Source organism: Lethenteron reissneri, chromosome 22, assembly GCF_015708825.2.
Source record: "Lethenteron reissneri isolate LAM-NWPU_2019-01 chromosome 22, ASM1570882v1, whole genome shotgun sequence".
NCBI classification, from domain to species: domain Eukaryota; kingdom Metazoa; phylum Chordata; class Hyperoartia; order Petromyzontiformes; family Petromyzontidae; genus Lethenteron; species Lethenteron reissneri.
In genome coordinates, this window is record NC_083800.1 from 15,144,761 (window position 1) to 15,369,695 (window position 224,935).

The window sequence follows — 224,935 nt, forward strand, 5'->3', positions numbered from 1 at the left end:
GTCGAATTAGTGATTATATTGTTGGTTTTCGTGGTAAGGCGGTTGGTAGGGTCTCTTTATTTTGATATAACTGCCATCATTAAGAAGGTCCTGAATTTTGTTGTTGTATGTGGTTTTATCCATGATGACAGTAGCATTGCCCTTGTCGGCTGAGAGGATGACAATATCATCTCTCTTTTTCAATTGAGCGAGTTCAAAACGCTCCTCCTTGCTGATGTTACTAATGGGTTTCTTAGCGTTTTTGAGGATAGCAGCGATTTCGGATCTTGCCACGTCTGCCGGGATGTGTCCCAAACCTTTGAGGGCTACGTCGACCTGGGCGATGATATAATCTACTGGGATGTGTTAGGGGTGACTGCGAAATTCAACCCGTTCGGTAGTAACGATTTTAGGCTGTCGGAAATAGGGCTGTTACTCTGATTGATAACAGTCTTGTTAACATCTAACTTTTTAACGTGTGGATTTGACTTATTTTTTGACAGGATGTTGAATTTAGCAATTAGGTTCACTTTACATTTGGTTGACATTGTAGCGGCTGAAGAAATAGTCATGTTATCTACTATATTGTTTTCAGGTACATACCTTTTTGTGTTTAGTTTATTGTCTTTTCCCTGCACCTTTTATAAGTACGGTCAATGCCATATGGTGCAAAAGATGTTCAACATTTATGTGTAATGAAGACTTGACACACTTCTCTTGAGATGGTACTTTATTGAAGACACGTTCACTTGATATCAGGCGGAGATCCCACTGCAACAGCCCCGAGTCTTCCACGCATTTTCCTTATATATCAACACGAGGCCACACTCCCCTTCTCGATTATTATCGGGACTCTGGACGCTCCCTCTACCAGCAGACTCTACCATCCTCTTCCGTCACCTGACCACGCTCCCTTCTATTACATTCCCGTAGCCACCAGTATCTTCACACTCACAACTGATACCACTGTCATTAACTCCCGTGGGCATGAGTGCATTCGTACTGTAAGCTGACCTCCCTGGCATTATCTCCCATGGCCACTAGTCCCCTCGCACCACATGCAGGCTCTTTTGTCATTACACATGCATACATTGTGAATTGTTTACGAGATGAGCAGTCATCAGCTTACGTTCCTGAGACCCATTCGTAAATTTAATGATTCGTAACATGGAACACAACAATGTGTGGGGCCCGACGTCCACCCCACCGCCCTCACTAAGCAGGTGGGGCGCGACGTCCGCCCATTCCGCTTCCTCCTCCACCGCGTCGGCTGGTTCTCTGAGGGACATCCTCGTGCTGCTGGATTTGGAGCCACATGGAGTGATACCACACACCCTTGCACACCGCAGCTGTCGCTAACAAAGGGGGTCGTGAACATACTCGCACTTGCGAGCCATTACCTCTTAACGCGCGTGTTGGGGATGCTGCCCCCTGATTCCTTTCCCCCCGATTCCTCTCCCCCTTCCTCCTGTTCCTCCCTCCTCGCTGCTGCCGCTCGTAGCTTTGGCCTCGCTACCTCCGCGTCCCCCCTGTGAGACATAACTCTTAGCTGGCCCTCGGCCACCTCGGGTCATTCACACACACTCCCCGCGTGCATTCCCTCAGACGTTATTGGGAGACTACCCGTACGTTGCTGATCACCCCCGTGCACACGCTAAAGATAGCGGTGTGAATAACCCCGTGCGTATCTACCGTCGCTCACCACGTGCACACGCTAACAAGTAAACCCGTAAAAACAAAGTTTTTCACTATAAATCCTTTATATGCGTGGCGGCTAGAGTCTTCTCGTCCTCTGGCTTGAGATGGCTGCCACCTATGGGTCAGATGATTGTCTGCCAGTATTAAGCAATTGGTAATTAAATATTTAATTTGTTTTCTCTAAACAGTGTAAAATTTTGGAAAAAAATTTTCACGAACATTAATTGTCACGCACAACGAGTCTGTGTGGAAAATGTCAGCTCGATTGGATCACGGGAAGTGGGTTAAAAAACGAGCGAAAGATTTGCATGGTCCTAAGCAAGCAAGCGAACTTAATATAAAGGATTAAAAAATATATTCGCCTGTGGAGGACGCGGGGATCGATCCCGCGACCTTTGGCACGGGAAGCGAGGGCGCTACCAACTGCGCTACTCCGCCACGGCCTGTGGAGGGGTTACGCTCTGGGCTCCTACACTGTGACGTTCAGCCAAAGCCATGAATGAGTTCTATTTGAATAAATGTAAATTTATTTATTTTTGCCTAAAAAGTGTAACATTTTTGAAGTTTTTTTCACTAACATTAATTGTCTCGCACAACGAGTCTGTGTGGAAAATGTCAGCTCGATTGGATCACGGGAAGTGGGTTAAAAAACGACCGAAAGATTTGCACGGTCGTAAGCAAGCAAGCACGCAAGCAAGCAAGCACGCAAGCAAGCACGCAAGCAAGCAAGCAAGCGAACTTAATATAAAGGATTTAAAAATAGCGTCGGCCGGGTGCGCACTCAACACACGGGCGCAACGACGGGGGAGCGTCGGCCGGGTGCGCACTCAACACACGGGCGCAACAATGGGGGTGCTTCGGCGGGATGTGCACCACGACGAGCGTACCCACGCCACCTCACACTCTCCCCACACTCACAGAAACCACACGAAACTGTTTATGGATTACTAATCGTTTATTCTCGGCGTGTCTGATACTAAATATCCTGGAGCCCGAAGCCAAAATCACTAACCTGTTCCACGGGTTTATTCCCAGCCTGCCTGATACTAAATATCCCGGGGCCTGAAGTTTAAATTAGTAGGGCAACTAACCTGTTCCACGAGGGTCTAAACTCAATCTACCCCACCTATTCAAACGTATCCTCTCGAGGAATTCTCACGCTGTTCTCTACCTCTCTCTCGTACTCACGGTTCGATTCGTACGGAGCTCCTGTGGGCTATTCCTAGCTGCACTGCGACTCGTCACATGGACGTTCGAGTGGCTGGAGAGTCGACCGATCGCTGATTTGTGCTGGACACGAACTGACTATCTCTCCCTACCCTTGCCTTTTATTATCCTCTACATCAAAGAAAACCTGTCGCTGATCCGATGGCCTTTCCGGCCAATCAGATTGCCCGCCTGCCGGGTCTCATCGGTGCGCTCAGCGCCGTCCGCGTCCCGGTTTCCATATCAAAGGGACTGCCACTGGGCTGCTGCTTTGGCACACAAGCACATTTGTCCTGCCAATCAGATGCTTATCCTGGTTTCCAGCCGTTAGTGGCTCCGCCCCCTACCTGCTTGCTAACCCATCTGTGTTGTGTGTGTCTTAACCATGGTGGCTGAGTAGCCTCGTCATGACCATGTAATTTCACGTTAATTCACGGCGCCGCAGTGCCATTTAACCTCGGGGAAGCCTTGGCCAATTCCCTGGCCCCAGGAAACTGTGGAGAAGGTTCCCCACGAGGAGGGCTCCTGTAGGCCAGGTAACTTTCCCGTGAGGCTCTATGTGGGGTGTGTGTGTATGTTCATGTGGGGGGTGGTTAGGGAAGAGCAGCGTCGGTTAGGGAAGAGCAGCGTCGGCCAGGCCGCTCCGTGGTGTGGGCATTGCGGGTGCAGTGCCAGCAGAGCGGTTTCGCCGCTGTGGCATCACACAGCGTCGGCCAAGCTGCTTGGTGGTGATGGGATCGCAGGTGGGGCGTCGGCAGAGGGCACGAATGCGCTTGCACCTGCTGCGATTACCTTTTAATGCACGCACACGCTGCAGCTCCGCGTTCACTCTCGTCGCGCGTTCCCCCACACAGTCGCTCTACACAGAAATCAGACACCATGCTTATGCTCTGTGCTAACTTTTGTTCTCGGCGCAACTACGCACTACCCGGGGGAATATTTTGCGAGAAGAGCCTAGCCTACTGCTGCTTAAGTCCCCAGTCACTCAAATGTCCTACGCGCTTGCAGAGTGGCTTCGAGGCCGTGGAACCATAAATGCATTTAAATTCCCATACGGTCAGTGTTATGAAATATGTTATGGTTCAATAAAAAAGGATTTGCATGTAACACTGTAAAAACAACAATATATAGTAAATAAAACAAAGTAACAAATAGAAAAAAACAGTTTCTTTTCACTTACTTTGAGTCCTGATGCTGGCTTGCCAGAAGGTGGGCAATGAGTCAACACAATTGCACACACACATCCCCGCGTCCGCACGCACACACACACACACGCAAACACTCTCCTAGCGTGAGGCCAACTCATTACAGAGGATCACTCCTCTGAACAATATAGTTCTGCGATTCAGTTTGCAATTTAGCTTTTTGAGTCAATTATTTATATTTATTTTTCATGGAAGTCGGACGTGCGTAAGTCGAGGACTGCCTGTACAAGTGGTGTCAACGATTCAGAGTTTCTAGCAGGCACTTCCTTTATTAACAAGTTTCACGGTCTCATCCACACACTTGACAGTCGCTTAGCCTAGCCTGTACACAACACTAGCCATCTAACACTGACGGCGCTGACTGAGATAGCCAACTACTATCCTTCATAGCGCAATATCTAGCGGAGACAATTAGCGATGACGGCGACGAGACAACAGCAACGACGAGACGAGTCCATTCCCAGAACTGGCGCGGCCTGGCTCCACCCTGACCGCGCCTCCCTTCTCGAACCCGCTAGCAGGTTCCAGGGATCTCCAAATGGGGTCCTCAGTGACTCTTACCCTAATTTCTCCTCTCTGCCAACACACCGTGCATACCCTCACCAGCGTGTGTACTGTCTGTCCACCACAGTTGCCGCTACTGTCCACCAGCCGGCGCTATTACACTACATCACCCCTCCCCCTTGTTTAAAAAAAAACAGCCATCCTGGCTGATACACAGCAACACAACTGGGTGGACAGGCAGAGCAACTCCCACAACCGAGGAACATCATAAAACACCAAAAAATCCAACAACCAACCAAAACCATAGTCGTGATACTCCCCACGCATCAGCAACCTCACACCTGCTTCCACCCGAGCAAGTCGGGGTGTGTGCCATCCCACAGCACAACCGTGCCGCCCCCCACCACAAACCGACAACACAACCGCTGTGTCACTTGGCGCGCGGCGCAGGCAAAAAAACCCCATCAACACCAACAATAACAACAACCAACACAAAGCACGCAACACCACACAACCCCTTCTCAATGCCATTTTTCCCCATTCAAATAGTACAAGGGAAAATCCGCTCTACCGGACATTGCTCATGTGAACCGAGTCCTTGACACCGGTCCCCCGCCTTGGACAGGATTTTGTACTTCTTGGGGGCTCCGAGGAACACAAAAAAACCAGCATAAATGGTGCAGCCCCTCCCTGGTGAGGGATGTCGGTAGCGCCCGCAGGGCCTCCTCTTTTGTCTACCCAAGCTGCTTCGAAGCGATGAGGGAATGCCGTTCAATCGCCTCCCACCGCCACGAACTCCCGAACAGGAGGCAGCCTCCATGGTCGGCACGCGGTTCCTTGCAGCACCACCAGACGCGGCACCTCCTTAGCGTCGTCCCGTGTCCCACTCCCAATGGTGCTCACCGGCCACGCCATGCCCTCCACGGGCAAAATGGCACCCGGCAACCGCGTAGTCTCCGCCGCGGGAACCGCCGCTGCAAGTGGTAGCTTTGGCGAGTCCCACGGCCCACAATCAATTGTATGTGTGATTAAATGTGTGTAAAATATGACGTGAAAATGTATGTGTAGTGTAATAATGCGGGTTGCTGACAGAAAGGGGTACTGACAGCAGGGGGCAGTACACACATCAGCAGGAGGAGATCAAAATGGAAGCCCAGGACAGGGGTCCATCTGGAAGATGAGAACCCACTAGTAGGTTCTAGAAAGGGGGCATGGCTAGGGCGAGGCGAGGCCACGCCAGGAGTATAAGAGGGGGCCCGGGACCACGGCTCGGGGCTTTTTCTGGAAGTGGATCTCCTTGCCGTGTCACTGTTCATCACCTTTGTCGCTGCCATCTCGACCACCTTGCGATGCCGTTAGCTAGTCAGCCTGTCAACTGTGCTAGCTAGGCAGTGCCTTCAAGAGACGGATGTGTGACTGGCGTGTAAGCACATAGGGCGTCTATAGTTCCCTGACGTGTAGAAATAAAGGTGTCTTAAGAACCTTGTCTCGGAGTGAGTCACTATATTTAGTGTCAGAAGTAAAGAAGAGGCCTTCATGTCGAAGGCAGCGAAGAGAAAGAACCCACCCGTAGTGCTGTCAGAAGACGAGGATGGCGAGGATGTGATGCCCCCCACAGCCCCGGAGTCGGAGACCCCGATTATGGTCTCCGGCGGGAACGCCGCCGCCGGAGCAGTGTGAGCAAGCCGCTGGGGCATCCCCGCTGCCTGCAGACGATGGATGGCGAGAACTTACCGAGCGCCTGGGACTACTGTTGTCCTCCACCACACAGTGGAGGACAACAGTCGGGGAGGACGCGGCACAGGGGCCGTAGGGGTCCGGGCTATCCTCCGCGCAGGACCAGCCCGCCATTTTGCCCGCCGGCGGGGCTGCCATTTTCTCACCAGGGCGGGAAACTTTTGGTGCCAAAATCAAGTCGCCCTTGCAGATGTCCACGGGAGCACCATTTCAACCGAGGCGGCTGCCTCCAGTTCAGGAATTCGTTGCGGCGGGAGGCAACTGGACGGCGTTTTAACGCCGTTTCGAGGCAGCAAATGTGTCCATCTGCTGGTCGGAGGTGGAGGCCCTGCGTGCTCTACCGACGACATTGGATGACGACTCCCTGGGGGCGTTCAAAGCCATCCCAGAGACAGATCGTGAAACCCTAAACCAGTGTTCGGATAGGGGAAAGTTAGTTTTCTGGGCTGTGCCCTGTCTTCTGGGCACTGATTTTTTAAGAGGATGCTGCTCAAGATCCTAGTGCATCAAGACTGTATAGAGATACCGTCAGGGTAGCGGTTACCCTTCCTGATGTCCCCTACTCGGTTGAAGGCGGCTAACGCTATGGTTCAGGACCTGGCGAAGGTTTCGGTTACAGTGCCGCTGGGTGCTCAAATGCTGGTGCTCTTACGCTTTAGGAAGCGATTGGAAGTGGCGTGTCCCGAGGTAGGGATCCTTTTGACACTCTTGAATATGGCGACCCAGAGTCTCATGTTTGCAGGTGCTCAGACCATAGTGAGGGTGGATCAGGAGCCCTTTTAAGGGATGCTTAACGTGGGGATGGGACCCGCCATAGTCCATGCTGGCACGGTTTTGGCCCACGCAATGGCGGCATATGGCGCGGGGGAGGACGCGGTTGCTAGAGAGGTTGTTGGCGTGGTGGGGCAGGGAGATGAGTCAGACGACGCGTGGGTCGAAAAATTGTAGGCGGGAAATCTCAGGATCAGCGGGAGGAACTGTACGCCCTGTTGCACGATTTTGCAGACATCTTAGTCAGGGTAATTTTGATATTGGCTGCACTTCGTTGCTACAGCACCGCATCGACATGGGAAATGTGTCTCCTAGAAGACTAAATTCTTATAGGTTGAGCCCTAGGGAGAAGGACCATGTCCGCCAGGCAGTTGATGAGATAAATCTAGAATTGAAGCTTTCGTGACTGCAGGAATTATTATACTCATTGGTTCTTTCGTTAAAGTCATGTATGTAGAAATAAAATACAATTTAAGTAAATCACAAATAAAATACAATTAAAATAAGATTAATCCACCTCTACGGGGAGGTTGTCCTTACAATTCTGTCCAAAACATCTTTCCCTTTGTTGTCTTCTCTGTGTATGTATCTTTGCTACCTTGAACCTCGTGCTTGTTCACGAGTCCTTGTCCTCTGTTTACATTGGTATGTTCAGCCCAGAAGATGAACACAACATTTTTTAGCAGTCTTTTGAAATATGTGGTCAACCAGGTTCGTGTCTGTGTTGTTGGACGACTGGTTTGCATCGCATTATGTTTCTAAGGTTTGTTGAGTTCGCCTCTCCCATCTTCTTGCTGTATTTGTCTCCATGCAGTTTGCCATTCTCTGTGTGCTCTGTGTGTAATGTCCCTTTGTGTGTTCCCTTGCTATGTGTTTTGCCCCATTTTCACCTGATAACGAGCGCTTGTGTTGTGTTCGAAACGTCATGATTTATTTTAATTTAATTTTAATTTTATTTTATTTGTCATTTATTTTAATTTTATTCTATTTTTACATACGTGACTTTACCAAAAGAACCAATGAGTAGGGGGCTCCCATCGTTTTGGTTAAAAAGCAGGATGGCAGCCTGTGGTTTTATGTAGATTTTCGGAAACTAAATAAGGTTTCAGTGCCCGACGCTTACCCCCTTCCACGGATAGACGATTCATTAGACGCATTGTCGGACGTGCGTTTTTTTTTCCAACCCTTGACTTTCTGTCGGGGTTCTGGCAGCTGCCTCTATATGAAGATTCCAGGCCTAAAACCGCATTCTGCATGCCCCAGGGGTTATTCCAATTTAACTGTCTCCCCATGGGACTGCATTTGGCTCCGGCGACGTTTCAGCAGCTCATGGAGTTGGTCTTGGCTGGTCTACAATGGGACTCGTGCCTTATTTTCTTGGACGATGTCATTGTATTCGGTCGTGCGTTTGAGAAACATCTGCGTCGATTATGGTCTGTTTGTTAAAATGCGGGTGGCAAATCTCAAATTTAAACTGTAAAAATGCCACCTCTTACAAACGTCTGTGCGGTACCTGGGCCACGTCAGTGCATCCGGGATAGCAACAAACCCAGACAAAACTGCGTGTGTGCGCACATGGCCAACCCCCAAGTTGGTGAGTTTGCATCTTACTATCGCCGGTTCGTCCTGGTATTCACTATGATCGCTAAACTGTACTAATAGGGGGTTTCCCCTTTTTTCTGGCAACAAAACTGACACCTTTTGCAAGGAATCATGTTTACATTAACCACAATACTTGAAGTCAAAATGCAAACAAAAAACAATACTCTGATAATTTATGCATTGTCCTTGAAACTCATTGGTCCACACCAGAGACAGCTTTCCTTAGAGCCTAGTTTCATATGGTGTTCGACCAGATGACGCCAAAAGGCGCACAGTTGGCGTCATCTGGTCGAACACCATATGAAACTAGACTCTAAGGAAAGCTGTCTCTGGTGTGGACCAACAAGTTTCAAGGACAATGCATAAATTATCAGAGTATTGTTTTTTGTTTGCATTTTGACTGCAAGTATTGTGGTTAATGTAAACATGATTCTTTGCAAAAGGTGTCAGTTTTGTTGCCAGAAAAAAGGGGGAAACCCCTATTAGTATTACTCTTTAGTTATTTCGGTGAAGTCACGTAAAAAGAGAAACAAATAAATTAAATAATAGCATATGACGTTTCGATTGCAACACAAGCAATCATCATCAGGTACAAATGGTTGTGTGTCTGTCTTTGCGTTTCTGCGTCTGTGTCCTGTTTCTCTCTCTCAAAATTTCACACTTAACTTCTAATTTAGCAATCTTTGTAAGAACGTAATCAACCAGACTATGCATCAATTGTGTGTTGACCGACTCTCTGTGTTGCATTGCATTTCCAAATTTTGCTGAGTTTGTTTGATTTAGTGTGTTTTCTCTCTCTGTCTCGCCTCGTTTTGTTTTTGTTGCTCTTATTTCCTGCAGTTACGAAGACTCCAAGTCTCTCATTGACATGCCAATTTCTCTACTCTCCCTCTCTCTCTGCCCCCTCTCTCTCTATTTAAGGCCTCGACACAGAGGCGTTGTTTCTCTGTGTGCCTATGTGTGTGTCTCTCTTTGTGTGTCTCTGTGTTATCTCTCTCTGTTTATGTGTCTGTTTTTGTGTCTCCGGTTCTGTTTAATCTCACTCTCAAATTTAGCAATCAATGGAAGAACGTAATACACCAGGGAGGGTGTTGACTATTATGTTAGCCGACTCTCTGTGTTGTATTGCATTAGGTTTGTTTTCTCTTTTTTATCTTTCATTTGTACCTGCTGATGATTGCTTGTGTTGCAATAGAAACGTCGTATGCTATTATTTAACTTATTATTTTCTCTTTCTACGTGACTTTACCTAAAGACACAAAGAGTAATTCCTGCAGTCACAAAAGCTCCAAATTAAGTTTGACCCTATTAGTATATTTTGGTACTAGCAAAGGAGGCCTCATGATGTAAATGCTTACCCATTACTTTGATAGTGCGTTGTCTTTGAACTGTGCGCTTTTTGGCATCATTTGGTTGAACACCATATGAGCCTAGGCTCTAAGGAAAGCTGTCTCTGGTGTGGACCAATGAGTTTCAAGGACAATGCATAAATTATGAGAGTATTGCTTTTTGTTTGAATTTTGGCTGCAAGTATTGTGGTTAATGTAAACATGATTCCTTGCAAAAGGTATCAGTTTTGTTGCCATAAAAAAGGGGAAACCCCTATTAGTATATTTTGGTACTGGCAAAGGAGGCCTCTGATGATCGCTAAACTGCTCCATGCGCTAACCGCCAAGGGCCAGAGGTTCCAGTGGGGGAAAGAGGAGGAGGCCGCGTTTGTCATGCTGCATGAGAGCCTCATCAATGCGCCCCCTCTTGGTTCCCCGATTTTTCTCTTTCCTTTATTTTGGACACGGACGCCAGCGATTCGGGAATAGACACTGTGCTGTCATATATCGTAGACAAGGCGGAGAGTGTGGTTGTCTACGGGAGCCGGGTGTTATCCCCCGCGGAGCAATCCTATTGCATAATGCGCAGGGAGCTGTTGGCCATTGTCTATTTTGTCCAACAGTACAGTGAGGGAAAAAAGTATTTGATCCCCTGCTGATTTTGTACGTTTGCCCACTGACAAAGAAATGATCAGTCTATAATTTTAATGGTAGGTTTATTTGAACAGTGAGAGACAGAATAACAACAACAAAATCCAGAAAAACGCATGTCAAAATTTTTATATATTGATTAGCATTTTAATGAGGGAAATAAGTATTTGACCCCTCTGCAAAACATGACTTAGTACTTGGTGGCAAAATCCTTGTTGGCAATCACAGAGGTCAGACGTTTCTTGTAGTCGGACACCAGATTTGCACACATCTCAGGAGGGATTTTGTCCCACTCCTCTTTGCAGATCTTCTCCAAGTCATTAAGGTTTCGAGGCTGACGTTTGGCAACTCGAACCTTCAGCTCCATCCACAGATTCTCTGTGGAATTAAGGTCTGGAGACTGGCTAGGCCACTCCAGGACCTTAATGTGCTTCTTCTTGAGCCACTCCTTTGTTGCCTTGGCCGTGTGTTTTGGGTCATTGTCATGCTGGAATACCCATCCACGACCCATTTTCAATGCCCTGGCTTAGGAAAGGAGGTTCTCACCCAAGATTTGACGGTACATGGCCCCGTCCATCGTCCCTTTGATGCGGTGAAGTTGTCCTGTCCCCTTAGCAGAAAAACACCCCCAAAGCATAATGTTTCCACCTCCATGTTTGACGGTGGGGATGGTGTTCTTGGGGTCATAGGCAGCATTCCTCCTCCTCCAAACACGGCGAGTTGAGTTGATGCCAAAGAGCTCCATTTTGGTCTAATCTGACCACAACACTTTCACCCAGTTGTCCTCTGAATCATTCAGATGTTCATTGGCAAACTTCAGACGGGCATGTATATGTGCTTTCTTGAGCAGGAGGACCTTGCGGGCGCTGCAGGATTTCAGTCCTTCACGGCGTAGTGTGTTACCAACTGTTTTCTTGGTGACTATGGTCCCAGCTGCCTTGAAATCATTGACAATATCCTCCCGTGTAGTTCTGGCCTGATTCCTCACCGTTCTCATGATCATTGCAACTCCACGAGGTGAGATCTTGCATGGAGCTCCAGGCCGAGGGAGATTGACAGTTCTTTTGTGTTTCTTCCATTTGCGAATAATCGCACCAACTGTTGTCACCTGCTCACCAAGCTGCTTGGCGATGGTCTTGTAGCCCATTCCAGCCTTGTGTAGGTCTACAATCTTGTCCCTGAGATCCTTGGAGAGCTCTTTGGTCTTGGCCATGGTGGAGAGTTTGGAATCTGATTGATTGATTGATTGCTTCTGTGAACAGGCGTCTTTTATACAGGTGTAATAAAAGACTCGGACGCTTCTCTCTGTCCTGTGTCCTTTATTTGGGTTCGATCTCTTTTCCCTCACGGCACTCCCTCTTACTCTTCGCTCTGCAGCCGCAGGCTGCTATCGCTCACGTAGCCCACTCACAGCACTCCCTTATATACTCTTCGCTCTTGCAGCCCCCAGGCTGCTGTCGCTCACGTAGCCCACTTCTCTCCTTGCAGACCCGCTGCTGTCTCGTCGTGCAGACCCCAGCTGCCCAACTCCACCCTTGCAGACCCGCTGCTCTCTCTGCAGTCTCCTCGCTGCTCCTTCAGCCCCGGGGTCGGTCACCGTTGGCCGACGGTGCCGATCCTCGGGGTCTGTGTGTGTGGCGATCTCGCCACCCTCTCTCTTCCTCACTCCGCCCTGCGTGGCCTCACACTTTCCCCAGTCTCCGATCACTCCTTACTGCTTCCGGTTTCTCCCCTTATAGACCTGAACCCTCTGCCCCACGTGACGTAACTCCTCCCCCCATGACGTCACTTCCGGAAGGTCGTTTACGCCCGCATTACACCACCCTCCCCCGTAGAGAAAATCCAGCCGACCTCGGCTGAAAACAACTCCAACAACCAATGCGAGCGAACACGACCGAATACGAAAAAGGACACAGAACACACAATAATATATCGAAAGAACAAGAACACAACACAACAATTAACGAAATGTGAGGGATTTTGAGCAGGTGCGGGTCGCCGGACCGCCCCGGACGGTCGGCGGCCCTCCCGCCGAGCGGGAACGTGGCAGGGTTTTAAGAGCGACAGGTTGAAGTTTGTCTGTCGCTATTGGAGGCCTGGCAACGTCCCGGTCCCCCAATCTTGAAGGCGCAGCATCAGAGGCGTCCCGCAATCGCGTCAGCGGCGGGGTTGGAAGGGCTGCGGGCCTCAAAGGTTCCGCAGCCGTGTTAGGCGCACCCCGAGCTGAGTCTTCTTCCCCCTGCCGCGTCACGGCCGGCTCGTTTGTAAAAGGCACGACAGGCGCTCTTGCAAGGTCAGCAGGCACAGGCAAAGGTGCGTCGGCAGCAACAGACCCCGGCAAGGCAATCTCAGGAGATGACGCGTCAGGTCGAGGGGCTACGTATGGTTTCAACCGAGATGTGTGGACGAACCAACGCCGAGATCCAAACCGAACACGCGCCGACTGTGGGTTGGGAACCTCGATGAGGCGAACCGGCCCCTGCCATGGCTTATGTAACTTAGGAGAGGTACCTGGCCGCACCTGTGGACAATGAAGCCAGGCCAGGTCCCCCGTTTTCCAAGGGCATTCCTCTTTTGAACGTCGCGCACACCTCTCGTTCCGAGCCTGGGCTTTGGCCGTAGCCATGCGGGCCCCTTCCCGGGCCACAGTGACTCGGCGAACGGTGTCCTGAATATAATCAGGAAGAGGCTTAACAGGTCCCCTCGCTCCGGTTCCCAACTGTACATTAATCGGCGGTACATTTTCACGACCATACATAAGAAAAAACGGCGAATATCCTGTAGCCGCGTGCGGCGTCATCCGGTACGCAGAAAGCACCCCAGGGATATGCAAATCCCAATCCGATTGTTTTTCACTAACCGTATGGCACAACATGGCGGACAGAGTCCGATTCAGCCGTTCCACCATACCATCCGTTTGCGGGTGGTAGGGAGATGTCCGGATTTTCTTTGTTCCAAGAGCCGCACACACCTCCCCCAACAATTTAGACGAAAAATTTCGGCCTTGGTCCGTAAGGAGTCTCTCCAGCGCCCCCTTGTCCATAACATACCCAAATAGAAAGGCATCTGTGATAGACGCCGCTGACTGGTCAGGCAAGGGCCAGGCCATCGGCCAGCGGGAGAGGTACTCCACCCCTACCAACAAATATTTATTTCCCCTAGCGGATGGCGGAAAGGGTCCCAAAATATCTAACGCCACCAACTCATTAACTCGAGACACCTGAATAGATTGTATAGGCGGCACATATGGATGTTTAGGTGGCTTACGGCGGGCACAATCGGGACACGCACGAACGTGTCCGACGACATCCGTGGTCATGCCGTGCCAATAGTAATCTCGCTGCAGCGTCAACAGGGTCTTCTGCACCCCCAGATGTAAAAGCGTGTCACAATGCAGAGTCCTAATCAATTCGTACCGCAATGATGCCGGTACAACAAGACGCCAGCGTTCCTGTATTCCTTCCCTCCACATCAGCAAGCCATCACGGAGAGCAGTTTCCGGCACACCCCCTGCACAGAGACCCCCCTCTCCCTTCACTGGCCGCTTACGTAATGTCACCAAAGAATCATCCAACATTTGTTCTCGGATACACACGGACCTCGGAAGATGTAAAATGCCATCAGCCGGTCCCCCATCAGCCGGCCCCGGCTCAAGCGGAGCTTCAGGCACCTCGACTGCCAACGCGACAGGCTGAGGGGGGTGCTGAATCGGGCCACACCTATGCGTCCCCGACGCATACGCGCAAGGGGATCGCTGCGGCAGCCTGGAAAGTGCGTCCGCATTAGCGTGACGCACTCCCTTCCGATGGTGAATTTGGAAGGAAAATTCTTGCAGCGTGTCCAACCACCGCGCCAGCTGGCCGAATGGTTGGTCCATTTTAAGAGCATACTGCAAGGCCGCATGATCCGTGCGAACAATAAACGAACGACCGTACAGGTACGGTCGAAATTGGCGGAGAAAAAAAATAATAGCCAAAAATTCCCTGCGTGTGACGCAGTAGCGGGTCTCAGCGGGAGACAAAACCCGGCTACCATACGCCACCACGCGTTCCACACCACCCTTGGACTGAGACAACACCGCCCCAATACCCGTGTCACTCGCGTCCGTATCCAGAATAAAGGGATGTTCAAAATCCGGATAATCCAACGTCGGCGCCGTAGCCAATAGATCGCGTAGGCTTCGAAACGCTGCCTCCTCTGGCGGTCCCCAAGCAAACTTATGTCCTTTTCCCGTAAGGAGATGCAAAGGCCTCGCGATCGTAGCAAAATTTGGAACAAACCTCCGATAATGAGGCGAACCCCAAAAACCGACGCACATCCCCCACCGTGGCAGGGGTTGGCCAGTCACGGACGCACGCAGTCTTGTCCGGATCCGTGGCCACCCCATCCGCACTGACGATGTGCCCCAAATAACGCACGGAGTGTTGCAGTAGGTGACATTTCTTAGGCTTAAATTTCAAATTAGCAGAACGCATCCTGGTGAACACAGCCTCCAACCGCGATAAATGCTCATCAAATGTGCGGCTGAAGACGATAACATCGTCTAAATATATAAGACACGTCTCCCACTGCAACCCCGTTAATACCAACTCCATTAACCTCTGAAAAGTGGCAGGGGCCGCATTCAGCCCCATCGGAAGGCAGTTAAATTGGAATAACCCCTGCGGCGTACGGAAAGCAGTTTTTTCTCGTGAGGACTCATCAAGGGGAAGCTGCCAGAAGCCCGAAGAGAGATCTAGCGTTGAGAAGAACTTCGCTCCTGACAAGGCATCGAGAGAGTCGTCCATACGCGGCAGGGGATACGCATCTGCCACAGACACTTTATTTAATTTACGAAAATCTACACAAAATCACAATTTGCCATCTTTCTTTTTGACCAAAACAACAGGCGCGCCCCATGGGCTGTTAGACGGAGATATTATGTCCGCAGCCAACATGTCATCCACTGCCCCTCGAACATGCTCGCGCTCCGCCGGACTCATCCGGTGCGAGTTTAACCGAATAGGGGCAGCGTCCCCTGTGTCAATATGATGGTAAAGCAACGAGGTGCGTCCCAAGTCCAAATCGTCGGAGCTAAACACATCAGAATAGCTCAATAATTTACGAATCGCACAACGTTGTTCCCCGGAAAGAGCCGAATTCTCCGCACACAATTCAGCGATCCAGCGATCATCTGCAGCTCCGGCCCCCGAAACACCTCCAACAACCCCCCGGCTGGACAGATTATCATGAGCTGTAAACGCAGTAGTGGCATGTGCCACAACAGTACCCGCCGGCACACACACGCTTTCGGTACCCGCGTTAAGCACTTGCAAAAACGGCTGTTGGTCTGGCCGAACAATAGTTTGTGCCCCAACCAGCGCCAATCCACCCGTAATAGCGGCGGACGGCAATAACAAAACACCAATCGCTCCTTGACGACCAGGTACAGGCTTCCGATAACGCAAGGGAATGAGTATCTGTGAGCCAGGTGGAATATCGACAGACACCTCGGACAACGCCTGCACCTGGGCGACAGGATCAGGTCGCCCCCAGGACGACGGCAAAAACGCAATTTTTCGGCCTTCCGGTAGTTCAATGCAGTTCTCATTAATTCGAATCAGAATGGGCATTTTGGCCAGAAAATCGGTCCCTAACAAACAAGAAACCGCAAGAGACCTCGAAATTAACACAATTCCCGAGGCCGACACTCCCCCGATAGCGATGTTAGCGTTCACCTGGCCCACAATGCCCATGCTACCCCCGTTCGCGGCGACGCAGGAAGCGTAAGCTGGACTCACGGCCTCTGGTGGGATGTTCAAGAAATGGAAAATAACATCAGAAATAATGGTCGCGGACGCTCCAGAATCTACCAAAATCCGTACGTCCACCCCTTGTATCGACCCAGGTACGGTGGACGAACCGGTAGCGGCCGCGACAACCCGCCGAGCCAGCTTACGCCACTGCGTTACCGAGCAACAAGGCGCAGTCAATGGCCTCCCGTTCTCAACAACACCCGGATCGCATGACAACGGTGATGAGTGAGGTGTCAAGCCTTGCCGGGTGTCTGGTGCGCACCGACTTGCCTGTGCTGGCGAATCCTTTCTTGGAGCGGCCACAGTCGAGGCCTCCTACTGGGGCGGACCCGGAACGCGGGCCCAGCAGTCCCGAGCATAATGGCCCTTACGCCCGCAGCGGAAACAGTCGATGTCGCTACGGCGCGCTGCGGACGCCCCGTCCCGATGCGGCCGTGTCGGCGGCGCAGCCCGTGGCCCCGGCCCCCCTCGGCCCGTCCACGGCGCCGCGGCAGCCGACAGCTCCTGCGGGCCCCTGTCGTCTGGCACATAAACTGCCTTTTTGGGGTCCCAACCCAAGGCTCCCCCTTCCACGATAGGCCCCCCCGTCCACGCCGTAACCTGCTTCCACCGTCGCAGGTTGAACTGGGCATCTAGACATTTGGCTGCAGCCCGGGACGTGAGCTTCTCATGACCACACACCGGCATAGGAATGCCGAGATCCCGGGACAGCTCCAGCATCTTCCCCAGGATGAGAGGTTCCAGCAGGTCAGGCTCCGTCTCCGGGTATGTAGCCATAGCCAGTTCCAGCACCGCGCCCCTATACGCCACCGGAGACTCCTCGGGTGCGCGTTGTCGTTGCACAAACCTGATGAGCATCGTCCGGTGGCTCGTAAGCGTCAGCCATTTCGTCGAATACACCTCGCAACGTTTTCTTCTTCGCGGCTTTTATCGAGCGAAAGAATCTAACAGACTCGTCATCGAGAAGAGTCGGAAGAACTTCTAACACCTCGGCGTCAGTCCACCTCGCTGTGCGTACTGCTGCCAAAAATCTGCAAGCGAACGCAATCCAATCGCCCCCGATAGAAAATTCTTTTACAGTCGTTAAGTGATGACTGCGACTTCTTGGCGCGCTCCCTCCAGCCGCTGACTCATCGGGTGGCAGATTCAACATGGCGTCGCAACGTGGTGTCGACAAGATGGCGGCCTTACGCCGCGAAGGGCCCAAAATGGCAGCTTCCCGCCTTGCCTCGTGCGCCACGCCCAAGATGGCGTCCTCACGCCGCGTGGCTGATGGCGTCGACAGCGAAGACGACCCGGGCTCCTGCGGACCACCAACATCTCCTTCAGACGGCGTTCTCGGCGTGACGAGCTCACACAACTGTGCAAGTACGTTCTTGAGAGTTTCAAGTTGCTCCGCCATCTGACTCCATCTTAAATCCACGTCCTTTGGTGCAGACGGGTCCGCCGACGCGACGACTTCTTGGACCCCCGGACCAGCACTCGTCCCAGCCCGGATCTCCTCCTCTGCCGGAGTCAGGTCCACCGTAGGAGGAAGGTCATCGTCGTCGGAAGAAGAAGCCGATGCCGGAGACGGAATATTCTTTTTTCTCAGTTGTTTTGCCATGCCGTTACACTTCCAACACCAGTGTAATAAAAGACTCGGACGCTTCTCTCTGTCCTGTGTCCTTTATTTGGGTTCGATCTCTTTTCCCTCACGGCACTCCCTCTTACTCTTCGCTCTGCAGCCGCAGGCTGCTATCGCTCACGTAGCCCACTCACAGCACTCCCTTATATACTCTTCGCTCTTGCAGCCCCCAGGCTGCTGTCGCTCACATAGCCCACTTCTCTCCTTGCAGACCCGCTGCTGTCTCGTCGTGCAGACCCCAGCTGCCCAACTCCACCCTTGCAGACCCGCTGCTCTCTCTGCAGTCTCCTCGCTGCTCCTTCAGCCCCGGGGTCGGTCACCGTTGGCCGACGGTGCCGATCCTCGGGGTCTGTGTGTGTGGCGATCTCGCCACCCTCTCTCTTCCTCACTCCGCCCTGCGTGGCCTCACACTTTCCCCAGTCTCCGATCACTCCTTACTGCTTCCGGTTTCTCCCCTTATAGACCTGAACCCTCTGCCCCACGTGACGTAACTCCTCCCCCCATGACGTCACTTCCGGAAGGTCGGAAGAAGCTGAGATTAGGAGCACTCCCTTTAAAAGTGTGCTCCTAATATCAGCTGGTTACCTGTATAAAAGACACATGGGAGCCAGAAATCTTTATGATTGAGAGGGGGTCAAAAACTTATTTCCCTCTATAAAATGCAAATCAATTTATAACATTTTGACATGCGTTTTTCTGGATTTTGTTGTTGTTATTCTGTCTCTCACTGTTCAAATAAACCTACCATTAAAATTATAGACTGATAATTTCTTTGTCAGTGGGCAAACGTACAAAATCAGCAGGGGATTAAATACTTTTTCCCTCACTGTATAGGCCCTTCCTTTTTAGGTGTGACTTTGTGGTGCGCATGGACCACGCGGCCCTTCAATACTAACTGTACATTGACCAGCCCTCTGGGCAGCTGTCCCGTTGGCTTGAAGTTCTGCAGGAATACACCTTCACTGTCGTTTACAGGAAGGGCATACGGCACTGTAATGCAGACGCGCATTCCCACCTGCCACCAAATGACCTGTGCGCGTGTGTCATGGGTGCGGTTCGATGCAAACCATCGCTGGCTGCGGCACTACCCCAGGTGGTGGCGGCGTCAGGTGACGCCATGCAGTTGTGTTGGCCGAGCCCAGTGATGGTACGCTGGACCTCACACATGTGGAGTGGGGACGGCTACAGGTAAAGGAAATCTCCTTGATGAAGTTGCGGCATCATGTGGGTAGGAGGGGCAGTAAGGCCGTTCCGACCGCAATGTGGGGAAAACTCACACGTGTGGTACATGAGAAGTTAATACACCTGGGGGTCCGAAAAACGCTTTTGACACTGAAGCAGGACTTTTATTGGACGGGTATGATAGGTGACGTACATTACCTGGTCAAGGGGTGCACCAATTGCATACGCCGCAAACCGCTGCCGAGGCAGATTCAGCCTTCGCTGCAAGTCTATCACGGTGTTGCAAATTAACAAATTGGTCCCTCTGGATATTCTGGGACCCTTTCCAGTTACCCAGAGGGGAAATAAATTCCTACTGGTGGGGGTGAAATATCCTTCCCGGTGGCCGATGGCATGGCCTGACCAGTTGGCCGCATCCATATCTGACAAGTTCCTACACGGTTACGTCATGGATAAGGGGCCCCCTGAACAACTTATTACGGACCAGGGCTGGAATTTTCCCTCCAAATTGTTGCAGGATGTGTGACTCCCTCAGCACCAAGAAAATTCAGACCTCGCCCTACCATCCTCAGACAAATGGGATGGTTGAGCGCTTGCACAGGACCCTAACGTCAATGTTATGCCAAGGGGTCAACGAGGCGCAGTCGGATTGGGATCTCCATATTCCAGGCATCCTCGCGGCGTATAGGATGGACCTTCATGCCTCAATTTTATCTCATGTATGGGAGGGAGGCTCAATTGGGCATGGCTTCGGGAAAGAAGAGGTCCGCTATTCCCACGCCTATTCACGTCATGCTTAGGCGATTGATGGAGGCGCGAGAAGCGGCCATAGGGAATTCGCCCAAACAGCAGGCCGCAAAGGAAAGACTCATGGGTCGGCGTGCATATGAGCTCCCTTGGAGGCCCAGGGATAGGGCCTGGCTGCATTGTCCACAGGTACCCGTGAAAACGTCCCCTAAATTACATCGACCATGGTGGGGCCCTGTCGAGGTGATTGAGGTTAAGAGGTCCCAATGTGTACGCATTCAAGGTGGTCGCCGTCGCTGGTTTGTACACCCGTCACACTTGAAACCGTTTGTCCGAGCCCTGACATGTGCTCCATCCTCACCTCTGGAGCGGCGGGTGTCTGATGTGTCCGACGAGCCAAGACCGCCGTGCCCAGAGGCGATGCTTGAGAAGGATTGCGTTGTACCGTCCACAGGATCCCGGCGTCTGACACTTAAGAAGCCTCACACACGTGTGCAAGCTGGACCACCGATCGCCGCTCCCGGGGTGGGACCGCACCCCCTAGGTCATTCGGGGTGTGCCCCTGCGGCCCCCGGCACACTTCATCCTGGCCAGGAAGTGGGTCTTTCTTCAAGAACTTACGCACCCTCGCAGTTCGTTGTGACGTGCTCATTGCGGATGTTCCGCTTTATGCTTCCGTTGCTCTGTTCGTGGAGATGCTCCTCCTAACTCTCTTCCCTCGTCACATGGGTTGTTGACGGGAAGGGGTACTAACAGCAGGAGGCAGTAAACACGTCAGCAGGAGGAGACCACGACAGGGGTCCATCTGGAAGCCGAGAACCCGCTCGTAAGTTCTAGAATGGGAGCATGGCCAGGGTGGGGCGAGGCCACGCCAGGAGGATAAGAGGGGGCCCGGGACCAGGGCTCGGGGCTGTTGCTGGAAGTGGATTTTCTCAGCGTGTCGCTGTTCGTCACCTTCGTCGCCACTGTCTCGACCACCCTTGAGATGCCTCTAGCTAGCCAGGCTGTCAACTGCACTAGCTAGGCAGTGACGTTAAGAGACAGATATATGACTGGCGTGTAAGCACATAGGGCATCTGTAGTTCCCTAATGTGTAGAAATAAAGAAGGTGTCTTAAGAACCCCATCTCGGAATGAGTCATCACATGTGTGGTGGTCAAGGTTGACACCAAGGTTGACACAGGTCACACAGGTCACACAAGCTAGGGGAGAGGTACGTACCGGTCTGGACCGGTCCGGACCGACAGGGACGAGAGGTGGTTGGAACCGCTCTGAGGGGAGGGGGCTGGCGAGAGCCAGGGCCCGAGACACCCCCGCCCCTCAGAGAGAGGGGATATAAGACGGCTCCGGGAAGACCGGAGGGGGCGATCTCACGAGAAGCTGAAGGAGGTACGGCCGGAGATCCTGGACCCCCAAGCCTCGAGGATGCCGCCCCGCTGGAACTGAGTGGGCTGAGTAGCTGTAGGCTAGGGAAGAGAGTAACTGAGTAGCTGTAGGCTAGGGAAGGAGAGTAACAGAGTAGCTGTAGGCTAGGGAAGGAGAGTAATGAGAATAGAGCCGGAGGCTGTACCTCCCTAGGTTGTGTGGTTGGACTGTTCCCCCAGTGAGTCCTGAGGACTAGTGTTATTGGAATAAAAGCGTGTGGCCTCTGCGAAGTCTCGGTCTCATTCAAGAATACTACAACTGGTGTTAGAAGCGGCCAAAGAACCTCGCCGACATGGAGACAAGACAGAAAGCGCTCACCAGGGGCCAGGAGAAGGACATCGAGGGAGACGCTGAGCCGGAGGCGGGAGCGCCATTTCCGGGGGACGGATCTGCGGGGGCGGGCTCGGGGTCTCCGGGGCCCTCCAGGAGTCCGCCGACGTCGGGATGGGCGATCCAGTCGGCCCATGCCCGGCTGGCCGATCTCCTCCATGCCGCTGCCTCCATCCTCGACGAGCTCACGCTGGGGGGAGCGGGAGCGCCGGGTGGAGTACCAGGCCGGAGGATGGGATGGGTTCCCGCCGAGAAACGCGCCATTCCCGCGCAAAACTTTGACGTCACCTCCGGAAGGGGAGACGTCACTTCCGCCGGGAATGCGGCCGCCGGGGATGACGTCACTTCCGCCGGGGGGGTCACCGCTTCCGGGGGAAATGACGTCAACCGCCCAGGAGGTCAGGGGGCAGAGGTGGCCCGCGTCACATCCGCCATCTGCGGCCTTACATCGGGAGAAGCAGAGTTTTCGGGTAGGTGCCCGCCGATTCGGTCTGATATTCTGCCGCCGGAAGATGCTTCATATACTGCACTTGGGACGCTGCTGTCTTCAAGGGGGGACTACATCCCGGCGCTGCAACAGCGCTTGCCTTCGCTTCAGGTTTTCACGGCAAAGGGGGGGGACTGGGCTGCTTTTTCACGCCGTTTCGTGGCAAATGCCGAGACGGCTGGGTGGTCTGCCGACATCGCTCTCCGAGCCCTGCCTTCCGCCTTGGACGACGTGGCCTTGGCCACGTTCCTCCTTATTCCACGGAGGCAACGCTCCACTTTGCAGGAGGCCCTCGATCGGATGGCCTTATTGTATGGACCTCCATCCGAAACAAGACATCGTTTCGCCAGTGGGAGGAGGGAGGCGGACGAGACACCTCTTGCCTACCAGAGTGCACTGATGGCGTTGGCTCAAGCAGCCTATCCTCGAATGGACGATGTGGGCCTGGACTCCATCGTGCTTGAGAAGTTGCTGCTGCTGGCTCGGGAACTGAGGATTGCCATCCACGTCAAAGATGAAGCTAACCTTTCCTCGCTGGGGGCGGCACATTACCTGCACACAGAGTTGCTCCTCCAGCGGGATGGGCAGGTGGCTGCGTGCGCCGCTGCAAGAGTTGACGAGGTCCCGGATACCCAGGCCTTCGCGTCGCAGCGGGCCGCCAGTTGGAGGGGGGCCGACCGGCCTCGCCAAGGGGAAACCCGGGGGAGACACGGATCCCCGCGGGCGTGGGCTGGCGTCACGTGCTACAACTGTGGCCAGCTGGGTCACCTGGCATCGGGTTGCCCAGCACCCCGGCGCCGGGCTCCGGGTCATCCACCATCGTCCACCCGTCCGCCGGCCGCTCCACAAGACCCCCAGGCATGTCGCGACACCTCACGCACACGGTCCCTGCCCGCATCTCATACACCGCATACACCGCATACACCGCGAATCGGCGCGCCACTAAATCGCGTTGCGTTGAGGGGTGGGGAGCGGAATGGGGCTGATGTTCGGGGGCCACTTCGCGCGGTTCAGTGGTCCGAGTTGGCCCACAGGGTCGTGGCCGCGGCGACGGGCTCGTCGGTTATTCTCGGGGATATTGAGGGAATTCAATTTCGATTGTTGGTCGATACGGGGGCTTCAGCTACTATAATCTCCAACCTCATATACAACGTGTTACCAAAGAGATGTCAGGCACTCACCCCGTTCTCCGTCCCTTGCTTTGCGGCAAATGGGGATTCTCTGGGGATTATTGGCCAAATAACTGCACAAATTTGTATTGGCGACATTACATTATCTGGTCCCATTTTGGTTTCCGATGCCTTGGCCGTTCCCTGTCTGTTGGGTACGGATTTCTTGGGGAGGATGCCCATCAAAATTTTAATTGACAAAGGCTGCATCGAGCTTCCTTCGGGCCGCCGGATGGCGTTTCTGCCCTCACCAAACCGGCTGCGCACAGCTTGCACGACTGTTCCGGCTATGGCATCTGAAACCGTGCGGATTCCGCCGGGTGCGCAGATGCTGATACCGCTTCAGTTACGCAAACCACTGGAGGCAGACGCTACGTCGGGGGTTTTGTTGTCTCCTTCAAATACGACCGAGCAAGGGTTGGACCTGGTGGGTGCACAAACGCTTGTGCCTAGAGATGGACAGCCCTTCATTCAGGTGCTGAATGCGGGGTTGCGGACGAAGGTCGTGCACCGAGGGGCTGTCATTGCACATGCGTCGCTGCCGCTGCACACTGACTCCGTCGCAGCTCATGTCGGTGAGGCGCCGGCGTTCGGGACGCAGGTGGGTGTCGATGAGGCATGGATGGATTCTCTCTGTTCAGGGGCTGAAAATCTTTCAGAGTCACAAAGATTCAAGCTGCGCATGTTGCTTCGTGATTTTCCCAATGTTTTTAGCAAACACAAATTCGATGTTGGGTGCACTAATCTATTGAAACACCACATTGATACGGGGGACTCCGCTCCCATTCGGCAAAATCCGTTCCGATTGAGTCCGGCAGAGAAGGAACATGTCCGGTTGGCAGTGAATGACATGCTTGCCGCAGACATTGTGGCTCCCTCCAACAGCCCATGGGGTGCGCCCATTGTGCTTGTTAAAAAACATGATGGCAGTTTGAGGTTTTGTGTGGATTTTCGGAAGCTTAACAAGGTTTCGCTGGCGGACGCGTATCCGCTCCCTCGCATGGACGAGTCGCTCGATGCCTTGGCGGGGGCACGGTATTTTTCAACCTTGGACCTTTTGTCGGGGTTTTGGCAACTGCCCTTGGATGACGCTTCCAAACCTAAGACCGCGTTCCGTACGCCACAGGGCCTTTATCAGTTCAACCGGTTGCCCATGGGATTGCACTCAGCTCCAGCGACGTTCCAGAGATTGATGGAACTGGTCCTCGCTGGCCTGCAGTGGGACTCTTGTCTTATATATCTGGACGACGTGATTATTTTCAGCCTTACGTTTGAGGAACATCTGGACAGACTGCGGGCTGTATTTCTCAGAGTGCGATCGGCTAACCATAAATTTAAGCCTCAGAAATGTTTCCTGTTGCGTGAATCGGTGCGGTACCTCGGCCACGTTGTCAGTTCTACGGGTATAGCCACCGATCCTGCTAAAACTGACTGTGTAAGGACGTGGCCCGCGCCCACGTCTGTGGGGGAAGTCCGCAGCTTTATAGGCTTTGCGTCCTATTACCGCCGGTTTGTTGAGGGGTTTGCGACGATCGCCAAACCCCTTCATGCTCTGACGGCTAAGGGGGCTAAATTCCATTGGGGGGAAGAGGAAGACAGGGCGTTCAGGGCGCTTCGCGATGCCCTTGTCCGAGCTCCTCCCTTGTGCTATCCCGATTTCACGTTGCCCTTCATCCTGGACACCGATGCCAGCAATACCGGCATCGGCGCGGTGCTTTCGCAGGTTGTCAACGGGGTCGAACGGGTCGTTGCCTACGGCAGTAGAGTCCTGTCTCCGGCAGAACAACGTTATTGCGTCACCCGCCGTGAACTGCTCGCTATTGTCGTGTTTGTTCAACAATATCGACCGTACCTGTACGGTAGGCATTTTACGGTTCGTTCCGATCACGCCGCGCTACAGTATGCGTTGAAAATAGACCAGCCGTCCGGCCAGCTGTCACGTTGGCTTGAGGTCCTACAGGACTACACGTTCACGGTGGTGTACCGGAAGGGGACACAACATTTAAACGCGGATGGCTTGTCACGCCTTCCTCCGGGTGATGGGTGCGCGTGTTTTATGGGCTCGGGGAGATGCAAATCTGCCACGAGTACCGCTCCGGCTTCTCCCTTGGCAGCGGCAGCAGGGGTGGTCGATAGGGAACCTGTCGCCGAGGGGGACTCGCAGGTGTTGGTCGCTCGCGACTCACTCCTCGATCTGCCTCTGGACGAATGGGGACGGTTCCAGATGGAAGACAATTCCCTCCTCAGGTTACGCCGTCGTGCGGAGAGAGGGGGAGATTGTCAAGAAAGGGTAGGTACTGTCAGGTTGCGGGAGGGTCTCCTCATGTCATGGGACGCCAGCTCGGGGCGTTACAGAATCGTCGTCCCCACCGCTCTGCGGGGCAGGGCCGTGTGGGCGGCGCACGAACGCATCCTGCATTTGGGTATTCACAAAACGCTCGCTACACTGCAATTGGATTTTTTTTGGCCGGGAATGGCGCGCGATGTCGCCGACCTTTTGAATAGTTGCACACAGTGTGCGCGGCGGAAACACCCGGCTAGGGCGGCTTGCCCACCCCTTCAGTCCATTCAGGTGTCCCGGGTTAATGAGTTGGTGGCTCTTGACATTCTGGGTCCCTTCCCTGTCACCGCTCGGGGAAATAAGTACCTGCTGGTTGGGGTTGAATATTTCACCCGTTGGCCTATGGCCTGGCCCCTCCCCAACCAGTCGGCGGCAGCCATTGCGGAGGCGTTTCTCCAGGGCTACATCCTGGATAAGGGTGCCCCGGAACGGCTGCTAACTGACCAGGGAAATAACTTTTCGTCCAATCTTCTGCGGGAGGTTTGTGACCTTTTGTGCACACAGAAGGTCCGGACTTCCCCCTACCACCCGCAGACCGATGGTATGGTCGAACGTCTACACCGGACCATTACCTCTATGTTGTGTCATCAGGTAGACGACACACAGTTGGATTGGGACCTGAAGATTCCCGGAGTTCTGGCCGCATATAGGTTGGCGCCTCACGCGGCCACGGGCTATTCGCCCTTCTACTTAATGTACGGCAGGGAAGTCGACCCCCCCATGGAGGTGCAATTGCGGGTCCAGTCTGCGGCTTCTCGCTCGAAACTGTCCGAACACGCTCAGTTCAATATTCGGAAGTTGGTCGAGGCGAGGGTGGCCGCGCAGGAAAATTCCAGGGCAAGGCAACGGGCCAATGAGCGTCTGTATGATCGCCGGGTTACGGTGTATAAATGGGCGGTAGGGGATAAGGCGTGGCTGCACTGCCCGCAGGTGCCGCTGTCGACGTCATCGAAATTGCTGCGGCCCTGGCGGGGGCCGGTCGACATTGTTCGGGTCGTTCGGGACCAGTGTGTTAGGGTCGCGTGCGGACGGCGTTCTTGGTACATGCACCCCTCGCGCCTGAAGCCCTATGTCGCACCACGCACTCACACACCTTCATCTCGCAGGGGCCGGCCGCGTGACGTGTCCGGCAGGTTGGGGGAGGGGCCTCGTGACCCTCTTGTTGTTCCAAAACCCCCTGCCACTCTTTCGGATGCTGCAGGTGTGAGTCCACCTAGGGTGGTCTCGCCAGAGGAGCGGGAAGCGAGCCGGCCGCCTGTCCAGCAGGAAGACGGCTCGCGGGCTGTGTCCCCGGGGCCTCGAAACGTGCTGGACGCCCGTCATCTGGCCCCTCCTGACCCTCCGCAAGGAACGCTGGCTTCTGGCGATGGACCCGCCACACAGACTCGTTCGAAGGGTCTCAGGTTCTCCTGAGACCTGTCGCAGATACACTGCCTCCTCGCGGGGCCTGGGTGTTCGAGTCACCTTGTTCGTTGGTGTGGTGTGTCCGCGGTGTTCTTGCGTACAGGGGGGTTGGGGTAAATTATCGGGGATAGTTGTGTTTGTTGTTGTTCTGTTGTTGTTATTGTTGTGTTGAGGCTCACGCATTGTTCTTGTCGTGTTCAGAATTCCTGGTTCGCGAGTTAGGGTTGGGATGTGGATAGTGATGCAGCCGGGACGGCTGCGTGCTGTATAGGGGGGGGTGATGTGGTGGTCAAGGTTGACACCAAGGTTGACACAGGTCACACAGGTCACACAAGCTAGGGGAGAGGTACGTACTGGTCTGGACCGGTCCGGACCGACAGGGACGAGAGGTGGTTGGAACCGCTCTGAGGGGAGGGGGCTGGCGAGAGCCAGGGCCTGAGACACCCCCGCCCCTCAGAGAGAGGGGATATAAGACGGCTCCCGGAGAGCGGAGGGGGCGATCTCACGAGAAGCTGAAGGAGGTGCGGCCGGAGATCCTGGACCCCCAAGCCTCGAGGATGCCGCCCCGCTGGAACTGAGTGGGCTGAGTAGCTGTAGGCTAGGGAAGAGAGTAACTGAGTAGCTGTAGGCTAGGGAAGGAGAGTAACAGAGTAGCTGTAGGCTAGGGAAGGAGAGTAATGAGAATAGAGCCGGAGGCTGTACCTCCCTAGGTTGTGTGGTTGGACTGTTCCCCCAGTGAGTCCTGAGGACTAGTGTTATTGGAATAAAAGCGTGTGGCCTCTGCGAAGTCTCTGTTTCATTCAAGAATACTACACATGTATTACACTCCGTAACAATATTTTTGTTCCTGGGTAGTATGTGTTATTTCCTAATTGCTTATTCCTCAAAAGTATAGAAAATGGCTATTATTCCCCACAAACTTTGCTTTTGTGACCAGGAGATTGATATTTTGAAATGTATCTATTTACTCTTTGGTTCTTTCGGTAAAGTCACGTATAAAGATAAAATAATAAATTAAATAATAGCATACGACGTTTCGATTGCAACACAAGCAATCATCATCAGGTATAAATGAAATAGCAACAAAAATCTAACCAGAAAACTATAGACAGACATATAAGCAGACAGATATCACCAAGATACATAGAGAGAGAGCAACACATAGGCACAGAGAGGGAGATCGTCTCCCTCTGTCTATAGTTTTCTGGTTAGATTTTTGTTGCTATTTCATTTATACCTGATGATGATTGCTTGTGTTGCAATCGAAACGTCGTATGCTATTATTTAATTTATTATTTTATCTTTATACGTGACTTTACCGAAAGAACCAAAGAGTAATTCCTGCAGTCACGAAAGCTCCAAATTTAAGATGTATCTATTTTCCAGAACATTCCAGATAGATTCAGTGCTGAGCAAACCTGGAGTAACTTCTAGTACATTTTAGAACTTTCCAGTAATATAAATAGTAGTATAAATACAGGGGCCTTCAGCCCACCAGTTCAGTTTAGTTCCAGCTGCCTAAGTGGATACATATCTGCATTTTTCTGAGATGGCATCAAGAGGCTGCAAACATCCGGAAGATAAATTGGCCGCAGACAGCAAAATGTATCAAGACGAGAGCGAAAAAGTACTCTGTGGAAGCATCTGCTAGGATGTGTGAGGCCTACAAGGCATATTTTGGCATTCCTGTCAGGGATCAAGACAAACCCAGAGCACCTCATTTCACCTGCGAGCAATGCAAAAAATTCTGGAAGGTGAGATGGACAATTGTTGCTCGGGATTTTATGTTATAAAATTTGTAAAAAAATCTTAAATTGTAAAAGTTGTTTTTAAGTTAGAATGTTGACCAATTTTCAATGTTATTGAAAAAATTTATCATTTTTGAAAAATGTTGCGAAGAATCTCCTACAAATTATTCATGGGTGAAATAAATGCATTTTTGTAGGATGGTACAGAGGGGAAAAGAGAGCCATGAAGTTCGCAATCCCAAGAATTTGGCGGGAACCCACTGACCACTCAAGCAACTGCTACTCCTACATTGTGGACCGTTCCAAACGTCGGACTGGCAAGAATGCATCTGCTATCACGTATCTGGACCTTCCTTCATCCATCACCCCAGTGCCACACTGCCATGAGCTCCCCATACTCACTCCTCCGGAGAGAGAGCAGCTGTCTTTAGAAGAGAGCAGCAAGTCAGAGAGCGAGGAAGACATTGTAGATCCAGATGAGAATTTCAGAGGTGGAGCTGAGGAGAGAAACCTCTACTAGCCCAACCAAAGAGACCTCAACGACTTGATTAGAGATCTTGGTCTCACCAAGTCCAATGCCAAGCTTTTGACATCTAGGCTCAAGCAGTGGAACTTATTGGATGAAAGTATGCAAGTCGCAGATCAGAGGAAGTGTCACCAAACTTTTTGCAGCTTCTTCACCCGTCAAGATAGGCTCTGCTTCTGCCACAATGTGACCAGTCTGTTTGAGGCAATCGGAATCGTCCGTAACCAGAATGAGTAGCGCCTCTTCATTGACAGCTCATCCAGGAGCCTCAAAGCCGTGCTGCTCCATAATGGTAACAAGTACTCGTCTCTTTCCCTGGCTCACTTGGTGCACCTCAAAGAGGATTACAACAGCATGTATTATTATTGGCTCGGCTTCATTGTCTAGGGCTGTATTCTGGGTGTGTGGTTATTTGTGATTGATGTGTGTGTGATGTGATACTCGGCTTAGTTGTCTTGGGGTGTATTACCAATTGTGATAAAACAATTGTAGTGGGTTCAATTTAGGCGCACACACTTCTTGGGAGGCAACACTCATTTATTAGAACAGTACGTATTATAACACTGTACATTACACATAGGGTGGTGACCACCGACCTACTCTAACACACACTTCTCTAACTCTCAGCTACTCTAGCGTGACCCAGCCAGGTGGGCTACTGGCAGGTCCGCTGACTGGAGGCTTAACTCTTCTTGGCGTTTTCACGATGCATCTTCATTCTTGGTACGGGCAGCCCCGAACCTCGCGAGGAGGCTGCTTATATAGGCCTCGGCGTGCCCGGGCCCCACCCCGGACACGCCTCCCTTCGAGAACCCTCTCGAAGCCCCCCTGCTGTCCACGTGCCCCCCGAGGTGCCCCCTGGGCCCCCGGCCCCCACTGGGATCCGGTCATGTGTCCAACCGAGATCACAGAGAGTGCCACGACCTCACACCACCCCCGTGGCCTCCCGAGTCCAGAACCGGCCTGAGGTCATTCCCGCCTTCAGCCGGGATGACGTCATGTGTGTGTGTAGACCCACGTGGTAGTGACGCTCCCAGCATAGTGATGTCACACGTGTGCGTGTGTACACATTAGTGTAATAGTGTTCCAGGAGACTTTGACACCGGGGTTGGAGGCACACGTATTTATTCCGTGTCGGTACAGTACAGCACTGACATACAACACTGGAGGGGGTATCGGCCCCCTCACCCGTCTAACTGGGGATACACTTCTAGCTACGCCTAGCCTACCCCTGGGTCCTCCACTAACGGGCTAGGGAAGGCTAGCTAGCCCGACACTGGTAAGTCGGGCTCACGGTACCCGGAGTCCCAGACCAGCTCTTACAAGAGCACCGGCTCTGGCTCTCGGGACCACGCCGCTGGCTCGATCCTGTCCGGCCCTGACAAGGGCGGCGATCCAGGGGAGTCCAGGGCTCTATCTATGACGATCTTCGATCTTCACTGGTTAGCTTCAACATCTCTCCCTGAGCCCTCCGGCTCATCCCCTTTTATACCAAAACCCCCGCTGAGGGGTGGGGCCCCGGGGGATCCCAGCTCCGAGTCAGCCCCCCAGGCTGCCCGATGCGGACGTCGCTGGGAGCACCTGCCCGTGCACCGACATAGCCACGCCCACTGTGTTTCTTTCCCATCTGTTCCCATTGTATACAGCCCCTCCGTAACACCCCTACATCACCCCCCCCTGTACAGCTCGCAGCCGTCCCGGCTGCAACAAACAACAATAAAAGTGTATTTACCCCTTGAACCCGCGTGTGCCTCACAATTTTTTTTTCAACAATAACAACAACAAGAACACCAACAAGAACCACAACAGCAAGAAGAGAATTAACCCGGCGCACCCCCCCTGAATAAATACGAATACCGTAAGAGCACCCTATATACAATTTGTAGGAGAACACACCACACACACAACACACAATGAACACAACATATGTACAATCCAATGTGCAGGAAACACACCACCCACACAACACACAATGAGCACAACATATGTACATTTCTCCGGGCCTCACAAAAGTCTGCGCATTTTCGCGCGCGTTCTTGCAGCAGGCCCATCACACGGGGCAACCCCGGATGGCGGACTGTTGGGTGGCAACCGTCCGTGTCCGAGTGAGTCACTTTCCGTTGCCGCGTGACCCTTGGCATCCCCAGGAGGGGTTGTCGGGTGTGAGCCCGTCACTCCCGGTGCACCTGGGGGCGGGACAGCCGGCAGCACGCTAGGTGAGAGCAACGGAGACGGACCCTGTGAGTCGGCGGACCCCCCACATGTCTGGCCACGCGTGTGTGAAGTGGGAACTCAGACCGCAACGAAGGGTTTCAATCTGGAGGGGTGCACAAACCACCGCCGCTTCCCCCATTTGATCCGTACACACTGAGGCCGCAAAACCTGAACCACCTCGACAGGGCCCCGCCACGGCCGCACCAGTTTAGAGGAGGTTGCAAGCGGTACCTGTGGACAGTGTAACCATGCCTTGTCACCCGGTTTCCACTGCAGTACGTGCGCCCGACCCAGCCTGAGCCTCTCGTTAGCCTTCTGGCGGAGGTCGGAATTTTGCATAGCAGCCTCCCGTGCCTCTGTTAATTTAGCAATATTGAATTTAACGTGGTCGGCCAATTTAGTTTTACCCCGCGGCGCGGAGATCTGCAGCTGGGTCTGAACAGGCGGGTCAGGTTCGCGGCCGTACATCAAGAAGAAGGGGGAAAATCCCGTTGCCGCATGGGGAGCCATTCTATATGCTGCCAAGACCCCTTGAATTTGAAGGTCCCAATCGGTCTGTGAGTCCGAGACCTGTTGGGACAGCATCGACGTGATGGTTCGATGCAGACGCTCGACCATCCCGTCAGTTTGCGGATGATATGGGGAGGTACGAATTTTTTTCGTGCCCAGGAGCTCACAGACTTCTTGGAGAAGTTTACCAGAAAAATTTTTGCCCTGGTCGGTCAGCAGCCGCTCCGGAGCACCTTTGTCCAGGACGTATCCCTGGACAGAGGCCTCCGTGATGGCTGCTGCCGACTGGTTGGCAAGGGGCCAGGCCATAGGCCAGCGCGTAAAATATTCCACCCCGGTCAATAGGTATCTGTTGCCCCTGGGGGTAGCGGGGAATGGGCCCAGAATATCAAGCGCGACAAGCTCGTTGACCCTGGAAACCTTGATGGATTGCAAAGGCGGGTTAGACTCCCGTGCTAGTGGTTTACGTTGCGCACACCGAGAACATGATCCCAACAGATCCCCGACATCCCTTGTCATGCCCGGCCAAAAAAAATTTTGCTGGAGCATGGCGAGGGTTTTTTAAGTCCCCAGGTGGAGGAGGCGCTCATGAGCGGCCCACACCACCTTACCCCGCAACCCAGAAGGGACCACCAGCCGGTGTCGATGGGATCTCCCGTCCCAATGCATTAACAGACCCTGGACCATCTCCCATGAGTCGACATCACCCCTCCCCCGCCCAGCACTTCCGACGCGACGACGCAACGCGAGGAGGGAGGTATCCTCCATCTGGAGGCGCCCCCATTCAGCAACAAGCAACCCCAAGAGGGAATCTTTCCCCTCTTGTGCAATTGAATCCGTCATCGACGTTGCGTCAGCGGCGGCCGCCAAGACCGGAACGGACATTTCACTCGGAGGCCTGCAACGTCCCGACCCCAGGAGGCATGCGCATTCGGAGGTGGTTGGCATCCGTGACAGAGCGTCCGCATTTGTGTGGCGAACGCCCTTACGGTACGTAGTTTCGAAATCGAAGTCCTGGAGAATCTCCAACCATCGAGACAATTGTCCCGATGATTGTTGAACTCGCAGGGCGTACTGTAGTGCCGCATGATCTGTGCGGACGGTGAAATGCCGACCGTACAGATATGGGCGATACTGTTGGATGAAGTTAACAATTGCCAACAGTTCCCGATGGGTGACACAATACCTTTGCTCCGCTGGAGACAACACCCGACTACCGTACGCGACTACCCGTTCCACGCCGTCAACCACCTGCGAAAGCACGCCCCCAATACCCGTGTTGCTCGCGTCCGTGTCGAGCAAAAAGGGTTTGGAAAAATCAGGGTAAACCAAGGGAAGAGCCTTAACCAACACGTCCCGGAGGGATCGGAAGGCAGCCTCCTCGTCCTGGCCCCAGTGGAACCGGACCCCCTTTGATGTCAAAGCGTGTAGGGGCTTTGCGATCGTTGCAAAATCCGCGACAAACCGTCGGTAATACGACGCGAAACCAACAAAACTCCTGACCTCTCCCACAGAGGTGGGAGTCGGCCAGGAGCTGACACACTGCGTTTTGGCGGGATCGGTAACAATACCTGAGCGTCCGACGATATGTCCCAAATAACGCACGGATTCGCGTAACAAATTACATTTTTGGGGTTTAAATTTCAAATTAGCAGCCCGCATTTTGAGGAAAACCGCACGCAACCTCTGGAGATGTTCGTCGAATGTTTTGCTAAAGACGATAACGTCATCCAAATAAATCAAGCACGAGTCCCATTGTAACCCAGCCAAAACCAATTCCATCAATCGCTGGAAAGTTGCCGGCGCTGAGTGGAGTCCCATCGGCAACCGGTTGAATTGGAACAGGCCGTGCGGTGTACGGAATGCAGTTTTGGGTTTCGAATCATCGTCCAGAGGAAGCTGCCAGAATCCCGAAAGCAAATCCAATGTGGAGAAGAATCGCGCCCCCGCCAAGGCATCAAGAGATTCGTCCATCCGTGGGAGCGGGTATGCGTCGGCAACCAAAATTTTGTTGAGGCGACGAAAATCGACGCAAAATCGCAACGAGCTGTCATGTTTTTTAACTAAGACAATCGGCGCTCCCCAAGGGCTGGTAGAAGGAGAAATGATGTCGGCGGCTAACATGTCATCAACGGCCGATTTGACATGGTCTTTTTCGGCGGGACTTAACCGAAAAGGATTCTGGCGAATTGGCGCGCTGTCACCCGTATCAATATGGTGACGCAGCAGATGAGTACAGCCCAGATCGTATTTGTTCCGACTGAAAACGTCGGAAAATTCACGCAGCAATGTCTTAAGCTTTTGACGCTCTAAGTCCGACAGGTCCGTCGATCCCGCACAAAGCGCCTTGAGCCACCCCTCATCACTGTCCGTATGTGGTCGCGGCAGAGGGGCAGCGCTCACGTGATTTACGACGGGCTCCTCACAGGGCACCGGCGTTGCGTGAGCAAGCACGGTTCCCTGTGGAACCACCACCGTCCGTGGCCCCACATTGAGGACCGCGATGAAAGGGTCCCCGTCCCCTTTAACGATGGTCTGGGCCGGAATTAAATGAGGTCCGCTAACCCCGACCCTAGATGGCCCCAGCAGAACCCCCTGGTCCCCAATCCCTTTAGCGAAAGGCCGACGTAATTTAAGAGGCACCAGCATCTGGGCCCCCGGCGGTACGCGTACCGTTCTGTCAACGAGCGCCGGTACCGTTGCGAACGCCGTCTGACCCGCAGAGGGAGACGGTAGAAATGCCATACGTCGGCCCGACGGGAGCTCAATACAGCCCTGGTCGATTAAGATACGTATCGGCATTTTGCCCAGGAAGTCCGTCCCCAGCAGGCACAGAACCGCCAGCGAGGAGGAGACAAAAATTGGGCCCGATAATTTGATATCTCCGATACAAATTTGCGCTCGAATTTGTCCAATGATGCCCAGTGAGGCCCCGTTAGCAGCATAGAACGGAACATCAACGGGCAGCAAAGGACGGCTTTGAACGGGAAGAATGTTGTAAATCAATTCCGAAATAATGGTCGCCGATGCTCCCGTATCGACCAGGATGCGCACCTCAACCCCATCAATGTGCCCCACAACGGCTGACGACCCCGACGACGCGGCCACAACGCGATGGGCCAACACGGACCACTGGCTGGGTTGGATATTAGTCCCCACAGTGGTACGTGTTGGCGCGACGGTGTGCAATCTCGGCCCCCCGTTCGTTGCGGTGCGTGAGTGTGTGACGGGTGTGTGCGTGGGCCAAACATGAGGGGTGCCGCGACTCGCCGGGTTATGTTGGAGCTTGGGAGGAGGCGCGGCGTCCTGTCGATGCGTCGCCCCGCGCTGCCGAGGAGAGCGGCATTCTGAGGCGACATGACCCCGGAGGCCGCACTTGTAGCAGCGCGGGAGCGCTGCCGATGACGATTGCTGGTCGAGGTGGCTCGGTTCGTCCCGAGCCGGCCGTACTCCCGCTCTCCACTCCAGCTGACGGTCAACGGCGCAGATTTCCTCCGCCGGGAGGGTGGCTGCAGCCACGGCACGGCCGGTCGCCGCCTTGCTGGCCTTTCGTCGCTGCGATAGTAGGTTGGCGTGGAGGTGTTGTGCGGCCCGGAGGAAAGACATCTCAGCGTCGTCCTGCGCCACGACGACGATGTCCAATTCGTCAGCCAGCAAGAGGATCTTTTCGGTGACCATGGCGTCCACTCCGTCGTCGTCCATTCGCGGGAAAGCCGTTCTTGCTAGCGCCAGGAGACTCGTGCGATACGCCAGGGGCGACTCCTTTGCACCCCGCTGACGATCGTAAAATAGCTGTCTGCAGTCAGACGGTGGTCCGTAGACTGCAGCCAGCAACTGAAGTGCCATCTGCAGCATGACGCGCTTGTCTTTCGGCGCCGAGGTGAGAGTGTCGAGCAGCGCCGGCAGCGCACGGAGAGCTTCGGCATCGGTCCACTGCGCCATCTCCTGGTGTGCAAGGAAGCGCCGCTGGAAGCCGCCCCAGTCTCCATCCTCGCCCACAAACTCCTTGAGGGGAGGTAGACGTTGGTGTAATGCAGCGGCCGCAGTGGAAGGTTGCCCCCCGTTGCTCCCGTCACTCGTCTCGGCTTCGGCTTCGGCGCGAACGACGAGTGGCATCGCCGGTCGCACCACTGGTGACGCGCTGGCCGCTGTTGATGACGTTGCAGCCACTGTACGGCCGACGTCGGACGCGAGGCTCAGCCCGGCCACGTCCTCAGCAGCTGCTGCGGCGATGGCGGGAGAATCAAACTCCGGCTCCGTCGAAATGGCGGGAACCCGTGCTGGTCGTTGGCTGTTGTCGCTCCGTGGCGGTCCACCAGCCCCCAGCCGCGTAATTTGGTCGAGCGTGGTGCAGCAGCGTAGAGCAGCTCCGCCAGTCTCGCGTGAGCCTGCCGCAGTCCATCTGCTGACGGCTCCCCTTCATCCAGACGCTGCGGTGTGGACGTATCCGGCCCCGGCTGCTCGGCGTCGCCTTCAGCCATCTCGGGCTCAACTTCTGCAGCGTTGTCCTCCGCCCCCGGTACCCTGGCACGAGCTGTCCGTCACGTGTCCATGTTCGTGGATGATCACTTCTAACACCAGATGTAATAGTGTTCCAGGAGACTTTGACACCGGGGTTGGAGGCACACGTATTTATTCCGTGTCGGTACAGTACAGCACTGACATACAACACTGGAGGGGGTATCGGCCCCCTCACCCGTCTAACTGGGGATACACTTCTAGCTACCCCTAGCCTACCCCTGGGTCCTCCACTAACGGGCTAGGGAAGGCTAGCTAGCCTGACACTGGTAAGTCGGGCTCACGGTACCCGGAGTCCCAGACCAGCTCTTACAAGAGCACCGGCTCTGGCTCTTGGGACCACGCCGCTGGCTCGATCCTGTCCGGCCCTGACAAGGGCGGCGATCCAGGGGAGTCCAGGGCTCTATCTATGACGATCTTCGATCTTCACTGGTTAGCTTCAACATCTCTCCCTGAGCCCTCCGGCTCATCCCCTTTTATACCAAAACCCCCGCTGAGGGGTGGGGCCCCGGGGGATCCCAGCTCCGAGTCAGCCCCCCAGGCTGCCCGATGCGGACGTCGCTGGGAGCACCTGCCCGTGCACCGACATAGCCACGCCCACTGTGTTTCTTTCCCATCTGATCCCATTTTATACAGCCCCTCCGTAACACCCCTACAGTAGTGATGCTACAATCACTACACAATGATTCTCGCTTTAACTTTTACTGATCATGATTCTTGCTTAAACACTTACTGGTTATCATTTTAGAGTGACTATGTCCGGTCTCAGGATGGAAATTTTAATAACCGAGCGCCATCTCTTGCATTATTGTGGGGTTACGTTTACATACTGTCATGCAGTCCACGCACTATCAGTAGTACGGATTCTATCTAGGGGAAAGGTTAATGGGCGGATCTAGTATGGAGACCTCTGGTACACTCGTGAAAGTTCCTAGAGGGGCGTGGCCAGAGGTGGGGCTTAGCCTCGGAGAAGTGGGGGTACAGCAACATTAAGGGTCGGTGTTTGAAGATCGAAGAGGAGCTCCCCGCTGCTACTGCCCCGCTATCTCCACCTGCCACGTGGCCGCTCGACCTCCAGCCGCTTTCAGATAACAAGGTAATAACCATCGCTTTCACACTTACATCTGTTGCTGTATCTTCACCGAACTCTAAACAGATTTTATTTAAAGCTAGCCTATCACTAATCTCAGAGAGAATAAGGTTACTCCGATTTGAACTCGATAGTTTAGACAAGACTCTCGTACAAGCACATTTAATGCTAACACAAAAAATGTCCCCTTCTGATTGGAACCACATCGACAACATGACTGCTGCCTCTGCTGATTCACTGTCAGCCAAATGCAAAGCTAACCTGATCTCTAAATTCAACCTCCTATCAAATAAGAAGCCAAAACCACACATCACAAAGCTGGGTGATGACAAGACCGTTATTAATCAGAGTAACATCCCGATTTCGGACAATCTGAAAATGGTACTGGCTACATTTGGTGTTAGAAGTGGCTAACGTTAGCTGTTATCCTAGTCAATATAATATGTGCACGATTACTACAACTTACCTGGACGCTTTCACACGACGGGGACGGAGGGAAAATCATCTTCCGGACAGCCCCGGGGTCTGCATCCCCGGTGAAGGAGGGAGATGGCGCTGCGGGCGGGGAAGCAGGACGCACATCACGTCGCTGCTTCGCTGCCATCGAGAGAGAGAGAGAGCGCCGGAGCTGGAGGGGAGGGGACACCGCCGCTGCTGCAGGTGCCTGGGCAGGAAATTTGTGTGGGAAATTTACGCGCAGCCGCCATCTTGGCGGTCGATCGAAACGCCGTTCCCACCATTTTCAAAACCTGCGGAGGAAGATCTTCGACCGTCTTGATGGCATCCTGTCGCAAGAGAATGCCGTGCTCACCATCCAGATTTTTCAAGTTCCACCCTGCCATCCTCACAGCAAGCGCGGGAAACCACAAAAATGCGGCTCGGGGGTGCGCCGCCACTTTGTACAAGCACAGGTAACCTTGGAGATGCAGTTCGAGCATACGGCCACCATTTTGTACGCGCGCGGAAACCGCGGCGATGGTTGCGCGTTGAGCCGCCATTTTCTTGATGCGCGCAGAGATGTTCGCGCGTTGAGCCGCCATTTTGTGCCCGCGCAGAAAACCACAGCGATGCTCATGTGCTGGGCCGCCATTTTTGGCGTGCGCGGGAAGCTGCGGGGACGCGGGTTGCGCATGCGGCCGCCAATTTGTACGTACACGGGTGGCCTCGGAGATGTGGGGGTTGCACGTGTGAACTATTTCTGGGCAAGAGCAGGCATTTTTTTGTGCCACGTCGATTTCACATATTTTCACAAAAAATTTAGATACTGGGGCAACCCTGAAGTGAGACTTCTTTGCCCAGTACATGGGTCAACCTTGACCCAGGATGTTGTACAATATCCACCGTTGTACCTCTGGTTGCAGCATACTGGCTTGACCTTGAAGCGTGACTTCCTTGAGCCAGCAGATGGGTCGACCCTGAAGTGCGACTTCTCGACCTGGGACGTAGGGAGACGTCCGGAATGTTAAGTGGTGTGTGTAGGTGGGTGTTAGACTTTCGGTCTTTGCCCTATTGCCACCTGTGGGGTGGAACGGTAGAGCGGTGTGAGACCCTGCCATCCATGGGGTGGTTGTGTGATTTTGGTTTGATTACCGGTGTTGGTTGTGCATCCAATGCGTCGGAATCTATGTATTTTTGTTTTTCTTTCTTCCGCCGGGCAGAATATGATAATCTCCACTTCCCTGGGCCGGGTGGCTGTCGTGTCCGATGAGCTGAGGCACAGGCTTGTGGTGCTGTGCCTCAGGAGGTGGTTTCTTCTCGTCACAGGATTCCTGCACCTTCTGCCTTTGGAGTCGCCGGCTGTGCTGACCGGATGTGGACTTAAAGGGGGGAGTGAAGCGCCCGTACATCACTCCTGCTCATCCTGTTGCCCAACTCCTGGGAAGGGGCCGTGCCCTCTTTGGGCCTTTTTCAAATTCCCCCAGGACCTCCAGAAAGAGCCTCCTCTGGGGGCTCAGCCACGCGAACTCGTCGAAGACTAGCCGCTGTGCATGACTCTCACACCTTGTTGGTTGCTTACACCATTGTCGAACAGTCACATTCACATGTCGGTGCGTGCGTACAATTTCACATGGATGGGCTGTGCTGAGGGATAAGCGGGATGACCAGTTCCTCTCGGTGTACGTGTTGTTGGTTCCCCTCGTTCCATACGTTCATCCCTTCCCCCCTCTCGGTGTGTGTACATATGTTCTCGCAGTAGTTATTATCGTTCGCCGGATATTTATTGACGTTGTTGTTGGAGGCACACTGTTTTTTTTCTGTATTGTCACAGCTGGGACGGCTATTTTTTTACATGGGGGAGGGTGATGTAGTGATTGTAGCATCACTACTGTGTATACACGCACCCGTGTGACGTCACTATGCCTGGAGCGTCACTACCACGTGGGTCTACACACACACATGACGTCATCCCGGCTGGAGGCGGGAATGACGTCAGGGCCGGTTCTGGACTTGGGAGGCCACGGGGGTGGTGTGAGGTCATGGCACTCTCTGTGATCCCGGCTGGACACGTGACCGGATCCCAGTGGGGGCCGGTAGCCCAGGGGGAACCTCGGGAGGCACGTGGACATCCAACGTACCGACGCACCTCCCCCACCGAGATGGGAGTTGGCCAGTCCTGGACGCACGACGTCTTGTCAGGGTCCGTGGCAACACCACCCGAGCTGACAATATGTCCAAAATAGCGCACGGAGCGTTGCAAGAGGTGGCACTTTTTAGGTTTGAATTTGAGATTTGCGGAACGCATCCTGTCGTAAATAGACTTCAATCTCTGAAGGTGTTCCTCGAACGTACGACTGAACACAATGACGTCGTCTAAGTATATCAGACACGTGTCCCATTGTAACCCGGTCAACACCAGTTCCATCAACCACTGGAACGTAGCGGGAGCGGCGTTCAGTCCCATGGGAAGACAGTTAAATTGGAATCGCCCCCGAGGCGTAAGGAACGCCGTCTTTTCCCTCAACGAATCGTCGAGGGGAAGTTGCGAAAACTCAGAGGAAAGATCGAGGATAGAAAAGTATCGTGCTCCCGACAAGGCATCGAGGGAGTCATCCATTCGTGGCAGAGGGTACGCGTCCGCCACCGAAACCTTATTAAGCTTCCAAAAATCAACGCAGTAGCGGAGGCTGCCATCCTTTTTCTTTACGAGGACAACGGGAGTGCCCCACGGACTATTCGATGGAGAGATAATGTCAGCGGCCAGCATGTCGTCCACCACACCACACACCTGGTCCCTCTCTGAGGGACTTAGCTGGTGTGGATTCATCTGTATAAGGCTCACCTCCCCAGTATCAATGTGATGGGACAACAGTGAAGTGCCCCCCAGGTCAAAATCGTTATTGCTGAAAACGTCGGAATAATCGGACAACAGCGCCCGAAGCGCGCCCCGTTGATGCGTGGTCAAGGACGAATTTTCCTGACACAACTCGGTGATCCAACAATCGTCGACGTTCCACGAGGCTCAATCGCCGCCGCCAACCCTTGCTGCCGATCCCCATCGTGGACCGTAAACGCGGTGGTGGCGTGAGCCAGGACCGTGCCGGCCGCAACCAAAACGCCTTCCGACCCCCCATTTAAAACCTGCAAAAACGAGGGTTGACCCGGCGGGACGATCTTCTGGGCACCAACCAGCGCAAGACCCTTGGTAGCAGTGTTAGACGGGGACAGCAGCACGCCCGCCGCCGCGTCCATCCCGTGGAATTGTTTACGATAACGCAACGGGACGAGCATTTGGGAGCCCGGAGGAATTTCCACCGAAAAATCGGCAATTGCTTGCACCGGGGATGGCAAAAAAAAAATCTTATGCCCCGCAGGCAGCTCAATGCAGCCCTGATCAACGAGGTTTTTAACCGGCATTTGACAAAGAAAATCGGTACCCAACAAACAGGGCACTGCCAATGACCTGGAAATCATTGGGAACGTTCCATGCTGCAACGTTCCCGATGGAAACATGCGCTTTGACCTGACCCACAATGCCCATACTACCCCCGTTGGCAGCAATACACGCATCGAAAGCCGGCCACACGCGCGAATCAGGGATGGAAAAGTGGAATATGACATCGGAGATGATAGTGGCCGATGCGCCTGTGTCCACCAATATCCGCATGTCCAACCCTTTAATAGAGCCCGGCACCATAGAGGACCCCGTCGCGGCCGTTACCACACGACGTGCCAACTTTCTCCATTGAGTAATCATACGAGACGAACCGCCGGCGGCCCCATGTGAGCTCCGGACATACGAATCATACATGGTCGAAGATACATGAGGTGATATTGTATATGTCGGGTTTTGCAAAATTGATAAAAAAAAAAATAGAAATTAAATAAAGATTTTAGAAATGCGTAACTAGCAAAAAATGTGCTAATGTATGATATTATGCGCATAAATTATGCCAAATTGTGAGAATCTCATATTGTTTTCTGCAAGTGTATGTGCTTATGCTAATGTGGGCAGTTATAATAATTAGGCTTGGCTTCGTTGTCCAGGATCGTATTTATCAATCGGGATACTGCAATTATTTTTGCTTAAACATTTATTGATTATATCTTGGTGTGTTTATGTTAGGTCTCTAAATTCAATTCTCAACGCAGGATACAGTTCTTATAAATAAGATTGTTATGCATGAACACTCAGGAAAGAAACACTCAAACACTTCTGTGTTAAGCAATTTTTATTCTAGACCAAAACATGACACTCTAATATGCGAACTCTCATGCTTGGAATTGTTAACACAGTACTCCTGGAGATGTTCTCCTCATTGATCCGTACATTTAACCCTCAGTGATTACGTTGTCGAACTGGGTAATCAGAACAATCAATTAATTCCTCAGAGTAACGCGAGCATATACGGTGATAGGAAAAAGTCCTTAAACATGCATGCGATGATATCAACACGAACGACAATAGAGAAAAATATCCCGAAGGCAAAGTATATGTCAATTAATTCATTGGTAAGATTATGCAATTAACAAAAACGAATGACTAAAATACTTCTAACAATCGTATTCATGTAACTCGACGGGCAGCAAATACTTTTCACGATCAGTTGATATTTAATGCACCACCTTGGAATGGCAACCCTTCTCGATACACAAAGATAACTTTTTGGAACAATCTTATTCGTCCCGATATGCGTGTTGTGTGTGTGTGTCTTCTTTGATCAATTCTTCACGTAAAGCAGACGCCGAGGTTGGGCATTCCTTGTACCAAAATTTAGTTTGTTCCCTGCGGAGCAGTCAGTGTGTGAGGGTGGGCATGTCATACAAACGGCTTCGTTTCTCCCTGTCTCGCTCGGGGCATCGTCTGCAGCTGTTTGTCCGCTGCTGGATGACGAGTCGGCACGACGCTCGCCGTCGTGGTGCGCGATGATTCCGTCGTCAGATAGCGCGCGCAGCTCGTCAGCTGCGCAAGTTCCTCACTCTTGTCTTGGTTCCCAGCTGGTGCTGGTCGATGTGTGTGTGTATTAAACACACGGCGCTCTCGCTGGCGCTGACACTCTTGCTCACGGGCGGCTGGTCCAGGCTCTATCCACTGCTCCGTTCTCTCTCCTTTCTCTCTCCTTGCTTTCACCTTTGGCGTGCAGCTGCCAGCTTCACACGGGCACCTGCTGGTGCCTCTCCCGCCCTCACTTCAGGGCTGCGCTGGCCCAGGCTCTTTTCACTGCTCCGTGCTCTCTGCCGATGAACGCTCTCGTTCGTTGCTTGATCGACGTTGGGTGCTTTCCGCTATTTCACGAGAGTGATAGCTGTAATTTTGCCAGCTTCACTTGCACTGCAGCGGCTTGGTGGAGCGATACTTCTTCTGTTGGCGCTGAACTGGCACTTAACCACACATCGTCACTTCTCTCGGCGAGACATGACACCCATGGTTGGAGTCGGTGCCTGCTCCCTCGCGACGGCACCGCCAGACTCGCCCTCGTAAGACTGGAGCAAGACTGAATTGCGTGATGTGCGTTTGTGCTTAAAACAAAGAACGTGAAACTCCCTCCCCTCTCGGCGCGTCTCTTGCAAGAGAAAAACAAACAAAAAACCAGATGCCCTCTTTCCGCGGCCGTCCTGACTGCCCACTCCCTCTGAGTGCTTGTTATCTCGAGGCCAAACCCCTCCATATGACCGCCATGTGTCCGTGCCGAGCCGTTGGAAGTAAAGGTGGCCGGGGACACTTCTCTATGGAATACATTTTTTTTTAGTTGCGCGTGGTTGACCTATTTTGCCTTTCTATTCTTCTGGTTGACCGTTGGTCTAATCTTCCTAATTATTATTCTGTTTGTGATTTATCATGGTTATTACCACGTATATTCCTAGGGTGTATTAACCTTTGTTGTCTATGTATAATGTCCTGAGGTTATATGTAACTAAGTTTCCATTTAAACTTTCTTGACTGCTGGAATTCGTATTCCTTAGTTTTTTGGTAAGGTCGCGTAGATAGAAAGATACACAAAAATATATGTGGTGAATACGAGTAAAATAAGGGAATTGATAATAAAACCACTATTGTAGACTGCAGTCTTATCACGTTGATTTGTTCTTTTTGCTGAGTTTCAAATCTTTATCGTTATGGAAGATGCGAGTTGTAAGGTTGTTTGTCTCTGCTCTGAGCGTGTTCTGTTTTTCTCTGGCCCTGCATATTTATTTGTGAATCGTCCAGAACGTTTTGGGAAGGTCGGGGCCCTTTGTCAATCTGGAGATTTCCAGATATTCTCTAACCCCTCTTTGCCCCGAAGTTTGTTATTTGATGGTCTTTTACGACCTCCAGATGCTTGGTGTGGCTTGTGAGAGGTAGAGTTGAGAGTTTTGGGGGTATCTGTTTTATATATATATATTTTTTCGATTATTATTATTTGAAAATAATTATTGGCCGAATTATTCTTAATATGAATTTGGAAAAAGGCTTTCATATACAACAGTGACAAAGCTTGCCGGGTGTCTGATGCATACCGACTTGCCTGGCTTGGGTCACAGCACAACGACGGTGGCGGCTGCAGAGGTAGGGATCCGGGAAGAGGCGGATGGCGGGGACGACTCCAGCAGTCCCATGCGAAATGGCCCGGCCGGCCACACCGAAAGCACGCCATGCCGGCTCGCCGGTCGGCCCCACTGACGTCCCGGAGCGGCGCCGACGAAGCACCCGAACGCGCCTCGGCCCTCCTCCTCGGAACCCAGTGGCCCGCAGCGGGCGACCTGTGACGGCACCCATCCCGTAGGGTGACCGCCCACGGCAGGGTCGCCCGTCCAGGTGGCCATCTGCGCCCATCGGCGCAAGTTTAACTGGGCGTCGAGGCATTTGGCGGTCAACCGGAAAGTAAGCGGCTCATGGCCACACACCGGCATCGGGATGCCGAGTTCCTTGGATAGTTCCAACATCTTGCCCAGGATGAGGGGATCGAGCATGTCCAGCTTAGCGTCAGGGTAGGTGGCCATCGCAAACGCCACCAGGGCGCCACGGTAGGTGATGGGAGATTCCTTCGCTCCACGCTGACGCTGCACGAACTTGCGGTGAGTATCAGATGGCGGCTCGTAAACTTCAGCCATTTCGGTAAACGCCTCCCGCGGTGTCACCTTTTTCTCAGCGGGAATGGAGCAGAATACCGCGAGCAATATGTCGTCGAGGAGCGTAGGCAAGGCCTCCAATGCCTCCTCCTCCGTCCATCAGACGGAGTGAAAAGCGGACTCGAAGCACCAAGCAAAAACGTTCCAGTCTCCTCCCGCGCTGAATTATTTTATGTTCAGAAGGCGATGGCTGCACCCCGCGCCGCTGTCCCCACCAGGCCCAGCCTCCCGCGCTGGCGTTCCACGCGGCGCCGCCAAAATGGCGGGCTCCCGCCGTGCACTCGCGAGTCCGCCCAAGATGGCGTCGTCCTGCCTCATGACCGCAATGGCGGAGGGCCTTCCAGAAGCCGCAATGGTGGCCGATTCTTGCACGAGGACTTTCCAGATATCACCCCTTAACGCCCGCGGGCTCCGCCCCGAGGGGGGCCCTGCTCATCATTATTCAGCAGCGCGCCAAGCGGACATCCTGGCGCCGCGGACGGCGCGACCAGCGTCACCAGATTGAGCAGGATGGCACGCAGTGAGTCGATCTGCTCCACCACATGCTGCGAGCCGTCGCCAGCGCCCGGGGATGAAGACGGCCCGGCACCGACGACCATCTCCGGCGCCTTAGCAGAGCCGACCGTAGCCGCCGCATCCGGGCCCCCCGCTCCCGGGATCGCCAGGTCCTAGGTGAGTGAGTCGTCGTCGTCGTAAGACGGGGTAGGCGGAATTTTTTTCTTAAGATGCTTGGACATGTCAAGAATCACTTCTGACCCCAAATGTAATAAAACAGGTCGACAAACAAGCGACTGTGTCTCCATCTGTTTATTTCTTCGTTATCTGGACAGCTCGCGTTCCGCTCTCTCGGTCGTTCCACGGCACGTCGCAGGAGCTGGCGTCCCGCTCTCGTCGCGCTGTCGCTCTCGGCGCATTGCGTGAGCTGGCATCCCGCTTCCGCGCCGCCCTCTCGCTCTCGCTTCTCCGCTCCCACGCACCGCTAACAGACGGCGCGCTGGGAGCCGTCTCCGCGTCGCCACGTGGCCGATGGCTTGCGGTGACCCGTGACGTGGCCCAGCTTCTACCAACTGACCCCGAGCCCCTTCCGGCTCTCCCTTATATCCTCTTCCCATGTCACCCAGACTCCGCCCTTTCCAGATAATACCACCCCTTAACGCCCGTGGGCTCCACCCTTAAACCCTGCCCCCGATGGTTTGTGGCGCCTAGTTGGCGAAGCCCCAGCATACACTCGCATTACATATTTACAACAGTGCCTTCCCCGGGCGTAATGGCGGCCGGCAACCACGTGGTATCTACTGCGGGAACTGGCGTTGTTGGTAGGAACTTCTGCCTACTCGCCGTCCTCTTGACGGCAGGCATAAATGCAGAGAGCTGCGCGACCAGCCGGCCGACAGTCATGAGGAGCAGGTTGAGGCAATTAACCACCTCGTGCCACCCATCCCCAGTTTGCGACTCCGAAGGAAAGGTGCCCCCCTCCCGCTGATCCGCAGCCGCCGCTCCCACGCCAACGGGATTTGTAACCAGAGTCCCGGGGCTGTCGGAGGGATGAACGTCTCGCCATCCTCATCCTCTGATGACACAACAGGTGGGTTCCTCTTCCTGGATAGCTTCGACATGACGACGTATACTCTACGCCTGTAGAACTATTCAACCATTTCTCGACACCAGTTGTAGTGTCAACTATTCAGAGTTTCAACTTTCACGGTCTCATCCACACACTCTCTACAGTAGCTTAGCCTAGCATGTACACAACACTAGCCATCTAACACTGACGGCGCTGACTGAGATAGCCAATTACTATCCTTCGTAACGCAATATCTAGCGGAGATTAGTGATGGTGACGAGAATAAGTTTGGTACTGGCAAAGGAGGTCCCATGATGTAGCTGCTCACCCCGAGCTCTCATTACTCTGATAATGCTTGTCTTTGTGCTGTATGCCTTTTGGCGTCCTCTTGTAGTATATGTAGGCCTTTTTACAAAAATTTATATTAAGAATAATTCTGCCAAAATATTTTTTTGTAATAATAATCGATAAAAAATGAAACAAACACCCTCAACCCCACTACCTTCCACAAGCCACACCAAACATATGGATGTCATAAAAGCCATTAAATAATAAACTCCGGGGCAAAGAGGGGTTAACGACGATTTGGGAAATCTCCAGATTGTCAAAGGACCGCATGACACGACCCACGGACGTTTTGGACGTTTCACAAACATCTCCAGACACAGAGCAGGGGCAAACGGACATTACAAGTGGCATTTCTTTATATGGTAAAAGTTTGAAGCTTGGCTATAAGAACAAGGCAACATTATAGACTGCAATATTACTACGTGACTTTACCAAGAGAACCAAGGAATATGAATTCCGGCAGTCAAGAAAGCTTAAGTGAAAACTTAGTTATATCTCCAACCTCAGGATATCAAAATATATAATGAAAAGCACGGATCCCTGGATACAGACAGAGAGCCAAGGTTAATAAAACCCTTGAAATACCGGAGGTAACATCTAATGGTACATTACAAATTTTGGTTAAACATGAACCAAATAATAATCATGATTTATTAGACCTAGAGTAACTCAAAAAAGATACAAGAAAAATAGGTCAAACACACCAAGACCAGATAATGTGTTCCACGGAATCCGAGCCTCCCCGGCCGCCTTTGTCTCCCAACAATGTGACACAACACATGATAGTAATAAATACGTATGAAGGGGGAGTGCCCCCTCTCGAGATGGCAAACACCATGAAGGCAGGGGGGGGGGAATGCAAACAAAAACATAAACATGGTGATCGAAAGCAGCCAGTCAAAGGTCAAAAAGGGGGGGGGGGGGGAAACCAGGCGACAGAGGACATCTGTTTTTTTTTTCTCTCGCAAGAGACGCGCAGAGAGAAGAGAGAATTTCACATAAACAAGGACACAGATAATGCAAGCAGTACTGCGAGGGACAGGCTCCGGGGCATGGCCTCGAGATCAACAATGGATGTCGTGTCTCGCAGAGAAGAGGGGCGAGGTAATGCTAGGTGCTGAGTTCGGCATGGACCGACAGAGTATCGCTGAAAGTTTCATTCTACATTTATCCTGATGTTTTGAGTCGCTTGCAGAGTCAAGGAAGATAATCAATAAATGTTTAATCAAAGATAATCGTTTTATCCTGATTGATACAACTCTGGATAACGAAGTTAAGTCTAATAATCATAACTGCACACATTAACATACATGCATAAAGCAATACGATTATCTCCTAGATTACCATAATTTATGCATATAATTATATACATTAGCATAATGTATGTGAATTACGCATTTTTTTTTCATAATCCAACATATACAACAAGAGAGACTGGAGCAGTGGAAAGAGCCTGAGCCAGCACAGCTCTGAAGTAAGGGCGGGTGCTCGGTGAAGCTGGCAGCTGCATGATCAAGAAGAGAGCAAGAGAGAAAGGGAGCAACGACAAGCAATCAACCTGGAGAAAGGGCGGAAAGCTCCAAGCATCGACCAAGCGAGCATCGCAGAGGACCAGCCAAAGCGGACGGGCTGCGAGCACAATCGTGCACCGCCAGAGAGAACGGAGCAGGAGAGAGCGCGCAACCAGTGCAACCAGCTCCACCGAGCAAGGGTGGCTGCCACCAGCGGACGAGCTGCGAGCGCGATCGAGCACCTTTAAAGAAAAGCTTCGTGCCGACTCAGCTCATCCAGCAGTGGAGCAGACTGTAGCTGCCACTGAGCGAGAGAGGGATACCTGTGTGTATGACATGCCCACACTCACACACTCATCGCTCAGCAGGAGACCAAGGCAGAATCGGTACAATAAACATCACTTCGGCGTCTGCTTAACGCAAAGAGTTGAACAAGGAGACGATATACCAACACACACATAACGCACATATTGTGTTTCGCCCATTGAGTTACATGGATATGATCGTTTAGAAGTATTTTAGTCATTCTTGTTGTTAATTGCCTAACTGTACCAATTAATTCATTGATGAAACAGCCCCCCCCCCAGCCCCACGTCCTCTCTCCCCCTAGCGCTCACGCAGCGCTCCCCTCCCCCTACCCCACACCCCCCTCTCTCTCTTCCCCCTTGCCCCTCTCCCTTTCTTACCTATGTAGAGGTGTTACATAACAGGGAGACATGGGCAGTTACACTGGGGTGTCTACATCCACGTCCGAAAACGGTTACCACCCTGGGGGGCTGTGTGGGGGAGAGGCTGGGATCCCACACAGCCCCGCCCCTCGAGGGCATGTGGGTATATAAGGCGGAGAGCGAGAGAGCTTCTGGCAGTCGTTGGGTACAGATCAAGATGAAGAGCCAGAGAAGACTGAAAGCCAGCTAGCTAGACCTGGATCTACCCTGACTCGCTGTTCTTGTAAGAGCCGAGCAGGGCAAGCCAGTGGCGACCTCGGAGCAGCGAGGTCTGATGTCCTTATAAGGGCCAGACTCGTGTGGCTGAGGGTCAGAACCTGCGCTGAAGCTGGGCCAGGTTAGCTAGCCTACATTTGGGGAAGGTCTGGGATAGAGGGAAGTAGGGAGTTAACAGGGAGCGTTAGCTGGGGAACACTTCCTCTAATAGACCGGGTGTTAGAGTCGTTACTCTGCTGTACTGAATTTAATTGTAATAAATACGTGTTGCCTCCATCAACTTCTCCTGCGTCACATACGTCCGTTACACCTATATAACCTCCTGCCACGGCATCTCTCTCCCACTTCGCCAATTTGTTTTTGCCGTGGTTTTCCCACCTGATGATTCCTTGTTGCAATCGAAACGTTATGATTTGTTTTATTTTATTTCTAACTACGTGAGTTTACCTAAAGAACCAAAGAGTATGGATTCCTGCAGTCATGAAAGCTTCAAATCAAGATTATATTGTCAAAAATGTATAATCTAACATCGCACCAAATATTACAAACAAAAGTGTGCCATATAAGGCAATTGCAGGTATTGTGGCCTCACTATAATTTACTACCCCAGCAGACCACATGGTTGTCTGACGCATGCCACTCACAACTTCAGTGCGTGGCCAGTATTCTGGCAGCGTTTTCATTCTCTCTTTTGGGAGTCTATAATTCTGCCTTCAGTTAGCCTGATATTGAGAGGTTTTACTGTACGCAAGTGCTACAGAATAACGGACTTCAAAAGGGCTCCGCTGCTGATGCCATGCAAAGTTTACAGAGATTACATGCACTTACAATATATATTTTTTAAATGTTGGTAGCCAGCAGACATCTCAAGAAGAACACATTTTACATACATGCTATCTGTAAACCACACTTTAGGATGTGACCATGCTCCTTAACCTCTTGGAAATAACTTTCATCAAACTTTCCTCTTTGCATCAACAGTTGTTTAATCCTTAAAATTTTATATTGTATTATGCTCTTGTAAGGGGTAAATGCAATTTTGCAAGCTGGTGCATTATAAATCTTGGATTATATACATAAAACATGTTTACTGCTTCAGCAAAACAAGGCGGTTCAATAACAGGAAGATAACACATTGCTGTAAAGAGTTCAACAGTTACTACTTGTGTACACATAGGTATTTAGATATTTATCATGGGTGTCATCTATTGCATAGTTTGGTATTTTAAACAAATATGCAATGTATATCTAGAAGCACTTGGCTAAACCATTTACAGTATCTATAAGCATCAATGTATTTACAGGCAGCTGCTGATATTGGCGTCAACGTTTAATACTGCACTACACATACCGATTATCTTATATGTGCTGTGGCCCATGAATTATGATTTGTGGCCAAAGTACTGATTTAATTAGCTTCGAATAAACAACGCAGCCTCCTCACTCGTGCAAACGAGCCATGGCTCATCTCCCTTTGACAGTCGAGCCACGGATGGAAATTTGCTTGCAGAGGCAACCAACCTCTCCAAATAGCAACCATAAATGGATTTTAACCACCACCACGGTCGTTCGATGCTGCAGAAAATACTGCACAATTTACATGTTAATGAGAATGTTTTTTCAAAATAAATTACAAGATATGTGTAAGTGTACAACTGAACCTTCACAATGTATATACCACCCCACTTGCATGATCTGTGTTTAAATGTCTGGAATTCTAGCAATATAATCACGAAAATGTGTACATTACAATTGTATATAAAACGCAATTGAATGCAAGAAGTACCGATACAAATGACAGAGTTTCTCTGAGCAACAATATTCTAATTTGCAATAGGAAAATTGTCAAAATCAGCAATCCAATGCAGCCACCTCAGACATTTCAGTCAGGACGATACATTACCCAGGGATTTCAAGTGTCGAAAGGTTTGATCGTTTCAATATGTATATCTATCTTCATATGATTTACATCGATATATTGGTCATGAAATTGAGAACCTGTTAAAATTTGTCTATGAGGCTGCGGATATACGATGCCTGGCAGAGGCCCTTCTCAGTCACGAGCAAGCGGAAAAGTGTTGGACAGTCTGTTGAACAGCAAGGAGGCTTCCACTCAGCATGACCGGTGCAGCTCCTGCAGATCTGCAAAACAGTTTAATCCGCACAAGTGATTATCCACTGCCAGTCCTGTTCAGAATTCTGTTTTTCTGTACAGAATGGAAATATCCAACCTCGACTATGTCACCGTACACAAACCTGAAGCAGCTGTGCCTGTCGGCGCTCCTGGCTGTGAATTTGCTGCAGCAGCAAAACGGACACTTCTTGGGGCTGCCGTCTGCACCGCCCACAGATTCCGTCCTTGGTGATCTCGCCGCACACTGGACAGTTTACGGTACTGAAGTACTGCACAATTGTGGCCTTTCTCCCTTCGGCTGCCGACTGGTGGTGGGCTGCCCAGACCCTGACCGACTGGGAAAACAAAACAATTCACAGCAGACGACTCATCATCATGCATATCTTAGCATCAGAAATGCCTCCCTGCGATATATACAAGTTAGAACATGCAATTAACTCACACGTGGCAGCTGCTGATACCATCTGAAGACATCCACCCCGATCAATGACAACAGCCTGTCAAGCGGTGGGAGGATCTGCTTGGAGACATAGTAGGGGGCGTTGATGAGCAGGCTGGGCTCCTGCAGGAGCTCCTGTGGCCTCCTCACCAGCTGGATGAGCGGGAGGCCCGGGGCCCCGTGGACGATCACATAGGGGACCCTCTCTCCGGCACGTGGCTCAGACCGACGGTCACATGCAAACATCCTCCTGGATCACACACAGATTATTTTAATGTTTGAGTGTATCACAATCAGCAGACCACGATTGGCACCATTCTCGAACTAGTGATGGTTGAAAACCTCCCACACCACGTCAGCATTTTTTGTACCATAACTTCACTATGATCAGTGCAAAAATATGTTTTGATTAAACCTAAATATAATGGATGTTTCTCAATGGTTATATCATGTTGTCATAAACAAGTAGGTTCAGTCCAAACACTTCTCACACTGAAGTCACCCAGCATCGTAGCAGACACCAATCAGCGAGGAGGCGGCAGCCTTACCGGGCCACATGCAGTGCCGGCACACAAGCCCCAGGCTTGTAGCCAGACCTGCCCCGGTACTCCTTGGCAAAAATGAGGTCCTGCATGGAGGCTCTGCCCTCAAGTATCTTCATACACTGCCTCTGCACGTACTGCTTCACTCTGCTGATGTCCTTCTCGTCAAACAGCAACTTTATCGACCGCTCCAGGACCTGAGTTGTCAAACACAATACATCCCCCACAGTATATAAACATGGCTGCTCAAGTGTCACATGAGAGCAAATGATTCTCATTACGAGTGTGAGCTGCGTTCAAACACCATCATCACCAGCAAGCTTATACAACCGTTCACCAAAGTCTATGTGCTAATACAGCCTTGTATACATAATTACAGTACTCTCGATTATCCACATGCGTTTTATCCGATTTGTGGATTAACTGTGCACCTGAGGTTTTGACATCAATTCATAATTCATGGATGTTTCCTTAAGCCCAAATTCATAATACTACTTCTCACTGAACAACATTTTTGCTTGGGATTTTTGTTTAACATTAATTAGTGAAACTATTTATGCTAAAACAAGTCCATAAGCGATGGGTAGTCAGACACAGGGTACCAGGTTTATCACGGTTCAAAGCACTCTTTCTGATAAGCGACGTGTTAAGTGGGCGACTCTTCACGAAACAAACCACGTTCATTGAAATTGTCACCAATAAGATTATGGACTGTTCAATGTTATAGTTCACAGGGCAGCAGGGTGGCAACAGTGGTAACAGCCTCACAGCGAGAATAACCTGAGTTCAATTCCCAACTCATGCACCTTTCTGTGCGAAGCTTGTATGTTCTGTCTGGCTTTATCCATCTGTTAAACATAGTGCCTTCATGATAGCTATGTCTATATGAATGGTACAAATATTAAATTTACTCAAATATTATCATTAACAAAAGAGCAGCCAATGCAGGCTGTCCAAAGAGACCTTGGCTACAGCAGGACATCCATCCCTGCGCACGGTCTCGATTCCTTTGGCGTCGTACACAGGATCCTTTTGCTCCAGGCTCTCATACATGTATCCCACATAGCGCTTCTTGGTTTGGAGCACGCATGGCAGGTACACCTGCAAACAGCAGCAGGGACCAAAAGGGCAGTATGATGTAAAGCTCAAGTCAAACGCAATCTGTCACTGGAAATGATTTGCACACATTAACTGTACAAATCGCCACACAAAAGACGCCACCACAGCCACACACACGGGGAAGCCACCTTGTACACAGATCCTTATCTTTTTCACATTGATTCTTGAGTTTTTTAGTGGAATACACATCTAATTAAGTCATATGTAAATATTCAAGCCATCCTGTGTACCTTTAGCAAGCAAATACAACCAACCAAGCAAATAACTAAATGTTTGTCTGTTCTTCAGGCCTGGTCATGCCATTAAAAGGGGATGTTCGCTGATTTGTGGTGTATTGTTCTTCCAGTGACCACATTTAGTTCTAATCACAAACATCTTCAAATAAATCAACATGAACTTCTATTGATGTAATCTAACATACATTACAAATGCAACAAATTATTTGGCGATGCTAAATTGGCAGTGATGCACAAGCACAAATATCAAAATAACTCACCACATTCATCAATAACACTGCCTTCAAAAGAAAAACTATACTACCCACATTCTGCATGCAATTTTTAGTGTTTCAGATCCTTTCCTTTTTGGTAGTTATGTACGTGCTTTTAGTTAGTTTCTAATTTCCAGTAGACGCAGACTTGAAATTTGACTGATGCTGGACGTTAACTTCTCAAGTTTCTTAAGTTTGCCAAGATAATCAATTTTTTGTTTTCTATCCGTTAACTTCTCAAGTTTCTTAAGTTTGCCAAGATAATCTATTTTTTTCTATCCGTTTGGAGTTTCTAAAATGCTAGTTTTTATATATTTCAAATGTGTCGTCTAAACAAAGAAATCTAGATTCCACAGACGTTCATGACCCCATCAGCTCCAAGCTGGAAGCACACCGCTATCCCTTGCTACTCTAGATCTAACCTTAACCCTGTCACTTGTTACTTTGGCACATGTCTTGACGGGTAATGCCAGATACAACCATGTCCGTCCAGTGCTCGCTGAGCTGCATTGGCTTCCAGTTGCCGAACGAACACATTATGAGGTCGCATTCAATACACACAAAGTGCTTGCCACAAATGAACCACAATACCTTGCTGATCTCGTCAAGGATCATAAACCATGGCGTAAACTCCAGTCATCCTCGCAGCAAATCTTGACTATCCATCGAACAAAGATGGTCACTGCATCGCGCGCTTTCAGATGCGCTTCCGTGGCTCTGGAACGCTCTTCCTTCCGATGTCAGGAAGCCACTAGAGCGATGCCCTTTAAAATCTAGATTTAAAACTAATTTATTTAGAACTGCATTTTGTGTTTAGTTTGTTGTCCTTCTCCCGCACCTTCGATTATCATGGTTGGCTAAATACGGCGTCAACATACATACATAGATCTTAGATCTTATATATAAAAGTCTCCGTGCGCTCGCGCTTGCGGGGGATTTGGCTCTCGGACGGTGGGGTTTAAGACCGAAATAATTTGCCAGGCGGCACGCCCTAAGCCCTGTGGTGGGAATAGGCTATTCCGTTTTCCCGTCCGTAAACTTTAAAGTAGTTTAATTAACACATTTGTGCCGTTTCTATTATTCATTATTTACTTATTGCACGACATCGACCGTACCAAGTGACGCCAATTGTGTGGGGGGAGCGGACCCTGCCAAGTCATGCGCGTTCGCTCGACCTCACCGGAGACATTTTCTTTTACGCGTTTTACAGTCACCACATACACACATCACGCTGCGGATATTTATTCACAGTGTCATGTCCTCGTCGCCCCCCCCCAACACGATGGGTTCAGTTTATACTACAAACTCCGTAGATAATAATATTTTACTGCTTACATACCATTATTCTTGCACGGACGGCGGATGTTGGGGGGGGGCGGGTAGCGGCCCAGCCCCTAGCCTGGCAACGTGCCAACTCCGTGGCTCGCCAATGTAGGCCAAGACGGGGGCTACGCATCGCACAAGGCCTCAACACGCCTATGCCAAGTACAAATTTCCTTGCTTCTTACGCTAACAACTCAAGTCCATTGTTTATTATTGTTAAACACATTAGTTGACAAACATTACAATAATAATGTTTGTGTGCAGATAAAAACTCAGCTTTAATGTTTACCATTATGAAACAAGTTCAAAGATGTTACAATAATTATGTTTGCGTGAAGATAACAACTAAGGTTCATTGTTTACCATTATGAAACGAGTTGACATATTACAATAATTATGTTTGTGTACACAAAACTCTTTTTGGATTTTTGGGTTGCTCAATTTCCCCTTTTTTTGCTGCGCTTTTATAACGCTCCCATGGTCTACTGTCAGTATGTGATTTCTGCTTATTTCTTAAATGCATTTCTATTGTTTCCATCGCTCACGTCACGCTATTTACTCATACGTAGTACTGCGATACTGATAGCTGTGCCATCATCGGGGATTGCTGTGCCCGTCGATGTGTGTGTGTGAGTCCATGTGTGTGTCTTTGAGTCCATGTGTGTGCGTGTAGAGCCATGCGTGTCTTTAACTTCATGTGGGTGTCTTTTCCGAACGGACAACGTCAAAGTGTTTTTGTGTGTGTGTTAGTCCATGTGTGTGTGTCAGTCGATCTGTGTGTGTGTACGTCCATGTGTATGTCAGTCCATATGTGTGTGTGTTAGTCCACATGTGTGTACATGTGTGTGTCACTCAATGTGTGTGTGTAAGTCAATGCGTCTGTGTGTGAGTCCATATGTGTGTTAATCCATGTCTGTGTATCTAAAGTAGATATCTGTGTGTCACAGTCCATATGTGTATGTGTGTGTAGGGCTATGTGTGTGTCAGTCTATGTATGTGTAAGTTCATGTGTGTGTGTCTTAGTCCATATGTGTGTGTGTAAGTACATATGTGTTTACATCAATGTGTGTTTTAGTTCACGTATCGCTGTGTGCGAGTCGGTGTGTGTGTGTGTGAGGTGCTGTATGTGTGTACGTCCATTTATGTGCGTGCAACTCCATGTGTGTATTTCTCAAGTGGATGTCTGTGTGACAGTCCACATGTGTATGTGTGTGTACGGCAATGTGTGTGTCACTCTATGTGTGTGTGTGTCGCTGTATGTGTGTACGTCGATATGTGTGTGTAACTCCATGTGTGCGTTTCTCAAGTGCATGTCTATGTGTGTGTGAGTCCATAAGTGTGTGTGTCTGTAAGTCGATGTGTTTGTATGTGTCAGTCCATGTGTGTGTCTCAGTCCATGTGCGTGTGTGTTAGTCGCTGTGTGTGCATGCCTCCATGTTAGTCAGTGTAACTCCATTTATTTGCGTGTCTGTAGGTCCATGTGTGCATCTTAGTCCATGCGTGTGCTTTATTGACCTGCTCAAGGCCTATGATACCATCAGTAGGCCTGGCCTCTGGGTTGCTCTTCTTGCTTTCCGAGTCCCGAACCCACTCATCACCATCCTTAAGGACCTTCATGATGGTTAGCGGCCCCGCGTCTTAACTACGTGGCCGTGAGTCAGAGCCATTCCCTGTACACCTTGGGGTGCAACAGGGATGTCCTCTCGCTCCCACATTGGACCACGTAGTTCGTCGAGCCTTCAATACCTGTACCGGAAGAATTCCCATTTGCTACAGATACAATGGGAGGCTGATCGATGCCCGGGTGCGGTCAAGGGATGGCTCCCTGTTGCTCAACCACATTTTGTATGCCGATGATCTGTTAATGGCTGCACACTCGGAGGAGGAGTTCGAGGTGCTGCTGCTGAACCTGGAGCTTGCCTTATCATCGGTCCAACCAAAGCTAAGCACCTGCCTGGCTATTTTGTACCATCGGACACGGACACTCCACCCCCACAACTCCCAATTGGTGATGGGGCAGTTGTGGAGACAGTGGAGAGTTTCCCTGGGCAGTGTGCTAATGACCGGCTCCGGTTTAACAGCAGAGGTCTCACTCCGAATCAGTCGAGCTGCAGTATCTTTTCATTGGCTGCGTAACGCTGTGTGGAAGCTACCTGCTCTATCACTCCGTACGAAGCTACAGGTCTTCTCGGCCACGGTCATTCCCTCCCTTCTCTACGCTTGCGAAACTTGGACCCCCCTAATGGAACATCTTCGCCGGTTAGAAACATTTAGGCTGGCTTGCCTACGATCCATCCTGGGTTTAACCAGGCTGCATTGTGTGAGGAGCTCACAAATCCTTGAAAGATGTGGACAAAGTCCCATCGGTGACCTCCGGCAGGCAAAGCTGTGTTGCCTGAGTCATGTAGCCCGCATGGCCAGCCACCGCATACCTAAACAGCTTTTGTTCCGCCGGATCGAGGAGACTAAACGGGTGCGGCACGGGCTGGAGAAGACATAAAGTGATGTGCTACAGGAGGACTTGGAGCTGAGTCCACTTGCGGATGACTGGTACCAGCCGTGTCAAGATCGGCCACTGTGGAGGAGGCTCCTGAAGGACGCTACTGGCCAGTTGGAGGCAGTCACCCTCCAACAGCAACGGAGGGCGGAGGAGCGACGCTCACAACAACGAGCGGAGCGCCGGTTGGCTAAAGCACAGAAAATTGCCACAGTAGATGCCACAGGTGGTGCATCAGCCAGTCGTCTTAGTCAGTCGACCTGTGCCATCTGGGTTTGCCCCGTGACCTCTTTCCAGCGGGCGTTCGATACTTCACGTGGCCTCAAGGTGCACATAGCCTGGCACAAGCGTTGTTGTGACATCACCACCACTTAGTGGCGAATGGCGGTTGTTGTTGTTCAGTCTATGTATGTGTAGTGGTGTTAGAGAGAGAGCCGTTATGCATGGCAGCTTATGGGAAACAAACACAGTGGGCGGGGCTGCGTGAGTGCACGGGGGGGTGCTCTCAACGACGTCCGCACCGGGCAGCCCGGGGCCCCACCCCTCAGCGGGGGTTGAGTATAAAAAGGGGATGTGTCAGAGGGCTCGGGGAGAAATGTTAAGCTAACGAGAAGACTGAAGACATCTTAGCTAGAAGCCCTGGACTCCCCTAGTTCGACGTCCTTATCAGGGCCGAACAGGATCGAGCCAGCGGCGTGGTTCCGAGAGCCAGAGCCGGTGCTCTTGTCAGAGCAGGTCTGGGACTCCGGGTACCGGGCCCGACTTACCAGTGTCGGGCCAGATAGCCTCCCCTAGCCCGTTAGTGGAGGACTAAGAGGCAGGCTAGGGTAGCTAGCGTGTGTATTCCCAGCTAGCCGGGTGAGGGGGCCGATACCCCCTCGAGTGTTATATGCCCACTGTTGTGCTGTGAAATAAACCCGTGTGCCTCCAACTCCGGCGTCAAGAGTCGTCAACGGTATTACATCTGGTGTCAGAAGTAAAAATCTACGAACAGCTCGAGTCAGGATACCGGGGGCGGAGGACACCACTGCAGTCGGAGAGCCCGGGACGGGTGAAGAGAGCACGGAGCAGTCGGGGCCAGATACGGCTACGCCGCAGCAACAGGAGGGTGGGGAGGTGTCGGCAGAGGGGCTGAGGCAGGCGCACGCCAAGCTGATGGAGCTGCTGCACGCCGCTGCCAGCATGCTGGACCACATCACTCAGCTGGGGGCTGCTGGACCGCCACGGGGCGACGAAAGCCGACGACCACAGCGCCTTCCCGCCATTTCGGCGGAACACCAATTTGAAAATCCCGCCATCGCCGCAGCTGCAGTTGAGGGCGTGGCCGGCCTGAGCATCGCGTCCAACGGCGGGCATACAGTACCTGCCGCGTCATCACCAACGGACGGGACGTCACCACGGGTGCGACCGGCGATGCCATCGGTCGTGCGCGCCGAAGCAGAGCCGGGTGAGGGGAACGAGGAAGGGCGACCTTCTGCGGCAGCCGCTGCGCTACATCAGCGACTGCCTCCACTCAAAAAATTTGTGGGCGAGGAAGGCGACTGGGGCGGCTTCCAGCGGCGCTTCCTCGCTCACCAGGAGATGGCGAAGTGGACGGACGCCGAGGCTCTCCGCGCGCTGCCAGCACTCCTCGACAGCGACGCCCTCGCCACTTTAACATCGGCACCGAAGGAGAGGCGCTCTACGCTGCAGACGGCGATGCAGGTGCTGGCTGCAGTTTACAGTCCGCCGTCAGACTGTCGCCAACTCTTCTACGATCGCCAGTGGGGGGCAAAGGAGTCGCCTCTGGCGTACCGCACAAGCCTCCTGGCACTGGCAAAGGCGGCCTTTCCAAGGATGGACAACGAAGGTGTCGACGCCATGGTTACGGAGAAGATACTCCTGCTGGCGGACGACTTGGAGATCGTCATCGTCGCACAGGACGACGCGGAGATGTGCTCCCTCCAAGCGGCACGACTCCTCCACGCAAACCTGCTCGCGCAACGACGCAAGGCCAGCAAGGCGGCGAGCGGGCGTACCGTGGCCGCAGCCACCCTCCCGGCGGAGGAGATCTGCGCCATCGACCATCAACGGCAGCAGGGAGCGGGAGTACGGGCGGACCGGGGCGGCTCGAGCCATCCCGATCATCCGTCGTCGTCACCAGCGCTCCCGCGCTGCTACAACTGCGGCATCCGGGGCCATGTCGCCTCGGGGTGCCGCTCTCCTCGGCAGCGCGGGACGACACCTCGACGGGACGCCGGCCCTCTTCCCAAGCTCCATCATCATAACCCGGCGAGTCGCGGCACCTCACATGTTTGGCCCACGCACACACCCGCCACACACTCATACACCGCACCGATTGGGGGGCCAATATCGCGCACCATCGCACCAACACGCACCACTCTGGGTACTCAGATTGAACCCAGCCAGTGGTCCGTGTTGGCCCATCGTGTTGTAGCCGCGTCGTCGGGGTCGTCGGCCATTGTGGGGCACATCGACGGGGTCGAGGTGCGCATCTTGGTCGATACGGGAGCATCGGCGACCATTATTTCGGAGTTAATTTACAATATTCTCCCTGCCCAGAGCCGTCCTTTGATGCCTGTTAACGTGCCATTCTTTGCTGCTAACGGGGGCTCACTTGGCATCATCGGACAGATTCGAGCACAAATTTGTATCGGGGATATTAAATTGTCTGGGCCGATTTTTGTTTCCTCCTCGCTGGCGGTTCCGTGCCTGCTGGGGACGGACTTCCTGGCCAAAATGCCGATTAGGATATTAATCGACCAGGGATGCATTGAGCTCCCGTCGGGCCGACGCATGGCGTTTCTGCCATCCCCCGGTACGAGTCGGACGGCGTTCGCAACGGTGCCGGCGTTTGTAGATAGAATGGTGCGCGTTCCTCTGGGGGCACAAATGTTGGTTCCTTTGAAACTTCGGCGGCCCTTCGCTAAGGGCATTGGGGCCCAAGGGGTTCTGCTGGGGCCATCTAGGGCCGGGGTTAGTGGACCTCATTTACTTCTGGCCCAGACCATAGTAAGAGGGGACGGAGACCCCTTCATCGCGGTCCTCAATGTGGGCTCGCAGACGGTGGTGGTCCCGCAGGGGACCGTGCTTGCTCACGCGACGCCGGTGCCCTGTGAGGAACCCATCGCGAATCACGTGAGTGCTGTCCCTGCGCCGCGACCACATTCGGACAGCGATGAAGGGTGGCTCGAGGCGCTTTGTGCGGGATCGACGGACCTGTCAAATTCAGAGCGTCAACAGCTTAAAACGCTACTGCGGGAATTTTCCGACGTTTTCAGTCGGGACAAATACGATTTGGGTTGCACTCATCTGCTGCGTCACCATATTGATACGGGTGACAGCGCGCCAATACGCCAGAATCCGTTTCGGTTAAGTCCCGCCGAAAAGGACCATGTCAAATCGGCTATTGATGACATGTTAGCCGCCGACATCATTTCTCCTTCCACCAGCCCTTGGGGAGCGCCGATCGTCCTGGTTAAAAAGCAGGACGGCTCGTTGCGGTTTTGCGTTGATTTTCGGGGCCTTAACAAAATTTCGGTTGCCGACGCATACCCGCTCCCACGGATGGACGAATCGCTGGACGCCTTGGCGGGAGCGTGATTCTTCTCCACATTGGATTTACTTTCGGGATTCTGGCAGCTTCCTCTGAACGATGATTCAAAGCCTAAAACTGCTTTCCGTACACCGCACGGCCTGTTCCAATTCAACCGGTTGCCGATGGGACTCCACTCAGCGCCGGCAACTTTCCAGCGTTTGATGGAATTGGTTTTGGCTGGATTGCAATGGGATTCGTGCCTGATTTATTTGGATGACGTTATTGTCTTTAGTAAAACTTTTGACGAACATCTCCAGAGGTTGCGGGCGGTTTTCCTAAAGATGCGGGCTGCTAATTTGAAATTCAAACCCCAAAAATGTCATCTGTTACGCGATTCGGTGCGTTATTTGGGACACATCGTGGGGCGCTCAGGTATTGCTACCGATCCCGCCAAAACGCAGTGCGTCAGCTCCTGGCCGACTCCCACCTCGGTGGGAGAGGTCAGGAGTTTCATTGGCTTCGCGCCGTATTACCGACGGTTCGTCGCAGATTTTGCGACGATTGCGAAACCCCTACACGCTTTAACATCAAAAGGGGTTCGGTTCCACTGGGGTCAGGAGGAGGAGGCTGCTTTCTGCTCCCTTCGGGACGCCCTGGTAAAAGCTCCTCCCTTGATTTACCCCGATTTTTCTAAGCCTTTTTTGCTCGACACCGATGCGAGCAACACGGGTATTGGGGGCGTGCTTTCCCAGGTGGTTGACGGCGTGGAACGGGTGGTTGCGTACGGCAGTCGGGTGTTGTCTCCGGCGGAGCAAAGATATTGTGTCACCCGTCGGGAACTGTTGGCAATTGTCTATTTCATCCAACAGTATCGCCCATATCTGTACGGTCGGCATTTCACCGTCCGCACAGATCATGCGGCACTGCAGTACGCCCTGCGAGTTCAACAGCCATCGGGACAATTGTCCCGATGGTTGGAGATCCTCCAGGATTTTGATTTTGAAACCACCTACCGTAAGGGCGTTCGCCACACCAATGCGGACGCTCTGTCGCGCATGCCAACCACCTCCGAATGTGCATGCCTCCTGGGGTCGGGACGTTGCAGGCCAGCAGGGGACATACCGGTTCCGGTCCTGGCGGCCGCCGGCGACGACGAAACATTGGTTCCTAATTCAATCGCACAACAGGGAAAAGATTCCCTGTTGGGGTTGCCCATCAATGAATGGGGGCGCCTCCAGATGGAGGATACCTCTCTCCTCGGGTTGCGTCGTCGCGTCGGCTGTGCTGGGCAGGGCAGGGGTGATGCCGACGCATGGGAATTGGTGCATGGTCTGCTGATGCATTGGGACGGGAAATCCCATCGACATCGGCTGGTGGTCCCTTCGGGGTTGCGGGGCAAGGCGGTGTGGGCCGCACATGAGCGCCTCCTACACTTGGGGACCCAAAAGACCCTCGCCTTACTCCAACTCGATTTTTTTTGGCCAGGCATGACGAAGGATGTCGGGGATTTACTGGGGTTATGCCCTCGGTGCGCGCAACGAAAACCGCCAGCACGTGTGTCTAACCCACCCTTGCAGTCAATCAAAGTGTCCAGAGTTAACGAACTCGTCGCGCTGGATATTTTGGGCCCATTCCCCGCCACACCCAGGGGCAATAGATATTTGTTGACGGGTGTGGAGTATTTCACGCGCTGGCCTATGACCTGGCCCCTTGCCAACCAGTCGGCATCAGCCATCGTGGAGGCCTTTGTTCAGGGTTATGTCCTGGACAAAGGTGCTCCGGAGCGGCTGCTGACCGACCAGGGCAAAAATTTTTCCTGTAAATTGCTCAAAGAAGTCTGTGAGCTCCTGGGCACGAAGAAAATTCGTACCTCCCCGTATCACCCGCAGACTGACGGGATGGTCGAGCGTCTGCATCGGACCATCACGTCAATGTTGTCACAGCAGGTGTCGGACTCACAGACCGATTGGGACTTGCAAATTCAAGGGGTATTGGCGGCGTACCGGATGGCCCCCCACGCAGCTACGGGATTTTCACCCTTCTACCTCATGTACGGCCGCGAACCTGACCCGCCTGTTCGTGCCCAGCTGCAGATCCCCGCGCCTCAGGGAAAAACTAAATTGGCTGACCATGTGAAATTTAATTTGGCCAAATTGACAGAGGCACGGGATGCTGCCATACAAAACTCTGAAATCCGTCAGAAAGCGAACGAGCGACTCAGACGGGGTCGGGCGCACATGCTGCAGTGGAAGCCGGGGGACAAGGCATGGCTGCACTGTTCCCAGGTGCCATTAGCAACCTCCTCTAAGCTGGTGCGGCCGTGGCGGGGCCCTGTGGAGGTAGTTGAGGTGTTGCGACCGCAGTGCGTGCGTATCAAATGGGGAAAGCGGCGGTGGTTCGTGCACCCCTCTAGATTAAAACCATTTGTCGCAGTACACATCCCCACTTCACACACGCGTGGCCAAACATGTGGGGGGTCGGCCGACTCACTGGGTCCGTCTCCGTCGCTCTCACCAAATGCCTTGCCGGCTGTGCCACCTCCAGGTGCATCAGGAGTGACGGGCTCACGCCCGATCACCCCTCCTGGGGATGCCAAGGGTCACGTGGCGTCGGATGAAGACTCACCCCAAGACGGACTGTTGCCACAGGACGGTCCGCCACCCGGGGTTACCCCGTGTGAGGGGCCCGCTGCAAGGACGCGCGCTAAAATGCGCAGACTGTTGTGAGGACAGAAGATGTGTACATAGGTTGTGTTCATTGTGTGTTGTGTGAATGGTGTGTTCCCCGCTCATTCGATGCGTATGCGTTGGGCTAACCATGTGTTGGGTGTGTGGTGGGTTCCCTGCAAATCGTACGTATGCTGTTTTACGGAATTCGTATTTATTCGGGGGGGGGGGGGGGTGCGTCGGGTTGTTTTCTCTTCTTGCTGTTGCGTTCTTGTTGTGTTCTTGTTGTTGTTCTTGTTATTGTTGAAAAATAGTGAGGCACACGCGCGGTCAGGGGGTAAATGCGCTTTTATTGTCGTTTTTTTTTGTATGTTGGCAGCCGGGACGGCTGCAAGCTATGCGGGGGGGGGGGGGGGGGGGGTGATGTACGGGTGTTAGAGAGAGAGCCGTTATGCATGGCAGCTTATGGAAAACAAACACAGTGGGCGGGGCTGCGTGAGTGCACGGGGGGGTGCTCTCAACGACGTCCGCACCGGGCAGCCCGGGGCCCCACCCCTCAGCGGGGGTTGAGTATAAAAAGGGGATGTGTCAGAGGGCTCGGGGAGAAATGTTAAGCTAACGAGAAGACTGAAGACATCTTAGCTAGAAGCCCTGGACTCCCCTAGTTCGACGTCCTTATCAGGGCCGAACAGGATCGAGCCAGCGGCGTGGTTCCGAGAGCCAGAGCCGGTGCTCTTGTCAGAGCAGGTCTGGTACTCCGGGTACCGGGCCCGACTTACCAGTGTCGGGCCAGATAGCCTCCCCTAGCCCGTTAGTGGAGGACTAAGAGGCAGGCTAGGGTAGCTAACGTGTGTATTCCCAGCTAGCCGGGTGAGGGGGCCGATACCCCCTCGAGTGTTATATGCCCACTGTTGTGCTGTGAAATAAACCCGTGTGCCTCCAACTCCGGCGTCAAGAGTCGTCAACGGTATTACATATGTATGTGTGAGTCCATTTGTGCGTGTAACTCTATGTGTGTGTATCAATGGATTTGCATGTGTAACTACATGTGTCTGCCTTTTTCGCCCGGGCAACGCCGAGTACTAACCGCTAGTACTCTATATTTAACCCCAGACAATGTAAATAGAAGAAAAATACCCGCTCGGTTGGGAATGTGGTACTTTAACCTGACTAAAGTGGCCATAAGCAATGCTCGAATGCATGCCAAATGCAACTTCACAATTCTTTGTAAAATAAGCACAATTAGCACAACTTACAATGTCAGAGGGGGTCAATGACCAGTGATGGAACTTGAAACCAAAAGGGATTGACAACTTTTGGAAGACTTAACCCTGAGGTTCTTACAGCAGTACTCACATTCACAGAGCTGTATCCCCCCTAACCACCCCCCACCTCTCCCAACAGGGTAGAGGCTGAAGTTAGAATTAAAATCGTCACTCACCCATCGACTGACAACAAGCCAACAGTGAGTTAGGGGCTTCTGATATGTTTCTCAAAAGCCCAGTCCATAAAGAGTTGAATGAGGTGTTACGACTGTAGCCGCTAATATGAGTCAAGGTCACTTATTCAGTTTAGGTCGACCAAAGCCAGGTCACAGATTGAAGAAATATTTTTCGTAATAAATGACTAGGATTTATAAAACAGCAAGTCCAAAACCTTCCAAGTGATTTTTTTTCCAGGAAAATCAATGCACATAACTGATAACATTCCCCATAACCATCTAACCACAAGCACATAATAATAGTTGTTTGTGCACAAAATAAAATTTCAACAAAATTCACGTAAAAATTTTTTTTAAAATATGAGAAATATTGAAATTTTGGACTGCATTCGTCAATTCAAGAACCATTTAGAGCCGAATGTATTTTGACAATTTTAGCCACACACTCAAGTACGGTACCATCACCTTTTCAAACTTGAGCTTGACGGGGCTGGGGTTGGCTGCTGTCACTGCCGCAGCGATCTCCTTTCCAGTGCGGAATGCCTGCTCCTTCGAGGCTCCCTCCAGCAACACGAACATGCTTCACATACCACATTAAGATACCAACACTGTTACCAACACACAACTTAAAATGCAACAGGATCCTCCCATGTCTATTGGAGGCCATTGATTCTTCTATACTTCTGAAATAAGTACATCTGTGATACGGTGTTTTTAGTTGAAACATTAGCAATACGAACATGATAGGGACTAAAATTGCATTTTTGTGTCCACTTTAATTAAGTTGAGGATGAATTCCATTTGCGACCATTTCCTTGTAAATCAGTGCACTGAATTGAAACGTGAGTAGACACTGCAATGTTTGTCTCGAATGAGGTGTTTATTTCGGACGTTTTTGTTGATTTCTATGCAACTGATATTCTACTCTCCCATGTGAAGGCAGAAATATGTTCAACAGCTCGATGCCAATGTCGAGGTCTGCTATCCACAACGAGGGGGTATCAGGAGAGAGATTGTGTAGCTTTACTGTTGCCTCCATTGAAGGAGCACAGACTACTGTCGTTTCTTGTACAGTTCGTAGTTTTGGTAGCATGCCACAATGAGACTACTGCAGCTTATCTTTAAGTTTCCATTCATGAAGGAGATGTGTGCATCGGTCTGTTGATGTTCTGATGCAGTTTATGGTACACCAGTGTCATCGATGAATGTCAAAGCCAGGAGGTATGATGTCTCGAATCAGGTGTTTATTTTGGATATCCACATCGTACCACTAGTTTGCCAGCATCCTTCCAGATCTGAGTGAGATTCTAGGTTGACAGCAGCGCGATCCCAGAATGAGGATTAGGACTTGAGTTGGCGGCAAGGTACATTGTTGAGGTCTTGGTTGCTGGGGAGGTGGTTGTCGTTAGCAAGAAAATGTGGAAACTCCCTTGTAGTTTGCATGTATATGCGGACATTTGGTAGCAGAATCTTTGCTAAAACAGGGACCAGGGATTTGTATTGGTTTCAGTGTCCCGATTATGAAATGCAATGCGTTAATTGTGTACGTGACAGTTTTGTGCATTTCACAGTTTTGTGTATGCGCTCCTGGTCCACACTGAAGTGCAGTGACTGCCATCAAGTAGATCATCAGTGAGAAGGTGGCAGGTCGTAGCGCATCAGCTAAGGTGCTCCAAGTTATTCCTATACGTTTTTGTAGGAGGCCAATTCTTCATTTGATCTTTTCATGTGGGGCTTGAAAATTTGCTTTCTATCCATGATAACCCCTATACATCTTGCAAGTGTGTTCATATTATGCTGAGCTACCACAAGACACATCAAGGTTGGCATCTGCTACATGATTGTTCAGGTGGAAAGTGCTTGTAGTGGTTTTGGAGAGATTTGGTCAGTCTCTAGTGACAGAAATATCTCTCCAACCATTAGATCAGCTGTTAGAGTATTGTCAATGTTCTCAAAGTGTGTGCCCTGTGCAGCGAGGGCTATGTTATCTGCATAGAGTAGACTCTCGAAAATTATCCGCGTGCGGTTTATCCGATTTGCGGAATAACCGCACACTTGAGAATTTGACGTAAATGAATAACTCATGCATTTTCCCTTAAGTCCAATTTAATAATCTAAACAGTTCTACATTGTTATTCTTGGAAATGTTCATGACAAGTCACGTGCTTAAACTGACCAAATATGTGCTTCGGTTAATCCGAAATACACTTGATCGCCACTACAGTACAGTAGTTGCATATCTTCACATCAGTGGGCAGAGTTTTATTGATATTGATTGGCGTGGCTCTATCATCCACTTAGTGGCTAAAGGCTTCTTTGTGGGAGCTCATAAAAAGCTGTCGCTAGTGTGGACCAATCGGTTTCAAAGACAATGCATATACTAGCAGAGCATGTTTTTGTTTGCATGATCATAACAAGTACGTGTGGTTAATGCAGACAGGATTCCTTGAAACAAAGGATTATGTTTGGTGTGTTAACATCTTAACACCTCTTTTAGTGCCAGAAAGGGTAAAACCTATTGTTATACAGTATTTTGATACGGGCAAGAAAGGTCCCATATTGTACCTGCTCACCCTGAGCAATAAATGCCCTGATAGTGCATTGTCTATGTGCTGTTCGCCTTTTGGCATTCTCTGGTCTAACACTTTGAGACTAGGCTCAAAAGAAAGCTGTCTCTGGTCTGGACCAATCAGTTTCAAAGACAATGCATGTATTATCAGAGCATGTTTTTTGTTTGCATGTTCACCACAGGGACATGTGGTTAAGGCAGACAGGATTCCTTGAAAAAAAAAGGATTCTTTTTGGTGTTTTAACATCTTAACACCTTGACTTAAAGCTTTCGTGACTGCAGGAATGCATATTCTTTGGGTCTTTCGGTAAAGTCACATAGATATGTTCAAAGAAAATAACAAAAAACTATGACGTTTTGATCGCAACACAAGCGGTCGTCATCAAGCAAAGGAGTTAGCCTCTGAAGGCTAAATTTTTATAAAGGTTTGGGGATGGGCATGGCCTAAGTGTATCAGCTGCAACCAGGGTCATGGGCAGTGCACCACTGCCAATGCAGCAACAATGACAATGCCACACTACTGCCAATGCAGCAGCTATGTTAATGTGAGCAGCAACAATGACAATGCAGCACTACTGCCAATGCAGCAACTATGTTAATGTGAGAGATTAGCATGTAAATGTAAGATCGCAGAGCTTCCGCCACGTCGGCGCGCGAGGTGGCTGTATTAGTGTGAGAATTTTTTTTACCTGTTAATGTAAAATCAGAGAGCCGAAAATTTCAACTAACATCAGAAGGTAGGATGGAAACATCACAGTCAGTTATGACTTAAACTGGTTAATAACATCCTTCCAATGATTGCTCAGTTTGTACCCATCTTCTTGGTTGAAATTGTGTCTGTCTATAAATATTGATGGCTTCATGAACGAATCTTTGTTGATAGCCAGTAGGCTTGCAAAGTAACAAAATTTAGGACCTACTTAATGATGGTAGCTATACCAAAATTAAAAGAGATCCCACCAACCGCCTCATTACAAAAACCAACAACATCATCACTGATTCGACATCTTTAATCGAACCAACCAAACGGTTTTCCTTAAAACCCTCCGCTGCTAGGCCACCCAAATTGTATGGCTTACCAAACATCCATAAAGAAGGTACACCCCTTCATCCTATTGTCTCCACCATTAACTCACCGACCTACAAATTGGCCCGATTTATGTTTGAGATCTTACAATCGTTCACTGGTAAGACCACCACAGCTGTACTAAACTCAGCTCACTTGGTATCGTTAATTAAGGACATCTCACTATCTCCAGGTGATTTGCTCGTTAGTTTAGATGTAGTTTCTTTGTTGACCAAAGTTCCTGTACCTGACACCATTGCAATCATTGAAGATTTGGTTAAACAAGGACTGAATGCTGATGTACCGGCCGTTGTGAGACACTGCCACACCAACACTTACTTCACCTGGAATGGAACATTCTACAAACAAGTTGAATGTACCCCAATGGGTTCTCCCTTATCTCCAGTTGTAGCCAATGTTTTCATAGAAAATTTTGAGACAGATTCCATCCAGGCATCCACTCTACAAACGTCTTTGTGGAAGAGGTACGTAGATGACACATTCGTCATCTGGCCACAGGGCCTACCAGCTCTGAACCAATTCCTCAACCACATCAATTCCATACACCCAAATTCAACCATGGAGGTGGAAAAGGATGGCAAGTTACCATTCTTGCATGTTTTAATCGAAAAAGAGACCAGATGGCTCAATGGGACACTGTCTACAGGAAAGTCACCCATACGGATGCCCACCTAAAACCTGACTCCCACCACCATCCCAGAAGAATTCCCTCATCCAAACTCTACACCATAGAGCTCGTTGTATTTCCGACCATCACCACCTAGCCAGTGAACTGGAACACGTACACCAAGCCCTCAAGATGAATGGATATTCAAACTACACAATCCGTAAAGTTATCACCCCAACGGTTAGGAAATAACCATCCGAGGACCCAATCAAAAACCATCACCTTGCCATACATAGCAGGAGTCACAAAAAATATTTCCAAAATCATGAGCAAACACAAGATCCAGGTTCGATTTAACACAGCACGTAAAATTCGTGTTCTGATTACATCTGTGAAGGATGTGATCCCTGACATGCAATACCCCGGCGTCTACAAACTAAGCTGTGTCTGCGGCAGTAGTTACATTGGGGAAACTAAGTGACATGTCTTGGACCATGTTCGTGAACATAAGGCAGATCTGCAAAAAGGGAGGACCAATACCTCGGCCGTGACTGATCATTGCTTGAATGCGGTGGGATCACACGAAATTGATTTATCCAAGACGAAGGTACTTTGCAAACCCACTGGCTATCAACAAAGATTCGTTCATGAAGCCCATGACCCTGGTTCCTGCTGATACACTTGGGCAACGCCCACCCCCAAACCTTTATAAACAATTTGTCTTCAGAGGCTAACTCCTTTGCCTGATGACGACCGCATGTGTTGCGATCTGAAACGTCGTAGTTTTTTGTTATTTTCTTTGAACTTATCTACGTGACTTTACTGAAAGACCCAAATAATATCTTAACACCTGTTTTATTGCAAAAAAGGGGCAAAACCTATTTTTATAATGGTATCATGGTTTCACATTGGACTTAAACAATAAACAATTTTTAGTTCATCAGGTAAGGCCCACGGAGTCATATAAGCCCTTTTTTCAAAAGCAACATGGCCACAAATGATCGCTCAACAAAGTGGCTAATCATGTGGAAATTTCTAGCAGCCAAATACTCTAATTTCATGTTTTTAAATGTGGAGGGAAAAATCCACGTGACCCCGAGGAGAATATGCAAACTCCAAATATACATAGGTCAGGGTCAGGATCGAATCCACAACCTCCTGTATACCAGGCAAGGCAGTTAACATCTCGCTACTGTGGTGCCCAGAGATCGCCAGTTTGATCCGCTGGCACGACAGTAGAGGCAACCGGGCAAGTTTCTCAAATCCCACTGCCTCTGCCCAGGCAGAAATAAATATGGCTGCACCACAATCAGTTGATCGGCACGTCATGTGCAGTGGGGTAAAATGTGGATACTCCCATCTCTTCCAAGATGTCTAACTATCATAAAAGAGTAGGCCGAGTACACTTTTCCAGCAGTGGCATGAGAATGTAATTCAATGACCTTTGCCACCACTGGTCTCTACGATGGCTCTGAAAATCAAGGCTGTATGGAGTCTTCAAAGAAGGCTGAGAACCTATTATTCATTTTATTATTAATTGGAACAAGACTACTACTGGGATTTGTACATGGGCAGGGGTTTTGTGTCCTGGGCTGCTGTCCAGTCAATGGACACTACCGAGATGTGGAATATTATGTACAACTTCAGAGGACAGTGCAAAAGTGACGAGGCAATTGTCTACTACACACATATACGGAGAGACCACAATGAAGGCCACTGTGTTTTAACATTCATATGTTCATGTATGTTGCACTTCTTTCACATGTTGTATCTATGCCCCTTTTCTCAAAAATTTATATTAAGAATATTTAGGGCAAATTTTTTTTTTTTTATATCTATATATATTTTTTTAAATTAAATAATGAAAACAGCCCCTACTCCTCACAAGCACACCAGGAATCTGTGAAACGGAGAGGGCTATTAAACGGCAAGACTTCGGAGCACAGAGAGGTCAGAGATACCCAGATGGACAAAAGGTCGATGGCCTAACCTTCCCAAGACGTCTGGAGATTCACGGATAACGTGCAGAGCAGAGAAAAACAACTGTTGCAACTCGCGTTTTCTTTAACGTTTTCCTTCACGAAAAGTAGAAACTTAACAAAAAGAATCAACCAACAGTATAAGACTGCAGCCTACAATAGGGGCTTTTTATTAGTAATTCCCTTATTTTACTCGTATTCACCGCATATATATTATTTTGTATTGTATGTTTCTATCTACATGACCTTACTAAAAACTAAAGAATACGAATTCCAGCAGTCAAGAAAGCTTAAGTGGAAACTTAGTTACACTTAACCTCAGGACATTAAAATATAACTCGAGTAAAACAGTGCAATCCCTGAATACAGATAGACAACAAACGTCAAAATCTCCTCAGCCACCTTTGTCTCCAACGGTCCGGTACAAACAGATGGCACCATAAATACTTAGGGGGTTAGAAAGGGTTGCGAGGAGGGGTCGGGAGGATGTCTGTTTTTTTTCGGTTTGTTGTTTCTCTCGCAAGAGATGCGCAGAGGGGAGTCACGTTTTTGAGTTTAAGCACAAACGCGCAGAAGTCTGTGAGCAGTCTGGTTCGAGTCGTGCTCAGTCTTGCAACTCGGCTTGCGATGCGGCGTTGCGACGGGGCTCGCAAGGGGAGCTGGGGCGCATCGTGCCTCGAGGAGAGATGGAACGAGGAGGGGTCGTTGGAGTCGCAGAAGTCTGATACCGATGGCCAGTGTCGCTTCTCGCAGAACGAAGTGGCGAGGTGTGGTTAAGTGCGAGTGAAGCTTGCGAAATTACAGCTATCATTGTCGTGAGAGAACCTGAACCAACGAAAACCTGAAGGAAGGGCGGGAGAGGCATCAGCGAGTGCCCGTATGAAGCTGTCAGCTGCACGCCAAATTTGAAAGCAAGGAGAGAGAACGGAGCAGTGGAAAGAGTCTGGCAGACCGCCCGTGAGGAAGAGGAGAGCGCCATCGAATGTGCCGTGTGTTTAATACACACACATATCGACCAACACCCGCTGAGAACAGAGAAGACGTCCAGCGGTGGCGGAGCTGTGCGCTATCCGACAACGGAATCATCGCGCACCACGACGCCACTCATCTAGCAGTAGAAAGAGAGAGCGCACGAGCAGCACGACCCAGGCGTCACCGAGCGTCGTGCCGACTCGTCATCCAGCGGTGGAGGAGTTGTGCGCTATCCGACGACGGAATCATCGCGCACCACGACGACGAACATCGTGCCAACGCCGCTCAATCTAGCAGTGGAGAGAGAGTGCACGAGCAGCACACCCAGAAGACGAGCATCGTGCCGACTCAACAATCATCCAGCAGTGGAGAAGACTTGAGCTGCCACCAAGAGAGAGAGAGAGCGCCATCGAACGCGCCGTGTGTTTGATGCACACACACCGACCAATACCCAGTGAGAACAGACAAGACGTCCAGCAGCGACGACGGAATCATCGCGCACCACGACGGTGAGCGTCGTGCCGACGCCACTCATCAAGTGGTGGAGAGAGAGAGTGCACGAGCAGCACCAAGCCCCCGGAACCATCAAACGCCAAACAACCAAGTTCTTCAAGGAACATCGTGCTAACGCCGCTCAATCTAGCAGTGGAGAGAGAAAGCAGGACGGGCTCGCTGCGGCCACGCCCAAGCGAGAGGGAAGCTGCTGCGGGTGGTATAACCCCTCCCCCACCCCCCGCAAGCTAACGACACAACTCTCGGCTCAAAAAAAAAATTAATTCATTAATAATGCAAGGAGACAACGCACACACAACACGCACACGAACAAGACTTTCTAAAAGTTATCTTTGTGTTTCGAAAAGGGTTGCAATTTCAAGTTTGTACGTTCAATAGCAACTGATCGTGCAAAGCAGTTGCTGCCGTCGAGTTACATGAATAAGAAATGTTTTAGTCATTTATTTTCGTTAATTGCATAATCTTGCCGATGAATCTAATGACGTATACTTTTGCCTTTGCATATTAGAGTGTCATATGTTGTTTAAAATTAAAATTGCTTAACACCAAGTGTTCGAGTGCTTCTTTCCCAGTCCATGCAAAACTGTCTTATTCATAAGAACTGTAACCTGCGATGAGATATGAATTTGGAGACCTAACATAACATAAACACACTAAGATAATCAATAAATGTTTAATCAAAGATAATCGTTAGTCTGATTGATACAACTCTGGATAAACGAAACTAAGCCTAATTATCATAACTGCAAACATTAACATAATCGCAACCATTTGCACAAATTACTACGATTATCTCCGTGATTATCAAAATTTATGCATATAATTACATACATTAACATAATTTATGCGATTTGCGCATTTTTTATATTTAGATATATTTATTATTATTTTTTATCAAAATGTCATAATCCGGCATATACAACACACACCGTACATAGCGAACCATGCTAATCGAAGGTGTGTGTGTTGCACATGTATTTTGCAAGGGATGACCCAGGGAGGGCACATCTGGGTGTGGCTCCAAGGCAGGTAGATGCAATAGGTTGATACATTTAAATTCAAGTCAGTCAAGTAGGGGATCGAAAGTTTAGGCCAGGAATTTTTGCTCTGTTTGTTTACCAACCAATGCAGCTTCGCGGTTGAATGAGACAAATTACATTGCAGTTGTGGGTGTAGCTCTCACAAACGCTGTTCAATATAACAATGCTCAAAGTAGCCGGTCAGTGTGGTGCTTTGTTTCCAAACGTCACAGGTGATGTCACATTACCAAGTGGACATGCACGTGACTGCCTTACCTGTCTGTGTCACCGTACACAACCCGTGCTCCCCATTCCTTTGTCTCGTTCACTTGCTTGATTGCTCGTTCCAGTGTCTCCCTGGCTTTGTGTACAATACTATCGCCCACCTGCTCCCAGAGAACAAATAACTCGATAAAAAACTTCAATTAAACTGGAATAAAACTCAATTCTGAAAGGTTATACATCAGTGTATATTATTCCCGTGCTTGTTTGCTCAGAAATGCCTCACTTTATCTGAAGACCTTTTTCAGCAGTGCTACCAAGTTTTTGCAGGAGGGGAGATGTTTTGTCGTGTAATCCCAAACTATTAATCTGCGAGCAATTTTTCAGCATTGGGATGTTTGGCCAATGCTAGTTACATTGCATCTGTTTTTTTACTATTGGAGAGAAAATGGAGAATCCAGAGGAAAGCCATGCAGAACAGCAGAACACACCTTCTCCACACAAAAAGGCACTCGAGTCAGGAATTGAACCCAGGCCCCTGTTGCTGCGAGGCACCCAATGGCCCTACGTGATGTGTAATTTCTCCAGCACGCCGAACTGCACCTCAACGCAGGGCATTCTCCCGGAGAAGTGGGCGGCGGTGTAGCCAAACGTGACATTAGCGATTAGCTTGAGCCCCAGCTGCCGCGCGTGCAACAGCCGCGTGAGCGCCCCGTCTCCATAGTAGTCCTTCATGCAGTGCTTGACCATGATGCGCGTCTGCAGGATCTCCTCCAGCATGCGGGGCAGCACGCCCTTCCTCACGGACGCCTGCACCGCAGCCCCACAGGTCACATTACCAGCATCCGCCTTTCTCATGCGCTTGTACCATAGAGCCCGAATATCATGAAACGTGCAAACTACAGGATCCTGATTCATCACTGATGTTTGGGTTAGGCCACATAATTATTTGACCAAACCTGTGTCATTATGAATCCCATTATTATTCCACCATCGGAAACAGTCATATAATAATAATTGATCATTCTAATAACTACAGGGTGCTTAAAAAAAACAGGGAATTTTTGTTTCTTTCCCTTGCAGTTTACTGAAATGGCAACGAGATTGACTTTGGAGCAAAGAAGAAAGGTTGCTGCATGGATGGACGTCTTTCAGTCACCCACGGTGGTTGGCAACAAATACAGAGAGCATTTAATCTGCGATCCACCTTCAAGATTGACCATTTACAGTGTTTACAACAAGTTCGTCAAAACCGGCGCAGTCGCTGATAATTACAAAGGGAATGGCAGTCGACCACGGACAGGCCGATCCCCTGCAAACATAGCTGTTACACAAGAAGCTTTATCACGTCGCCCAGGGAAATCAAATAGACAATGCAGCATAGAATGTGGTCTTCCCTGGGCAACGATGTAGAGAATCTTGAACAAGGACCTGGGAATGTAGACATATCTTTTGCAGACTGTGCAAACCTTATGTCCTGCAGATAAAGCCGTTCGTGTTGAGGCTTGCAAAATATTCTTAAGAGATGAAGAATTTGGAATCTGACACATGGGGTAATGACAAGGGTGGACATTAATAGAAGGCGAGTTGTGAGAAAGGGTGCGTGGCCGGGGGCGGAGTGAGGGGCACCCTGGGAAAAAAGGAGGCGAGAGGCAAAGTCCGAGGCTGCCGTGGGATCAGGGTCGACTGTCTTCACGCCGTCGCTATCTTCGCATCGCCATTTTCCAAGTGGTGGAGCCTGTGCGATTGCCGGCCACCACTTTCCACGCAGCAGAGCCCACTCCGTAACCAACGTCGCACGGGGGAGCAGCAGACCGGCCAAGGCGGTTGCCTCCCATCAGGGGGTCTATGGCAGTGGGAGACGATTGGGACTCCTTCATCAGCTGATTCGAGGCAGTATACTTGTCCGTCGCATGGACGGAAGACGAAGCTCTGCGGGGTTTGCCGATGACTCTCAATGACGACGCTCTCGCAGCGTTCTGAGCCATCCCAGCGGAAAAGCAGGCCACTCTTCGACAGGCGTACAGAGAAATGGCGGCCATCTTTGGTCCTCCATTCAACACGCCGAGGAAGTTCCTGCAGTGGAGGCGAGGGAAGGCCGAGATGCCCCTCGCTTACCGCAGCACACTGATGTCGCTTGGGCAGGCGGCTTACCTGCGAATGGATCAAGTGGCAATAGACTCCCTGACGATGGAAAAGGTGTTGGTGTTAGCACAGGAGATGGGGATCGTGCTGCCCGTCATCGAGGAGGTGGGTGGCCAGATGCCTGCAAGCCCACGAGAACATGAACAGGTGGACCCAGGTGGTGGTGTGGTCATGTGAGCCCGTGTCGGACGACCGCCCGATCAACAAGGAGCGCCGAAGGAGGATCCAGAGCTGGGGAAGGAGATGGCGGCGGCGCAAGGGTGGCCTTAACGGCGAGGGGACACCTCGCGACGACCTCGAGGTTGGGGTCCGAGGGAAGAGGCGACCCCTCCGCCGCACGGACCCTCCCTCTCCTGCTTTCGGTGCGGACAGCCGGGACACATGGTGCGGGGATGCCAGGATGACGCCCGGCCATCGACGACTTCACTGACATCCCCCGTCTCGCCGACGACCACTTCCCAGCCCCAACAGGCAAGTCACAACACACCGACACTCGGGCCCAAACCACCACCTCACGCATCTAGGCCTTCACGCATTCCTTCCGTCATTTTCAGATAGAGGCATGCGTAAGAGTGGGTAAATTGAGATGTCGGGGCCCATATTAACTTTAAAGACGCTGGTAGTGCCTTAGCTCTTGGGGACTGATTTTTTAGCAGGATGCCTCTAAAAAGTTTGACGGATCAAGGATGTGTCGAGATTCCGTCGGGACATCGGTTGTTCTTTTTGGATTCCCCATATATAAACACTGTGGCGAATGGTACAGTTCAGTCCTTGGCAAGGAAATCTAAAGAGATTCCGCCAGGCGTGCAAATGTTAGTCCTCTTCTGCTACCGCAAACGCCTTTAAAGGCGGGAGTGCTCCTTATACCATCTAACACATCGACCCGTGGGCGCAGACAATCCTTTGGGTGAATCAGGAACCATTTTTGCAGGTCTTGAATGTAGGTCTGGGCACAGCTGTGATATATTTAGTGAAGTTAAATTTGATATTCAGCGTACTTCCTTGTTGCAACACCACATCAAAACGGGCGACGCAGCTCCTATTCGGCAGAACTCATATCCTCATATCGGTTGAGTCCTGTCGAAAAGGAACATGGATAGCAGGTGGTGGAGGAAATGTTGGCGGAGGAATATAATTTCACCATCAACCAGTCCTTGGGGAGCCCCTGCGCTGTTGGTCAAAATACAGGATGGAAGCTTAAGGTTTTGCATCGACTTTCGTAAATAAAACAAAGTCTCAGTGGCAGATGCTTATCCGCTTCCACGGATGAACGATTCTCTGGACGAGTTAGCGCGCGCTCGGTTCTTCTCCACACTGGACCTATTGTTGGGGTTTTGGCAACTTCCCTTGGATGAGTCATCTAAACCGAAAACAGCATTCCGAACGCCTCAGGGACTGTTCCAATTTAATTGTCTTCTGATCGGATTGCATTCGGCACCTGCCATTTTCCAGTGACTTATGGAGTTGGTCCTGGCGGGACTCCTTCCTCATTTAATTAGATGACATCATCGTGTTTGCCGCACATTCGAGGAGCATTTGCAGAGGTTGCTGGCAGTGTTCTCCAGGGTACGGTCGGCTAATCTCAAAATGAAACCCGCTAAATGCCATTTGCTACAAACCTCAGTGTGATATTTGGGCCATATTCTTAGTGCAAAAGGAATAGCTACGGATCCCGACAAAATGGCATGCTTACGCGATTGGCCAACCCCCAAGTCGGTGGGTGAAGTGCGCAGTTTCGTCGGGTTTGCGTCATATTACCGAAGGTTCATTTCGCAGATCGCGACGGTTGCAAAACCTTTGCATGCCTTGACGGCTAAAAACCAAAAGTTAAAATGGGACAAAAGGAGGCCGCGTTCGTTGCACTGCAAGAACACCTTTCCAACGTGCCTCCTCTCGACTATCCGGAGTTTTCCCTGTCGTTCATACTAGACACTGATGCTAGGTGTTGTATGTGTTGGTTTTATGAAATTTTGATAAAAATAATAAAAATTAATAATTTTCAAAAAAATGCGCAAATCTCATTAATTATGTTAATGTCTGTATTAATATGCATAAATTATGATAATGCGTGTAATTATATGCATAAATTATGATAATCACGGAGATAATCGTAGTAATTTATGCGGATGCTTGCGATTATGTTAATGTGTGCAGTTGTGATAATTAAGCTTAGCTTCGTTTATCCAGTGTTATATCAATCAGGATAACACGATTATCATCGATTCATTTACCGATTATCCTAGTGTGTGTTATGATATTTTAGGTCTCCAGTTTCAGATCTCATCACAGGATACAGTTATCAAGAATAAGACAGTTTTGCATGGACTTGGAAGGAACACTCAATATGCTTCTGTGATAACAATGTTATTCTAACAAGCATGTGACATTCTATCATGCAGGTCAAACATGCGTCAATAAATTCATGAGCAAGATTATGCAATTAACGAAAATGGATGACAAAAACTTATGCATTTGCGAAATTATGCAATTACGAAAATGAATGACTAAAACATTTCTTATTCATGTAACTCGACGGCAGCAACTGCTTTGCACGATCAGTTGATATTGAACGCACCACCTCGAAATGGCAACCCTTTTTGAAACGCAAAGATAATTTTTTTTTTAAGTCTTATTCGTGTGCGTGCTGTGTGTGCGTTGTCCCCTCGTAATATTAATTGTGTCGTTAGCTTGTGTGGTGTAGGAGGATACAAACAGCGGCCAGAAGTTTTCTCTGGGTTGGGCGTGGCCGCCGCGAGCCTCTCTTGCGTGTCTCTGCTTGTGCGCTCTCTCTCTCTCCACTGCTGGATGACGAGTTGGCACGACGCTCGGTGACGCCCGGTGACGTCCGAGTCGTGCTGCTCTTGCGCTCTCTCTCTCTTTCCACTGCTGGATGACGAGTTGGCACGACGCTCGGTGACGCCCGGTGACGTCCGAGTCGTGCTGCTCTTGCGCTCTCTCTCTCTCTCTCCACTGCTGGATGACGAGTTGGCACGACGTTCGGTGACGCCCGGTGACGTCCGAGTCGTGCTGCTCTTGCGCTCTCTCTCTCTCCACTGCTGGATGACGAGTTGGCACGACGCTCGGTGACGCCCGGTGACGTCTTGTCTGTTCACACTGGTCGTTGGTCGGTGTGCCCTCAAACACACGGCGCATTCGATGGCGCTGTCCTCTTCCTCACAGCCGTTTGATTATGCTTTCTCCACTGCTTCGCGCTCTCTGCTTTGCACGCTTGGTCGACGCTTGGCGATCTCCGCCCTTTTACAGGTTGATTGCTTGTCGTCACTCGTCACTCTCTCTGCTCCGTGCTTCCCTTGTTCGTGCAGCTGCCAGCTTCACTCGCACTTAACTTCGTTCTGCGAGAAGCGACACCTGCTATCGGCATCGGTGTTTCGTTTCCTCACGACGTTCCGCCAGCCGGAGCACGGCTGAAACCCAGCCCCGACCCAGGTTGAACTCAGACTTCTGCGACTCGAACGACTCCTCCTCGTTCCATCACTTCTCGAGGCACAACCGCCCCAGCTCTCTCGCGAGCCCCCGTCGCAACGCTGCGTCACAAGCCGAGTTGCGAGACTGAGCGCGACTCGGACAGACTGCTCTCAGACTGTCACTTTAACGATGTCTCGTCGTCCCATCTCTCCTCGAGGCACGACTGCCACACCTCTCTTGCGAGCCCCATCGCAACACCGCGTTGCACGCCGAGTTGCGAGACTGAGCACGACTCAACCCAGACTGCCTGTTCGCTGTGTGCGCCCGTGCCTAACTCAAAACGTGACTTCCCTCTCTCTGCGCATTCCTTGCGAGCGGGCAACAAAACACAAACAGAGCGAGAAAAAGCAGACACCCCCGCGACCCCTCCTCGCGACCTTTCCTAACCCTCCAAGCATTCATGGGCCATCTGTTTGTGCTGCGGGGAGACAAAGACGGCCGTGTGTAACTCAAAACGTGAGCACCCTCTCCTCTCTCCGCGTCTCTTGCGAGAGAAAACAAACAGAATAAAAAAACAAATATCTTTGGAATGTCAGGCACCGATTCCCCCCTGTGACCTTTTTGCTCCCTCTTTGCTTGCCAGACCCCGCTGGAAGACAAAGGTGGCTGAGGAGATGTTTGCAATACATTTATGTGGTCATGTGTGTTACATTTATTCTTGAATTATATTTTATGAGTTCCTTCGGTCTTAGTATCGGGGTTATCATTCGTCTATGTTTAATGAATATTCGTAATGATCCTCGTCACATTATTATTTTGTGGCTTCGCCAAGTTTAGTTCTCCAGAGATTGGTGTTTTATTCTGAGTTATATTTTAATGTCCTGAGGTTAAGCGTAACTATGTTTCCACTTAAGCTTTCTGGAATTCGTACTCTTTAGTTTTTAGGAAGGTCGTGTAGGTAGGAAACATATACTAATAGTAAAAAAATTATTGTTTGTTGGTTAATTATCTTTGTTAAGTTTCTACTTTTCGGTAAGGAAAACGTTAAGAAAACGCGAGTTGCAACCGTTATTTACTCTGCACCTTATCTGTACATCTCCAGATGTCTTGGGAGGCTAGTCCATACATCTTTTGTCCATCTGGATGTCTATGACCTCTCTGTGACCGAATTCTCAACATTTTAACCACCCTCCATGTTTCATGGATTCCTGGTGTGCTTGTGGGGAGAAGTGAGTTGTTTTCATTGTTTAATAAAAAAAAAGATAAATAGATAAAATAAAAATATAATTAAAAAAAAAAAAATTTGAAATGTTCTTAATAAAAAAAAAGGGTATAGACACAACATAGTGACCTGGGCATAGGGGCTGTCCTGTCCCAGGTGAAGAAAGGGTAATTGCATACGGAAGTCGCGTTCTGTCACCCGCTGAGCAGCGGTACTGTGTTACCCGCAGGGAACTGTTGGCCATGGTGTACTTCATCCAACAGTACAGGCCTTATCTCTATGGCAGAGACTTTGTAGGTCACACGGACCATGCGGCCCTCCAGTACTCTCTGAGAGTGGACCAGCCTTTCAGCCAGCTCTTACGCTGGTTGGAGAAACTCCAGGAGTATTCATTTTGGGTAATTTACCGCAAAGGTATAAGGCACTGTAATGCTGACGCATTATCCTGCTTGCCTCTGAACGGAAGTTGTGCATGCTCGTCAGGCGCGGGCCGGTATAAACCACCTGCGGCTGGGTCACCGTGGGTCGTAGCGACTTTGAGTGACCTGCCATCAGCCGCGGTGGTCAAACATAGGGACAACACGTTTGGCCTCATGTATGCTGAATGGAGCCAGCTACAGATGGAGGATGTTTCCTTGTTGAACTTGCAGCGCAGCGCCGAAACTAACCAAAAAAACCCCAGGCCTAAGGGAGTTTCACGGTTCGTCCTTTGGGATTGCCTGCTGATGAGGTGGCAGGAGGTTTTGCAACATCTATGTATTATGGTCCCCACCTCCCTCCAAGGTAGGCCAATATGGGCAGTGCACAAAACTAAGTTGATGCACCTCGGGCATCGAAAAACTTTGCTAACCCTCCAACGGATGTCAAACGATGTCCACGATCTGATCAAAGGTTGCACACTGATTGCGCGCGCCACAAGCCACCATTGAAAAAGTCTCAACCCCCGTACAGTCCATCACAGTGTCCCGAATAAAATAATTGGTTGCGCTTGACATCCTGGGACCTTTTCTGGCTACGCAAAAGAGGAATAGATTTATCCTGGTTGGGGTGGAGTATTTTTCCCGGTGGCCAATGGCTTGGCCATTACCTGACCAAGTGGCTGCATCCATTGCCGATGCATTTTTGCACGGCTACGTGAGGGTCGGAATTTCTCATCCATGCTGCTACGTGAAGTGTGCAACGTTGCTGGGTACAACAAAGATTAGAATGTCACCATATCATCCTCAAACAGATGGTATGGTGGACCGCCTGCACAGAACCTTGACATCGATGCTCTGTCAGGCATTTAATGAGGCGCAGACATATTGGGACTTGCACGTTCCAGGAGTCTTGGCAGCATACAGGATGGCCCCACACGCCGCGACGGTATTCTCCCCATTTTTCCTCATGTGTAGAGGAGTAGTGGAGAGTGGTGGCGTCGTGTGCGCTGTCCGGTGCGGTGACCTCACGGGACGTGGGGTCGCACGCGCTGGGCAGTGCACGTGACATCACCCCTCCGAGGGTATATAAGGGAGACCCCGTAACGTAAGCGGGGTCACTATAGGAACGGGGATAGTAAACAGGGTGAAGAGGGAACCAGGGATAGTGAGAGGGATCAAATAGGGAGTCTGGGGAGAAGCCGGTGGTAGCCGAAGAGGTGCTTCTCTCTCCGGTCGGTGGAGTCGGCAGACTCCACGATCCGACACGAGAGAGAGACCGGAGCTAGCCGGCAGGGACCCAGACTCAGAGTAGGACCCCTAGCCCCTGGGAGTTGTGTACCCTGTGTAGTTTTGACCAAGAGTAATAAACCCTGGCGGAAGCCCCTAACCATACCTCCGTCTCCGAGTACGTCCGTCGGTAGCTTCTCTACAACTGGTGTCAGAGTGTCTGCACTGCTGCTACAATGTTTACATCGGGAGCGGAGCGCAAGAACCCAGCGACGGGACGATCGGAGGATGAAGACGGCGGGGAGGAGGCTTCGGCAGTGACCCCGGAGTCCGGGGCTCCGGTGACAGGCCCCGAGAAGACGACGGGCGGGGGTGCCAGCTCGCCGCCACCACCGCTGGAGACGGGGAGCACCCCTGCAGACCTGCTGAGGCAGCTCCTGCAGGCGATCGCGCAGCTTTGCGCCCGTCTCGACATCGCGGAGGCGAAGTTGGGTCCTCCCGGTCCGCACTCGGGATGGGAGCAACTGTCAACTGCCGGGACGCCGCGAGAGGCGGCCGCCATCTTCGCCGCGACGCCCCAGCTGGCTATTTTGCCTGCGACGTCGCCAGCGGCGGCCATGTTGGTTGGGGCGCCTCAGGCGGCCGCCATTTTAACTGCGACGCTGCAGGTGGCGGCCATTGTTCATGCGACGCCGCACGTCGGCGCCATGGCTGCCATGGCAACTGCGACGCCGTTGTCCACCGTGGGTGCCGCCGCGACTTCGCGCCACACCGCGCGCGCGGGGTCTGCCAGCGGCGATGCCACAGCTCCGCACCATGCTGCGCCCGCCGGGGGAGCCCCAGGTACGTCCGGGGCTCCACACCTCGCCGCACCACGGGAGTTGCCGAGGGTGCCGCCGTGGTTCCGGCCATCGCCGCGCTGGCGGGGTACGCTGAGGGTGTCGCCGTGGCCCCGTGCATCGCTGCCGCGGCTCCTCACGATGCCGCGCCGCGGAAGTTGCCGCGGTTCCGAGCATCGCCGTGCCTGCGGGGTTTGGCGCGCCCGCCACCGCGGCTGCTATAGTTGCCGCGGCCGCGGGGTGGGCCGAGGGTCACGCCGGGGCACCGCACCTCGCTGTGCATGCGGGGTTTGCCGCCGGCGACGCCGCACCAGGCTGCTATTTTGCCTGCAGCGATCGCGGTGGGGGCCGCCGGCGACGACGCGGCCCCGCCCGCACCTCGCGGTGCCTGGGCGTTGCCATGCCGACGCCGCGGCTCTGCATCTTGCCGCGGCATGGGCAGCAGGAGCCGCCGCTCGGGCCGGCGCGCGCCTGGCAGGAGCTGCGTTGGGCTGCTGGGCTGCTGCGGCTCTCCCGGGGCCTGTCACTAGCTGGCACGGTGCCTGCCCTGGCGATTCGTGCCACATGGGGAGGCGTGCGCTCTGTTGATGGCCTGTGGAAACGCTGCCGTCGGCCTCCAGCCCTCATCGCTCAATTGTGTTATGTTGGCGTGTTTTGTCTAAGACTGCCCAATTGTCCGTTTTGGTGTGTTTTGTCTGGGCTGCTCAATTGTTCAATTGTTGTTTGTTGGTGTGTGTTGTCTGGGCCATCGGGATTCCGCCTTTGTATTGATGGCAGCGCGTGATGAGAGTTTCAAAGTTTTGAAATTTGATTGATTGTTGTCATGCTGCCTGGATGTTGTCGGTTGGTTGTGAATATGTTGGTTTGTGGTTCTGGGACTCCTCTACTTTTATATTGTTTACAGCCGAGTCGGCTGAATTTTTTTCACAGGGGGGGGTGATGTAGAGGAGTAGTGGAGAGTGGTGGCGTCGTGTGCGCTGTCCGGTGCGGTGACCTCACGGGACGTGGGGTCGCACGCGCTGGGCAGTGCACGTGACATCACCCCTCCGAGGGTATATAAGGGAGACCCCGTAACGTAAGCGGGGTCACTATAGGAACGGGGATAGTAAACAGGGTGAAGAGGGAACCAGGGATAGTGAGAGGGATCAAATAGGGAGTCTGGGGAGAAGCCGGTGGTAGCCGAAGAGGTGCTTCTCTCTCCGGTCGGTGGAGTCGGCAGACTCCACGATCCGACACGAGAGAGAGACCGGAGCTAGCCGGCAGGGACCCAGACTCAGAGTAGGACCCCTAGCCCCTGGGAGTTGTGTACCCTGTGTAGTTTTGACCAAGAGTAATAAACCCTGGCGGAAGCCCCTAACCATACCTCCGTCTCCGAGTACGTCCGTCGGTAGCTTCTCTACACATGTATGGGAGAGAAAACGAACCCCCCATTGAGGACCAATTGGGTATGGCCTCCGGAACAAAGAGAAAAGCCATGCCCATTCCCCTGCAGGTTACGCTGGGTCGTATCTATGAAGGTAGAAGTGGCTAGAGAAAACACTGCCAAGGCGCAAGCTGCTAATGAAAAGAACGAGGGGCGGTATGAGCATGTGTTTCCATGGGCAATCGGGGACAGGGCATGGTTATACTGCCGCTGGGTATGTCCCCTAAGTTACATTGGCCATGGCGAAGTCCCGTCGACATGGTAGAAGTCAAGCGGCCACAGTGTGTGAGAATTCAGATGGGACACCGCCGTTGGTTTTTCACTCGTTGCACCAGTAACCATATGTTCATCCCCCTATAAACAGCTCACCCCCAAGCCCTGTACGGCCGATGTTTGATGTGTTTGATGAGCCGGGGCAATCGACCAAGAAAATTGTGCCTAAGGAAAAATGCATTGTGCCGCCCACAGTTTCCAAGTCCCTGAAGTCTGGGGAATCACAAGAAGCCGCCACGTGCGATGGACCGCTGGCTGGAGCCTGGTCAAATTCTTCCGAAGAGTCCAGAAATGAGCCCACCCCTTCAAGGCTTTTGTGCGAGCCCCCATTCCCCAGAGGCACAAAAATCTTGCACAGAACGATGGCCCAGTGTCAAGGACCCGGTCAAAGTGTTTGGGATTCAGCCAAGTAGATCTCCCCGGGTCATTGCGGGTTGTTTTTTTGTATGTGCAGTTCGTTTACCCTAACGATCGTCAGGCGTTGGGTTATTTTTATATATATGCAGTTCTTCTGCCCTAATCTTTGTCGGATGTCGGGTATTTTTTTAAAATTATTATTACGCGGTTCTTCTGCTCTAACGCTGTAAATTGTTATTAAGAGTCGAAACGGCAGATTTTTTTTTAGAAGAGGGGGGGGGGTGATGTAGAGACAGTGCGGGTGCAGGGACAATGCGTTGCTTCGTGGTCACGAGGAGTAATTATTACAGGGGTGGACATTAATAGAGGGCGAGTTGTAAGAAGGGGGGAACCATCTGGGAAGTTCAAGAACGGGCTAGAGAGTTCCAGAAAGGGGGCATGGCCGGGGACAGAGTGAGGGTCATGCCGGGAATAAAAGAAGGCAAAAGGCAAGGTTCAAGGCTGCCGTGGGATCGGGGTCACCGGTCTTCACGCCGTCGCTGTCTTTGCATCGTCGCTGTCTTCGTGTCGCTGTCTTCACGTCGTCGTTGTCGTTGCTGTCTTCGCGTCGTCGCCACTTGCGTGCCATCCCTGGCCCAAGTTATCTGCGTGTCATCCCTGACCAAGTTATCTGCGTGAAGCGCCCTAAATAAGAAATAAAGAAACCCTCTACAATTCGTGTTATCCAAGTCATTACGTAAGTGTCAACATTTTTTTGAAGCACGCTGTACTAAAATATCTAGGAAGCAACGCTGAGTCATAAGACTCTTTTTTTCAACAGGATCCTGCATTAGGTATTTATTGAAAACTATTTTCAGTCAATAAAAGATCAGTGTTATCCAAATGGGAATAAACCTGAGCACCCTGAGAAACCCCACGCATGTGAGGGGGCAACACTCTATCCATTACAAATAGAAACCGATGGCGATTAGTCCACTTACTGTACTGCCTTCTAGCCAGGGTATGGCACCTTCTTGACACCCACAGAAAGGGAGTTTCACAACATCTGTGCCGATACACGAACCCTCCGACTCCACCGTGCAGGATTAGAGGCCACATGCATAGCCACCACAACCTGGCTAACAAACTGTCATCAAAACAAGTGTTTAATGTCTCAATTATTGTTTCAGCTCATCGGTGACAAGATGATAAAAAAAGTGTGCATTAGATACTTGTGCAATGTGAGGATATATCTGGGTTGCTGATGGATCACACCTCGTTACGATGATTGGCTCTACCGGTCCTGGCCCATAGCCAATGGGGGGGAAGTCTAGGGGCGTGGCCCTGACGTAATGGGAAGGTGACATCTGTAAGTAGAGGATTTGATCTGCTGGCTTTAGCCACAGCCAATGGGGGGACAAGTCAGGGGCGTGGTCCTGGGAACGTACGATGGAGTCTAAAATATTCCATAGAGGTTAACCAGGATTGGTGGAAAGATACCACGTGACACGGGTATTAAAAGGGGTGGAGACGGACAACACGTGGTCAGATCTGGAACGAACGGAGGGTGAGGCCACGCTGGAGCGGGGTCCAGGCTGCCACGTGGCCGCGCGTGTCTCTCTCTCTCTATCCCTCTCACGCTGTCTGTCAACATCGTGAAGGAGTAAGATAGGAGTGTTGTGAAAGAAAGACAAATAAAGACCGAATTCCAGAAGTCGCTTCCACGACCTTTATTACACTTGCACACATGAGAATTACTCTGTTTAGCTGTGTAAGGGTGGTGGAGAGTCTTAATAACACAGCTTTGATTAGACTTATGTGGTTGAACCCAAAAATCAACTATGAATCGTAACAATGGCTGTGAAAGCCTACTTGTTTTCGTTATGCAGGTTCTTACCTTGACAAACGACACTCTGTTGGGAGAGATGGTTAGCTTATTCCTCAAGCTGGACAGGAGGTCCGGTGGAACTTTCAGTGATGTGCAGCCAAATGGAAACTCATTGTTGCTGTTAAAAATGAAAACCAGACAAAACCACGACAATGAGAATGCAACTGTGAAGTTGAAAAAAATGTGAGGGAGTCATGTTCGCAGTGGTGTACAACAATCACAGGATACCAAGTCAGCATTTATAGCGATGGTGACAAGTCGTTTTTTTAGGCTGATGTGCTAAAATAGCTCTACATCCATTAATCAAAAATTTAGATATAGTCTACTTCAGTGGAAACATCTCAGACATTTGCAACATCACTCCTACATCCCTCAAATGGCTCAACAACCTCCACATCGACATGGAACGTTGCTAATCACCCGCCCCTACGAGAGAAGAATTGTACTTCACCTGTACTGTTCTCTATTCAGCACTGCACATTTCCTGTCAGGTTATGCTTTGTATTTAACAGATTAGCAAGTGCTCAACACTCAAAATGGTCATATATAAATAATAGCGGGAAGTACCCGGCATTTCCCAGACGAAAAAGACACACACAGATCGACTTAGACACACACACATAGACATCGACCCACACACACACATGGACCTACACGCACACACATATGGACTCAAACACATACATCGAGTTACACACACACCTCGACTTACACAGCAATCCCCGATGATGCCACAACTAGAGCAATTTTCTCCCTCTGGCGAACTTTAGCCAGGAGCAGGTTGAGAACAAAGTTCTTCCCAGTACCGCCAGGTGCATCAAGGAAAAAAAGCCTCCATTTTTAGTCTCAATGTCTTCCAAAAATTTCGTGTAGGCTTCTCTTTGTGCATTCATCAGTTTTGGTTTATTTTCCTCAATAAATTTAAGAAGCTGTAAACCACCATAGGATATTTCACGTAGGATTTCATGAGCAAGGGCATGCAGGTTGTCCCTGTAGGGTGTTCGTATTCCCATAGACGTGAGGTCTTTTCCACCAATGGAGTGCAGTTTGTCCTCAATGAGGATGAGGGCCTGCTTAAAGATGACATAAGAAAAGGTGACGTTGAGGTTTGGATTTTCTCGTTGAGCTCTGTAGAGGATGCCCTCACTCATGGCCTCTTTGTATTTTTCCCAGAGCCCAATGGGGTTAGATGGGCTGCAAAGTTGAAGATGCATGCAGAAGAGCAATCTCAGTTGGGAAGGGGACCAAGAGACGATTTTGTTATAGCTTAATCAAGATGCTGATAATCCTAAAGAATTGCACGAAGATTGGAAGCTTCCCTGTATGTTGGCAGAAAACTCCTTGCACTGTTTTGAGGTCTTGGAAAGGTTTTGGCACTTTGACAACATGGATAAGCATTCGGAGAAAGTAGCACTCCTGATTGTTGTTATGAACTGTGTAGACTCTTATTAAGGCATCAGATTCACCGTCAGCAGGACATTGCTTCCATTATTTTTTAAGCAGTCCATGTATAGTAGGAGGGAACTGAATGGTAGAGCAGTTTGGCAGCAAATGGGTGACTTTGGCACAAACCAAAGAATGTCATCAGGGTAGTATGTAGTGGAGCCAGGGCTTGTTGTTGGGCATTTCCTTCGGTGAAGTAGATGCGTTGACCTTTTTCGAGGTCAGCTGCCAAATGGACGACTGTGGGGGAACGTTCATGGATGGAAGAGCCAAGATTTGTCCAAATGGGCTCATTGTTGCTGATGTATCTTCGTTAAAGCTAATTTAGACTTTGCCCCTCTATTTTGTAAGGCAAAGACAGGCATGTCAGAGCCCTTGATGATGTATTGGCAAACATTTGATGGCTTTCACAGAATTGCAGAATTCGACAATAAAGTGGGCCTGGAAGATCTTGCACAGAAGAGAGCAGTAGGGAACGATCCACTGGTTGTTAACCTTCATTACAGAATTAGTGCCAGGTCTGAGCGTTGTATAAAATCCACCATGCTCAGTATTTCTGCGACGATATAGAGGATAGGCATCATGGCCCGACTGAGTGTCTTTCAAGAAGTTGTGTGGATAATTCTTGGTACACCTGCGGTCTTGCATATGTTGAGGTGCATATGAAGACTCGGAGGCAGATCTTCAGAAGGGGCTTTCGCGAGATGTTTATTAAGGGCTTACGCCTGTGCTTTATTAAGGGAATAACACTCGTCCCCAGGGGTAAGGGTCCTATGCTCGGTCCTTCACCTAGACCCACGGGAGGCATGACGTCACCGCAATGGAAGGTGCGAATGACATCACATCCTGTGACGTCAGCGCACCTGAAGGCGAGCATGACGTAATGTCCCCGACTACTCCTCTACACATAGATGGCGAATTTGGATTGAACTGCCCACATGGGCCATGGACTTTTTGCTTGCAGACCACATCAAAAAAGGCAGGGTCTTGATGGGGGTTAGGTAGCTCAGCACTGATAACTGTGTCAATGTTTGAGCATGAGGAAGACGACGTTTTTGCCACTGAATGGTATGCAAGTTACTGCTTGTTTTTCCAAAGACGCTGCCTTCGTTAGTCTTAATAAGCCTAATGAGGTCATCAACTTTGAGTTTAAAGACCCTTGCTAGGATGTCATGTCTGTCTGTTGGCTTTTTGTTTGGATAAAGCTCAACCTGGATCTCCTTCTATCTCGTATTGCAAGTGAAGGTGATAAAGAGTAATCGGGCCTGCCATTTTGGCTGATGTACATCATGGCATCCTGAGTCTTCTCATGCATATGTAGTGAGTCCACTGAGTCGCAGACGTTGTCTTGGGAGCAACACTTTTACATCAACTCAACACAACATAACGTAACTTACACTCGAGTGATGAACGCCCATCTAACCACGCTACGGCAGAACTAGACACGGTCCCGCTATCCCGGTCCGGACCACGAGCTGGGTCCCGGACCGTGTGGCTAGAGGCCTGTTCACCCCGACGTGGATCTTCATTCACCAACAGTCAATAATCCCGAGCCCTTCACGGGGCCCCCTTTATATCGGCCCGGGCTGGGGCTGGCTCCGCCCCTCGCCCCGCCCACCTTCGAGATCTCTCAAGCTCCTTCTTGAAGGCTCCCGAGAGCTCCTCTATACCGTGTGACCACCCAGCGGCCCACGTCTACAGGTGGCCCTCCTCCAATATCATCCGGTCACATGTCAGCAGGTCAACCAGCGTATTATGCCCCAATGTAACCCTGGCTGGCTGACACTCTCTCTCGCTCCCTCACTGGAAGCCCGCACCGCACGCTGTACGTGGTGCTTCTGCACTAACCAGCGCTCACCCAAGCCCCGCTAGGGCTGGTACTACGCCCAGTAACCGGGCTGCACATAATGACAACATATTATCCGCCGTGGCTTCGCAAGCCCGGCACCACACAATGACATTCACAGTCACTACACATGCATCTTGGTCCAGCTGTGAAGGATGAAGGCAAAATAACTAATCTGCCCACATTCTGAGCATTTGCATATCCGTCGATAGCGTCCCTGAGATGAGCATACTGGTGTACCCGCAGGCGTTTTTGATTCAGTTGAATGTAAAGAAGGCGCTCACACTCTCAATTTTGGAATTCTCATCGACAACATACTGGTGAAAGAGGTTGGCGCACCGTAATATGTGGTTTCCTCCTATTTTGTCCATGATCACAAAGGAATAAAAGTCTTTAGAGGAAAAAGTTGTGTGAGGATGTCTTTGTCCTGTAGCTTAGATAATTTGAGGAATCTGGACATGGTACCCATCTTGGCCTTGCGACAGTAAAATGTGGTATTGTAGGGCATCATATGCTCTGTTTGTCTCAGAAAATCTTTTATAGTGTTGTCTTGGTATAAAAGCACAATGCCTCTATTACCATGTTCCTCACCCACCATAAGAACAGCAACCTCAACAAAAGTCGGGGCATTGAACCTCCCTGCGTGCTGCCCGCTTTGGTGGAAAGAAAAGGTGCAGTACGCCAAATTTTAAATGGTTGATTTTTGCAGCAATGTAACAAAATGATAGACGAAATGTAATCGCCTGTAGCTACGAAAGTCCAACGTATTTAGCGGTATAACATAGCAATCAGCATCACAGTACTACATATAAAAAGGTGTGATGAGAGCAATCGAAACTATATAAATGCATTGAAGAAAGAAGCTAATATAAGTCAACATTATAGAGCAGCAGTGCGCACAGTTAAGAAGCAGGCAACAGTCTAGATTATAGACTTCCAGTACGCTGACTCAATTACATAAGCATTGCTACAATCAACATAATAAGCTGGAAATACGGTCAGCAGCTTAAAAAGCAGGATACAGTCTACATGAAAGGCTGGCAGTACACCGAGCGAGGTAAAGAAGCAGGCAACAGATTATAGACTGGCATACACTCATCCTGCCCTAAAGCAATATTAAGAGTGTAGATAATAGACTGCCAGTGCACTGATGTCAATTAATAAGCAGGCAACAGGCCACATTACAGACTGGCAGTACACTGGCGCTGCTTAATAAAAACACACCTAAATAATTTAATATTTAGCAACTTTACTTGGAAATAGTAGTTGTCTACCCACAAACATTACTATTGTAAGATTTGCAAACTTATTTTTATAATAATAGTTTTCTATGTACGTGAGTGTAGCGAACGAAGCAAGAAATTAATACCTAACATTGGCGTAGTGAGGCCTAGTCCCATGCAGAGCCCACGGCCTCAACTAGATTGCCCAGCTGGCCGAGGTGGCACCTTGCAGGCTGGGGGCTGGGCCGCTACCCCCGCCCGTGCTACAATAATACTAAGCGCTATAATATAAATATCTACAGATTATATAGTAGTAATAACTGCACGCATTGGGGTGGGGGGGGGGGGAGAGGAGGACATCACACTGTAAAGAATAAACGTCCGTGTTGTGTATTTTTAAAGCATTTTTCACGCAAATGATCATTTTTGGCGATCGTGTGTGCGTTGCTAGGGGCAACACCTGTCAGCGTTTTGCGCATTTCGCAAATTGGTGCTTTGTTCCGTGCCGAGTGGCGAAAGTAAATAAATTAAAATCGCACAAAATCGATAATTAAACTCATTTAAAGGTGACGGACGTGAAAAAGGAATAGCGCTTGCCAACCGCGGGTCTTACGGCGTGGTACCTGGCACATTTTTTTTTACGTAAACCCCACCTCTTGAGAGCCAAATCCCTCGCAAGCGCGTGAACACACTCAGATAGACGGACACACAGACAAAAAATTACGTTTATAGGTAAGATATTCTGTATCCGAATTATTTTCCTTATTTCCTCATTTACAAGCAGTGAATTGGTGAGAAGCTAGAAACTTAGGTTTCATAAAATAACTAAACATTAAGCATAACACAACAAGCCTAAGTAATTATACATTCATTTGAGATACACTTACAAAAGTTTTTAATGCAGTTCACATTTGAACCATAGAACATTTTACAAGCAAGGTATACAGTGAGGGAAAAAAGTATTTGATCCCCTGCTGATTTTATATGGTTGCCCACTGACAAAGAAATGATAAGTCTATAATTATAATGGTAGGTTTATTTAAACAGTGAAAGACAGAATAACAACAACAACAATGCAGAAAAACGCATGTCAAAATTTTTATAAATTGAATTGCATTTTAATGAGGGAAATAAGTATTTGACCCCTCTGCAAAACATGACTTAGTACTTGGTGGCAGAACCCTTGTTGGCAATCACAGAGGTCAGACGTTTCTTGTAGTTGGCCACCAGGTTTGCACACATCTCAGGAGGGATTTTGTCCCACTCCTCTTTGCAGATCTTCTCCAAGTCATTAAGGTTTCGAGGCTGACGTATGGCAACTCGAACCTTCAGCTCCCTCCACATATTTTCTATGGGATTAAGGTCTGGAGACTGGCTAGGCCACTCCAGGACCTTAATGTGCTTCTTCTTGAGCCACTCCTTTGTTGCCTTGGCCGTATGTTTTGGGTCATTGTCATGCTGGAATACCCATCCACGACCCATTTTCAATGCCCTGGCTGAGGGAAGGAGGTTCTCACCTAAGATTTGACGGTACATGGCCCCGTCCATCATCCCTTTGATGCAGTGAAGTTGTCCTGTCCCCTTAGCAGAAAAACACCCCCAAAGAATAATGTTTCCACCTCCATGTTTGACGGTGGGGATGGTGTTCCTGGGGTCATAGGCAGCATTCCTCCTCCTCCAAACACGGCGAGTTGAGTTGATGCCAAAGAGCTCCATTTTGGTCTCATCTGACCACAACACTTTCACCCAGTTGTCCTCTGAATCATTCCGATGTTCATTGGCAAACTTCAGACGGGCATGTATATGTGCTTTCTTGAGCAGGGGGACCTTGCGGGCGCTGCAGGATTTCAGTCCTTCACGGCGTAGTGTTACCAACTGTTTTCTTGGTGACTATGGTCCCAGCTGCCTTGAGATCATTGACAAGATCCTCCCGTGGAGTTCTGAGCTGATTCCTCACCGTTCTCATGACAACTCCTTGAGGTGAGATCTTGCATGAAGCCCCAGGCCGAGGGAGATTGATAGTTCTTTTGTGTTTCTTCCATTTGCGAATAATCGCACCAACTGTTGTCACCTTCTCACCAAGCTGCTTGGCGATGGTCTTGTAGCCCATTCCAGCCTTGTGTAGGTCTACAATCTTGTCTCTGACATCCTTGGAGAGCTCTTTGGTCTTGGCCATGGTGGAGAGTTTGGAATCTGATTGATTGATTGCTTCTGTGAACAGGTGTCTTTTATACAGGTGACAATCTGAGATTAGGAGCACTCCCTTTAAGAGTGTGCTCCTAATCTCAGCTCGTTACCTGTATAAAAGACACCTGGGAGCCAGAAATCTTTCTGATTGAGAGGGGGTCAAGTACTAATTTCCCTCATTAAAATGCAAATCAATTTATAACATTTTTGACATGCGTTTCTCTGGATTTTTTTGTTGTTATTCTGTCTCTCACTGTTCAAATAAACCTACCATTAAAATTATAGACTGATCATGTATTTGTCAGTGGGCAAACATACAAAATCAGCAGGGGATCAAATACTTTTTTCCCTCACTGTATACAGGTAACAAGCTGAGATTAGGAGCACTCCCTTTAAGAGAGTGCCCCTAATCTCAGCTCGTTACCTGTATAAAAGACAACTGGGAGCCAGAAATCTTTCTGATTGAGAGGGGGTCAAATACTTATTTCCCTCATTAAAATGCAAACCAATTTGTAACATTTTTGACATGCGTTTTTCTGGATTTTGTTGTTGTTATTCTGTCTCTCACTGTTCAAATAAACCTACCATAAAAATTATAGACTGATCATTTCTTTGTCAGTGGGCAAACGTACAAAATCAGCAGGAGATCAAATACTTTTTTTCCCTCACTGTAATACAACCCACCCTTGGCTGCAGAGCAGAATACAAGCAGACACCACATCAAAGGTGGGAGGATGCGGCGCTGACCTCATTAAACCCTTCAGTCACCCGTCTTGCCCATATACCCCGAGAACACCAAACCGTAACACTACTGTCTCCGAGAGCATGCGGCAAGGTTCCACGTGTTGATGGGAGCAGTGATGTTGTTAATGCTGCAGAGGTTTGCGGATCGAATCCGGCAGGTCGTCCTGTTAATACCAAGAGTGTAACAACCGTCGTAATGCTATGCGCTGACTGCTTCACAGTGGATATGACACATACTGTGAAATCAATCGAAGACAGCAGGCCATCGTGTGCCAGTGTCACATCAATTGGGATTACACACCAAGAAATGTTGTCCCCCGCTGTAAACCACTACAGGGTTTGCGTGAGAAACATAGGGCATTCCTTCGTGAAAATAAAACTTGGACTGCAAGAATGGCATGAAGACTATGCGTATTCATTATTTGAAGCAACAATGATGAAAAGCCGTGCTATCTTGATGGTGGTGAAACGGGGACAGTAACAGTGAATGGCAATGCATCTTTCCCCACGCTCCGCCCGGCGGGCCAACACAGCATGGGATCCACTGTTTGCCACTGGGGCTCGTTGGCATTGAAATCAATAGTAGTCATCTTACTAGAACTAGAACATCAGTGAACATGGGCCCTCCAGGGAAGCCTCACCGAGTCTTAAGAAATTATTTCATAAGGGTCCTGCTAAGTTTTTGCAGTAGGGGCCAACGTTGTTGCATGTGGTCCCATTCGAGTAATTTGCAGTTAATTATTCAGAATTGATATGTCTGGCCAATATCGGTTACAAAACATGTTTGTTTAGCTATGGAAGTAAACCAAAGAGGCACGAGTGTTCCCTCTGCGCCACCCCGTGCCAATAGTTGTGTGAGAACCATATTCGTGTGGGAAACGTTGCAATGTGGCCCATGAAGTGGTGTCTCATCATTAGCTGCAGCGGTGTCATGAGAGTGACTCACGTGCCCAGGTGCTCCACCCTTCCCAGGCAGGTCGAGTAGCAGTAGTTGTAGGCGATGATGATCGATGGATAGAGAGACTGGAAGTCAAGGACGAGCACTGGGCTGCTGTAGAATCGTGACTCGGGCTCCATCACCAGCGGCAGGCACTCAGCAGCTCGCATGTGTGCGCGCTGCTGCACGCTAGGAGACACTGCGATGTAGTTCAGCGGCTTTGCTACTCGCAGCATCATGGACTCCACACGAAACTGACAGACACAAAGCCAACAAAGCAACGCAGAAGATGCAACAACAATTCTACGATTATTGTATGATTACCCTTGTTTGCTCAAGAAAGCCTCACTGAGTAACAAGCCTCTTTTTCAGGTGGGTTATGCCAAAGTGTTTGCAGCAAGGAGTGATGTTGCTGTGCGTGATCCAAATTAAATGTTTTGCGGATGATTTTCAGTATTGGGATGTTTGGCCAATGGGGGGCCCATAATCAAAAGCTGCTGTTGCCGCTGCAGAAGCCTTACCTGGGATCCTCGAGACAGAACCTCATGGAACTGGATTCCAAACAATCTGGCCAATTCGCTCGTTCTGCCAATAAAATCCAACTGGTTCAGCAATTTAATATTCCCAACAACACGGCAGACATAATAGTCAACCATTTTCCACCTGCAGCACACAATATAGAAATAGCTGTGAGGTTAACCTTTAACCACCAGCAAAGGATACAAAACAATAAAACAAATGTTTGCATATTTTAAAAGCAATACAAACTGTAAAAAACAAGAGCAAACCTGAAAGGACCGGTTTTGTTGTCGAACCAATCAGATAGTGTGCGGAAGTTGAACAGTGGGTATCTCTGGTGCAACACATGATACGCCACATTCTCGAAGGAGTATATGTTCAGCGTGACCTGACAACAACCACACATGACAGGGATTCTCATGAAACGTCACTTGGTGACATCAGCATGTTCAATAGAACTCAGAATATATATTTAAACTGCTCTGATCATTAACTACACAGTAGAACATGAGCTCATCTGAAGCTGTGAAATACAAGACCATTGTAGTCTACCTTGATCCTGAGGTGCTAAGAGGGGGAGGGAATAGAGAGGAGACTGTGTGATTATAAGGGGTGGCTATTATGGAGGCAGGTGTGACCCATGCCCACTGCCTCGATCTTTCCTGGCCATGACCGTTATCAAAGATACAGGGGTAGTCATCAATAAATTATTAAATAAAAGTTTTGGTAGCACTCCTGCGTTTTTTCCTTGGTTCCACTGCGTGATCCTCTTTTTTTGTCAGCTGCAACACGACTCGCTCTCGCTTCCAACACCGGCCAACATGCACACAATAACTTTCTGATGGGGTGACAAGGTTCTAAAACGACATCTGTTTATTTGTACGGCTCCCAGCACAAAAGTACGCCAACGGACCTGTAATATCAACGTTCTGGCGTCAAGACTGGCCCTCAATACAGGCCTCCCTCTCATCAACATCCCTTATCCAGTGGCCACGTGACTCTGCAATGACGTAAATATATTTAAACATTAATTAAAATTCCCTGTACATATATAAAATATAATTTCTAATGTCATACTAATCATAACTATCCTTGATAATACTATGCTTTTCCGACCTTTACTTTGATTAATAATGTAATGCGGGCGTAAACGGCCTCGCGGATATGACGTCACGGGGGGAGGGGTTAGGTCACGTGAGAGAAAGGGGTGAGGTCTTAAGGGAGAGATACCGGAAGAGACGGGAGAGAGTTGGGAATAGAGACAGAGAGAGGCCACGCAGGGCGGAGGTTGGAGAGTGACGAGATCGCCACACACAGTAAGACTCGGCACCGTCGGCCAGCGGTGACCGAGCACGGAGGAACGGGGAGCAGCGGTGGAGCTGCATCGGAGTGGAGAGAGGCTACGGGAGCGAAGGCAGCTGTCGAGCTGCCAAGCGGGGAGGCTCTGAGCGAGGGCCGTGTGGGACAAGTGTAAAGAACCCAAATAAAGGACAACGGAGACAGACCCAGTGAACGAGTCCTTTATTACAATAATACACCTATTCTACCTTTCAGTTGAATTACCACTAATCCTATCTATGATTAAATTACATAACCTCTCCAGACTACGATTTACAATGTTATACCTATTCTATCTCGCATTTACAAGACTATGTTAATCCTATAACAATAGGGTTTACCCTTTTTGGCAATAAAACAGGTGTCAAGATGTTAAAACACCAAACAGAATCCTTATTCAAGGAATCCTGTCTGCATTAACTACACATACTTATGGTGAACATGCAAACAAAAAAACATACTCTCATAATATATGCATTGTCTTTAAAACGAATTGGTCCACACCAGAGACAGCTTTCTTTTGAGCCTAGTCTCAAAGTGTTAGTCCAGAGAACGCCAAAAGGCAAACAGCACAAAGACAATGCACTATCAGGGCATTTATAGCTCGGGTTGAGCAGCTACAATATGGGACCTTTCTTGCCAGTATATTAAAATATAACAATAGGTTTTACCCTTTCTTGCAATAAAACAGGTGTCAAGATGTTAAAATACCAAACAGAATCCTTATTCAAGGAATTATGTCTGCATTAACCACATGTACTTGTAGTGAACATGCAAACAGGGAACGCCAAAAGGCAAACAGCACAAAGACAATGCACTAATCAGGGCATTTATATGCCAGAAAAGATAAAACCTATTGTTATATTTTAATACTGGAGGAAGATACAAGCTGGAAGACAGTCACGAAGCCTAGGGTCCCTTATTGTGTAATCCATAGTAGAGTTTCTTATGGTGTAATTCATAAAAGTGGTTATTCTTATAGTCTTGTCGTCAGAGTTATTACATTAATATTCGAATAAAGTACCGTACATTCACACTTTCATAAAATGCACACCCATTGCCAACGTCATTTCTGACAACATTCATAAAGTTTGTACCTAGATAAACAACAGTTCAGTACTGTATGACACTGTAAGTAAAGACCAAAGTACATAAATGCATTGGACAACTAATTTTCCACTTGTATTTCTCCTATTTTGACCTATTTTTAAACAAAAAAACATGTGTAGTGTATTAAATACTGTACCAATTAAGGGGAAGAAGCGAATATTGACCACACTGATTTCCCCATTCCCAGACGTAGTCCGTTGTTTCGGGAAAAGTCCATTGTTGTCTGATCTTCAGACAAAACTCTGATTCAGCAGATTGTCCTTTAAATCCGAGATCCGTTGAATGGGGTCTGTTATTCCGAGGGTTTACTATACTAGGATCTTAATCAGTACTATAGTAATCATTGCAGAGCTTATCTAAACAAGACTTTATAATATTATTTGTATTAATCAATTAAGCAACAAATAACAGTGTAATATAGCAGCACCAACTGGCGACCAGGAGTAGAGGGGAAGATATGGGGCAATGGACATGGAAGGGATAATAACTGGGCCAAGGGTCATTCAAGGGATCCATCTTTAAGCTCCCAGAACCAGAACCAGCTAGATGGTTCCAGAAGGGGAGTGTTGCCAGGGCGGGGCCCGGCCCCGCTGGAAGGATAAAAGGGGGCGAGAGAGGGAGCTCGAGGATGTCCGTGGAAATCGGGTCGTCTCGTCGTTGCTGCCGTCCTCGTCGTTGCTGCCATCTTAGTCATCGCTAGATGCCACCACTGTTAGATAGTTAGCCATCTATCTAGTCAGCGCCATCGTTGCTAGGCGGTCAGTGTTGTGTTACATCCTAGTGAGTGTAACAGTGCGAGTTATGAGTAATAAATAAGGAGCCTCTACAGTTTGTCTCTGGATTCGTACATTACATTGTGTCAGAAGTGGGGTGTCATGCTGCCCGTAATGGAGGAGGAAGAGCTGACGTCCTTACGAGTGGCCCGGTGCATACAAGCCCACGAAAATTCAGCAATGGCCCAAGGTGGCGGCTTGGTTGGGGGACACTGAGGGGGCTGAGGGGCCCTCGTGGCGAGAATTGGAGGTTGCAGCGGCGATGTAGGGCCAGGGCCCACACAAGCAAGACATGGGGTGGCGGCTTCCAGGTTGGAGTCGGGGAGAAGAAACCCCTCCGTCGTGGAGACCAGTCGGTGCCTGCTTCCAATGCGGCTGGCCAGGCCACATCGCAAGAGGATGCTGGAGTGGCATTGGGACGTCGGCAACACCTCCGATGCCCTCAGCCCCGCCGACGACCGCTCCTCAAGCCCGAGAGACAAGTCGCGCCACATCGGACACCCAACATCAGCCACCATCTCATGCATCTAGGTCATCGCCCCCGTCCGGGTCCATTATCACCCCTCATCTTGTCACGGCGCGCGAACGACGGGTTCCGACCATAGATGGTTGACGGGATTCCGGTATGAAATGGAAGAAGTTGGCACGCCGAGTGGTAGCGGCCGCGGAGGGCTCGTCGGCGGTAGCAGGATTTATCCAAGAGGTTGATATGGGTGCCTCGGCTAACATAATTTCAGATGTGATTTATGATTTGCTGCCCTTAAAAAACCATTGTATTAGTTTGGTCGCGAACGCGTGTGGTCTTGCCAACGGGGGGAGCATGGGGATTGTTGGGAAAATAGAGGCGTGCATCAGGATCTAGGAGATCGAGATGTCCGGTCCAGTGCTGGTTTCGAGGACGTTAGCGGTGCCTTGCCTCCTGGGTACCGCCTTTTTGGGCAAGATGCCGCTGAAGATTTTGACCCACCAGGGCTGTATCGAGATGCCGTTGGGAGGGCGGTTGTCCTTTTTGCATTCTCCAGGTAGGGTGACTGTGGCCAACGCCATGGTCCAAGCACTGGCGAGGGAATCTGTTGAGATCCCGCCAGGCGCGCAGATGTTGGTTCCGCTGTGCTACCGTAAGCGAAGTCCTTTTAACCCCCTTGAACACAGCACCCCGTGGCCTCACGGTAGTGAGCGCTCAGACGGTCCTGAGGAGGGACCAGGAGCCATTCCTGTAAGTATTAAACGTCGGGTTTGGCAAAGCTGTTGTCCAGGCCGGCACGGTCTTGGCTCACGCGACAGCTGCGGATTGCGAGGCTGTCGACCCAGCTGCAGAAAGGATTGTGGGTATGGTGGAATAGGGAAACGAGTTGGATAGCAAATGGGCAGACAAGTTGTATGCAGAAAATCCGGACTTATCTTGAGAGCAACGGGACAAGTTGCGTATCTTGCTGCGGAAATTTGCTGATATTTTCAGCCAGGGAAAACTTGATATTGGCCTCACCTCTTTGCTGCAACACCACATTGACACTGGTGATGTAGCTCCCATTCGGCAAAAACTCATATAGGTTGAGCCCAAGGGAGAAAGAACATGTTCAGCAGGCGGTTGAGGAGATGTTGGCCGCTGACCTTATTTCCCCCTCTACTAGCCCTTGGGGCGCCCCCATAGTGCTCATTAAAAAAATGGATGGGAGCCTGCTGTTTTGCATTGATTATCGCAAACTAAATAAGGTCTCAGTAGTAGACGCATATCCGCTGCCCCAGATGGACGATTCCCTGGACGTGTTGTCGGGTGCACGGTTCTTCTAGACTCCCGATTTGTTGTCAGGGTTTTGGCAGCTACCCCTTGATGAGGATTCCAAACCCAAGACTGCATTCCGAACTCCCCAGGGACTATTCCAGTTTAACTGTCTTCCTATGGGGTTGCATTCGGCGCCAGCCATGTTCCAAAGGCAAATGGAAATGGTCTTGGCGGGTCTGCAATGGGACTTGTGCTGTATTTATCTCAACGACATCATTGTGTTCGGGCGCACTTTTGAAGAGCATTTGGAGCAGTTCCGTTCTGTGTTCCTAATGATATGGGCAGCTAATCTCAAGTTGAAACCGGAAAAATGCCATTGCTACAAACCTCGGACAACCCCCAAGTCAGCAGTTTTTTGTTGGGTTCAAGTCTTATTACCGACGGTTCGTTCCTCAATTCGCAACAATTGCCAAACCGCTTGAGGCTTTGACTGCTAAAAAACAAAAGTTTAGCTGGGGGGGGGGGGGGGGGGGGGGGGGAGAGGAGGAGGGTGAATTCGCCGCGCTGCGTGATCACCTTGCTAACGCAATCCGGATTTCTCCTTGCCATTCATATTAATTACCAGTGATACGGGCATAGGCGCTGTCTTGTTCCAGGTAAAGAATGACGTGGAAAGGTGGTCGCGTATGGTAGTCGCGTCCTGTCCACCGCAGAGCAGCGCTATTGTGTAACCCGCAGGGAGCTTTTGGCCATGGTATATTTCATACAGCAGCATAGGCCATATCTGCAGATGCACTGTCCCGCCTGCCGCCAAGTGAGCACTGTGCATGATCGGCGGGTGCTGCAAGGTGTTGCTGCTGATGCAGCAGACCATGCTGCAGACCATACTTTCCCACCTGATGACGGACACTTGTGTTGTGGCCGAAACGTCGTGATTTATTTAATTTTATACCTACGTGACTTTACCGAAAGAACCAAAGAGTATGGATTTCTGTAGTCACGAAAGCTTCAAATCAAGATAGTTCACTCATGTTGACAAGGAGGAAGCAACTTCCAAGGTCGTCTTCGGACGAGGACGACCACGATGACGGGGCTCCCCCACAATCGACCACGGGTCCTCAGGACCCGGAGATGGAGCAGGACGCTGTTATGCCGCCGACGTGGGCAGAAGACCGAAATCTCATCACACCGCCGCCTCCAAGGAGTGAGCGCCAGACCAAGAAAGACATTATGGGAGACCTTCTGGCCGCCGTCACTGCCTGAGCTGTCATCATGCAGCAAGACGACGAGAGGACGCCCGTCCAATGCCCCGGGACTTCCACCGCCGCCGTTTTCGGAAACCCGAGGAACACAAGCAGTGCAAGCACCTGCAATTTGGACAGCGGGCTGGAAACGCTTCCCACCCAATTTCAAGTTCCGCCAACAGCGTTACCCCAAGACTGGGGACTCAAGAAGAGGCTACCATTCGTCAAGGAATTTACAGTAACTGGTGGCGATTTAGAAGCATTCGGACGCCGATTTACTGCCACTTACAAGCTAGCCAACTGGACAGAGGAGAAGGCGCTACGTGCGCTGCCAACGGCATTGGATGACGAAGCTCTGGCGTCGTTCGACGCTATTTCCGAAGAGGACAAGCCGTCTCTGTCCCAAGCTCTGGCTCAGATGGCACTAATCTACGCTCCCCAGTCGTACAAGTGCCAGAAGTTCGTCACACAGAGGCGGGGAGGAGGCCGAGACGCCTCTCACCTTTCGCAGCGCGCTTCTGGCGCTAGCAAAGTCAGCCTACCCCAAGGATGGACCAGGTTGGCAGAGACTCGCTGGTCCTGGAAAAGATGCTCCAGCTCGCCCGGGAACTACAGGTTGTGCTGCCTGCGACGGACAACGACGACCTCTCCTCGCTCAGAATTGCACGGTTGCTGCAGGCACACTTCAGCATTCAGCGCTGCTCCGACGTGGCTGCAGGCATCCTAACCACCGCGGAGGGAGAAGCGGCCAAACACAGAGCATCGCCAAGAGCCTGCGCTTCCTTCTCCGGGAGTAAGGGAAGGAGGACAGATGTGAGGCCACACGGCGACTGAGGACGCCCAACGGAGCCTTCCTCCCGCCAGAGGGACAGGCCGGTGGTGTGATTTAAATGCGGTCCTCCGAGGACACATCTCCATCGGCTGCCGCATTCCACGGGCAAGACCTCCCACATCGCCGCCGTACTACAATCGCCCGTTCTCCTCTCATCGGGGCCCACATTGCAAGTTGGGGTGCACCTCACACACAGTCCACACATCCACCTCATGCATCGGGTTCGGGATCGCGGGTCGTTGGTGCGGGTCGGGGCGCGTCACGGGTGGGACGCGTTGTTGCATGTGAAGGTTGGCCATGGCATTTGCATGCCTTGGGTCGCCACGTTATTGCTGTAGCAGCAGGTTCATCCGTTATCGTTGGGACTATCGATGGGATTGAGGTACGGATACTTGTGGATACCGGTGCATCGGCGACAATCATTTTGGAGATTATTTGCGACAGTTTGCCGCCAAAATTTCGCGCCATTTTGCCTATTAATATCCCGTGTTTTGTCGCAAATGGTCAATCATTAGGGATTTTTGGCCAGTTAATAGCGACAGTATGCATCGGCGACATTAGCTTCACGGGCCCATTTGCTTGTTTCCACGTCTCTAGCTGTACCTTGCCTGTTGAGAACGGATTTTCTAGCCAAAATGCCCCTGAAGATCCTTATCGATCAAGGCTGCATAGAAATTCCCTTCGGGTCGCCGAATGGCATTTTTAACATCACCAAATTTGTTCCGCACGGCAAATACATCAGTTCTTGCGATGGCCACCCGTACTGTTCAAATTCCCCCTGGCTCACAGATGCTAATTCACTTGCGCTTAAAGAAACAACTTGATAGGCAACATTCCAAGGGAGGGATGTTGTTGGTTCCCTCCAACAAGGCTGCTCGGGATGAAACCGTATTCTTCGCGCAGACCTTTGTGGCAAATAATCAAGAACCGTTTATCCAAGTTCAGTCATGTCAGTCATTCAAGAGGGTGCTGTTCTGGCTCACGCGTCGCCCACGTGTTGCGATTGTGAAATTGGAGGGAATGTGGCCATCGATTGTGAAATTGGCGGGAATGTGGCCATCGCATCGTCTGCGGGGCAGATTGACCAAGGTGATGTGGCATGGCTTGATGCGCTCTGCGCGGAGTGCAACCATTTATCAACAGAACAGAGGCTTGAATTGCGTGCGCTTCTGGAGGAGTTTGCCGATATTTTCAGTAAAACTAAATTTGATATTGGCTACACACCCCTGTTACACCACCATATTGATACAGGAGACTCTGTCCCTATTCGGCAAAATCCGTACAGATTAAGCCCAAAAGAGAAGGACCATGTGCACTGTGCAGTTGACGAGATGTTGGCCGCTGATATTATTTCCCCGTCCAACAGCCCATGGGAGGCCCCCATTGTGCTCGTCAAAAAGTAGGATGGGAGTCGACGCTTTTGTGTCGATTTCCGGAAGCTTAACAAAATTTCTGTAGCAGATGCATACTCGCTCCCGCGGATGGACGACTCATTAGATGTTGTGTCGGGGGCGAAGTTTTTTTCCACCCTTTATTTACTATCGGGGTTTTGGCAGTTGCCTCTCGATGACAGCTCCAAACCTAAGACTGCATTCCGCATACAAGGCCTTTTCGAATTCAACCGGCTTCCGATGGGTCTTAACTCGGCCCTGGCTACTTTCCAAAGATTGATGGAATTGGTGTTGGTGGGACTTCAATGGGACGCGTGTCTGATTTACCTAGACGTCATTGTTTTCAGCCATACGTTCAAAGAACACCTAGGAAGGTTACAAGCGTTTTTTTTTTATCAAAATGCGGGTCGCAAATTTAAAATTTTTACTTCAGAAATGCCACCTATTGCAAAGATCTGTCCGGTACCTCGGTCACATGGTCAGTGAATTTGGGATCTCGACGGATCCTGACAAAACGGCGTGCGTGCGCATATGGCCAACCCCCACGTCGGTGGGTACGGAGTTTCGTTGGATTCGCGTCGTACTATAGACGTTTTGTCCCCGGATTTGCTACAATCACCAAGCAACTCCATATCCTCACATCCAAGGGATAGAAATTTTGGTGGGGGGAGGCTGCATTTGCTGTGCTGCGTGACAGTCTGGCCAACGCGCCTCCCCTTCGGTACCCGGATTTTTCTCTTCCCTTCATCCTCGACACAGACGCCAGTAACACCGGCATAGGCGCTGTATTATCGCAGATTGTGGACGGCTTCGAGCAGGTGGTTGCTTACGGCAGTAGGGTGCTGTCTCCTGCGGAGCAGAGTTACTGCGTTATACACCGAGAGTTGCTAGCCATAGTATTTTTCATCCAGCAGTACTGTCCGCACCTTTATGGATGGCAATTCACTGTGCGCTCGGACCACGCAGCCGTGCAGTACGCGTTGCGTGTCGAAAAGCCATCGGGTCAACTCTCCCACTGGCTGAAAGTCTTTCAGGACTATTCCTTCGTTGTATCCTACAGAAAGAGTGTCCGCCACACAAATGCTGACGCCCTGTCACGATTGCCACTCAGTGACAGGTGTGCGTGCATTTCAAGCGTGGGGTGATGCAAGCCTGGTGATACAGTACCGCCGCGGACTGTCGTCGCTGCAGCTGATGCTGCGCACACAGACGCGCCCGACATGTGGGATCGTACACTCGGCTTCTCAAACGCTGAGTAGGGGCGACTCCAGGTGGAGGACGCCTCGCTATTTAAAATTAGACGCCGTATTAACGACTCCCGAGGTGGATGGGAATCGACGAGTGGGTTCTTCGGTGATAATTTCAGGGGGCCTTTTGATGAAATGGGATGCTGAGTTGCAACAGTACAACATAGTGGTTCTAACCGTCTTGCGGGGTAAACTGACATTTGCGACGTATGAACGCGTAATGCATCTCGGTGTCCAAAAGACCTTGTCTGCGCTCCGCCTGCATTTTTTTTGGCCGGGCATGAGAGAATGCATGGAATGTGCTCGCCGGAAACCACCGCTCAAATGGCTTGTCAATCGGCATGTCCCGTGTCAACGAACTCGTGGCACTCGACATGTTCGGTCCGTTTCCCACCATCTCGCGGGGTAATAAACATTTATTAGTGGGTGTTGAGTACATTTCGCGGTGGCCGATGGCCTGGCCGGTGCCGAACCAGTCGGCTGCCACCATTACTGATGTTTTCCTCCACGGGTACGTTTTGGATAAAGGAGCCCTGGAACGTCTCCTCATGGGCCAGGGCAAAAATGTATCTTCTCAATTACTCAAGGAAGTGTGCGGCATGTTGGGCACAAAAAAGGTCCGCACCTCACCCTATCAACCACAGACTGATGGCATGGTGGAATGCCTACACAGGACTCTAGCATCCATGCTGTCACCAGGTCGCTGAGGATCAGTCTGACTGGGACCTGCACATTCACAGCATACAGATTGGTCCCGCACGCATCCACCGGCTTCTCAACATTTTTCATTATGTATGGGAGGGTATATGAACCCGGAGCTGGGGAAAAGCAAACTGGCCGTCCCCATGCGCCTTACCCTCAAGCACTTGTCAGAGGCTAGGGAAGCTTTTCGGGGGAATTCGGGCCTGAGGCAGGCTACAAATGAATGGATTGTTGCTCTTCGGGATTCAGCGACAAAATGGGAGCCGGGTGAAAAGGCTTGGCTCCACGGCCCCCAAGTTCCGGTGGGTACATCCCCGAAACTGTACAAGCCCCAATCAATGAGGTAGCAAGCCCGCAGAGTGTACAGATTCAGATCGGTCGCAAGTGCTGGTTCGTACATGTGTCATGACTGAAACCCTTTTATTCGCCCGACGGTGTCGCTTCATCTCTCTACTAACCGAGGGCTGTGTGTCAGGTGCACCCGGCGAGCCAGACCAAGAACTAGGGGATGTTGTCCCTCAGGCTTCTACTGACTCTCTGCCCACAGGATCCCAGCGCTTAAGGACCACGGAGCGATCAGCTTCACCTGCAAGGGGCAGACTTCCTCCGACATCTTCTCATTCTCCATCTCCTCCGGAGAAGAAAACCCCGTCAGGACGACTTCCACCGGTCCCTGGAGGCCCAGCGACGAGGACTCGCTCTAAAACGAGCCGCTTAAAGTGACTTTCATGTTCACTGGAGTCCTAATGCCGCTGGCTTACGTTCGGTCACTCTCATGTTGTTTTGGAGGCTGGTTACAGCCGTGGTCAGCTGTGTTTTGTAAAGGGGGGGTAGTGTAGTGATGGTATATCCGCCACTAGGGGGATAGAGCATGCAACAGGATAAAAGGGGAGCGCGGAGATGATCAAGGGTCGATTGAGTGGGTAACGTTCGGTGGGTCTGGTCACGTTATCGGGTCGTGGAGCTTCAATAGCCTCGTGTAAAGGGGGTTACGTAGTGATAAATAAGTCTACATCAATTATAGAACCAGTTCCGTAAAAGTCTTGATTAAAGGAAGTGTTAATAAACGGATTGCCTCCAACCATGTAATGTGTGTCTCCATTGAACAGCACTACACTAGTACAGCACACCGGTGTGTTGGAGAGCCAAGCCACAACATTTACAAACAGAGTACGATGTTTCACCAGTAATTATAACTAGCTTCATCAGGCGACAGCCAGATTTGTGGAGAAGTCTTACTGTTTTGTTGCTTGTATAGAGGCACAGATGTACAATAGGCTCTGCCACGTACAAATTAGCACAATATGTAATGAACAAATACAGCCCTACATCTGTAGGACCTCTTCGTTTATCAAAAACTCTGAACATCTCGTAAATAATTAAAGATATTAAGCTTAATCCAAATTATATTCTCGTAAGTTTTCATGTGACCTCTCTGTTCATGAGGGTTCTGGTCAACGAGTCCATTAAATTACTCGACACTCTGGTAACGAACAAAGGTTTAGCCAAAGACATCCCAAGACAAGCTGAACACTGTCTAAAGAACACCTACTTCTTGTGGCAAGGTGACTTCTATAAACAAAAGGAAGATGCAGCAATGGGCTCTCCTTTGTCTCCTGTGATAGCGAATTTGTAAATGGAAGATTTTGAAGCAATAGCTTCAAGCACACTAAACCCATATGCTTGGTTTAGATATGTGGAAGACACATTGGTGGTCTGGCCACACGGCAAATATACACTGAACGCATTTCTAAATCATCTCCACTCACAAACCCATCTATCCAGTTCACCATGGAAGTGGAAGCTGACAGAACTCTACCATTTCTGGCTATTCTGCTCGGACGGAGGAGAAATGGTAAAATAACACAGTGTTTACTGAAAGAAAACGCATACTAATGCCAATCTGCATGCAGTCACACTGTCACCCCGCACAGAAATCTGCTCTTATCAAGACGCTCATTCATCGAGCTAAGAAAGTGTCAGATGGTGACAGTCTGAGAAGTGAAATTCAACATAGTAATGTAGCGCTGCAAATGGACGGTTACAATGATGCACAAATCAACAGGACATTGAATACCAAAACCAAATCAAATAACAAGAGCATTGAAACTGCCCAAATAATTAAAACCATAAAAATACCGTACATTGCGGGAGTAACTGATAAACTAGCCAGATGTTTGGAAAAACAAAACATCCGAGTCAGATGTGGCACAGTACATAACATACACAATTTTACATCTGGTACAAAAGATGTATGACCGAAGCTATCAACAAAAGGTGTGTACAGGATTAACTGCAGGTGTGGTAAATGTTATGTTGGGCAAACAGGATGAATGATCAGCACAAAACGAAAAGAGCATTGCTTATGGCCACTTTAGTCAGGTTAGAGTACCACATTCCCAACCGAGTGGGTATTTTTCTTCTATTTACATTGTCTGGGGTTAAATATAGAGTACTAGCGGTTAGTACCCGGCGTTGCCCGGGCGAAAAAGGCAGACACATGTAGTTACACACGCAAATCCATTGATACACACACATAGAGCTACACGCACAAATGGACTCACACATACATACATACGTAGACTGAACAACAACAACCGCCATTCGCCATTAAGTGGCGGTGATGTCACAACAACGCTTGTGCCAGGCTATGTGCACCTTGAGGCCATGTGAAGTGTCGAACACCCGCTGGAAAGAGGTCACGGGGCAAACCCAGATGGCACAGGTCGACTGACTGAGACGACTGGCTGATGCACCACCTGTGGCATCTACTGTGGCAACTTTTTGTGCTTTAGCCACCTGGCGCTCCGCTCGTTGTTGTGAGCATCGCTCCTCCGCCCTCCGTTGTTGTTGGAGGGTGACTGCCTCCAACTAGCCAGTAGCGTCCTTCAGGAACCTCCTCCACAGTGGCCGATCTTGACACGGCTGGTACCAGTCATCCGCAAGTGGACTCAACTCCAAGTCCTCCTGTAGCACATCACTCCATGTCTTCTCCAGCCCGTGCCGCGCCCGTTTAGCCCCCTCGATCCGGCGGAACAAAAGCTGTTTAGGCAGGCGGTGGCTGGCCATGCGGGCTACATGACTCAGGCAACGCAGCTTTGCCTGCCGGAGGTCACCGATGGGACTTTGTCCACATCTTTCAAGGATTTGTAAGCTCCTCACACAATGCAGCCTGGTTAAACCCAGGATGGATCGTAGACAGGCCAGCCTAAATGTTTCTAACCGGCGAAGATGTTCCATTAGGGGGGTCCAAGTTTCGCAAGCGTAGAGAAGGGAGGGAATGACCATGGCCGAGAAGACCTGTAGCTTCGTACGGAGTGATAGAGCAGGTAGCTTCCACACAGCGTTACGCAGCCAATCAAAAGATACTGCAGCTCGACTGATTCGGAGTGAGACCTCTGCTGTTAAACCGGAGCCGGTCATTAGCACACTGCCCAGGGAAACTCTCCACTGTCTCCACAATTGCCCCATCACCAATTGGGAGTTGTGGGGGTGGAGTGTCCGTGTCCGATGGTACAAAATAGCCAGGCAGGTGCTTAGCTTTGGTTGGACTGATGGTAAGGCCCCACCTGTTGGTGGCAAGCTCCAGGTTCAGCAGCAACACCTCGAACTCCTCCTCCGAGTGAGCAGCCATTAGCAGATCATCGGCATACAAAACGTGGTTGAGCAACAGGGAGCCATCCGTTGACCGCACCCGGGCATCGATCAGCCTCCCATTGTATCTGTAGCAGATGGGAATTCTTCCGGTACAGGTATTGAAGGCTTGACGAACTATGTGGTCCAATGTGGGAGCCAGAGGACATCCCTGTTGCACCCCAAGGTGTACAGGGAATGGCTCTGACTCACGGCCACATAGTTAAGACGCTGGGCCGCTCACCAGCATGAAGGTCCTTAAGGATGGTGATGAGTGGGTACGGGACTCGGAAAGCACGAAGAGCAACCCAGAGGCCAGGCCTACTGATGATATCATAGGCCTTGAGCAGGTCAATAAAGCACATGCATGGACTAAGATGCGCTCATGGACCTACAGACACGCAAATAAATGGAGTTACACTGACTAACATGGAGGCATGCACACACAGCGACTAACACACACGCACATGGACTGAGACACACACACACACATGGACTGACACACACAAACACATCGACTTACAGACACACACACTTATGGACTCACACACACATAGACATGCACTTGAGAAACGCACACATGGAGTTACACACACATATCGACGTACACACATACAGTGACACACACACACATAGAGTGACACACACATTGCCGAACACACACATACACATGTGGACTGTCACACAGACATCCACTTGAGATATACACACATGGAGTTGCACACACATATATGGACGTACACACATACAGCGACTCACACACACACCGACTCGCACACAGCGATACGTGGAATAAAACACACATTGATGTAAACACACATATGTACTTACACACACACATATGGACTAAGACACACACACATGAACTTACACATACATAGACTGACACACACATAGCCCTACACACACATACACATATGGACTGTGACACACAGATATCTACTTTAGAAACACAGACATGGATTAACACACATATGGACTCACACACAGACGCATTGACTTACACACACACATCGAGTGACACACACATGTACACACATGTGGACTAACACACACACATATGGACTGACATACACATGGACGTACACACACACAGATCGACTGACACACACACATGGACTAACACACACACAAAAACACTTTGACGTTGTCCGTTCGAAAAAGACACCCACATGGAGTTAAAGACACGCATGGCTCTACACGCACACACATATGGACTCAAAGACACACACATGGACTCACACACACACATCGACGGGCACAGCAATCCCCGATGATGGCACAGCTATCAGTATCGCAGTACTACGTATGAGTAAATAGCGTGACGTGAGCGATGGAAACAATAGAAATGCATTTAAAAAATAAGCAGAAATCACAGACTGGCAGTAGACCGTGGCAGCGTTATAAAAGCGCAGCAAAAAAAGGGGAAATTGAGCAACCCAAAAATCCAAAAAGAATTTTGTGTACACAAACATAATTATTGTAACATGTCAACTCGTTTCATAATGGTAAACAATGAACCGGAGTTGCTATCTTCACGCAAACATAATTATTGTAACATCTGTGAACTTTTTGGTTTTTTACCCTTCTATCTGGCAACAAAACTGACACCTTTTTACAAGGAGTCATGTTTGCATAGACCGCAATACCTGCAGTCAAAATACAAACAAAAGAACATAACTCTGATGATGTGCCCTGTCCTTGAAGTTGATTGGTCCACACCCGAGACAGCTTTCCTTAAAGCCAAGTCTCACATGGGTTGGACCAGATGGCTCTAAGGAAAGCTGTCTCGGGTGTGGACCAATCAACTTCAAGGACAGTGCACATTATCAGAGTTATGTTCTTTTGTTTGTATTATGACTGCAGGTATTGCGGTCTATGCAAACATGACTCCTTGTAAAAAGGTGTCAGTTTTGTTGCCAGATAGAAGGGTAAAAAACCAATTATCATATTTTTACTGGCAAATGAGGTTCTCTGTGAACTTGTTTCATAATGGTAAACAATGAAGCTGAGTTTTTATCTGCACACAAACATTATTGTAATGTTTGTCAACTAATGTGTTTAACAATAATAAACAATGGACTTGAGTTGTTAGCGTAAGAAGCAAGGACATTTGTACCTGGCATAGGCGTGTTGAGGCCTTGTGCGATGCGTAGCCCCCGTTCTGGCCTACATTGGCGAGCCACGGAGTTGGCACGTTGCCAGGCTAGGGGCTGGGCCGCTACCCGCCCCCCCCAACATCTGCCATCCGTGCAAGAATAATGGTATGCAAGCAGTAAAATATTATTATCTACGGAGTCTGTAGTATAAACTGAACGCATCGTGTTGGGGGGGGGGGGCGAAGAGGACATGATACTGTGAATAAATATCCGCAGCGTGATTTGTGTATGTGTTGACTGTAAAACGCGTAAAAGAAAATGTCTCCCGTGAGGTCGAGCGAACGCGCATGACTTGGCAGGGTCCGCCCCCCCCCCCCCACGCAATTGGCATCACTTGGTACGGTCGATGTCGTGCAATAAGTAAATAATGAATAATAGAAACGGCACAAATGTGTTAATTAAACTACTTTAAAGTTTACGGACGGGAAAACGGAATAGCCTATTCCCACCACGGGGCTTAGGGCGTGCCGCCTGGTAAATTATTTCGGTCTTAAACCCCACCGTCCGAGAGCCAAATTCCCCGCAAGCGCGAGCGCGCGGAGACTTTTATATATAAGATTGGAGGAGTTTTAAAGCTGCGATGGCTGCGTTTTAAAAGGGGGGGGGTGATGTAGTGACGTTAAGGGTGTCACTATAGTGTTAGCGCCAGGCACTCTCATAAGAGTGCTACTGTGCACCTGGAACCTCTCTCTGGGGCCAGAGTGCGGCATGCGAATGGGCCTGATAGAGGGCAAGTCAGGAGATGATAGTCTGGGTGAAACCGAGAAGGCACGTGACCGGGCCAGGGTAGTGAGGGGGGGCTCCACGGGGGGCTTGAGGGATACGTGATGCTCGGTCGAGATCCTTCGGGAAAGGTCTCGAAGGGGGCATGGCCGAAGGCGGAGCGAGGCCACGCTCGGGAGCATAAAGGGGCAGTCCCGAGAGCGTTCTGGGCTGTTCTCCGGAATCAACCCTCGGTGCTATGTCTTCGATCGTCGGTCTTCGCTTGGCATCGTGGGTCAGTCAGAATGTTACTGACTGACCCGGATATGTAGTTACCCTGTTAAAGGAGTGTTGTTACCCTGTTGGGGTCTCGTTAGCATGCTAGATTTGAAGCTTTCGTGACTGCAAGAAGTCATACTCTTAGGTTTTTTCGGTAAAGTCACGTAGGTAAAAAATAAAATAAAATTAATAATAAATGAAAATAAATCAATTAAATCACGACGTTTCAGAAGCAACACAAGCTTCCTTCATCAGGTGTAAAAAGGCACAGCAAAATAACCGTAGTGAGAGTTATTTGTGATGGGACATTAATATATAGGGTAAGAGGAGGGTTGGAGTGTGGGTGGAGCCAGGACGGTGAAGGTAGTACTAAAGGACGGCACAACGGATGGTGGAGGGAGGACGAGGTGCAGGATGGGGGGGGGGGGGGGTTGGGGTGTGGGTGGAGCCAGGAAGGTGAAGGTGGTATTAAAGGACGGCGTCACGGATGGTGGAGGGGGAACGCAGAGCGGGGGAGAGTGGCGGTTGAGGGTTAACATGGTTAATCACATCTTTCCAATGATTGCTCAATTTGAATCCATCTTCTCGGTTGAAGTTATGTCTGTGTTTGTATATCTGTATGGCTTCATGGACAAATCTTTGGTGGTATCCATACGGCTTGCAGAGTACCTTGGTATCGGAGAAAACGATATAATGATCACCCACAGCGTTGAAACAATGATCAGCAACGGCTGAATAATTTGTTCTGCCGTGTTTCAAATCTGATTTGTGCTCGCGAATTCGGTCCGAAATATGTCGTTTCGTCTCCCCGATATAGCAGTCACCACAGGTACAACTCAATTTGTAAACACCGGAGAACTGTAAGTCCGGAATAACATCTAGATAGCATGTGTACGTTTATGTAGTTAGCCCTGTTGGGGCTGTGGAAAAAACGTGTTGCCTCCAAGTCAAGTGTGTGCCTCCGTGTTCAACACTACAGATGTACTAATGCAATTTGAACTTAAATACTTTATTTATTTGTAGTTATTTATTTATTTAAGGGGCACCACAGTGGTGTGATGTTCTGTTCTTCACCTGGTATGCAGGTTGGGGATTCGATATCAACCCTGACGCCTGTATATTTGGAGTTTGCATGTTCTCCCCATGGTCACTTTAATATTTTCTCCAGGTTCTCTGGTTTTTCCCTCCACATTTAGAAACATGCGTTTAAATAATTTAGATAATTTTGCTACTATAAATTTCCACATGATAAGCCACTTTTTGAGCTATCATTTGTGGCCAGGTTCAGTGGGCTTTGCCTGGTAAGATAAAAAAAAGTTGAGCTTTAAAGTGATTTGCTTACCGTTCCTATACTTTGCACTCCTATCATGTTTTTTTGTATTTCTTGTCGTTGTAACGTTCAAAAGGCTCTAAGAAACGCTGTGTCTGGTGTGGACCAATGAGTTTCAAGGACAATTAATAAATGATCAGAGTATTGTTTTTTGTTTGCATTCTGACTGCAAGTATTGTGGTTAATGTAAACATGATTCCTTGCAAAAGGTGTTAATTTTGTTGCCAGAAAATAAGGGGAAAACCCCTATTAGTATATTTTGGTACTGGCAAAGGAGGCCTCATGATGTGATGAACTCACCTCAGACCTCATTTGGCTCCACAGGTTCAGAACGACTCGACCCCCAATGTGAATATCTGCAAAGTCATCGTCTTCCTCATTCTTTCCAACACCAACCTGAGTTTCTGTGGGTTCTACTGAAATAAAATAGAAAACACTTCCAATAAACATTTTATTCCTGACCATATTAATGCATATATGGAGCCATCCAATTGCTTGAACATTATTTAGCTGTCAAGCAGAGTCTTCACTGCCTATGGCAATGTTGGTGTGAAATGAGCAAACACTGAATTTTGAATCTTAGCGTTTGGTCACCATGCGGATAAGAGCCCAAGCTGTCCGGGTATGGTGCTTGAAAAGGAATGAGTTTGTGTTTTTTTTTTTATAACGAATGTAAATACCCATTTAATAAATACACCAATTTGTTAAATTTAGAGGCAGCCAGAACCAGTGCCAACAATTGCCCAAGTTATGTGGCACTACATTAAGCTGTTTGGTCAACTACATTAATGAGTGTTTATATATGTGAGAAAAAAGCGGAGTACCCAGAGAAAGCCCACGCATGCAAATGGTTAACATTCAATCGCCGTACAGATGGAAAAAATATGGAAATTAACCCACTTGCTGGAATGCTACAATCTGACAAGCCAGGAGATGGTGACCTTGACGCCCTACGGATTTGGGCACTTCACTAACTTGTGTAATCCAAACCCCGGCCACATAGTGCTGGGTTACAAGCATACGCCACCAGTGCCCAGCTAAGCGTGGTGCGACTATTACACAGGCGTGCGAATGTTGTGGAATGTTAAGTGGTGACTGTTGCTCTCTGACCCTTCATCCTTGAGATGGTGCTTTTGAAGTTCCTTTTAAGTGCAGCTGCTCGCTGCAGCAAGTAGCCCCAGGAAAGTATCTGGACCTCATACCCAAGCAAAATATCAGGGTCAAACCTGTACGAGCACAATGAAACAGGTGTAATGTTACACATCTTATAGTTGGCATGTCGACTGTGAAAATAGTACTGAAGTACGATGTTCTCCAACTAGGGGACTTCAACATCTAGGTAGGAGGCAGGTATGAGTAGGGGGCATGGACTAGGGCAGCATGGAATAGGACAGGAAAACTACGGTGCAACCAGGTTACACAAGATATGAAGCAGCAAAAGATTCATAATAATTAATTTATACCTTTTTTGCTGTTTCATAGCATGTATCACACAGTTTGAACAGAAGTCACACAAGCTCACATGGAGGTCACCAATGGCAAGACTGAGCCTCATTGATTACAGAAATACCCCGATAAAAGTTACTGCATTATGCATTGTTTCGTATATATGTTGTGGATTAATTAGAGAACATGTATCCTCATAGGTTAAATTTTTCGCATATGTATTCTTTCTAAACATTGCACACAAAAAATGTTCGTGCAATTTATAAACGAGGAACACACGTGCTTAAAACGGACTATTGTGTGATGTAATACCATACTGTACACACATTGTGCTTGTAAATCAAAATCCCTCCACCAAATGGAAGTGTCTAGCTCTCTTTGGACAGATTTTTTCAATGTTCTGCAATGAAGCCAAAACGTCCGGAGAGGAGCCCAGAAGAGACGTCGCTGTGGCTGCAGCTTCATCCACAGATGAAAAAGCAGGTGATGCTTCCCCTTCGTCTGCATAACTCCGCCACTGCTCATCCAGTAACAGGGGCGGTTTCTTCATTAGGGCGATTGGGCGACGCACCACCAATTTCATTCAACCACAGAGTCACGCTAGCCGTCACTGTGCCTCTGGATATAGTCCAATCAGCGTCATGTCACGTTCTGTGGAGTACCGCCTCTTTTTGGGCGATTTCACTCCGGCTGAGAATCGCCCAGAGTGTTCCCATAGACTTACATTCAAAGATGTTTTTTTTTTCGAACGGGGGGCGCTGCAATGCATTCTCTATGGCTTCCGGGAGGGCTCGCACTAACGTGCTTACGTCATCATACGTAAGCACGTTTCAGTCAACAATTTTATTTGTCGCCACCTAGTGGAATCTTTAATAAAAGAAACTTGAGTGGATTGTATTAATAGTGAGTATAGAAACAAACAATATGTATTGTAAGAGTCACTTTATTTTTCATTAATATTAAAGAAGTGAAGTTGCCTTTACATGCTTAAGCTGTTAATTTATCCTTTGCATGGGTGGACCTTATCCTTATAAATCATCCAGACATTTGCCCCCCCCCTGAGAGATTTTGCAGGAGCCGCCACTGTCCAGTAAGCTTTTCAACCATCTCTGGTAAGATTCATCTAATTATTTTATTATTATTAGTTTAACTTATTATTAGCTAAAATGTATGTCCATTTGTAATCATATCTATTGTCATACTCTTCATGACATTTAGTCACAGATGTTTTTATCTAGAAATGTCAGCTGGCAACAAACCCCTGATTTTAACAATGTCTTTGGGAAGCTAGACTTCGCTTTAAGCAATTTAGATTTAAATAGATTTCCTAAGAACACAACACATATGGATAGTGGTGTATTCCTGTACGTTGTAAACAGGGCACAACAGAGGAAGTCTTTTCTGAACACCAGAGATACACAGCTGACTAAATCAGCTCAGACCACCACTTAGTGACTTCTGAAGAAAGAATGAAGGGAGTAAGCGTGCTAAGAAACATGTTACCTATTGGGGTCTGAAGATACAAGCTTTTCTTTTAAGACAAGGTTACCATAATGGTGTCAGTAAGAAATTGGTCTCCTGCAGTAGGAGTACAAATCCTGGTATGAAGAGATGGACTTGTAGATGATGAGAACTGTGTAATTGGGCAGTGATGTCCATAATACAGGGAGTTGTGACAAGGAGGTCTAGTGTTGGTTTACTTTCGCAGATCGGGTTTTTTCTTGGCTATGAAAACCACTTTGTAGGTATGTTGAACTCCTTTCGCACCATATGTAGCCAATGGTGCTAATCAGAGGTGTGGGAAATACAACAAACTAAACACAAAACGCAGTTCTAAAAATTAGTTTTCAATCTAGATTGGAAGAGCGTTCCAGATGGCCGCAGAAGCGCATCTGACAGCACGTGATGCGGTAACCATCTTTTTTCGATGGTTACCCAAAAGCCGCTGCTGTGAGGATGACCGGAGTTCGAGGGATGGTTTATGCTCCATGACGAGATCAGCAAGGTATTGTGGTTCATTTGTGACAAGCACTTTGTGTGTTAAGATTGCAACCTCATAATGTATTCGTTCAGCAACCAGAAGCCAATGCACCTCGGCGAGCAGCATAAGATGAAGTTGCAGTATCTCCATCGCAAGGTGTTGTTGCTACTAGTGTTGTTGCTTCTTTTGCTTTTACACACGCAGCATGCTGGAGTCCCGTTATGGCATATCACCTTTGATTTAGGAGTTTGATCAACGCCCTCAATCAAACGCCCCCGATCGATGCCTTTAATCAACTCCAACACTGTAAACTCTCACACTGTGAGGTGCAGGATTAGAACCTGAGCTAATTTCAGATTGAACATTATATCATGGGTCAGATCATCGTCACTGGTGTTGGCCATGAGCAAGAATCGAACTCGGGTTGTCAGGTTCGTAGAGCAGTGCACTAACCGCTGCACTCCCATTCCCCACAATCTACATACACACACGAGTGTACATACAATAACCACCATTCGCCACTAAGTGGCGGTGATGTCACCACAGCGCTTGTGCCAGGCTGTGCACGTTAAGGCCACGGGACAGACCCAGATACCATGGGTTGCCTGACTGAGATGACTGGCTGATGCACCACCTGTGCCTCCTACTGTGCCAACTTGATGTGCTTTAGCCACCCGGCGCTCCGCTCGTTATTGTGAGCGTCGCTCCTCTGTCCTCCGCCTCCAACTGCCCAGTAGCGTCCTTCACGAGCCTCCTCCACACAGGCCGATCTTGACACCGCTGGTACAAGTCATCGGCAAGTTGACTCAGCTCCACATCCTCCTGTACCACATCACTCCATCTCTTCTCTAGCCCGTGCCATGCCCATTTAACCCCCTCTATCCAGCCGAACAAAAGCTGTTTAGGCATGCAGGCTACATGACCTAGCCAACGCAGCCTTGCCTGCCAGAGCTCACCGATGGGACTTTGTCAAGATCTTTCAAGGATTTGTGAGCTCCTCACATAATACAGCCTTGTTAAAGCCAGGATGGATCATCGGCAGGCCAGCCTAAATGTTCCTAACTGGTGAAGATGTTCCATTATGGGGGTCCACGTTTCGCAAATATAGAGAAGGGAGGGCATGACCGTGGACTATAATACCTGCAGCTTCGTGTGGAGCGACAGATCAGGGAACTTTCAGACAGCGTTATGCAGCTGATGAAAAAATAATGCTGCTCGGCCAATCTGGAGTGAGACCTCTGCTGTCAAACCGGAGCCAGTCATGAGCAGAGATCTGGACCATAACTATACAACTTGAAAATAAGTTGTTATTTGAGCTCAGGTGTCTGAGACAGATGCTGAGAATTCAGTAACGAGACAGGATCAAGCATGCATAAGTCCGAAGAGAACATGGGAGGTTAGTGTCGTTGATATTATTCAGCAAGAACGGCTGCACTCAACGGGACGCGTTTTGTTGTATATATGCCTTTTCCAAAAACATATATATAAGAGTGATATTTCCAATTTTTTACGTAATAGATTTTCTTATAAATATGGATTCAGCGAGTTCCAAAAAAAATTGCAGTGACGCATACCTGCGAACTCCTCCCTCGAGACAACAATAGGCCAAGAGGAACCCCCCCCTCCCTGCCTCGCCCACACAGGACATCTGGAGGTTAATTACTGCGGAAAGTTGTAATACTGGAATAACTACACTAAGGGGCAATTGAAAGCATCTGTGTCCACAGGCCATGAGATAACCGAAGGAAGGGGAGAGGGGTTGGGCCTTGATGTAACTTAGAAAATGACAATAAATTAGAACAGACAGACACACACGTACACCGGACAAACGGTCACAATTAAAAGGACAGTTGTTCCGTCGTGAGAGGACCAATCATAGGCCGAGGAGCGAAATCAAAGGAATTCCGATCCTTTTGTGAGAAGACGAGCCGAGGCGAAACATACTGGATATAACAAAGAAGCCAAACCACCCAAATCAGTCTTGCAACGGCAAGCTCCAGGGTATGGTCCTCGAAATCAACCATTAGGTGTCGAGTCTTGCAGAGGAGAGGGGAAATGTGTTGCTAAGTGTTGAGTTCGGCGCTGATAGACAGAGTATCACTGAAAGTTTTATTCTACACTAGCGGTTAGTACCCGGCATTGCCCGGGCGAAAAAGGCAGACATGTAGTTACACATGCAAATCCATTGATACACACACATAGAGTTACACGCACAAATGGACTCACACATACATACATAGACTGAACAACAACAACCGCCATTCGCCACTAAGTGGCGGTGATGTCACAACAACGCTTGTGCCAGGCTATGTGCACCTTGAGGCCACGTGAAGTGTTGAACGCCCGCTGGAAAGAGGTCACGGGGCAAACCCAGATGGCACAGGTCGACTGACTGAGATGACTGGCTGATGCACCACCTGTGGCATCTACTGTGGCAACTTTCTGTGCTTTAGCCACCCGGCGCTCCGCTCGTTGTTGTGAGCGTCGCTCCTCCGCCCTCCGTTGTTGTTGGAGGGTGACTGCCTCCAACTGGCCAGTAGCGTCCTTCAGGAGCCTCCTCCACAGTGGCCGATCTTGACACGGCTGGTACCAGTCATCCGCAAGTGGACTCAGCTCCAAGTCCTCCTGTAGCACATAACTCCATGTCTTCTCCAGCCCGTGCCGCGCCCGTTTAGCCCCCTCGATCCGGCGGAACAAAAGCTGTTTAGGCATGCGGTGGCTGGCCATGCGGGCTACATGACTCAGGCAACGCAGCTTTGCCTACCGGAGGTCACCGATGGGACTTTGTCCACATCTTTCAAGGATTTGTGAGCTTCTCACACAATGCAGCCTGGTTAAACCCAGGATGGACCGTAGGCAGGCCAGCCTAAATGTTTCTAACCGGCGAAGATGTTCCATTAGGGGGGTCCAAGTTTCGCAAGCATAGAGAAGGGAGGGAATGACCGTGGCCGAGAAGACCTGTAGCTTCGTACAGAGTGATAGAGCAGGTAGCTGCCACACAGCGTTACGTAGCCAATGAAAAGATACTGCATCTTCACTGATTCGGAGTGAGACCTCTGCTGTTAAACCGGAGCCGGTCATTAGCACACTGCACAGGGAAACTCTCCACTGTCTCCACAACTGCCCCATCACCAATTGGAAGTTGTGGGGGTGGAGTGTCCATGTCCGATGGTACAAAATAGCCAGGCAGGTGCTTAGCTTTGGTTGGGCTGATGGTAAGGCCCCACCTGTTGGTGGCAAGCTCCAGGTTCAGCAGCAGCACCTCGAACTCCTCCTCCGAGTGTGCAGCCATTAACAGATCATCGGCATACAAAATGTGGTTGAGCAACAGGGAGCCATCCCTTGACCGCACCCGGGCATCGATCAGCCTCCCATTGTATCTGTAGCAAATGGGAATTCTTCCGGTACAGGTATTGAAGGCTCGACGAACTACGTGGTCCAATGTGGGAGCGAGAGGACATCCCTGTTGCACCCCAAGGTGTACAGGGAATGGCTCTGACTCACGGCCACGTAGTGAAGACGCGGGGCCGCTAACCATCATGAAGGTCCTTAAGGATGGTGATGAGTGGGTTCGGGACTCGGAAAGCAAGAAGAGCAACCCAGAGGCCAGGCCTACTGATGGTATCATAGGCCTTGAGCAGGTCAATAAAGCACACGCATGGACTAAGATGCACACATGGACCTACAGACACGCAAATAAATGGAGTTACACTGACTAACATGGAGGCATGCACACACAGCGACTAACACACACGCACATGGACTGAGACACACACACACACATGGACTGACACATACAAACACATCGACTTACAGACACACACACTTATGGACTCACACACACATAGACATGCACTTGAGAAACGCACACATGGAGTTACACACACATATCGACGTACACACATACAGCGACACACACACACACACACATAGAGTGACACACACATTGCCGTACACACACATACACATGTGGACTGTCACACAGACATCCACTTGAGATATACACACATGGAGTTGTACACACATATATGGGCGTACACACATACAGCGACTCACACACACACCGACTCGCACACAGCGATACGTGGAATAAAACACACATTGATGTAAACACACATATGTACTTACACACACACATATGGACTAAGACACACACACATGAACTTACACATACATAGACTGACACACACATAGCCCTACACACACATACACATATGGACTGTGACACACAGATATCTACTTTAGATACACAGACATGGATTAACACACATATGGACTCACACACAGACGCATTGACTTACACACATACATCGAGTGACACACACATGTACACACATGTGGACTAACACACACACATATGGACTGACATACACATGGACGTACACACACACAGATCGACTGACACACACACATGTGTAGAGGAGTAGTGGAGAGTGGTGGCGTCGTGTGCGCTGTCAGGTGCGGTGACCTCACGGGACGTGGGGTCGCACGCGCTGGGCAGTGCACGTGACATCACCCCTCCGAGGGTATATAAGGGAGACCCCGTAACGTAAGCGGGGTCACTGGAGGAACGGGGATAGTGGAAGGGGTAAAGAGGGAACCAGGGATAGTGATAAGTGTTAATAAACCCTGGCGGAAGCCCCTAACTCAACCTCCGTCTCCGAGTACCTCCGTCTACGATACAACAACTGGCGTCAGAAGTTTACACCGTCGCCAACATGTATAAAGCGGGCGCACGGCGTAGGAACCCACCGGCACATGACTTGGAGGGTGCCGAAGGCGGAGAGGAGGCTCCAGCAGTGACCCCGGAGCCCGGGACCCCGGTGACGGTTCCCGTGGAGACGAGCGGGCCGGAGCGGGAGGAGTCGGCTGCGGGGAGTGCCAGCTCACCGCCGCCGCCAGAGACGGAGAGCGTCCCCGCAGCTCTGCTGCAGCAGCTCCTGCAGGCGGTGGGGCAGCTGACCGCCAGGTTGGCCGAGGTGGAGGCGCGGACGCAGCCAACCGCCCCGCACGCGGGACGGGAGCAACTGTCAACTGCCAACGTTGAAAGCGCCGCAGTTTTCCCAGCGACCGCTCCACCGGAAATGGCCGCCATGTTGGCTGCGACGCAATCCGCGGCGGCCATGTTGGCTCGGGAGCCATATGCGGCCGCTGCTACGGCTGCCATGGCGACCGCGACGCCGCGTCTCTCCACCGACGCGGCCGGGATTTCTCGGCACGCCGCTCCTGCGAGACCAGCCGCCGGCGACGACGCGGCTCTACATCAAGCTGCACCCGCCGGGGGGGCCCCAGCGACCGCTCCACCGGAAATGGCCGCCATGTTGGCTGCGACGCAATCCGCGGCGGCCATGTTGGCTCGGGAGCCATATGCGGCCGCTGCTACGGCTGCCATGGCGACCGCGACGCCGCGTCTCTCCACCGACGCGGCCGGGATTTCTCGGCACGCCGCTCCTGCGAGACCAGCCGCCGGCGACGACGCGGCTCTACATCAAGCGGCGCCCGCCGGGGGGGCCCAGGGTAAGTACGCGCGTGCCGTCCTCGCCGGGCCGCCGGGGTGGGCAGCGGCGGCTGCTGCTGCCCCGTACATCGCTGTGCCGCCGGAATGGGCCGCGGGTGCTGCCGCGGCTCAACCTGTCGCTGCGCTCACGGGGCCGGACACCGGCGATGCCGCGGCTCTGCACCTCGCCGTGCCTGCGTCCCTTCTCATGGATGACGCCGCAGCTGCGTGTTATTCTGCCGCGTCTTCGGCGTGGCCCATGGAGGCTGCAACGCCGTGGCGCCTCGCCGCGTCGCGAGAGGTTGCCGCGGCTGCGGCCGCTGTCCCGCACCTCGCTGCGCCGGCGGGGAGGGCCGCGGGGGCCACCGCGGCTCCGTGTTTTACCGCCGCGTCTTCGTCGTGGCCCGGGGAGGCCGCAACGCCGTGGTGCCTCGCCGCATCGCGAGAGGTTGCCGCGGCTGCGGCCGCTGTCCCGCACCTCGCTGCGCCGGCGGGGTGGGCCGCGGGGGCCGCTGCAGGCCCGAATTACACCGCCGCGTCTTCGGCGTGGCCCGTTGAGGCTGCAACGCCGTGGTCCCTCGCCGCGTCGCGGGACGACGCCGTGGCTTCGTACGCCGCCGCTGACCGGTGGGTCGCGAAAGCGCAGGCGCCTTCACACTTCGCTGCGTCTACGGCGTGGCCCATGGGGGCCGCAACTCAGCCACAATTCGCTGCGCCTACGGCGTGGCCCATGGGGGCCGCAACTCAGCCACAATTCGCTGCGCCTACGGCGTGGCCCAAGGGGGCCGCAACTCAGCCACAATTCGCTGCGTCTACGGCGTGGCCCATGGGGGCCGCAACTCAGCCACAATTCGCTGCGCCTACGACGTGGCCCATGGGGGCCGCAACTCAGCCACAATTCGCTGCGCCTACGGCGTGGCCCATGGGGGCCGCAACTCAGCCACAATTCGCTGCGCCTACGACGTGGCCCATGGGGGCCGCAGCACCACCGCACCTTTCCGCGCACCCTTACGCGTCTTCGGCGTGGCCCGCGGGAGCCGCAATGCTGCCACCGCCGCAACACGTCGCGTCCGCTGGGTGGCCCGCAGGTGCCGCTTGGCTTCCACACCTCGCGGCGCCGCGCGGCCAATGGCAGCGCAGGTTACCCGACGTTGCGCCGTTTGTCGCGCAAGGGGGCGACTGGTCGGCCTTCCAGGACCGGTTCGACGCGGCATACATGTCGGTCGGCTGGTCCATGGAGGAGGCCTTGCCGGCGCTTCCGACCTGCTTGGACGAAAGGGCTCTGCAGGCCTTCAAGTCCATCCATCCGGCCAATCGGGCTACACTCCCGGCCAACGTTTTTGAGCCGCCGTCCACCGCGCAGCTAAAGTTTTCATTGCGGCGGCGGGAGGAGGGGGAACTGCCGCTGGCCTTCCGCTGCTCGCTCCTGGCCCTGGCGCAGGCTGCATACCCTGACCTGTACGGCAGGGCACTTGATTCTATGGCCTTGGGGAAGCTGCTTGACCTGGCAAGGGAGCTAGGAATTGCTCTGTCGATCAACAATGATCGGCAGATCACATCCTTGGCGGTCGCAGAAAACATTCAGGCGCACCTCTCCCTCCGCCAACGGCCTCAGATGGCGGCGTGTGCGGGGATCCTGGCGCCGGACGGGGGGGACACCCTCGCGGCCCTGGCGATGCCCGATCGTCGAGGAAGGGGGACGGGTGGTCGCCGTCCGGAGCAGCGGGGGCGGCCGGGACCTTCCCGTCCACAGGAGGCGGACACGGTGGCCTGCTTCCGCTGTGGTCAGCGGGGCCACATTGAGCGGGGCTGCCGGAATGCCCCGGGGGCCTTTGGAAAAGGGACTCCACCTTCTCCCAGACCCTCCTTGGCATCGGGTTCGGGGCCCCAGGCGAGTCGCGACGCATCATCTGCGCGGCCGCTCCCTTCACCTCATGCATCTAGCGGGGCTAGGGCCCATCGTCATGGGGTTGTCCTCGAAGGGTCGGGTGCACCATCGTCATCACCCCCTCAATGGCCCAGACAGACCCGCCACTGGGATGCGCTTGCGCATAGGATGGTGGCGGCAGCTGCCGGCTCCTCAGCGGTGGCAGGATATGTGCAAGGGGTGCACGTTCGCCTCCTGGTGGATACGGGGGCGTCGGCCACCATTATTTCTGAGGCCATTTTTGGGCTGCTACCCCGCAGCGTGGGTCCATTAAGGCCGGTTCGCGGGGCTTGTGTCGCCGCGAACGGCGGCAGTTTGGGCATCCTGGGCCACGTTGTAGCGTCGGTTCGGGTTGACGAGATTGAGTTGGCCGGGCCGATTTTGGTCTCCAGGACCTTGGCAGTGCCATGCCTCTTGGGGACCGACTTTTTGTCTAGGATGCCCATCCGAATTCTCGTTGACCAGGGCTGTGTGGAAATGCCGTCAGGGAGGCGGCTGCAATTCCTACAATCACCTACCGTCCTGTCTCCCTTGGTCGCCGGTGTACGGGCCTTGAATAAAGTGCCGGTGACCGTACCACCGGCGTCACAAATCCTGATACCCCTTAGGTTGCGCAAACCGCTCGAAATGGGCTCCACGGAGACGGGTATCCTCCTGTCCCCGTCAAGCTACTTTTCAAGGACGAAGGGGTTGGTGGGCGCCTTGACAGCCGTGTCGGGGGGCCAGGACCTTTTTTTGCAGGTCCTCAATTCGGGACCCTTGCCGGTCATAGTCCCGGCCGGCGCCGTCCTGGCACACGCAACCCCGGCTCCTCCACCCGAGAGCGCTGCCCCGGATGGAGGGGTCGTGGCGGGCGTGATGCGCACGGGGGACCCCGACGCATCATGGATCGCCACGTTGTGCGACGAGAATGCCTCGTTGTCCTTCGGGGAACGTCGGCAACTCCGCGACCTCATCGAACGGTTCACCGATGTGTTCAGCCAAAGTAAGTTTGATCTGGGTCGCACTACTCTTTTGGACCACCACATAGACACGGGCGACGCGGCCCCCATTCGACTTAATTCCCACCGCTTTAGCCCAGCGGAAAAAGATCATGTCCGCTCGGCTGTCGAGGAAATGTTGGCGGCGGACATCATCTCCCCATCTACTAGCCCTTGGGGTGCCCCCATTGTGCTAGTCAAGAAACGGGACGGGAGTCTCCGGTTCTGCGTCGATTTTCGTAGATTGAACAAGATCTCGGTGGCTGATGCATATCCATTGCCTCGCATGGATGATTCCTTGGACGCCCTCTCGGGCGCGCGGTTCTTTTCGACTTTAGATTTGCTCTCCGGCTTCTGGCAATTGCCACTGGATGAGGCCTCTAGACCCAAAACAGCGTTCCGCACGCCCCAGGGGTTGTTCGAGTTCAATCGGCTTCCTATGGGTCTCCATTCGGCCCCGGCCACCTTCCAGCGTCTCATGGAGATGGTCTTGGCGGGGCTGCAGTGGGAGTCTTGTCTAATCTACTTGGATGACGTTATTGTTTTTGGCCGTACGTTTGGCGAGCACTTGCAACGCCTTGAGGCGGTGTTCGTCAAAGTGCGTGCTGCTGGCTTGAAATTCAAACCCCAGAAATGCCACTTGCTACAACCATCGGTGAGGTATTTGGGACACATTGTTAGCACGTCAGGTGTCGCCACGGACCCGGATAAAACGGCTTGTGTCCGGACGTGGCCGACTCCCACATCTGTCGCGGAGGTGCGTAGCTTCGTTGGATTCGCATCGTACTATCGCCGGTTTGTCCGCGATTTTGCGACAATTGCGAAGCCACTGCACGCCCTTTCCGCCAAAGGACAAAGGTTTCACTGGGGCGCGGAGGAGGAGGCGGCTTTTGCGGCGCTTCGCACGGCCTTGGCGGATGCGCCGCCCTTGGGGTACCCGGATTTTACGAAACCCTTCCTGCTCGATACCGATGCCAGCGACACGGGAATTGGGGCTGTCCTGGCCCAGGTGGTCGACGGGGTTGAGAGGGTGGTAGCCTATGGCAGTCGCGTTCTGTCCTCGACGGAACAGCGATATTGTGTGACCCGGAGGGAGCTTTTGGCCATAGTTTATTTTGTTCAGTTGTATAGACCATATTTGTACGGTAGGCTGTTTACGGTCCGAACCGACCACGCGGCCCTGCAATATTCGTTGAAGATTAGTCAGCCCTCGGGTCAGCTGTCTCGCTGGCTCGAAGTGCTCCAGGATTACCCTTTTGATGTAATCCATAGGAAGGGGACACAGCATGGAAATGCGGACGGTTTATCCCGATTGCCGGCAGGCGGCGGGTGTGCTTGCGCCCTGGGCTCTAGCCGTTGCAAGGCCCCAGGGGACGCCGCGGCCCAGTTGGTCGCGTCGGCCGAGGCGGACACCCCTCCAGGTGCGGTGTCGACCGCAGATTTCGGCCTTGGACTTCCCCGGGAGGTATGGTCCGGCTTGCAGATGGAGGATTCCTCTCTGCTGAAGCTACGGCGCCGTGTCGGACATAACGCCCGGAGCTTAGCTTCGTCGGCTGCCCCGGCGATCGCCGTGCATGACGGACTACGGATGCCCAATTGGAACGCTATTGTGTGGTTGTGCCCACTAGCCTGCGTGGTAAATTAACCCGAGCCATTCACGAGAAGCTTATGCACCTTGGCTACCACAAGACCTTATTGACCCTTAAGCGGGACTATTACTGGCCGGGTGTTGAGGGTGACGTAGCACTGATTTTGAAGGGTTGCCACGACTGCGCGCGGAGGAAGGCCCCAGTTGTCCAGGACCGGGCCCCGCTGCAGTCCATCCGGGTTTCTCGCGTTAATGAGCTCGTGGCGCTCGACATTTTGGGGCCATTCCCTGCATCCCAACGGGGCCACAAATATCTCTTGGTGGGCGTTGAGTACCTCACACGTTGGCCCATGGCATGGCCTTTGGTCGATCAGTTGGCCTCTTCTATCACCGAGGCCTTCGTCCAGGGATACGTGTTTGACAAGGGCGCGCCGGAACAATTGTTGACTGACCAGGGGCGGAATTTCTCGTCTAGGTTGCTCAAGGAGGTGTGTGACCTCCTTGGCACCAAGAAAATCCGCACCTCGCCCTACCACCCCCAGTCAGATGGGATGGTAGAGCGCTTGAACCGCACCCTTACGTCCATGCTGTGCCACCAGGTGAACACGTCCCAGTCAGACTGGGACCTGTTCGTCCCGGGGGTCTTGGCGGCGTATCGGTTGGCCCCTCATGCCTCCACGGGATTTTCGCCTTTTTATTTAATGTACGGTAGGGAACCGGAGCCCCCGGTGCACGTCCAGATGGACGTTGGCTCCTCCAAGAAGGGGTCGTCGGTGCCGACCCCTTTGAAGGTCGCACTTGACCGGCTGCGCGAGGCGCGACAGGCCGCTGCCGAGAATTCCGCAAGCCGGCAGGCGGCTAATGAGCGGCTGCCAAAACACCAGGCAGCTGGCCTCCCGTGGGTAGCGGGTCAAAAAGCGTGGCTGCATTGTCCCCAGGTCCCCGTTGGCACATCGGCCAAATTGCATCGCCCTTGGCAGGGACCCGTGGAGGTTGTGGAGGTCCGCCGGCCGCAATGCGTCCGGATTCGATTCGGTCGCAGGCAGTGGATAGTGCACCCCTCCCGGCTCAAACGTTATGTTCCATCTACCCTGGGGGATCCACCCCCAATTCCGGAGCGGCCGGCTGATGATGTATCCGGCGTGCCTGACCGGCCGGGTCTCGTTGACGGAGGTGACGTCCGACCTGTGTGTGTGCCCCCAGGCCCCTCCCGAGTGAGGCCGACAGAGACCCCCCAGGCACCGGAGGCCACGGCGGTGGGCCTGTTGCCCGCTGACGGCCCACCTGCACGGGTGGCGGACACCGCACGAGGGAGCGGGCCAGCAGCGCATACCCGCTCGAGGGGGGTGCGGCTCCGGTGACGGCCCTGATGGCCGTTCAGCGGGCCTAGCCCCTGGCGCCCGTTCGGCGCTATCCGGCGGATGAGGCCTTCGGGCTCTATTTGTTTTGTTTTTTTGTTGTTACTGTTCTGCTTGAAGGGCCGTGCTGCCCTAAGGTTGATTGCAGCCGGGTCGGCTGTTTTTTTTTACGGGGGGGGGTGATGTAGAGGAGTAGTGGAGAGTGGTGGCGTCGTGTGCGCTGTCAGGTGCGGTGACCTCACGGGACGTGGGGTCGCACGCGCTGGGCAGTGCACGTGACATCACCCCTCCGAGGGTATATAAGGGAGACCCCGTAACGTAAGCGGGGTCACTGGAGGAACGGGGATAGTGGAAGGGGTAAAGAGGGAACCAGGGATAGTGATAAGTGTTAATAAACCCTGGCGGAAGCCCCTAACTCAACCTCCGTCTCCGAGTACCTCAGTCTACGATACAACACATGGACTAACACACACACAAAAACACTTTGACGTTGTCCGTTCGAAAAAGACACCCACATGGAGTTAAAGACACGCATGGCTCTACACGCACACACATATGGACTCAAAGACACACACATGGACTCACACACACACATCGACGGGCACAGCAATCCCCGATGATGGTGTAACGGGTTCCGGAGACACTTTATTACAATACAACACTCCAACAGTACTCCAACTCTCCAACAGTCCTGATACTCTGTTACAGCCTAGGTACACAGCCTAGCTACACAGCCTAGATACTCTACTCTGGCTACGCTCCGGAACTCGCCCTCACAAGGTCGTAGAGTCGGGAGTCCCAGCGCTGGCTCTCACAGCATCCCAGGGTCTTCAGATGGCTGGTCGTGGGTCTTGGGTCTTGAGTTACAACTGGGCCCCGATCGTCCAGGGAGCTCTCCTTTTATGCCTGGTCCAACGAGGGGTGGGGCCGTGTGCGCCACCAGACATCCCACAGAGCACACACAGCCCCCCCCCCCCCCCCCCCCCCCGTTGGCGGTGCCCAGAAAGGCTTAAGCGCCCGGGAACCCAACATCTGGCGCCCAGAGGCTTAAAAGCGTCTGGACCCCTGGGAACCCAGCGCCTGGCGCCCAGAGGCTTAAGCGTCTGGACTCGCCTGGGATCCCAGAGCCCCCAGCAGCCCCTCCCTTTTTATGTCACTACAATGGCACAGCTATCAGTATCGCAGTACTACGTATGAGTAAATAGCGTGACGTGAGCGATGGAAACAATATAATTGCATTTAAGAAATGAGCAGAAATCACAGACTGGCAGTAGACCGTGGCAGTGTTATAAAAGCGCAGCAAAAAAAGGGGAAATTGAGCAACCCAAAAATCCAAAAAGAGTTTTGTGTACACAAACATAATTATTGTAACATGTCAACTCGTTTCATAATGGTAAACAATGAACCTGAGTTGTTATCTTCACGCAAACATAATAATTGTAACATCTGTGAACTTGTTTCATAATGGTAAACAATGAAGCTGAGTTTTTATCTGCACACAAACATTATTGTAATGTTTGTCAACTAATGTGTTTAACAATAATAAACAATGGACTTGAGTTGTTAGCGTAAGAAGCAAGGACATTTGTACCTGGCATAGGCGTGTTGAGGCCTTGTGCGATGCGTAGCCCCCGTCCTGGCCTACATTGGCGAGCCACGGAGTTGGCACGTTGCCAGGCTAGGGACTGGGCCGCTACCCGCCCCCCCCTCAACATCCGCCGTCCGTGCAAGAATAATAGTATGTAAGCAGTAAAATATTATTATCTACGGAGTCTGTAGTATAAACTGAACGCATCGTGTTGGGGGGGGGGCGAAGAGGACATGACACTGTGAATAAATATCCGCAGCGTGATGTGTGTATGTATTGACTGTAAAACGCGTAAAAGAAAATGTCTCCCGTGAGCTCAAGCTAACGCGCATGACTTGGCAGGGTCCGCCCCCCCCCCCCCCCAAGCAATTGGCATCACTTGATATGGTCGATGTCGTGCAATAAGTAAATAATGAATAATAGAAACTGCACAAATGTGTTAATTAAACTACTTTAAAGTTTACGGACGGGAAAACGGAATAGCCTATTCCCACCGCGGGGCTTAGGGCGTGCCGCCTGGCAAATTATTTCGGTCTTAAACCCCACCGTCCGAGAGCCAAATCCCCCGCAAGCGCGAGCGCGCGGAGACTTTTATATATAAGAAAAATAAATAAATATAAGATAAGATTGAAGATTGATGATCCTTGTGTTATTAGTCGCTTGAAGAGTCAAGGACTGTGAGAAGTTGTATTGTACTAAGCTATAACAGTTGTGAGAAGCTAAGAGGTGTGTGAATACATTTTATGAGTTTTAGAGAGTGAGTGAGTGGCAGCGGACGAGCAGCTCACAGTAGGAGCCCTCCTGGGGGAAGGGCGGGGAGTGTCAAGGGTGCTCGCGCAAAGCAAGCTGCTGAGACAAGGAGGAGCGGCGCGGCCACAGGCATTCCGACTGCTAATTGACCCGGGCGCGCAGATAATCTGCGGACGTGCTGACTCGGAAGCCCCGAGCACACTCCAGCAAAGGTCGAGCTTCAGGATCAACAGTGTCTAGTGCCAAGGGAGGTGACCCGCTGCTGCCGAGCGGACGAGCTGCGAGCGCTATCTGGCAACGGGACCATCGTGCACATCAACGCAGATGGAGCCGGACCCATCATTCCTGCCAGCACGGGCACCGCCGCCAGCGTGAGCAGCGTGTGGACTCAGCAACCACTCCAGCGGTAGAAAGAGACCGACGGTGCAGCCGAGAGCGTTGTGTGTTCGACACACACACACGCTGACCCAGTGCCCCCGGCTGGGGACCAGAGATAAATTCGGTACAAGGAACACTGCACTATAAAGTTCGCCTATGGACCTCAACAGGACAGTTAGCAGGAATAGTAAGTGGACAACTCAAACCATACTGCCCGCTATAATTATTGGACCTCGTGGTGACTGCGCTCCAACACACACACAACGCGCATATTGGTACGAATGAGATTGTTCCAAGAAGTTTTGTTTCGAAAAGGGTTGCAATCCCAAGGTGGTGTGTTAAATATTAGCTAAATCTTGACTTAAAGCTTTTGTGACTGCAGACCCAAAGAATATAACTATTAGCTAGTCGTGAAAAGTATTGTTCTGTCCCTTGAACCGCATGAATATAGTCGTTTAGAAGTATTTTAGTCATTCGTTTTCTTTTATCAGGTAATATTACCAATTAACTCATTGATGACACACTAAACATTTATAAGAACCTATGTGACGAATCTACACACTCACATAAATACTATTGTTTTGAGATATGTATTTTAATCACACAACATTGAAACGAATTCAATAATGTCCCATTAGCCAATTGATAAGCATCTGTAAGACAAACCTACACACTCGCACGTACACTATTTTTTCGGGACATTTCTTTAATTGCATAATCTTAGAAATTAATTCACTGATGTCCACTTTTGCCATTGGGCACATGTTTATTTTGCTCGGTCCCATATGAATATTGTCATTTTTAAGGACTTTGATATCGTGTATTGTAACGCTACTATGAGGAGTTAGCCTATTGTTCTATTGCTCAGTTTAACAATGTAACCATTGAGGGTTAATTGTACGAATCGATGAGTAGGACATCTACAGGAGTTCTAGATTTGAAGATTTCGTGACTGCAAGGATTTAAACTCTTAGGTTTTTCGGTAAAGTCACGTAGGGGGAAAAAAAATTATAGCTTTTATTATTTATTTTTTGCCTACGTGACTTTACCGAAAAACCTAAGAGTATGAATCATTGCAGTCACGAAAGCTTCAAATCTAGAATTAATACCCTCTACGGGGAGGAATTTAACCTATCTGTAAGAGTTTTTAACAGACAACGAGACAAGAAGTCAGCTTCTCGAGGCGCTGGCCTTCCTCAAGAGATGCTGCGATAACAAGGTAATACCCATCGCTTTCACACTAACATCTGCTGCTGTGTCCTCACCGAATTATAAACAGAATCTGTTTAAAGCTAGCCTATCACTAATCTCGGAGAGAATAAGGTTACTCCGATTTGAACTCGATAATTTAGACAAGACTCTCTTACAAACACATTTAATGTTAACACAAAAAATGTCCCCTTCTGATTGGAACCACGTTGATAACATGACTGCTGCTTCTGCTGACTCGATGTCAGCCAAATGCAAAGCTAACCTGATCTCTAAATTCAACCTCCTATCAAAGAAGAAACCAGAGCCACACATCACAAAACTGGATGTCAACAAGACCGTTATTAATCAGATTAACATCCCAATTTCTGACAATCTGAAAACGGTACTGGCCAAAGGACTAAATTTCTCTGTCACCCCTAAACATATACCAGTAGAGCATGTGATTTCTCAGGTTGATGTAGCCCTCAGAGGCATAGGACACATTCATGCGGATGTAGCAAGAGCTGAAATAGCCACTATCCTTAAGAACGCTAAGAAACCCACTAGCAACATTAGCAAAAACGAACGCTCTGAACTCGCGAACCTAAAAAAGAGAGATGATATAGTCATCCTCTCAGCCGACAAGGGCAATGCTACGGTCATCATGGATAAAGGCTCATACAACAACAAAATCCTGGATCTACTCAATGATGGGAGTTACTCCAAAATTAAAAGCGATCCTACTAACAACCTAACGACAAAAAACAACAAGAGCATCACGAGTTCTACTTCCCTAATCGAACCAACCAAACGTCCCTCCCTAAAACCCTCGGCTGCTAGACCTTCCAGATTCTATGGTCTTCCCAAGATCCATAAAGAAGGCACCCCACTACGGCCCATCGTGTCCACGATCAACTCTCCTACCTACAAACTAGCCCGTTTTCTATCGGATACTCCGCTTCCCTTCACTGGCAAGACCTCTTCAGCAGTACTTAACTCAACCCAATTGGTCTCTATAGTCAAGGACATGACACTATCTCCTGACGATATCCTCGTCAGTTTTGATGTGGTATCTCTGTTTACCAAAGTCCCAGTACCTGACACCCTAACAATAATTTAAGACTTTGTCCAACATGGATTGAATTCGGATGTACCTGCGCTGGTTAGGCATTGCCTCACCAACACTTATTTTACCTGGAATGGCACCTTCTACAAACATAATGAGGGTACCCTTATGGGCTCCCCCTTGTCACCAGTGATAGCCAATGTGTTCATGGAAAAGTTTGAATCAAACGCCATCCAGACGTCCACCCTGCGTCCTTCCCTGTGGAAGAGGTATGTGGATGACACTTTCGTCATTTGGCCACATGGCCTCCCAGCATTGAACCACTTCCTGGACCACATCAATTCGAGACACCCATCCATCAGATTCACCATGGAAGTGGAGAAAGATGGCAAACTACCATTCTTAGATATTCTGTTTGAGAGGAGACCTGATGGATCCTTGGTACATTCTGTCTACAAGAAAGCCACCCAAACAGATTCCTACTTGAAACCTGATTCCCACCACCACCCGTCTCAAAAGAATTCTCTCATCAAAACATTATACCACAGAGCTCATGGCATTTCTGACCAACACCACCTGGCCAATGAATTAAGACATGTGTAATGGGTTCCGGAGACACTTGTAGAGGTAACTTCTTTATTACAATCCAACACTCCAACAGTCCTGATACTCTGTTACAGCCTAGGTACACAACCTAGGTACACAGCCTAGATCCACTACTCTGGCTATGCTCTGGAACTCGTCCTCACAAGGACGTAGAGCCGGGAGTTCCAGAGTCCCACCACTGGCTCTCACAGCATCCCAGGGTCCTGAGATGGCTGGTCTTGGGTCTTGGGTCTTGAGCTACAACTGGCCCCGATCGTCCAGGGAGCTGCCCTTTTATGCCTCGTCCCCAACGAGGGGTGGGGTTGTGTGCGCCCCCAGATATCCCACAGAGCACACACAGCCCCCCCCCCCCCCCCCCCCCTCGTTGGTGGCGCCAAGGGGCTTAAGCGTCTGGGTTGCCTGGGAACCTAGCGCCTGGCGCCAAGGGGCTTAAGCGTCTGGGTTGCCTAGGGTCCCAGAGCCCCCAGCAGCCCCTCCCCTCTTATGTCACTACATTACCCTCCTCTATGTAGCCTCCAGCCGTCCCGGCTGTCAATAATTAGAAAGTTTAAATTAACGAAAGGGAGAGAAGAAAAAAAATACGCGAGCCTCAACAGGAAAAGAAAAGAGAACAAGAAAGCAACCATAAATACCCTAACCAACCTGTACAACTTTACACTATATACAAGCGTCAATCAACAAAAAGGTGAAGCAATGACACGTGAACAAACGACCCGCGGCACACCTAGCGCTCCTCGGGATCCGCATAGAAAACGTGGAATTAACAACAACAAATATACAGATTCCGACGCGTTGGATGCACAACCAACACCGGTAATCGAACCGAAATCACACAACCACCGCATGGATGGCAGGGATCCACACCACCCTGCCACCCTCCCATCAGTCAGGTGGTGAAAAGGCGAAGACCAACATGTCTAGCACCCCTCTACACACAGTTATCCGGATGTCTGTCTACGTCCCGGGTCGAGAAGTCGTACTTCAGGGCCGACCCATGTACTGGGCAAAGAAGTTGCACTTCAGGGCTGCTCCAGTATCTACATTTTTAAAAATATATATAAAATTGACATGACACAAACAAAATAAATCTGCCCGCTCCTGCCCAGAAATGGCGGACGCGCGCGCGAACCGCATCTCCAAGGCATCCCATGCTTGCGTCCCAGCAGCCCTCACTGAGGACCACCACCGACATTACATGTCACCCCCTAGCACCCCCCCGCCTTTCCGACGTGGCGTATCCATCCTAAAACCGCGCACGTCGGCCATATCGGGGGGGGAATTTCCATGTTACCACCACATCGCCTGTCCGACGTAGCGTCACAACCAGTAGCACGCGTCGGCCATATCGGGGGAATTTTAACCCAGTCTCTCTACAAGACTCGTATCGCAGCATATAGCTGTACCGACCGAGCTGAGACGACCCATCGTTCACTCACTGCACAACATGCACCCTAACAACTGAGGGATACAGTCCCAACGTAATGGGACAACTACACCTGAACACTACGAATCTCCAACCCACTGTTTTAACGCGCCTCGGAGTGTTTCAATCTCCGGGCCGCCAGGACGAGCCTACAGCTCCAGACGCACCACGGAGGGTCTCAACCTCCGGGCCGTCAGGTCAAGCCGTCAGCCATTGCATGACGGGACCACACTCTCCGAGCCATGTGAGCGCACAGCCCACTAGGCTAGACATGCCACGGAGTGTTTCAATCTCCGGGCTGTCAGGTCAAACCGTCAGCCATAGCATGACGGGACCACACTCTCCGAGCCATGTGAGCGCACAGCCCACTAGGCCAGACATGCCACGGAGTGTCTCTATCTCCGGGCTGTCAGGTCAAGCCGTCAGCCATAGCATGATGGGACCACACCACTCCGAGCCATGTGAGCGCACAGCCCACTAGGCTAGACATGCCACGAAGTGTCTCTATCTCCGGGCTGTCAGGTCAAGCCGTCAGCCGTAGCATGACGGGACCACAACTCTCGTGTTAGACACGCAACACCCACTGGGCCATCCTGGTCAGGATCTGCACCCCAAGATATTTGAGAGCCAGCACGACAATTCCAAATCCCTGGCAGCATGTCACCATCTCAAGATAAATGCCCCATACAGTCTATACATCGTTAACAATGACAGCACAAGCTATACATTAACAATCACGAACAAAGCTCCATACAAACCATACATTGTTAACAATCACAAGCAAAGTTTCGCATACACATTGACAACACTCACGAGCGAAGATCCACACAGTTTACCCAACAACAATCACGACTCCCCGACGACAACGAAGAAAATGTCAACAAAAATCATTAACCCGGAGCGCGTAAATGGACGAAGTGTCAGGGGCCTGGTCTCCCGACCTCCAACTTTTGGCCAGAGCAAAGGCGACGACCAGCGTGTCGATCGATGTGCCGGCCCCGGCGCCGGTTACAGTAAGAATGGCGCCCTCACTGGCCTGTCGCAGCGCTGATGATGCGGCGTTGTTTGGTTGGACCACACTGGGCCCAGAAGTGACGTTGCTCCCAGCGATCAGTGCTCCGCCGGCGGAAGTGACGACACACCCTGAAGTATCCCCCACATTTGTGGCGGGAATGCCGGTGGCGGGAACGGCGGTGGGAAGCTCTGGCGAGCGCTGCGCCTCTTCTCTCCCTCCCGCCATCACATGTGAGCGCCGCATCTCGCCCAGGAAGGAGGCGGTGGCGCCGAGCAGCTCTGCGAGGCGAAGCAGCGCCTCCTCCATCCCTGCTCCCGACGTTGGAGAAGGGACGGTCGGCGGAGCAGACAGCTGCTCAGCCGGCGGTGCGGCGTCGCCGTCGGCCGGCGGTGCGGCGTCGCCGTCGGCCGGCGGTGCGGCGTCACCGTCGGCCAGCGGTGCGGCATCATTGTCGGCCGGCGGTGCGGCGTCGTTGTCGGCCGGCGGTGCGGCGTCGCTGTCGGCCGGCGGTGCGGCGTCGCTGTCGGCCGGCGGTGCGGCGTCGCTGTCGGCCGGCGGTGCGGCGTCGCTGTCGGCCGGCGGTGTGGCGTCGCTGTCGGCCGGCGGTGCGGCTCCCATCGCTGCTTGCTCCTCGACATCGCCGTCAGGACTGAAGGTACGTGGCTTACTTCTTGTCTCCATGGCCACTTCTGACTCCAAATGTAATGAGTTCCGGAGACACTTGTAGACGTAACTTCTTTATTACAATCCAACACTCCAACAGTCCTGATACTCTGTTACAGCCTAGGTACACAACCTAGGTACACAGCCTAGATCCACTACTCTGGCTATGCTCTGGAACTCGCCCTCACAAGGACGTAGAGCCGGGAGTTCCAGAGTCCCACCACTGGCTCTCTCAGCATCCCAGGGTCCTGAGATGGCTGGTCTTGGGTCTTGGGTCTTGAGCTACAACTGGCCCCGATCGTCCAGGGAGCTGCCCTTTTATGCCTTGTCCCCAACGAGGGGTGGGGTTGTGTGCGCCCCCAGATATCCCACAGAACACACACAGCCCCCCCCCCCGTGTTGGTGGCGCCAAGGGGCTTAAGCGTCTGGGTTGCCTGGGAACCTAGCGCCTGGCGCCAAGGGGCTTAAGCGTCTGGGTTGCCTGGGAACCTAGCGCCTGGCGCCAAGGGGCTTAAGCGTCTGGGTTGCCTAGGGTCCCAGAGCCCCCAGCAGCCACTCCCCTCTTATGTCACTACACATGTACATCGGGCCCTCAGGATGAATGGATACTCTGACCGCACCATCCGCCAAGCTGTTTCTCCCACCATACAGAAACAGCCACTTGAAACTCCGATCAAAACTATCACGTTGCCAAACATAGCAGGCATGACCAAAAAGATCTCCAAAATTCTAAACAAACATAAGATCCAAGTCCGATTCAGTAAAGTAGGTAAAATCCGTGATCTAATTCCATCTGTGAAGGATGTCATTCCTGACTTGCAATACCCTGGAGTCTATAAACTGAGTTGCAGCTGTGGTGATTGTTACATTGGGAAAACGAAACGTCATATCTCTGATCGTGTCCACGAGCACAAGTCAGATCTGAAACACGGCAAAATTGAGTCTTCCACCGTTGCCGATCATTGCTACAACGCTGTGGGTTCCCATGAGATTGTCTTTTCCGAGACCAAGGTGCTCTGCACACCTTCTGGCTACCATCAAAGGTTTGTACACGAAGCCATCCAGATATACAAACGCAGACATAACTTCAACCGTGATGATGGGTACAAACTGAGTAATCATTGGAAAGATGTTATTATCCATGCAAAAAATATTTAACTACACATATTTGGACCATCTTATTTGATAGGTACTATTCTACTTTACCGACTGTTGACATCCCCAGCGTTTAACAGCACTCTCCTCTCTTTTTTTGTATTTGGATTGTCAACCAACAACTTTCCTCTCCTTTTTTGTATTTGGATTGTCAACCAACATCGGGTAAAATATCAACATGTGCACCTATTGTTCTATTTTAGCCCCGCCCACCCCCCCCCCCAACACGTTCCACTCATTGGCTTCCACATTCAGATAACCCCATCCCTCCCCCCTTAAACTTGTATTTAAGAGCTTGACTCTTAGAATTTTGCCTCACTTGAGACAGTAAATCTAGCTATGACGGTCCCACCTGATGACGGAGACTTGTGTTGCCTCCGAAACGTCGTGATTTATTATTTATTTCTATTATTTATTATTTTATTATTAATTTTTTATCCACGTGACTTTACCGAAAAACCTAAGAGTATCTAGAGGAGTACTGTGGTGGCAATTCCAATCATAAGTGTGTTCGCATATTAGAGTGTTTTTAGATATTAAAGTGGTTCCTTCCTAAGTTCATGCATAATTATCTTAATTATAAGAACTATATCCTGAGACCAGACATAATTACACTAAAACATAATCAGTAAATGTTTGTATTATCACGATTGGTAATATACCCCTAGACAGTAAAGCCACAATTTGAATAATTACATATTTTTGCATAAATTCATGAAAATATATTTTTTTATTTTTTATAAAAAAAAATGTAAAACATTTTTCACAACACAATATATAAAACTGTTTGAATGATGGGGGGGAGGGCTCCTTGCCGAGTCAGACATTGGGAGTGGGCTCCACGAGCCTGGTGACCAAGGGGAAGACCTAAGAGCAAGATGGTAGGGCAACTGCCATGGTAGAGCTTGGAGGTTGCTGCGTGCTGACTGTGCAGCAAGGGAGAAAGCACTGGCGGGGTGGTAATGGCATCAACGGCTTTGGTCATGATGAAGTATGTATTTATGTTGAACTTCTTTTGCACCATACGTAGCCAACCGTGCTAATCGGAGTAGCTCAGTCTTGATCTTTTATCTTCACTTCAACATATTTACACAACATGCATCTGTATCACACGAACTGAATATAATTTTAGAAGTAGGGCCAAGACAATAAAGCGTGTTTCAGTTCACTTGAAAAGATTCAACTGAAATGTGAAAATGCCAAATGTCAAACATTGTTTACTTTTGTGTCAACCTAAACATATATTCAGGACAAAATACCCCCAAACATATAAACTCAGTGTTGCAACTGTAACCTAAAGAACGTGTATTTGTATATTGTGTGTATTGTACAGGCAACAATATTAACCTGTGACTGACCTATGTACAATTTGTTCCAGTTCATGGAAGAGTTGATCCTCCTTCGAGACGTGAATTACATCAAGGCCAGAAACCTCTGACCTTGCCAGTAGACCAGCATCTTTAGAACCTAGAAAATACACATGGATGTCAATAATAAATTTACATTCAAATCCCGTAGAGTGAGACACTCAGACTAATTGGGGGTGGGGGACACAGAGGGTGTTTGACCTTATGTTAAACTGTAGTGATATTGTGATCTTACACTGTACCATGGGGTCTTTGTAATTTCATATTTGTTTTGATGCAGTTGCTTTTAATGTTAGAATACTAGTTTCGACTGGTTCCAACCGGACCTGGCGCATGTCTTCCAATCACTTCAGCCCAGGTGCCAGCATGATGACCTACTCGGACATTAAAGTAACCAAACACGTTGAATCTATCCCGAGGGGCCACTTTAGCTAGCTCCTATGACAGGGGTCATAGAAGGCATCTGACTCATCGACCTTGCCTGCATCCCACCACTGATATTCACCTTCGATGGGGGCATTAGCAACCACCACCATTCCTCACCTCCGGTTGATGGTGTTGTATATATCAGGTCTTGAAAAATGAGAAAAATAATAAAAATGTAATGAAAAAAAATGTGTAATTATACAATTTATGGTATTTAATGTACTTATGTAAATTTATGCATTTGTGCTAATTAGGCTCCGCTTCGTTGCCTAGGGGTATTACCAATTGTGATAATAAAATGAAGGTGTAATTGTATGAAGTTATGCAAGTGTATGTAATTATGCTAATTAGGCTCGGCTTCGTTATCTAGGGGTGTATTACCAATCGTGATAATACAATTGTAGAGGTGTTACGGGAGGGCGAACAAATACACCAGGGGTGGTTATGCCCGCACACGGAAGGATGCTTACATCCACGTCCGCACCGTTCAGCCTGGGGGGCTGAAACGGCGCTGTGATCCCCCACGGCCCCACCCCTCGAGGAGGGAGTTGCTATTTAAGGCGGTGAGCCGGTGGGCTCGGGGTTCAGTGTTTAGCTTAAACCAGTGAAGAAGGAAAACCGGCTAGATAGGCCCTGGGACTCCCCTGGATCGCTGTCCTTCTAAGGACCGACCAGGGCAAGCCAGTGGCGTGGCCCCGAGAGCCCAGAGCCGATGCTCTTGTAAGAGCCGGTCTGGGGACTCAGGGTGCCGTGATCCCAGCTTGGCCAGAGCGGGATCAGCTAGCCTCCCCTAGCTCTGGAATGGAGGACCTGGGAGTAGGCTAGCCGGGATAGAGATCGTGGGATCTCCCTGTTAAACGGGTGAAGGGGCCGATACCCCTTCGAGTGCTGTATACCTTGGCTGTATAGAGTGGAACGGTTAATAAATAAGTGTACCTCCGACTATGTCGTCCAAGTCTCTTTGAACCTACTACACAATTGTAGTGTCTTCAAACATTACTCACACCCTCCCTGCATATGTGATTTATTGCTAACATGTGCTGTGTTAGCTGCTGGAAGACAAAGGCGGTTGGTGAAGCTCTGATCCTATGGAATACATATTATCTTGGTCATGTGAGATTGACCTATTTCGCCTTGTATCTCTTCTGAATGACCCTATGGTCTAACACTTAAATTATTATTTGGTTTATGTTTAACCAAGATTTGTGATATACCATAGTTGTTACCACAGGTATTCAGAGGGTTTTATTAACCTTTGTCCCCCGTCTGTATCACCAGGGATCCGTGCTTCTTATTCAAGTTATATTTTGATATCCTGAGTTTGACGATATAGCTAAGCTTCGAACTTGTACCGTTGTATTAAAACAAAAACGCCAGTTGTAATGTCTGACAGCCCCTGCTGCTCTCGCCGTCCGGGGAGATCCGTGACCCCTGCTGTTTGTGTGTGTTTTATGGCGGCCTTTGAAGCCCGGTGGAGATTTCCCAGTCTCATTAGCCCCCCCTGCTCCTGGGTTTTTATTACATTTTATGGCTTCTCCTTCCAGCTGCCTTTTTGTGTGGCAAGGCAAGAGGCAGCGGGGTGTGAGGGGTGAGGGGTGACCCCCCTCCACATGCCCGAGCTATACATCCAGATCAAACTTAAAAAAAAATAGGCATAATCATTCTTAATATACATTTTTGGAAAACGGCATATATACAACAATGGGGAGGCAAGCCCACAGTGGAATGGGGCTTACAGATTCCTACACCTCACCGCCATGCTCCCACACTCCTTTCAGTCTTAATTTCAGAAGAGCCACTCCCTGTTGTTTGGCATTCTCCCACCACGAGCAGAGGAAAATCCACCCCCTCATGGTGACTGGAGCCAGAACCAGTTCACCGAACCTCCTGAATGCTGTAGAGATTCAGGTTGTACCGGCCCAGCTCCGGACAGAGAGGAGTGGCAAGCTCTCCTCCGCAGTGAGCATTGTAACATTCCACGTGGTCACTCGCAGCGTTTTTTTGCCATTTCTGGAGGAACCCCGAGGTTCAGACTCCTGGTTCTGCTAAATGGGTTTGGGCCAGGATAATTCATAGACACCTGTCCCCCCAGGGACTCCAGCACAATCTTAGTAAAAAAATTAAGTCATGGTTTAGTGGTAAATGAATGGAAGGTGGAACGATTATGTTGTATATATAGGCCTTTTTCAAAAATTTCTATTAAAAATAATTCTGCCAATTTTTTTTTATCAATCACGGTGTCGAATTGGGCAAAAGGGGGTGATGCGAACCCCCCTCCCCTCACACAGCAGCTGCCCTTCACACTCGGGACCAGGCAGCTGGAGATAAGCCGTAAAAGGTAATTTTAAAAAACCCAAAAACAAAAGAGAAGGGGGGGGGGGGTTGCTAATGAGATTCTGGGGAATCTCTACATGGCTTCAAAGGCCCCCTCAAAAGAGTACAGACAGCAGGCACCACGATTACAAAACAGGCAACTTTTTTGGGTTCTTTTAACACAACGGTAAAAGTCCAAAACTTAGCGACAAGAATAAGTGGACATCAAAGACTGCCAACACACTCACTCCGATTAAAAACCAGGCTACAATCTACATTAGTGGGTTATTATTTCTCATATTATTTAAATACTAATGTTATTCACCTTATTTTTATTATTATTGTTCTATCTACGCGACTTTCCGAAAGAACCAATGAATGAGCTCTGGATAAATATAAAACAAATAATAATTATGAAGTATTAGACCGAGAGTCATCCAGAAGAATAAAAAAAGGTGAAATAGGTCAATCACACAGAACCAAGATAAAATGTATCCCATAGAGAGAGGGCATCTCCCCTTACAAAGAAAAATCAAACACCATGAAGGAATTCCAAACCACGATGGAAGTACTGTAAACACTGCTACAGACATACCTTGAGTCACTTACAGAATCAGAACAGAAGTGGTAGGTATCAAGCTATAAAACAGCGGTCGGGAACCTATGGCTCGCGAGCCATATATGGCTCTTCCGGTGACGGCATATGGCTCCCAGACAATTTTGAGTTGAAATAATAATAATAATTTTAAAAATCAGTTTGGAACTGATTTTAAAATACTTGTGATATTGCTTAATAATACTGTGTCATTTTAAAGTAAACAGAAATTAGTTTTGAAGATCGGGTTGGGAACCAATGGCTCGCGAGCATGTCACGGGTCATTGTAAAGGTGAAGAAATCCATTTGATTAGATAGCCAACTAGTTTATCCGCTTCAACCCTTGTAACGGAAAAGATGGCGAAAAGAAAAAAAGACGATGATTACCGTGCATTCCAGGCTGCGTGGACAGAGGAATTTGCATTTGTGGAGAGAGCAGGATCTGCGATATGTCTAATATGCAATGATAAAATTGCATCGATGAAACGGTCAAATATAAAGCGGCACTTCGATACGCACCATGCTTCATTTGCATCGAAATATCCAGCGGGGGACAGCAGGAAAAAGGCATGCGAAGAGCTACAGCGGAGAGTGCAGACGAGTCAGCAGCAACTACGTGTGTGGAACAAGCAAGGTGACGGGAATTCCACTAGCTTTGCGGGTGCTTTGGCAATAGTAAGGAATGGAAAGCCATTCACAGATGGCGAGTATGCCAAAACATCCATGCTTGATGTGGCCAATGAACTGTTTGATGACTTCCCAAATAAAGACAAGATATCAAACGAATAAAAGACATGCCTCTGTCAGCAAGAACTGTTCACGATCGTAGCATCATGATGGCAAATCAAGTCGAGGAAGCACAAATTAAGGACATAAACGCCGGGACATACTTTTCTCTCGCGTTAGATGAGTCAACAGACGTTAGCCATCTATCTCAGTTCAGTATAATTACCAGGTATGCTGCAGGTGACACACTGCGTGAGGAAAGCTTGGCTGTTTTGCCAATGAAAGGGACAACAAGAGGAAAGGATTTATTCACATCTTTCATGGAGTTTGCTAAAGAAAAAAAAACTACCGATGGATAAACGTATTTCTGTCTGTACTGATGGTGCACCCTGTATGTTGGGGAAGAACAAAGGATTTATAGCGCTTCTCCGTGAACATGAAAAAAGAGCCATCCTAAGTTTTCATTGCATCCTGCACCAGGAGGCGCTTTGCGCTCAGACGTGTGGCCAGGAGCTTGGTGAGGTGATGTCGCTGGTCATTCGAGTGGTCAACTTTATTGTTGCCGGAGCTTTAAATGATCGCCAGTTTAAAGCTCTGTTAAAAGAAGTTGGGAATCATTATCCCGGTCTGCTTTTACACAGCAACGTGTGTTGGTTGTCAAGGGGGAAGGTGCTCAGCCGTTTTGCAGCTTGCCTGAGTGAAATCCTGACTTGTCTTGAAATGAAAGGCGTCAAGCATCCTGAACTAGACAACACTGACTGGCTCCTGCAGTTTGACTATCTCGTGGACATAACTGGCCATCTGAACCAGCTCAATGTGAAAATGCAAGGTATTGGAAATACAATCTCATCCCTTCAACAAGCAGTGTTTGCATTGAAAGCAAGCTGGAAGTCTTTCTCAGGGACTTTGAAACAGGTCGTCTTCTGCACTTTGAAAGACTACGACAATTTAGAGATGCATGCTTAGCAAGTGACTCCACTCAACATCTAGATCTCCAGCAGCTAGCTGGCTTTACGTCCAATCTCCTGCAGTCATTCAAAGCACGTTTTGGAGAATTTCGTGCGAGCACTGGTCTTTTCAAGTTCATCACTCATCCACATGAGTGTGCAGTGGACAAAGTCGACCTGACATGCATCCTGTTGTGTCTATACCCTTTTTTTTATTAAGAACAATTAAAAAAAATGTTTGTTTTATTATATATTTTTATTTTATTTTATCTATATATCTTTTTTTTTTATTAAACAATGAAAACAACTCACTTCTCCTCACAAGCACACCAGGAATCCATGAAACATGGAGGGCGGTTAAAATGATAAGAATTCGGTCACAGAGAGGTCATAGACATCCAGATGGACAAAAAGATGTATGGACTAGCCTCCCAAGACATCTGGAGATGTACAGATAAGGTGCAGAGTAAATAACGGTTGCAACTCGCGTTTTCTTAACGTTTTCCTTACCGAAAAGTAGAAACTTAACAAAGATAATTAACCAACAAACAATAATATTTTTTATTATTAGTAATTCTCTTATATTACCCGTATTCACCGCATACATATTATTTAGAATTATATGTTTCCTATCTACATGACCTTCCTAAAAACTAAAGAGTACGAATTCCAACAGTTAAGGAAGCGTAAGTGGAAACTTAGTTGCACTTAACCTCAGGACATTAAAATATAACTCAAGAATAAATGTAACACACAGGACCACATAAATGTATTGCAAAAATCTCCTCAGCCACCTTTGTCTCCAACGGTCCGGCAAGCAAGAAGGGAGCAAAAAGGTCACAGGGGGGAGTCGGTGCCTGACATTCGAAAACATCTCTATTTTTTCTGTTTGTTTTCTCTCGCAAGAGACGCGTAGAGAGGAGAGGGTGCTCGCGTTTTGGAGTTAAGCACAACCGTCTTTGTCTCCCCGCAGCACAAACAGATGGCCCATAAATGCTTGGAGGGTTAGGAAAGGTCGCGAGGAGGGGTCGCGGGGGTGTCTGCTTTTTCTCGCTCTGTTTGTGTTTTGTCGCCCGCTCGCAAGGAATGCACAGAGAGGGGAGTCACGTTTTTAAGTTAGGCACAGGCGCACATAACAAGCAGTCTGGGTTGAGTCGTGCTCAGTCTCGCAACTCGGCTTGCGACGCGGTGTTGCGACGGGGCTCGCAAGAGAGGTGTGGCAGTCATGCCTCGAGGAGAGATGGGACGACGAGACATCGTTAAAGTGACAGTCTGAGAGCAGTCTGTTCGAGGAGAGATGGAACGACGAGACATCGTTAAAGTGACAGTCTGAGAGCAGTCTGTCCGAGTCGCGCTCAGTCTCACAACTCGGCGTGCGACGCGGCGTTGCGACGGGGCTCGCAAGAGAGCGGGGGCAGATCGTGCCTCGAGAAGTGATGGAACGAGGAGGGGTCGGTTCGAGTCGCAGAAGTCTGAGTTCAACCTGGGTCGGGGCTGGGTTTCAGCCGTGCTCCGGCTGGCGGAGCGTCGTGAGGAAACGAAACACCGATGCCGATAGCAGGTGTCGCTTCTCGCAGAACGAAGTTAAGTGCGAGTGAAGCTGGCAGCTGCACAAACAAGGGAAGCACGGAGCAGAGAGAGTGACGAGTGACGACAAGCAATCAACCTGTAAAAGGGCGGAGATCGCTAAGCGTCGACCAAGCGTGCAAAGCAGAGAGCGCGAAGCAGTGGAGAAAGCCTGATCAAACGGCTGTGAGGAAGAGGACAGCGCCATCGAATGCGCCGTGTGTTTGAGGGCACACCTACCAACGACCAGTGTGAACAGACAAGACGTCCAGAGCAACGGCGAGCGTCGTGCCAACTCGTCATCTAGCAGTAGAGGGAGAGAGAGCGCAAGAGCAGCACGACTCGGACGTCACCGGGCGTCACCGAGCGTCGTGCCAACTCGTCATCTAGCAGTAGAGGGAGAGAGAGCGCAAGAGCAGCACGACTCGGACGTCACCGGGCGTCACCGAGCGTCGTGCCAACTCGTCATCCAGCAGTGGAGAGAGAGAGAGCGCACAAGCAGAAACACGTCCGAGCGAGGGAGCAGCAGGGGCTCGCGGCGGCCACGCCCAATCGAGGGGAACACCTGGCCGCTGTTTGTATCCTCTTACACCACACAAGCTAACGACACAATTAATATTACGAGGGGACAACGCACACACAGCACGCACACGAATAAGACTTTTTAAAAAAAATTTGTCTTTGCGTTTCAAAAAGGGTTGCCATTTCGAGGTGGTGCGTTCAATATCAACTGATCGTGCAAAGCAGTTGCTGCCGTCGAGTTACATGAATAAGAAATGTTTTAGTCATTCATTTTCGTTAACTGCATAATTTCGCCAATGAAGAAGTATTTTTAGTCATTCAATTTCGTTAATTGCATAATCTTACCCATGAATTTATTGACGTATACTCGCTTTCGCATACTAAAGTGTCATGTGCTTGTTTAGAATTAAAATTGCTTAACACCAACTGTTCGAGTGCTTCTTTCCAAGTCCATGCAAAACTATCTTATTCTTGATAACTGTATCCTGTGATGAGATATGAAACTGGAGACCTAAAATAACATAAACACACTAAGATAATCGGTAAACGTTTAATCGATGATAATCGTGTTATCCTGATTGATATAACACTGGATAAACGAAACTAAACTTAATTATCATAACTGATCACAGTAACATAATCGCAAGCATCCGCATAAATTACTACGATTATCTCCGCGATTATCATAATTTATGCATGTTAATACATGCATTATCATAATTTATACATGTTAATACACACATTAACATAATTAATGCGATTTGCTCATTTTTCGGAAAATTATTAATTTTTATTATTTTTATCAAAATTTCATAATCCCAACACATACAACAATCCCCTGGGTCTCTATCGGAGACTTTGAGCTGGAAGTTGCTGACCTGAAGGCATCAGACATGTGGATGAGTAAGTTCAAGTTACTTAATCGAGAGTTGGAAAGTCTTGCGCGACAGTGAGCAGAGCTGGCGAGGGAACACAAGTGGACAGAAATGAAAAATCTTCAACCTGAAGACCAGCTGATTCTTAAAACTTGGAACGAGCTTCCTGTGACATACCACACAATGCAGCGTGTGAGTATTGCCGTATTGACCATGTTTGGCTCTACATATGCATGTGAGCAGTCATTCTCGCATATGAGGAACATTAAGACCAACCTACGCTTACGTTTAACTGATGGAAGCCTCAACGCCTGCATGAAGCTCAACCTCACCACGTATGAACCAGACTACAAGGCCATCAGCAAAACCATGCAGCACCAGAAGTCGCATTAAAAGTAAGACATATTTAATTTATTATACGTTAAAAATACTATATGCCTCTCAATGAAATATATTTAGAAATATTTGGCTTTTATGGCTCTCCCAGTCAAAAAGGTCCCCGATCCCTGCTATAAGAGGTAAAATAATATTTTTCCAAACGGTACAAGAGAAACGACTTAAAAGGCCAGCGCCCCTCTCTGTGAGAGAGAAGAAAATGTAACATCCCACCGCGAGGGAAGAGGGGGGGATGCGACCGGACAGGGGGAATCTCTCCCTCCAGAGAAATTATTAAAAAGTTGAAAAACTAGGAAAACACAAAAGGGCAATTTGGAGCATCTGTTTTCCACGGATGAAAAGGTGGCTCGAGGAGATGGGCAGGAACCAGGCCAGGGTGAGAGCGAAATCAAAGGGATTCCAGTCCTTTGTGAGAAGGCGAGCCGAGGGGAGAGAATTTCACATAAAAACAGAGACACGACCCATACATTGCTACTACTGCAAGTGACAGAAGACTACGGCAAGCGACAGAGAGTACTGCGACGGGCAGACTCCGGGGCATGGCCTCCAGATTAACAATGGGTGTTGTGTCTCGCAGAGAAGAGAGGCGAGGTGATGCTCGGTGCTGAGTTCGGCATGGACCGACAGAGTATCGCTGAAAGATTTATTCTACATTTATCCTGACGTTGAGTCACTTGCAGAGTCAAGGATTGCGATAAATTGTATTGTACTAAGCTCTCACAGTTGTGGAAGAGGTGTGCGAATACAATTTACAAGTTTTGAGAGTGAGTGCCAGCTCCCACGAGCAGCTGCAGCCCGAGAGAAAGAGTGACGAGCAACGTCTGCAATCAACATCGAGAAAGGGCGGAAAGCGCCAAGCATCGACCAAGCGAGCAGTACTGCAAGCGGCAAGCTCGGGGGTGGGACTCTGCAATCGACCAAGGATGGTGAGGCTTGCCGAGTAGCAATATGTCACCGAGTACGAGTTCGGCACTGACAGAAGAAGTATCGCTCAAAGTTATTCTACACTGAGTGCCAGCTCCCACCCGGCAGCGGCACGATCAAGGAGAGAGATAGAGTGACGAGCAATGACGAGCAATCAACCGGGAGAAAGGGCGGAAAGTGCCAAGCATCGACCAAGCCAGCATCGCAGAGAACCAGCTGCACGCGCCATCGGGCATCGCCAGAGAGCACGAAGCCGGAGAGAGAGCGCAGCAGCGCCACCAGCACCACCGAGCAAGGGTGTGAGCTGCCAGCGGACAAGCGGCGAGCGCTATCGTGCACCTTCAAAGACAAGCGTCGTGCCGACTCAGCTCATCCAGCAGGGGAAAGAGCCTGACCAACCGCCCGTGAGGAAGAGGAGAGCGCCGGCGAGGGCACCGTGGGTTCGACCCTCACACACTGACCAGCACTAGCTGGGAACCAAGACAAGAGTGAGGAACGGCGACCAGCGGACGAGCTGCGGGCGCCATCTGACAACGAAATTATCGGGCACCGCCGACGGCGAGCGTTGTGCCGACTCTTTATCCAGCAGTGGACAGCTGCTGCCGAGTGAGAGAGAGCGAGGAAGTTGTTTGTATGCCCCTCCCCCACACTCACAACGCATCGCCCGGCGTCTGCTTAACACAAAGAATAGATCGAGGAGACAAAACCACCAATACACACATATCGGGACTAATAATAAGAAGACCAATGATAAGAGTACGTCAACTATTAGCTGATAATGAAGAACACTGCTGCCCATTGAGTTACGTGGATACGGTCGTTTAGAAGTATTTTAGTCGTTATTTTGTTAATTGTAACTGTACCAATGAATTTATTGACAAAACTAAACGTTTAGAAACCTACGTTACGAATCCACACTCACAGGGAGACTATTGTGTTGAAATCTTTCTTTTGATCACAGAATCTTGCCCGCGAATTTATTTAAGCCTTAGCCAATTGATAAGCATTTGCTGAAGCAGGCACACTGCCGCACACCATTGTTCCAAGACATTTCGACGATTACATAATCTTACCAATTAATTCATTGAGGTCTACCTTTGCCTTCAGGACATGTTTCTTTATTGCCGTTTGTATGAATATCATCACATTCATTATTAAGGACTTTTTCCTATCGCCGTATATGCTCGCGTTACTCCGACGAATTAAATTATTGTTCTGTTACCTAGTTTAACAAACGTAATCATTGAGGGTTAAATGTACGGATCATCTCCAGGAGTACTGTGTTGACAATTCCAAGCATAAGAGTTTGCATAGTAAAGTGTTATGTTTTTGGTTAGAAATTAAAATTGTTTAACACAGAAGTGTCTGAGTGGTGCCTTCCTAAGTTCATGCATATTAATCTTAATTATGAGAACTGTATCCTGCGGTGAGATTTGAATTTGGAGACCTGACATAAAAACACTAAGACATAATCAGTAAACGTTAAAGCGAAAATAATTGTATTATCCTGCTTGATAATACAAACCTAGACAACGAGGCAGAGCCTATTTATCATAACTGCAGACATTATCATAACTGCATACATTTGCATGACTTAATGCAATGACACCTCCCTAATTAGCATAACTTATGTACATAATTACACAAATTAGCATATTTTCGAATATTTACCCATTTCTCCATTTTCATTTTTTAATTAAATTTTCAAGACCAGACATATACAACAGTTACCAGCCCCTCACAACCATCCAGAGCCCCCATTGGCTGCTGTGGTGGCTACGAGCACCATGAGGAGAACAACCAATTGGAATTAGCTTTCCCTCCATGGCACATCCACCACAATGTTACCATCCGGCACCGAAGAGGTAGGGGTTATTTTTGCCCCACACGCACACACTCACTTTTACACACACGTGCATGTGCGTGCACACACACACAAACACTCACTACCAGCACGAGGCTGACTCATTACATCTTGCGGAGGATCGCTCCGTTGAACAAAATAGTTCCGTGGTTCAGTTTTCTCGTGCGAGTTCGCGTTTTAATTCAATGTTTAAAATGTATATGTCATGGAAGCTGGTTTGTAAATGCAGGTATTCGTAAGTCTGGTGTTTATAAGTTGAGGACTGCCTGAATGTTGAACTTATTTTGCACCATAGTCAACCATGCTCATCAGAGGTGCAGGGTGAGGACAACAAACTAAACACAAAAAGTTCAACAACAAAAAATAGTTTTCCATTTAGACAAAGAAAGCCCTGTTCCACGGTGGGGACTATGATCGTCTGATCTGTAATGAGGTGGAACTACCTGACTGACAGCATCAAAACTACCACATGTTTGTGATTTCATGGGTGTTGAACACGAGATCAAGCAAGGGCCATCAGGGTGTTGTCTACACTGAGACACAAACTTGGACTTGTGATGCACAAGTAACAGCACTTCAGTGATAATAGCGACACACACACACATTTGTATTCTGCAGGACGTTGTTGAGAGAAGTGTTTTGTCGCATTTCACTCTGAAGTTAATTAAATACTGCACTGAAAAACTGCCATCTCCTTCGTGTCCATTTGTCTCCAATACAAAAATAAATTACTCTGCAACACCAAAGAGTCTCCCAGTGAATGTAATTTCCCGTATGTGACATTCACACTGGCCAGAAATCTAGAAGAGGTGGGCGTACCGACACTTGAGACTACCACATGCGACCAGCTGATTGACTAATTTTGAAATGGACGGAGAGCCTCCTAATTAGCCCGGTTTCAGATTTCAAATGTTATTTTTTTCCCAATAGAACTGAAAGCAGTGCACTTTGATTGTAGACTATTGAACTGTTCATATTCTTGGTTCTTTCGGTAAAGTCACGTAGAAGGGAAATAATAAAATAATAAAAATAAAACATTATAAAATACAATTCTGTATAAAAATAAAACATAATAAAATACAATTCTGTATTTTATTATGTTTTATTTTTATTATTACCGAAAGAACCAAGAAGATGAATCCCTGCAGTCACGAAAGCTTTAAATCGAAGGATATTGAACTGTTAACAGTTAAACAATATTTGAATGGAACTGCAATGCAAGTGATTCCTGCGTCACCTGCCATTCACGTGACACTGGTGAGGCAAGTGCTGATACAAATACACATGCTGCCATGGTGTGTGCTTATAACCAGCTTCTTCTACCACACATTGTCTCATTTATTAGGAAGCCACTGGATGTATGCACTTTTAAATTCTAGATTGAAAAACACATTTCTTTATAACTGCTTTTCGTGTTTAAGTTTGTCGTCCTGCCCAGTTGGCTATGTACAGTGCGAAATAAGTCCATCATACATACATAGTCGCATTATTGCAGTCAGATTGCTTCATGCATTGAAGCAATCTGACTGCTCTTGATTATTATTAGTATTCGGCTTATTTACCTAGAAAAGCTTCATTGAGGTCTTATGGATCTTTTTCAGGAGGATCCGGCCAATTTTTTGCAAGGAGGGAACAATGATTGTTACGTATAAATCTCAAGTGAGTAGTTTTCGGGTAATTTATTTTTATTATTTGGCAAATTTGGACCCTGACAACGGCACACAATGTTCTACTTTTCTGAATGACACCATGGGATCTTTAACGTCCACTGTGAATCAGACACAGCAAGTACTTTTAGCATGAACCCCTGCAACAAGCGGCGAACGCGCTGCCATAAGCAGAAAACTATCTTCCATAGCAATGAACTGTCAGGATCTATATCAGGATCTAGGTTAATTCTCTTGCCTCAATTATCTTGTTGGTCTCATCTGTAGTCTAAATGTAATATGGGCACAGACACATTTTTTAATTATTTCCTATTCATATTAGCACTGAGGCAGTACTAATCTGGCTACAGCCCTGATCAAGTGATGTCATTTCTGCATTCTCATGGCAGGGGCAAGCTCATCCAGACGACAACCACTGTTGACTTCCCCACACAATTGAAACAAATTTTTCCACTTTTGATCAACCCCAGAGGGATAATGTGCTTAGTCAACCTTAAACAAGAATTTGAGCTTGCGACCTTCCAATTGTGAACCGCTCGCCCTACCACTGGGCCACCTGACCGACACGCATTTTGATTAAGCCATCAACAGATGATTCACCATGCATGCCGCAAAGGCACACACTCCAATAACCCTGGTTTTTGTACATTAGGCCACCATGACAAACCCTGCCATGTACCTGGAGCTGTGCTGTGCGCTGCATCTTGAATGATAAGTCCGGTCACATCGTTTGTGTCTCTCCCTGGCAGAGGAGCATCACACATGATGTGGTAGAAGATGCAGCAGACTGGGTCCAAGTCGGGATCAGGAAGGAGGTGTTTTCTCGAGCGAGCATGCATCTCCATGCTCATCAGGGTTAAATGCTGGACCTGGGGCACATACAATCTCATTGTGAAAGTCGATCATTATTTTAACTACAACTTGTCTCTGAATTTACATTGTTTATTTTTTACCTATGGGAAGGAAACCAGAAAACCCAGAGGAAACCCATGCAGAAGAGGGGGAAAGACAACGTACAAAGTCAACAGAGAACATTGCTTCTTTCTGTTAGGTGCTACCATCCCAATGACACGGCTACAATTCCCTTACACCTAGGCCTTGTCTGTGAAATGTCAGTTTCGTTCCCGCAACAGCTCAGCCTGGGGCCGAAGCCTATTGGACACCACGTGCTGCTGCCTGCCTCCAGCGGAAAACTCCTAGACTGCCATGCAAACCTCAATACTGCCACGCAGACCCCTATACCATCATGCAAACTCCTAGACCGCCACGCAAACCATGGGGAACACATTGTGGTGGTACCAATGAGAACCCTATTGATGATTAAGAAGATGACAGTAGTGGTGTTCATGAGGATAGTAGTGATGTGGTGTTGGTGAGGAGAGTAGTGGTGGTGGTAAAAGTAGAAAACAACTCAGAGGTGCTAAAAAACGCAGACAAGTGGGAATGGCAGCTATGTGGTGAGCCGGAACCAAATCCTCCCTCCCCCCAAGCTATGCAGTTCCATATATGTGAGGTTGCTAACATCCAATTAAGGAGTGTTTACATGTCAGAGGAAAGTGGAGCACCCAGTGATAACCGACGTGTGCAAGGGGGCAATGATCTATCCCATTAAGACAGAACTGGTGGATTCCACATTTTTTCTGTACCACATTCTCCTGGCAAGCCAGGGTATGATACCTCGATGCACACAGGGAGTTTTGCCACATGCGCGTGTGTATGTGTGCGGTGATCCATCAACCCTCACTGCCTCCACAGTGCTGGGTTGCAGGCAGCCCAGTGTGCGCTGCCACCACCAACACCACTGAAAATAACGTCGTCTTTTTAAACTTAATGAAACACATTCACCCATATTCTTTGGGTCTTTTGGTAAAATCACGTAGATAGGTTCAAAGAAAATAATCGCAACACAAGCGGTCCTCTTCCTGAAGCGACCGCTTGTGTTGCGATTGAAACGTCGTAGTTTTTGTTTTTTGTTATTTTCTTTGAACCTATCTACGTGACTTTACTGAAAGACTCAAGACATATTCACCCAGTATTGCATGAATAAAAGCAACTTTGAACACATACCTCGTGCAGAGATTTTGCATTGTTCAGGTTTTGTTGGCTGATTTTAAAGCCATAGGTGTTGTTCAGTGTTGGCCCTTCTATTTGTGACGTCTCTTTTTCACCTGCAGAGAACATCCTTCTCTACAAAACAGAAGTAGAGATGAACAGCACACCAAGACCACCGAACGAACTGTAATGTCACAAGTGAGAATTATCCCTGCCCTACCTTAATTTGGGGTTTAAACACCATGCGTTGCAGAGTGGCAGGTCTCTTCGGCATATCCTCAGCAACGGCATCTGATCATTTACATAAAAAAACATTCATCTAATGTTGATCAATTTACCACATGTTAATTTTCTTACACAGTGGATCACTATCTAGTCCTAAATGTTTAAAGTTTGGTTATGGACGTTGCTGAGGTTAGAACGCTCAACTCGAAAAATCAGGATTAGCCGGGCACAAACTGAGCGTATATTTTCCCTCCGGGGTTGGTGAAATAAGTAGTGCTATGTTGGGATGCAAGAGTGTTGGCTATGCATGAAGACCGGTTCAACAAAGGCCTCGGAAAAACTATGGAGGTGAGCACACGCCATGCTCATTGTATCAAGGAGACACTTTGACTTGCATGCCCCGCACGCCACGCACGCCACACACGTCCCACCACGCACGACAAGCATGCCACACAAGCCACGCAGGATACAAGGGAATCAAATTGTGGGGAGCGGACTTACAATTGAAGATGTTTGTAAAATCAATTGTAACGGATAAAACCCATACAAAAAATTCTATTTGGCTAGGAATAAGGATACCTAAACACATTCAATAAGGTATTTAACAGCTAAATAGCAACACGTTCTGATTGGTGCAGTGGTAAAACTCTTGCCTCACAGCAAGAAAAGTACGAGTTGCAATCCCAACTGGGGCTCCATTCTTCGTAGAGTTTGTACGTTCTCTCTTTGCCCCTGCTCTGCGTGGGTTTCCACCGGGTTCCCCACTTTCCTCCCATAGTTAAGAAAACAAGTCACATGGTTTTGGCCAAACATCCCATTGCAAAAAAAAAATTACCTGCAAATTAATAAATTGCGATTACGCTTAATAGCAACGTCACGTCCCTACTGTGAAAATGTGGCAGGACCCTCCTGAAAAAAAATCTTGAGACTCGGGGAGGCTTGCCCGGATGATCGAGTAATGGAGTGTGATCACTGATCCACACTTTATCATGACACCTTCTCAGCGTAAAATAAATTTCGCTCTCACCATGACCTCTTCTGCACGAAAGTTGAAATTCCACACTCTGCCCTTGCACTACACCAAAATGTTCGGGTCAATCGGTGCCCAGCCAGCAATGTTAAGATCGCTTGCTGCAACTGCTACACAGCATAATGACGAGATGATGTTAACTGGCATGGTTTCAGACAAACACATTGAATTAATGGCACACAAAATGTCATTACGTATTTGACTGAAAATGTTTTAAATATCTTTGTGAATGTAAAATCCGGTCATCATACCTGCAGATTCAGAGGCACAAACTGTGTGGATTGGAGACACTGTTGCAAAATTAATTTTATCGCTGGCTCTGGGTGCGACAGGGGTGCTATGAATTAAGCTTGTAGGCAGCACTGAAACCTCCACACGTCTGCTCTCTGTAGGAAGGTCTACAAGTTCTTGATGTGAGTGATGTTCACTTGGTTGCCGAGCTTCCGATTGTAAAAGTTCACCAGAGCTGCAATGTGCCACATCTGCAAAGGGTCGTTTCACCGGGGACAGCGCCAATATGATCTCTGCATTTTCAGCAGCAGACTCTCCGATCTCTGCCTCCAACATATCCTTTTTTGCGCGAGGAAAAACCGTTGTTGATGCGTCTGGTTGGTCACCAACTCCCAAGTTATTATGACAAACGACAGCCCTAGTGCTGTGCCCCTCCCACTGCCAGGGACGCCCTTCAGTTGCCATTTTGGAGGCGCTTGTGTTTCTCGGTAAAGCGGCACTTGCGAGTTTTGCTTTCGCTTTCTCATAATGGTGCCTCGCTTTCAACCAGTGGCGTACTTGCTGTAGACTCGGTGGAACATTACAAGGAGACATCACCACAATCAATTTGCTGCGAATTGATTTATCTTCTCTGCTATAATCTTGGATATTACTATGTTCTAATTCACGTGTCTGTAATTCACCGGGGTTGAATACAGAGGCGACGTGGCCTTCAGTCTGCGCTACTGCGGTGCGCACAGCGTGCCAGTGCTTCAAGCCTTGGGCAGCAAACCTCCCATCACTCTCGCGCAGGTCAGTACCATGTTTCAACTTCACCTTGAGTGTCCTCTCACCAATTTCCCTGGGACACCAAACAACAATTATGTTGTGTTACATTTAAAGTGTTAATCATAACATGAACATATGTGAACATAACAAAATAAAATGCATCCGATGTAATATGCAGTGCCACATGAATTAGAGCTTTATCCGTGAACAAAAATACTAAAGCTACAGTTGAGCACTACAACACTCCCTTACGCTTTAATGTGTCAACGCTCTGAAGCCGCTTGATGGAATACTTTTTTGGCATGAACAAGGATGCAAACTCTTATATTATCAGGACCACAAGCTTTAGAAGTATCACTTTGGGATATCACACAACACACATCATGCATTGCGGTGGAGTTTTATTTTGGCTTCCAAATTCCGTATTTGATAACCAAAATAGTACACCATTGGAACCTCCTTTGCCAGTAGCAAAATATGATAATTGTTGTTCTACCCTTTTATCTGGCAATAAAACTGACACCTTTTGTTGTTGTGCGCCTTTTGGCGTCATCTGGTCCAACACCATGTGAGACTAGGCTCTAAGAAAAGCTGTTTCAGGTGTGGACCAATCAATTTCAAGAACAGTACATACATTATCAGAGTTGTGTTTTTTGTTTGCATTCCGACCGCAGGTATTGTGGTCAATGCAAACATGACTCCTTGTAAAAAAAGGTATCAGTTTTGTTGCCAGATAAAAGAGTAAAAAAACAATTATCAACCAAAATAGTAGTTTAAGAGATCGTCATTTGCATCAATAACAGACCCAGAGCCACCCCTTATTGATGGAAATTAAGTTATTCAGAAACAATTGAAAACAGTCCATAATCAGGATTTTCTGGGTTAGAGCGCATAATTACAGATGTGGCGTTTAACCTGCCACCACCCGACAGCCAATTAGTAAAGTTTATCCAGTTAAAAAGTCCATTTAGTTACTTCAGCTCACCAGTGTGTTGGAGAGTAAACCCACAACATTTATAATTCTGCTGGTAATTACAACTAGCATCATCAGGCGATAGTCAGAATTGTGAAGAAGTATTCCTGTTTTTGTCTTAAATAGAAGGGTAAAGGTGATGTTATCACCCTGAGCCTATCAATAATCACCAACGAATGTCGTACTCGAATTGTAAATGTTGTGGGTTTACTCTCCAACACACCGGTGTGCTGAAGTGTAACTAATTGGCACATTTTGTTTACGTGACAAACCTTAATAATTAGCTGGAGGGTAGTTGCGGGTTTAACGACACATTTATATTCACGCGTTCAAAGTAAAAAAAAACCTTTATTATAGATAATATTGGTCGCGAAAGCTTGTGTTAAACTGTTAATAACAGCTTTAGCAAACAACCAGAATGGACGACAGTCAACCCTCTGATCCGGATAGAGGAAACGAGCCTGTAGGCTAGGAACATTAAAACGTACAAGGTCAGATGACAGCGAAATATGCATTTCTGTTCAGAAGAGAAGATTTAGTTCAATTACAAGGTGAAAACGAATGGACAAGATGCTATTGTTGATACCAATTGTTAAAACACATAAAAACAAGATTGTCCCAATGTAACAATTATTTTTACACCGCCAAATGTGCTCTCACCTAAGGACAAATGGAGTGGAACCTATTTCTACTGCTTGGTGGACAGAGGTGGGAGGGGGATTTAAGAAACCCGTCTCTTGATTCAACTGCCATGCCTGAAAATCGATCTGTGACCTCTGGCTTTAAAGTCCAATGTGATAACTATTAAACCATTGCAGGATCCGTCAACTGCAACACTAAATAAATTACTGAATTTCTCCATTTCATCACCATTAAACTCAACCTGCTATGGTTCTGGTTATTAAATGTAATATTCTAACCCTATAAAAAAAATCCTATTTACCTCTCTTTTGCAGGAACATCGGCTGGATCACTGCAGTAGGCACCTTGGTATGTGGTCCCTGGCAGGTTATATTTTGTCATTGTTGCCAGCACTTTGCTACATTTTGGAGATGACATTAATGGTTTTGCCATGAATTTCTGTGGGCGTACAGAGTCGGTGCACACTTGATCAGATTTCCAGGTGCGAGCTGCCATGCTTGTCAACGACGGTTCTGAATTACAGGCCTTCTGCTGAAAATCCAAGGCTGGCAGAGAAGGCTGAGAATCAGAGGCAACAATCGGAGCACTCAGCAATAGCGTACGAGATGCACAGGTATCCTGCGTAGGGTCTGCCACCAATGCCACGGTGCTCTTCAAGGTGGTAGGTGCCTGTGAAGCCGCGGTCCACGCAGAGCTTTCAGTAAGCGAGTGGCATGGTGAAGCGCAGGCGGCGCTTATCGGGGATGTGGGGACCACAGCGCATGCAGAGCCCTGAGCTTGGCCTTGAAGAGGCTTATCGTGAATGGCAGTGTCAGAGAGTGAGCCCCCTCTCTGTTTCTTCACTTTTATGGCACTTATTTGACAAGACCAATTCAAGTTGTCCTGTTTCTCGTTTACTTCGGAAGTGATCAAAATGTTCTCGCGCGATCGAGATTCCACCACTTTGTTTGTTTGGACTTCAGGTTGAGTCAGCGTTGGCAAATTGGATGGCAGGGAACTACACTCAATCGTGGAGTCACTTGGGGACCAGCACTGAGGAGGAGAGGCCGCATCCTTCACAGAGCTATGCTGTGACCAGTAGCTCAGCTTTGACATGACATCTGAATATTCACACTCATGGTCACTGATACAAGAACTGTAATACGAGGCAAAACCAGGATGCTGGACATATTCTGTATCATCAGATACTACCTTGGTGGTATCATTTACTGAATGTCTTCTTCTGTTTTCTGAAGGTAGACTGCTAAATGATTTAGACGTCCTATCTGGGTGAAAAATGGCATCTTCATTTTTTACAACTGAAATTTTAAGGTCACTGGAAAATGATGGTGATTGACATGGTTTGAACATTGAAACTTCAACAGCCATTTTCCTGTCCCCCTTGAGTAGCATACGGTCAAAATTGAGTGCGTTGTCATTAATAATCACTGGTGGACCCCTCTGCACTCCACACGGAGACATCGGCATTACACTGCAGTAGCTATCAGTGTCAAAATAGACCCTTGTTGTGGTTATTGTTTGTGTGGCATGTTTTCTGCACTCATCGTGCGCGTCTGCTTCATCTCTTGCACTTTTTTGTTTATTGACAACATATTCTTCACGCGATATTTGTTCCACATTGAATGAACTATCACGTAACATCGCCAGTGGAGATAATGAAGATATTTTGTCGAGATTTTTACCAAAACTATTGACGTTGCAACTTTCAGACGGAAAGCTATACCTCGCCACAGCTTCCATGTGCTTGGCTTTACGAGACGTTTCAGGCAAACCCGTGACAAAGGTCGCAGAGGCACCATGGCGATAGTCGCATGAGGCAGCACTTTGTCCGCTCCTGCTGAACAAAGAGACCGAGGATGCAATATGGTCGTCGCTGCCGACGTCACTGTTGCCTCTTGCTGGCACTTGCCGCGCACACCCTGTGCCCTGTGTCTCACTGGTATCTGCACGAAAGACACAATTCAAAATCACATTACATCTCACAGTAGCACAGAGGGGCGCTGCAGTGGCGAGATGTTAACTACCTTGCCAGGTACGCCGGAGGTTGTGGATCCCGACCCTCATGCCTGTATAATATATTTGGAGTTTGCATTTCTCCGGGTCCTCCGTTTTTTTTCTCCACATTTACCAAAAGACCCAAATAATATTTATAAATGTGTGTATCGAGTATTTTGGTTGCTATAAATTTACACGCAATAAGCCACTTTGTTGAGCTATCATTTTTGATAGTCAGGTCACTTCTGAAAAAAAACTTTATAACTCAGTGGGCCTTACCTGATAAAATAAAAATAATAGTTTAGTTTAGAGGTAAAACTACATCTTAACAACAAATACAAGAAAAGCTTATTTCGCATCACGCAGCCAATCCTAAGCAATGTGCTCAGGCTCAAGTGCTCAGAGGCAAACCTGTGCCATGTGTCGTAGCAGCGATCTTAGGCAAGGTAATAATTCTCTGCTGCTCCTCTGAAGAGTTCTTCAAAGCGTCGCAATGAACTTCTCTGAAAAACAAATTAAACATCATAACCAAACTATATTCAAATGCCAATGCAAGGCAATCATACAGTGCTTCTCTGGTGTTTCATCATTTAGTTTGCTAAATTATTTTAGAAGCAACAAGTACAATGTGTATTATGCCTGCTTAGATGGGATCGCATACATATGTAGTGACATAGAATTGGTCACTAAGTAGCATAGCGCTTGCTGCTGGCAGGGAAGGTGATTTGCAGCTTGTAGCAGCCCTGACTGACAGCAGGCCACGTGATAGACCCGAGAGGGATCTAGGGTAAAGGTTATGTAAGGGACACGTCAAGAGCTCGCTAGTAGGTTCCAGAAGGGGGGCGTGGCCGGGTGGGAGCGAGGCCACACTAGGGGACCCCGAGCGGGAGTTCGGGGCTGTCGTTTGGAGTGGGCTCCTCGTCATCATCGTTGCTGTTGAAGATCGTCGCCATCGCCCCTGTCGTCTCGTGCCTTTGGCGCTGTTGTCTCCACTTGATAACTGCGCTGCTAGATGTATTTGGCTGTCTCGGTTCAGCGCCGTCAGTGTCAGACGGCTAGCGTTGTGTTGTAGGCTAGCAACCAGTGTAGAGTTGCATATAAGCGAGAGACTGAGAGTGTGTAACAGTGTAGGGTGTGTATTGTATAGAGTGTACAAAGTGTGCTCGGTGTTAATTAAAGATTTGCCTCCAAGACGTTACGTCTCCAAGTCAGTCACTACACATAAAGGCTACACTTTTATGTATAAAGTCAAGGAATACGTAATCAAGCATAAACATCTGGTACTGCTTTGGTGGTGGTTATCCATACCGAGATGGTGGTTTTGCCTTTCCCTCAAACCCGCTCAGACACAGAGAGGTGTTGAGCGGCTGTGACAGTGCGCTTCCATCAATTTCCCAGTGCAGCGCCCACGTGACTCTTTGAAAATGGTTGAAAGTGCACCTGTAGTGTACCAGTATCAGTAGTGTACCTGTAGTGTAGCTTTCGTGTACTTGTACCTGTATTGTGCCTGGAGTGTAGCTGTACCTGCAGTGGAGCTGTAGTGTACCTGTACCTGTGCGCGACCGCATCCCATGGCTGCGTCATGACGAAGCTCAGCTCCTCCTCATCTTCATCACCATCCCCACCCCCTTCAAGACAGGTGACGGTGTCCCTGCTATTCAGCAAGGCCACTGCGGGTGATCGACATTCTCCCGTGCCCTTCTCGGTGTCTCCTGAGCAAACCCGCGCTGCACTTTCTTGACGAGTGCCAACATCTGTTTCGAATCCAGCCAGTAAGTGAACCATCGTCTCGTCTCCGCTGTTTTCTGGGGCAGGGCAAATGGGTGGACGTGTCAGATTAACTTAGCCGACATTAACCCAACGCACAAATTCAGACTCGCAGCCTCCAACTCAGCCACAAACAAAGCTTTCTGCACTTGCACTGCGAATAACCTCCGATTAGCACAGTATGTATGTATGTTAAAAGAAGTTCAACATACGTACATACATAGCAACAACGCAGCCATCAAGATACAACGCGCCAGCGTTCGTGTTGCTAGTACCAAACTTGGTAGTACCGAGAAATAAAAAAAATTCATCCTAACTTATTTAATTTTTAAGAAAAACTTTTGTAAATGCATGAAGGCATTTGACTACCCAATGCTGTGTTTATTCCTGATTTATTTGTAAAAGCAATGCCGTTTATCTATAGTGATTAAAAAATATAGTTTTACAAGAAACGTTTTTTTAATTCCAAAATATCAATAATTCGTCATAACGCGTGTTTGGGTGGACACGCGGGCCCGACACATGCTTCCGTGCACACGACTCCTCATGCCGGCCGATCCCCAGACATAGTGCAGGTTTCCCTCCATGGACTGGCGTGCCGGCTTGTGTCGTTATTTGATTAATCTGGATTCAAAAGAAGATTGTCCATTTTGCATAAACGATGATGTTAGCCTTGTCTCAGGTGATACAAGAACACGGAACAGATGGAGCCATTGCGAGGAGGGGACTACCTCCCATCCAGAATAAACCCCTCGTCTGAGACTCAAACATCATCACTCCTCCTGGCTCGGACATTCCTCCTCCTCGAAGACATTGGTGGTGTAACCATCAACTCACTAACTCACTTATTCACCCATCCACTCACCACTGGTGGTGTAACTATCAACATCATCAGAATATCAACAGCAGGCCGATGCGCAACTCTCCTTGGAAAATGTAAAATTAAAGGAACAAGCGATTGTGGCCATGCAACCCAAACTATGGACCATTTGGTAAACCCATAGACACAAAGAGACAAATAGAGACTCATAGAGATGTGTTATAGAAACACGCCACACTTGTGAGATTGTGGGCATGCAACCCAAACTATGAACCGCATAGTAAACCACTGCAGGCTGCACTCCCTTCAATGGAGGATGAAGAATGACACAAACTCTCTCTCCTGAAGCCCTCTCGTAGCTGGCAGACCTCGACATTGAGATTCAGCTTTTGAACACATTGTCGCTGCCATCACGTGTGAGAGTAGAATTTGATGAGTTCGTACCGAGATGCTGAGAATCTCGACTCTGGCTACTGCGCGGCGAGAAGAGCTGGCTGCTCTCGACGACACTCCGAATGGCATCATCGTTTACGATTGCATCACCATGATTATTTGCTTCGGAGACGTGCACTTCGCCTGCATTGATAAAAAGTCCACATTAAGGTTAATGCGAAGACTACGAGATTTGAACAGGTGATCACGTAATGTTTAATGCAGAATGAAAAATCCCTCACCGTCTTCACTGGTCACATCCATGTAGGTAGGTGACCCGAGGCTCACGGATGTCTCCCCTGGCGTATACTCGGCACGTGTACACAGCGGTAGGGTCCCTTCGCTGGGATCCATGAACAGAGTGCGGGGAAATGAGTGTCAGTAACTTACGTGACATCGCTATTTGCTCCTAAATAAAGCTTCATAATGTAGAAACGTTTACAATGTAGTTACTGTGATCGAGAGTTTTTTTGTTCATAATCTGTCAGATTTTTTAAATTCATTCCCAGATGAAGGAGAATGCTGATGCATAATAGGATAACTAATTTTGCTAATTATACTACAGCAGACATACATTTCATAATAAAAACTAAACACTTCAGCCAGCAAGCCCTTGTCAGTGCAGTACGTACTCTACAACACGAGTTAATTACACTTCTATGACTCGTTTTACCAAGGGGGACAACACTCGTGCTGATCACTGTTTAGTGGGTTGTCACTTCTTCCTCCGCTGTCTGAAACGGACACAATTCATGGTCTCATCTACCCATTGATGACATTCTTCAGCAATGTGTGAGCAGCCTTGCATCACCTCTTTCTATTTATTGATCCGTAGTCCAGAAGCCCACATGAGAAGCCATTCAGTCCCAAGTGATCTTCTGTCGACCGTTATTACTCTCTGGTTATATACAGGATGGCCACAAAGTCAGGCCACATAGGATAACTTAATTTAATTAAACAAATGTTCAAACTGACTTCTATTAACATGAATGCATATGTAGAGACACAAATAGTCACTGCATGTTGTGCCAGCCACGGTTTCTGGCGTGCCGCTGTGTGCCGTGAGCCTCCATTGGTGGTTTGAGGGACACGTGACCGGGAGCAGGGAGCTCGGGTCTTGATACAGCAGGGGACGTGGCCGAGGGCGGAGCGAGGCCGCGGCCAGGGAAATAAAGGGGGAGCGCCGAAGGAATTTGGGGCTCATTCTGTGGGGCTCATTCTGTGGGGATCAACTGGAAGCTCTTCGCTCTTCGTGCAGTCTTGACTGGGATTCATGGGACAGGCGGCATGTGTACTGCTGACCCGTTCGTTTAGTTTAACTCGCACGCACATAGCGACAGATAGCCACACCTAGCTAGCATACTCAGAGTGTTCATAGTTTAATAATAATGCAATTTATAATGCGTGCAAATTTGCGGACGTAATGGCCGCAACTCAGAGGCGTGGGGCCAAGCTCAGAGTCGCTTGAAAGCATGGTTATAAAGGTACGTTAATAAGTGTCTCTTGAAAGAGGCGATTGAGGTGATGCTGCGAATGTGCAAAGGGATAGCGTTCCAGACTGTTGGGGCTGTCACCGAGAAGTAGCGCATAGACATGACCGTCCTGGATCTTGGTATCAAGAGGAGGTCGTGAGTCGCGCTGCACAGGCATCTGCCGTGTGATGAGCTGCAAGTTGTCAATATTGAATAAAGGTACGGCGGGCAGGCAGATATGAAGGCAAGGTGGTAGAGGCAGGCGATCTTGTATATGACCCTACTGGCGATGGGTAGCCAGTTGAGGGTACGGAGACAGGCAAGTGAGTCGAGACGGGGATGAGTGTGGCCAATGACGACGCGTGCTAGGTTGTTTTGTAGTCTTTGAAGTTTTGTTAGGTTGCCAGTGGAGGTCTGGACTAGGACGGAGTTGCAATAGTCGAGGCGAGACCCAACTATGCAACATGCCAATGTGTTAGCAATTTCAGTGGAGATGAGAGGACGTAGGTCTCTGAGAGCCCGCAGGTGAAAGTTACATGAACTGATGATATGATTGGTTTGACGGTCGAAGGATAAGTTGAATCTAGGATGACACCGAGGTAGCTGAAGTGATCGGTGAACCTGATGCTGTGACCGAAGATGTGTATGTGTGTTGGGAGTGCTGATGAGTTGAGACGTTGCTTGGTACCTAACATGATGGCCACTGACTTTTTCGGATTAAGGGCTAGGTTGTGTGCAGTGAACCACTGTTGCAAGGCGGTGGTACATTCTGAGAGCCTCTCGAATCCAGATGCATTGCTAGAATCGATGGCGGTGAATAGAATAGTATCATCCGCATATGAGTGGTGCTTAACACCGAAGCTTGCGATGAGCCGGCCGACTGGGGAAGTGTTGGCTGTGAAGAGCAGGGGACCTAGGACGGAGCACTGGGGAACCCCGCATAATACTTTTGTTTCAGGCGATGTGGACGTGCTCACCCTGACTGAAGATTGCCGGTCAGAAAGGTACGAAACTATCCACTTGAGTGCTGAGCCACATATACCGAAGTCGGATTTCAGGAGGGAAGTAAGGAGCGAGTGGTTGATGGTGTCGAAGGCTGACGAAATGTCCAGACTTACAAGTGCAACAATGGAGCCGGAATCAATGATCGTTAAAATGTCATCGAGCACTCTAGTGAGTGCTGTTTCTGTGGAGTAGTTTTGACGGTAAGCTGACTGGAAGCAGCAGTAGTTTGCGGAGGAGGTGATGTGTGGTTTTAGCTGGGCGAGGGCTAGTCGTTCAAGGAGTTTAGAGAGGTTCGAGAGATCAGTGATGGGACGATAACTAGATGGGTCATCCGGGTCGAGACTTGGTTTCTTTAACAAGGGAGAAACCAGGCCAGATTTGAGGTTGGACGGAAAAGACTCCACAGAGAATGAGGCATTTGCGATGTTCCTGATCATGATGGCGAGTTCCGGAGCACGTTGCTTGAACAAGGAACCAAGGGAGCACGTTGAGTGGAGATGACTTCAATTTAAGTGATTCTATTAGAAAGAAAACGTCTTTTGTAGACACCGGCTTTAGCATAGTTAGAAAGGTGTCTGGGTGAGTGCTTACAATTTCAGGTAACTTGAGCGGGGTACAATGGTGTGGTGTGTGGGTAGACGTGCAAGAGTTTGCGATGGTGATCAGCTTCTTGGTGAAGTAAGTATTAAAAGAGGTGGCAAGTTTCACTGAGGCCAGGGGATCGCCAAGGTGAGGGACCATGGTGCTACCAGGATGTAGAAGATCTTTGAGGGTTATCCATAGAATGCGTGATTTTCTGGTTGCTATTTTGATGCGTTCTTCAATGTAGGAGGAACGTGAGACCAGGATAAGTTTGTTAGTTTTCCTGCAGGCAACTCTGTAGGCAAGTCGATCAGCAGGTAGACCACTGCGGGATGCGATACTTTCAAGGCGCCTCCTGGTTCGCTTAGCAATGATGGCGTCTCTTGAAAGCCAGTGAGTGTCGGGGGAAGACTGCCTAGCGGTTCGTAATTTTAATGGAGCCAGTTTGTCCAGCGCCGCCCTCATGTCAGCTTCTAGTTGGAGAGTGCAGATGGTTGGATCCGATGATGGGGACAACGTTGAAGGCGAATTTGCAAGGAGGTGGTGTAAAGCAGAAAACTTGATACCCTTGAAATTACGCGAGTTGCGGGTGAATTTGATGGTGATTGGCTTGGGAATTTGGAGGAAAAAAAGTATGAGGTGGTGGTCGGAGTAACCAGTTTGGAAAACTCCCAGTGCAGTGATGCGTCAATGCTGGTCAGGTTCCAGAACCAGGTCGAGCATGCTCTCAACGTTTGTTGAGGAAGCTCTGGTGGGGCCTGAGTTAGTGATGACCAGGTTATGGCAGGCCAAGGTTGACTCAAGGTGACTATCGATGGAGGCTGGGGTATTGCCGGGGCAATTAAAGTCACCTGTAAGCACGAGCCTGCGAGATGGGTTAGGAATCAGGTAAAGTAATTCCGAAAGCTCGTTTAAGAAGGTATTGATGCTGCCATCTGGAGGGCAATAAATGGAAATGATGGAAAAGCACTTGTTGTTAGTAGTGAGGGATACGGACTGGACCTCGAAGGTGGCAGGAGCTCTATAATTTTAAAGTGTGCATTGTAAACAGCCGCTAAGCCACCACCCCGCTGGTTAGTTGCGCGAGGTTTATTAAGAACCTTGTATCCCGGGGGCGCAACTTCCAGAGAGATGGCTGGCGGGGAGTCTGCAGGAATTACTCTTTGGTTCTTTCGGTAAAGTCACGTAGAAAGAAAATAAATTAAATAATAGAATACGATGTTTCGATTGCAACACAAACAACCATAATCAGGTATGAATTAATGAAAAAAAACATAGTAAACCCAGAAATACAATGCAATATAACCAGAGAGTCGGCCGACACAACAGTCAATACCCCACCTGCTTGATTATGTTCTTCCAAAGATTGCTAAATTTGAGAGGACAAAACAAAGACACGGAGACACAAAGAGAGAGAGACACAGGAGATGCATCGCCTTCCAATCGGGGGTTTGCGGGCGACGGTTGGCCATGGCGCCCCGCACAAGTGACGGCCCTGTCATGCCGTATTGTCGCAGCGGCGGCGGGTTCGTCCACGGTTGTGGGGACTGTCGAGGGTGTTGAGGTGTGGGTCCTTGTTCACACTGGTGCGTAGGCGACCATCATTTCAGAAATGTTTTTTGAGTGCTTGCCGCCAAAATCGCGTGCCATTTCACCCATTTCGATATCCTGCTTCGCCGCGAACGGCCAGTCTTTAGGAATTGTCGGTAAGATTTCGGCTACAATGGACCTTGGTGACATTCTTTTTACAAATTCGGTACTCATTTCTAAATCTTTAGCTGTATCCTGTCTGTTAGGGACTGACTTCCTAGCTAAAATGCCGCTCAAAATCCTAGTGGATCAGGGCTGCATTGAGTTACCGTCGGGCCGCCGAATGGCATTTTTATCATCACCGACTCTGTTTCGCACAGCGAATGTTTCGGTCCCTGCGATGGCAAAGCAAACGGTGAAAATTCCCCCCGGTGTGCAGATGCTGGTTCCCTTGCATCTGAGGAAGCATCTCGATCACCACACGGTTCCACATGGTGGTTCCCTCCATCAAGGTGGTTCGTGCCCAAAATTTAGTCTGCGCGCAGACATTGGTAGCAAGCGATCGACAACCTTCAATCCAAGTTTTGAACGTCGGTCCGGACATGGCGGTGATTCAAGAGGGCTCATGCATCGGCCGCATGTTGAGAGGAAAAATACTGTGCGAACATGGGTGTTGCAGAGGCTGTGGGGCAGGGTGAGGACGGTGACGAGGCATGGTTAGACACGCTCTGTTCCGAAAGCAAAGATTTGTCAACGGCACAGAGGGTCGATCTGCATGCGCTGTTAACGGAATTCTCCAATGTCTTTAGCGAATCCAAATTCGATATTGGCTGCACGCCTCTATTGCACCACCAAATTAATACGGGAGATTCCGCCCCTATTCGTCAAAACCCTTATCGCCTAAGTCACAAGGAGAAGGACCATGTCCGCCACGCGGTTGACGAGATGTTGAATGCTGACATTATCTCTTTTTCCAACAGTCCATGGGGGGCGCACATTGTTATTGCTAAAAAACAGGACGGCAGTTTGAGGTTCTGTGTGGATTTCTGCAGACTCAACAAAGTCTCCGTGGCAGATGCATATCCGCTCCTGCGGATGGACGACTCGTTGGACGCTTTGTTGGGGGCACGGTTCTTCTCCATGGTTGATTACTTACTGTTGGGATTTTGGTAGCTGCCTTTAGATGACAGCTCTAGGCCAAAGACTGCATTCCGCATGCCCCAGGGCCTTTTTGAGTTAAACCGGCTTCGGACGGGACTTCACTCAGCCCCAGCCACATTCCAACGGCTGATGGAGCTGGTGTTAGCAGGCCGACAATGGGACGCCTGCTTGATTTATCTTGAAGACGTCATCGTATTCGGACGTACGTTCGAGGAGCACCTACAGAGGTTGCAGGCTGTTTTCCTCAAAATGCGGCCTGTTAAATTGAAGTTTAAGCCGCAGAAGTGCCACCTGTTGCAGAGATCGGTTAAGTACCTAGGCCACATCGGCGAATCCGGGATATCAACGAACCCTGACAAAACTGTGTGCGTGCGCACACGGCCAACCCCCAAGTCGCGGGTGAAGTACGTAGTTTTGTTGTGGTTCGCCTCTTATTGTTGACGTTTCATCCCCAAGTTAGCCATGATTGCAAAACCGCTCCACGTCCTCATGGCCAAGGGTCAGACATTTAGTGGGGGGAGGAGGAGGCTGTGTTTACCGCGCTACGTGTTGAGCAGCCATCCGGCCAGCTGTCCCATTGGCTTGAGGTCCTTTAGGACTATGCATTTGTAGTTTCTTATAGAAAGGGCGTCCGCCACACAAATGCTGACGCATTGTCACATTTACCACCCGGTGACAAGTGCGCGTGCATTTCGGGTGTGGGACGGTGCAGGCCCACCGATTCAGCTCTGCCCCGTACGGTTGTCGCTGCAGCCTATGTCGCGCACACGGACGCTGCAGACATGCGTGACCACACGCTCGGTCTCACCAACACCAAGTGGGGGCGACTCCAGGCGGAGGACGCCTCCTTGCTCACCTTTAGGCGCCGTGTTTGTGACTCCGTGGAGGGCGAGAGCCGACGAGTGTTATCCACAGTGATCCTGCTAGGGGGCCTCCTGATGTGATGGGGTGCAGAATTACAAAAATACGTGGTCGTTCCCACCATCCTGCGGGGCAAGTTGATTTGGGCAAGGCATGAACGCGTTATGCATTTGGGGGTCAAAAATACCCTGTCCACCCTTCGCCTCAACTTTTTCTGGCCCGGCATGGCTGCTGACGTTCAGAATGTGTTGCGAGGATGCACTGCACGTGCCCGCCGAAAACCTCCACCAAAATTGGCGTGCCCCCCTCTCTCCAATCGATTTGTGTATCCCGTGTGAATGAGCTCGTTGTGCTCGATATGCTCGGTCCCTTCCCCACCACCCCGCAGGGAAACAAGTATTTCCTGGTGGGTGTAGAGTACCTTTCTCGGTGGCCAATTACCTGGCCGGTGCCGGACCAGTCGGCTGCGACGATCATGGATGCCTTTCTCCACGGGTACGTTTTGGATAAGGGAGCCCCGGAACACCTTCTCACGGATCATCTAAGCTGCTCAAGGAGGTGTGTGACCTGTTGGGCACCAAAAAGATCTGCACCTTGCCCTATCACCCGCAGACTGACAGCATGGTGGAGCGCCTACATAGGACCCTAACATCCATGCTATGTCAGCAGGTCAATGAAGAACAAACGGACTGGGACCTGCATGTTCCGGGTGTTCTTGTCGCTTATAGATTGGCCCCTCATGCGTCCACCGGCTACTCACCATTTTTTCTCATGTACGGGAGGGAACAAGATCTGCCTATTGATGTCCAGCTGAATCCGGGTCTGGCTCGTAAGAAAATGCCCGACCGTATACGCTAGCCTCCAGTGCTTGTCGGAGGCGAGGGAGGCCTGCCGAGGTAATTCGGCTTTAAAACAAGCTGCTAATGAGCGGCGGGTGGAGACCAGGGAATCTGGGACCAAATGAGCAGTAGGGGATAGGGCATGGCTTCACTGCCCCCAGGTCCCTGTGGGGACGTCCCCTAAGCTATAATAACCTTGGCGGGGCACCGTGGAAATCGTTCAGGTAAAGAGCCTGCAAAGTGTCCGCATCCAATTCGGTCGCAGGCGCTGGTTCGTGCATGCATGGCGTCTTAAACCTCTTTTGTCCGCCTGACGGCGCTCCTTCATTTCCAATCCATGGGGGCTGTGTCGGGTGCGCCCGACGAGCTAGGATGCGCATCCGCGGATACGATGCCTCAGGGGTGCTCTGCCTCTTTCCCCACAGGGCCCGAGCACCTGAGGTCTGCGGAGCAGCCTGCTACGCCCACGGTTTCGCCTCAAATTGGGGAAGGACATCCATCGTCCGGTCCTTCCTCTCCAGTCGAACAGCCTTCTCCTTCTCCACCTCAGGAGGGGCCGCGCCCCTCGGGCCAGCTTTGTCCCACTCCAGGACCCCCCGCGGAGGCCGCCCCCACCCCGTCTGGGAGCCCGGTGACGAGGACGTGCTCAAAAACTGGCCGGTTCTGATGATTCTCCCCTGCACGTCAAGATTTCCGCACACGATCGGGTTGCGGTCTCACTCGCGAGTCGGAGGGGCCATTGGTTGAACCGGGCTCATCCTGTGCTCGTGGGGGGAGAGGCACGCATGCGGCTGTGGAATTGTGCTGGCTGCCGGGAGGGCGGATTGACCCTTGTGAATACCCGTCCACCCTTCTCTTTCCCTCGTGGATTTTGTCTTATGATGTTGGGGTGTTTCCCCCGCTCGCGTTGTTCATTGTTTTTATTAACAGTTTTACATTGGGGGCCACGCCTTGCAATTAGTGATTTAACGGTGGGAATAATTGAGTTTTTTTGGAAAATGTTCTCCTCTCCCCTTCAGAATTTCGGGCGATTCCCAGCTGGGGTAGCTATATTTTTATAAAGGGGGGGGGGGGGTAGTGTAGAGACACAAATAGAGGTCACTGCGTGTTGCACCAGCCATGGTTTCTGGAGTGCCGCTGTGCGTCGGGAGCCTCCATTGGTGGTTTGAGGGACACGTGTCCGGGAGCGGGGAGCTCAGGTGTTGATACAGCAGGGGGCGTGGCCAAGGGGGAAGCGAGGCCGCGGTCAGGGAAATAAAGGGGGAGCGCCAAGGGGATTCGGGGTTCCTTGTGTGGGAATCAACTGGAAGCTCTTCTTTCTTCACTCCTCGTTCGTCATACAGTCTTGACTGGGATTCGTGGGTCAGGCGGAATGTGTGCTGCTGACCCGTTCATTTAGTTTAAATCGCACGCACATAGCGACAGATAGCCACACCTAGCTAGTGGACTCAGAGTATTCATAGTTTGTTTATTACACGTGTTGCCTCCAACTTATAGTGTGTGCGCCTCCATGTACAGTACACACGACATGCATTAATTTAGCAGTTATTTAAGATCATAGGTGTGTAATTCATTCAGGGTTCTTGGTCGAGTTTTGTAACGTACAAATTTGACGTGACCCCACAGGAAGAAGAAAAGATATTAATAACAATAATAGATCAAATATTAACTTAAAGAACAAACAACAACAAAAATTCATACCCGTGTTAAAATTAATGAAATAACCATATGCATCATAATTTTTGGGCCACCTTTTATATATTATTACAATGTAACAAAAATACTAATTTACAAATAAGTGATTTATCATGCTTGTGACAGTCTCCTTCAGCCTGGAACGTATATGCCTGTGTATGTTCCTTCCATGATGCACAAGTGATGTCCATGAAGCACAGGTGATATGTGTATGTGTAGTGACTAAATCGGAGACAGTAAGACTTGGAGGCACTTCTTTATTTAGCAAGCACCATCGGGATAACACTATTTATTAAGACCGTCTATTGTCAACATCACTACTTAGTTAGAACAGTTGGTAGGCTGTCTGACGAGCGGCGCTCCGGGATGGTGAAGACGGAGACAAGAAGAGAAGAATGGTAACGAGGACGAGAAGAATGGTGACGATGGACTTGAGCAGCACGACGGGGATCCCACTTCCAGCAACAGCCACGAGGTCCCCCACAGGGGCCCCTCTTATGCTCTCAGCGTGACCTCGCTCCGCACCGGCCACGCCCACTTTCTGGAACCTACTCGGGGGTTCCCGAGGGTGTCCGATGGGCCCCTTCTGTGACCTTTCCCCTAGATCCCCCTCTCGTGTATATCATGGCCTGCTGACTTCAGTACAGCCGTACACCGCAGATCCCCTTTTTCGCCAGCAGCCAGTGCTATGCCACTACTTCACCCCCCCCCCCCCCCAAAAGAAAATAGCCGTCTCGGCTGACAACGCAATTTACCTAACAGGGAGGGTTAACGAACGTGAGAAAAAAACCCTGTAACTATTAACCACGAAACCGCGAAGGAAGCGAACAATCTCCAATGCCCGCAGGCGTGCCGCAGCCCACAAGCATCGGGAAGGACCCCAGGTCAACCAGAAGCCACAGCCCGGCTCGCAGCTGCGGCCACCCACCAGACGACGTCGGAACACAATTGAACAATGGGAAGAGAGCGGTTCAGCAGAACAAAGCCCTCTTTGAGCGAGTCCTTGACGCCGGTCCCCCATCTTGAGCAGGAACTTGCATGCTGGGAACCACCGGGACATCACATAAATAGCCTAAAGTGCGCGGCCCCTCCATGAGAGGAGAAGATGGCGCCCGGGCCTCCACACATGGTCCATTAAAAATAGGCACTGTCGGGGGATCTCTGGACTTCAGGTGCTGGGGTTCCGTGAGGCCGAGGAAGTGGATGTCGGCGGGGCGGAGGACGTTGTAGGCAAGGGGGGCGATCCGGTTCTGTTACGGCATTCCTTGGCGATGTGGCCCAGCTGGCCGCACTTAAAGCAGACGGTTGTGGACCTCCACGCTGAAAGGGGTCCCCCCCTCTCCTGCCGCTCCCACTCCGGTCGTCGACCTTCAACTCCCCTCCCACGTGGGCCCCAGGCGAATGACGCGCAGGTCTGCTCCAGTTCCCGTGGTGCAGGCTCCTCCGGCACCCGCGGGGTGGCAAGCAACCACCCCGCAGGTTGACATGCGCTTGGACGCAGCGGGCCACCTTTAGGGGCGACAGGCCATCCTCTTCCGTGATGGGGAGAGCAACGCCCAACTCCGGGGCCAGCGACAGCAACCTTTCCAGCGCCAGGCAATCCAGGAAGATCTGTTCCATGTGTAATGTGTTCTTTTTATGGAGACGGAGACGTGGAAGTAGAGGCAACAAGGTGTGTTTATTTTTAGCTTATAATAACTTTCTTACGCCCCCTATCTAGGGAGGTACGGCCTCCGGGCTATTGTGACCTAAACACTGCCCCCTGCTGGCTTCCAGCCCTCTGGCTATCCATGTCCTAGGGGAGGCTATCCTGACCCGACCCAGCCAAGGTACGGGTCCGACCACTGGTCCAAGCTCGACCCGACCCTTACAAGGGCAGCGGGCTCGAGGTTCCAGGGTCCTAGCCTAGCTGGCCTTCAGCCTTCAGTCTTCAGCTGCAACTGCTCTTCAGCTCTCCAGAGGGTCCGCCTTATATACAGTTTCTATGCTGAGGGGCGGAGCTCTGTGGGATCGTAGAACACCCCACAGCCCCCACCCATTGGGAGGGGCTGCGGGGGATCCGAGGACACCCCGCAGCCCCCTCCCCCCGGGCTGGGAATCGTAACGATTTTTCCTGCCGGCTCGCGGTACCGCCCATGATGGGCACTGTCCGCCATTGCGGATAATTGCAGCCCATCTACGGCTCTCCACACTTATTTATACGCGATCCGACGCTACACATGCGGGAATACGCTGCGTGGTCCAAGGCCAGCAGCGCGCTGTGGAAGGCAAGAGGCGTCTCTCGACCTCGCCCCGCCTCCGCAGCACATCTCCGGCACACCTTGGACAGCGGGTCGAAAATGGCGGCCATCTGAGCGCACGCCCGAGGCAGAGTCCCTCAATCCGCCACCGGGATGGCCTCAAACACCGCCAAAGAGTCATCGTCCAGAGCCGTCGGCAGAGCCCGCAGACACTCCTCGTCGGACAACCCGACCAAGGTGCAGGCAGCTTTGAAACGCTGTCCAGTCGCCTCCCGCCGCCACGAACTTGCAGGCGGGAGGCAGGCACCTTCATTGAAATGGCACCCCCGCGGAAGCCGCCGATGGCGACTTGAATTTGGCGGGAATCAGCTCCCGCTCCACCGAGCCTGTGGTGGGCGAAATGGCGGCCGCCAGCTCGGGCGAGAAACCTGCCGGTTCCCGTGCTGGCGCGGTGGTGGAAGGTGAGCCGTCTGTCTGCAACTCCTGTGCCGCTGCTCCTCCGGTGGGCGCAGCAGACTCAAGCTGAATGACCAGCTGTGCAGCAGAGGACAGCAGGTGTGCAAGGCGCCCGGTGAGGTCGCGCCATCTCCTCTACGGCCGGCGGCTGCGAGGGGCCGACGTCCTGCTCTCGCTGCTCCGCAGGTGCCGCCACCTTGGGACACATGACCGGGGTCCCAGATTCCCGGGCTGTTGAGGGGATAATGTCCCCGTCGTCCTCCTCTCCCGAGGACACTACACGTAGGTTCTTCACCTGAAGACGGCTGCTTGCGTTGTAGCCGAAACGTCGTGAGAATTATTTTATTTTATTATGTTTTATTTTTATTATTTTATTACTTCCCTTCTACGTGACTTTACCGAAAGAACCAAGAAGAAGAGGTAGGTTCTTCCTCTTTGCTGCTTTTGACATTAATTTTCTTAACACTTCTGACGCCAAATGTTGTGACTAACTCGGAGACAGTAAGACTTGGAGGCACTTCTTTATTTAGCAAGCACCATCGGGATAACACACTATTTATTACCGTCTTATTACCGTCTATTATCGGCGGCACTACTTAGTTACTATAGTTGGTAGGCTGTCTGACTAGCGGTACCCAGGGATGGTGAAGACGGAGGCGAGACGAGAAGAATGGTGACGACGTCGACAAGAGGAATGGTGACGATGGACTTGAGCAGCACTTTCAGCAACAGCCACGAGGTCCCCTACAGGGGCCCCTCATACTCTCAGCGTGGCCTCGCTCCGCCCTGGCCACGCCCCCTTTCTGGAACCTACTAGCGGGTTCCCGAGGCTTCCCGATGGGCCCCTTCTGTGACCTTTCCCCTAAATCCCCCTCTCGTGTATATCATGGCTTGCTGACGTCAGCACAGCGTACACCGCAGATCCCTTTTTTGCCAGCAGCCAGCGCTATGCCACTACATATGTATGCTGAACTTCTTTCTCACCATATGTAACCAACCGTGCTCGTCAGTTGATTTACTCACCGAGACGAATAGCGCTGCAACATTTCCTGAATTTGTTTAACGATATCTCTTTGACCATCGTCTCCAATTAAACGAGCTGAAAAAACAAATTCCACGAATCAAAGACTTGACTATACAATACACTAAGATATATACTTTACTAATTATTATTGTTACAAATGATTACGCTTGTTGACCCAGGAAAGCCTCAGAGTCTCAAGATTCGCTTGTGTGTGCATGTATGTTAATACGTGTGTGTATGTGGGGAGTGGTAGTGCAGCGGTTAGCGTGTTGTTCTATGAACCCAGCAAACCTGAGTTCCATTCCCGTTAATGGCCAACACCAGTGACAATTATCTGAACCAGACTCAGACTAAAATGAGTACCTGGTGCGGTGTATAAAAATGTCATCATTGGGGAGCAAAATGTGGTTGGGCGTGGTGCTGGCCACCCACCGTCTTGCGTGCCATGCCGGCCTTCATAAGTAATCACTAACAGCTACCAATATTTTTCTCTCATGTGTTTGTTTATGATGCTCAAACACCTTGTTTGTTAGTTGTGCAATATTCCTTAAGGATCCTGAACTCATTCTCTCTAATTTCGATGTTTTTGCTGCTGCTGTGCTCATGCACTACAGATCTCCCTTGTAAAATAGCCAACTGGCTAAATGGGAGTAATAAAATCAAAATAAACACAAATAAATAAGTTATATGAAGTGCATCACCCATTTGTTAGTAAATACTGTTTTTAAATGACAAGTCTATCCATTATTTATTATATATTTTGGGTAAAATAATCTAAACAAATTTGTGTCATCAAGACCCTCCACCACCCGATACAGCCAAAGTAATTAAATTGCCGCTGCACAAGCGTTTCACCACGCGCCAAATATTATTGATTCAGCTCAAGCATGGTCACATCAGTACATAACGGCCTCAACTAAAAATATATTCTGAATCTAAACTAAAACTAACTTTACTTTGTATTTTAGCAATGATAGTTCAATGAAGTAGCTTATCATGTGGAAATATATAGCATCCAAATACTCTAAACACACATTTCTAAATGTGAAGGTAGAAACTGGAGGACCTGGAGAAAAATCCAAGTGACCTGGAAAGAACATGCAAACTCCAAATATAGAGGCATCAGGGTTGGGATCAAACCCACGACCTCCTGCATACCAGGGGAGGTGATTAACCTCTCGCCAACGCGGCGCCCCAATATAATATCGGCCGTGAAAAATTACGTGTTAAAAGTCGATGCATGTTGTAAAATTCTTTGGCAATTCAAATCTAGATTGAATTAAGATGTAATCATGAAGTTTAAGAAAAGATAACAATGGTGAAATTACAAAATGCGGTTGTCAGAGTTAGCGTGGTTGGCTATGTATGGTGCGAAAGAAGTTAAACATACAAAACGTAATAAGTAGGCTCGACCTAAATGCTTGTAAAGAGTTGGGTTGACTGCTTGCCTTAAAGTTTCCTGGCTGCCTGAGTCACTTTGTTTGGACTTTACCTCTACTTGCCTAATCTGGTCACTTTCCTTTCCTGCAGTTATATTCGATTTTTTTAAGGAGTATAATGTTTTGTGCAATTTACCTTTTTATCTAGCCTAATTCACATCGTACTGTATTAATATATTGTTAGAATCAGTCAAAAAAACCTATCTATGTGACTTTACCGAAAGAACCAAGAATATCTTTGGGTCAAATGAAGGATTTCAACAGCAGCAACCACAAGGAAGCCGCCGCAACAGATTACAATGTTCCCAACGATTCTCTGGACGTGGTGGGTGGGGTGAGAGCGGGGTGAGAGTGGAGTAAGAGCAGCGTGAGAGCGGCGTGAGAGCGGGCGGGAGCAGGGTGAGAGTGGCCAGCTCACTGTACCCTGCGAGGCTGGGACGCCAATCTGTGAGGAGTCTCCGGCGTCGCGCCGCCGCTGCTTCTCGTCCTCCCAGATGGCCCACAGCCCTGGGTTCTGTCCGATCTGGCCTGCATCGCCGATGGAATGCAGCGTGCGCGAACACGCCTCAGAATCCATAGCCATGCGTGTAAAGCCAGCATCGGTGTCTCCATGTTTGGCGATATGGTGGCCCCGAAGCTTATGGTGGAAATGTCACTACGATGCCAAGAACCAGTCACTTCACATGAAAACCACTATCAACTTTCTAAAAAGCAGTACTCGATTTATTGACCTTGGATCAAAAATAGACCGAGTAGAACATCAACCTCCTGACTGAGTTGCGCACTATGCCACATGCCCATCTGGTCAGGTGTGGACAAGTCAGTATTAGTATTATTATACAAACAGTAGTTATATTAGTAACAAAATAAACCATGGTGTATTCACATACAGTAAGGGAAAAAGTATTTGATCCCCTGCTGATTTTGTACGTTTGCCCACTGACAAAGAAATGGCCAGTCAATAATTTTAATGGTAGGTTTATTTGAACAATGAGAGACAGAATAACAACAACAAAATCCAGAAAACGCATGTCAAAAATGTTATAAATTTATTTGCATTTTAATGAGGGAAATAAGTATTTGACCCCCTCTGAATCAGAAAGATTTCTGGCTCCCAGGTGTCTTTTATACAGGTAACGAGCTAAGATTAGGAAAACACTCTTAAAGGAAGTGCTCCTAATCTCAGCTTGTTACCTGTATAAAAGACACCTGTTCACAGAAGAAATCAATCAATCAGATTCCAAACTCTCCACCATGGCCAAGACCAAAGAGCTCTCCAAGGATGTCAGGGACAAGTTTGTAGACCTACACAAGGCTGGAATGGGCTACAAGACCATCGCCAAGCAGCTTGGTGAGAAGGTGACAACAGTTGGTGCGATTATTCGCAAATGGAAGAAACACAAAAGAACTGTCAATCTCCCTCGACTTGGGGCTCTATGCAAGATCTCACCTCGTGGAGTTGCAATGATCATGAGAACGGTGAGGAATCAGCCCAGAACTACACGGCAGGATCTTGTCAATGATCTCAAGGCAGCTGGGACCATAGTCACCAAGAAAACAGTTGGTAACACACTACGCCGTGAAGAACTGAAATCCTGCAGCGCCCGCAAGGTCCCCCTGCTCAAGAAAGCACATATACATGCCCGTCTGAAGTTTGCCAATGAACATCTGAATGATTCACAGGACAACTGGGTGAAAGTGTTGTGGTCAAATGAGACCAAAATGGAGCTCTTTGGCATCAACTCAACTCGCCGTGTTTGGAGGAGGAGGAATGCTGCCTATGACCCCAAGAACACCATCCCCACCGTCAAACATGGAGGTGGAAACATTATACTTTGGGGGTGTTTTTCTGCTAAGGGGACAGGACAACTTCACCGCATCAAAGGGACGATGGACGGGACCATGTACCGTCAAATCTTGGGTGAGAACCTCCTTCCCTCAACCAGGGCATTGAAAATGGGTCGTGGATGGGTAATCCAGCATGACAATGACCCAAAACACACGGCCAAGGCAACAAAGGAGTGGCTCAAGAAGAAGCACATTAAGGTCCTGGAGTGGCCTAGCCAGTCTCCAGACCTTAATCCCATAGAAAATCTGTGGAGGGAGCTGAAGGTTCGAGTTGCCAAACGTCAGCCTCGAAACCTTAATTACTTGGAGAAGATCTGCAAAGAGGAGTGGGACAAAATCCCTCCTGAGATGTGTGCAAACCTGGTGGCCAACTACAAGAAACGTCTGACCTCTGTGATTGCCAACAAGGGTTTTGCCACCAAGTACTAAGTCATGTTTTGCAGAGGGGTCAAATACTTATTTCCCTCATTAAAATGCAAATCAATTTATAACATATTTGACATGCATTTTCTGGATTTTTTTGTTGTTATTCTGTCTCCCACTGTTCAAATAAACCTACCATTAAAATTATAGACTGATCATTTCTTTGTCAGTGGGCAAACGTACAAAATCAACAGGGGATCAAATACTTTTTCCCTCACTGTATGTATATTACTTTACAGGTACACATCTTGACCAAAGACCGTCATGTGAATGCTTTGCTCAATCTGAGCCTTGAGTGTAATTGCCTTTGATTTAAAAATTACCAGATGCATAGCCAATGCACAATGCATGCACTTGCATTGTGCGTTGTGTGAACGAGGATGTGAGGATGAGAATTCAAAAGACCACTCGTCCTAACTTTGTAAAATAAAGAGCAGGGCTGCTCTCCCAACATTACTCTTCTCTTTTGAGCAGAAAAAATACACACGCGACCTCGGGGCGGATGGGACCAACAGGTGAGCGAGCGACCGGACTGAACCTCTCTCCCGCCCCTCCTACATGACCAACACAGACCCTCATAGGCCCTGAACACCACTCCCGAATGCCATAGAGGGGTGACCACTAGACACACAGCCATGAGATCAGCTCACGTACAAGAGAAGTGTATTGATCATGGATATGGATGATGATGATGTGTTGGCACAGTTACCTTCGATGTCCAGTCTGTTGAGAATGTCTGCTGCTACAGCATCCAGCTCCAGCTCACAGCGGCTCTGCCGCATCACCTCCTCACCCAGCCAAAGCGAACTGCAAATGGAGAGTCGGGAGGGCACAGCCACCTTTATGTTGAGTCTCGTGGTGTCTCAGTTCGGAGTCTGCAAAGCTCTCCTGACGTCACCTCTCGAAATCCTCGGGTCAAGTCCACCTGGCAAATGGCTTGCCGACACACAGCCTGTAGTAATGAGCCTGAACATTTTTGTATATCAGAGATTGTGTACGACCACATCACCACCGTTCACAAAGTCAAGGTGAGTTCCTGCTCAAATGATAATTGAAGTGGTGATGATATAATGTTTATCGCCCTGAGCCATTGTGAAATATTTCAGTCCTACAGGGAGGAGAGGCTATCCGTAGGACAAGCGCTCTCAATGTTCCCAGAAAATATAACACATTGTATCAACCAGGATGTAAACTCGCGGCCTTCCGATTGTGAGTGGCTCGGTCTAACGCCGAGTCACCGGGTCAGATAATACACACGCTCTAAAATCATCCACGACATCAGATTAACTCGTGCGTAAATGTCCAACTACAGAAAATGCAAATAATGAAAACACAGGCACACATCTTATAGCACTACCTCGTATAATGCCGTTTCGTTATAATGCTCTTTGTCCTAGAGAAAATGTATGTGCGGAACAGCCCATGTATGGAATAAAGTGGGCATGGCGTTGCCCACAGGGGCGTCTTTGCCCATATATGGTCTTGCGGAACCTGAATTGAGGTTTCTATTGTATCGATTCTGCTCATAGTCGCTCAGACAGCCACGTTAGAATATCGATTCATCGAGAGTTAATCACTGTGTAATGAGTGACTTCCGCGATACGTCATGTAGAGGGTACTTCTTTATTACTCACACTGAGCACAACACAGGCCAACGCTTATCATTTCCCACACTGAGTACCAAACTAGGTATTAACGTCTCTACTGGCTACACACAGCCGATCACTCGGCGTGGTTCCATCGCCCTCACTCGGCTACGCCGCTAGCTGGCGGCGTAGCCGGTCAAGCCACTTTACGTCACAAAGTGGCTTGACCGGTTCAATGCATATTCTAATAAGGTAGGCAGGGCAGCCAACATAGGATGTTTCTCCAACAGGATATCTTCACATGGTCTAATCCATACTCTGAAAATAAGACTGTCTATGAAAGCCTATAAGAGCTGCAATAGCATAATGAGCTAATTTCTATTATGCGTATGTCACAGATAAGAGTTTTTAGTCAATAATTGAGTCACCTTACAAAGATATGGTAACGAATGCACATGCACACCTTGGTATGCTGCCAGCATGCCACCGTCTCATTAAGCTTGTTTGCGTTTCCTCCATCGGCTCTGAATTGAAAACCCCATGTGCGTCTGTGGGCTTTGGTTCAGGAATGCTGTCTTGAACTTCACCTCGTTTGTCTGAAGGAAGAAACATCTGAAAATTTAGCGAAGCGCACGTCAGGATTCATCATACCTCACGTGGACGTCTAGAATAAACACCTAATTTGAGGCCCAAACATTACACCTCCTGTCTTTGACATTCCTCCTCGAAAACACCGGTGGAACCATCAACTCACTCACTCACCTACCAACCTTCCTGCTCACCACTGGTGGAACCATAAACCGCATATTCTTCATGAATGGAAAGTTAAGACAAGCCACAGTGCGACTGTGGCCAAGCAACCCAAACTCTGAGCTGTACAGTAAACCCACTGTAGTCTGCGCTCCTTCAATCCAGGACTAGAAAAACTACCCAAACTCTCTCCTGAAGCCCTCTTGCCATGGTTAGCAAACCTCTACATTGGCATTTAATTTATGTACATACAGTTTAACATGTAGGCTTTCACTACCAATATTATTCATAATAAAGATTTTGGGTTAGATCGCTTAAGTATAAATGTGTCGAAACCCTCCATCACCCGACACGGCCAATCAGTACAAGATTTGTCACGTAAACAAAATTACAAATAGTTACTACTTCAGCCCACCGGTGTGTTGAAGAGTAAATCCACAACATTTACAATACTCTTTGGGTCTTTCGGTAAAGTCACATAGATAGGTTCTTAGAATCAAAGATTATGAATTCTTTGGTTCAAAGTCACGAAAGCTTTCAGTCAAGATTTACAATACTATCAATGCATATATTATACTGGTCAACAATTTTTTAGACGGCGTCTGCTTCAGAGATGAAATGTGTCGTTTATTATGGATTTTGATGTGCTGAATTCAAATATGACAATTAAAACAACGGATTGGCTACTGTTCCCAAGATATTTAAGTTTTTACATTTTACATCTATGTGTAGATAGTAGAGTTTTACTCATAAATTGTAAAACGAGGTCTTTTCATGTGCTTATGGTTGCTTTACATGACAACACGTCACCTGTCCTGTTCATGTAACACTTAATAACAAGTATAATCCGTAAAAACAAAGTTTTTCACTATAAATCCTTTATATGCGTGGCGGCTAGAGTCCTCTCGTCCTCTGGCTTGAGATGGCTGCCACCTATGGGTCAGATGATTGCATGGCAGCATTAAGCAATTGGTAATTAAATATAATATTTTTGTCCTAAAAAGTGTAAAATTTAGGAAAAAAATTTTCACGAACATTAATTGTCACGCACAACGAGTCTGTGTGGAAAATGTCAGCTCGATTGGATCACGGGAAGTGGGTTAAAAAACGACCGAAAGATTTGCACGGTCCTAAGCAAGCAAGCGAACTTAATATAAAGGATTAAAAAAATCAGCAAAATGGTTAAATAAATAAAATGTATTATGAAACAAAAGGCAAAAAACTATTATGTGTATATAAGCACATAGTTTAGTCCTTATTCAGAGTTTACTCGGCGCTTTTTGGCTTGTCTCTTGAATTCATTAAATGGAGCATCTCTTGTCACTGTCCAGCAATAGCCTGCAAATATTGATGGGCTCCATTTGCCCTGATAGAGTTTCTCCATTGTTGCAATGTCCTGATGAAATCGCTTGCTATGCTTGTCGCTCACTGATCCACAGTTCGGTGGGAAAAAATCTAGATGAGAGTGCAAAAATTGTATCTTTAGTGACATGTTGCAACCAAGGCTTTTGTATGACTTGAGGATGTTTTCCACCAACTCCCTGTAGTTGTCTGCCTTGTTGTTTCTGAGAAAATTTGTTGCCACTAACTGGAAGGCATTCCATGCCGTCTTTTCCTGGCCAGTGAATTGGAACATGTACATCTGGCCCTCAAGATGAACGGATACTCGGACCATGCTATCCGCCAAGCTGTTTCTCCCACCATGGAGAAACAACCCCTTGAGACTCCGATCAAAATCATTACGTTGCCATACATAGCAGGTGTTACCAAAAATATTTCCAAAATCCTAAACAAACACAAGATCCAGGTCTGATTCAGTACAGTACACAAGATCCGTGATCTGATCCCATCCTAACCCTAACCCTGGTGTCTACAAACTGAGTTGCACCTGTGGTGATTGTTATATCGGGGAAACGAAACAACATATTTCTGACCGCATTCGCGAGCACGTCGGATTTGAAGCAAGGCAGGACAAATTCTTCGGCCGTAGCTGACCAGTGTTATAATACTGCTGGTTCTCATGACAGTGTGTTCTCCGATACCAAGGTACTCTGCAAGCCTCCTGGATACTACCAAAGATTTGTCCATGAAGCCATCCAGATATACAAACATAGACATAACTTCAACCGAGATGATGGATTCAAATTGAGCAATCATTGGAAGGATGTAATTAATCAAGTTAAAAAACTTTAGCTGCCATGCAGTTTACTGCTAAACAGCCAGCTTAGATTTATTTTCATAATCATAGCCACATTCACAGTCTGCTTAATCTTCGCTTCCTTATCTACTTCCGCCCCCAGCATCAAAGCTTTAGTTTGAACTCCGTACGTTGCGCCCACCCCGTTCCTCACATCGCCCACACTCACCATGGCCCCTCCACTCCCTCCATCCCCCGCGACTATATAATTCCTCATCACAGCCATCTCTTGGACACACTTAAGCGGTTGTACTTTCGCTACGTTGTCCCCACCTGAAGAAGGACGCTTATGCTGCGCCCGAAATGTCGTGATTTAATTTAGTTGTTTTCATTTATTTGATTAGATTTTTTACCTACGTGACTGTTTTTTTTTTTCATACTTTGGTACTGGCAAAAAGGTCCCATTCTGTAACTGGTATTGGCCAAACATTTGAATGATAAAAATTAGCTGTAAAATGCTCAATTGGGATGATACACAGCAGCAGCAACACTGCCCCAACTGCAAATACCTGGCAGAAACCTCCAGAAGAAGGATTGGGACTCGGTGAGGCTTTGCTGAGTAGACAAAGTTTGAATAAAGTTGATCAAGTAACCAAGTGGAAATTGGACGCACGGCTTCACAGTGGCCTGGGAAAATGTGTTCAACATGTCTCCACACGTGCACTGCGTGAAGTCTTACCCGGAGGAGACCCTCGCCTGAATTTGACAGCAGCCAGCTTGAGGAGGTTCATGCCGTAAAGGTTGTAATCGATGAAGAACTGCAGAACGTACGGGATGTGCGCATCGTGGGGCTGGAAGGACTTATTCATCACAGCGCCTCCCTGTAGAAGCTCGGACACCCTGCACCAGTCCGAGACAACGCACAACGGTGAACCCATTGCACACCGGTGAACCCATCGCACACTGGTAAAGTCATCGTACACCGATTAACTCAATGCACACCGGTGAACCCATCACACACTGGTAAAGCCATCGCACACCAGTGAATCCGACGCACACCTGTGAACTCGAGTTGAAGGAGGTGATTGGGCAGGTGGTAGTGAGAGGGAATGAGCTGAAGGAGGTGGTTGGGCAGGTGGCAGTGAGAGGGAATGAGCTACTCATTAGCTAAACCTTGTCCTCACTCTCCCAAACATGAAGACTTTAGCCTAACCCCAAACATGTCAGTATTCTCATTCCCTTCAACAGCATAAGGACCGATATTCACTACACTGTCGTCACCAATCCTATTCCAAGTTAAGGTTTAAGATCGTCTATTGTCTTCTCTTTGACAAGTGACCGATCCAATAACACAATACAAAACGCCACGGTTTCAAAATTAAGTGTCTCATTGGCACAGTCGTTCTTGTTTGAACTGATGCTGGTGAACTGACAGACGTTTTGAGGCATTAGTCCTTTCGATAGACATGCACCGAGATGCAGAAAAGCAACTTGAAACATCAGAACGAAGTTCGTAGATATCTCTGATTTTATGTGGATGTGTTATGACAAGATGTGTTTAACACATGGAACTAAGTATTTTTTTGTCTGTCTGTGTGTTTATCCGTCTGCCTGTCCATCTGTCTGCCTGTGTATGCAACTTGCAATGGATTTCACTCAAACTGTGGGGCTTACGTTTAAAAAAATACCCAGATACCACTCGATAAGCCCGGGGGTTCAAGTTCAAGTTCATTTATTAGGTATAGCCCTGTGAGCCATTCGGCTCTTGAATCGGATGCAACCGCAACAAACAGAAAACAAAAACATGAACAAGAAAACATCTTAAAGTGACTATGTGCAAACAGAAAATCCAAGAAAAGACAGCAAAACATTGCAGAAAAAGCACCGCACACCAACACTGTGTGCAAAAATCCCAGTGGGATGCAAGTCAACAACCACAAGACAACTTCGATTAAGGCCATCAGTCTAACTCTGTACTACAACAAACAAACATGGCCAAACCAAAAAACTTTTCGGAAATCACCAAAATAAAGCCATAAAAGCAATAAAACAGTGATCATAGGAACTGTGAACGAATTTTCACAATAAACGACGTAAACAACATGTACTACCAAACTCTGCAGCCATAGCTGGCTGCATGAGTTACTCCACAACAGCAGGAGCATCAGTCGGAATATCAACATTTTTCAATGCACCTTTAAGATCAGCACACTAAATCAAAACACAGAGCATACTTTGCAGCGATCATCCGGAGCGAAACATTTTATTTTATTTTAGGCCACTGAATTGCAGTGGCAGCTAGGGGTGTACAACTCCTCTAGAGCAGTTTTGAGTGAAAATCTCATAGGTAGTGATTCAAGTTGCAGTTTATTGGCAATAGCATTCCAGACCCTAGTGGCATCAATAGCAAAGGCCCTTCCTCCAGTATTTGTACGGCAATAGGGAATGTGAAGCTGGTAAATGAGCTAAGACCTTAGGTCAAATTTGTTCTTTGAAACAGAGAGGAGATCCAGCAGGTAATCTGCGGATATTTTTGTAAGTACATCATGAATAAATAAGATCTGATGCACAAGCCGTCGAACATTGAGAGATGTTAAGTTTGACCCAATGTAGAGATCACAGTGGTGAGTCCTATATGGGCAGTTCAATGCAAATCTTAAGGCCGAGTGATACATTGAGTCAAGCTTCTTCAGTACAGTACTTGGGGCTGATTTATACACGATGTCACATTAATCAAGTAAAGGCAGAATAGTAACTTTTATCAATTCCAAATGGAACATAGGGGGGAAGCAGTGCTTGTGTCGATACAGAAAACCAATTTTTATTTTTGTCTTTTTACCAATATAATCAATTCAGTTTTGAATCAAGAATGACCCCAAGATACTTATAGATCTTGACTTGCTCTATTTGATAATTATTTAAGGAATGTAATTGGGGAAAAATAACTTCCTGCTTTAGTCCTGGTGAGAAGTGTAATGCGGGCGTAAACGGCCTCGCGGATATGACGTAACTGGGGGAGGGGTTAGGTCACGTGGGGGGAGCGGGAGAGCTCTTAAGGGCGGTAACCGGAAGAGACGGGGGAGAGTGTAAGAATAAAGACGGGAGGAGGCCACGCAGGGCAGAGGGTGGAGAGTGGCGCGATCGCCACACGACGGGACTCGGCACCATTGGCCAGCGGTGTCCGGGCAAGGGGGGACCAGAGAGCAGCGGTGGGGCTGCAGAGAGAGCAGCTGAGAGACTGCATAAAGGCGGAGAGGCCGAGAGGAGAGCCAGCAGCGAAGCTGCATCGGGAGCGAGGAGAAAAGGTTACGTGAGCGACGGCAGCTGCCAAGCTGCCGAGCGGGAAACGGAGAAGACTCTGAGCGAGGGCCGTGTGGGGCAAAGTTGTAAAGAACCCAAATAAAGGACAACGGAGACAGACACAGTGAAAGAGTCCTTTATTACACTAGAGTCAGAAGTTAAACGGCATGTCAAAACAGCTCAGAAAAAAGAATATTCCTGCACCATCGTCTACTACATCATTCGACGACGACGACCTTCCTCAGGCAGTGGACCTGCCTACGATGGAGGAGGAGATCCGAGCGGGAACGAGTACGGGTCCGGGAGTTGAAGATGTCGCCGCGTCGGTGGACCCGTCCGCGCCGGAGGACGCTGACTTACGATGGAGGCAGATGGCGGAGCAGCTGGAGACCTTGAAAACCGTACTGGCGCAACTGTGTGACCTCGTCACGCCGGCGACGGCGTCGGGAAGGCCCGGGGGTGATCGGCAGGCCGCGGTCTTGCCTGCGCTGCCAGCGCCATCTGCCACGCGGCACGAAGACGCCATCTTGGGCGTGGCAGGAGAACAGCGGGAAGCCGCCATCTTGCGCCCTCCGCGGCGGGGGGCCGCCATCTTGGACACGTTGCGGTGCGACGCCATCTTGAATATGCCATGCGACGAGTCACCTGCAGAAGACGGCGCAGCAAGGAGTCGCAGCCGTCACTTGACAACTGTAAAATAATTCTCCATCGGTGGCGACTGGAGTGCTTTCGCCTGCAGATTTTTGGCGGCGGTGCGCTCCGCCAGGTGGACTGACGCAGATGCCCTGGAAGTTCTGCCAACTCTTCTCGACGACGAGTCGGTGCGATTCTTCCGTTCTATAAAGGCCGAAAAAAAGAAGACCTTGAGAGGAGTTTTTGACGAGATGGCGGATGCGTACGAGCCGCCGGATGATGCTCACCGCCGGTTCGTTTAACGCCAGCGGGCACCCGAAGAATCGCCGGTGGCATACAGGGGTGCTGTCTTGGAGTTAGCCATGGCCGCATACCCGGAGACGGAGCCTGACCTACTCGAACCCCTCATTTTGGGCAAGATGCTCGAGCTGTCCAGGGATTTGGGGATCCCTATGCCGGTGTGTGGCCATGAAAAGCTGACAACCCGGGCGGCCGCGAAGTGTCTTGATGCCCAATTTAATCTACGCCGCTGGAAGCAAGTCACGGCGTGGACGGGGGGGCCCATCGTCGAGGGAGGTGCCTTGGGGTGGGATCCCAAGAAGGCGGTGTACGTTCCTGACGGGGGGGGCCCGCAGGAGCTGACAGCCGCCTCTGCGCAGTGGTCGGCCCGCGGTGGACCGGGGCCGCGATCTGCGCCGCCGATGCGGGAGCGTCGGGATGGGGGGCCTGCTTTTGCAGCGCAACGACATCGAGTGCTTCCGCTGCGGTTGTAAGGGCCATTACGCCAGGGACTGCTGGGCCCGTATCCCTGGACCGCCCCAGCAGGAGACCTCGACAGCTGACGTGCCGCGAAAGGACCCTCCTGGAAAGGCAAGTCGTTGCGCACCAGACACCCGGCAAGGCTTGACACCTCATTCATCACCATTGCCGCGCGATCCGGGTGTTGTTAATAATGGGAGGCCATCGACTGGGCCATGTCGCTCAGTAACGCAGTGGCGTAAATTGGCACGGCGGGTTGTCGCGGCCGCTACTGGTTCGTCCACTGTCCCGGGTTCTATACAGGGGGTTGACGTGCGCATTTTAGTGGACTCCGGTGCGTCCGCGACCATTATATCGGATGTCATTTTTCATCTGTTGGGCATCCCACCAGAGGCCGTGCATCCGGTTTACGATTCCTGCGTTGCGGCAAACGGGGGTAGCATGGGCATTGTGGGCCAGGTGGACGCTAATATATCTATCGGGGGAGTGTCGGCCTCGGGAATTGTGTTGATCTCGAGGTCCCTTGCGGTTCCATGTTTGTTGGGAACTGATTTTCTGGCCAAAATGCCCATTCTAATTAGAGTTAATCAAAACTGTATCGAATTACCGGGGGGTCGAAAAATTACATTTCTGCCGTCGTCCTGGGGGCTACCTGCCCTGGTCTGCCAGGTGCAGGCGTTGTCCGAAATATCTGTTGATATTCCACCTGGCTCGCAGATGCTTATCCCCTTGTGATATCGGAAACCTGTACCTGGTCGGGAGGGAGCAACTGGGGTTTTGTTATCGCCGTCCGCTACCATAACGGGCGGATCGGCGATCGTCGGGGCGCAGACTATTATCCGGCCGGACCAGCAGCCATTTTTGCAGGTGCTTAATGGGAGTACGGAAAATGTGTGTGTGCCGGCTGGAACGGTTGTGGCACATGCCACTACGGCGTTTACGGCCCAGGATTGTCTGGGCCGCCAGGAGATGGTTGCCGGTGTTTCGGGCCCTGCGGCCCCAGATAATCGCTGGATCGCCGAATTGTGTGGGGAAAATTCTTCCCTTTCCGGGGAACAGCGTTCCGCGCTTCGCGCGCTATTGTTGAGTTATTCCGATGTGTTTAGCTCCGACGATCTGGACTTGGGACGCACCTCCCTGCTTTCCCATCATATTGACACAGGGGACGCTGCTCCTATTCGGTTGAACTCGCATCGGATGAGTCCGGCGGAGCGAGATCATGTGCGAGGGGCAGTGGATGACATGTTGGCTGCGGACTGTTGTATGTGTTGGATATGAAATTTTGATGAAAATAATAAAAATTAATAATTTTCCGAAAAATGCGCAAATCGCATTAATTATGATAGTGTGTGTATTAATATGCATAAATTATGATAATGCGTGTGATTATATGCATAAATTATGATAATCGTAGTAATTTATGCGGAGGCTTGCGATTATGTTAATGTGTGCAGTTATGATAATTTGCTTAGTTTCGTTTATCCAGAGTTATCAATCAGGATAACACGATTATCATAGATTCATTTACCGATTATCCTAGTGTGTGTTATAATATTTTAGGTCTCCATTTTCATATCTCATCACAGGATACAGTTGTCAAGAATAAGACAGTTTTGCATGGACTTGGAAGGAACACTCGATATGCTTCTGTGATAACTATTTTATTCTAACAAGCACGTGACATTCTATCATGCAGGTCAAACATGCGTCAATAATTCATGGGCAAGATTATGCAATTAACTAATATGAACGACAAAACTTATGCAGTTGTGAAATTATGCAATTATGCAATATGAATAACGAAAACTCTTATGCATTTATGTAACTCGACGGCAGCAACTGCTTTGCACGATCAGTTGATATTGAACGCACCACCTCGAAATGGCAACCCTTTTTGAAACGAAAAGACAGTTTTTCTTTTAAAGTCTTATTCGTGTGCGTGCTGTGTGTGCGTTGTCCCCTCGTAATATTAATTGTGTCGTTAGCTTGTGTGGTGTGGGAGGATACGAACAGCTCCCGCTGCTCCCTCGTTCGGCGTGTTGCTCGGCTTTTGCTCTCTCTCTCTCTCCACTGCTGGATTGAGCGGCGTTGGCACGATGTTCCTTGAAGAAACTTGCTTGCTTGGCGCTTGATGGTTCCGGGGGCTTGGTGCTGCTCGTGCGCTCTCTCTTTCTACTGCTAGATGACGAGTTGGCACGATGCTGTCCTTGAAGATGCTCGGTCGCTCGTGTCGCTCGGTGTCGCTCGGTGGCGCAAGGTGTCGCTCGTTGTCGCTCGATGGCGCGCGGTGGCGCAAAGTGGTGCACGGTGGCGCAAGGTTGTTGCTCGTTGGCGCTCGTTCAGCGATCTCCGCCTTTCCTGCGGGTTGTTCGCTGGTCGTCACTCTGACGAGGAGCGATGCTTCGTTCGTGGCAGGGTGGACGTTGGCGTCTTTGTTGGCTTCACTCGCAACTCGGCGACTCAGGGTAGCGATTCTTCTCAGGTGGTGCAGACCTCGGCTTGCCCTGGAGATCTCTGGTGGGCCTTAGCCCGGAGACGAGATGGCTCAGAGCCCTGGCGATCGTGAAGATCTGTGGTGGAGCCGAAGATGGGCTCGTAGCCCGGATGATATGTGATGGGGGCCAGAGCCCCTGACGAACTCTGTGATGGGGGCCAGAGCCCCTGACGAACTGTGATGGAGGCCAGAGCCCCTGTCGATCCGCGTTGGAGCTAGAGCCCCTGACGAACTGAGTTGTATGGATTTTCCTTCGGTTTATATCGGAAAATTCCACTCGGCTTCCCGAGTTGTTCAAAAGCTGTGTCAAAAAACCTTCCTGTGGGGGTGGACCATCTGCGTCCGTGTGTGTGTCCGTCCGTGTGTTTCGCGTGCGTGTTTGTCCGTGTGTTTCGCGTGCGTGTTTGTCCGTGTGTTTATTAGCTTTGAAGACACAGCTGTGTGTGTCGTTCTGGAAGAAAGGGGGTGGGGGCCTCGTGTCGGCTGCTTCAGAAGTTATCCATTAGCCAGACCGATGATTCGCGTTGAGTTAAAAAAAAAAAAACATTCGAATCCATGTTTTGTTACTGAATAATATTTGTCGCGAAAACCTACGCGTTAAGCGAGCTTAACTATTCACTCCCTTGCTCTGGGATCACATCCTTTGTCTCACACAGCTTAAGTTGGTTTGGTTTGGAAGTTGAAATGCGACTTATTTGCTGCTTGGTTATGCCGAAACCGTGTTCACGATGTTTCATCGTGACCCAACCTTTATGGGTGTCATTTCCTGGCTTGGTGCCTGTGTGTGGAGATCCTCTCGGAAAGACAAAGGCGGTCGTGTTGCTCGCTTCCCATGGGTGTTGTGTTTGGTTAATTTTGAGAGCCTTCTCCGCCCTTGATTCCTCTTCTATTTTAATTCCGTACTTATTATTCGACTTCTTGTGATTATTTGATCTGATATCCCGGCTAGGAATTTGTTTTGGAGCGAAATAGATGCCCTAATTATTCTTTGATGCTTCGGCCCGGCCGTGTAGATATTCTTTAAAGGTAAATAATGTCAGTACTTAATTAACAATGATGGGTCGCGATTCTGGTGCAATTTTTGTCTGGTTTTCAATTGGAGTGAGGATGGATACTGTTTGCTTAATCTTTATGGTTAAGTTGGTAACTTGTGTATTTAACATGGTTCAAAGACCCATCTGTGCTTTTTGTCGTCGATGCTGTTTCTTTGTTAAGAATATAATTATCTCTTCCTCCGTGTCTCCTGGTTCTGCAACCCCCCGCCTGCAATTCCCCCCCTCCCTTGTTCCTCTTGTGTGAATTTAGGGGAGTTTTTTTTATTACCTTATTGCCCCCCCTTTCATGTCCTCTCTCCTTTGAAATGAGGTATGCGCGCATCTGTGGAAGTGTGGGGGCCTCTGTGGAAGTGTGGGGGCGTGTTCGTTCCCACGTGGCCGCGTCTATTAAAAAAAACGATATTATCTATGTTGGCAGAATAATTCTTAAAAAAAAAATTAATATTAAAAAAAATAAAAAGGGGGTACATACACAACAGGACATAATATCTCCATCTAACAGCCCATGGGGCGCGCCTGTTGTCTTGGTTAAAATGAAAGACGGGAAATTGCGATTTTGCGTGGATTTTCGGAAATTGAATAAAGTGTCCGTGGCAGATGCGTACCCCCTGCCGCGTATGGATGATTCCCTCGATGCCTTGTCGGGGGCCAAATTCTTTTCGACGCTGGATCTCTCTTCGGGATTCTGGCAGCTTCCCCTCGATGAGTCCTCGCGGGAAAATACTGCTTTCCGTACGCCGCAGGGGTTATTTCAATTTAATTGTCTTCCGATGGGGTTGAATGCTGCCCCCGCCACATTTCAGAGGTTGATGGAACTGGTATTAACGCGGTTGCAGTGGGAGACATGTCTGATATATTTAGACGATATTATCGTCTTCAGCCGCACATTTGACGAACATTTACTGAGGTTGGAGGCGGTGTTCGCCAGGATGCGCTCCGCCAACCTGAAATTTAAACCTAAGAAATGTCACCTACTGCAACGGTCCGTGCGCTATTTGGGACACATAGTTAGTGCGGACGGGGTTGCCACGGATCCGGACAAGACGGCGTGCGTCCGTGACTGGCCAACCCCGGCCACGGTGGGGGATGTGCGTCGTTTTTTGGGGTTTGCTTCATATTATCGTAGGTTTGTTCCCAACTTTGCAACGATCGCGAGGCCTCTGCACCTCCTTACGGGTAAAGGACGGAAGTTTGATTGGGGACCACCGGAGGAGGCGGCGTTTAAAGGCCTGCGCGATCGGTTGGCTACGGCGCCGACGTTGGACTATCCAGATTTTGATCACCCCTTCATTCTGGATACGGACGCGAGTGACACGGGCATTGGGGCCGTGTTGTCACAGTCCAAAGGCGGTGTGGAGCGCGTGGTGGCGTACGGTAGCCGGGTTTTGTCCCCCGCCGAAACCCGCTACTGCGTCACTCGCCGGGAACTTTTGGCTATTGTCTATTTTCTCCGCCAATTTCGACCGTATCTTTATGGCCGTTCATTTATTGTGCGCACGGATCATGCGGCTTTGCAGTATGCCCTGAAGGTGGACCAACCATCCGGCCAGTTGGCGCGATGGTTGGACACGCTGCAGGAGTTTTCTTTCCAAATTCAACATCGGAAGGGGGTGCGTCACGCCAATGCGGACGCGCTCTCTAGGTTGCCGCAGCGATCCCCTTGCGCGTGCGCGTCGGGGACGCATAGGTGTACGCCGATCCAACAGCTCCCTCGGCCTGTTGCGTTGGCGGTCGAGGTGCCGGAGGCTCCAAAGTGGCCGGGACCGGCCGATGGCATTTTGAACCTTCCAAGGGCTGTATGGATTCGTGAACAAATGCTGGACGACTCATTCGGGACCCTGCGGAGTCGGGCTGCGAAGGAGAGTGGGGGACCGGGTTCCAGGGGTACGCCGGGAACCGCTCTCCGCGACGGACTGCTCATGTGGAGGGAAGGGTTACAGGAACGCTGGCGTCTTGTTGTACCGGCATCCTTGCGGTACGAATTTATTAGGACTCTGCATTGCGACACGCTATTACATGGGGGGGTGCAGAAGACCCTATTGACGTTGCAGCGAGATTACTTTTGGCACGGCATGACGACGGATGTCGTCGGGCACGTTCGCGTGTGTCCCGAGTGTGCCCGGCGGAAGCCGCCTAAACACCCATATGTACCACCAATACAGTCTATTCAGGTGTCTCGAGTTAATGAGCTGGTGGCGTTAGATATTTTGGGACCCTTCCCGCCATCCGCTAAGGGGAATAAATACTTGCTAGTTGGGGTGGAGTACCTCTCCCGCTGGCCGATGGCCTGGCCCTTGCCCGACCAGTCGGCGGCGTCTATTACGGACGCCTTTCTATTCGGGTACGTTATGGACAAGGGGGCGCCGGAGAGGCTCCTCACGGATCAGGGCCGAAATTTTTCTTCGAAATTGTTGGGGGAGGTGTGCGCGGCTCTGGGATCTAAAAAGATCCGGATATCCCCCTACCACCCGCAGACGGATGGCATGGTTGAACGGCTGAATCGGACTCTGTCCGCCATGCTATGTCACACGGTGAATGAAAAACAAGCGGATTGGGATTTGCATATCCCTGGGGTACTCTCGGCGTACCGGATGACGCCGCATGCGTCTACGGGATATTCGCCGTTTTGTCTTATGTACGGTCGCGAAAAAGTGCCTCCGATGGATGTGCAGTTGGGGACAGGAGTGAGGGGACCTACTAAACCTCTTCCTGATTACATTCAGGACACCGTTCGCCGCGTCACTGAGGCGCGGGAAGAGGCCCGCATGGCAACGGCCAAAGCCCAGGCCCGGAACGAACGGTACGCTCGACGCTCAAAGGGGAAGTGCCCCTGGAATGTGGGGGATATGGCCTGGCTGCATTGCCCGCAGGTGCGGCCAGGGACCTCCCCTAAATTACATAAACCATGGCAGGGGCCTGTTCGGCTTATCGAGGTTCCCAACCCGCAGTCTGCACGCGTTCGGTTCGGATCTCGGCGTTGGTACGTCCATACGTCTCGCTTAAAACCATACGTGGCCCCTCGAACGGATGCGTCATCTCCTCATGTTGCCTTGCTGGTGTCTGTTGCTACCGACGCACCCTTGCCGGTGCCTGTTGACCCTGCAAGAGCGCCTGTCGTGCCTTTTACAGACAAACCAGCCGTGACACCGCAGGAGACAGGGGACTCTGCTCGGGGTGGGCCTACGCCCTTCCGACCCCGCCACAGACATGATTGCGGGACACCCCGGACTCTGGTCCTTCGGGGAAACGGGACCGTGGCGTTGGCGGGCCTCCAATAGCGACAGGCAGTTTTGAACCTGTCGCTCCTAAAACCCCGTCGCGTTCTCGGTCTGCAGGGGGGCCGCTGCCCGTCCGGGACGGGCCGGCGACCCGCACGCGGTCGAAGTCCCTTACTTTTCGTTAATTAATGCTGTTCTTGTTCTTGTTGTTATTGTTATATTTATTGTATGCTTCGTTGTCCTTGCATGTCTGATGGTTGGTGGTCGCCCGCATTACTTGTGGTTGTTTAGCCGAGGACGGCTGAAATTTTCTCCACGGGGGAGGGTGGTGTAATGCGGGCGTAAACGGCCTCGCGGATATGACGTAACTGGGGGAGGGGTTAGGTCACGTGGGGGGAGCGGGAGAGCTCTTAAGGGCGGTAACCGGAAGAGACGGGGGAGAGTGTAAGAATAAAGATGGGAGGAGGCCACGCAGGGCAGAGGGTGGAGAATGGTGTGATCGCCACACGACGGGACTCGGCACCGTTGGCCAGCGGTGTCCGGGCACGGGGGAACCAGAGAGCAGCGGTGGGGCTGCAGAGAGAGCAGCTGAGAGACTGCATAAAGGCGGAGAGGCTGAGAGGAGAGCCAGCAGCGAAGCTGCATCGGGAGCGAGGAGAAAAGGCTACGTGAGCGACGGCAGCTACCAAGCTGCCGAGCGGGAGACGGAGAAGACTCTGAGCGAGGGCCGTGTGGGGCAAAGTTGTAAAGAACCCAAATAAAGGACAACGGAGACAGACACAGTGAAAGAGTCTTTTATTACAGAAGCATAGAGCCAGCGCTATTCATATTTCCCATCCGTCAACTTTTAAGTAGTTAAATTAACAATTATTCCTTCTATAAGCACAGGGCGGCGCCAGAGCACGCATCTGCGCATGCGTGAAACGATGACCCGTGGTTGCCCTTAGGTACGTGGATGACATGTTTGTCATCTGTCCACATGGCCCACTGACTCTGAAACAATTTCTCAACCACATCAATTCCATTCACCCAGAAATCAAATTCACCATGGAGATAGAAAAGGATGGCATGCAACCCTTCTTGGATGTCTTAATTAAAAGGAGACCAGATGGCTCAATGAGCCACTCTATCTACAGGAAAGTAACCCATACTGACACCTACCTAAAACCTGATTCCCATCACCATTCATCCCAGAAGAATTCCATCATCAAAACGCTACAATATAGAGCTCAAAGTATCTCCGACCATGAACATCTGACCAGTGAACTCAAACACGTACACCGGGCTCTCAAGGCAAATGGATACTCTGACTACACAATCCGCAAAGCCATCAAACCATCCGTGAGGAAGGAGCCATCTGAAGATCCAATCAAAACCGTCACCTTACGGTACATAGCAAGGATAACCATAAAGATTTCCAAAATCTTAAAGAAACACAAGATCCAGGTCCGATTTAACAGAGTACACAAAATTCGTGACCTGATCCCATCTGTGAAGATCCCTGACATGCAATAGCCCGGCATCTACAAACTAAGCTGTACCTGCGGCAGCCGTTACATTGGGGAAACCATACGACATGTCTCGGACCGTGTTTGTGAACACACGGTAGATCTGAAACACGGCAGGACCAATACTTCTGCCGTAGCTGACCACTACATTAATGCGGCTGGCTCACATGAAATGTATTTCTCTAAAACGATGGTATTTTGCAAGCAGACTGGCTATCAACAAAGATTCGTTCATGAAAGATTAGTTTAACCGAGATGACGGTTTTAAACTCAGCAATCATTGGAAAGATATCATCAACCACTTTGGGTCATGATTTGAATTTGTGTTTCCTTGTCAACCTCTACTGTCAGTAGTGTGGATGGGCGTAGCGAGGTGAAATCCCCCCTCCCATCTCTACCCCTCCCCCCCAATCTCTGCTCCACCCCCTCTCTCTCCCCGTCTCTGCCCCATTCTCCCCCCCCCCCCCCCCAATTTTCTGATGGGTGTACCGAGGTGTAAGTCCTCCTTCCTCCCATCTCTACCCCCCCCCTATCTCTGCCCCACCCCCTCTCTTTCCCCCTGTCTCTCTCGCCGCTATTTTATCCCCATTCCCCCCCCCCCCCCCCCATCGTCTGCTCACACAGCCCTTTCCCCCGCCCACTCACTCTGGAGCCCTTATAAGCAGCTGCATTTTGAAACTTGCCCCCTCTTTTCTCTCCACCTGAAGAAGATCGCTTGTGTTGCGATCGTAACGTCATGGGTTTTTTTGCTTTTAATTTAAATTTTTGTTTTCTATCTACATGATTTTACCGACAGAACTAAGAATATAGACTCTGTGAAGTTAGTACTATTATATAGTCGATATATACTAATATAAAGTCGGTGTATACGACTGTAGTGTTGTAAATATTGACGAATAAACGTCTCATGAGGCAACACTATATTTATTGTCTTTACTACACAGTCCCTAACACAAAGGGAATATCCGTCCCTTTACCCGATACCTGGGGAGGTATGGCCTCCGGACTATACGGGACCTAACACTGGTAACCCGTTCCCTATCGTCCTCCGGCTGGGACCTAGGGGAGGCTATCCGATCCGACCTCCTGGTCCGTGGGTCCTGACCACTGGCCTCACTGAGCTCCGGCCCTGAGAAGGACAGCGGAGCTTGGGGTCCAGGGTCCTATCCTGCAGGGACCTATTCTCCCCTGACCACTAGCCTCACTGAGCTCCGGCCCTTAGAAGTGTAGTGGTGGTATTGACGTGCGCCGGCAGTGATGGATCACGGGGCGCGGGGTTGGGCACGCGATGTGGGCGTGGCATGGACGCGCGCGCCGGTGGTAAGGCGCTCACACAAGCTGGGAAAAGAGGATCGTAGCGAGTGCGCAGTGATTGGTCAGATAAGTGGGTGCTCTCAGCGACGTCCGCAGGAGGGGTATAAAGGGGGACGCGCGAGAGCACTCGTGGTCAGAGTTAACCAGTTGAAGACCGAAGACGGGGTGGAGGAGGTAGTGGCCCGAGACCCCTAGTCCCGCCGTCCTTGTGGGGACCGGGGCCTTGTGTGGCTCGGAGCCGAGACTGGGGGACCGTAGTCCGACGCCCGTGTGGGTCGGGACGGTGGTACCCAGAGCCGAGACGGGCACCCCGGCTGGGTGTGTCCCGGAAGGCTACGGGGCGTAAGAGCCCGTGTCAGTACAGCTGAGTGGGTGTTAGTCACCCGTGTAGCTAAGTGGGTGTTGGTCACCCGTGTAACGAAGTAGGGTGTTAGTCACCCGTGTAGCTGAGTGGGTGTCCGTCGCCCGTGTAGCTAAGTGGGTGTTGGTCACCCGTGTAACGAAGTAGGGTGTTAGTCACCCGTGTAGCTGAGTGGGTGTCCGTCGCCCGTGTAGCTAAGTGGGTGTTGGTCACCCGTGTAACGAAGTAGGGTGTTAGTCATCCGTGTAACTACAAGTTGGTGAAAATAAAGAGTGTGCTACCCGTGAAGTCGTCTCCTGCCGAGTTACTACTTTACAACTGGCGTCAGAAGTAAACCTGTCTTCAAGGAGAATGGACACAAGGAAGACTTCTCGTTCCCACGTGCAAGACCGGGGAGACGACGACGTACCGGTGACACCACCCTCGGGAGGAGAGGACGAGGAGTTGCCGCCGATGCAGCACTTCGCGGAAATGGCCGATGCTCCGCCCGCCTCCGACACCAGCCTGCAGGACGCGCACTCCCGCCTGGCGGACTTGCTGCTCGCCGCCGCTGCGATCTTGGCGGAGATCTCCGTTCCAGCGACCGGTGGAACGCCTGCGGGGTTGGAAGAGGCGGCGCGGCTGGAGGGTTCCCGCCATAAGGCGTTTCGCGCCAAAAGTTTTGGAGTTGGCGCCATTTTTGAGGGTCCGCCTCCGGTTGGCGGGAAACGCGGACACCACGTGGCCAGAGGTCTCCACACAGCGCAGCCCGCGTCATCGGCGAGCGCCGGAGCTCTCCATTTTGTGCCTGCAGAGGGAGCCGACATTTTCTACAACCACAGCGGCGCGCGGGAAAATCGTTCCAACGACGACGACGACGATCGAGTTCTCCAGCAACGATTGCCCGCGCTGTCGGTGTTCAAGGCGGACGGGGGCGACTGGGGAGCCTTCCAGCGACGGTTCATCGCGCATCAAGAAATGTCGGGGTGGTCCGACACCACTGCCCTGCGCGCGCTGCCAGCGATGCTCGACGACGACGCGCTTGCGGCCTTCACGTCTGCCCCGAGGTCGTCCCGCTCAACGCTCCAGGCCGCGCTGCACCTGTTGGCCAAGGTGTTCGGGCCGCCCTCGACCTGTCGCCACCAGTTCTACGATCGGCGGAAGGTGGCTGGAGAAACAACGCTCGCCTATCGCACGGCGCTGCTCGCCCTGGCGGACTCAGCTTTTCCCCGCATGGACAAGGAGGGGAAGGACGCCATGGTGACGGAGCAGCTGCTGGCGTTGGCTCACGGATTGGGAGTTCCCATTAATACGGCGGACGAAATGGACATCTGCTCCCTGGGGATTGCCACGAGTATCCACGCTTACGAGGTCCTACAGCGGAAGCCGACGGTCGTCTGCGCATCGATGGAGAACGGGGCACCGGCCGCCACGATCATCGGACCTCAGCCTGCTGTGCCTCGGGAGGAGGCCTTCGCTGGTTCGAGGCCGGGGTAGTGGAGAACGGGAGGTCGTTCGCCCACACGCTCCTCCCGCAAGCTGGAGCAACCGAAACCTACGGCGTCCCTCGTCGTCTGCTACAACTGCGGCCTTCGGGGCCACGTCGCGTCCGGGTGCCGGGCCCCGCGTCAACGCACCGCGGGACCACGTCCGGACGACGACCAGGGACTCAAGACATCCCAACTGAACCCGGCAAGTCGCGGCACCTCACACGTTCGGTCCACACGCACGGCACGTTCGGGTCGCCGCTTAGCGGTGGGGGGACCGTATATGGGCACCGGGGGTTCGGTTCGGCGAGAGGGGTCCGCGTACGGCCCGAAGGCAGTCGAGTGGTCCGAATTGGCCCACAGGATTGTGGCTGCGTCGGCCGGGTCGTCCGTGGTAACGGGGTACATTGACGGGGTTGAGGTCCGGGTGCTCGTGGACACGGGTGCGTCGGCCACTATTATTTCGGACCTTATTTATAATATTCTTCCCGTACAATGTCGACCACTTCTGCCGGTGGACGTACCATTTTACGCGGCAAACGGGGGATCTTTGGGAATCATCGGCCAGATTCGGGCGAATATTTGTATTGGCGACATTAAATTGGCAGGTCCTATTTTTGTATCTTCATCGTTGGCCGTTCCTTGTTTACTAGGCACGGACTTTCTGTCTAAAATGCCCATCAAAATTCTTATAGACCAGGCCTGCATTGAGCTTCCGTCGGGTCGGCGGGTTGAGTTTTTGAAGAGTCCAAATAAGATACGCACGGCTTGTGCGACGGTGCAGGCGCTGGCGACCCGGACTGTACGGGTGCCCCCGGGATCGCAAATGTTGGTACCCCTTCGGTTGAGAAAACCCCTTGGGGCGGATGCGGGGGCGCAGGGAGTTCTATTGGGGCCGTCTAACAGGGCTAAAGGGGACCTCGACTTAGCGGTGGCCCAGACCATGGTGAGGGGGGACAGTGAGCCGTTCGTTGTGGTCCTGAATACGGGGTCGCGGCCGGCCGTCATTACGCAGGGAACGGTGCTCGCTCACGCCGCGCCGCTACCCGTCGAGGAACAGCTCGTTGCTCACGCCGATTCAAATGTCGATACGCATCCCCAAAGTGAGGAGGGGACGGAGTGGTTGGACTCGTTGTGTGCCGGGTCCAGTACCTTGTCCAGTGTACAGTTGGGTGCATTGAGGGGCTTGCTGCTCGAGTTCGCTGACGTGTTTAGCAGGCACAAGTACGACATTGGCTGCACAGACCTGTTGCGCCACCACATAGAGACTGGGGACGCGGCCCCTATTCGACAGAATCCCTTCCGGCTCAGTCCAGCCGAGAAGGAGCATGTGCAGTCGGCAGTAAATGACATGTTGGCGGACGACATCATTGCGCCCTCTTCCAGTCCGTGGGGTGCTCCTATCGTCTTGGTTAAAAAACAGGATGGATCCCTGCGGTTCTGTGTTGATTTCCGCCGCCTAAACAAAATATCAATGGCCGATGCGTATCCGCTCCCCAGGATGGATGAGTCGCTGGATGCCTTGGCAGGAGCACAGTTTTTTTCGACGCTCGATTTGCTTTCGGGATTTTGGCAATTGCCCCTCGATGACGAATCAAAACCTAAAACCGCTTTCCGGACACCGGGAGGCCTATTTGAGTTCAACCGATTGCCCATGGGTTTACATTCCGCTCCTGCCACGTTCCAGAGGCTCATGGAATTGGTTTTGTCAGGCCTTCAATGGGACACCTGTTTGATTTACCTCGATGATATCATCGTTTTCAGCCGAACCTTTGAGGAGCACCTCCAGCGACTGAGAGCAGTGTTTCTCAGGATGCGTTCCGCGAAGCTTAAATTTAAACCGGCTAAATGTTTTCTGCTTCGGGAATCGGTCAGGTATTTGGGCCATATCGTTAGCCGTTCGGGGATCTCGACGGACCCTGCTAAGACGCAATGCGTCGGCTCATGGCCAACACCGACCTCTGTTACTGAAGTTCGCAGCTTCATAGGATTTGCCTCCTATTACCGTCGTTTTGTCAAGCAGTTTGCCACCATAGCCAGGCCCCTGCACGCCTTGACGGCTAAAGGGGTGCGGTTTCACTGGGGGCCGGAGGAGGAGGCCGCGTTCTGCTCCCTTCGTGACGCCTTGGTGCAGGCTCCCCCCTTGTGTTACCCCGATTTCACGCAACCGTTTGTGCTCGACACGGATGCCAGTAACACGGGTATCGGGGGAGCAATTCAGGCCGTATCTGTATGGCCGTCACTTTACGGTTCGCACGGACCATGCGGCTCTCCAATACGCTATGCGGGTGGCGCAGCCATCCGGCCAATTGTCCCGATGGTTGGAGGTCCTTCAGGACTACCAATTCACGACGATTTACCGCAAGGGGTTGCGCCACTCGAATGCGGATGCACTGTCACGGTTGCCGACGCGTACGGAATGCGCATGTCAGTTAGGATCGGCGCGGTGTAAACCTTCTGTCGATGTCCCCGCGGAAGTGGTGCTAGCCGCCACGGATACTACGGGGGTCGACGCCCCCACGGGGAGGGACTCGCTGTTAGCATTGCCTCTCATCGAGTGGGGCCGGCTGCAAATGGCCGACAGCTCCCTACTCGCGCTACGTCGGAAGGTTAACGTTCCCGAGGGCGGGGAAACGCGGGTCGGTTCCTGGGTGTGCAGACAGGGCCTCTTGATGAAGTGGGACTTCATGTCCCGGCGTCACATGCTTGTGGTGCCGGTTGCTGTACGGGGTAAGGTCGTCCTGGCTGCCCATGAACGACTCATGCATCTGGGGTTTCACAAAACGCTCGCCCTCATTCAGCGAGACTACTATTGGCCTGGGATGGGCAATGACGTGGCGAACATTCTTAAGGGGTGTGTAGGGTGCGCTAAAAGGAAACCGCCACCAATAGCGGCCAATCCACCGCTTCAATCCATTCAAGTTTCGCGCACGAACGAATTGGTCGCGCTAGACATCTTGGGGCCCTTTCCCACTACACCTCGGGGAAATAAGTTCCTGCTGGTTGGCGTAGAGTACTTCACCCGCTGGCCCATGGCGTGGCCACTCGCCAACCAGTCGGCTGCGGCAGTGGCGGACGCCTTTGTCCAAGGTTACGTTTTGGACAAAGGCGCCCCCGAACGCTTGCTGACAGATCAAGGGAAAAACTTTTCGAGTGTTTTGTTGCGCGAGGTGTGCGACCTGTTGGGTACAAAGAAAGTACGTACCTCCCCGTACCACCCGCAGACTGACGGTATGGTTGAACGTCTGAACAGGACGATTACGTCTATGCTGTGCCAACAGGTATGCGACGACCAGGTGGATTGGGACTTACAGGTACCGGGGGTACTAGCGGCCTATCGGATGGCACCCCATGCGGCGACGGGGTTTTCTCCATTTTTTCTGATGTATGGGCGGGAGGCTGATCCGGCCATGGACGTCCAACTGGGGATTTCACAGCCACGTGCAAAATCAAAATTGGCAGACCACATTAAGTTTAACATTGCCAAATTGGCTGAGGCGCGAGAGGCTGCGAGATTGAATTCACGCTCTCGGCAGATCGCGAACGAGCGATTGCATGAACGGAAGGTGCATACGCACAATTGGGAACCGGGCGATAAGGCCTGGCTGCATTGTCCACACGCACCGTTGGCTACGTCCCCCAAACTGTTGAGACCATGGAGGGGACCGGTGGAAATTGTGCGGGTTGCACGACCCCAGAGTATACAGATTAAATGGGGAAAACGCCGTTGGTACGTGCACCCCTCCCGACTGAAACCCTACGCGGCGCCGCGTGACCCCGGGTTGTGCCGTGACGACCGAGCGTGTGATGTGACCGTCGACTCGGGGAGGGATGTGTCGCAGGCTGATCCTCACGTGTCTCCACCTGACCCACCCCCAGGTGTCTCGGACCTGACGGCTGTTGACCGTCGGGAACCGGAACCCCGCGGCTCGCGCGGAGCCCCGATGCCTGGCCCATGCCTTCCTGAACTGCCGGCGCCGCCGGATGGACAACTGCGTCCTGTGCCGTACGACGGTCCGGCAAGGCGGACTCGGGCAAGGACGCAACACTTTTCATGAAAAAAAAAAAAAAAATGTTTTCGTTAAAGCCCGACTTCGTTGCCGGCTTCCCCCTCTGCCGGGGTAATGTCCCGTTCAAGGGACGCTCGGACACATGGGGACGCTGCATGAGTCGGAGAGAAAAGAAGAGAAAATGATTAAAGAAATTTTTTATTGTTACTCTTCCCACATACACAGTATCGTTGCCACTCGCCGGATTGTGCATGTTGTTCTTGTTGTGGGTGTGGCGGTTGCTGGGTTTTGCGGATTGCGGTGTTCATGTTGTGTTGTTAGGGTTTGTGTTATGTTACGGGGCACACATGGGGGTGAAGGGGTGTTGTATGTTTTATTAGCAGCCGGGTCGGCTGCGAGCTATGTGGTAGGGGGTGATGTAGTGGTGGTATTGACGTGCGCCGGCAGTGATGGATCACGGGGCGCGGGGTTGGGCACGCGATGTGGGCGTGGCATGGACGCGCGCGCCGGTGGTAAGGCGCTCACACAAGCTGGGAAAAGAGGATCGTAGCGAGTGCGCAGTGATTGGTCAGATAAGTGGGTGCTCTCAGCGACGTCCGCAGGAGGGGTATAAAGGGGGACGCGCGAGAGCACTCGTGGTCAGAGTTAACCAGTTGAAGACCGAAGACGGGGTGGAGGAGGTAGTGGCCCGAGACCCCTAGTCCCGCCGTCCTTGTGGGGACCGGGGCCTTGTGTGGCTCGGAGCCGAGACTGGGGGACCGTAGTCCGACGCCCGTGTGGGTCGGGACGGTGGTACCCAGAGCCGAGACGGGCACCCCGGCTGGGTGTGTCCCGGAAGGCTACGGGGCGTAAGAGCCCGTGTCAGTACAGCTGAGTGGGTGTTAGTCACCCATGTAGCTAAGTGGGTGTTGGTCACCCGTGTAACGAAGTAGGGTGTTAGTCACCCGTGTAGCTGAGTGGGTGTCCGTCGCCCGTGTAGCTAAGTGGGTGTTGGTCACCCGTGTAACGAAGTAGGGTGTTAGTCACCCGTGTAGCTGAGTGGGTGTCCGTCGCCCGTGTAGCTAAGTGGGTGTTGGTCACCCGTGTAACGAAGTAGGGTGTTAGTCACCCGTGTAGCTGAGTGGGTGTCCGTCGCCCGTGTAGCTAAGTGGGTGTTGGTCACCCGTGTAACGAAGTAGGGTGTTAGTCATCCGTGTAACTACAAGTTGGTGAAAATAAAGAGTGTGCTACCCGTGAAGTCGTCTCCTGCCGAGTTACTACTTTACAGAAGGACTGCGGAGCTTGGGGTCCAGGGTCCTATCCTCCAGCCCGGTCTTCAGTCTTCGGCGTGTAGATAACTGAGCCAGAGCTCTGAATGCTCTGGCTTATATACTCGTTTGTGGCTTGCCACGCCTTCCTTCTGGAACACTCTGGACCATCCTGGAAGATGACATCATTCCCCCAGTTCCCCCTCACCCGGGGGCCTGGGGAATGTCCCAGGATCCGTTTACTCTTTACTGGGATCGGCCGTTGGCCCCTTTCTGGCCCATGGACATTTGCCCTGGCGAGGTAATGCTTCTGCCCCCTATCGATAATAAGGGGAACTACCGGCCTACTGAATAGTGAGTGACAATCTGCAGAGTCGTCAGATGCTACTGTAGAGTCAGTAGATACTGCTATAGAGTAAGCAGATACTGCTATAGAGTCAGCTGATATTACTATAGAGTCAGCAGATACTGATATAGAGTCAGCAGATTCTGCAAAAAAGTTAGTTACTACTAGCGTAAGTGGATACTACTATAGAGTCAGTAGATACTAATAGTCAGGAGATACTACTACAGTCAGTATATACTGCTGTAGAGTCGGTAGATACGACTATAAAGTCAGCAGATACTGCTGTTGTCAGCAGATACTACTGTAAAGTTAACAGTTACTGCTATAGTCAGTTGATACTAATTTAGAGTCAATATATACGATTATAGATTTGTAGTGACATCACGGGATGTCACTGTGCTGTGCCAGTCCTAGACAGGCACGGCGTGCAATGTAATGACATCGCGGACACCACTATGATGTGGGTGTAGTATCGGCCCTAGAGGGGCTCGGTGAGCGCTGGGTTGATAGCGGTAGGTGGCGCCACGCTTGGCGTGCAGTGCCAGCCCTACAGGTTAGGGTGTGGGTGTGCCGGGGTTACAAGGCCATGGCACTCTGGTTGACCCGAGAGGACACATGACCGGTTAAGTCTACAAAAGGATTCTAGATTTGAAGCTTTCGTGACTGCTACAAAGGGACCCCAAGTGGGGGCTAGGGGTGGTCAAGTGGTCCGGGCCCAGATCCTGCTCGAGGATTCTGGAAGGTGGTCGTGGCCAAGGGCGGAGTCAGCCACGCCGCAGAGAATATAAGCCAGGTCCCCCAGAGATACTGGCGTTGTTGTTTATCTTGAAGCCTTCGTCTACGTCCTACGTTCAACCGAGCCTCCAACACGTGGACCTGGACCCAAGCTGTGGTTTGGTCCATTGTAGCTAGTTACGTTGCAATTAGTGTAGTTAGCCTGGTGGTCACCACCATAGGTTGTTATTATGTTAAGGGGCAGTTACCCAGTGTGTTGGTGTTAAATAAATGTGTTGCCTCCAAGAGTATGTCTGCGACTCAGTTGAACTCACTACAGACTCAGTAGATACTGTAGTCATTAGATACTACTATAGTATTCCCTAATATAGAGTTGGTTGATACTACTATAGAGTCATAAGATAATACTGTAGAGTCAGAAGTTACTACTATAAAGTCAGAAGTTACTACTATAGATTTAGTTACTACGATAGTCAGTGGATACTACTATAGCCAGTAGATACTACTATATAGTCAGACACTACACAGATGTAGAGTTGGTAGATATGATGATAGAGTCAGTAGATACTGCTATAGAGTCAGCAGATACTGCCAGAGTCAGCAGATACTACTATAAAGTTAATAGTTACTACTATAGTCAGTTGTTACTACTTTAGAGTCAACTAGCGGTTAGTACCCGGCGTTGCCCGGGTGAAAAAGGCAGACACATGTAGTTACACATGCAAATCCATTGATACACACACATAGAGTTACACGCACAAATGGACTCATACATACATAGACTGAACAACAACAACCGCCATTCGCCACTAAGTGGCGGTGATGTCACAACAAGGCTTGTGCCAGGCTATGTGCACCTTGAGGCCACGTGAAGTGTCGAACGCCCGCTGGAAAGAGGTCAGGGGGCAAACCCAGATGGCACAGGTCGACTGACTGAGATGACTGGCTGATGCACCACCTGTGGCATCTACTGTGGCAACTTTCTGTGCTTTAGCCACCCGCGCTCCGCTCGTTGTTGTGAGCATCGCTCCTCCGCCCTCCGTTGTTGTTGGAGGGTGACTGCCTCCAACTGGCCAGTAGCGTCCTTCAGGAGCCTCCTCCACAGTGGCCGATCTTGACACGGCTGGTACCAGTCATCCGCAAGTGGACTCAGCTCCAAGTCCTCCTGTAGCACATCACTCCATGTCTTCTCCAGCCCGTGCCGCGCCTGTTTAGGCCCCTCGATCCGGCGGAACAAAAGCTGTTTAGGCATGCGGTGGCTGGCCATGCGGGCTACATGACTCAGGCAACACAGCTTTGCCTGCCGGAGGTCACCGATGGGACTTTGTCCACATCTTTCAAGGATTTGTGAGCTCCTCACACAATGCAGCCTGGTTAAACCCAGGATGGATCGTAGGCAGGCCAGCCTAAATGTTTCTAACCGGCGAAGATGTTCCATTATGGGGGGTCCAAGTTTCGCCAGCGTAGAGAAGGGAGGGAATGACCGTGGCCGAGAAGACCTGAAGCTTCGTATGGAGTGATAGAGCAGGTAGCTTCCACACAGCGTTGCGCAGCCAATGAAAATATACTGCAGCTCGACTGATTCGGAGTGAGACCTCTGCTGTTAAACCGGAGCCGGTGATTAGCACACTGCCCAGGGAAACTCTCCACTGTCTAAACAAATGCCCCATCACCAATTGGGAGTTGTGGGGGTGGAGTGTCCATGTCCAATGGTACAAAATAGCCAGGCAGGTGCTTAGCTTTGGTTGGGCTGATGGTAAGGCCCCACCTGTTGGTGGCAAGCTCCAGATTCGGGAGCAGCACCTCGAACTCCTCCTCCGAGTGAGCAGCCATTAGCAGATCATCAGCATACATAACGTGGTTGAGCAACAGGGAGCCATCCCTTGACCGCACCCGGGCATCGATCAGCCTCCCATTGTATCTGTAGCAGATGGGAATTCTTCCGGTACAGGTATTGAAGGCTCGACGAACTACATGGTCCAATGTGGGAGCCAGAGGACATCCCTGTTGCACCCCAAGGTGTACAGGGAATGGCTCTGACTCAAGGCCACGTAGTTAAGACGCGGGGCCGCTCACCATCATAAAGTTCCTTAAGGATGGTGATGAGTGGGTTCGGGACTCGGAAAGCACGAAGAGCAACCCAGAGGCCAGGCCTACTGATGATATCATAGGCCTTGAGCAGGTCAATAAAGCACACGCATGGACTAAGATGCACACATAGAGGCATGCAAACACAGCGACTAACACACACGCACATATGGACTGACACACACAAACACATCGACTTACAGACACACACTTATGGACTCACACACACATAGACATGCACTTGAGAAACGCACACATGGAGTTACACACACATATCGACGTACACACATACAGCGACACACATAAACACACATAGAGTGACACACACATTGCCGTACACACACATACACATGTGGACTGTCACACAGACATCCACTTGAGATATACACACATGGAGTTGCACACACATATATGGACGTACACACATACAGCGACTCACACACACACACACGGACTCGCACACAGCGATACGTGGACTAAAACACACATTGATGTAAACACACATATGTACTTACACACACACATATGGACTAAGACACACACACATAAACTTACACATACATAGACTGACACACACATAGCCCTACACACACATACACATATGGACTGTGACACACAGATATCTACTTTAGATACACAGACATGGATTAACACACATATGGACTCACACACAGACGCATTGACTTACACACACACATCGAGTGACACACACATGTACACACATGTGGACTAACACACACACATATGGACTGACATACACATGGACGTACACACACACAGATCGACTGACACACACACATGGACTAACACACACACAAAAACACTTTGACGTTGTCCGTTCGAAAAAGACACCCACATGGAGTTAAAGACACGCATGGCTCTACACGCACACACATATGGACTCAAAAACACACACATGGACTCACACACACACATCGACGGGCACAGCAATCCCCGATGATGGCACAGCTATCAGTATCGCAGTACTACGTATGAGTAAATAGCGTGACGTGAGCGATGGAAACAATAGAAATGTATTTAAGAAATAAGCAGAAATCACAGACTGGAAGTAGACCGTGGCAACGTTATAAAAGCGCAGCAAAAAAAGGGGAAATTGAGCAAATAATATAATTATTGTAACATGTCAACTCGTTTCATAATGGTAAACAATGAACCTGAGTTGTTATCTTCACGCAAACATAATTATTGTAACATCTGTGAACTTGTTTCATAATAGTAAACAATGAAGCTGAGTTTTTATCTGCACACAAACATTATTATTGTAATGTTTGTTAACTAATGTGTTTAACAATAATAAACAATGGACTTGAGTTGTTAGCGTAAGAAGCAGGGACATTTGTACTTGGCATAGGCGTGTTGAGGCCTTGTGCGATGCGTAGCCCCCGTCCTGGCCTACATTGGCGAGCCACGGAGTTGGCACGTTGCCAGGCTAGGGGCTGGGCCGCTACCCGCCCCCCCCAACATCCGCCGTCCGTGCAAGAATAATGGTATGTAAGCAGTAAAATATTATTATCTACGGAGTCTGTAGTATAAACTGAACGCATCGTGTTGGGGGGGGGGGGCGAAGAGGACATGACACTGTGAATAAATATCCGCAGCGTGATGTGTGTATGTGTTGACTGTAAAACGCGTAAAAGAAAATGTCTCCGGTGAGGTCGAGCGAACGCGCATGACTTGGCAGGGTCCGCTCCCCCCACGCAATTGGCGTCACTTGGTACGGTCGATGTCGTGCAATAAGTAAATAATGAATAATAGAAACGGCACAAATGTGTTAATTAAACTACTTTAAAGTTTACGGATGGGAAAACGGAATAGCCTATTCCCACCACGGGGCTTAGGGCGTGCCGCCTGGCAAATTATTTCGGTCTTAAACCCCACCGTCCGAGAGCCAAATCCCCCGCAAGCGCGAGCACACGGAGACTTTTATATATAAGAAATAAATAATAATGTGGGAGCCAAACGACATCCCTGTTGCACCCCAAGGTGTACAGGGAATGGCTCTGACTCACGGCCACGTAGTTTGATGCGGGCTGCTCAGCATCATGAAGGTCTTTAAGGATCGTGAGCAGTGGGTCAGGGACTCGGAAAGCACGAAGAACAACCCAGAGGCCAGGCCTACTGATGATATCATAGGCCTTGAGCAGGTCAATAAAGCACACACATGGACTAAGACGCACACATGGGCCTACAGACACGCAAACAAATGACGTACACTGACTAACATGGAGGCATGCACACACAGCAACTAACACACACGCATATGGACTCAGACACACACATATGGACTCACACACACAAACACATCGACTTACACACACAGACATATGAACTGACACACACATAGACATCCACTTGAGATACACACACATGGAGTTACACACACACATATGGATGTACACACATACAGCGACTCACACACATATATAGAGTGACACACACATTGCCGTACACACACATACAGACTGTCACACATCGACATCCACTTGAGATATACACACATGGAGTTACACACACATATATCGATGTACACACATACAGCGTCTCACACACAGACATACGTGGACTCACACACACATTGACGTAAACACACATATGTACTTACACACATATAGACTAAGACACACACACATGGACTTAGACACACATAGATAGACTGACACACACACATGCCTACACACATACACATGTGACACACAGACATCTACTTGAGATACACAGACATGGATGAACACACACATATGGACTCACACAAACACATGGACTTACACACATATACATATACATAGACTGACACACACATTGCCCTACACACACATAGACATATGGACTGTGACACACAGACATCTACTTTAGATACACACACATGGATTAACACACACACATCGACTGACACACATTGACACACAAACGCACATTGACTTACACACTCAGATGGAGCCATGCACACACATCGACTCACACACACGCATTGACTTATACACATCGAGTGAAACACACACGTATGGACTAACACACACATGTGGACTAACACACACAGCGACAGATACGCACACAAATGGACTGACACACCCACACAAACACTTATACGTACACACACACGGGGCATTGTCCGTTTGAAAAAGACAGACACACAAATGGTCTTACACACAGACATGGACCCACACACATAGAAACCCATCGACTTACACGCACACAAACACATATGGACTCACACACACAGACATCGAGTCTAGGCGCACGCATGTAGTTTCTGCACACGAACATTATAATAGTAATAGAGTATTAGGCAACTTATTAGTTTCATAATAGTACAGAATGAATCAGAGTTGTTATGTGCACACAAACATTATTGTAATATTGTAAACGTATTTGTTTAATAATAGTAAACAATAAATCAGAGTTCTTAGCAAAGATTGAATAAAATTGTACTTTACATTGGCGTGGTGACGCCTCGTCCCGTGCAGAGCCCGCGACCTCGCCTAGATTGGCAAGCCGGAGGAGGTGAGATGTTGCCAGGCTGCGAGCTGGGCCGCTACCCCCCTCCACCATCCCCCCGCCCTCGCCAGAATAATACTACGTAACTGCTTTAATAATATTAAATTAATATCTAAGGACTTTATATCAGTAACTGCACGCATTGGGGTGGGGGGAAGAGGACATCACACTGTGAAGAGAAATCGACAGCATTATGTGTATATGTATTCCATGTTAAACGCGTAAAATGAAATGTCCCCGTGAGCTCAAGCGAACGCGCATGACTTGGCAGGGTCCGCCCCCCCCCCATGCATTTGGCGTCACTTGGTACGGTCGACGGCGCGCAATAAGTAAATAATTAATAATAGAAACGGCACAAATGCGTTAATTAAACTACTTTAACGTTTACGGATGGGAAAACGGAATAGCCTATTCCCAGCGCGGGGCTTAGGGCGTGCCGCCTGTCTAATTTTTTTCTACGTTGAGCCCACCGTCCGAGAGCCAAATCCCCCGCAAGCGCGAGCGTGCGGAGACTTTTATATATAAAAAAGAAAAAGACTAGCGGAAGTACCCGGCGTTGCCCGGGTGAAAAATATATTTCTTAAAAACCTTACATATATATACACAGATACTAAGGTATTGTCAAAGCCCGGTGGGCCGTTTGTACATTTCTATACCAACAAATATATAAGAGGCTTGCACAAGTCAAAAAAGTTGTAGAAAGTGTGGGGTAAATAGTTGATGTAAAAGGTTTCCGAAAATTGTGGACCCCCCCCCCCCCTCAAAAAATATATTTACCCCTCGTAGGTATATATACCTACACACCTTACATACAACAGAGGAAGTAGTATCTATTGACTCTGTAGTAGTATCTACTGACTGTACCGTAGTATCTACTGAGCCAGTAGTAGCTACTGACTGTGTAGTAGTATTTAGTGACTGTAGTAACTACTGACCATAGTAGTATTTACTGGGCCTACAGTAGTATCTACCGACTATATAGTCGTAACGACTAACTGTATAGTATCTGCTGACTCTATAGTAGTATCCACTGACTATAGTAGTAACTACTAACTCTATAGCAGTATCTACTCACTCTATAATAATATCTACTGACTCTAGTAGCTACTCACCGTGGTAGTATGTACTGACTGTATAGTCGTATATACTGACTGTAGCAGTATTGACTGACTGTAGTGGTATATACTGACTGTTTTAGTATCTACTAACTCTATATAGCAGTATCTACCAACTCGATAGCAGTATCTACTATCAATACAGCAGTGTATGCCGACTGAGATGGTACCTGCTATCACTACAGCAGTGCATACTGACTGGTGGTACCTGCTATTATTACAGCAGTACATACTGTGTTGGTACCTATGATTACAGCAGTGCATATTGTGTTGGTACCTGCTATTATTACAGCAGTACATACTGTGTTGGTACCTGCTATGATTACAGCAGTGCATACTGCTGTGGTGGTACTTGCTATGATTACAGCTGTGCAAACTGACTGGTGGTACCTGCTATGATTACAGCAGTGCATATTGTGGTGGTATCTGCTATGATGAGAGGAGTACATATTGTGGTGGTGGTACCTGCTATGATGACAGCAGTATATACCGAGTGTGGTGGAACCTGTTATGACGACAGCAGTACATACTGTGGTGGTGGTACCTGCTCTGATGGTACCTACTATGGTTACAGCAGTGCATATTGACTGTACTCACCACTCACCCTCACCATTCACAACTCACAGCTCACCCTCACCACTCATCCTCACCACTCACCCTCACCATTCACCTTCACAACTCACCACTCACTAATCTCCCTCACCACTCACCCTCACCACTCACCATCACCATTCACCCTCACCATTCACCCTCACCAATCACCACTCACCCTCACCACTCACCCTCACCACTAACCCTCACCACTCACCCTCACCACTCACCCTCACCACTCCCCACTCTCCCTCACCACTCACTCTCACCATTCAACTCACCATTCAGCCTCACCACTCACTCTCACCACTCACCCTCACCACTCTCCCTCACCACTCACCCTCACCACTCACCCTCACCACTCACCCTCACCACTCACCCTCACTACTCACCCTCACTACTCACCCTAACCACTCACCACTCACCCTCAACACTCACCCTCACCACCACCACTCACCCTATTCCCGTTTTCAAAAAACTTGCTTACGTGTCGCTAAGTATGCTCAACATTTCTGACATTACACATACAAAACGTCAGCTTGTACTACTGTCATGATAGCATGTACCACCACCACAGTGATGGTGAGTGGTGAGGGTGAGTGGTGAGCGGTGAGTGGTGAGGGAAAGTGGTGAGTGGTGAGGGAAATCGGTGAGTGGTGAGGGTGAGTGGTGAGTAGTGAGGGGTGAGTGGTGAGGGTGAGTGGTGAGGGTGAGTGGTGAAGGGGAGGGTGAGTGGTGAGTGCTGAGGGTGAGTGGAGAGGGTGAGTGGTGAGGGTGAGAGGTGAGGGTGAGTGGTGAGGGTGAGTGGTTAAGGTGAGGGTGAGTGGTGAGTGGTGAGGGAGAGTGGTGGTGGTGAGGGTGAGGATGGTTGGTGAGGGTGAGTGGTGAGCGTGAGTGGTGAGGGAAAGGGGTGAATGGTGAGCATGAGGGAAAGTGGTGAGGGTGAGTAGTGGTGGTGAGGGTGAGTAGTGAGTGGTGAGGGTGAGTGGTGATTAGTGAGTAGTGAGTGGTGAGGGTGAGTGGTGAGCGTGAGTGGTGAGGAGCGAGGAAGAGTGGTGAGGAAGAGTGGTGAGGAAGAGTGGTGAGGGTGAGTGGTGAGCGTGAGTGGTGGGGAGAGGGGTGAGTGGTGAGTGGTGAGGGAGAGGGGTTAGTGTTGAGGGTTAGTGGTGAGCGTGAGTGGTGAGGGTGAGTGGTAAGCGTGAGTGGTGAGAGTGAGTGGTGAGGGTCAGTGGTGAGTAGTGAGGATGATTGGTGAGGGTGAGTGGTGAGGGTGAGTGGTCAGGGTGAGTGGTGAGGGTGAGTGGAAAAGGTGAGTGGTGAGTGGTGAGGGTGAGTGGTGAGGGTGAGTGGTGAGGGTGAGTAGTGAGTGGTTAGGGTGAGTAGTGAAGGTGAGGGTGAGTGGTGAATGTGAGTGGTGAGGGTGAGTGGTGAGGATGAGTGGTGAGGGTGAGGGGTGAGTGGTGAGGGTGATTGGTGAGGGTGAGTGGTGAAGGTGAGGGTGAATTGTGAGGGTGAGTGGTCAGGGTGAGTGGTGAGAGTGGTGAGTGTGAGGGTGAGTGGTGAGGGTGAGTGGTGAAGGGGAGGGTGAGTGGTGAGTGGTGAGTGCTGAGGGTGAGTGGAGAGGGTGAGTGGTGAGGGTGAGTGGTGAGGGAGAGTGGTGAGGGTGAGTAGTGGTGGTGAGGGTGAGTAGTGAGTGGTGAAGGTGAGTGGTGAGGGTGATTAGTGAGTAGTGAGGGTGAGTGGTTAAGGTGAGTGGTGAGCGTGAGTGGTGAAGAGTGAGGAAGAGTGGTGAGGAAGAGTGGTGAGGAAGAGTGGTGAGGGTGAGTGGTGAGGGAGAGGGGTGAGTGGTGAGGTTGAGTGGTGAGGGAGAGGGGTGAGTGGTGAGGGTGAGTGGTGAGGGGTCTGTGGTGAGTGTGAGTGGTGAGTGATGAGTGGTGAGATGGTGAGTGGTGAGGTGGTGAGTGTGAGTGGTGAGTGTGAGTGGTGAGTGTGAGTGGTGAGCGGTGAGTGGTGAGGGTGAGTGGTGAGGGTCAGTGGTGAGTGGTGAGGGTGAGTGTTGAGGGTGAGTGAGAGGTGAGGGTGAGTGGTGGTGGTGAGGGCGAGGATGATTGGTGAGGATGAGCGTGAGTGTTGAGGGAGAAGGGTGAGTGGTGAAAGTGGTGAGGGAGAGTGGTGAGGGAGAGTGGTGAGGGAGAGTGGTGAGGGTGAGTAGTGGTGGTGAGGGTGAGTAGTGAGTAGTGAGGGTGAGTGAGTGGTGAGGGTGAGTGGTGAGGGTGAGTGATGGTGAGTGGTGAGTGTGAGTGGTGAGTGATAGTGAGTGGTGAGTGATAGTGAGTGGTGATGGTGAGTGGTGAGGGTGAGTGAGGGAGAGTGGTGAGAGAGAGTGGTGAGGGTGTATATATTTTTGCCTATGATGACAGCAGTACATGCTGACGTTTTGTATGTTAAATGTAAAAGCTAAATGTGTGAATGTGTGTCTGTTGGAAATGTTAAGCAAACTTGGCGACATGCAGTTTTAAAACGGGAATAGGCCGATTCTAAAGTAATCTACAACCTTCGATGATTCCTTTGCGCGATTCAAATAATCGATTCTTGGCGCGCTGGAGGTTTACATTTTTAATTACAGAGTTTTATTTTCATTGGTATGTTATGTTTTAAAGTTTTCAGGAGTTTTTAATTATATTTTTGCCCCGGTCAACGCCGGATATTTCCCATTCGTAGCAGTTTATATCAACTCTATATCCAACTTATATTAAACAGGAATAAGCCGATTCTAAATGAATCTACAACCTTCGATTCGTTTGCGAGATTCAGGGAATCGATTCTTGGCGCGGTTGGTTTAAAAATTTTAATTACACAGTTGTATTTTCGTTGGTATGTTATGTTTAAAAGTTTTCAGAAGATGTTAAATGTATTTTTCCCCCGGGCAACGCTGGGTGTATCGAGTTTATAGCACAAAGTCTTCGCCTGACAAAGAGTGGCATGTCGAGGCCTACTACCGTGCAGAGCCTCTGGCCTCGCCTAGATTGCCCAGGCGGCCGAGGCTGGGTGCTGGGCCGCTACCCCCCCCCCCTCGCGCTAGAATAATACTGTCTAATCACTATAATTGTATTATCTACCGACCCTATAATAGTAATTGCACAAATTGGGGTGGGGGGGGAGTGAAGAGGACGTGAAACTTTGATGAATTTACCTCAGCGTCGCATGTTAATGCGTGTGCATATTTTTTACGGGAATTAAAAATGGCGTCCACCCCGCAGCGACGGCGTCTCGCGCATGCGCAACGGTGTGCTTTGTCACGTGCCGGCCGGCAATAGTAATTAAATAAATAAAGAGAAATTGCACTAAATCGATAATCGGACCACTTTAAAGGCGACGGACGAAAAAATGGAAATGCCTATTCCCACCGCGGGGCACAGGACGTGCCTCCCGGCAAATTTTTTCGTCCTAGACCCCACGGCCTGAGCGCCAAATCCCTCGCAAGCGAGCGTACACAGACAGACGGACAGACAGAGAGACGGACAGACAGACAGACAACACGTTCCTTTGGAGTGGGCAGGTAGGAACTTGGTTGGACAGCGCATTCGTGCACGACAGACAGACAAATAATCCCTGGTGGGGAGTGTGGAACCTGTTGTTCCTACCTGTATAAAAGATAACTTGACTTGAGGTAGCCAGGCAGCCAGCCAGGTAGCCAGCCCCCTTAACTATCGGCCCCTCCCCCTTGCTTAGGCACCTCCCATTACCCCCCTCCCTTAGGCCCCTCCCCTGACCAACCCCCCATATCCTTAGGCCCCTCCCCTGACCCCCCCTCCCTTAGGCCCCTCCCCTGACCCTCCTCCCTTCGGCACCTCCCCTCTCCGTACCCGGCAGTAGGTCTCCACCAATCAAAGAGCTGTTTGTAAGGTCTCCACCAATCTAAGAGCTGTGTGTATTATATATTTATTTATGCACAACAGACAGACAGTCAGACAGACAATAAATCCCTGGTGGGCAGTGTGGAACATTGTTCCTACCTGTAAAAAGTGACGTTTATAGGTAAGAAGAGAAGAGAAGAAGACTAGCGGTAAGTACCCGGCGTTGCTCGGGCTAAAAAGGCAGACACACACATGGGCTTACACACAGACATTGACCCACACACATAGAAACACATCGACGTAGACGCACACACACACATATATGGTTAAACCCAGGATGGATGTTTCTAACCGGCGAAGATGTTCCATTAGGGGGATGCACGTTTCGCAAGCGTATAGAAGGGAGGGAATTACCGTGGCCGAGAAGACCTGACGCTTCGTGCGGAGCGACAGACCAGGTAGCTTCCACACAGCGTAACGCAGCCGATGAAAAGATAATGGCGCTCGACTGATTTGAAGTGAGACCTCTGCTGTTAAACCGGAGCCGGTCATGAGCACACTGGCCAGGTATGGGAATCTCGGCAATCTCTCCAAAACTGGCACATCACGAATTGTGAGCTGTGGGGGTGGATTGTTCGATGGTACAAAATACCCAGGCAGGTGCTTAGTTTTGGTGGGGCTGATGGTAAGGCCCCACCTCTTAGTGGCAAGCTCCAGGTTCAGCAGCAGTGAGCAGCAATCACCAGAGCATCGGCATACATAACATGGTTGAGCAATAGGGAGGCATCCGTTGACCGCACCCGGGCATCGATCAGCCTCCCATTGTATCTGTACCTTATGGTAATTCATCGGGTACAGCCATTGAAGGCTTCACGAACTACGTGGTCAAAAGATATGTTAAATAATGTGGAGCCAGAGGACATCCCTGTCACACCCCAATGTGTAGAAGGAATGGCTCTGACTGACAGCCACGTAGTTTGACGCGGGGCCGCTCACCATCATGAAGATCCTTAAGGATCGTGAGCAAAGTTTTAGGGACTCCGAAAGCATGAAAAACAACCCAGAAGCCAGGCCTACTGATGGTATCATAGGCCTAGAACAGGTCAATAAAGCACATACATTCACTCACACACACGGACCTACAGACACGCAAAGAAATGTACTTACACTGACTGACATGGAGCCATGCACACAAAGCGACTAACACAGACGCCCATGGACTAACACACACAGACATATCGACTGACACACACAAACACATGGATTTACACACACACACATATGGACTGACACACGCATAGACATGCACTTTAGATACACACACATGGAGTTACACACACATACATAGACTGACACACATACAACGACTCACACACACACATCGACTCACACACAGACATACGTGGACTCACACACACATTGACGTAAACACACATGTACTTACACACACACATATCGACTAAGACACACACACATGGACTTACACACACATACATAGACTGACACACACATTGCCCTACACACACATAGACATATGTACTGTGACACACAGACATCTACTTTAGATACACACATGTAGATTAACACACACACATCGACTCACACAACACGCATTCACTTAGACACACACACATCGAGTGAAACACACACGTATGGACTTACACACACGTAGACTAACACACACACAGCGACTGATACGCACACAAATGAACTGACACACAAACACTTGTACGTACAACACACACACACAAGGGGTGTTGTCCGTTTGAAAAAGACAGACACACATGGACTCACACACAGACATGGACCCACACACATAGAAACCCATAGACTTACACGCACACAAAGACATATGGACTCACACACACAGACATCGACTTTAGGGACATACATGTAGTTTCTGCACACAAACATTATTATTGTAATATTTGTAAACTTATTTGTTTAATAATAGTAAACAATAAACCTCAGTTCTTTGCGAAAGATGCAAGAAAATTATACTTTACATTGGCTTGGTGACGCGTCGTCCCGTGCAGAGCCCGCGGCCGCGCCTAGATTGGCAAGCCAGAGGAGGTGAGACGTTGCCAGGCTGCGAGCTGGGCCGCTACCCTTCCCCACCATCCCCCCGCCCGAGGCAGAATAATACCATGTAAACGTTGTCATAATATTAAATTAATATGTAAGGGCTTTATAGCAATAACTGCACGCATTGTGGTGGGGGAGGGGGGGGAAGACGACATGACACTGTGAAGAGAAATCGGCAGCGTGATGTGGATATTTATTCCATGTTAAACGCGTAAAATAAAATGTCTCCCGTGAGGTGGAGTGAACGCGCATGACTTGGCAGGGTCTGCCCCCCCCCATGCAATTGTCGTGATTTGGTACGGTCGATGTCGTGCAATAAGTAAATAATGAATAATATAAACGGCACAAATGTGTTAATTAAAATACTTTAAAGTTTAGGGATGGGAAAACGGAATAGCCTATTCCCACCGCGGGGCTTAGGGCGTGCTGCCTGTCAAAAAAATTTCTACGCGAAGCCCACCGTCTGAGAGCCAAATCCCCCGCAAGCGCGAGCGCGGAGACTTTTATATATAAAAAAAAGAAGGAAGAAGAAGATAAAGAACAAGATAGATAGATAGATACGACTATAGATTCATTAGATACTATAGTCATTAGAAACTACTGCAGAGTCAGTATATACTACTATAGAGATGGTTGATACTATTACAGAATTAGCAGATACTACTATTGAGTCGGTAGATACTAATGTAGTCAGTAGGTACCACTATGGTCAGTAAATACTGCTAGTCAGTAGATCCTACTATACAGTCAGTAGATACTACTATAGAGTCAGTAGATATTACTTTAGAGTTAGTAGATACTACCATGGTCAGTAAATACTACTACAGTCAGTAGATACTACCATAGAGTCAGTAGATACTACTGTAGCATTAGTAGTTACTACTATAGTTAGTGGATACTAATATCAACATTAGTAACTACTATAGAGTCAGTAGATGCTACAATAGCGTCGGTAGATACTACTGCAGTCAGTAGAAACCACTACGGTAATTAAATACTGCTACAATCAGTAGATACTACTATAGAGTCAGTAGATACTACTACAGTCAGTAGATACTACTATAGAGACAGTAGATACTATTGTAGAGTTAGTAGATACTACTACGGTCAGTAATACTTCTACATTAAATAGATATGACGATTGATTCAACAGATACTACTATAATTATTGGATACTACTATAGAGTGAGTATTTACTACTATAGAGTTAGTTGATACTACTATAGAGTCGGCAGATACTACAACTGAGTCAGTAGATTCTACTGCAGTCAGAAGATACCACTATGGTCAATAAATATTGCTACAGTCAATAGATACGACTATAAATTCAGTAGATACTACTATAATCATTAGATACTACTGTAGAGTCCGTAGATACTATGGTCAGTAAATACTTCTACAGTAAGTAGATACTACTATAGAGTCAGTAGATGCTAGTTTAGTGTTAGTAGTTACTACTATAGTCAATGGATACTATTATAGAGTCAGTAGTTACTATCGAGTAGGTAGATACTACTATAATCATTAACAAAGCAAGGTGTCGCAAGTTTACTCGTTTAAGTTTGTTGTACATTTGTTTATGAGATAAGAAAATAAATAGTGGTTTCTCTTAGATACCAGACAGGGAGTGTTCTGCCTCATGGCAGGTATGGGGGTGTGCTTACACAGGAATTTCCTGATATGGTGTTGAGTTTGGTCACGTGACCAGGAAGTTACGATTTAAGATTCTCTAAGCCATGCGAAAGGGTGTCAGCCATAACACAGAGTACAAAATCGAGGCACAAATAGCATCTCAGTGAAGACAGGTGCATCTGTTCATTGTGGGACTTTAAGAAGCATTGTCTGTAAGTTCGTTTATGTTCTTATAATACTGGGAATGCTGTTCATGTTAGGATTGCCGGCATAATGCTGTAAATCCCCTTATAATGCTGTTAATTGTTATGATAAATATGAGGCCTAGTTTACAACGAAGCCTGCCACTTGCATTATTGTGAATGTTATTTGTAGTCGAGCCAAACTTGTACCCATGTAACTTTAATGTGATCTTGAGAGCAAGGATGAAGAAGTATCTCATCCACAGTTCAGTGTTATGTGCAGCGTTGTACATTTAGGCTGCAGTATGGTGATTACACAATGTGACCTTATTTAACACATTAGCATGTTGTCTTGTATAGGTATTCAGTGCTAATGTAGGCACCTGGTCTATCCAGGACCTATTGTTGAGTTTCATGTTATCTAAGACAATGTTATGATGCTCCTTGTGTTATTCATTGTATCGATATTGCAAGTATTAACAGATGCTGCATTCTGTGCTGTGTTTTTTCATCAGTTTGTTGTGTATGTACCCCCTTTTTATTTTTTTTAATATTATTTTTTTAAAGAATTATTCTGCCAACATAGATAATATCGTTTTTTTTAATAGACGCGGCCACGTGGGAACGAACACGCCCCCACACTTCCACAGAGGCCCCCACACTTCCACAGATGCGCGCATACCTCATTTCAAAGGAAAGAGGACATGAAAGGGGGGCAATAAGGTAATAAACTCCCCTAAATTCACACAAGAGGAACAAGGGAGGGGGGAATTGCAGGCGGGGGGGGGGGGGTCAGCAGGACGCCCTTTTGAAAAAAAAACCCCACAGAACCAGGAGACACGGAGGAAGAGATAATTATATTCTTAACAAAGAAACAGCATCGACGACAAAAAGCACAGATGGGTCTTTGAACCATGTTAAATACACAAGTTACCAACTTAACCATAAAGATTAAGCAAACAGTATCCATCCTCACTCCAATTGAAAACCAGACAAAAATTGCACCAGAATCGCGACCCATCATTGTTAATTAAGTACTGACATTATTTACCTTTAAAGAATATCTACACGGCCGGGCCGAAGCATCAAAGAATAATTATGGCATCTGTTTCGCTCCAAAACAAATTCCTAGCCGGGATATCAGATCAAATAATCACAAGAAGTCAAATAATAAGTACGGAATTAAAGTAGAAGAGGAATCAAGGGCGGAGAAGG

At 49.9% G+C, this 224,935-nt stretch overlaps 1 protein-coding gene across 10 annotated transcripts; it reads right to left on the minus strand.

Annotated features, from left to right (window-relative positions):
* Window positions 1-49,460: 49,460 nt before the first annotated feature.
* REV3L (REV3 like, DNA directed polymerase zeta catalytic subunit) lies at window positions 49,461-214,333 on the minus strand. 10 transcript variants are annotated; one of them, XM_061556672.1, is made up of 30 exons: window positions 214,198-214,320; window positions 186,948-187,108; window positions 183,785-183,917; window positions 182,445-182,542; window positions 179,888-179,992; window positions 178,025-178,100; window positions 165,403-165,503; window positions 165,173-165,304; window positions 163,694-163,946; window positions 162,553-162,644; window positions 160,448-162,089; window positions 157,784-158,604; window positions 156,498-156,568; window positions 156,293-156,412; window positions 154,905-155,094; window positions 141,396-141,504; window positions 116,536-116,651; window positions 115,726-115,841; window positions 97,232-97,350; window positions 96,965-97,106; window positions 96,453-96,697; window positions 88,073-88,181; window positions 75,469-75,675; window positions 74,920-75,029; window positions 66,363-66,477; window positions 53,787-53,924; window positions 52,830-53,020; window positions 52,285-52,531; window positions 51,965-52,177; window positions 49,461-51,850 (listed from the first exon to the last, which is right to left on the minus strand). In XM_061556672.1, coding segments are annotated over exons 1-30 (6,315 nt in total). In that variant the 5' UTR covers window positions 214,200-214,320; the 3' UTR covers window positions 49,461-51,709. The 10 variants fall into 10 exon arrangements, 5 of the variants coding, with proteins under 5 accessions (XP_061412656.1, XP_061412657.1, XP_061412660.1 ...); XM_061556673.1 differs by having other exon boundaries at window positions 115,726-115,838; window positions 214,198-214,319; XM_061556676.1 differs by having other exon boundaries at window positions 49,462-51,850; window positions 161,870-162,089; window positions 214,198-214,314.
* Window positions 214,334-224,935: the final 10,602 nt, after the last annotated feature.

Bases quoted from the DNA above. Each gene is read 5' to 3' on its own strand.
- REV3L (XM_061556672.1), bottom strand. The intron at 163,947-165,172 runs GTACGAACTCAT...GCCCTGCCCCAG, and splicing joins TCGAGATTCTCAGCATCTCG to AAAACAGCGGAGACGAGACG. The intron at 156,413-156,497 runs GTAGGGCAGGGA...TCTGTTTTGTAG, and splicing joins TGTTTAAACCCCAAATTAAG to AGAAGGATGTTCTCTGCAGG.